This window comes from Theropithecus gelada, unplaced genomic scaffold (genome assembly GCF_003255815.1).
Source record: "Theropithecus gelada isolate Dixy unplaced genomic scaffold, Tgel_1.0 HiC_scaffold_15885, whole genome shotgun sequence".
Taxonomy (NCBI): Eukaryota; Metazoa; Chordata; class Mammalia; order Primates; family Cercopithecidae; genus Theropithecus; species Theropithecus gelada.
Window position 1 is genome coordinate 551,735 of NW_020257642.1, and position 288,358 is coordinate 840,092.

General features: G+C 36.5%; 1 pseudogene; it reads left to right on the forward strand.

The window, feature by feature from the left end:
• The first annotated feature begins 45,361 nt into the window (after positions 1–45,361).
• Positions 45,362–232,360, forward strand: LOC112617185 (annotated as a pseudogene).
• Positions 232,361–288,358: the final 55,998 nt, after the last annotated feature.

Consider the following 288,358-nt stretch of genomic DNA (forward strand, 5'->3'; position numbering starts at 1 on the left):
TCCCTTGTTATCTGTGGGAGATACATTCAAGACTCCCATTGGATGCCTGAATCCCCAGGTAGTACTAATCCCTATATATACTATGTTTTTCACTATACATACAAACCTATGATAAAGTTTAATTAATCTGACACATCATGTTGCTACCAATAATAATATATTTCTGTATATGTCTTCTACCCACAAATTTCATTCTTTTTCTGTCCTAACCAGGTATTTATCAAGTACTGTGGCTACACCTTTTGCAATTTGAGGTGCGGCAACAAAACTAGCACAAATTCCTTTTTCCTTTTCAAAATTTCACATATCAAAGATTTGTTCTTACTGTAAAATTTTAGCAAACTGTGAATTTTTTCTTTCCTTATTTAGAGAATTTTCACTTAAAGGAAGCACTTTACAGCTTCTCTTTGGCATATCCAAATTGCCAGCAGCTACTCTTGTGCTTTAGGACTATTATTAAATATAATAAGGGTTACTTGAACATAAACACTCCGCAGTTGATCTGATAACCAAGACAGCCAATAAAAGACTAACAGGTAAAGAGCTCCTACAGTGTGGATACCCTGTGCAAAAGGTGGGACAGATTTGGGAGGGAATTAGATTTCATCTCATTACTCAAAAGAGTGTGCAATTTAAAACTTATGAATTGTGTATTTCTGGATATTTCCATTTAACATTCTCAGATCACATTGACTGCAGGTAACTGAAACAGAGGGAGGTGAAACCACAGATAAGGGGGAACTACTGTAATTTACCACATAGGTTCACGACTTTAAAAACACATGAGAGTTGCAAAATGAGAATGCATGGACACAGGGAGGGGAACATCAAACACATGGGCTTGCCAGGGGGTTGAGGGCAAGGGGAGACAGAGCATTAGCACAAAAACCTAATGCATATGTGCCTTAAAACCTAGATGATGGGTTAATGGGTGCAGTAGACCACATGGTATGTGTATACCTATGTAACAACCCTGCATGCTCTGCACATGTATCCCAGAACATAAAGTAAATTTTTTTTTAAAAATTGTACCTTCAAGCTTAAATATCTTTCTATCCTGAAACTAGTTACCTCCAGCAACCAGATTACAGACTACCTCCTCTAGGACATATTATCTGAGAACCACACCAATTCTAATTCAATGTTGGTTTTCTGTGCATCACTACATTCTGTAAATAACTCAATTACAGCACAAATGACACATTTGTAAGGTTTATTATACCTAACCTGGATCCCCACTAGACAGCATAGTGCTTGAGGATAAAGATCCAAGAATTTGGCTACTCCTTAGCCTATAAAAGGTGCTCAAAAATTTTTAGTTGGCTGAAAAATCAATCAATCAATCAATAAAAATTGATTTGCTAGATGCTTTCAAATTTTTTTTTTTTTTAGTTTTATTTTTTAAAGGCAATATGTTGCACAGGCTGGTCTTGAACTCCTGACCTCAAGGAGTTCCACCTCAGCCTTCCAAAGTATTGGGATTACAGACAGAAGCCACCATCCACAGCGGTTTTTTTTTCTTTTTTTTTTTAAGGCTTTTCAACATTCCATTTTCCCTTCAATATACTCTTCTTTTTTGAAAAATAAAATAAAACTCCAGAAAATAGAGAAATTTCATATTTAGAACTGATTGTATGCATGTATTTGGTCAGCATCATATTACCATTCATTTAATTTTTTTACATAATTTATCATAATTTATCCATAAGTGGATAAAAATCATTTTTTGTATTTTACCTCTGGTATACGAACATACTATGTTTAATTTATGTATTTTTAAAATCAGACATTTAGGTGCATATAGTAAAGGTAATCTTTGTTCTGCAACAGTATTGTAAATATTGACGTACCATTTCTTAATATAACAGAGATTTATTCGGGGTCCACCTAAACTCTAGAACAAGGAGTGTTCCTCTGTCTTGTGGGTCCTCAGTCTGGAAGATATGTCTGCTGTACTGTCGTAGGACAAGAAAGGGATAGAGAACTCCCACTGGTTATTTTAATCACTTTTGCTCAGATTAGATGGTAAAAACTAATCACATCGACCGAACACAGGTGCACGGGTTTCTGGAAGATGCAGATGTGTATATGGAATATTTGGGCTCAGCTATAAAGCGTGTCTAGATTGTCATTTTATAGTGCCAGGAGCCTCTTCTTCTTCTATGTTTGGGCCTATATGTGAGAGTTTTCTGGGGTAGAAATAGGATTGCTGGTATGGTTTCCATATTTTCTATTTTGCTAGAGCTGACACATTGCTCTCCTATATAATCATGCTAAATTATTGTTTTTAATTAGCTCTGAAGCAGCTATACTGGCATTTTGAAGTATATCTCTCTAAGTTCCTTGTGGTACTTGTCAACTGTATTCAAATCAACAATGGGAGATGATTTTGGACTTTTTTTTGTCTTCAATGAGGTCCCTAAAACACCTGTAGGCCCACAGATTTTTTAATTTCTTTATGGAGAGCGATTTATTTTCTTGACCTATCCCTATGTCAATGATGTGTTTGTTTATTTATTTGTTTACAAAGAAAAGAGATTTCTTTGGCTCATGGCTCTGCAGGCTGCACAAAAAGCATGGCACAAGCATCTCCATCTGGTGAGGGCCTCACGCTGCTTCCACTTGTGGTGGAAGGGGAAGGGGAGCTGGCATGTGCAGACATCACAGGGTAAGAGAAAGAGCCAGAGAGAGAGGGAAGGTGCCATGACCAGCTCTCAAGAGAACTAACAGAGTTAGAACTCACTCATTTCCCACCCACCCCACCACAAAAACAGAGAGCATTAATCTGTTGATGAGGTATCTGCCCTTGTTGTGTTGATTTAAATTACTATGTCTTTATAACAAGTCTGGTTATTAGCAGGGTTGGTCTCTTCGCACTTTCTTACCATTCAGAATTCTTTTGCTATTCTTGAGTATTTTGTTGGAAGTTTTAATAAATGGCATTATATGGATTTTATAGATTTATTTGAAGATAATTCCCATCTGTCTAGTAATAAATATTGGTTATAGCAAAGATAGTGTATTTTCTTTAATTAACTGTTAAAATTGTCTCTCAGAGCTATTTTTTGGGATGATATTTTTAAGTCATTTAATTTCAGTCTTTCTTATTCTACCCTGTGTATATTTAAAGCTATAAATTTACTTCAAAAGGTAATTTATTTATGTGAGGCTGTCTTAATGCATAAATCTCACAGTTGGATAACTCTAAATCTGTTAATTTTTATTGTGAGTTCTTCAGTAATTCATAAAGTATTTAGGCTGGTATTATTTTTCATATATTATGGCAAATTTAGTTTCTCTTTTACTATTTATAATTTCATTGCATTGTATCCAACAAATTTCTCTCCTTGACTCATATTATTACTATCTGATTTTTCCATTTGTTGTTCATGTTTTGTGAAAGTAATTTGTCTTTATATTTAGAGACGTTCTATTTTCCACAAGTTTCCAGAGATATTTGATTGTGATGTTCATCTTGGTGTTGATTACATTGTTCTTTCCTGCTTGTGGTTTGTTGCATTTTCTCATATTTATGGTTCTATATTTATATCATATTTGGAAAAGTTGCATTCATTACCTTACATATGTATATGTAATCCCCTATATTGCCCCTCTTTCTGGGACTCCAATTATACATATGCTAGCTATGTTATGCCACCTATATATAATGTCCCACAGATCAATAATGCTGTGTTTTTGTTTTTATTCCCTTCAGTCTGTTTTTCTCGAGGCTTCATTTAGTTTGTCGAGTTGTATACTCATGGTTCATCATTCTTTCCCTCTGCCATGTTTAATATGCTATTAATCCCTTCCAGTGGTCTTTTTAAAAATTTCTGATATTGAGTTTTATTCTCTAGAAGTCTCGTACATTTCTTTTCATATCATTTGTTTTGTATTCACTTCATGTTCATATTTTGTACATGATTAAACAGATGGATCATTTTCACAATAGCTGTTTTACCATTCTTTTCTGCTAATTCTATCATCTTTGTCATTTCTGAGTCAGTTTCTTTCGACTGGTTTTTCTTCTAGGTATTAGTGATAATTTTAATTGTTCATTACTCTAGTACTTTTGAATTGGGTGTTGGACATTTGGAATTTTATCTTTTTGAATTCTGTATATTGATTTATTTATATTTTTCCCTACCTCTAAAGAGTGAAAGAATGGTGAATTTGTTTTCCAACAGTCAGCTAAGTACTTTTGAATTGCACTGATCCTTTTGAAGTTTGTTTTTGAGTTTGTTTTGAGTACAACTATAGTAGTCTTTATTATACAGCTAGTTTCATGGACTGAAAGCCTGTTGTATTCAGGGAAGTCTCTGTACTCACTGAAACTCAAACAATTCCTGGCTTTCTGTGACCTTTGAGGATTCTTCATATTATAGCTTTGTATAATGATTTTTTCCTTCATATAATTGATTTTTGTTTACTCTTAAGGGATTTCACACTATGCATATTGGCATTCAGAGAAAGACTCATGGGCCCTTACACAGATTTTCTGAGCTTTATAGTTTCGCAGATTTAGTTCTCTAGTTCTCTCTAATTCCCTGAGTAACAACTTCTAGCTTTCTCAGACTCTGAAAATTCCAAGCTCTGTTTTCTCAACTTACTGAGATTCCCCAGCATGGTTTGAATTCTCCTGACTGGGTTACAGCACAGAAATTACCTCTAGACAGACACACTAGGCAGTGGTTTAGTTCATCTATTTGTTTCCCTTTCTTGTGAATTACAGCTCTGTGCTGCCTGTAGTACAACATCTGAAAATAGTGATTTCCTCTATTCTCTTCAGTTGTCTAGTTTTTGGGGAAAGAGGATTATTTCAGAACATATTATTCCTCATGGCTAAAAAGCAGAAGTGATCCCAATTGTTTCTCTCTCCTTTTAAATTATGGTCATGCATTTTGTCAAGTATATTTAAAAATATTTTACCTTTTGTTCTATGTTTAGAGTTGGAGAACTACATGATGCTCACCCTCCCATTTTTGTCAGAATTCCTAGACTACTCTAACTTTTTTTCTCCAAGTGTTTTAAAATACATATTTGAGCCACACAATTGGAATTCATATGTTCTAATGAAATAGGACTTTCTTGCTATTAATTTAAAACTACAGAAACCTAATTCAACCCATATAAAGGGGAAAAGATAAAATTAATATGTTTATGTTAGTAGTTTGAATTTTTTGTTTTAAGCACTGCTGGGTGCAGGGATCCTAAAAGCATTTTTATCTCTGCCAGCTCCCCTGCCCCTACCCCCCTCATTTTTGTTACTACTTGACTGTGCAGTCCCTTTTTCCTCTGTTTTGCCTCATATTCTGCTCCTACAATTACCAATGGGAGTCTATTAATGACCAATAGAAGTCCTAGTGGATACAGCATCTCTCTTTTCCAAGGGGCAGTTTCAGGGAAGTCCTCTTATTGAACTTGCTTCCTTTCTGTAAGTGCCCCAGGAAGGGATATTATAATTAGCCTGTCCTGAGTCACATGACCATCATGTGTAATGGATTTGTAGGTAGTTACACAAAGGAACAAATGTTCCATCAGTCCTTGTGGTGCCAGGATTTGTGTGTTTGTGTAACCAGATACAAATCATCCACTGCTTTGTATTCATGACACATGTTTCAGTCATACTTGATTTCTGAAAAATGTATACACTCATTAAAGACTCAGATCATGTTTTACAAGTCAGTGAAAAATATCCCAAGAAGGTCTAAAATTAAAATAGAAACATTATGGTCACAGCTTTTGTTTCCAGGCTTATTTCTTACTAGGTCTCCAAGTGAAAGAGTTGTTACAATCAAATTGCTCTATTCACTGTCTACTGAAACATGTCCCATGCTTTCCTCAGCCTCATTTCTCAAACTGCTCTTTCTACCTAAAATGCTTCCAAATTCCCCACATTCTCGGCCAATGAAAAATTCTACACGGTCTTCAATACTCAATCTACAAAGCCTTACTGATTCACCTGGGCTTAAAATAATCTGTTTCTCTTCCTCTGAAATTTCTCAAGTGTCAAAGGCATTCCTTTGGCACTTAGTGATGCTAGTCACCCTTTTTCTAAATGTAGCTCATTACCTTACCTACTAGGTTATGAACTTTTTTAGGTTAGACATTTTTGCTTTATATCTAACATGTGGATAGTAAAACTAAGAGGACAAATTTCAGAGTCAGAAAACTGGGTTTGAGTTTAACCATAACCGCTCATTCTCTGTAAGATATTTTTGAGTGTGTTCCTTAATAGTTCATACAGAGTATCTATGTTTGTCATTGTATTAGTTTGTTTTCACACTGCTCAAAAGATATTACCTGAGATTGGGTAATTTATAACGGGGGTTTAATTAACTCACAGTTCTGTGTGGCTGGAGAGGCCTCAGGAAACTTACAATCATGGTGGAAGGTGAAATGGAAGCAAGGCACATCTGACATGGCAGCAGGAAGGAGAGAGTGAGAGAAGTGTCACACTTTAAAACCACCAGCTCTAGTGAGAACACACTCACTATCACAAGAACAGCATGGGGGAAACCTCCCCCATGATCCAGTCACCTCCCACCAGGATCCTCCCTCAACACTTGACACATGTGTATTACAAATCCAGACGAGATTTGGGTGGGAACACAGAGCCCAACCATATCATTCTGCCCCTGACCCCTCCCATATCTCATGTTCTTTTCACATTTCAAAACCAATCATGCCTTCCCAACAGTCCCACAGTGTCTTAACTCACTCCAGTATTGACTCAAAAGTCCAAGTCCAAAGTCTCATCTGAGACAAGGCAAGTCCCTTCTGCTTCCAAACCTGTAAAATAAAAAGCAGGTTAGTTACTTCCAAGATGCAATGGGGGTACAGGCATTGGATAAATGCACCTATTCCAAATGGGAGAAATTGGCCAAAGCTAAGGGGCCACAAGCCCTATGCAAATACAAAAACCTGGCCAGGCAGTTGTTAAATCTTAAAGCTCCCAAATCTCCTTTGACTCCATGTCTCATATCCAGGGCATGATGATGCAAGTGGTGGGATCTCATGGGCTTGGGCACCTCCACCTCTGTGGTAATGTTGGAACCGAACTCTCGATTCCCTCCTGGGCAGGGGTCGCCGCGAAGGATCACCGACACGAGGTTCACAGCAGAGAGTTATTTATTACTAGCGCGCTAGGGTCCCAAGCTCTAAGTTGGCCCTGGGACCCTGACTGCTTGTTACAGGCTGTTTATATAGGCAAACACAAGTTCAAACACAGCTTATGGCACGAAATTCAAACAAAGCTTAAGGCGTAAAATGATTGGGTCTAGCTATAGCCTGAGCAAGGGGTCTTGGTTTAATTGGTTAGAGCAGGACCTTATGAGGTTCTTTCCTGGAGTTGTTGATTCCGGGAACTTCGAGGCAGGGTGAGACCCCTGGAATTGGCAGGGTGGGACCTCATGAGGTTGTTTCCCGGAATTGGCAGGGTGGGACCCTATCAGGGTGGGACCCTATCGAGGCAGGGTGGGACCCTATCTAGGGCCACCTGGTGCTAACTTTTTAGGTTTTGTGAGGCCTAGTTTCAGTTCTGCAGGTTATGGCCCCTGCAGCTGCTTTCAGCTGCTTTTTTATTTCATTGAGTGCCTGCTGTTTTTCCAGGCACATGGTCCAAGTTGTTGGTGGATCTACCTTTCTGAAGTCTGGAGGATGGTGGCTCTCTTCTCACAGCTCGACTAGGCAGTGCCCTAGCAGGGACTCTGTGGGGGATCCAACCCCACATTTCCTAGTGCTCTAGCAAGGACTCTGTGGAGGATGCAACCCACATTTCCTTTCCATTCTGCCCTAGTAGAGGTTCTCCATGAGAGTTCTGTCCCTGAAGCAGACTCCAGGCTGGACATCCAGACATTTCCTCTGAAATCTAGGTGGAGATTTCCAAACCTCAACTCTTATCTTCTGCACATCCCAGGCCCAATACCACATGGAAGACACCACGTCTTGAGGCTTCCACCCTCTGAAGCAACAGCACTAGCTGTACCTTGGCCCCTTTTAGCCATAGCTGGAGCTATGGGATACAGAACACCAAGTCCTGATAATGCACAGAGCAGCAGAGCCCTGGGCCCAACCCAAAAAGACCATTTTTTTTCTCTCCTAGGCCTTCTAGCCTTTGATGGAAGGGGCTGTCCTGAAGATTTCTGAAATGCCCTGGAGACATTTTCTCCATTGTCTTGGATATTAACATTCAGCTCCTGGCTACTTATGCAAATTTCTGCAGCTGGCTTCAATTTCACCCCAGAAAATGGGGTTTTTTTTTCTAACACTTTGTCAGCCTGCAACTTTTCCAAATCTTTATGCTCTGCTTTCCTTTTAAACATAAGTTCCAATTTCAAACCATCTCTTTGTGAACACATATAACTAAAATGCTTTCAGAATCAGCCAGGTCACATCTTGAATGCTTTGCTAGTTAGAAATTTCTTCTGACAGATACCCTAAATCATCTCTCAAGCTCAAAGTTTTGCAGATCTCTAGGAAAGGAGCAAAATGCTGCCAGTCTCTTTGCTAAAGAATAGCAAGGGTGACCTTTGCTCCAGTTCCCAATAAGTTCCTCCTCTCCATCTGAGACCACCTTAGCCTGGACTTCATTGTCCAAATCACTATCAGCATTTTGGTCAAAACCATTCAGCAAGTCTCTGGGACGTTCTGGATTTTCCCACATCTTCCTGTTTTCTTCTGAGTCCTGCAAACTGTTCAGACCTCTGCCTGTTACCCAGTTCCAAAGTTGCTGCCACATTTTCAGGTTATCTTTATAGCAGTGCCCCACTACCTTGATACCAATTTTCTGTATTAGTCTGTTTTCACATTGCTATAAAGGTACTACCTGAGACTGGGTAATTTATAAAGGAAAGAGGTTTAATTGACTCACAGTTCCACATGGCTGGGAGGCATCAGGAAACTTACAGTTGTGGCAGAAGGCCAAAGAAAAGCCAGGCACATCTTACATGGCAGCAGGAGAGACAGAGCAAGAGAGTGAGGAAGTGCCACACTTTAATACCATCAGCTCTAGTGAGAATTCACTGCCACACTTTAATACCATCAGCTCTAGTGAGAATTCACTGACTATCATGAAAACAGCATGAGGTAAACTGCCCCCATGATCCAATCACCTCCCACCATGTCCCTCCCTCAACAGGTGAGGATTACAATGCAAGACAAGATTTGGGTGGGGACACAGAGCCAAACCATATCAGTCATATAGAGATGATGATATCTGTCTTCATTCTTTAAAACATCTTTGCTTATAATACAGGGTAATTTTCTTAAAATAAATTTTTTTTGGCCTTCTTGCAACTAGTACTAGGCCTCATACCCAGCCAGAGCTGAACAAATAGTTACTGATTGATTGCCCAGTATAAATTAAGCAAGACTCCTACTCGACACCTCCGAGATTTTTTACTTCAACATATTCACTTTAACACATTTAGATGGGAAATTAAAATGCAGGAAGAATCAGATTACATTTTGCTTGATTTTCACTATTCTCAGCTGATTTTTTCAATGGACTTAAAATCTGAGGTTATAACTTTTTAGCATGATTATAAGGATGATGCTTTATTTTTATTTTATCAAAGAACATATGACTATAATGGTTTTTATAATGCTTAGCAGTAAATAGTTGTTGGACCTGTCAACACAAACATTTTCTAAATAGCATAGTTTTAGGTCATGACTTTTGCTCATTTTTTCTTTACCCGAAACTAGGCTAAAGCTTGGGGGAAAAAAGAGGAAAATTTACAATTATATTTTACTCATATTATCATGGCAAAAGAGAATTATGTTAATACCCACCATTTGTTAAGATACTTTACTTATACAAATAATCTCAAAGACAGAAAGAAATTTCATAATTTCATTATTAAAGTGATGAATTTAAGGCTCATAGAATTTAGATAATTCAAGTAAAAATGCTTGCTGCTGGATCAGAACTCAAATGGTTTTTATTGTGATTTCAGTATTCACACTGCCACTCTACTACTATCTCATTACCCTCCATAAAAAGGCTTGACTAAAAGGTTCTATAAACAACCCTACTACAAAACGATTTTGAGGAGAGGATCTCTAAAATAGCCTCTTTTTAAATGGAGAAATTTTTATCCCAAGAGGATATTTGCTTATATCATCCATCCTGAAGATCTGCTGTTTTTTAACTAATCTGATGTTTCTACCTTGCATTTGCAACATCAAAATCCTTTCCTCAGTGTCTGTAGTGTTATCACAAATAGAAGATAACAACATGAGGACTGAATAAAGCAGGAGGAGGAAATAAACCCTAAAGAAATAAAGATCTCATTTTCATAGTAATTTTCCATGCCATGTGTAACAAAGCAATCGGAGGCAAAGCATATGATCCAGCCTTGTGATATAGCCCTTAGGAAATATCACTGTATAAATTAACTGTATGTGACGTCAGTCATTATTTTTAACATCAATTAGACTACCAGTCAAGCATCTTTCACTAAAAATCAAACCAAAAGCTCATATTAGTCTGAAGACTGGAACAAATAGTGAAAGAAAAAAATATTGTATTTTTAATTTATTTATGTGACCAAATTTGTGGTGAACTCTGATACTTATTTTTTAGTATTACTCTTAAGGTAATTCTTTAAAGTTCTACTTATTCTTTATAGAATCCATATTATATATGGTTTAACTGCTAACCTGTCCTTCTTTCCCATGTGTTTATAAACTTTTAATATAGAAATGTTCTTTTATGTAAACTGAAATTCCAATACCAAATATTGGCCTATAGTAGGTCACTCATTTTGACTGTTGAAATAAACATGATTTTATACATTTAGTCTTTTATTTATTCTTACTAAACACATCTCTATTTAATATTCCAAAATAATAATTGGTTTAAGGTTATTTTGCTAAGCGATAATTGTAAATAATTATCATTTCTTTTATAACAAACATTACTACATATCTACAAATACCACAAATGAAATATTTGTGCTATTTTACAATTTTTGTGGTAAAAATCTAGAACTAAGTTTTTTTCATGTTTTTACCAAGAAACATTATTATATTTCTTTTACAGTTATAGTTCATAAAAATGGATATTTCCTACTGAACTTCTGATGTATTAATCTCATAATCAGATTTTTGTGGAATGGGTATACATTTACATAATAGAATTTTCTTGTTGAATTTCTGCTTATAAACGTGCTAAAGTCCCATCAAATAAACATAAAGCAAAGTAAAACAACAATAACAACAAATGTTTAGATTTCTCTGGCACCATGGCAAATGGTAATTTGGACAAGTTAACCAAATCTAATTTAGTCAATTAAAGCAATGAAATCACTATTGATAGATTTTTTTTTTTAAAGGGAGACTCAAACAGAAGTCGACTAGTATGAAACTGAAGAGGCAGTTGGGAAAACATCATAGATCTAGCCTGCTTGTAACCCCTTAAGCTAATTTCTCTCAGCCTGAGACCTCATACATTCAGGTTGTAAGCAAACACAGACGTTAGAATCCATTAAGAAAACAGACTGGCCAGGCGCGGTGGCTCACGCCTGTAATCCCAGCACTTTGGGAGGCCGAGGCGGATGGATCACCTGAGGTCGGGAGTTCAAGACCTGCCTGACCAACATGGAGAAACCCCGTCTTTACTAAAAATACAAAAATTAGCCAGGCATGGTGGCACATGCCTGTAATCCCAGCTACTCAAGAGGCTGAGGCAGGAGAATCGCTTGAACTCGGGAGGCGGAGGTTGCGTTGAGCTGAGATCGCGCCATTGCACTCCAGCCTGGGCAAAAAGAGCGAAACTCTGTCTCAAAAAAAAAAAAAAAAAAGAAAGAAAGAAAGAAAAAGAAAAAAGAAAACAGACCTTCTCATTGCTCTTATTCCTCATCTTTCTAAATGATGTTTGCCCATTTCCTCTTCTTATTAGTCTTCTCAAAGTTGCTTATCACAGTGATTTAGGGTTTTCATAAGGATTTTATTTATTTCACATGTTTTCCTTCACTCCTTTTTGGAATGGAAACTTTACTATTCTTAGGGTGATCATACAACCCAGTTTGCTTGGGACAATCCTGTTTTTTACCTGTTGTCCTGTCTTACGATTATTAGCACTTTGTGTTCTCTTACACATCTCCCATTCTGTGGTTACAAACTATATGATTTCTCCATCCAAAGTCACTAACCTTAAGACCCTTGATTTTACCCTATCCTAATCTGGAGGTATTCATCCATTCTCACACTGTTTTAAGGACATACCCAAGACTGGGTAATTTATAAAGGAAAGAAGTTTAATTAATTCACAGTTCTGCAGGGCTGGGGAGGCCTCAAAAAACTTACAGTCATGGCAGAGGGGGAAGTGAACACATCCTTCTTCACAAGGGGGCAGGAGAGAGAAGATTGAGAGCTAAGCGAAGGGGGAAACCCCGTATAAAACCATCAGCTCTCCTGAGAACTGACTCACTAACATGAGAATAGTGTGGGGGAAACTACCCCCATGATTAAATTACCTCCCACCGGGTCCCTCCCAGGACACATGGGGATTATGGGAACTATAATTCAAGGTGAGCTTTGGGTTTGGACACAGTCAAACCATATCATTGACATACAAGACACATATACCTAAAAAGCACCTTTTGTCTGCCTCTCTCTCTGTCTCGATCTCTCTCTCTCTCTCTCTCTCTCTCACACACACACACACACACACACACACACACACGCACATACACAAGAATGCAAGCTGAGCAGAAAAGAATGATTAGAGAAGAAATATAGGTATCTGGAGAAGTTTAGGGTATAAGGTAGGCATTAATCTGAACATTGATAATTGAGAGAGATAAAACATTATTTCCAAAAGGGAAAAAAAGACTGTTTTGTTTTTAAAAAAATTCCCATGAGTTCTGTAACAAATGACCACAAAGTTTGTCTTAAAATAACAAAATACATTTTCTTACAGATCTGAATGTCACAAGTCCAAATTTAGTGTTGCAGGACTAAAATCAAGATGTCAGCAGGACTCATTCTTTCTGGATCCTCTAAAGTAAAATACATCTCTCACCTCTTTCAGCTTCTAGAGGATATCAGCACTCCTTGACCAATGACCTAATCACTATAACCTCTTCTCCACTGTTACACCATGTTCTTTTCTACTTTGACACTCTTACCTCCCTCTTATAAGAATGTCTGTGATTATATTGGGCCAATCCAGATAATCCAGGCTATTTCCTGCTTCTCAAAACTGTTAATCACATCTGCAGCCATCCTTTGCCATGTAAGGTAACACATTCACCAGTTACAGGGGTGTAAACATTTTCATGGGCAATTATTCAGTCTATCATAGAACACATTCTAGCCTTTAAAGATTTACATTTTTCACAGATGTGAAATATGCTTAGTAAAATTACTCTGTCTTTATTGACCTGTGGAAGTAGAAAACAAGTTATCTACTCCCAAAATACAATGGTAAAAGAGGCATAAGAGAACAGTCATAGAAATTCCCAGTCAAAAGCGGATAGATAAAACATGAAAGAAGTCACAGTGAGAAATGTTGAAATCTAACAGGGCAAAACTCCAATAGATTTCAAAGCCTGGGAATAATCTGCTGTAACTCATTTCTCTGCCCTCTGGGCTCATGGAGCTGGTCTTGGAGACATATTCCCTTTTATTGAAAGGTAGCAAATGTGTGCAGCTGAGTAGTTTTATCAGTCTATTTTCGGCCTATAGAACTGTGGGATTCCTATAGGCTTCTTTCATTATGTTTCTTCTCTTACTCTTTCAGTCTCAGATGGCAGTGTTTCTGCTGGTATACATTTCTCAAAAATATTATGGTTTTCTCATGCATTTCACAGAACCGTACTCCATTAGACAAGAAGATTCTCCACAGATCTTTCCTAAATTATTTTATCTCTAGTTTTTTACTTCTGCTTAATTGACTGAGGCATCCATGAATCATACACCTAATGTCTTCAAAGTGCCCTCTGTATGATAGAACACTCTTGACTTTTTTATATTTTCAAAGTAATAACCTAAAGTTTTCCAGCCATCCTTTTTACTTCCTCTTGTGATCATAATTTCCTATAAGTGAATCTCTTAATTTTAGCATTTTCTGCAATCTGGACAGGCTGAAAAATTCCTAAATCATTTAGTCCATATTCCTTTGTGTTTAATACTTTTTCCCTCAATTTTTCCCTTTGCTCTGTCACATTACTATAAAAAAATAAGAAATAACAAGGATGCTTCATCAACAATTTGCTTGGAATTCTTCTCAGCTAAATATCCAAGTGCCTCACTTACAAGTTCTGTTTTCTATGATTTCTATAAGGCAAAATGCAGCTAAGTAAGAAAACGTACTAGAGATTATGCCAATAGAGATAGGATAAATCAGAAAGGAAAGATGAAGAAAAGTTATACAGCTACAGCTTCATTTGTGTTTTCAAACATGCTCTAATTACCTAAGTGGAACTAAAATCTGTGCATACGAAGATAAATAATAATCCCTCTCTGCTTTCCTAGAGTTCTTGTCTTAGTGAAAAGAACAGATGAGCCCAAGTGACATGAAGTATGCGTTTATTCTTACACTTTAGGTAGAATATCTACTACCAGAGTAATTTAAGCACAATGCCCACATATTTATTATAGGTTATAATCCAGCTGTAGGAATAATGAAATGGAATCCACAGTACGTAACAGTCTTTCTAAAAATTCCTCTTTACACATCACTTCTTCACGAAGTACCCATGCTCATGGAAAATCACCATACGCTCACTTTTCCTCTTTTGCTCTTACTTCTATTCACCACTCTTTCCTGCAATAGTTTCTAATCTCCAGACTCACTCCATCCCTTTCTCATGCATTACTTTCACAGCAGGTTGGCATGCTATTGACTTCTGCTATTCTTCCTTTAATTTTAAAACCTAATAGATATGCCAGCAAAGAACAGAAATGATTAAAAATAAAAATAATGTACTTTGTCTCCCCATTACTCAATCAAAAAGGTTAATCAGGCTATAATATATAACATATGGGACACAGAAAGCATAGTAAATTTCAAGGAATATTTTGGGAGCATCCAGCCCAAGCGGAATGTTCCAGTAACTAAGTTTATATGGGAGAAGTGATGATAATTAAGATTTTGCAAAATTAAGATATTTTATCAAACAAATATTAAATTGGGAGGAAGGTTGAGGAGGTTTTGCATTGCAGGAATAGCGTGTCTAAATACTATGTCTTTGGTAAACATCATCTCTTTTATCACAATTACTTTTTTATTTATTTTTAAATTATTTTAGATTCAGGGGGTACATGTGTAGGTTTGCTACTCGGGTATATTGTGTGATGATGCCGAGGTTTCGACTTCTATTTGAACCTCTCACCCAAATAGTGAACGTAGTAGCTTATAGGCAGTTTTTCAACATTTGCCCCCTTCTTCTCTTCCACCTTCTGAAGTCCCCAATGTCTATGATTTCCATATTTATGTCCATGTAGACTCAATATCCATCTTTCCCTTATAAGAGTAAACGTGATATTTGATTTTCTGTTTCTACATTAACGCACCTAAAGATAATGGCCTCCAGCTACATCTACATTGCTGCAAAGAACATAATTTTATAGGGCTGCATAGTATTTCATAGTTTATATGTACCACATTTTCTTTATCCAATTCACCATTGATGAGCACCCAGGCTGATTTTGTCTCTTTTCTATTGTGAATAGTGCTGCAGTAAAGATATGAGTGCAGGTGTCCTTTGGGTAGAACATTTTTTGTGTGGGGCGGGGAGTGATACATACCCAGTAATGGAATTACAGGGTCAAACAGCTTTCCACAGGGGCTGAAATAATTTTCATTCTCACTAACAGTGTAAAAGCATTCTTTTTTCTTTGCAACCTCTCCAATATCTTTTTTTAAAACTTTTTAATACAGCTATTCTGATTAGTGTAAGATGGTATCTTATTGTGGTTTTGATGTGCACTTCTCTAATTACTAGTGATGTTGAGCAATTTTTAAAATACTTTTGTTAGCTGTTTGTACGCCTTCTTTTGAGAAGTATCTGTTCATATGTTTTGCTCAGTTTTTAAAATGAGGTTGCTTATTTTTTTCTTGTTGATTTATCCAAGTTCTTTATAGATTCTGATGGTTAGTCTTTTGTCAGATGCATAGTTTGCAAATATTTTCTCCCATTCTATAGGTTGTCTGTGTACTCTGCTAATAGTTTCTTTTGCTGTGCCCAAGCTCTTTAGTTTAATTAGCTCCTGCTTGACAATTTTTGTTTTTGTTTCATTTGCTTTTAAGGCCTTAGTCATAAATTATTTCCCTAGGCCAATGTCCAGAAAAATATTTAGCAAGTTTTCTTCTAGAATTTATATAGCATTAGGTCTTACATTTAAGTGTTTAATGCATCATGAGTTAAGTTTTGCATATGGTGAGAGGTATGGGTCTACTTTCACTCTTCTGCATACGATTAGCCAGTTTGTCCAGCACCATTTTTCGAATAGGCGTCTTTTCCTCATTGTTTTTTCAACTTTCTGAAAGATCTGTTAGTTATAGTGTCTAACTTTAATTCTGGCTCTCTATTTTGCCTTATTGGTTTATATCTATTTTTTGTGCCAGTACCGTGCTGTTTTAGTTACTGTAGCCTGGTATAACAGTATAGTTTGAAGTCAGAAAATGTGGTAACTCCAGATTTGTTATTGTTGCTTAGGATGCTTTGGCTCTCTGGGATCATTTTTGGCCCTCTATAAATTTTAGAATTTTTTTTTAGTTCTATGAAAAATGACATTGGTAATTTGAATTTTGCTGACTGTATAGATTGCTTTGTGTAACATTAAAAGATTAATTATACTGATTTTCCCAATTGATGAGCATAGAATTTTTTCCATTTGTTTGTGTCATCTGTGATTTCTTTCAGTAGTGTTTTGTAGTTCTCTTTGCAGAGATCTTTCACTTCCGTTGTTAGATGTATTGCTAGGTTTTTTATTGTGTGTGTGTGTGTGGCTATTTTAAATGGAATTTGTTCTTGATTTGGTGCTCAGCTTGAATGTTATCGATATACAGAAATGCAACTGATTTTTGTACATTGATTTTTGTATCCTGAAACTTTACTGAAGTGTTTTATCAGGTCTAGGAGTCTTTTGGAGAAATTTTTAGGGTTTTCTCATTATGGAATTATACCATCAGTGAACAGAGATACTTTGACTTTCTGTTTTCCAATATTATACTAAATGGGCCAAAGATGGAAGCATTCCATTTGAAAACTGGCACAAGATAAGGATGCCCTCTCTCACCACTTTTATTCAACCTACTATTGGAAGTTCTAGTCAGGGCAATCAGGCAACAGAAAGAAATAAAGGGTATTCAAACAGGAAGAGAGGAAGTCAAATTGTCTCTGTTCGCAGATGACATGATTGTATATTTAGAAAACCTCATCGTCTCAGCCCAAAAACTCCTTAAGCTGATGAGCAACTTCAGCAAAGTCTCAGGATACAAAATCAATACGCAAAATTACAAGTATTCCTAAACACCAATAACAGGCAAACAGAGAACCAAATCATGAGTGAACTCCCATTCACAACTGCTACAAAGAGAATAAAATACCTAGGAATCCAACTTACAAGGGATGTGAGATGTGAAGGACCTCTTCAAGGAAAACTACAAACCATTCTCAAGGAAATGAGAGGACACAAACAAATGGAAAAACATTCCATGCTAATGGATAGGAAGAATCAGTATCGTGAAATGGCCTTACTGCCCAAAGTAATTTATAGATTCAATGCTATTCCCATCAAGGTAACATTGAATTTCTTCACAGAATTTTACAAAAAGACTTTAAATTTCATGTGGAATCAAAAAAGAGCCCATATAGCCACGACAATCCTAAGCAAAAAGAACAAAGCTGCAGGCATCATGCTACTTGACTTCAAACTATACTACAAGGATACAGTAACCAAAACAGCAAGGAACTTCTACCAAAACAGAAATACATAGACCAATGGAACAGAACAGAAGCCTCAGAAGTAACACCACACATCTACAACTGCCTGATCTTCGATAAACCTGACAAAAACAATCAATTGGGAAAGGATTCCCTATTTAATAAATGGCATTGGGAAACCTGGCTAACCATATGCAAAAAAACCAAAACTGGACCCCTTCCTTACACTTTATACAAAAATTAAGTCAAGATGGATTAGAAACTTAAACATATGAACTAAAATCATAAAAACCCTAGAAGAAAACCTAGGCAATACCATTCAGGACCTAGGCATGGAAAAAGACTTCATGATTACACACCAAAAGCAATGGCAACAAAAGCCAAAATTGACAAATGCTATCTAATTAAACTAAAGAGCATCTGCACCGCAAAAGAAACTAGCGTCAGTGTGAACAGGCAACCTACAGAAGGGGAGAAAATTTTTGCACTCTATCCATCAGAAAAAGGTCTAATATCCAGAGTCTACAAGGAACTAAAACAAATTTACAAGAATAAAATGACCCCATCAAAAAGTGGGCAAAGGGTATGAACAGACACTTCTCAAAAGCAGATGTTTATGTGGCCAAAAACATATGAAAAAAAACTCATCACCACTGGTCATTAGAGAAATGAAAATCAAAACCACAATGAGATACCATCTTATGCTGGTTAGAATGGCGATCATTAAAAAGTCAGGAAACAGGCAGGGCACGGTGGCTCATGCCTGTAATCCCAGCACTTTGGGAGGCTGAGGCAAGTGGATCATGAGGTCAAGGAATCGAGACTATCCTGGCTAACACAGTGAAACCCCGTCTCTACTAAAAATACAAAAAATTAGCCAGGCCTGGTGGTAGGCACCTGTAGTCCCAACTACTTGGGAGACCGAGGCAGGAGAACAGCGTGAACCTGGGAGGCGGAGCTTGCAGTAAGCCAAGATCACACCACTGCACTCCAGCCTGTGCAACAGTGAGACTCTGTCTCAAAAAAAAAAAAAAAGTTGGGAAACAATAGATGCTGGAGAGGAGGTGGTGAAATCGGAAAGCTTTTTCACTGTTGTTAGGAGTGTAAATTAGTTCAACCATTGTGGAAGACAGTGTGGCGATTCCTCAAGGATCTAGAACCAGAAATACCATTTGACCCAGCAATCCCATTACTGGGTATATACCCAAAGGATTATAAATCATTCTATTCTAAAGACACATGTACACGTATGTTTATTGTAGTACTATTTACAATAGTGAAGACTTGGAACCAACCCAAATGCCCATTAATGATAGATTGGGTAAAGAAAATGTGGCATATATACACCATGGAATACTATGCAGCCATAAAAAGAATGAGTTCATGTCTTTTTCAGGGACATGTATGAAGCTGGAAATCATCATTCTTGGCAAACTAACACAGGAACAGAAAACCAAACAACGAATGTTCTCACTCATAAGTGGGAGTTGAACAATGAGAACGCATGGACACAGGGAGGGGAACATCACACAGTGGGGCCTGTCAGGGTGTGGGGGCCCAGGGGAGGGAGAGCATTAGGACAAATACCTAATGAATGCAGGGGTTAAGACCTAGGTGACAGTTTGATGGGTGCAGCAAACCACCATGGCACATGTATACCTATGTAACAAACCCGCATGTTCTGCACATGTATCCCAGAACTTAAAGTATAATAATAAATAAATAAATATAAATAAATAAATAAAATATGCATCCATAAAAGAAGAAGAGGATGAGTAGTTCAGTAAGATGGCAGCATGAGAAATGTTTCACTAATTGAGCTTGCTTTGGTGATGGAGAAAGAAGGCCATGATCAAGGCCCGTGGAGGCCTGTTAAGTGCTGAGAATGGCCTTCGGCTTACAGCCAATAATAAAATGGATCATTGGTTCTACAGTTAGAAGTAGCTGAATTATCCTAACCATACACATGAGCAGAGAACAGATTCTTTTTGTTGCCTCTGGAAAGAAATTCAACATATTGAAACCTGGATTTTAGTGCTGTGTGGTCCCATGGCAAGAGTTGTAAGATTACAAAGTTTTGTTGTTTTTAGCCACTGAATTTGTGGTAATTGTTATAGCTGTGATTTAAAAAAAAATTAAAAAACTAATAAAAAACTAATATGAACTTATTTTTTTTACACTTCTGAAAACCGTTTCACTTGTACATATAAGAAAATGAGTGCCCAAGCTAAGAATGTAATGGTTGAGATGATGGTCATAATTATTAAATGAGAGTTAATTGAGCCTACTGTTGAATGAATTGAGTACAAAAAATAAAATGTCGAGAATAGATTCCAGTTTCATTTTTCTTGTTTGCTGCTGAATAGAGTTAGGGAGCTTTCCATTGACCAAGACAAGGGAGATTAGCAGGCTTGGTGTAGGAGACCAAAAATTAAGTTTGGTTACCGTAAAATTAACATGTTTGTGTGACATGCAGTTAGGGAAATCCGACTAGATAGGTGTACAGGTCTGGCAATTATCAAAATTTATATTTTATGTATTTATATTTATATGTCTATATGCCATGTAGATATTAATATAAATACATAGATACAGAGCTATAGATATAGACATCTACATATAGAAATGCCGATATAGATATAGACATGTTGATATATAAAATCATTTATATAACTTTTATTTGAAGCTATGAAAGTGGATTGGAATCTAGGCAGGGAGAAGAGGCAATTTAAAGTTATGTCCAACAATAGCAGAGACGTTGATAGGGATGGTGGTCAAAAATAAATAGTTATCAGGCAGATTGTAGAGTATCCAGTTAGGAGGAAAATAAGATTTAAAAATTTGAACAAATTACAGTGTTGAGAGTTTCAAAAAGTGATTATTGGTCAAGAATATCATAAATAAATTGGTTCCAAGTTACATAAATGCTGAAATTCTTTGAACTAGACAAAAGTTAAAATATTTGTCACTAAGAAAACACAATTAGATGACAGAGGGAATAAAATTGACGTTGGAAGTTGGAGAATAAAATAATGATTAATTAATGTAAGACACATGTGTAGATAACGCTCTCAAGTGAGAAATTGAGCAGAGCAATAGGACTGTTACTAGTGTCCAGGAAGGAGTTTGCTTCTGCATTGTTTTGTGTAAATACCCACATGTTAATAAAGATGAAATTTTATTTCTTACTCACGTAACAATCCACCTTCAGTATTTATTTGCAGTGTCGTAATGTTTCAGGAATCCATTTTTCCTTCCATTTTGTGGCTCGTATGCCTTACGGTCTTAGACTCAGTTCTGCCTTCTGTATTAGAAATCACATTAATTTCTTAACTATTTCAGCTCTGATGTGGCCATGTGGCCTCCAGCATTTCCTCCACACTCGCATTGGATGGAATCCAGTTACATGTCACCACTAACTGTAAGGGAAGCCAAAAATATAGACTAATTTTTTGGTAAGAAACAAAAATTAATGGTTCAGGTAAAAATGTAGTCACTCTCTATCAAAACAAGTAATTGTATTTTTATTCTAGGAGATATTTATTTAAAAATTTAAAAAGAAAAGAAAGAAAAATTTAAAAAAAATTCTGAGAACAAAATCTAGCAAGAAAAAATAAATTAAATATAGGGGAAGGTGGGAGAGCTATATAATATGTTGTCACTTTCATTTTTTCAATTCCTCTTTTTTTTTTTTTTTTTTTTTTTTTTTTTTTTTTTTTTTTTNAATTTCTTCTTTACTCACTTTATTCAACATTTCTTCTTCTCTCAGCGATTTTTCTTCCTTATTATCCCCTTTATTTTCTCTTCTGATCCCTATGGTTTTTATTCTTTCTGTTTTTACTATCTTGTCCTCCTTTTCTTCTTACTACCATTTATTCTTCACAAAAATGACTTACTCATAATCTCCAAGGTCTTCCGAAAAAAAAAAAAAAGGAAGAAAACGAACTTACCTTTGTTATCTTATCCGTGGAAGCCACTGTTAGAGTTAGATTTCCAAGTCAGTGGAAGGACAGGCTGCCTTTGAGAACAGACCTACAGAAGGTACCCAGCATGCCTTGCTAGCCCTCTAGGCATGAGAGGCGGTGCCTAAAAAAAAAAAAAAAAACAACGTGAACATGAACTCTGAACCTTCCTGTCTATTCTTCTGTTTCAACAGGAAGACGCTACTTCTTTCCTAAAAATAATCCTGAAGTAGTTCTAAACTGAGACATGGAAGCTGAATAGTACCAGCTAAGGAATCCTTTAATTTTGTGTGTACATTTTCAAAAGACGAAAACATCACAAGTATAAGCACACTGTCATGCGTAAGAACAGTTAGCTAGCATAACCTATCTGTCCAGGAAGCAGCAGGGACTTGTTTGGAGTGAAATAATGCCTCTTTCCCTCCCTATAAATTGTACTGTATGCAAATACAATGAATAGAAAAGAAAAATTGCATTTGATTTTCCTGCTGTAGGTTGATGTATCACTTAGTAATTCATTTGTAGCTGTACCTCCTTTCTATTCTGAGTCATTGTATAGTCATCTTAAATCTGTAAACCTAAATAAATGTAGGTTAGTTTCCACAGAGGATGATGTGTACATGTGCATGTGTGTGTTTTCTTGACAGCTCTAAATTATTCTTTACACATTTTATTTACTGGGTTTCTAACATATGTCTGCACAACCAGGGAAAAATGTTAGTTGACCTTTGTTTGAGATTATACTTGATAAACTCTGTTATCACTTCTGTTAACCTAAACTGGTTAGATAATAAGAGAGATATTCCAGAACATTTATTTCATTTTATAGACGATAAAATGGAGACACAGAGAAGTTACTTGCTCAAGGCCACATATATGTGACAAAAAATTTTATGTATCTTAGTGCTTCTATCACACGTTCTACAATTTTCACTCAGTGTATCAAAGGTAAATGTACAGTCCACAATAAATTATTATGTGTTGTCTACGATAGGTTGGTACAAAAATCCATGCTCTGATTGCAGATGGTCATTATTTTTCTCAAATAGAGTTTCCTACACAGTACCTTAGAAAATAAAGTACAATAATAGCTCTTTTCATTTAACTAAAATGACATTTTAATTTAGTAAAGTAGAATACAGATACATATATTTTTTACTAACTTCGTCGTTCCATTCTATTATGTTGCAAGTTGCTTTTATTCTTACTTCAAAACTTTCTTTTCCATTGTTTTATTTCAAAATGTATTTATTTGTTCCTGAACATAAAATAAATGGGAGTTCACTATGGAAAGTTTAAAACTAGAGAAAGACAGCACAAAATATTCATAACTAATAGCTGATGTCTTTTGGTATGTCTTGCTTCTGTTAGTATATAATAGTTACATTTCAGACAACAAAATTATTAGTTTTCTTGTCTGAAATGTAACTATTATATACTAAAGATCCATAAGGATCAGAGTTCACAGACTAAGTCTGAAATGGCACATGGATACAAATTTATACTGGTGTTCAAAATATGTAATGAGGCACAGGATTTTTTTTTTCATCTCTGTAAATCTATTGAGTGACAATAAGAGCTGTAATATCTTCAATTAATCTCATATTTTAATAAAAATTTGCACCTGAAAGTTGGTGATATAGCAGTTATCAATCTATAAAATGCTATATAATATTTTAATTGCTTATCCCAAAATATCAATATAATTTTCTTTGACTTAGTATTTAAAATTCTAAAAGGAATACTTTATTGAAAGAAGTAGATTATCAGCCTTGTAAGAAAGAATTTCTGCATTATATTAGGAAATTTTTTTATGAAAATGTGTTTTTAGGAGACTTTCTAGATCTGTGTCACTTTGTGCTTATATATTTTTAATCACATCGCTACTATTGCAAGGCTCTTACGTGGGTATGGTGTTTCAACATTAATGACAGCAACACATACACACCTACCATTAGGTGCAAAGCACCACTTTCAGAACTCTACATTAATTTATGTAATCCTCACAACAGTTCGGAAACTGATGCACTGAGATATTAAATGAATTAACAACGGAAGACTTAAAACCTGGAAGTTCAGTTCCAGATCTCTGCTATAAATCTGGATACAATCTAAAAGTACAGCCTCTCGCATGCTAATGCAAAAAATAGCATATTTATCTCCTTATACGTGGCATATTATTACGTGTATGACATATATATGTGCACACATATACATGTGGATATATATACACATGCATATATATGTATATGTAGGTAGGTAGGTAGATAGACAGACAGAAATTTAATCCAAGTAAGTTTGACATGTATTCTCACCGCTTAAAGCTCAGAAGTCTTCCTAAAATAGGTGAGGTAAATGTGTGAGTTGCTTTTGTAACCTGCTTGTCCCATATGTGGTTTTTATTTTATTTTATTTTATTTTATTTTGCCGGATGCTTACTTCAACCTTCCAGTTTTCCAGGTCAAAAATGTTTGGACTTATCTTCAGCTTCTCTCTTCCTTTACCAATCCTTATTGAATTCTCCAGTAAATACTGCAGCTCCATTTCCTGTCCAAACAGTGGTGGCACTTTGTGAGCTCCCTTTATGGCCCATCATCTTTCTCCTGAATTATAACCTTACTGATCTCCCTGTGTCATATTTGCCCACCTTCACCTGTCCTCCACACAAGGTCCAGGGCAATACCATTCAGATGTAAGGATACAACAGTCTTGGTGTTTTCTTGCTCAAATTCATCTGATACCACTTGTAGTGAAATGGTATTCGTATGCGCTAAAAGTTCCTATGTATTATGGACTCCAGCTTCCTCCCCAACTTCAGGGCCTTCCGTTCTCAACTCTGCTCTCACTCTGTTGCAGGTGAACTTCTGTGCTCATTTCAGAAGATGTCAGTAAGGGGTTTGCCTTTGCCATTGCCATTCCTTAGGCCCGGGGTGTTCTTCCTAAGTTATCTATTTGATTCTTTCCCTCACCTCCTTCAGGTATTTATTTGAACATGTTATCTACTTAGTGAGAACTTCCCAGACCACTCTATTCAACAGTTTTACTATCTCCCCTTATATAAACTCTCAATATCACACTTATTAACAAATTTCTCAGCTTCAGGTTTTATCTTAGAACTCATGGCTACCTAGCATACTACAGATTTGATTTAGTCATATTGTTTATTATCTTTCTCCTTCTTTTGGAATGTGTTCTTCAGGAAATTAAGGGTCATTTCTGTTTCACTCACTTCTATATCCCTATCAACAAGAATAGAACTGGCACCTAGTAGGTACCCAATAAATGTCTATTGAGCGAATATAAATAGGACATCTAAAAGTCATGTGTCCTTAAATAGGGTGTACAATAAAGTGCAATTCACATTTACAAGTAAAGAAATTAAACTTGGCTGTAAATGTCAGCTCTTCTCTATTTCTGCCTTTATTAATAACAAGTATTTGGGCCTGGCGCGGTAGCTCACGCCTGTAATCCCAGCACTTTGGGAGGCCGAGGCGGGTGGATCACAAGGTCAGGAGATCGAGACCATCCTGGCGAACACGGTGAAATCCCTTTTCTACTAAAAATACAAAAAATTAGCCAGGCGTGGTGGCGAGCGCCTGTAGTCCCAGCTACTGGAGAGGCTGAGGCAGGAGAATGGCGTGAACCCGGGAGGCAGAGGTTACAGTGAGCCAAGATCGTGCCACTGCACTCCAGACTGAGCAACAGAGCCAGACTTTATCTCAAAAAAAAAAAAACAAAAAAACAAAAAAACAAGTATTTGAAACAAGTCCCGATTTTCATACATATTTTAATACCTTCAAATTTATAAATGTATTGTCATATGTCTAAATTATTATTTTTTTAAATTAAAATAATTATGGGGTGAAATTAACATGACATAAAATTATAAAAATTTTAAAGTGAACATTTTAGTGGCATTTATGATATTCATGTTGTACAACTACCAGCTCTATCTAGTTCCAAAGTATTTCCATCACCATGAATTCAAAGTAAAACTCCTAGCCTATTAAGCAACTTCTGCCCATTGCTCTTCTGCTCAGTCTCTGGCAATACCAACCTGCATTCTGTCTTTTCCTGATATTTTATAAATTATTTTATATATGTCTTTTCCTTATATTTTTTCCAAGTGGAATTCTGTGTGATTTTTTGCATCGGGTTCTTTTATATGATACAATGTTTTAGAGGTACGTTCACATTGTAGTACGTATCAGTCCTTAATTTTTATTGCTGAATAATATTCCATTTTATCTATATACATTAATTTATTTATCCATTCATCTGTTGATGGGACATTTGGACTTTTTTTACATCTTGGCTATTGTGAAAAGTGCTGCTCTGAGCAATCATGTACATGTACTTGTTTGAATGTCTGTTTTCGATTTGGGCAGGACTATAGGAATGCAATTGAGGCATTGTAGGATAATTTTGTGCTTAAGATTTGGGCAGGAGTATACTAGTAATGTAATTGGGGCATTGTAGGATAATTTTACGCTTAAGATTTTGAAGGATTGCCAAACTCTTTTCCACAGCAGGTGAACCATTTCACGTTTCCACCAGCAATATAGGTTGGTTCTAATGTAATAATTTAAACACATATTCTATAACACTGATTTTCTTTTTAAAAAAAATTAGCTATCCTACGAGTGTGATGTGTATCTAGTGATTTTGATTTGTATTTCCTAGTGACTATTGATTTTAAGAGATTTTTGCTTAAGCTCTTATATTTTAGTTGTTGACCCACTTGAGTTATTTTTTGTATATGGTATGAGGCCCAAATTTATTATTCTGCATGTCGGTATCCAGTTGTTCAAGCACCATTGTTCCTTTTGTTTGCTTTGTTTTTTGCTGATCAAATTATCTTGGTACCCTTGCTGAAAAGCAGATAGCCCGCATGTATGGGCTTATTTCTGGACTCTCAGATTTGTTTCATTAGTGTGTATATCTAGCCTAACATAACCTAATATGTCTAGCCTAGCATAGTGTGTATATTAATAGTAACACACTGTTTTGATTACTATAGCTTAGTATTAGGTTTTAAAAATGTAAAGTGTAAATCCTCTGATATCATTATTCCTTCACAAGATTGTTTTAGAAGTTTGGGGCTTCTTGAAATTTTATATAAATTTGCAGATGAGCCTTTTAATTTTTCCAAAGAGGTCCATTTAGATTTTGAGTGATTGCATTCAATGTCTACATTGCTTTGCATAATATTGACATCTTGAAAATATTAAGTCTTCCAATTCATGAAGAAATGATGAACTGCAATGAAAAATACAACTGATTTTTGCATGATGATTTTGTATCCTGCAAATGTGCAGACATTATTATTTGCATTAGTAGCAGGCTTTTGCAAAGGACTTTGGATTTTCTAGTTGTAGTATCATGCCATTTATTAGTAGAAATAGTTGTACATCTTCTTTTCCAATGTGAATGCCTTCAATTAATTCTTCATGCCCAATTTCTCTAGGCAGAAATTCCAGTACAGTGATAAATATTGGTTGTAAAAGCAAGCATCCTTGTTTTGATCCAATTCTCTGAGGGAAATATTTCAGTCTTTCACCAATGAGTACGATGTCAGCTGTGAGTTTTTCACAAACACACTTGATTATGTTGGTAATGTTTCTTTGTATCCTTAGTTTGTTTAGTAGGGTTTCATTAGGAAAGAGTGTTGGGTTTCATCAAAGGTTATTTCTGTATATATTGAGATCATCGTGTTTTATTTTTCCTTTGTTTAATCATGTAGCATATTGCATTAATTGATTTTCTTGTACTGGGTCACCTTTATATACCCTGTATATATTAATATTTCACTTGTTCTAAGTATACAATTATTTTAATATGTTATTGTATTCTATTTGCTACTATTGAGGATTTGTATCTGCATTATATTGTATGTTTGTATCTGCATTATATTTTCTTGTGATGTCTTTATGTGCCTTTTCTTTCAGGGTAATGCTAACTTGATAGAGTAAGTTAAAAAGTGTTTTCTATTCTACTTTTTGGAGAATTTTGATAAGGTTTTGTGTCAATTATTCGTTTAATATTTAATGGAATTCATCAGTGAAGATATTTGCCCTGGGCGTTTCTTTTCTGAGAGGAAATTTTGTAGTGCTATTATTATCTTATTTCATTTTTGATTCAATCTTTTTACTTTTTATAAGTATGTTTCATTTTATTTTGCTTTATTGCCTTTATCTTTTAAAAAATCCTATTTATTTACTTTTTAAATTTTACTTTAAGTTCTGGGATACATGTGCAGAATACGCAGGTTTGTTACATAGGCATACATGTGCCATGGTGGTTTGCTGCACCCATCGACCCGTCATCTAGGCTTTAAGCCCTGCATGCATTAGGTATTCGTCCTAATGCTATCCCTCCCCTTTCCCCTGATGCCCAACAGGCCCTGGTGTGTGATGTTCCCCTACCTGTGTCCATGTGTTCTCACGGTTCAACTCCCACTTATGAGTGAGAACACTCGTCGTTTGGTTTTCTGTTCCTGTGTTAGTTTGCTGAGAATGATAGCTTCCAGCGTCATCCATATCCCTGCAAAGGACATGAACTCATTTTTTTTATGGCTGCATAGTATTCCATGGTGTATATGTGCCACATTTTCTTTATCCAGTCTATCATTGATGGGCATTTGGGTTGGTTCCAAGTCTTTGCTATTGTAAAGAGTGCTGTGATAAACATATGTGTGCATGTGTCTTTAGAGTAGAATGATTTATAATCCCTTGGGTATATATCCAGTAATGAGATTGCTGGGTTAAACGGTATTTCTAGTTCTAGATCCTTAAGGAATCACCACGTTGTCTTCCACAATGGTTGAACTAATTTACACTCCCACCAACAGTGTAAAAGCAGTCCTGTTTTTCCACAGTCTCGCCAGCATCTGTTGTTTCCTGACTTTTTAATAATAGCCATTTTAACTCGTGTGAGATGGTATCTCATTGTAGTTTTGATTTGTATTTCTCTAATAACCAGTGATGATGAGCTTTTCTTCATATGTTGGTTGGCTCCATAAATGTGTTCTTTTCAGAATTGTCTGTTCATACCCTTTGCTCAATTTTTGATGGGGTTGCTTTTTAATTTTTTTTATTTATTTATTTTTTAGATAGATTCTGTCTCTGTTGCCCAGGCTGGAGTACAGTGGTGTAATCTCAGCTCACTGCAACCTGCACCTCCCAGGTTCAACCAATTCCCCAGCCTCAGCCTCGTGAGTAGCTGGGACTACAGGCACATGCCACCACACCCAGCTAGTTTTTGTATTTTTAGTAGAGACCAGGTTTCACCATGTTGGTCAGGCTCATCTTGAACTCTTGGCCTCATGATCCCCCTGCCTTGGCCACCCAAAATGCAGGGACTAAAGGCATGAGCCAACATGCTGGCTGGTTGTTTGTTTGTTTTCTCATAAATTTGTTTAAGTTTCTTGTAGATTCTGAATATTAGACCTTTGTCAGATGTGTAGATTGCAAAATTTTCTCCCATTCTTTAGGTTGCCTGTTCACTCTGATGCTAGTTTCTTTTGCTGTGCAGAAGTATCTTAGTTTAACAAATCAATGGCTTTTGGTGTTTTAGTCATAAATTATTTGCACATGCCTATGTCCAGAGTGGTATTGCCTAGGTGTTCTTCTAAGGTTTTTATGGTTTCGGGTTTTACATTTAAGTCTTTAATCCATCTTGAGTTGATTTTTGTATAAGGTGTAAGGAAAGGGTCCAGTTTTCTGCATATGACTAGCCAGTTTTCCCAGCACCATTTATTAAAGAGGGAATCCTTTCCCAATTGCTTGTTTTTGTCAGGTTTGTTGAAGATCAAATGGTTGTAGATATGTGGTGTTATTTCTGAGGCCTTTTTTCTGTTCCATTGGTCTATATATCTGTTTCGGTACCAGTACCAGTCTGTTTTGGTTACCATAGCCTTGTACTATAGTTTGATGTCAGGTAGTATGATGCCTCCAGCTTTGTTCTTTTTGCTTAGAATTGTCTTGGCTATATGGGTTCTTTTTTGGTTCCACATGAAATTTAAAGTAGTTTTTTCTAATTCTGCAAAGAAAGTCAATGGTAGCTTGATGGGAATAGCATTGAATCTATAAATGACTTTGTCAGTATGTTTCACTTTTCTATGACTTTAGTTTTTATAACTTTTGTGTTTCTGAAAATTGTTCTATTCCTGAAAGCTTATCTAATTTGTTGGCATTTAATTTTTCATAGCATTTTTTAATAATCTGTCTTTCTTTATGTAAAGTCAGTAGTAATGTCCCTACTTTTGTTTCTAATTTTAGTTATTGTTACCATTTCTAATTTTTTCTATGAGTTCTAACTAAAGATTTGTCAATTTTGTTGATCTTTTCCAAGAATCAACTTTTGATTTTATTAATTCATCTCTATTGATTTTCTAGTCTCTACTTCATTTATTTCCATTCTAATCCCCACTTTTCTCTTTCTTTTGCTAGCTTTGCAATTAATTTGCTTTTCTTTTTATACTTCCTTGAGGTTTAAAGTTGCATTATTGATTTGAAATCTTTACTTTAAAAAAATGTACATCGTTGCTGCTATAAATTTTCCTCTGAGCACTGCCTTCACTGCGTCTTTCCATTTTCATTTATCTCTAAGTATAATATTTTCTACATTATCTTTTGTTTTCTTCTTTGATCTCTTGGGTGATTGAAAATGTGTTGTTTAAATTCTATGTAATTGTTCATTTTCCAGTTTTTCTTTTGTCATTTACATTGAGGTTTATTTCACTGAAGTTGGAAAAGATGTTCTGTATGATTTTTAAAAATTTGTGAAACCTGGTTTGGGGCCTAATAACTGGTCCATCATGAGAATTTTCCTTGTTCACTTAATTATGATGTGGATTATTCTCTTATTAGATGAATTGCTTTGTTGAGGGTTCTAGTTTACAGTATTTTTGTAGGTTTATTGTTTTTATATAGTAGTATTTATAGTTTTATAGTATTACTTAAGTCCTATCTTAAAAAAATGATCCTCATTCAAGCTATACTACTCATTATAAAAAGCAGAGATAGACAAGGCAAGGGGAAATGTAAATGCCACAAAACTTTTCCAATGTTTTAAAACTGCCTTTTCTTGATTCAGTGTTTGGTTGCTGGGAAATTTTGCCCATTTTTCAGAGTTCTGAAAAAGTTGATTCTGTTCACTTTGTGTATTTTATTTATTTATTTATTGTTTTTCCCTTTTTCTGTGGAAGGATGGGCATTGGGAGCTGCCTTCAACATCTTTCTGCTGATGCTACTCTCTCTAAGCTATTTTTTAAGGCATGCTGGTTTTTTTTTAAATCATTTGGAGCAAGTGGCTTGATATGCTCATGAAGAGAGTAAAAATTTTCATTATCTCTGCCTTCATTGTTTTATGAATATGTTTATATAGGTGTGTGTATATATACATATATATACACATATATGATTTTTAAGATATTTTATGTCAAAAGCAGAAGCCACAAAATTTGAATCAATCAAATTCACCATGATGATTTTTAATGCTCACTGCATCTGTTTATTTTCATAGCAGAAGCAGTTTGCTTTATGTGAGAACAGATGTATCTGTGATTATTTGCACCACAATATCTAAACATTGGAGTAAAGCAGCAATTGACAATTGCTGCCTGAGACTTCTCTTAAGTACACAATTAGTGAACAATGAATAACTCATTACCTCTTATATCTTTAGAGTCAAGGAAACAACAATTAAAATTGGTGGTGTGAAAACACATACAAATAAAATCACATACACATAAACACACATCACACTATTTTTAATTTTCTGAAACTGAAAAACGTCTGCTCTGTTATTCGATACTCTCCTGTAGATGACAATTTTATCCAAAACATGTTTTTTTTTGGTATCTCAACTTTTTGATATTTGTTTTAATTCTTAATTTTAACGTTTTATATTAAAAGGGGAAGAAACAATAATGAAGGAACATAAGCCATAAGGAAAAAGATTAACTTCTTTCATGACTAGGTAAATCTTTGACAGATTAATCTCTGCTTTGTTATCACCTCTTTGGTGATAATAAGACAATTTTTATTAACATAACTCCTCCATACAGGGCATTGATTTTTCATTAGCTTTATCCATTTTTTTTCTTTTGCAAATGGAGGATACGCATGTTTACCATACCGTTCTCCAAATAATTTATTTTACTTTTTTGTTTTATTTTGTCTTTATTGAGGAACAGAATTTTGTTCTGTCACCCAGACTAGAGTGCAGTGGTGCAATCATAGCTCACTGTATCCTTGAACTCGTGTGCTCAAGGGTTCCTCCTGCCTCAGCCTCCCGAGTACGGAGGACTAAAGGTGCTAACCACCATGTTCAGGTAACTTCTAAAATGTTTTGTAAAGAATGGGTCTCACTGCATTCCGCAGGCTGGTCTCAAACTCCAGGCCTCAAGCAATCCTCTCACCCCAATCTTTCAAAGCACTGGGATTACACGCATAAGCCATCATGCCTGGCCTTATTTTACTTTCAGTATATGAACTAAAATAGGAAGCGAGTCTTTGGGTGCTCTGCAGAAATTCTACTACTCTCTCTCTATTCATCAATATCATATTCTTTTAGAAGAGTCTTTAGTACCTTCTCCTCCCTTGTCAAACCTTTATTTACTTCTGTTCATTTTTAGATGAAGATCTTCCTCTTCCACTAAGACACTATAAACCATCATAAAAGAATGTCTACCTTGCTCGCCCTTCACTTGCTAACCGATATTTATTCGATTTGTTCTTGTTTCTATATAGGAACCTTCCCTCAACCTAACCAAGGGTGGCCTCTTCATTTGTGCACTAGGTTCCTTTTCATAAGGTCTTCTAATATTATCCCTCTAGTGAATCTCCCCTATTTATTTTTTCTCTCTCCTTTTTTCATTCAAAAAACCACAAAACTTTCTACTTTGAGAAAGATTCAGAGAATGAAGGGAAATGTCTACAATACTTCTAAAACTCCGAAACTTTCATATGCTTGAGTTTTTACTGAAACCTGGTTAGATATGATTATAGTGAGTTCCTTTGTTTAAAATTATGTTTAACATACAAAAAGCTAATCATGTTTAATATCTAAATCTTGATGAGTTTGTATGTAAGTGTACACCCCTGAAACTATCATCACATTCTATGCCTTTTATAAACATATCCATCACCTCCAGAAGTTTCTTCACATCGGCTTTATTATTATGTCTACCTTCTTAGCAAAATTTTACTTATATAACACAGCATTTTTAACTGTGATCACTATGCTCTACTTCATTTTATTTAATATCATTAGTAATTTTTTTTTTTTTTTTTTGAGATGGAATCTCGCTCTGTCGCCCAGGCTGGAGTGCAATGGTGCGATCTCGGCTCACTGCAAACTCCGCCTCCTTGGTTCACGCCATTCTCCTGCCTCAGCCTCCTGAGTAGCTGGGACTATAGGTGCCTGCCACCACGCCCAGATCACTTTTTGTGTTTTTAGTAGAGACTGGGTTTCACTATCGTTAGTATATTTTTAAATTTTTATTTTGCAGAGGTGGGGTCTCACTACGCTGCCCAGGCTGGTCTCAAACTCCTGGTCTCAAGTGACCCTCCCATTTCAGCCTCCCAAAATACTGGGATTACAGGTGTGAGCAACCATACCCAGACTGTACTTTCTTTTAAATGAAAGTTATTTTTATTTTAACTTTCTCTACTAAGTCATATTGCTTCACGTATCTGCGTTATTTGACAAGCCAATTGCTTTTCTGTTTTTTAACCTTTATTTTAAGTTCAGGGGTACAAGTGCAGGTTTGTTATATAGGTAATCTTGTGTCATGGCAGTATGTTGTACAGATTATTTTATCACCCACGTATTAAGCCTAGTCTCCATTAGTTACTTTACCCAATCCTTCCCTTTCTCCCTCCCTCTAATAGGCCCAGTGTGTGTTGTTCCCCTTTACACGTTCATTTGTTCTCATCATTTAGCTCCCACTTACAAGTGAAAACATGTGGAATTTGGTTTTCTGCTCTTGCGTTAGTTTGCTAAGGATAATGTCCTTCAGCTCTATCCATGTCCCTGCAAAGGACATGATCTCATTTTTTATGGCTGCATAGTATTCCATGGTGAATATGTACTACATGGTGGATATGTACTACATTGTTTTTACCTAGTCTATTATTGATTTAGGTCAGTCAACTCCACATCGTGCTATTGTTAATTGTGCTGCAGTAAACATACACATGAATGTGTCTTTATAATAGAATGATCTATATTCCTTTGGGTATATACTCAGCCATGAGATTGCTGGGTTGAATGGGTGTGTCTTTTTTTTCTTTTTTTGAGACAAACCCTGTCACCCATCTTGGAGTGCAGTGGCATGATCTTCACTCTCTGTAACCTCTGCCTAGCAGGTTTAAGCAAATCTTAGGCCTCAGCCTACTGAGTAGCTAGAACTACAGGTTTCTGCCACCCTGCCTAACTAATTTTTGTATTTTTTGTAGCGACATGGTTTCACCATGTTCCGCAGTCTGGTCTCAAACTCCTGGTCTCAAGTGATCTGCTCACCTTAACCTCCTAAAGTGCTAGGATTACAGGCATGAGCCACCGTGCAAGTCTTCAAAGGGTATTTCTTTCTTTAGGTTTTTGGGGAAATGCCACACTATCTTCCACAATGTCTGAAGTAATTTACACTCCCACAAACAGTGTGTAAGCATTCCTTTCTCTCCACAACCTCACTAGCATCTGTTGTTTTTTGACTTTTTAATAATAGCCATTCTGTGAGAGATGGTATCTCATTGTGGTTATGATTGATGGTCGCATGTATGTCTTCTTTTGAAAAGTGTCTGTTCATGTCCTTTGCCCACTGTTTTATGGAGTTGTTTAGTTTTTTCCTATAAATAGATGCTGGACATTAGGCCTTTGTCAGATGCATAGTGTGCAAAAAATTATCTCCCATTCGGTAGGTTGTCTGTTACTCTGTTGATAGTTTCTTTTGCTGTGCAGAAGCTCTTTAGTTTAATTAGATTCCGTTTTTCAATTTTTGCTTTTGTTGCAATTGCTTTTGACATCTTTGTGCCTGTATCCTGAATGACATTGTCTAGGTTGTCTTCTAGAGTTTTTATAGCATTGGACTTTATATTTAAGTCTTTAATCCATCTTGAGTTAATTTTTTATATAGTGTAAGGAAAGGGTCCAGTTTTAGTGTTCTGCATATAGCTAGCCAGTTATCCCAGCACAAATTATTGAATAGGAAATCCTTTCCCATTTCTTGTTTTTGTCAGGTTTGTCGAAGAGCAGATAGTTTTAGGTGAGTACTCTTATTTCTGGGTTCTCTATTCTGTTTTATTGGTCTGTGTGTCTGTCTTTGTACCAATACCATGCTGTTTTGATTACTGTAGTCCTGTTGCATAGTTTGAAGTCAGGTAGAGTGATGCCTCCAATTTAAGCAATTTTTTAAAATTTAGGTAATTTAATCAGCTTTTATGGTTTGTTTTGTTTTCTGCTTAGGATTACCTTGGCTATTCAGGCTCTTTCTTTTGGATCTGTATGAATTTTAAAATAGTTTTCTCTAGTTCTATGAATAATCTCAAAGATAGTTCAATTGGAATTGCAGATTGCAAAACTTTTCTTCCACTCTATAGGTTGCCTGTTTGCTCTGATGATAGTTTCTTTTGGTATGAAGAAGCTCTTTAGTTTAATTAAATCCCATATGTCAATTTTTGCTTTTGATACAATTGCTTTTGGTGGTTTCATCATGAAGTCCTCTTTGCTCGTAACTATGATGTAAATGCTATTGCCTAAATTTTCTTCAAGGATTTTTATAGTTTTGGGTTTTACATTTAAATCTTTAATCCATGTTGAGTTAATTTTTGCATATGGTATGAGGAAGGGTTCCAGTTTCAACTTTCTGCATATGGATAGCTAGTTCTCCCAGCACCATTGATGAAATAGGGAATACTTTCCCAATTGCTTGTTTTTGTCAGGTTTGTCAGAAATCAGATGGTTGTCGATGTGCAGTCTTGTTTCTGAGTTCTCTATTCTCTTTCGTTGGTGTATATGTCTCTTTTTGCACCAGTACAATACTGTTTTGGTTTTTGTAGCCTTATAGCATAGCTTGAAGTCTGGTAGCATGATGCCTCCATCTTTATTCTTTTTGCTGAGGATTGTCTTGGCTATATGAGCTCTTTTTTGGTTACATATGAATTTTAAAATAGTTTTTTTTCTAACTTTGTGAAAAATCTCAGTGGTAGTTTAATGGGAATAATTTTTGCACAGTGACTTTGTATTTTGAGACTTTGCTGAAGTTTATGTCAACTTAAGAAGCTTTGGGGCTGAGACAATGGGGTTTTCTAGATATAGGATTACATCATCTTCAAACAGGGAGAGTTTGACTTCCTCTCTTCCTGTTTGGATGCCCTTTATTTCTTTCTCTTGCCTGATTGCCCTGACCAGGACTTCCAATACTATGTTGAATAGGAGTGGTGAGAGAGGGCATCCTTGTCTTGTGCCTGTTTTCAAGGGGAATGCCTCTGGCTTTCACCCACTCATTATGATGTTTAGCTTGGACTCCACCAACTCAGCCATCCTCTTATCACTCTGATGACATTTTCTCATACTAATTTATAAGCAATAACTGATATTCCTAAATTTTAACATTGTGGTGCACAAGATTCGTCTTTACACCCTACTTCTTAACTATCTATATAGCCTTTTGGGGATTTCATACAGTCTTCATATCTCACATACAGCTCATTGTTTTAAATCCATTGCAGATCTTCTAAAACTCTAGGACCATAGACACAACTGGCTATTTATCACCTCCACTTGAAAGTTTATTAGTTACCTCAAAAATAACATTAAATTTTTATTTGATTAAAAGGTAAATAGCTAAGTGTGCATGAAATATGATTGTATAATTCAAAAAATTTCTAAAAGCACAATTGTTTATTAGCATCACAGGGGCCCACCATTTGTTATTTGCTAATAAGTACCACCCCACAAGTTATCAATCCAGTAAACCTTATATAAATGAAATCATACAGTATGTATTTTTTTGTATCTGTTTTATCATAATATTATTTGTGCAGTGCATTCATAATGTTGTAAATGGACACATTGCTGTATAATATTTTATTGCACAAATATATTATAATTTATTACTGATTATTATATAGTCTGCTTCTAGGTTTTTGGTGTTATAAACAGTGCTGCTGTGAAATTTCTTGTACATGTGCTTTAGAGAAATTTATATACCCCATCTTTGGCGAAGATCTCAGAGTAGAATTCTTGGATATGTGTATATGTTATTTTATTATAGTAGATTCAGCTAGACAGTTTTTCAATGTGGTAACAATTTATACTCTCATCATAAATTTATGAGAGTAAATCTCAAATGTAATATATCCCTAACCACACTTCTTTTGTCTCCCACAAACTAGTTTCTTATTAAGTCATCTGCCATTTAAGTAAGTGGCAAATTATCTTCCTGTTTTGATCACACCTAAAAAGAATCTTAACAACACCTTTAACTCCTCATTTTCTTGGCTACTATATTTGCAATCCATGAGAAAGTTCTTAAGACTTCTTTTAAAAAATAATATGTATATATATAAATATTTACATGGTATATTACCATATTGATGTTTATATGAATATTTAAATATATATGTATAAATTATGTTTATATTATAAATAGAGTCTCTTTGTGTAGGCTGCCTTTATCTCTTGCTTGCATATTAATTGCCTCCATACTTCCATTCCATCCCTTACAGTTGATTCGCCACTGAGCAATCAATTATCTGGAACAGTGCCTGGTATAGAGCAGGTGCTGAGTATGTGGTATAATTGTTGAATAAATAAGTGGACTTGTCCTTTAATAAGTAATTTTCAAAGTATAGTGATAATCCAACATATATTTAAGAATTGAAAAGTATAGAAAACATCATTCGGTCCAGATTCTCCTGTTCAAACTGAAATTCACAAGGGAGTTATTTAAAGATGTTAAGCAGTATACGTATTCATCCATGTAGAATAACCAAAACATTTTATAGAGGCCTAAAACATATGTACTTCTAAAAGTTAATTATTTATATAAACCAACTAAAACGTAATAATATAAATTTTCTCATTAACTACATTAAATATGTTTAACATGATCCCGTATGTTCAAATATTCCTTAATTATCTAGGGTTGGCATTAGACATAAGAATGATTGCTCTAAACTATGATAATATGAATTCTAAAACATTTTACTTAGTCTGATTCAATGCCAGGTTATAGGTGACCAGAGATTTCTGAAATAATATGGATATAGCAATTCCATATTCTTTAAACATTCTTGAAGTGACACATTAGGATACATGAGTTTTTTAATATTCAGTTTAATTGTGGTATCAATTATCCAAATCTTTAGAGATTAAAATGTAATTTTTGTTGGGTTGTTGTTAAGAAATATCCATGCTAAGGATTCACTCAATACAAGTTAGAAATAAAGTTATTTAAAAGAAGCAAGAAAACTTTTCCCTTAAAATTCCTCCTTCACTGATTGTCTAATGCAGAAAAGTGCTTAATTAGCAATGAATTTCTTCACTTCTTCTCAAATACACATTAAAACATGATGACGTTAAATTATATTCTGGGCTCCAGTTTCAATCAGAGATATAGGACAGAATCCTGGCCTATGGTTGTAAGAAAAGAACATTGAGAGTAAATTTAGGATATCATCGAGACAAGAATATTTCGAAGAAGAAAGAAACAGATGGCTCAGAGGTCTAGCTTTTATACCTTCCCTGTAGGTAGTGTGATGCCATATAATTCAGAGTGCTCACTGGGTGTGTGGAAATAACTCATACTTAACCTTGCCTTCATCATCTCCTAACTTTCACTTTGAGCAAGTTACATCATCTCTGTAGACTCAAATTCTTTACCTGTAAACTAGGGATAATGATCATTATTTTTTGCTAGGATTAAATAGGTAATGTATTAAAGCTTTGGTTACGTTGGTTATGTTCAGTAGATGTTAGCTTTTCTGCCTTTCCCCTACAGTTGTTCTTGGAAACAGGTCCCTTGGCATGCTTCTGAGATTTTTTGTAGGTGGTGGTTGTTGTTCCAAACTCAGGATATTCCGTATCAAGTAACACAGCCTTACTATGCTATTTCTCCTCTCTTCTGACATTTCAGAAAAAGTACTGAAGGACATTGGAATGATGCTTAATGAATTTACACATGAAAGTTACTTTGGACTCTGAAGATGAAAGATCTGGTTGAGATTCCAGGTACAGCTCACCAGTTGGGTGCAAGTGGACAGATCTGAACGTATTAACCAACTGCTGCTGAATTTCAAAACATCTACAATCCATTGAACCTTCAAGCACCTTTGCAAACGTATTTTCACTTAACTTCTTAACATTATAGGTAATTTAAAGAAAAAAATTAGCTAAGTAGTTTGAGTTCATTTATATTATATTATCAGATGACATTTTTTCTAAGCACTTTAAGCCATTTTGAGTTCTTCTGATATGTTTGAAAGCTTTAAAGAAAAAAATGTATGTTTTATATTTACAGAAAAGGGGAGGACATATGTTAATAAAAGATAATTACCCTCAGACACTCAAGTCTTAAAATACATTTGCAATGGTTCCTTTTCATTGAATCAAATGTAAAATTCGACCCATTTTAAATGTATACTCATTTTTCCGGAATGCAAAACAGAAAATATTGTATTCTTTAAAAACATTTTATTATAAGCACAAAAAGAAAATTTGAACTAGGAAAGTGAGGAGATTCCTTCAGGTAAGAAGTTTGGAACAGAGCAAGATCTATATAAATTTGAAAACATTGAATGTAATGCTGGGAAGATGAACAATATTCACTGTCTACTGAGTGTTTCCATGAGCCAGTCACAAGTGTTGAAGGCCTGAGCCTTCAGACTCCAAAACTCCTCCGTGACTCAGATGCAAAAAAAAGTAGTCCTAGTCCTACCTTTTTCTTCTTTTTTCTTTCTTCCTTTATTACTTGCTTTTTACTTTGAGATTATTTTTTCCTCAGTTCCTAAATTGAAACAAATGCATTAAGGAAAGAAATCACAGCATTTTAGTATAAGATGCATTCATGTTTCATGGAACCTGTTACTCCGCTGGTGATTACGTCGGCTCCTCTTGAAACAGGGGCCCAGGAATGAGAGGGCCATAGTCCCCCATCATCCCTCACAGCCCCTTCCAAAGTCATTCTAATCCATACAGTCGAAATTCAAATAACATGCTTTTAATAAAACAAAGTTTCAAGACAAATCTTGTAGCGCTTCTGTCAACAAGACTGTTGCCCTTAAGTCATTCTAAACTGGAACCTATAGCACCAGCACTAGGGCCCCAGTGTGTCACATCACAGGCATCAGGTAAATTTTGACACGAGAAGTTAAATGGATGAGGTGAGTTTAACTGCAGCCGGTCACTGGCAGCTGAGCACATTCGAGAGAATCATGGCTGCCCAGAGGCTAGTCTTTCACTCAGCCACATCCTGGTCTTTATTTTTCCAAAGAGACATCGCTATAGAGATATATTACACATTACATATCTATAATTAGAGCTACATTACACATTATGTATTTTAGATATGTAATTCTAACAAGTCTAGCTGGGGGTGTCTGTGTACTTAATCTTAACTCCTGCTTAGAACTGGGAAACGTGATCCATTAGATGCAGGATGCTCTCATAAACACAGCATCTCAGGCAATGAAGCTCTTCTACGCTTCAGTGAAAATTTCAGCTTAGAGCTCTTAAACTGATGACTCTGAATCAATTTTCACTTAGGCAGAGGTTTCTTTATAGTGGCTGATTTTAAGTATACTCTGATGAAATTAACTGTTGAACACCTCTAAATACTTCTGTACTTAGGCAGAATATGTTCAGTTAGTTGTCTTTTTGCAAAGGGATATATTTCTGTATTTCTTTCTGCGTATGTGAATATACATATATATGAAAATATACACTATATATTGTATTTGTTTTTTGTTTGTTTGGCAGATTTTGGCGTATTAGAAATTTGAGGTTTGTTGTAGGAAGAATGATGTCACCTCAAAGATGCCTATATCCTTATCCCTGGAAATGGTGAATATATTATGTTATTTGGGGTTGGAGGGATGAAAGTTGCAGACAAAGTTATGATTGCTAATCTGCTGATCTCAAAATAAAGAGATTATCTAGGTGTGCCCAATGTAATGACAAAGGTATTTTAAAGGTATATAAACTGGTCTATTTTAAAGACACTTGCACACATATGTCCGCTGCAGTGCTATTCACAATAACAAAGACATGAACTCAATCTACATGCTTATCAGTGATAGACTGAATAAATAAAATGTGGCACATATACACCATGGAATACCACGCAGCCATAAAAAGAATGGGATCATATACCCTTTGCAGGGACATGGATAGAGCTAGAGGCCATTATCCTTAGCAAACTAACACAGGAGCAGACAACCAAATACTGTATATTTTGACTTGTAAGTGGGAGCTAAATGATGAGAATACAGGGACACATAGCTTGGAACAATACACCCTGGGGCCTATCAGAGGGTGGAGGGTGACAGGAGGGAGAGGATCAGGAAAATCAGCTAATGGGTACTATGTTTCATACATGAGTCATGAAATAATCAGCATAACAAAGCACCATGACACACATTTACCTATGTAACAAACCTGCATATGTACCCCTGAATGGAAAATAAAAGTTTTCTTTAAAAAAAGATGGAAAAAGGAGAAGGAACAATCTGTGTCCAAGCAATGCTGTGTGGGAGAAAAAAAAAAAAAAAACAAACCCTCTTCTACCCCTTGCTGGCCTTGAGATGGGAGGGGCACAGGCAAGGAATGTGGGCAACCTCCAGGAGCTAGAAGAAGCCAGTTTCGATTCTCTCCTAGAGATTCCAGCAAGAAATGACACCCTGCTGACAAAGTTGATTTCAGCCCAGTATGATCCATTTTAGACATTTGGTCTCCAGTACTGTAAGATAATATATCTGTGTTGCTTTAAGGCACTACATTTGTGGTAATTTGTTACAGCAGCACTAAAAACCAACAGAAGTTTCATTTAATTAAATATGTTCACATTCTGCTATGTATACCACTAAGTACAGTTGTAAAAAACTATGGGAAATAATTAGCAATATTTCAGGGAAGAAAGAAATCAGGCCAGGCACGGTGGCTCACACGTAATCCCAGCATTTTGGGAGACCAAGACGGGCAGGATCATTTGAGGTCAGGAGTTCGAGATCAGTCTTACCAACATGGTGAAACCCTGGCTCTACTAAAAATACAAAAAAGTTAGCAGGATGCGGTGGTGCGTACCTGTAGTCCCAGCTACTCGGGAAACTGAGGCAGGAGAATCGCTTGAGCCTGGGAGGCGGAGGTTGCAGTCAGCCAAGATCATGCCAGCCAGCCTGGGTGACAGAGCTAGACTGTCTCAAAAAAAAAAAACAAAACAAAACAAAAAAAACACAAGTCATTCTTATCAAGGGTTTGTTAAAGTCAGGAGGTTCACACTACCTAAGCCAAGCTGGGGTAGGGGCATTCCAGGAAGAGGAAACAGCATTTGCCAAATTCTGGAGACCACCGGTGAGCTCCCCACTCACCTTCAGTACAAATGACCGTGGGGTTTTAGGTTGTCTTGGTTTTGTTTTTTTGCTTGACTGTATTATGAAATGCTGTTTCTCTTCAATTTTATGAATATCATGGCCAAAATTTTGCCTCCGTTTCTGAAGTTTAGATAAGCCTCTCAGGGCCTGCTATATCTCAGAGACAGACTCTGAAAGTTCTCTGTCTTTCTTATTCTAACATGATTGCCTTTATATGGATGGACTTGGCATGAGCCACAGCACATGACAAGCTTAATATCAATTACCAAGAACCTGGATTACTAACCAGGAATATTTACTTTGTGCCTTACAGAACCTTCAATCTCCCTTGGTCCAAAGGTGACATCATTATCTGTCTCCAAATGCTGGTTTTCTTGACCTTTTGCTTTTCCTAGTTCTGCTGACCTTGCTCACTTCCTGCACACTCACTCTCACTTTGTACCCAGAGCCACACTTTGATCTCCTTCTCCATGTCCAGGCCTTTGTCTTCTTCCCTAGGATCCTGTCTCTGCATTCCCTGCTGCTTTCCTCTCACTGCCATCCTCATCCATGGTAGAACTTCACCGTCGGGTGATTTATTTGGCCACTTCAAGAATCAACATGTCATATTCATTCTTACTCTTCAGGGGCACATCCAAAGCCGGCAGATTCAGACAACTTTTTAACAGGATTGCCTTGATACCCTAAAAAGGCATTGGGCTGCAAATCACAAAAAAATTTCTGCGGAGAGTTCCTAAAATAAGTTTTATCAGATTTGCTCCCTTGATATGAAATCTTTTCTCTTGCAAATCTCTCATTAGAAGGTTAATATCCTACCAAGGTTGGGTAGCAAATCAGCCAAATTAATCTATATGATTATTATCATATACATGATATGCATTACACACACACAATACACCATATATACATAAACACACACACATGTATTTATGAGTTAGGGCTTGTAGTGAGTTTATTTTGATGAGAAGTGTGGACAGGGAAACCTGAAATACATGTTTCTTTCCAAAATGTGAAGCATCTCATGAGAGGATGGTGAAGGTAATTCATTCACTAATCGTTTAATGTTGGAAAATATATTAATCCGCGGGGGGAGAAATGCCAAATACTGAGATAGAAGGAGCTCAAACAAATTTGGATCTTCTTAAAACTTTGCCTCAAATAAACCCTGTGAAATATGTATCAATTACTAATTGAAGCCAGTAAGTATTAAAAGCATCTTAGTATTTTCTATACAAAGTAGCAAAACTTTGTTTCTTCTGTATCACTGTCTTAAACAATAATGTAAACCAATTGCACAAAAACAAATAACTATGCTTTGGATAGTTTAGATTACATTTTGATTCTGTCATCTTCAGCTTTGCCAGTGATTGCTTTCTTGAGTGTGACTTCAGCAAATCCGTCTTTTCAATATTTTATTTATTTCCATTTAAAGCATTGTAGCAAGTATTTTTGAGGCAGATCTTCCCTATGTAGTATCTCCACTCGGGTCATTGCGTTCTGTGTGGAAGAAATTTGAAAAGTTAAAAAAGAAAGAAAATTAGCACAAACCTGAAGAGTGGTAGTTAATGTGGGCCTTTGCAAATGTACTAGAAAAATTAAATATGTTGTCCTCAAATTAGCAATAATTTTCTTAATATTTTTACATTCAAAGAAGATTGAAATATCTCCCTACTTTATCACTAACATTCAACAAAAACGAAGATTAAACAATCCCTGTTATGCGAGGCAATTGTCTTGAATGCTTTCACTTTCATTTGTACATTTTCCCCTAATGTCCTATGTCCCATCTTCTTCTGAACTTTAGATGTGTTTTATTGTTGTTCTCCATACTGTAATCAATTATTGGAACTGACAATAGTTTGGTTTATCTGTCTTATATAGGTTTCTCCCTGAGGATGATGGACCTATAAATATTAATTAAAAACAGCCAAATTATAGTACAATTTATAGATTAAAAAAATCAGAAAGTGCCCCATTGTTTCTCCAGTTTTGGGATGATACTGGAAAACATATGGCTGAATATTTAATCTTCCTATAATAGATAACTTCCAAGTATAAATCATGATTCCCTCTTTGTTCCTATAGCCTTTCGGTCACTCCAAAATCCATTATAACCCTTCTACTGAAGGAAAAGAACAGACCAAAGAGAAGAGATGAGCTTGCCACTATCTTTTCAGTGCCTTTTGTTGTTAGTTGTTTGTTATTGTTTATGAAGAGGGTGTCACTGGAAGACTCATAGACATACTGGAATAAGTTTGCTCACAGCTTCAATGTTTACATCTCCATCCAAAAAGCCAAGTCCAAATTCTCTTAGTTTCAACTCCAAATTCTCGTATGAACTCATGAGCTCGTGAGTTCATAAACTCATATGAACTCTCAATGGTCCACTGCCCCTTGCCAGTCTAGGCAACTATGCCCAGAGAGTGGGGAAATCCAAACCACCAGCAAGGTTGATAAGTCTGCCTTTTGAGGTCTCTTGAATGAACTCACAAAATGTCCTCATGAAAGTTTGGTAGGTTGGTAGGTGCATTGAACGTTTTGCTGAAATGATTTTTTCCAGTCCAGGTTACGTTACTACATTGTAGCTCTGGAACCACAGAATCTTTTTTTTTTTTTTTTTTTTTTGGTTTTGTGTTTTTGACTAGCTGTTTCCGGGAATCCATCCTTAATGTGAAAGTTTCTTCCCTTTACTTGTAGACTCTCACATATGTTCATTCTCCTCTATGATTACCTTCAAAGTTTTTTTTTTTTTTTTTTTTTCCTGCCTATATCTAGCCCTGGAGCTAAAACTCCTGGCAAAACAAAGACACATTTTCCCATTCCTTGACAATTCCTTCTTTCACTCTTCCATGTAGCCTCTCATACCTCTGCCAGGGGCTGCTTCCCTGGAAGGTCAGCCAAAGCCATGAACATCCTAAAGCAGAGTATCAAGAAGTCACCTAAAGGCAATTCAGTCATTGCAAATGTGATTCCTCAGATGTGTCCAGATGTAACTCAAGTGCGCTAGAACCTATAACAGTCTATGCAAATGAAAATCATTAGATTTCAGTTAGTTCTCTCCAAATAGGGTAGTTCCCTCAAAACTGGGTATCAACATGTACAAAGCATCAGCAGTCAGATTGCTAAAAACATGCCACAGTACTTTTATACTACAGGATTTGCCCTAATATGCAAAGTTGCTGACTGGCTGGAATTTATTTTGAATTCCAATCTGACCAATGAACATATATATATACGGAAAATAATTTACTTCCTGGGATTAAAGTCCTTGGAGGGGTTTGGAACGGTCATTTTCCCCACTGGTTCTTGTGGTGTTTCACATGCAGTATATAGTAGGAGTTAGAGAATCTTCAGATAACAGGAAGACAAAATTATGAAAGATGCATCATGAAACAAATGCCGTTTTGCTTCTATCTGTTTTTAGATTGCCTTTGACAAATGTTCAGATTTAAATAAAAGTTCCAAGACTATTAGAAAGAATTATCATATATCCTTCACCCAAATTCCCCAAATGTTAAAGTTAATGTATTTCTATATTTGCTGTATCATGGTCCCCTCTTTCAGATAGTTAGATCGATATGTGAATATATAGGTAGCTATGTCTACATTAATCTATATAATCTATCTACTACCTTCTATCATCTATTTGTCTATCTATCCATCTATATATCTATCTAATCATCTATCTATCTCTCTTTTTTACTTATGAGACTAAGTTGCAAATATAATTCTATTTTACTCCTAAATACTTAGGAGTATATTTCCTAAAATTAGGGCATTCATCCTCTTACATAAAAATAGAACACTATTAAAATCCAGAAGTAAGCACTGGCAGAAGAGCATTATCTAACCTGCAGATTTTATTTGAAATTCATCAACTGTCCAAATATTGTGTGTTATAAGCCAAGGCAATCCCAATTACTGTGTTGCACTTAATTGTCATGTCTCTTCAGGATCTTTCAATCTGGAGAATTTCTCAGTCTGTTTTTGACTATTTTGACATTGACTTTTTAAATTTTATTTTATTTTATTTTAAGTTCTGGGATACTCGTGCAGGATGTGCAGGTTTGTTACACAGGTAAACGTGTGCCATGGTGGTTTGCTGCACCTATCAACCCATCACCTAGTTATTAAGCCCCACATGCATGAGCTATTTATCCTGATGTTCTCCCTTTCTCTGACCCCCCCAACAGGACCCAGTGTGTGTTGTTCTCCTCCCTGTGTCCATGTGTTCTCATAGTTCAGCTCCCACTTACAAGTGAGAAAATGCGGTGTTTGGTTTTCTGTTCCTATGTTAGTTTGCTGGGGATAATAGCGTCCAGCTCCATCCATGTCCTTGCAAAGGACATGATCTTGTTCCTTTTTATGGCTGCATAGTATTCCATGGTATATGTGTAACATATTTTATATATCCAGGATATTGACATTTTTGATAGATATAAGACACTTTTATTTTTTAAAAATTCCCACTTGGAGTTTTTCTGATATTTTCTTGACATTAGACTATGGGTATAAATTTTGGCAGGAATATCACAGACTTGCTGTTGGTTTTTCTCATTGCATTTCATGAGGAGGCACATTGCAATGCTGACTTAAAGAATATTGGTGATCTTAACTTTGATTACCTTGGTCAGATGGCTTCTGTCAGGTTTAACTTCTGTAAAGTTTCTCTTTCTCCCTTTGCAGTTAGTAAGTAATTTGTAAGATGACACTATCAGACTAGGCAAATATTCTTTTTAAATTTTTACCCCCTAGCTTTTTTTTAAAAAAAATATTCATCCAATTTATTTATTTGTTAAGTAGCTATTATGTACATCAGAAATTATAAACTTAGATAGCTAGACAGACAGAAGACAGTAGCTAGGTAGATAGATAACATAGATTAATCTAGACATATCTACCTATACCTTCATGTGTGTCAAGTGTAGGAAGCAGCTAACTAATGGAAGTCTTCGATTTTCCTTTCAAATATTCTTCACTTTTTAAAAAACAGTTACTGGCCAAACCAGATTCCCTTTGGAATACATCTGGCCCACAGCTGTCTACCAATGTATGCAAATATCCTTTTCGAGGTGGCAGATACAGTCTCTTTCTTTTGAATTCCAGTCTGACCAATGAACATATACATACAGAAAATAATTTACTCATTCAGTCACCCATTCATTCAATAACATTTGAAATGACAACTATATTTCCAAGCATTTGTATGAAGTAGAACACCAGGGCAGTAAGATTCAGAGGTTACCATCATATATGTTGCAATATGAACCCTTCTCTCATAACCAATCAGAATTAGTTTTCTCTTTATTAGAATTCCCACATAATTTTCTGTCTTGCATATATTTCTTTTTTATTAATTTTTAAAATTGTGGTAAGTTACAAATAAGGTAAGCTGTGTCATCTTGACCATTTTAAATGTGCAGTTCAGCAGTATTGAATAGATTCATGATGTTGTGAAATCATCATTGCCATGTATCTCCATAACCCTTTTCACCTTGTAAAACTGAAACTCTTTATCATTAAACAAGAGCTCCCCATTCCCTGACTCCTATCCCCTAGCAACTACCCTCTACTTCCTATGAATGTGATTACTCTAAGGATCCCTGTGTCCCAACAATTGTAGTAGGTACCAGGGATACAATAGTCAATACATAAAATATTTGACAGTTTTTTGAGAGCAGTTAAGCAATATTCACTATCATAAATAGGTATAAACTTCAACAACAATTTGAACAGAAGAATTTAACCAAAGCATCTCAAGTTAATCATAGAAAGTTGCCTGACACTGTAATTTTTTTTTTTTTTTTTTTTTTTTTTTTTTTGAGACGGAGTCTCGCTCTGTCGCCCAGGCTGGAGTGCAGTGGCCGGATCTCAGCTCACTGCAAGCTCCGCTTCCCGGGTTTACGCCATTCTCCTGCTTCAGCCTCCCGAGTAGCTGGGACTACAGGCGTCCGCCACCTCGCCCGGCTAGTGTTTTTTTTGTTTTTGTTTTTTTTGTATATTTTAGCAGAGATGGGGTTTCACCATGTTAGCCAGGATGGTCTCGATCTCCTGACCTCCTGATCCGCCCGTCTCGGCCTCCCAAAGTGCTGGGATTACAGGCTTGAGCCACCGCGCCCAGCCCACTAATATTTTTAATAGAAAAAATAAAATAAAATTAGCTTAATATTTACCCACAGTAGAGAATATTTAACTACCTTATGCTAAAACTACAATGACAGCATATTCTATAGACGGCAATAAGAATGAGGTGGATTTTATTGAAAAACCAAAAAATAGAAGTGTGCACTACTGTTATGTAACACAAATATGCTTGTGTGTATCTGCCACGTATTTATTACTTTTACCAAGAGTTTATAATATGAAACTATTAACTATAATTCAGGAAATTCAATGCATGAGTCTAAGTTGGCAATACGTCTTACTTACTATAACTTTTACTATATTTAAAGTTTTAAACATTTTGATGCATTTTTATTACTTAAAAGACTAAGAGATGAAAATATAAAGATTAATATTTTCCTTTTTCTTTTTTTTTTATTTTTGAGACGGAGTCTCGCTCTGTGGCCCAGGCTGGAGTGCAGTGGCCGGATCTCAGCTCACTGCAAGCTCCGCCTCCCGGGTTCACGCCATTCTCCTGCCTCAGCCTCCCGAGTAGCTGGGACTACAGGCGCCGCCACCACGCCCGGCTAGTTTTTTGTATTTTTAGTAGAGACGGGGTTTCACCGTGTTAGCCAGGATGGTCTCGATGATTAATATTTTCTAACTAAAACACTGTGTGCGATTTTACCTTATGCTCTCCTTAGGAGCTGTGTGATCAATTCCTTATAGAATTTGATATGAAATAAAATATGGGAAGAAATCTATGCAAACCTGTCTTCCTTTTTAAATCTCTTAAAAGTATCCAATCCATGTGAGAAAGAAACCATTCTACCGCTATTGGAAACAAAGAGGGACTTGATAAAGACATGTGTAGAGGCATGGGATGAGAGTAGAGAAAAGGGAATTAGAAGCTCACTTCCCTAACAACCACCATTCACGAAACTCAGGTGAGACTTCCCAGGGGTTTTTCTCAGCTCTGCCTCCATTCACACAGTCTCCTCACTTCCCTTTTCATTAACATTTTCCAAATGAGATTCGACTCTACAAAGAAAGATAAGCAAAATATGCCAGAAGGAAGAAATTCTAAAATTTAACTCCATGAAACTTTAAAAAAATTTTTTATCTTGATACAGAAATTTAAATTCAAATATATAATTAAACCATTAGCAGACTAAATCTAGGATTTATATCTTTCAGTTGAATAAGGAAGTGAGGGTAAGACATGATTGATAAAACTAGAAGTAAAGAAAAAAATGCAAGAAAAAAATAATCAACAGAGAATATAGAAAAAGACAAAAAAAACCTTTACATATGAGTTTTTCATAATACTATGAGGAAGCTAATGTGTGTTTGTGTGTGTGTGTGTGTGTGTGTATGAAAAGATCTCATAAAAATCTAGCTCAATCACTTTTATAAATATAGACGTAAAAACGTGAAATAAAATATTACCAAATTTAATCCAGCAAGTCATGATCAATTACAGTGTCATAAGGGAATGCAATTTCTTCTGAAAGCATGAAATTTGTTAATGTAGCTCATAATGTTAATGTATTATAGTAGAAAAAGAAACATAAACTGGATCAGTATTTCTCATCAGGGACACTGATTGCAGTTGAACATGATATTGCTATGCATGCGAAGAACCATTGGTATTTCTGCCACTTTCCAGTAAATTCCTGTCATAGTCACCAGTTACTGGAACAACCAAAAACACCGCTTCCCTCTTTCACACCACATTCAAATGCTTTCTATGGGAGACTAATACTACCTCTGGTTGAACGTTATAAGTCCAGCCAGATAGAAGCTGAAAAGCTTTTGTAAGATCTAATATCTATACCTTTTTTCAAGTATTGATAAACCAAGAACAGTTAAGTTTGTCCATAGGAGAACAATAGCAAGTATCCTTTTACAAGGTGAAATGGTGAAAATGTGCTGCACTGAAGACAGAAAGAAGAAAAAGAAGGCTGATTTGACAACTAATACTCAACATTGTTGGAAATTCATGTCTACGTGAGTATAAGTATTGGGAAAAAAGTAAAACAAGCATGAATGATAGTGGATGTGATTGTCTCCCTAGCACATCAAAGAGACATATATGAATGAAAAATAAATAATTATGTGTTTGTGTGCAAGTGTGTGTGTGGGATCTAAGCCATGAAGGAAGCAATAGAATATATAGATAAATCCATAAGGCTGTCTATACATCAGCAGTGAATAATTTAAAATGGAATAAAAAGGAAAGCTCGAAATGCAGTAGCAAGATATGAATACACTTAATATGGAAAAGCAAATAATAATTTGGAAGACCTGTATGAAGGAAATATTAAACTTTACTCATGGACATAAAGAAAATTGGATTAACTTGAGAAATATTCTGTGTTCTCGGATTCTCTCCCAAATTAATCAACAGTTTTAAGCAGAACTATCAGAGATAGGAACTTTGTGTGTGGTAAAACTGGCATTTCAATTCATTGGTGATAGGATACATAATTAAATGAAAAATTTTAAGTCAAATTCTTAGTGGATTTTTGCTATTTATTTACAGTTTGACAAAATAATTCTAAATTTTACCAGGAAGTACAATATCTGGAGAACAGATACTATTTTTAAAAGAAAACAAGTAATCAGTATTTACCTTAGAAAATGCTAAGTTATATTACAAAGGTACATTAATTATAGCAGTGTGGTATTAATATATAGGAAAGAACAGATTGTAAAATTCAGAAACATTAAACTAAAAAGAAGCACTTAGAATATGATAAATAGGGCCGGGCGTGGGGGCTCACGCCTGTAATCCCAGCAGTTTGGGAGGCGGAGGTGGGCAGATCACCTGAGGTCTGAGACATTGGAGACCAGCCTGCCCAGTACAGCGAAACCCCGTCTCTCCTAAACATACAAAAAATTAGCCGTGGTGGTGCGCGTCTGTAATCCCAGCTACTCGGGACGCTGAGGCAGGAGAATCGGTTGAACCTGAGAGGCAGATGTTGCAGTGAGCCAAAGTCATGCCACTGCACTCCAGCCTGGGAGACAAGAGCGAAACTCTGTCTCAAAAGAAAAAAAAAAAAATGATAAATATATCATTTCAAATTACTGGGGAAAGGATATGTTGTTTAAAAATAAGAAAGGAAATCAGTATATCAAAGAGATATCTGCACTCCCATTTTTAGTGAAGCATTATTTAGAATAGCCAAGATTTGGAAGCAACCTAAGTATCCTCCAGTAGACAAAGCGATGAAGAAAATGTGGTCCCTGTACACAATGGAGTACTATTTAGCCATACAAAATGAGATTCTGTGATTTGCAACAACATGGATGTAAATAGAGTTTATTATGTTGTAAAATAAGCCATAAACAGAAAGACAAACTTCCCATGTTCTCACTTATTTGTGGAAACTAAAAATTAAAACAATTGAACTCATGGAGATAGAGAGGAGAATGATGGTTACCAGAGACTGAGAAGGGGAAGACAGGAAAGAGAAAGAAATAGGAATGGTTAATGGGTACAAAAATATAATCAGATAGGATGAATATGATCTGGTATTTGATAGCACAACAGGGGCACTATGATCATGAATAGTTTACTGCACATTTTAAAATAGTTAGGAAAGCAAAATTGAAATGTAATAACACAAAGAAAGAATAAAATGCTTGAGTTGATGGATACCCCATTTACCATGATGTGATTATTAAGCATTGTATGGTTGTATCAAAATATCTGATGTATCTCATAAATATATATACCTATTATGTACCCACAGAAATTAAAAATAAAAAATTAAAGTAAAAATAGATTTAGGTCAATATTTTAAAATTAATTTCTTTTGTTTTCATCTATAGGTACTTTATAATTTTCACCAAAATAACTTGTGGGATGCTTATATTTGAAAGTATAAATAATGTTCTAAATCTACTGGAGTAAAATTTAGAAAGGAAATACACACAGACACGCATGCATGTGTGCACATATATGTTCATAATATTGCAGAAATTTTTAAGATTCATAGTAAAGTAAAATGTGCAAAGGGAAAGACTGCTAGACCTAGCTACTTAAAAATGTAATGTTTCTTAATGGTAAGTACAGACAACAAATTAAAGACCAAAAAGTGAACTAACAAAAGTAATGAATGATTCCGATATGACAGCAAAGGATTAATATTGCTAATATTTAGAACCTTTTAAAAGATCATTAAGGAAATAAAATGACATTAGTAGAAAAATGGGCTAAGCATATTAATGGACAAAAGTTTAATGTATAAAAAAGACACATGGAAAGACATTCATCCTCACCAGCAAAGAAATGCAAGTAAATGCCAAAATGCCATGCTCTGCCTATGAGAGTGGGAAATATAAATAAGTATATACAGGCATACACAAGTACATACTTGTACTAATTGGCATTGATGAAAGTAATAAAAACAAACTTTCATTCGCTCATTTTTTTTTTTTTTTTTGATTAATGAAGAGTTCTATTGTAAGCCTTTGTCCAGAAATGTGATCTCTGTTAGGGGATTCTAAGGAAACACTAAGAGAAATAGGATATAAACGAGGACGCTTATTGCAGCACTGTCTTAAAAAGAAAAAAAATATGGGGAACAAAATTCTGTCTCTCTGTCTCTGTCCATGAAAACACACATGCACATAGAATTGTGTAATCACTTAATAGTCATACAAAAATATTATACCATCATTAAAGTAACTGAATACGTTATTTCCTGACATTATGCAATCTCTTCATGACATATTGTTATAAGCAAAAGCTGTATTATGAATATAATTGCATCCAATTTTTATAAAAATGTATGCACAGAAACAATTTTGAAAGTACAGCACATGCTCACATTAACGTTTAGTATCTCTGGACTTTGAGATTATGAGTATTTTTATTTTCTTCTTAATAATATTCCATATTTTAACTCTTTGAAATGAAAACACATTACTTTTATAATTATTAAATAATAAATTATGGATAATTCTAATTGTTTTTCTAATGAGAAGAAACAATAAAGCTATTTCCCTAAGCTTCCACAAATATGTAATGTGCCTATTTTGAATATTTTTTCATATTTTTTTTACATTTATATAATGAGTTCTATTTTTCCGTTTTTGTTCAGGCTGGCTAGAAGCTCAGCAGCTATTGTCATTTTCTAGTAAAAGATTATCTTAGTCCTCATATTTTGATTTCTTCTCTTTTCTAATTTAATATCTTTTCACACTTTAAAATTTACAATTTTCATCATTATTCCAATTACTTTCTTTTTAATATTTTTATTACAAGTCAACTCAAATTCTACTTGAAAGGAGTCAGAATATCAGGACATAGATAAGCAATGTAATAAAAAATGATGTGCTATTTCATGTCTATTGTTTCATGATTGAGTTTCAACTTCTTTCTACCCCCTGCTACACCCCAAAAAAGGAAGTAGGGTTGTGTTAGCTGGGAAGCTAAGAGAGAAAGCTTTTTTGTCTGATGACAGACAAGTTTAAGTATTTACTAGCATTGCACTGGTGCTTCAGAGATTAAGCTCCCAAAAAGTGATCACATACAAAGAAATCAATAATAAAATATTCTGTGAGGGAAGGTAAATTCTTAAAATTTCAAAACAGTGATATTCTCTCTCCAAGTATTCCTCTTACCCCTTTTTGATAATGCCTATTTTCTTCAACCTAATCATCCTATACACTTTTTATTTAAAATGTTTTAACTTAGTTTTTTTTAACATATTAAACATTCCAGAAGGTAGGCATTATTATATCTATTTTTCATGCTAACAAAGACAGACTAAGGCAGGTCAAGTGACTTGCCCAAGATCAAATAGCTAGTAAAATAAGCAGAACTTGGTTCTGACCTCAGTTTTTTAAAAATTTTAACTATAGTTCTACTCGTCATCTATCAAGATGCATCACCTGCATTGTCAGTGAGAAAGATTTAAGAATTCTAAAGTTGCTCACACTGCATGGTTTCAGCTAAATTTCCAGTTCCTAACAGGATTACAATGTATGTAGCGTTAGTTCATCTTTGCAATCTAAGCTGACTTAAAATTTTAAATGACTTGATGTAGTGCTATACTCAAGAAAAGTGCTTCTTTTAGCCTGCCTTCTGATATTTATTCCTTCTGTTAGAAATTTATTTTATCTTTATTCATTGGAATTTGTTAAGATCAGTTAACAAGAAATGTATTGCTACTAAACTTCTGGGTGACATTTGCGATATGTTGAGTCATTTATGAGATCTACTTATTTTGAATATACTGATGAAGAGGTTCTCTCCAAAAATTTATTTAGGTGGAATACAGACTTTGAAGTCATGGATAACTGGGCTAATATTCTATTTCAAACAATTATTAGCTTTATTACTGTGGACAAATTCCATGTTCTTTTCAAACCTCAATTTCCTCATCTATGAAATGGGGCAATTCCCACTTCTCAAGGCTGTTGTATGGAACTAATGACAATGAAAAGGAAGCACTTAATCTAGTATTTGTCACACAGTGTGTACGAAACAAATATGAGTCTAAAAATTAAAGTAAACTGTATAAGCCTAATAGTAATATTTCTATCTGCATCAATTATATCTGCACTAATTATGTATCATAGACACTGTCTCTGCTATGGAATATGATGAGAAAGATGATGATTCTATAGGTTAGGGTCCCACCTGGAAACAAATGGTTCACTTAATATTGGCATTCAAAGAGAGTTTCAAAAAGGGACTATTTACAAAAGCATGCACAGCAGTAAGAAAAACCCATAATAGATGGTGAAGTATCTCTTGATTGCACACAGTCACTACTGTTCTAAGGTCTGGAGGGATAATAACTGCAGCTGGAAGAGACAGCTCTCCAACACAAGCTGTGGCCCTGGTGGATCATTGAAAAATTGGTCTAATACGGACGAAAGCAAGGATGATCACTTTCTGCATTTGTTCTGTGATCTGAATGAACCCAGTTGGATGTAACATGGCAAGACAGCCAAGTTCTATATGTCCATGGAAGACAACTTCTTGGACACTGAACAAGAGAAATGAGTCTTAGGAGTCAAGACTTAATAACACTTAAGCAAAAATAAGATACCATATATTAAAATTTGAAAGGAGAAAAAAAAGCTGCTCACGTGTCCTTCTCTGTGCAGTATTATCTATGGAAGCCCTTGAGTCAAACGAGCAAAAGATTATAAGTTAAACATTAAATCAAATGAAAATATATGTTATTTGAAAAATTAAAGATGGATAATAATAGTGATGAGAATAAAGAAAAAAAGAGGGTGGGGAGAATAGAGAGTTAGAAATGGTCAGTGAATGGGCAAAAGAAGAAAGAGAAAAAGAAAGATCATGGCCATGGTCTCTACAAGAACTAAAAAGAAATAGATTTGGGGTGAATGTTTTACTCGGAAAAAAAGTTGGGATTACTACCAACATAATTCTTGGTCTGCCTCTTTGAAGTGTATCTTTCACCCAACAACCCCATATCTAACTCCCCTCTTTCAATCTTTGAACAGTGGCTTAATAGTTTATATCCCAATGAGCCCTATGCTGATTTTTTTTTTTTTTTTTTGAAACAGAGTCTTACTCTGTCACCCAGGCTGGAGTGCAGTGATGCAGTCTCAGCTCACTGCAGCCTCCTTCTCCTGGGTTCAAGCGATTCTCATGCCTCAGTCTCCCGAGTAGGTGGGACTACAGGCACACACCACCACGCCCAGCTAATTTTTGTATTTTTGGTTGAGACGGGGTTTCACTATTTTGGCCAAGCTGGTCTTGAACTCCTGAGCTCAGGTGATCCACCTGCCTTGGCCTCCCAAAATGCTGGGAATACAGGGGTAAACCCCTGCACCCAGCCTGATCATTCTGTCTCACATTGCACTCCTGATCTCAATACCCTGTTCATTTTTTCCATCATCTGTTAACATACCATATAATTTGCTTCTTCATAATAGATATTATGAACAGCCTATCAACCCATGTAAAACTAAGCTCTAAAGGGTCAAAAATGTGTGCTTTATTCATCTATGTATCTTAAAAGTCTAATACAGTTCTGGGCATAGATTAGCTGCGGTGCTGTATAGCAGCACAACTTTGGCAAGTTCTCTTCAACATATCTAGCCCTTTTGCAAACTGATTAGTTTATTTTCCCTGCAATCAGAGTCTCCATAAGAAAGAACGATGCCCCTTCCTTGTACAGGCTTGGCTTATTGTGAACTATGTGACCAGATATAAAAGGATTCTTATGCTGCTTAGACATTTATGACTTAGGGTAAGACATGCAGCATCTTTAACCATTTGAAAAGTGTAAGTATTAATTCTTTATTTCTCAGCCTGAGAAAGCCACCAAGTACAATGTAGGTACCAAATAAGTCATTCCAATTATTTTTTAAATTGCCTTCTACTTACGTGTATGCTCTTGCTTCCAAATGGATCACGTATCCAAAGAACCATGAAATCTTTTGTGCCTTAATGAAGCAAACATCAGTACCATCCCTGGAGGCAACTTGTGACTGGGAAATTTTTCTCTCAGCTTTGCAACTCTGGTGCTTGAAAACCTTGGCAAAGGATCAGACATGCAGCCATGGGCTTAGATACTTATCCAAAATTACCTCCTGAACATTCTGAAATTTTCTAATTGCTAATTGCCAATCAAGGGCTGTTTTGTAAGGATTGATTCCTACCTTACTCCCTCTAATGTTAGCAGACTTTTAATTTAAACCCAGAAATGAAAACTAGTCTCAATTTTGATCTGAGATCAGACTTTAAAAGTTTCCACTTCATTACTTTAATGCGCACGCACACACAGACACACACACACACACACACACACACGTATGATAAACCAATTTGGGCAAGGGTCATAGCACCCATTTTATTAATATTAATTCCTTAGCAGATACCAATCTTTAAATTCATGTTGGTTTTATAATATTCTTTATGTAAAATAAACAAATAAAAAGAAGTAAAATTAACATTTTTTGAAGTTATAGGTCAGAAGAAATTGAAGTTTCTCATCCAAGTATAAAAAGGTTAACAACCACACTATAGACCACCCAATATAGAAAAACACAGCATTGACTTTAAATAAATCATCCAAGAGATGGTGAACTTCCTTAAATGGCAAGAAATACATAGTTTTTCTTTTCTATTCTAGACTCAGATCTTTAAATATTTTTAAAATAACTGCTGCCTGTGGGAAAAGAGCAGATAAACCAAGGTTTTAGAGTTCCTTCAACAATCATAAATATATTTAACTAAAAGACTTGTTGTTATTATATCAAATGTGTCTTGGAATGGGTAACACTTTCCTTTTCTATATCACTACCTCAATTATTTCTATCTCCAATCAATTACACAATGTATCTATGTTTGTTCTTTTGTGTGTGTGTGTGCACAGAAGCAGATTTGTGCAACATAATGTCTAATGTAACTACTTTTCTGAGTGTTTTTTGGTGCCACGCATCACACAGATCTTCCCACGCTCTGGGGGGTATGGAATGTTCCGTCCGGCCTTTACTACTTGGTTTCTCACCTGTGGTGGGACTAGAAAAAGACAAGCAACTCAGCCTATTCAGTTTGGATTGATTAATTTTATTTATGTAAATGAAAAGATGTGGCAGACAAACCAAGGACATTGCTAAAATGAGAAGGATGGGAATAACTAATAGCTGCCCACAGGGATGACTATTCCGGCTGCCTCAAAGATAGCATCCCTTATCACAGGCACTGAAAGTGAGGCTAGTCTTCAGTGCGCAAGTCTAGTACTGTACAAATAAGTAAGTTAAAGGGTTCGATTACTAACACAGACCCCACCTCCACCTGCTCCCTGGTCACCTCTCCTTCTGGTTATTTGCAGATAGAAAAATGTTAGATCCTGGGCCTGTCTGTCTAACCTTTTGGTTTGGAGGTCAGGAGATCAACAAAGACCAGAGAAGACAATGTCATTCAGGGCAGTTTTCATGTCTAGTTTTCTTTCCTGCTGAAGGACTTAGATAAGCTGGGGATTAAATATAACTCATGCCCTTTAGATGGTGGCACTTTCATCTACAAGAGCTTTCTAAAATTTAATGCTAACAAATGCTAAAAGCAGACATTTCCGTTCACAGCATGAAAGGAAGCATCATTACATTACAGTTTATTGGGGAAAGGGAACCTTTTGGTAGGTAAAAGAGAAGGGTTCTCCTAAACTCTTCCTACAATGTTGTTAGGTGTTATTTTAGTTTGTATATCGTAATAACAGCTATGGTCTGGTTAAAATTTCTGTTTTCAAGACATAAAATCAATGATATTTTACAAAAGTTTAATAGTGGCATTTACTAAAAGGATCATAGGTTATCTTATGGAACCTGAAGGTACAATATGATGCCAGGGTTGCTCCAGAATTCTTCACGCCTCTTTGTTTCTCGTGGTCCAGACACTGTACAATTTTCATCAGAGGATGTTCCCTGAAAACTGTAGTGGAATTAACACATAAAGAGGTCCTCAGCCAGGGGCTGTGGCTCACGCCTGTAATCCCAACACTTTGAGAGGCCGAGGCGGGCGGATCACCTGAGGTCGGAGTTCAAGACCAGCCTGACCAACATGGAGAAACCCTGCCTCTACTAAAAATACAAAATGTGCTGGGCGTGGCGGTGCATGCCTGTAATCCCAGCTACTCAGGAGGCTGAGGCAGGAGAATCGCTTGAACCTGGGGGGCCAAGATTGCAGTGAGCTGAGATTGCACCATTACACTCCAGCCTGGGTAGCAAGAGTGAAACTCCGTCTCAAAAAACAAACAAACAAAAAAAAGACGTCCTCCCCTGCACATATCCCTACCCAGTTGTCTATCACGCCATCTATGTTGTTTTTTTACATGGTGATTATTAATATCAGTGCATGTTTGCTTACCATCATCTGTCTCAGTGGCTCCTAAGATAACAAAAATCTTACAAGTAAAAGGGCTCTTCCTTGCTCAAAACTGTTTCTGTAGCAGCCAAAATGTGTCTTGGGCATAATGTATACTCAGTAAATATCTGTTGAGTTATTAACTTAATAACTGAAACCAAAATTGAAAAACAATTGAATGTTAGCAACTATCTCTTAGTTTACCTTCAAAGTCGTTCTTTCTTGTACTCTTTTATCTTCCTTACTCTCTTAATGTTTTCTCACTTTCACTTTGGCAGCTAATCTTTAGCCTTCTTCTTTTCCCCTTGACCTCATTCACATGATCTCTTGTCTGTTTTATTGTTATTATTATTATCATTTTAATATGTCAACAGTATTTATTGCTCTTTGCAAGTGAGTTTTCTCTACTTTCTCCATATAGTGGTAGAAAACAGCTTTCTCCATAGAATCCTCGTTGATAACTTCTCCAGAAAGAATGTAGACTAAATTGGGCTCCATAGGTCTCTATTACAAATTTCTGAAAGAGAAATTTTGATAGACCCAGCTTGATATTCCACATTTGATCAAATCCCATGTGTTCAGAAATGCTGTGTAAGATGCGACGGAAGCTGCTGAGCATTTCCAATGCTGAGAGGTGGAGAATCTTACAAAGAAGCTACTGTGAGTTTGAGAGAGAATTCAAAACAGTGCCTGGTACATGAATGGATTTCATCCTAATTTTGCAGAAGAAAAAAACTAAGACTTAAAAGCTAGATAAAGACTAAGCAAGTTGCAGAAATCATTAGTCATCAAGTGCCAGAGACAATTTCTAAAGTCAGGATGTTTGATTCAAGACATCTATACTTAATCATCTTGGTCTAATTATGCTGTAGAACTATCCAGAGGAAATTGAAAACCTTATGAATATGATAAGCTACCCTTCTCTTGGTTAGTTATGTTATGTGACAAAGGTGAAGGGATTTTACAAACGCAATTAAAATTCTTAATTATTTGACTTTGAAGTAATCAAAGAAAGCTATCCTGGGTAGACCTGACCTGGACCTAATCAGAGGAACACTGAAATAAGGTCCTAGAAGCCTGAGAAAATTTCCAGCTGTCTTGAAAGAAGCTAGTCCCTATGCTTTCTACAGTCATGAGGTTTCGAATCTGCCAAAAATGATGTGATCTTAGAAGTGGGCCCTGCACTTCAGATGAGACCACAGCCCAAGCTGATATCTTGATGTGAGACCTTGAGTAGAGGATTTGGATAGACTGTGTCCAGATTGCTGAGCCAGAGAAACTGTGAAATAATGAACATTCATAGTTTTAAACTACTAATCTGTGATAATTTGTTATGCAGCAATAAACAATGAATAAATATTAAGTAAAGATAATAATGCAATCATTGGGAAAATTATATGGACACGAAGTTCTTTTTTTTTCCTTCTCTTTCTTTCTTTCTCTCTTTCTTCCTTTCTTTTCTTTCTTTCTTTCTTCTTTCTTTCATTTTATTTTATTGTGGTAAGAACACCACATGAAATCTACCTTCTGATATATTTATTTTAACTATAGCATTTTGAACATGTCTTTTCTACCCCGTGAGCTTAATTTTTCTTACCTACAAAAATGAAAGACTTGGGCTTAATTTGTTTTTGTTTCTTTTTCCAGCTATCTGCTTGCAACATGATATATCTGATAAGAGAAGCTTCAGATATTGAATACTGGGGAAAGATGGAACTGTAAAAAGCATTTTCTTCCAATATCCTAAAACTCACAAGGATACACCTTTTCTCCTCCTCAGAGCTGCCCATTGATACCTTGCTTTGCTGCTTCTGTTTATATGCCCCACCTTAAAACAAATCTCCACAAATACATTAGAGTAAATGGTTAATACTAGGTTGGAAGGCCCCATCATGAGGCTTTACAACTAGGCCAGAGATGCAGTACTTCCCTTTGGGGAAGGTAACTCTTTCTATTAATAACTTAAAAGATCTCATTATGGAAGTCAAACTAGAATCAATTAAAATGAATAATATACTCAAAGCACCTGGGGAGAAGGACCCTAATTCCAAGAACAGTAAACTTGAGAATAAAATATCATGAGATCTCATTTTCAATTAAATTATCTTGAACGGGGTTCAAACTCAGAAAGTTTGTATAATTACTAACTAAATTACTATTATCTTAATGTTGAGATTAAATATTCTCCCCTCGTCTTTGATTTCCCTCTTTTCCTGGATTCTGGTGCATACTGAAGCACCAACTGCTAACAAGGGCATTTGGTAGTAAGACTTACATCAGAAAAAGAGGATATTACTCTCTCAACATGATTATGCCGTAAGGAGATAAATACTGACAGTGCAAAATCTCTGATTTACTACTGGAGACCACACCTACAGTAAAGCAACATATTCCTATTTAAATTTTAGAGATATTATTCTGATTGCAATGTAAAGATTAACAATGAGCAGTGGAAAAGCCTAAAGGGAGATCAGTTAAGAGAATTTTAAAAAGGCCTTAATGAAGATGATGGTGAAATAAACTGAATTAAAACAATAGCATTGGGGGTGGAGAAAAGCATATAAATCAAAAGCCACTAGAGAGCTAAAAATGACAGGATTTGTGATTGATTAGCAAACTGGGATAATAAAGAGAAAAACAAATCAAGGTGATACTTAGATTTCTGTCTTGAAAAAAGACAAAACACCTCAGGAAGGGAGGTGGTGAGATGATCTGTATTTCTTAATTTATTTTGGAATTTGATTGCTTGTGGAACTTCTCAAATTAAGCTACTAAAGAATTAAAGCCTGCATCTAAAACTCAGGAGGTAGATCTGAGTGGAAGGATATTTGAAAAGCATCAGCATTTCAAGATGAATTGAAATTAAGGAAGTTGATTCAGTTCCCCAGGGAGAATGGGTTATTAGAACAGTGCCTTTTCAAGAGAAGAGAGTGATTTAAGGAGAAAGAAAGTGTTGACAGATTCAAGTACCGCTGAGGGGTTTAGAAGAGTTAGAACGTTGTTGTACTTGGCATTAGGTTTATGTGCAGGTTTCACTGTTGTGTTGCTATAATAAATAAGCATTATTTTCCATCACTGCCTCTTAAATTTACATGGCAGAGCTGTCTACTTCTGATCAAATTTGTTGTCTCTTCTTTGTGGTTATAACCAGATGACATTCTCAGTCTCCCTTCCAGTTGGCTGAAGTTATGTGACTGAGTTCTGACAAAAATAATACAAAGTTTTAGTCAAAATTTGCAAAAAAAGACTGTTTGTTTATGACTTTGTGGTGTAAAGGAATCCCTCTGCCATCACATTCATTTCAACAGAGGTTCAAAGATGATTGAAAGGAAAGTAAGGTTGATAGAGTATTTTAGCTCAGGTTGCTATAGCAAACACCATATACTACATGACTTAAAGAAAAGTCATTTATTTCTCAAAGTCTGGAGACTGGGAAAACCAAGATCAAGGATGCAGAAGATCTGGTACCTGATGAGGGCTCTCTTCTGGATTCCCACACAGCCGTTGTTGCCTGGGTGCTCACATGGCCTTGCCCACGAGCAGGCACATGGACCGATAAAAGGCAGCAAGCTCTCAGGTGTTCCCATCATCAGCACTGTACCCTTATGACTTAATTACCTCCTAAAGACTCCAGCTCACCTAACACATCACAGTGGAGTTAGGGTTCTAACATATGAATTTTGGGAAGACTCAAATACTTCATAATGTAAAGTAAAAAGAATAAAACACTGAGGCAATTTCTGAATGGCAAGCATGCTATTCGTGTGGAATTTGGAAACCAACCAAGCTGTTACCTGTTCTCGGACTCCCAGCCTTCACAAAGTAAGAAATAAGTTTCTGTTATTATGAATCACTCAGTTTAGGGTACTTTGTTATAGAAGGAGAACAAGGTGGTAAGGTTGTATGGAGATTCTGATGTTACCTCAGGGTTTTCCATACCACCTTCTTCTATTTCAGTCTACACAACTTATTTTTGAGGAATTTCATTGACCTGTATACTATTCATTGCTATGTGTAAGTAGCCTCACCTTTTCCTTGAGGAATACATTCCAAGACCCCAGTAGATGCCTGAAACCACAAATAATATGAAACTTAATTGGCCTAAATTGGCAAATGTTTCTGTTTGTTTTTTCCACTCACAAATTTAGTGCCTTTTTTCATCTTAATTAAGCACTCATCACATAGTGAGGCTATAGGTTCTGCGGTTTGAAGGGAAATGGCAACACAAGCAAGAATTTCTTTTTCCTTTTTCACAACTTCACAGGTAGAAGATTTGTTCTTACCCTGGATCTTAACAACCTTGGTATGTGTTCTTTGTTCCTCACTAGGTGGAGAACTTTCACTTTTTCACTTACAGGAAGCACATTATGGCTTTTCTTTGGCATATCCGCATTGCCAGCACCACAACCATTGTGCTTTGTGGCCATTGTTAAGTAAAATAAGGGTGACTTGGCCACAAGGACTGAAATGCTACAACAGCGGATCTGATAACCAAGAGAGCTACTAAGTCACTAATGGGTAGATAGTGTCTATAGCATGGATACACTGGACAAAGGGACAATTTACATCTTGGGCACAAGATTTCATCACACTTCTCGAACTCATTATTTCTGGAATTTTCCATTTAATATTTTTGGACTGAGGTTGACTCTAGGTAACTGAAACCTTACAAAGTGAAACCTTGGATATGGTGGGACTACTGTACAATGAAAGAATCTAAATCTAAACTCACATTGTACTACTGAACTTCAGATAAGTGTATGGAAATGCTTACTGCACATCGCTTTTTAGAACTTCCTAAGATATATAAAAATATGCCAAAAAAACCTTATAACCCTTCACTACTATCATCAACACACACATGCAACCACACTACTATTCTTTCTACTGTGTATATTGAAGGCAAAAAAATTATAACTTGGGCATGACTTTTATTTAATCCCTTGAAATGGAACAGCTATTCCATTCCAAGTCATGCTAATATTATGATCTAAATATTTTTCACACACACGCCCGCTCTCTCCACCCCTGTTCCTACCTCAGACTTATTATTCTGTGGTCTATAGAGCTGTGACTCAGGGCTATCAGTAGATCTCATTTTTATTCAGACAGTGCTAAGTTCACCGTAGTCCTCTGGAAGTCTGTGGTGGTCTCTGACAGTATCTCAGAGTCTGGCCATACTACTCAAATTGCAATCAGATTTGATGAGGCTCTCATATAAGCAAAGTGGGCTGAAGGACAGAGGCCAATTGGAGCTGATAAATGCCCTTAGGAATCTGGTGCCGAGAGATTCTTAATGAAGTGTTTTGGGATGAGGAAATGTTCGATAACCATAACATCATAATTAATGATCTCAAAATGGAAGAAAACAATGAGTATAACAGTTCGCTGATGACAATAAATAAATGAAGAAGTGTTGGACATGCTATTATGAGTCTAATATTTATAAAAGATTTACATGATTAGGCAAAATTTTAGAAAGTGATTTAACTCTCCAATTTGCAATGGAATACATTTCTGAGAGGCAGGCTAGACAGTAACAGGATGTAATGCAAATCTCTGAGGCAAGACATTTAAAAGAATAAATGAATCATTTAATTTGCCTAATTTTTCCCACTAATTATCACACTATTTATGTGTTTATTTTTTCAGAATAATTGATGAAAATAATGGTGGCTCACAATGTTGAATTAAAGTCATATTTACTTTATGATAAAAATGGTACTATGTTTTGATAGCTTAATTAGTGCTCTAGTATTATCTCAAATAATAACTAATCTGGAGAAGCCAATGCAGAAAAACCAAAAGCACAATATTTATAATCATTTTCCTCATGTTTGTATTGCCTTTTATGTAGAGCACAGTACTTCATACTGTATGTTTTGTGTTTCAGACATAAAGTCCATTTTTCTGGACTTCTCAGGTAAAATGAATTTTCTGATTATCAGGAGAGAAATACAGGAATGTAACAGGCAGAAAAATGTTTTCCCCTCACCAAAGATGACCATGTCTTAATCCTCAGAACCTGTGAACATGTTAAGTCACATAGAAAAAGGGACATTGCAGATTTGAGTAAGGTTACAGACCTTGAAACAGTAAGATTATCCTGGATGCTCAAAGTGGGCCCATTAAAATCACATAGGCCCATGAAAGAAGACATAGTCATCAGGTTGCAGACGCAGCAGAAGGGGAGTGGGAGAAGGATTTAGCTTGCCATTCCTGGGGGCCACAAACCAAAAAAATGTGGGTGGCCTCCAGAAACAGTACAACCACCAGGTGACAGCCAGCTCTAAACGGAAGTTAATTTCTGCCAACAACCTGAAAAAACCTGAAAGCAGATTCTCCTCCAGTCTGCAGCAAGGAAGGCAGCTCTGTGTATGCCTTGATTTCAGCCTGGGGTGGAGGAAGCTGGGTTAAGCTGTTTGTGCACTGCCGATCCACAGAAATGTGAGATAACAAATAGGTGCTACATTTAATCACTGAGTTGTAGCAATTTGTTATAACAATGATAAGCAACTAATACATTGAACCCACTAAAGATGCCAATTACTGGAAATTTGTATTAGTCTGCTAATAAAGACATATCAGAGACTGGGTAATTTCTACAGGAAAAAGGCTTAATGGACTTACAGTTCCACATGGCTGAGGAGGCCTCACAATCATGGCAGAAGGCAAAGAAGAGCAAGTCTCATCTTATATGAATGGCAGCAGGAAAAAAAGAGCTTGTGCAGGGAAACTCCCCATTATCAAACCTTCAGATCTCGTGAGATTTATTCACTGTCATAGGAACAGGATGGAAAAGACCTTACCCTATGATTCAATTACCTCCCACTGTGTTCCTCCTACAACTGGTAGAAATTTAAAATAAGATTTGGGTGGGGACAGAGCCAAACCATATCATTCCACCCTGACCCCTCCCAAATCTCATGTCCCCAGATTTCAAAACCAATCACACCCTCCTGATAGTCCTACAAAGTCTTAACTCATTCCAGCAGTAATTCAGAAGTCCAACTCTATAGTCTCATCTGAGACAAGGCAAGTCACTTCTGCTTATGAGCCTGTAAAATCAAAAGCAAGTTAGTTACTTCCTAGATACAATAGAGGTAGAGACATTGGGTAAATACAGCCATTTCAAATTGGAGAGAAATTGGCCAAAACAAAGGGGCTACAGATCCCAGGCAAGTCCAAAATCTAACAGGGCAGTAAAATCTTAAAGCTCCAAAATGATCTCCTTTGACTCCACTTCTCACATCCAGGTCACACTGATGCAAGAGGTGGGTTCTTGGACAGCTCCACCCCTGTGGCTTTGCAGGGTACAGCCTCCCTCCTGGCTGCTTTCACAGGCTGATGGTGAGTGTCTGCAGCTTTTCCGGATGCACATTGCAAGCTGTCAGTGGATCTACCATTCTGGGGTCTGGAGGACAATGCCTCTCTTCTCACAGCTCCGCTAGGTGGTGCCCCAGTAGGGACTCTGTGTGGGAGCTCTGGCCCCACATTTCCCTTTCACATTGTCCTAGCAGAGGTTATCCAAGAGAGCCCCGCCCTTACAGCAAACTTCTGCCTGGACATCCAGGCATTTCCATACATCCTCTGAAATCTAGGCTGAGGTTCCCAAACTCCAGTTCTTGACTTCTGTGAACTAGCAGGCTCAACAACATGTGGAAGCTGCCAAGGTTTGAGGCTTGTATCCTCTGAAGCCATGACCCAGGTTCTACTTTGGCACCTTTCAGCCATGGCTGGAGCAGCTGGGACACAGGGCACTGAGTCCCTAGGCTGCACACAGCACAGGAACTCTGGACCTAGCCCACAAATCCACTTTTTCCTCATAGATATCTGGGCCTGTGATGGGAGGGGCTGCCAATGAAGACCTCTGACATGCCCTGGAGACATTTTCCCCATTGTCTTGGGAATTAAGATTTAGCTCCTTGTTACTTATGCAAATTGCTACAGCCAGCTTGAATTTCTCCCCAGAAAATGGGATTTTCTTTTCTATTGCTTTGTCAGGCTGTAAATTTTCCAAACTTTTATGCTCTGCTTCCCTTGTAAAACTGAATGCCTTTAACAGCACCCAAGTCACATCTTGAATGCTTTGCTGCTTCGAAATTTCTTCCAGCAGATACCCTAAATCACCTCTCTCAAGTTCAAATTTTGCATATCTCTAGGGAAGGAGCAAAATTCTGCCAGTCTCTTTGCTAAATCATAACTAGAGTCACCTTTGATCCAATTCCTGGCAAGTTTCTTATTTCCATCTGAGACCATCTCGGCCTGGACTTTATTATCCACATTGCTGTCAGCATTTTGGGCAAAGCCATTCAACAAGTCTCTATGGAGTTCCAAACTTGCCCACATTTTCCTGTCTTCTTCTGAGCCCTCCAAACTGTTCCAACTTCTGCCTGTTATCCAGTTCCAAAGTTGCTTCCACATTTTCGGATATATTTTCAGCAGCAGCCCTGGTACCAATTTACTGTATTAGTCTGTTTTCACAATGCTAATAAAGACATACCAGAGACTGGGTAATTTATACAGGAAAAAGGCTTAATGGACTTACAGTTCCACATGACTCAGGAGGTCTCACAATCATGGCGGAAGGCAAGAGGAGCAAGTCACATCTTACATGGATGGCAGCAAGCAAAAAAAAAAGAGCTTGTGCAGGAAAACTCCCCCTTATAAAACTGTCAGATCTCATAAGATGTATTCACTATCATGAGAACAGCACGTGAAAGACCTGCCCCCCATGATTCAATTACCTCCCACCAAGTTCTTCCTACAACAGATGGGAATTTAAGATGAGGTTTTGGTGGGGACACAGCCAAACCATATCAAAACTTGAATATACAAATGACACTTGTTCATTTAGTTATAGGCTAGAAGCCTATAGAGGCTAAAAAGAACGTAGAACCATTGGTTGTTTACCTTAAAATGAGGTATTGCTCAAAGTTGTTCCTCTGCAATTTTCTGTTCTATCATTTATAAATGTTGGTCAAATACTTTTTTAAAAAATACAGTTAATTGTAATAACAAAAGTATTATGTGCCTTGAAAAAGATTCAATACAGAAGTTTGCAAATGTAAAGTCACAGTTGTTTCATCATCTGTACTTCTAATACACAGAGTAAGTAGTGATAATTTTTCCCAGATATGCTTCTGTGTATTTATCTTCCTAGATTATTTTTATTTATTCATTTTTAGTAGATAACACATCATCATAGTTAAGTATTCAGATAAATATATGAGAAAATATTTTCCATGTCTGCCCTATGTAACCAGGTCTTCCCAACCCAAAATAGGCAATCACATTTTTGTATTTGTGTATTCATCTAAAGATTTTAATGTATCTGCAAATACTAATATATATTTATCTTTATAATTTTTACTTTTTTTTTTTTTTTTTTTTTTTGAGACTGAGTCTGGCTCTGTCGCCCAGGCTAGAGTGCGGTGGCCGGATCTCAGCTCACTGCAAGCTCCGCCTCCCGGAATTTTTACTTTTTTTTAACATGCTGTGCACCTCATTCTGTACTTTGCTTTTTTATAACTTAAAAACATATTTTGAAAAATTTTCATATTATTACATAAAGCTCCTAATTCAAGCAACATGATTGCGTAATGACTACATTAAGAACAAATTCTGGGCACAGGGCAAATTACAAATGTATATAAACATGGTCCCTTTCACCAATAACTATTTCACCTAGCAAATGGATAGCGTAAGTAGGAAAGAGCTATCATATAAAACAGTTCCAATAAAGCCCACAAGAGTAATGTAGGCACTAAACAGTATAGAAAATATTGGGAGGGGAAGGTCACTTTCAAATAGGAAGTTTTTATGTGTGTTCACAATTGAAAGAAGTAATTTATGGTGGCTAAGAAAACAGGAAAAAATATTCTAGGGAGATGGCAAGGGCAGGAACAACCTCATGGCAAGAAAGTGTAGCATTATGGGGAAAAAAGAAGCAAACATAAAAATGGCCACGTAAGGTAATAAAGATTGGCATGTGAAGGCGTTTGAAGGTATTGGCTCCTTCATGATTGCCCTGTGAAGGGAAATGAAGTGAAAAGAGACCCAGTGTCAAATTCTGACTCTCCCACCTGTAGCCTTATTAATGGGTAACCTAGAAGAGGAAGGAGTTTATGTTTGAAATAATGTTTGAAAGCCTTTCTGGAAAGATGCCTAAGTAATGAATTAAAGGGAGTGTGATGATGTAAGTTATGCCAAGTCTCATGTGCTATGGACTGAATGCTTGCATCCCCACAAAATTCATATGTTGAAACCCTAACTCCCAATGCGATGGTGTTTGGAGGTGGAGCCTTTGGGAGGTGATTACGTTTAGATGAAGTAATGAGGGGAGGACCATCATGATGGGATTAGCACCACTATAAGATGAGACAGGAAGACCAGAGCCTCATTCTGCCTGTACCATGGGAAAGCACAGTGAGAAGAGTACCATCTGCAAGTCAGACAGCGAGCCCTCACCAGGGATCAGATAAGCCAGCATCTTCCCACTGGATGCCCCAGCCTCCAGAACTGTAAGAAATAAATGTCTGTTATTTAAGCCACTCCATCTGTGGCATTTTGTTATAGCAGCCCGCACTGCAAATGTGATGACATGGAATAAAAAGGTAGGTATCACTGGAGCATAGGGAGCAGGAAGCAGAGTGAGATGAAGTGAGGCTAGGGAGGAGAAGAGACACAAGTCATGCAGATTGTGTCCACCAGGGTAAGGGGTGCATATTTAAGAATACAGGACATGCAGCCGGCGCGGTGGCTCACGCCTGTAATCCCAGCACTTTGGGAGCCTGCCTCTACTAAAGAAACAAAAAATTAGCCAGGCATGGTGGTGTGCATCTGTAATCCCAGCTACTTGGGAGGGTGAGGCAGGAGAATTGCTTGAACTCAGGAGGCGGAGGTTGCAGTGAGCAGAGATCACGCCATTGCACTCCAGCCTGGACAACAGGGCGAGACTCTATCTCAGAAAAAAAAGAATACAAGACATGGAAATCTATTAGAATGTCTTAGACTAAACATACTGTATATAAATAAATTAGTACTGTTTCTGCCTCATGGTTAGTGTCAAAATGATGACTATTATTCTTATTTATCTTAGATGGTAAAGTTGGCATAAGCATCTTTTTAATAAATTATTTCCACAGGATCTTGATAAGTTAGGATAGATTATAAGCTATGTCATGGTACATGGGACCAAAATTAATACTGCATTAATATACAACCCTACTAATAGAGAATCAGAAGTATCTTTATATACATAGAAAAGAAGAGGATGGGTTCTGAGTGTAAAATGTTAGGAGTTGCGGTCGGCAACAGGACAGGGGCTAAATCAGGCAGAGTCCTGTAGGCCATGGTAAAGGATATAAGGCTTTTACTTTGAATGACATGAAAATCCATTTGAGGCTTTGAGTAGCAGAGTGAAATCACCTGGCTTTAAAAGCTTACTCTGGCTTCTGTGTGGTTGGAGGAGAGAAAGAATGCAGATCAGTTAAGAAGCTGCTAAAATCACCAAGAACAAAGACAATAGTAACATGGACTAGGGTGCTAGTTATGAAGTGCTGTTAATTGATTAGATTTTGGATATATACCAGTGGAAAGCAAAATAAGTTTGCTACTGGATTGACTGTGCTCTGTGAGACAAAAAGAAGACACAAGAATATAATGCATTAAAATTGTACTTTACATCTGGGTCTGCCTCCCCAAAACCCATCACCCCAGTCTAATAAAGGGAAAATCAAATTCTAACAGAGGGACATCCTACAAAATTTCTGACCAGAACCCCTCAAAATTGGCAAGATCATCAAAAACAAGGCAAGTCTGAGAAACAGGCACAGTCAAGAACAGTCCAATCAGATATGATTGTTAAATTGCCTTCGTCGGTTCAAGATGCAGTAATAAAAATACAGTAGACTGGCTGGCTTAAACAAAAAGCATCTTTCCTCATGATTCTGGAGGCTAGTTAGTCCAAGATCAAGGCATCAGCAGATTTGGTGTCTGGTGAGGGCCCTCATCTTGGTTCATAGATAGTATCTTCTGATCTCTTAGATCAGAAGACATCTCTTGATCTCCTTATCAGGTCACCAATCCCATTGTGGGGCTCCCCTGTCATGACCTCATCCAAGTCCAATTACCTTCAAAAGATCCCACCTTCAAACCCCATCACAATGTGGCCTCAAAATTTTAATTTGAGGGAAACACAAACATTCAGTCCATAGCATAAATGTAATGTCATATCCTGGATGGGATACTATAATTTTTTTAAAAGTTCATTAGTAAATACTAAGGCAAATTGAATGAAGTGTGGACCTAATTAATTAAATGTGTCAAAATGTATTAATAGTCACAAATTTTCCATACTAGTGTAAAATGTTAATAATAGTGGAAACTGGCTAATAGCTAGATCTTCACTTTTTTGTAAATCTATAAAGGAAAGCCTATGTATAAGAAAAAACGTAGAGTCCAGAATGACTTAACTTTTATGTCCTGAGCAATAAGACAAGTGCAGTTGTCATTTAGTAAAATGGAAAGAGTTGGGGGAGGAGATCTGGTGTTCTGCAAAGTGATATGACTTGCTTCTGCCTTCCTCCCTGACATTCCTCCACTCCATCCTCAAGACACAGAGACAGAGGACTTACTGCCACGTGAGTACCCAAGGCTACAAAGGTCAGATTTAATAAAGTTTGGGTTTCTTGGGATGCCTTCTTGGAAGAAGTGGTGATTGCGGAATGCACTGAAGATGGGAAGTATTTGTAAACATAGAAAGGATAAAACACTTCATTGCAAGGAACTTCGTTCCTACCTTTGTAATCCCACACTTTTATTCTGCATATTTCCTTGCCTCTTTAGTTGATATGTCTTCCCATTTAGTAGAGTTTTGATTAACTTTTGCCCTTTATTCACGTTCATTTACTCTCTTTTTCTCAAAGCATGTTTATTATTAAGTAGTAGGTAGCCCTCTGGGGACACATTAATTTTTTTAGGAATCCTTTCCCATGCTACACTGGTGTCCTTTATCTTCTCGTTCCGTTTGGTTGCAGTCAGCACTTTTTCCTGTCTCATGAAATGTCTCTGATGAATTGCACCGCTCTCACTGCTATTACTACAAATAGGAGATGCAACTCCCCACCATCTGCAATAACGGTGCTTACAGAGACACATTAGCGGCATTTAAAATTATAACTCCTTCATAATATTCTAAATAATTCCTCTGAAGCATAGGAATAGAAATAAACTGTGAGGTCGCTGATTCCCAGCTATGCTTTCTTCAGGCAGCACTGAACTAAATCTACTACAAATATGGAGGCTTGCACATATGTAACAAATATTCTTGTCAACTCTTACCCATTTTTAGGGATTAGTCATAGTGTCTCTCATAGCATCCCTTTTGGAATAACTGGAAAATCTATTCTTTTATATTTCCATATTTTGCTACCCTATTACCAATGGGAATCAGAAATAAAACAATTCTCTTTGCCAATTTCATAGATCATTAACAAATTTCTCCTTTCTCTTTTTCCAATTTAAAACCCAGTAGGTAGAACTATTTAGCAAATAACAAAGTATAGTTTGCTAACGTAGGTGAACAAGTGTGAGGAAAAAATGATTCAGGGAGTAAAAACGATCATAGTAAAGTCTAGTTGCTGTTTATCCTTAACTAGATTTTGTCTTCATTTCTAAAAAGATTTGACTGCTCATCTAAATTTCAACTCAGGATTGTAAGGGCCAGAGGATGCACTCAAGTTTCAGAGCAGTTCAGGGTATTACATTTTGGTTATGCCTAAAAATCGAGAATTGGCAAAATTTAATAAGCACGGGCTTTTACAGCTGCCTCCCGACACATCCAGGCTCAAATAGAAAAAACATTGCTTCCAGCTGAAGGATTTTCCCACGGCCTCATCCAATCTGTTGTGGCTGACACCTGCTAACGGAGGCGAGGGGGAGCGTATAAAATGGACATGCTGCCACAGCCTATGGGTGTAAGGCACTGGCCATTCTTATCTGCTCAGTCAGAAGCTATATTTGTGTCTGTGGGTCATAAGTACTGCCGAAGTGGCAAGACTGCAGAGCTTGGCCCTACTGTACCATTGGCATAGAGGGGAACTGGAATAACATGTGCTTGTAGAGAGCTGAGCGGGTGTGTTTGTGATCTTTACCAGAAGAGCTCAGGTGGCTGCAGACGTTATTTCACCATCCACCTCAGTCAAGGTACTTAACTGCAATCTCAAAGCTGCATCATCCTAACATAATCATCCAACCCGTATAAAAGAAGCCACATTACACGATGAGTTTGTATACTTAAAGTGACCTATCATGGCTATAAGATTAGTGATAGCCACAAGGCTCACTTCTCACTCAAACTTCTCATGAGGCCTACACTGTGTGTCACTTAACAATGTGATGTAGTGTGGTCTGCGGAATTCCCACCCTTGCTGAGAGATTACCTGATCTTCATAATAATGAGACCAAAAACACTGGTTTCCCCAGGGACAAGGCCACTTTAGCAGAGACGCAAAATGAACCTTAAACAAAGCTCATCCTTACAAGAATTGCCTAAACTTCCTTCATGAAAGAAATATCTGGTAACTGACCTGAACTGTACACAGATAAAGAAAAGGGGTAAGAATCCCTTGAACTCTGAGAACAGTCTCTGGATGGAGAATCTTGAAAGCAGGGGAGTCATCTGACCCCTTTCTATATCTAGCCTATGCCACTAGCCATAGGCATAATGCATACGCTCCTGTTATCCATCTTGTAAGAACATTAGCCATAGGCATCTAGCATATGCTCCTGCTATCTATCTTGTAAGAACACTGCCAGAATAAACTGTACAAGCATGACATGGTGTCTAAGACTCATCATGGGTGGAACTGGAGGAAGGGGAAAAGGTGCCGCTAGGGAAGCTGGTTAACTAGGACCACTCTGGGGAAAGATAGGCTCCAGAGCATCTTCTGGTAGTTTTTCTCCCATTGTACTATCAACTGATCAACAGAAATGAATGAAACAATAAATAACTAAATGAGTATATCTTTTAGTTATACAGCTGGCTTGTTTGTAATACAAAGGATAATTGTTTGAGGGGATAGATAACTGAGTCTTCATGGCATACTATGCAGTGCATGCCTGTATCACAACATCTTATCTACCTCATAAATACATACACCTACTATGTACCCATAAAAGTTAAAAAATTAAAGTACGTATATTCTAAAAAGTAAATGCAATAGGTGATTCTAGGGACAGCACTGAAGTCTAGTATTAGCTCTTAAGTGAAACACATTTGAAGGACTCCCATGGTATGTTTTATAAAAAATGTGAAGAAAGAAATTCTAAGTAAAAGAGGTCGAGGAATGTGTATGTGATACCAATTCAAATGCTACCTATCTTAGAAAAGGAAGTTGTAGAGTAATTTTAACTAGAGCTTGCTGTAAGTCATTCAGCACATCTTTGGAATCGTTTTCTGTGACCAGTATCCAAGTACCTATAAGATAGGACTGCATAGTAAATAATACCACAGGCAGCTAACATGCCTGTGTGAAAAAGTGAGAGCCTTTGCTACTTCATAATCCAAAAGGGAGGGAGGAGATATTCCTCTCTCAAGAAAAGCAACAGAACTCATCTGAGTACAAAAAAGGAGCTAAGAAGAGATAAGAATCCGTGCAAGGAGCCAAAACAGCCACAGAAAGTTAGTGCTGAACAATATACATAAATACCCGTTGAAGCAAGGAACTTCAGGACAGAGACCCAAAGTTATTCCTGGAAATAGTGAGAAGAATATTTGTTGGTGCTCAGAAATGCTTGAGACGCGACTACGGCACTCACAGTACTGGAATATGAGGCTGGCTTTGCACTCTACCATTTCATAACTGAGAGCCAAACTGGAGCAATTGTAGTTGTTTTCTACCCTTTCAGTTTGATTTTACACTACTGGTTGATGTGAGTAGAAGAAGTGTGGTCTATCCAAATAATTGAGGAGTTACTAAGTGGTCATCCTTGGGCTCATGATTAATGAGGAATAAAAATGAAGCCCAAAGTTGTCACTTCATTATTTTTATGTTCTAATTTTTAGGTTGTTGAATCATGAAGTGTTTGTGGGTAACTGAACCTAGTTTTAAATTCTGCCTTACTCGCTTTTTAGCTCTCTGGCCTAGTCAAACCCACCAAACTTTGTAAATTTTACTTCTCTAATCTGTGAAGTGGGGATAACATTTTATGACATGTGTATTGATATGGACTGAGTTTGTCCCCTTAAAATTCATAGGTTGAAATCCTATGCTAGTGGGAAATGGCAGTAGGAGGTGGAGCCTTTGGGAGGAGATTAGGCAATGTGGGCAGGGCCCTCATGATTGGCATTAGTGCCCTTACAAAAGAGACCCCAAGAAGTTACCTTGCATCTTCCACTATGTAAGGTTACAGTAAAAAGATTTGTCTACATACCAGGAAAAGTGGCCTTCACAAGACACAGAATCTGCTGGTGCCTTGATCTTGGACTTCCCAGGCTCCTGATGATTCTGTTCTTTATAAGCTACCCAGGCTCAGATGTTTTGTTATGGCAGCTTGAATGGATTAATAACATTCAAACATGAAGGTCAGTGATTTATTTAGTCCTTTATAGAACCTGATGATCAAGATTAGTGCTTCCTTAGTGAGGAGGGTAAGTCAGCAGTGACCCCACAGGCACAATTTTAGACTGAGAGCCTCCTGTGTCTTCACAGCTCCCTGTGGTTGCTCCTATCACACTACACCTTTCAGTATAGCATCTGTCTTCATGGATGTCTCCCCACTAGACTGTGAACTCCTAGAAAAAATGAATGGTGTCCTAGTCACCTTTGTGTCTATTATCTGGAAAATATAAGGACTAGGAAAATACGACACAAATAATTAAGTAAATGAGGTCATATATTATAACACTTTCAGTTAGGAAGATGTTAAATAGTAGCATATAAAAATTAACATATTGTTTATATCCCAAATCTGAAATAACACAGATAGTCTCAAATAAAATTTCATCAAGAATAACATGCACTCAAGGTAAGATTTGAAAGTACATTTAGTATAGCCAGTTTAGCTGCTGTTTGAAAATATGCACCCTGTGGGACTCTCAACTGAAGCTTAAACTCTCAACTGAAGTTGTTCACAAAGGCCAGTCTCCCTTAGAAGAACTTGAATTACAATTTGCATCCTCTCCTGTCCCCTACCCCCAGGATCACCCAAATCTCTGACCAGCTTATCAGCCACCAGTTTCTGTCTGACTTTCAGCCACTATGCCAGTTACTACAAATGAGCTTGTTCTTAAAGAGATCTTTTGCCAAATTTTGAACTCACTTCTTTACACTTCCGTTCTCTCGGTATTCTGACCCTTTTGTGGCTTTCTCAATTGCTTTGAACTTTAATTCTTGTCCCCAAAGCACTGTAATTTCTACCAGCTTTGCTCAGCTTCTCAGTTTCTTCGAAGCTGCTTTCTTTCAGTTTTTCATCCTCTGGAACCCGCATAACTTATGCATCTGCAAATGCCCTGAGGGGGAAAAATAGTGGAGCAGATTGGAAAACATATTATTGGATTTTTTTTTTTTTTTTTTTGCGCCAGCATGTTTGTTTTGAAATCCCTGGTAACTTTGATAGCTTTTCAATACCTAAAATCAGAGATTTAAAAAAATATACACGTTCTTCATTTTTCTGATTGTCAAAGACTAAATCTAGGCTTATTTGTTAGCAATATATTTTCTGCTGTTATCTAATAAGCTTCTAATCTATGGGCTGAAGTCCCTGTTTGGGGCTAATAAGTCATCTGCAAATTTCAGTCCCACTTCTCACGTGGGCTTTATCCTTTGCTTCCTCCTCACCTGCTCACTCAGTTCTCAGTCTCTTGGCTAAATGATGCAAAGTGGAAGGTTGAATGGGAAAGGCACACCCTTGTTCTCCTCAGTTGTCCGGTTATTTAATCCAAATATTTAACACATTTTCAAGCCTCTAAGATCAGTTTTTCACAATTTATTCACCTGATCACAAAGCAAATGCAACATATCTCACGATTATTTTTTTCAATAACACTCTACTTCCATTGCCAATTTCTGTAGTATTCATGGAACGTTACAGAAGAAACTACAGCAGACAGATCCTGAATTTTCAGTGGATTAATATTATAAAGGCTAAATTCTTGCTCACATTACATTCACATGGGACTGGGAAGCTCCTCAGGGCTGCTCTCCATGCAGTGACGCAAAGATCAAGGCCACTTCCATCCTTTGTCACATCATCTGGAACCGAGAGTCTACCATATCCTGGCGGGAAAAGTGAAATCTTGAGGATCTTATGAGTTATTTAAAAAACTAGCCCTGAAAGTGACTTATGCTACTTCCCTCTATAAACTACTGGCCAGAATTAGTGACAGGAATTTAACTAGATGCACGAGGCCTGGGAAATAAGGACAAACATTCTCTACCACAGGTTGTGCACTAAAATAGTCGATGACCACCAAGCCCGAAAAGAACATTCACTTTGTATGGTGAAGTTCATTTAAACAAATATATGGCTTAAAAATATTTTCTAACTTTACAATTTTACCTTTTCACTCACCTTTCTATTCTAGTTATCATGCAATTTTACTGAAAGCCAGTAAAACAGTTGATAATTTTAGGAAGAATCTAAATTTACAGTTATTCATAGATTATTAAACTATTTTTATGTATCATGTATATTAATGTAAAACATTTAATTATATCTAATGCATTCCTTATAATTAAATACTTAATTTCTATTTTTTAATATTACAGCCCTAGTATGAATCATTGTCAGAAACTTAAAGCAGAAAACTCTTAAAAAGTCTATTTATTTGATGAATATGTTCACGGATTTATAAATGAGAATAGAATCATTTCATTCTATCACATGATTAGTAAGAGTTGAAAAAAATGGGCACGATTAACATACATTTTTGAGCAAATAGTTAATTATTTAAACCAAATTATCAGACACCAATTTGCTATCAATGCAACTGCAGAGACCAAATTGGTTTCAGAGCACAGAGCTTCCAGCCTCTAAATGGAGAGTGTGACTTTCACGCTTCCTGTGGTGCATCAACTCTGAAATACCAAAGCCCACTTTCCATGTGATTTTAATGTTATACCACCTTCATAATTATAGAGCATAATTGTGAGATTAACTTGATATTTTATCTGGTACGCATTCATTCTCTTTTCTTCCCCCTCATGTAGTGTTTGTTCTGCTTATTCAACCTGGGATTGTCAATTTAGTCCCTCACTGCTTTGTCTTTGGGGTGCGTCTGTGTTGTAATTTCCTATTAGTGAGTTTCTGTCTAGGTCTGTCAGTGGGAACATTCATGTTAAATCCTGTTCATAATTCTTTAGCTCAAGAGCACATCCATGTGACTTAATCCATGCATGGATTGTGTATGTATATACATATTTACATATGCATCCAGGGAAATGTATTCAAGAAATATGATGTAAATTGAAGATGAAGAGATTAATAAGTATTTTAATTCTTATGTGTTTTCACCTTTACATTTATTAGGGATGCTAATATTTTATGGCCACAGGTGATGGATAGTGGTAGGATTGTGAGAGGAGGCAAAAATAATTTGGACATAGAATGAGTGATGTATCATGTAAGTGGCAGAAACTGATATCTCTGGCTACCTTATTAAGATTAGACTGAGGGAAATGGCTGATAGGGATCAGAACTTAATTTAAATGCAGAAAAGCAAGAAGAAATTTACATAAAAGCTAAACCCTCCAACAGTGAATCTAAAAATGTATAAAACTTAAGAGACCCACGCTTCTCATTTGGGTACTCATTGCTTTCATATTTTGCAGAGAAAGGGGGAAGCAAAGAGTTGAGAAAGAAGCGTTTTATTTAGCTATTTTTTTCCACCTAATCATCTTCTGTTGTCAAGCTATATCTTAATTATTTGGTAGCCTGAACCATCTCTAATTTCTCCTCACTAAGGACTACAAGAATGAATTATGGTTTTGATGTAATTACAAAAGTGCATGCAGTTTTATCCTGTACCTTTATATGACCTGAATTACATAACGTCAAAAGGAATTTGATAAAAAGTTCACTTCATGGTAAGAGTACATTTACTATTATATCTATGTAATACATTTGAACAAATACATTAGAAAGGGACATTTGGCACAGGCTAAATTTCAGGAAGTCAGACTGAATGATGTTAAGAGAGAATATTAATCAGCTGGATATCACAGCACCTGAACACATGATCCTGTGTTTGAAAGGTAGCCTTTTTCTAAGGTCCCATTTTTATTGATCCTGATAGCTTTTGTGTCATATCCATTAATTCCATCAAATCAAAGAGGAAGATTAGGGTCATAAAAAAGGAAGCAGTACCCAGTCCATTTGTCTAGGTTGGCAGTAGCAGAGCCAAAAGGAGAAACAAGCTGGAGAAAAGTTGAATTGAGTCTAAGCTTTGTATGAGCAAACCCTTAACTGTTCTTTCTCTATACACAGAAGAGGCTACACCTGCTTCCTAAAACAACAAAAACAACAACAAATAATACCCATAAATAACACACAGTTCCTAGGATCGTTGTTTGGGTGTCAAAGAGTGATCCTCAAGTTTTATATGATACCCAAGTTAAATAAATTTTCCTTATCAGACTTAGCAAGATTGTAAACATCTTTAATCAAGTGACCTTTATTAGTTACGGTAAACGATCCACCATTAAAGAAGAAAAAAAAGAAACGAGACCCTAAAATAGAGCAATTTAAATAAGTTTATTCCTCTAACATGGCAGTCTAGTTCATTAAAGATGACTGTTCACTTTTTCTTCATAAAGTTTCCAGATTGTTGCTGCTGCAACAATCTCTAGATTGTTGTATTCCACAGTGTGGGAAAAATTGACTGATGGCTGCATCTGCATTTTAGATCATAGGAAGGGGCAAAAATGTCAAGGGCCAAGAAGAAAGGCCTTTCTTTAAGTTGGAAATGGCTGAAAGGAAGCTCATGTCCTGATGTATGCACCTTTATTTTTCCAAATCTAGTTGCATTGTCCTAAGTAGACGCAAGGTAAGCGGGAAAAGATAGTTACGTGTATTAGAAAACTGAGAACACAGTTTTTAAGGATACTAGCCTGCTGCCACAGAACTGCATCAGGACATGACTTCCCTAATCCAATCTCTTCCATCTTTCCTAAATGCCTATCCCTTTATGAGACACGCATTCAGTGCTAATGGCCTTGCTTTAATAGATTAACTCACAGCTAACTAGGGGTCAAATAGTTCCTAGCTGCCTATGTGTGTCCACTACCTGGAATCAGTAAGAGCTTTGATTTATCTTTTCTTATCAAATCCAATAAATCTACAAAATAACTGCATAAACTTGTAGCCACAAACTGACCACATTCCTCATAAAGTAAGAGTTTGCCTTGCTATCCAACAAGGGGCATGTCATAATATCAGGACCAAGGAGGATGTGGGTTTGAAAGTTGATTACAGATTTCCAGACTTTAGACACTGAGCTGTATTTCAAAATTCACAATGTAATTGACTTAAAATCAGAACTCTTGAGTAAAATAATAAACTAAGTGTTTAAAAAGATTAACGACAAATAAAAACTCTAAAACTACTCACGCAGCAAGTCGAATAGCTCAATCAGTGGGAAATTCTTGTCAGGCACTTTGATGTGATCATTTTTACCAAAAATATCTCCGTAAATTGCCATGTGATTAAACCAGAATCATTTATTTACAAATTCTAATTTGTAAGACATCAAGCATATGTTTTCCAGTCTATTTAATTTTCCTAAGTACTCTCTTGGACATTTTGGTATTAACAAGATCTTTCTTTCATTATATCTTATAGCCTTGAATAATTTGGCTATAGTAAAAATGATTAATGAGCCCAAAAGCAGATTGTGTGCATATGTCGTATATGAGTATTACCTATACAGTAACTGTTCTTTACCCAAGGTAAAGGTTTCCCCAAAGAACAGAGAGATTTTCTGCAGAGGTTACTTGAAAAGTCAAAGCAGTATTAGTGAGCCTCTATCAAATTCTGCACAAGGACATACAGTTGATTAAGTATTGTATGAAAAATACCTCCACCAGTCCCTCCATACTCACATATGTCTTCTCAGCTGTCAGAAAAGTCTCTTGATTGCTTGCCAGTCTTTTTCTTATAGTCCCGGGGTGACCACAACCAAAAAAAATGATAAAATACTTGTGTCAGATACCTAAGCCAGCTCTGTCTTGCAGCCTTGCATCCAAGTCAAGCCTATAAATCCTCTCTCCATAAACATCCCTAATTTGGCTTCTTCTTCCATGGGCCCACTCTCTCACCCAGCTGATGAGTTAGTCAGCAATGCCAGGGAAATGATAGCTTTGAAAAAGATAAGGAAGGGGAGCACTATCATTTATCCCCCATGGAGTCTCACCTGTCCAAGTGCTTTCTAGTTGCTGACTGATCCAGAGGAAACTCAAGGTAGAAGTAGGGAAATATCAGGTGGGAGGAAAGATATAGTCAGGGCAGAGAAACAGGCAGTTCACTATAGGCATCACACCATTGGTCCTTCTTTACTTGATTTGCTTGTGAAGGGTCCTTTAGGTTTAGAGTTGGGTTAATAACATAACTACAGAAATTTAGTTGGAATAAACAGTAGGCAACTTGACAGTGAAAAAGTTTCCATTAATAAGTCATATTGTTATTTATTTCGGCCAGTAATGTCTATCTATAAGATATGCACAGACAGACAAGATTATCTTTAATGCTGTCATGCCAAGTATTTCAATTATTTTCTCCTTTTAGCCACATGGTAGAATTGCACTCCTTTTGAAGTTAATGAGCCAAACTTGACTTGCTTTGAGTGATGAGACAGGAGAAGCCAAAGCATAGACTGTTCTGGTACCCACAGTTTAAGAGAACCACTGTCCATGCTCCCCAGAAGGCTTTATTCCTTCCCCATTCAGTTTCCATAAACAAAGGGGAAACTGAACCCTTTTCTCATAAATCCCTGGTAGAGGCCTGCGCCAGCCTGAATGATTTCCTTATTTATTCCCCATGCCAACCCCTGCTCCTCCCCTCATCTCTGGGGTATTACATAATCAGTGGCTCAAAGAACAATTCAGTTGGATTTAAAACAAGCTCTGTTGATAAAAGTGAAAGGTGTTCACCTAAGCCAAAGTTGTTTTCTGTTTGTTTGTTTTTGTTTTTGAGACAGAGTCTCTCTCTGTCACCCAGGCTGCAGTGCAGTGGTGCAATCTCAGCTCACTGCAACCTCCACCTCCCAGGTTCAAGCAATTCTCCTGCTTCAGCCTCCCAAGTAGCTGGGATTACAAACGCGCGCCATTATGCTCAGCTAATGTTTGCATTTTTAGTGGAGACGGGGTTTCACCATGTTGGCCAGACTGGTCTTGAACTCCTGACCTCCAGTGATCCACTTGCCTCGGCCTCCCAAAGTGCTGGGAGTACAAGTATGAGCCACTGCGCCTGGCCCAAGCCAAAGTTTCAAATGGTGCACATTCCCTAAAAATGGTGCCCTGTGAATTAGTGTGTGATTATATGCAAACAGATGATCATGAAATAATTATAGATAGTAGACCATAAATGGCACAAACAGACAATATTGTAAGAAATCAGGAAGTGAGGGGGATTTAAGTGCTCACCGAAATGGCATATGAACAAATAGTCTGTGAGTTGTTGAATGTGATTGTCATTGCAAAGAATTGCGAAGTGTCTTTTAGCATGCCTCTAACATGGTAACCATGTTTTATTTTATTTTATTTTATTTTATTTTATTTTATTTTATTTTATTTATATAAGGAAGAGCTGGCAGGGCATGGTGGATCACACCTGTAATCCCAGCTCTTTGGGAGGCTGAGACAGGTAGATTACCTGATGTCAGGAGTACGAGACCAGCCAGGCCAACATGGTGAAATCCTGTCTCTACTAAAAATGCCAAAATTAGCTGGGTATGGTGACGTGCCCCTGTAATCCCAGCTACTCGGAGGCTGAGATGGGAGGATTGTTTGAACCTGCAAGGCAGAGGCTGCAATGAGCCGAGATCACGCCACTGCAGTCCAGCCTGGACAACAGAGTGAGACCCTATCTCAAAAAAAAAGACAAAAAGAAAAAACAGCTGACAAGATATTTACTGGGTTTTCTAACTCTGAGATAAGCTATAGCTAATTAGGCTGGAGAGATCAAGAATGTCTTCAGAGATGAAGGACATCTACTTGCTCCTTGAAGGATAGAAAGGCTGATTCGGGCAATCATGTTGTAGAGTAAGTAAAACTGTAGAAGTTGGAAAGCACAAACAAAAGTAGCAATAAAATGATGATAGGTAGCATTGATTGAGTGCTTACTGCTTGTAAACAATAAAGTGACAGTTTTACATGGATAAAACCACTTAAGTTTCTCAACCTGGTGACGGAGGTTCTTTACCCTCATTTTATAGCTGTGAAAACTGAGACAAAATGAGATTAAGAAACTTGTCCAAAGTATTCCCACTTACCTACTTCGCTGTATTTCCTTTGACAAAGTGAACTGAATGGAAGGTCATTATAAGGGACACTGTAGAAGTAAGAATGGAAAGCTAGAGTGAGGCCAGCTGCTGGGGGAGCCACACATGCCAGACTAAGGAGTTTGGGCAAAATCGAAAGATATTAAATCTGCTTTCAGGATTCTTATATTTTTGTTGAGTGAGGTAAACATTAGCAAAGACTAAAATGACAGTGTGTAGCAAGAGATGTATTGCACACAAGCACAGGTAAACAACTAACACAGACAATACAAGTGCAGGTCATTTAACTTGTGCTTGAATTAAAAATAAAGGGATATCTTACCCAAGCCTTAGAAGATCTTAAATTTTGAAATTTTGAATACATTATTCTATACACTAAATTGATTACAAAGGTGTGGGGAAGGTTCTTTAAATTTCTCTTTAAAGAAGATATACAATCTTCACTGTAGCAGCATTTAGATATTATTATCTCACTATTCACTGATATCAGGCTGGTTTGGCTAGGATGTATTAAATTGGGGTTTCACCCCTACCTAACCAGATTATCCCATTTCTAATCTTAAATGTTTCAGTCTATTTATTGGAAGAACTGAGTTTTATATCTAGCTGAAGAAAAAGATAATTACACGCGATAGTAAATATGCAATCCTGTTTCCTGGTTGTTCAAAATTTCTGACCTTAACTACAAGTAAACTCTGTGGTTTACTGAACAGAATCTGATTCTCGGCATTAATAGCATTCCATACAGTCTACTAAAGATCACCTTTTATTGCATTTCTCATAAGGAGATCAGAGGGGATGGTGAACCATCTTCCTACAGCTTTTCTCTCTCTTCTAAAAGCGTACATTGCATCCCTGTGGAGATACAAGAAAGGAAGATTCTTCAACCTTTGTTCCCTTTTGGTCATTTTCTTTTAGGGCAACCTCCTCTCACATCTGCATGCACCTGATCATGCATGACTTATTCTTGCTGGAAGTTTGTGACTAGTTCTCACATTGAGCTGCAAACGGCTCCTCTGTGCAGGACTACTCACTGACAGCCCTCTCGTAATAGGGAATGTGATTGTTGTTCTTCCCCTCTGTGGGTTTTTGTTGTAGTTGTTATCGTTGGCTTCTTTTTCCCCCCAGTGGCATCTTGAAAAGAAAAAAACACACACACACACACACAACAACAACAACATTCAACCTCTAACTTATTGAATTTTGGAAACTCAAAATAGTATGGTGAGAAGATTTGTAATTATACCTATCTCTCAGGGCATAATGACTTAATTAATATACCCTTCACGAGATTTTGCTCTGTGGGAAGCACACAGCTGCACTGGCTGATGGAAATTAAGGTATCGTGAAGTGCAGAACTTGAGTGTTTTGATTGTGTGTGTGTTTTAAATGCTTAATAGAGATTTTTTCTTCCTTTTGGTTTAATTTGTGCACAGAAATCAGCTCCTCCCCTTCATCAGCCTGTAGATGATAAATGGTAAGGAGGACAAATGTATGGAAAGTTGAAGCTGCTCAAGTTGCTAATGACAAAATCAATCATAGCTGGATATCCATGGCTCAAGGCTATTTCGAAACATTTATGCTATTTGTTCTATTTTGCACAATTATTCAACCTAAGAGTATTCCCAAGATGGTTTGGAATTAGATTTTTATTTTCACTCTCACTGCCTGCCTGGATTTTTTAGAGATCTTATATTTCTCTATTTTTTTCAGTTTTTGAGAACTCATGTAAGTTCATGCCTTCTTCCTTTTAAAAAGTGACTTTGGCCAGAAGCGGTGGCTCATACCTGTAATCCCAGCACTTTGGTAGGCTGAGGAGGGCGGATTATGATGTCAAGAGATCAAGACCATCCTGTCCAACATGGTGAAACCCTGTCTCTACCAAAAGTGCAAAAAAAAAAAAATTATCTGGGTGTGGTCACACGCACCTGTAGTCCCAGCTACTTGGGAGGCTGAGGCAGGAGAATCGCTTGAACCTGGGAGGCGGAAGTTGCAGTGAGCCGAGATCATGCTACTGCATGTCGCCAGCCTGATGACAGAGTGAGACTCTGTCAAAATAAATAAATAAATAAATGTGACTTCATCGCATTATACTTGAAAGTTATTTTTGCTTATGAGAAGCAATAACTGCCCTCTTTGATCCATTTGCACTAACTCCCAGGAAAGCTCAAAAGTCAGGTATAATTTCAAGACCCTCGAGCACTTCCGACAGAGGGAAACGGTGCTGATGCAGTCCTGCCTCGGCTAGGGCAGCATGGGCGTGTTCCACATTCTAGAACTTTCTTTTTCTGTCTTTCTCATGCTTGTGCTCTCTTTCTCTCTCTTTTTCATACAAACTTTTAGAAAGAATAAATTGATATATGTATGAGTGATTTTGACTATCAGGTAAAATTTATGTGTTGTGAACCTGGGTAACAAGAAGCCAGGAAAAGCCCAATCTAGTAAAACAGAAAGAAGACTGGTGAAATCAAAGGCCGTTTAAACCAAAGGTCAAGTCAAGAGAAAAGTTAACAAACACAGTGAAGAGGAGGCTAGAAACAGAATTTTACTGGCTTCTTGATGGTTGTTGTCATGGTGGATTTTTATTCTGTTTTGTTTTTAAGCTAAAGAAGGTCAAAAAATTCTATTATTTCACTTTTATTATTTTTTCAACCAAGAGAATGACTGTGAACCTGTAGAACAAAATGGGCAAAAACAAAATCTAGCCAGCTTCATAAGGACCAGGAAGAGACACTTTCAGTGATTTAGATGTTAGGGTTCAGAAAACAATACCCCAAAACGAAGGCCTTAGAAGCAGCCTCAGAAACAAAAGTTTTTCCCTGACCTTCTCCTGTCCAGTCTCTCAGTCCCTTTCTCCCACTAGACTAGCCATAAAAATTAGAATCTTTCTTTCCCGAGACGAGTCATAGAAACCATAACCCCTTTCCCGAAAGCCAGCTATAAGACCTAGAAATATTCCTCTAATTTTCTCTCAACCTTTCTGGATAAAAACTCACTGAAAAGAAATTATTTGACATACCTTGTTTGACTGTAGATCATAAGATCCCTATTCCCCCTATTCCAGAGAGGGCCCTGACCCACACCAAAAGAAAGGAATGCATGCTCAGACAGGCTCAGAAGAATCTAGAAAGACGGGCCTTGCTGGGTTTCCCCACTCAGTCCACTAGCATTAAATCATACCCATTTTGTTGAATCATGTTTCTACATAGCTGTACATATTTTGTTGAACCTAAGCACAAAAAAGACAATTTCCTCTGTATCTTTGTGTTTTCATTCTAAAGGCCCCCATGTACACGCAGTAAATAAATTTTTATGCCTTGTTTCCAATTAATCTTCATTTTGCATGTTACTTTTTCAGCGAAGCTTCAGAGGAAAAAGAGGAACTCAGCCCTTGGTGCTACATAAACAATGAATGTCAAAAATCTATAGGAATCATATTCAAAAGTCTGAAACAAAATCTACAGATACACCTGAGATTTTTCTGAAACATCTTGGGCCACTAGAGAGGCTCCAAGCATCTGAATATGCATCCACTGAGTCATAAAGGTTACAAAAGAATAAGTGTAAAGTCTGAGAATTAGCAAGTAATAAGTTTGACATTGAGATGAGGTATACACTTAGGACCCAGAAGACTGGTGCTGGATTCCCAACTCTCCAACTCTTACCAGCTGTATGAATGGGGACAAAGTGAGTGAACTGTGAACTCTCTGGTGGCAAAAAGGTCTTGCCTAAACACTGTGCCAGGAGGACTGACCAAACTTTATCCTGGCATCCCCCTACAATATGTCATGCTCCTAAAGGTATCAACAGCCCCCAGACTGAACCTTTCTTCAATAAAACGCAATGCTGGCAACTGAAAAATATATTTTGTCCAACCCATTTGCCAAATGTCTTCCACTAGCTTTTGACTGATGCCCTCTGCTATAAGTTTCCATTTCCCTTAGTCTTCTTTTTGTTCTCTTTAGTTCTCCAACCCAAATTTGGTTGCTTTTTTTCACTCCCCCATAGCCTCTTTATGTTCCCTGCTTGTTATGTCTTTAAAAATTTAAATCATCTTTGTCTTAGTTGGAGTTAAGCTTAGTTTATACTGGAGTCTCTCTCCCTTACTGCAGTAGTCTGAATAAAATCTATCTTGTCACCTTTACCAAGTGTTCATTGCTTTTTTTCTTGGACAGTTTTCTTTTATGCCTCAGTTTTTTGTCTCTAAAACGGGGGTACTTACAATACTTTCCCTCAGGTTTGTCATGAAAATTAAATAGATAAATATTTGTAATGTGCCATATGTGTTTATTGAATAAATACAGCACATTTATTGAATAAACACATATGACACATTAATTTTAAAATTTAATTTAAAAATTAATTTTAAAAATTTTCAGCAAATTTACAGTAACCCTAACAATATAGACATTTAAACTTTACAATGACTTTTCTGTAAAGATTCCACATTGGTTTGTAGTGATCTTCTGGCTCCAGAATACTACCCCAATGTCACAATTCAAGGTCAAGTGTATTAACCATTCCTTTCAAATACCCACTCTGATTTCCACCTGTGGTGCTCATTTCTGCTCCTCTGTGACATGGCAGCATCACGTGCAGTTTCTGTAGTCTTACTTATGTATCTTTCTCTATAAAAATCTCGCATCCTTTTCTTTACAGTACCAAGCATTTTGATTATACCTCTGCCATAAAACTCAGTACAGTATCTATCTACCTTTCCTCTTTGATGTCCTTGTATTTCAAGGGCTTATAAATTTTTGCTGTCCAATTTATAAAGTGTGTTTATACTCATGATATTGTTCAATTCTTACAATTCCATGACATATTTTTATTTTCTTTCCAATTTAATATACACAGAAACAAAGTCGTGGATAGTAAATAACTGAACCAGTTCAATTTACTTGAAAATGGTGAGACCAACACTTGTTCACAGTTATTCTGTTCAATAGAAATCTAGCTTTACTACTTTTTAGATGAGCTCTTATGGGCCAACTAATGAATTGTTTGGAGCCTATGTAAAATGGGATTGGCCAGGCACAGTGGCTCACACCTGTAATCTCAGCACTTTGGGAGCCTGAGGCAGGCGGATCACCTGAATTCAGGAGTTTAAGACCAGCCTGGCCAACATGGTGAAACCCCATCTCTACTAAAAAAAAAAAAAAAAAAAAATTAGCTGGGCATAGTGGTGGGTGTCTGTAATCCCAGCTACTCATGAGGCTGAGGCAGGAGAATCGCTTGAACCTGGGAGACTGAGTTTACAGTGAGCCGAGACCATGCCATTGCACTCCACCCTGGGCAACAAGAGTGAAATTCTGCCTCAAAAAAAAAAAATGGGACTATGATATGCACTTCAGAAGGCTATTGTGACACCCCCAAACCATGGCATATATTACATATATTAAAGTGATTTTGCTTCAGAGAAGACTATTAAGTGCTTTCACCCTCCTTTTGGTCAGCAAAACAATGGTGTCTTAAAGTCTCTGCTAAAATAGCCTTTCAGAAGCAGCACAAAGTTCAAGTTAGATGAAACAAAAAGAGGTTGCTAATTTCAATTAGAAATTGCCAATGTAGACACTGTATAGCACATAGATTGGACACGCTTTCTTTAACCAAAGCATGGAGTTTTGTGATGCGCTGAGTCATACAATCATGAGATCCTTGAGTTTTCTCCTCTTCACTTTTTAAGAAAGAAAAAGTCTAGGTCTGAATGAGACTGACTAACTATTATACTAAATCATCAGAAAAGCTTGGAATTATTCAGAGGGTGGTGCAAGATGACAGATTAGAAGCCTACACTGTTCGTTCCCCCACTAGAACACCAAATTTTAACAACTATCTGCACACAGAAAAGCACCATCACAAAAAAGAAATCAGGTGAGTAATCAAAGTACCTGATTATTAACTTAATATTATGAAAAGAGGCATTGAGGACGGCAGGAAAAAGACAGTCTTGAACTACTGATGTCGCCCTTGCCCATTCCCCTGTAGCAGCCATGCAGCAGGAGAACCTGTGCACTTTGGGGAGGGAGAGCACAGCAGTTGGGAGACTTTATGTTGAACTCAGTGCTGCCTTGTCAGAGCAGAGAAAAAAAGCTGTGCTGGGATCAGTCAGAGACCTTGAACTTGGAGGAAGTATTTGGACCAGCCCTATAATGAGATGAATTGCACCTCCCAGAAGTCAGAGCTTGAATTTTTTGGTAAAACTTGCCATTGCAGGCCGAAGTGCTCTGGGGTCCTATTAGGTAAACTTGAAAGGCAGTCTAGGACACAAAGACTGGAATTCCTAGCCAACTCCTAGTGCTAGGCTAGGCTTAGAGCCAGTGAACTAGGGTGGCATATGATCTTAGGAGATTCTAGCTGGCATGGCAAAAAAGAAAGAGGGAAAAGTAAAGTGGACTTTGTTTTGTACTCTAGGTACCAGTTCGATCACGGAGCAACAAGTAGGCCCTTGAGGTCCCCAAGTACACACCTAGGTTCTTGGACAGCATTTCTGGACCTGCCCTTGGCCAGAGCAGAGCACATTGCCCTGAAGGGTGAGTCCCAGGCCTGGCAACGTTCACCACAAACTGACAGAAGAGCTTTTGGTCTTTAAATGAACAACAGCAGCTGCCTGGCAGAACCCTCTGTGGATTGGTGGTGATGGTGGCCACTAGCAGAGAGGCTCCTCTGCCTGTGCAAAGGGGAGGGAAAGTGGGAAGGATTTTGTATTCTGATTGGAGTGCCAGTTTAGTCACAGTAGAATAGAATACCAGGTATATTGCTAAGATTTTTGACTCCATTCCCTGCAACTCAAACAGTATCTCTGGATGTGCTTGGATCCTGGGGGAACTTGCTATCTTAAAGGAAAGGATATTGGGCAAGACCCAGTGTTGTGATGGTTTCAGGTCTCACACAGCACAGTCCCAGAAGTGATTGCCACAGTGGTGCTTATATCATCACATTTCCAGTGCCAGATGGCTCAGTAAAGAGAGAGCCTCCATATGATTAGGAGAAAGTGAGGGAAAAGAACAAAAATTTCCGCCTGGTAATACAGCGAAATCTTCCCGATCTTATCTAAGACCACCAAGCTGGCAAATCTATGAGTCTGCAGAAATTGCAGCATTATTGATATTGGGGTCCAAGTTCCCTCAAACACTTGGAAAGTCTTCCCAAGAAGGAAAGGCATAAACAAAGCAAAACTGTGACGTCTACAATAAATAACCAACTCTTCAATGAGCAGACTCTGAGGAACGTCTATTAGCATCAACATCATCCAGGGAAACATGGCCTTACCAAATAAACTAAATAAGGCACCAGAAACTAATCCTAGAGAAACAGAGATATATGGCTTTTCAGAGAGAGAATTCAAAACAGATATTTCAATGAAACGCAGAGAAATTGAAGATAACACAGAGAAGGAATTCAGAATTCTATTAGACAAAATTAACAAAAAGATTGAAATAATTAAAAAGAATCAAGCAGAAATTCTAAATCTTAAAAATGCAACTGACATGCTAAAGAATGCATCACAGTCTCTTGATAGCATAATTGATCACACAGAAGAAAATTAGTGACTGTGAAGTTAGGCTATTTAAAAAAACACAGTCGGAGAGATAAAAGAAAAAAAGAATAAAATAAAAATAATGTGAGAGGCCGAGGTGGATGGATCATGAAGTCAGGAGTTCAAGACCAGCCTGGCCAAAATCTTTACTAAAAATACAAATATTAGCTGGGCATGGTGGCTGGTGCCTGTAATCTCAGCTACTCGGGAGGCTGAGGAAGCGGAATTTGCTTCCACCTAGGAGGCGGAATTTGCAGTGAGCCAAGATGGCGCCATTGCACTCCAGGCTGGGAGACAGGGTAAGATTCCATCTCAAAACAAACAAACAAACAAAAGAAGCACTCCCTAGACGATCTAGAAAACAGCCTTAAAAGCACAAGTCTAAGAGTTATTGGTCTTAAAGACGAGGTAGGGAGATAGGAGTAGAAAATTTATTCAAAAGATAATATCAGAGAACTTCCTAAACCTAAAGAATGATATCAACATTCAAGTAAAAGGAGGTAGGACACCAAGATTTAATCCAAGGAAGACTACCTTAAGATATTTAATAATCAGAATCAAAAGATGAAGGATAAAGAAAGAATCCTAGAAGTAGAAAGAGAAAAGAAACAAACAACACACAATGGCACTCCAATATATCTGGCAAAAGACTTTTCAGTGGAAACTTTACAGGCAAGAAGCGAGTGGCATGACATATTTAAAGTCCTTAAATAAAAGATTTTAAAAACCTCTCAGCATAGTATATCTGGTGAAAATATCCTTCAAACATGTTGAAAAAATACTCTTTCAGACAAGGAAAAGATGAGGCATTTAATCAACACCAGAGCTGTCCTACCAGAAATGCTAAAGGGAATTATTCAGTCTGAAAGAAAAAGACATTAATGAGCAAGAAGAAATCAACTGGAGGTACAAAACTCATTGATAATAGTAAACACATTGAATAACACAGAATACTATAACACTGTGATTGTGGTGTGTAAGTGTCTCTTGACATAGGTAAAAAAGACTAAATAATAAACCAATAAAAATTAATAACCACAACAACTCTTCTAGACATAGGCAGTACAATGAAACATAAAGAGAAACAACAAAAAGTTAACAAATGGGAGGATTAAATGAATACATAGGGTTTTTATTTTTTTTTAATGTTTGTTATGCAATCAGTGTTAAGTTTTCATCAGTTTAAAGTAATGGGCTATAAGGTAGTGTTTGCCCACCTCATGGTAACCTCAAATAAAAAAACATTGAACAGATAAACAAAAAGTAAAACACAAGAAATTAAATCATACCACCAGAGAAAATCATCTTCACTAAACAGAAGTTAGAAAGGAAGGAAAGAAGGAAGAGAAAATCACAAGACAACAAGAAAGCAAATAACAAAAGGACAGGAGTCAGTCCTAATGATATTACTTATCAGTAATAACATTAAATGTAAATGGACTAAACTCTTCAATGAAAAGTCATAGAGTGGCTGAATGAATGAAAAAACAAGACCCAATGATTCATTGCCTGGAAGAAACATACTTCACCTATAAAGACACACATAAACTGAAAATGAAAAGATAGAAAAAGATATTTCATGCCAATAGAGACTTAAATAAAGCAATAGTAGCTATACTTATATCAGAGAAAATAGATTTCAACACAAAAACTATAAGAAGAGACAAAAAGTTTATTATATAATGATAAAAGGGTCATTTTAGCCAGATGATATAATAATTGTAAATATATATGCACCCAAACCTGGAGCACTCAGATATAGAGAGCAAATATTATTAGACTTAAAGAGATAGACCAAATGCAATAATAGTTAAAGACTATTTATTACATTCAGCATTGGCATATTTCCCAGACAGAAAATCAACAAAGAAACATCAAACTTAATCTACACTATAGAACAATTATTGGGGAAAACAGCCTCCAATATTTCAATGTATGTTCTTTCTGTTTTCCCTAAGTGTTGGCCTGTCTGAGAAATAGAAAGAGTACAAAGAGAGAAATTTTACAGCTGGGCCTCTGGGGGTGTCATCACATATTGGTAGGACCGTCATGATGACCCCAAGCCGCAAAATCAGCAACTTTTTATTAGGGATTTTAAAAGGGGAGGGGGTGTACAAATAGGGAGTAGATCACAAGAATCACATGCTTCAAAGGGCAATAAAGATCACAAGGCAAGGCAAAATTAGAATTACTGATGAGAGTCTATGTCCTGCTGTGCACGCATTGTCTTGGTAAACATCTTAACAGGAAACAGTGTTGGAGAGCAGACAGCCAATCTGACTAGAATTACCAGGCTGGAATCTCCCAATCATAGTAAGCCTGAGGGTACTGCAGGAGACCAGGGCATATTTCAGACCTTATATCAACTGCATAAGATAGTCACTGTCAGAGTGGCCATCTATAGACCTACCCCCAGGAATGCATTCCTCCCCAGGGTTACTCCTTGCTGGGGAAAGAATTCAGTGATATTTCTCCTACTCACACATCTGTTTATAGGCTTTGTGCAAGAAGAAAAATATGGCTTTATTCTGCCTGACCCCGCAGTCAGTCAGACCTTATGGTTATCTTCCCTGTTTCCCTGAAAAATCACTGTTATTCTGTTCTTTTTCAGGGTGCACTGATTTCATATTGTTCAAACACACATGTTTTACAATCCATTTGTATAATAGTGGTCTTGAGGTGATGTACATTTTCAGCTTACGAAGATAGCATGATTAAGGGATTAAAGACAGGCATAAGAAATCATAAGAGTATTTATTGGGGAACTGATAAATGCCCATGAAATCTTCACAATTTATGTTCAGAGATTGCAGTAAAGAGAGGTGTAAGAAATTATAAAACTATGAATTTTGGGAACTGATAATTGTCCATGAAATCTTCACAATTTATGTTCTTCTGTCTCAGCTCCAGCCAGTCCATCCGTTCGGGGTCCCTGACTTCCCACAACAAACAATTGACCCAATATATATTTACAGAACATTTCCTTGAAAAGCTGCAGAATACACATTTTTCTCCACAGCACATGGATCACTTTCAAGAAGAAGCCATTTATTAGGTCACAAAACAAGTCTTATAACATTTTGAAAAGTTGAAATATCAAGCATTTTCTCTGGCCTTATGGAATTAAACTAAAAATCAATGATGAGGAGTTTTGGAAAGGATATAAACATGTGGAAATTAAATAATATGCTCTTGAATGACCAGTGAGTCAATAAAAATATTAATAAGAAATTTAAAAATTTCCTGTAATAAATGAATAATAGAAACACAACATCCCAAAACCTATGAGATCCAGTGAATGAAGTACTAAATGAGAAAGTTATAGCTACAAGTGCCTATGTCATAAATGAAAAACTTCAAATAAACAATCTAATGACGCATCTTCAAAGACTAGAAAATAAAGAGTAAATTGAACTAAAACCTATTACTAACAAATTAAAGATTAGAGCAGAAATGAATAAATTTGAAAAGGAGAAAAAATACAAAAGATCAATGAAGGAAAAATTCAGTTTTTTAAAAACACAAACAAAATTGGCAAACCTTTATCCATTCTAAGAAAAAAAAGAATACCAAAACAAATAGAATCAAAGATTAAAAAATGAGACATTAAAACTGCAGAAATCATACTGCAGAAACTCAAAGGATAATTAGTGTATCGTATGAGCAACTATATTCCAATAAGTTGGAAAACTCTCAAAGAAATGGATAAATTCCCAGGTACATACAATCTACCAAGATTAAACCACGAAGAAATTCAAAACCTGAAGAGATGAATAAAAGGTAACAATATAGAAACCACAATAAAAAGTCTTCCAGTAGGAAAAAGGCTGGAATCTGATGACTTTACTGCTGAATTCTACCAAACGTTTAAAGAATAAATACGAATCTTACTCAAACTCTTCCCAAAAATAGAAGAGGGAATACTACCAAACCCATTCTATGAGGCCAGTATTATGCTGATACCAAAAACAGACAAGGAGATATCAACAAAAGAAAAATACAGGTCAATATCTCTGATGAATATTGATGCAAAAATTCTCATCAAAATATTAACAAACCAAATTCAATGAGAAAGAGATAATTCATCATGACCAAGTGGGATTTATTCCAGGCATGCAAAGATGGTTGAACATTACCAAATCAATCAATGTGATATATCATATCAACAAAATGGACTAAAACCATATGATAATTTCAATTAATGCTGAAAAAGCATTTGATAAAGCTCAACATCCCTTCATCATGAACCCCCTCAAAAAACTGGTTATACAAAAAGCATACCTCAACATAAAAAAGCCATATGTGACAAATCCACAGCGAGTATTTTACTGAATGGGGAAGAAAATGAAAGTTTTGCCTCTCAGATCTGAAACAGAATAAGGACGCTCACTTTCACAACTATTGTTATATTGTTATATTTCAACATAATACTGAAAATCTTAGCTAGAGCGATCGGACAAGAGAAAGAAATAAAAGACATCCAAATTGGAAATGAAGAAGTCAAATTATCCTTGTTTGAAAATGATATCCTGTATTTGTAAAAACCTAAAGAAACTATCAAAAAACTACTAGACTGATAAATTCAGTAAAATTGCAAGGTTCAAAATTAACATAGAAAAACATTCAAATTGGATTCAATGCATACTTCCCGGTTGTTGGGTGCACCAAAATCTCACAAATCACCGCCAAAGAACTTACCCATGTAACCAAATGCCACCTGTTCCTCAAAAATCTATGAAAATTTTTAAAAAATAAAAAAACATAAATCAGTAACATTTCTATATGCCAATAGAGAACAATCTGAAACAGAAATAAAGTAATCCCATTTACAACAGTCACAAATAAAATACCTAGGAATTAATCAAAGAAGTGAAAGATCTCCACAAAGAAAACTATAAAGCACTGATGAAAGAAATTGAAGAGGACATAGAAATGAAACAACAATCCTTGTTCACGGATTGAAAGAATCAGTATTATTATAATGTTTATACTATCCAAAGCAATCTACACATTCAGTGAAACTGCTATCAAAATACCAACGACATTTTTTTAAAAAAAAAATAGAAAAAAGCAATCCTGAAATATATATGGAATCACAGAAGACCAAGACTATTTAAGGATATTCTGAAAAAAAAAAAAAGAACAAAACTGTTGGATCCACATTACCTGACTTCAAATAATACTATACAGTTATAGTAACCAAAACATCATGGTACTGGCAGAAAAACAGACACACTGGGCCAATGAAATAGAACAGAAAACTCAGAAATAAATCCATACACCTAAGGTGAACTCGTTTTCAACAAAGTGCCAAGAATATGCACTGGGAAAAAACACAATCTCTTCAATAAATGGCCCTAGGAAAACTGGATATCCATGTGCAGAAGTATGAAACTTGATCCCTATCTTGCCTTATACAAAAATCAAATCAAAATACATTAAAGATTTAAATCTACGGCCTCAAACTATGAAACGACCACAAAAAAATAATTGGAGAAACTCTCCAGGACATTGGTCTGGATACAATTTATTGAGTAATGCCCTACAAGCACAGGCAACTAAAGCAAAAATGGACACATAGAATCCCATCAACTTTAAAGCTTCTGTACAGCAAAAGAAACAATTAACAAATTGAAGAGACAACCCATAGAATGAGAGAAATTATTTGCAAACTACCCATCTGATAAGGGGTAATTATCAGAATACATAAGGAGCTCAAACAACTGTGTGGGTAAAAACCTAGTAATCCTATTAAAAATGGTCAAGGGAGTTGAATAGACATTTCTCAAAAGACATACAAATGGAAAACAGGCATATGAAAAAGTACTCAGTATCGCAGATCACTAGAGAAATGCAAACCAAAACTGCAATGAGATGTCAAAATGGCTTGTATCTAAAAAGCATTGCAACAACAAATCCTGGTGTGGATGTGAAGAAAAGGGAACCCTTGTTCATTATCGGTAGGACTGTAAATTAGCACAGCCCCTACAGAGAACAGTTTGGAGGATCCTGAAAAAACTAAAGATAGAGCTACTGTATGATCTAGCAATCCCACTGCTGGTTATATATCCAAAAGAAAGGAAATTAATATATTGAAGAAGTATCTGCACTCCCATGTGTGTTGCATCACTGTTCACCTTAGCCAGGATTTGGAAGCAACTAAGTGTCCATCGGCAGATGAATGAATAGAGAAAATGTGGTACTTATACGCAATGGAATATTATTCAGTCACAAAAAAAGAATGAGATTCTGTCATTTGCCACAACATGGATAGAATCAGAGGACTTCATGTTAAGTGAAATGTGCCAGGTACAGAAAGACATACATTGTATGTCCTCACTTATTTGAGAGATATAAATGTGAAAACAATTGAACTCATTGACGTAGAGAATAGAAGGCTGGTTACCAGAGGCTGGAAAGGGTAGTGCGGGTTCAGAAGGGAGGTGGGAAAGATTAATGGCTACGAATAATAACAATAATAATCATAAATTTTAGAACTAATAAGAACTAGTACTTAATAGTACAACAGGAGGGCTACAGTCAATAGTAGCTTAATTGTATATTTAAAAATAACAAAAAGGATATAATTGAATTGCTTGTAATACAAATAATAAATGCTTCAGGGGAAGAATACCCAATTTTCCATGATGTGATTATTAAGCATTGCATGCCGGTATCAAAATATCTCACATACCTCACAAATACATACACCTACTTATTTACCTACAAGCCTTTTTAAAAACATTGGCAGTTAATTCAGCCATGAGAACAGATTTTTAGAAAATAAACTTAAGGAAAAAAGATTTTAATTTAGTCCAACATATGAGAATAATAATAATTCTATCAACATTTATTTTAATGTAAAATATATTAGAGTTTATGCTATGGTTTTTTATATTTGCAAATATATTTCATCATCGCAGTAATGTATATAGGTAGTTACTAACCGTTTTCCCTGCGATAAAGTTTGTGCAACTTCCCCAATGCCAGCCAGCCAATAAGTGGCAGAATTTGAACACAGACCTAAGACTGTGCATCCAAAGAGCTCACTGTCAATGCTCTGTATAGAGAAAGACATTTTAGTACTTATGTAGAAGTTCTGTAAGAGACACAAGATTAAACAATTAAAATAAAAAATCATCTAGGTATTAGAGAAGAGATACATGTAAAAATTTCTCATTTTAATCTAGGAATTGCCCATACATGTCAAAAAATAAATGTAAAAGTTAAAAAGTTTCAATTGATACTTCTGTAACCTCAGACACATCCAAGCCAGCCCCAGCCCACCTAGTGTACCAAGATACAAAACCACAACAAATAAGTTTCTGAAATTTTGGAATCTCAATGCTCACAGAAGAGAATATATTACTAGGCATCCTTTGATAATTCATGTATTTTGCAAAAAATCAGTTTTCTTCTTTTCAACTCCAATTTTCTGTATTTTGCAAACATCATACATTTCTCTGCAATTTATGTTCAAAACTATTTCAAATAATCTGGAAACATAAACAAAGAGAATTTTGCCCATTATAGTACAACTTTGATGGGTGGTCACATATAATGGAAAATAAGTTTTCTTAATATTGACCCTAGATACACTGATGAACTCAGTATTTTTGCAACCAATAAATACATATCAAATTAAAGTTAGAAAAAGTGTAGAGTGAACCACGTTTTTATTTGTTGGATCAAAGAGGCAGAAGAGTGCAGTAGTTTCAAGCACAGCCTTTACAGTTACACAGACCTTAATCAGAAGGCTCCTCCAAGAACTCCGAAAATGAACTTCAGCACTTCATTATGTCTTTGCTTCAGCGGCATCTTCATATCTGTATATTTAAGGTGCTGATGGACAGATTGCAGGACGTTTCTCAAGATTGAAACAGATAACATAGTTACTATTTTTGACATTTTACTACATTATAAATATTATATTATGACCTGAGCATAAAGTATAAAATACAAATATTCAAATTATAAACGCTAATTGATAAATGACAGCATCGCAGTTTATAGCACAAGCCACAGTCTTTCAAAAAGAAGTTCATATTTGAAATAAGGAGACATATAGTTCACCTCTTTCAGTTTTAAAATTTATATAAGCAATAAAGGTCAATTCATCACATGTACATAACAATTGCTCCTGTGGTACGGCACAGATATATTGAGGAAGAAATGTAATAAAATAGGTTTCCGAACTTTAGGAATAAAGGCGAAAACTTATTTGCTATTAAAATGACCTAGTGTGGAGTTCAAGAAACTCTAGAGAATTGAGCCAACTCTACAGATTAAATGACAAACCAGGAATCTGTTTCCCAACAGGGGATATGCCCTTGGTTTCAGTAGACTACGACTGAGTGTCCAAATGTCTGGGAGAGAGGGAATTTATAAATTGAAATAAGATCTCTTGGCACATGGCTTTGCAGATATGTATTGGCAAAAAAAAAGGATAAATGCTGGTTGGGTACCAAGACACCTTGTGAGATGGCAGTTCCCATGGTGATATCCACCATCTGCTGGACTGCAGACCTCCAGGCTCTGGAACTTAGATTTGTCAACACCCCTGATGATGAGATTTTTAGATGTCAGTTCATGCTAATGAATCCTGTGAGACCAATGTTGAAGACTAACCCGCCAACCAAACAATTCACAATAAACAGAAACAGAACTGTAAAACATGCTGGCATACTGCATAAAAGACACCAAAGCATTCGACCTCTAGTGGAAGATTACATTTCCAGGAAGATGAATGGTATTTGGTACTTCAATATCTGTTTACCCCATTTCTTTATATATTCAAAACCCTAAATTCCAGCTATACACATGACCATCCAGGTAACAACTTTTGTGTAGCTTGACCATATATTAAATAAACATATATTGTGCAGTTGGCCATATATTATAAATCTTACCAATATTTCTATGGAAGAACTTTATAAGTAACATCAGAGGAAAGAGTTATACAATGCAATATTAGGTGGGCTAAACCTGGAGTGATAGAAGGGAGAACATTCACATCCTTCTAAGGGATTTAAGTCACATACCGAGACTGTCAAAAAAAGTAATTTGAAGAATTCTGTAATCCTACCACAAGGAACTTCAGTATTAACCCTGTGCGGTTTTTGTCTGGGCTGATTTGATAAAGAGAGAAATAAGCTTCTCTCCTTTTAAGTTATTGATGTTTTGCCCTTTGCTACAAATAGCCAAATAAATTTCCTAACTAATAACCATACTGGCATAATTTCAAGTTCTTGAGGTGATGAACCTCTGTCCAATTCATGTAATATCTGGACCAGTTGTAAGTGCAATGTAATTAGAGAGTAGTTTGTAGTCAATGAGTTTTTGAGGAATTAGGGAAGTATATATAGAAAGGTTGGCAAAAGGGAGCCATGCTGAGCAAAAGACAAACAGGAAATGAGCTTAGTATATTGAGAGAATAGTGTGGAGCCTATTATGCCTGAAGCAATAAGGCTCAAATAGCAGACACTGTCATATAAATGAGACTGGAACATGCTAATTATTAGCTAGAACATTATATTAACTCAAGTATTTTGCCTTTTTTCATAATTCTGAAATACCTCCAGAAAGCATATGCAAAGAAGAAATTGATAAATCGATTAGAGGTACAATGAAGAAATTGAGAAATGGATTACTGATCCTTATGACCTGTTTCACTTATCTGTTTCCTTATTTATTTTGCCATACAGGCCTATAGGCCCACAGAGAAATCCAGTACTGTAAAGCAAGTAGAAGCTTGCATTCAGAAGGGTTCATCATTAACAGTTTCTTTTTTCAGTGAATGGAAGAGTTTAACATAAAAATAATTTTGTAAGCACACATTCAGAAGAAGTTACTTGAAGAAGCTTCTTTCTGCCATATGCACTTATACATCCAAAGAGATATCCAGTCCTGAATGGAATTTGTCTACAAAATAAATCCAGAGAGGGCATTTGGAAGCACAAAGGACAGTGACAGGAACATAGAATATAACTGCTCAGCTACTTTAAGCTCTTAAGAGGAAAACTGTTACATAAATCCCATCAAATAAAGCATGTATATGGGAGCTTCACACTAGAAGTTTGGAAATGATTCATAATTTCAGATAGCTTCATCCTGCCAATTGTCTGAAATAAAATTCTGTTTTCCCACTGATGATTAATCATATTCAAAAATAGGAGAGCTTAAAGCATTGGGTAAAAATAGGAAGAGAAAATGAAGAACACAAGGGTCATAGATAAAAATGTAATTTTTGTGGAAAGATTAGGTAACTTTCCCTCTTTTTTTTTTTAAGTTATTCTCTAAATCAAAGCCATCTGGATTAGAGGGACTTTATTTTTCTCTGTCTGTGCCTTTTTCAAGACAATAGCATGTGATGTAGTTAATATATGTCCACCTAAATCTCTACTTAATCTGCTTATACACGACAGAGAATAATAAACCCAGAAAGAATCAATTCCTGAGAATCACTTCTCTTTCTCTTTAATTCATTGATTCAGGTTAGCTTCAAGATGATCTCTCAATGAAAATACTGCATCTGTTTTATAAATGTAGAGTTTTCTGTATTTGATGACTATTCAAAAGTGCTTGATGAGGACTAAACATTTATTGAAGATTTAGATATTTAATCAGATGACATCGTCTTGTCTCCTTTAATCCTTGTGAGATATTATTGCCATATTAAATAATTTTCCAAAGATCTTGCAGCTGGAATGTGAGAGTGCTAGACTACATGCCCAGTTTTACTGATCTCAAAGCCCATGTTCCCCAACTCTGGTAAGTCCACAGTTTAGGGAACACATACTGCTACTTCTCCCCGCCTTGAAACAAAATCTGCAGTCATCTGTAGATTAGGGATATTTACATATGACTCCTCCCTCTCTCCCTACAAAAACATACATGTTTTCTCATCAGAGGTTACAAACTCACAGCAGTGAGAGACTGGCAGTCACTGAAGGGTTTTGAAGTTGAAAGATATTGTCTAACCTTTCACAGGACCTTTTTGGCTGCTGGCTTGAGAAGAGACTTGAGGGAGACAAGCACAGAAAGAGGAAGATGTATTAAGATTCAGTGTCTTACATAAAGCAATAGAAACAGTGAGAAGTAATAAGAATTGAGATATATTTTGAAAGTAAGTAGAATTTCCTAAATAATTGGACTTTTGGAATGAGAGAAAGAGAGTAGTAATAAAAAAGTTCAACATTCAGCCTGAGTAAGTGAAAGGTTGCTATGAACTGAGATGGGGAAAGCTCCAGAAGGAGCAAGTTGGTGGGTGCATGAGGGCCAGCGTGAATTAGGGATTAGGTTTTGAGAATGTTCAGTTTGAGATATGATTTGCACATGCAAATGGAAACATTGCATAAGAAGGTAGGTATACAGCCTGAAGCTCATGAAAGTGGTCTAAGGTGAATATATAAATTGGAAGTCCATATATACAATAGTATTTAAAGCCACAGGGCCAAATGAGATCATTTAAGGTGTGAGTGTAGTTAAAAATTAGAAGAGAATCAATGACAAAAATTTTAGGCACATCAATATTGGGGTATCGTGGGGGAAAGGGGGAAGCATCAAAGGAGACAGCTGTGGGATATACTGTACAGAAAACTAAATCCAATAAAGTTTCACTTAAGAGATTTTATATTGATTGGATCCACTTTTGACAAACATGCACTCTAAATAAACTTTATTTTGTCAGTGAGATAATACCTCTACACGCAACTACTCATTACTTCAGGCAACAATTATTAAACATCTCAATGCCAGGTGTCCTACGTACTGACAAAATCAAGGCCAATTTTAAAAATCCCTACCTTCAAATAATTCAGTCCAAAGAAGAAAAATTGCATAACATAAGAAAAATTGCAATTAAAGTTGTCAGAGTATTATAAGAGTGATATATACCAAGTGCTGTACTCCAGGACTTCCACCAAAAGTACTACTCCAACTTTTGCCGGTGGCAGGTGCAAGGAGGGAGGTTATGTTTGCAAATGGAAAAATGGGAGCTTAAAATCGCCCTTGGTGCTCTTTTTTTTCCTTAATTTAAAAGCCCTCTCTAAAGCTCTGATGGCCCAGTAACTCCCATATTTCATATGCAGGCATTTGACTTATAAGGAGCATCTAGTTAATATGGTAGAGTCTGGGAACACGTCTTAAGTTGTTTTTCTCCTGAAACCAAATGACCTTCAACCCCACTCAACCAACCCCTGCAGATGGACATGGAATAGTCTTAACTGACAGTGAAAATTTTCATAAGATGAAATATGAGGAATGCTTTTGCACTTCTGTACAATAATAGTGAAATGACAAACATATTATGAACAGCATCTTACTTTAAAAAATACTGTGCAGCCTGTTGGGAGTCTTGAACATGGGAAAGATTACTCTGAAAGGCCCCACAAAGTTCCTTACTTCAGATGCCTAAGTCTGGAGAGTGTGAGAGAGACAAAAATGCCTCTAACCACATCATATATCTCAGAGAGACACTGGACCAGTCTAAATGAGGCATCAAGTGGAAGGGTCCTGTGTCTGAGCTGCATAGATAATGAGCAAAACAGAGTTAAATGACTACAGATCTCACTGACATGAGGAAACATAAACAAAACACCAGCATACACAAACACATTGTGTCATACAGGCTTGCACAATTAGCCATTGAGACATATTATCTCACAGAGGTGATGAAAACTGGGCACATGGCCTCTACAATAGACTGCATATCAGATCCATGAGAAAGTGAAACAACATAGAACAGTTCAAGCTGCTTGCCTCCAGCTTATACCCCTAGTTCTTCCCTAAAATATTCTTCAGAAAATAGCTGTCCTAGAAAACACATGTGTCATTCAAAGATGACTAAGAATCATAGGAGAATCTTAATGAAGTCTATGGCTACAAATTGCAGAAAAAGAGAAAGAAATGAGTTAAAAATATAAAATGAATATAGAAAACAGAAAAATCACATCATAAAGTAGATGTCAAAGATATTTCTATATGATATCAAATACATTAAGGAAACTTTAACATTTAAAAATAAAGTTCAATAATGCAGCATGTAAAGGCAGATGTAAATAGCAGTTGATGCAATTCAGCAAATAATTAAATTTAAAAAAATCTTAGCACTGGTGTGAGTATCCACCATACAAACAAAAAGAGAAAGTCATTGCTGAAAACAGAATTGTAGACATTAAACAAAATTGATAACATCTAGAAAAATAAATTGAAAAAGGTAGCTTTCCAAATAATGAAAGAATGATAGAAATTTAAAAAGATTCTAATTCAACTTATTTTTTATCCCTGAACTAGAAGAATGCAACAGATAGAATATAGAACTATGAAAAACATAGCAGAACAAAACTTCTTGAAAAAAAGAATACCTGAATCTGTATATTGAAACCTGTACCATATCTAGGAAAATTTGAGCAGGTTAAGTTGAGTAGGTTAAGAGCAGTTAACCTACAACGTATCCATCTGAGGCTACAGAACTTTATTTAAAAAAATAAAAATAAAAACACTTTTTGTTAATCCAGGCAAAAAAATGTGTATGTCAAATAATGTAGAGGAAGAAACAATTCAGGTTAGTCATAGCCTGTCCAGCAATAACTAGCTGTAGAAAACAGAGGAAGAAACTCTATAAACAATTCATGGGAAAAAAAGTGTGAGAAAAAATTTGATAACTAGAACGTTGTTCAAATACAAAGACACAATGAGCATTGTCCACACGTGCAAGAATGATGCAAAAATAGAAGGGTCCAGGAAAGAAAGGACCCATTATTCTTTCCTAAAAATAGCTTTTTTGAAATCTAGAAAATTATGGAGAAGGGTTTTAAAATTAAATAGATTTAAATATATAATTGAAGCAAAATAAAAACTTGTGGTAACCAGAATTATAAAATATAATTTATATTTTAAAAGATAGACCTAATATAAATTTGCTTACCTATGCATTTTTATTCCACAGTTAATAATACTGCTTAAAAAAAACATCAAATTATGTTTAAAGGCAGGAACAGTAGCTCATGCTGTAATCTCAGTACTCTGTGAGGCCAAGGAGGGAGGATCACTAGCCTTGGCAATATAGTGAGATGCCCCAACTCTAGAGAAAATATAAAAATCAGCTGGTCATGACAGCACATGCCTGTAGTCTCAATTACTTGGGGGGCTGAGGTGGAAGGATCACTTGAGCCCAGGAGGTCAGGGATGTAGTGAGCATGTGATTGTGCCATTGCACTCCAACCTGGGCAACAGAGTGAGACTGTGTCTCAAAAAAAAAAAAATTACAAAAAAAAAATATGTGTGTGTGTGTGTGTGTGTTTAAGCACATTCTTAAAAGTTATACAATAATCAGCTAATAAAGAGGAAGATTATAAATCCTCCAAAATATCAAAAGATTACAAAATTTAAAAATTGAAAATAAGCCATAATATTTAAAAAAATTATTTGAATATAATAGAAACTAAGGCAAGATAATTATACAAAGAGAGTACAATTATACGATTATGCCTTTTGATACAAGGACAGAATCAGGCAGTTGATACAGATACCATATGGACCAAAGAGCCCAACATATTTACTATCTGACCCTCTAGAAAAAAAATTTTGTTGGCCACTGCTTTGTTATATAAAGACATCATGAATATTAAATATCTAAATGCTAGAAATCATTCCTCATATATTATTGCATTAAAATATATAAATACTCAATTTAAAGAAAATACAGTCAAAATACAACTCTATAATGATTAATAAGCTTAACTATCTCCTTGTTTGATGCATCAAATATAAAATGTAAGGAAGCATGAAGCAGATCTAAATAACTACGTAAATTTAGCAGTTCAGTCTATACCAGGGTGTGGATACAGGCACATTATATACTGTTAGTGTATATTAGATACAGATTCAAGGAAGGGCAGTCTAGCACTACTCATCAATAGCTACAATTCTATTTCTAAGAATTTGTCCTGAACGCATATTTTCGAGTGATGGAAAAATTTGTATATCAGGGTGCTTTTTTGAGCCATTGCCCATAATAGCAATTACAAACAAACAAAAATTCAAGAAATATCACAAATAAAATTGGAAATAACCTAAAAGTTTAATAAAGAAAAGAATAGTGAATTAATTTTAAGATAAGTATGATGAAGCTATTAAAAACAATAAGGAGAATTTATAAGTTTCCAAGAAATATTAAGTGAAAAGTAGAAGCAAACAGAAAAACAAAATGAAAAACCACTCAAATGTAAGTGTAGGCAAGGAAATTTTCTCATAGATTATATAAAAAATATTAGATGAGTTTATATTGTAGAGTTAAACACAGGAATTAGGGTTGGGAAGAGTTTTTTTTTTTTCATTTTAAAAATGATGTTAATTTTTTATAACAATTAATTTAGCTTAACTTTTTTTTTTTTTTTTTTTTTTTTTGAGACGGAGTCTTGCTCTGCCGCCCAGGCTGGAGTACAGTGGCCGGATCTCAGCTCACTGCAAGCTCCGCCTCCCGGGTTCACGCCATTCTCCTGCCTCAGCCTCCCGAGTAGCTGGGACTACAGGCGCCTGCCACCTCGCCCGGCTAGTTTTTTTTTTTGTATTTTTAGTAGAGACGGGGTTTCACCGTGTTAGCCAGGATGGTCTCGATCTCCTGACCTCGTGATCCGCCCATCTCGGCCTCCCAAAGTGCTGGGATTACAGGCTTGAGCCACCGCGCCCGGCCTAGCTTAACTTTTTAACAAAGTAGATATCTCACTTAAATGGCAGTGGTACTGGGCTAGATTTCTATGGGGAGATTAGTGTGGAATATATCAGAACCAAATGGCTGCCTATGCTTATTCATATGTTCGCCCACGGACACACTCACCCATGACAAGAGTGGCTGCCATCATGAACATTAGTATAAAGGAAATTAATCATCTACTTCCCTTGGAGACATTGTATGGACACAGCTGAAAGCTTCAATTTCCTACTTTGCTCCTGGGATCTCATGACCAAGAACCAGAACTACCTATTTGTATAATTTTGTAATATCTGAGAAATTCATGTCTGGCGACTGTGGGCTGCCGGCCTTCACTTTGCCTCGTTTTCCTTAATGAGATCTTCAACTTGAAGATCTCATTTCACACTTGTTTTCTCTCACTGCAGGTGATGTGGCACTCATCACATGCTGATATCGCTAAATGTAAACACATTGGCACCTACTGACTATTCTTACACAATATTTTCTGGGTACCAATTCAAATAAGCCTTTTTTTTTTTAATGTGTTATGAATTTTCTTTTTCTCCCAATTCTGTGATTCAGTTTTCTCTTTTTTTCTAATCTTAAGGGAACCTATAATAATTAGGAAAGCAAACCTGTACTTAAAAACTTGAAGAAAAAAAACTATTTTTGTAGTTCTCATTAAAAAACAAAATAGAGTTGTGTGCTATACCTCTTGACATTTATAAAAATTCAACATTTAGAAAGTATAATTGTGATAGGGTTCCTGTATCTCTGTACATTGGAATTTCGATAGTAAAAGACATATAAGTGGGCCAGGCAAGATGCCTCAGACCTGTAATCGCAGCACTTTGGGAGGCCAAGGCAGGTTGATCACTTGAGGTCAGGAGTTCAAGACCAGCCTGGCCAATATAGTGAAACCCCGTCTTTACTAAAAATATAAAAATTAGCCAGGCATGGTGGTGTGTGCTTGTAATCCCAGCTACTCAGGAGGCTGAGGCAGGAACCTGGGAGGCAAACATTGCAGTGAGCTGAGATCACAGCACTGCACTCTAGCCTGGGTGAGAGAGTAAGACTCCATCTAAAATAAATTAAAAAAAAAAAAAAAAGACAAATGATTTCAATCACCTATAAACAACTAGAGCAACATGCAAGGTTAGAGCTGAAGAGGAGTCCAATATAAATCCACTCTCAATTGATAGATGAGGAGCTGATAATCAACACAATTGCCTTTCACGTGCTTAGGGATTTTTTTCCCCACCTGTATTCAAGATGCTGTAGAAACTGTGCTTATCCTCCAGAGGGCGACCTCTTATAACATCATAGCTTCCAAGACCAGAGACTTTGAGTTAATGACGCCTACCAAGCTTTTATATCTAGAACACTTGGAATTAGGACTCTTAAGTTTTGGTCAGCTGGTTAAGGGTTTTGGAGCAGTGAGTTACTGTATCTCTGGAAATATGAAGTCCATTTGCGAACATGTGCATCAAAGAGACAATTAGCTGGTCTGTAAAGAGAGAATAATGAAGTAGTTGTGCCGAAAGCAAAGGAGTGATTGTGCATCCTAGGAGAAACAGAGACAATTCCTGTAACTCTCTACTCCAATGCTGGTTGTCTCTGAATTCTTTATTTATAAGTGACAGAAAATGTAACCCAGACTTCTGAAGGTCAAAATAGAAATTACATATTCGTGGAGTTAAAATCTTAGGATATGTTTCCCGTGCGATTCGCGCTAGAATCCAGACGCTTTTCCAACATCATTTTTTCTCTTTCTCCAGTCTTTGATTTCACTTCCCTAAAATCTACTTCACTGGGAGACAATCTCATCCCATGTGTGCCAAAATAGTTGCCAATACTTTTTTGATGCTAAATCCAGGTTAAAGTAAAGAAGTAAAGGGAGAAAATTTCTTTTCCAGAAGTCCATTGAAATTCTCATTGTATCTTACCAAATCAAATTGAGTCCTTGAACCCAAATTTTGCATTCAGGGTTGTTATGGACTGAATTGTGTCCCCGCAAAATTTGTATGTTGAAATTGCAACCCAAGAAATGACTGCATTTGGACCTTTAGGGAGGCAATAAATTTGGATCTTCTAAACAACTCTGATTACCTGTTCCAAAGAAATGACAAACAATGTATCTACAGCTGAAATCATCATTGCCCCAACAAACCTATTCTCATATATATCCCAATATGTTCTTGTTTTGGCCTCTCTCTCAAGCCTGGAATCTGGAAAACATTTTTGAGATCCCTTTGAGGGCACATGATTCTACCTCCCTAATATGATTTGATTATATTTGCATGTTTTTATCCTCTTTGACTGTGTATAAGGTGAGAGCCATCACCTATCTACCCTATAAGACTGTAAGACTGTGGTAGTTACTCTCAAAAATAGTCAGAATTAGGATGACAGAGACATGTGACCATGTCATTTCCTTGCTGAAAATTCTTGGATAATTTTATGTTGCTTACTGATTTCAAGCAAGTTCCTTTACAACAGAGTCACTAACAGCCTTTTATCTTCTGATCCTACTCACTTCACATCCTATGCTCTATAGAACTGGTTATGCCCTTCCGCATGATTTTTTCTGAAGTGACTTCAAGTGTGTCCTTCTGGATGTTTCTTTGGCTACTGTCTCCAGCAAGTCTGAATTAGGCCTCTGCTGTCTGCCAGACCCTGTAACATCACATTCCTCATTGCATCACGATTGTCTTTTGCTCTATTTGTTGCTCCCACTGATTGTGTGGAAACTGTGAATGGTTTGATTGTGGCTGGGATTATTCATATCTTAATTTTATTTTATTCCTCAGTACCCAGTACAGTAAATGGCACACAGTGGCAGCTTAGTAGGGAGAGCTTCTTCCTCCACCACATCCTCAGTCCATGACAGGGAAGTAGCAGCCGTCACTGGGAGAAGTTTTGCTATTTAATGACCTATGGGTCCTACTGAGGAGGATGCATATCCTAGTATGTATGTATGCATAGTCTATTGTTCAACCTTTCTACAGCCTCTCTTCACAGCACACCAGGTGAACTGTGGGTACTAAATGTCTTCGTAAAACTCAGACACCAATTTTTGAGGAGAAATCACATGCTTGCTCTTCTTAAGATCCAGTTATTGTAATGATATGGGAAGCTTTGTGACACATGCAAATTGATGACTTCCAAAGTATAAAAAAAGAAACCTGAATATGTGCATATTCAATTAGAACAGCTTATTCTTGAGGCTAGCTTAGGAGAAAAGATAATCATCTGTAGACAAATGTGGTTTTGCAGTGAATAAACCTCTTAAGATTAGAGAATTAAGACTGACATTAATTATATATGTCATTATTGTACTTAACTCCTTGGTTAGGAAGAAAAAGACATATATAATGATGGTGAAAATTACTAGTATTTGTTCACATTACAGTTAGAAATCTTCTCTGTTATATCCTTGAGGAACACCATCTGGCTTGAAATGTTGGAACTTGCTAAATGCTCTCTAATAACAAAAGTCAACTGAATTGATTTGAAGAAGGTTTTTGTTGTTGTTGCTGTTATTGTTTGTTTTCCTGAAAGCATGACTAGAATTTCTATGTTTTGTAAAGGGGCACTGTTTATTTTTTTCTACTCTGTCTCTGTAGATTCTTTGAAAATACACATTCCACACATCTGGGATTTAATTGCCTGAATCACCTTTTTGCCTGACAATTTTTGTTTAATGTTCCTGACAGCTTGACATATTTGACATTGACTCATTGATATACTGCAGTAATTCCCAAACATTCAAATAATTAGATGGGTAAAAGTTCAATGCCTCTTCCTTCAAAACTGGTCACGGTGATATGGCAAGGTAGAAGGGTACAGAATCAGAGAAGCCTCGGCTTCACCTGTGTGATACCATCAGCAATCTCCACATGGCTGAACTTTCTCCACAGCCACAAAGAAATTAAAATGTTTTCCATTGTTTCTCGTGGATAATTATAAACTTCAGGAAATATAATACATTTCATGAAATACCCTGTTTTCCCTTCTGAGAACTTGCAGTAGTCTCAAATTATCTTTATTCTGTATTTGTTTTATTTTACTTTATTATTTTGTGTTATTTATTTATTTATTTATTTATTTTTAGAGACATGGTCGCACTCTGTCACCCAGGCTGGAGTGCAATGGTATGATCATAGCTCGCTGCAGCCTGCACCTGGGCTTAAGCCGGCCCTTGCAACTCAGCATCCTGAGTAGCTGAAACCACATATGAGCCCCACCATGTCCAGCTTCTTCTCCTTTTTTTTTTTCCCTAGAGATGGAATTTTACTATTTCATCCAGGCTGGTATTTTGTGATTATTTTATAAAAGTTGCCCATGTTTTTGCTATGAGCTTCACAGCAGTAGACAAACATTTGTGTTGCTTGTGTTGCAGCCTCAGTACCTAGCTCAGTGCCTGGCACACATGATAGCTCAGTAAGTATTTGTTGAATATCTGAAGAACCATTAGAGTTTTCCTCAACAGCCATAGCTCAATACTTGGCTTCTTAAGTGAAGGGAGAAAGTACCTTAACATTTTCTGAGTACAAAAAATGGAAGGAAGCATGATTATGAATGTGTTCAACGGTTCTAGACAGTGAGTTACACAAAAAATGAATGAATGAAGGAAGGAAAGAAGAAATATAAAATAATCATTTCATACATTTCGTGCTCATTGCAGTAGTGTTTATTATGTTCTGGAAACTCCTTGAGCTGAAACCACCAAGAAATGTTGAAACCAGAACTTACTTACATTTAGATTTTCCTACACTAATGTCCTTGCCATATTGGAATATTAGACTTTTCTTAATAAACAGATCTTTAGAAGTTATGTAATTCAACTCTTTCTTTCAGAGACTGGATACCAGAAGTCTTACATATGCAAAGACTTGTCATCACAAAGAAGTGATTGAACTGGGCCATGGTGTCTTAGGAAGTTAACAATCTTAAAGGCAATTCTCTGAGAGTATTAGTCAATTCATTTTTTAAAGAGCTCCACTGAGGTATAATTGATAGGCAATAAAATGCATATGTTTAATGTATATATTTTGATAACTTTGGACATATGCATATACGTACAAAACCATTACCATAATCAAGATAATATGCATATCCATCACCTTCAAAGCTTCCTTATGTCCCTTTGGGTTTGGTTTATTTGTTTGTTTAATTTCGTTTAGTTTAGTTTAGTTTTGTAGTAAGAACACTTAATATGATATTGCCCTCTCAACAAATTTTAGTGCATAATACAGTATTTTTGACTACAGGAACTATGCTTTACAGCAAATCTCTAGAATGAAGTCATCTTGTGTAACTAATACTTTAAACCAGTCAAACAATAAGTTTCCATTTTGTTCTACTGTTGGTCCTTGGTAGTCACCATTCTATTATTTGCTTCTATGAGTTGATGACTTTAGGTATTTAAAATAATTATGTTTTAAGGCCGGGCGCGGTGGCTCAGGCCTGTAATCCCAGCACTTCGGGAGGCCGAGGCGGGCAGATCACGAGGTCAGAAGATTGAGACCATCCTGGCTAACACGGTGAAACCCCATCTCTACTAAAAATGCAAAAAATTAGCCGGGCGTGGCGGCGGGCACCTGTAGTCCCAGCTACTTGGGAGGCTGAGGCAGGAGAATAGCGTGAACTCGGGAGGTGAAGCTTGCAGTGAGCCGAGATCATGCCACTGCACTCCAGCCCAGGCGACTGAGCAAGACTCCGTCTCAAAAAATAATAATAATAATAATTATGTTTTAAAATAGAAGAAAAATGTTCGGCTAAAGTCTTACAGAAAGAAGCCAAACTACTACAATAAGTATTATAAATGACATTTCCAAGATGAATGAAAACATCTTAGCTTCTTGAATAATATGGACTTTAATATGACACCTTAATCTTAAATACCTGCCACTTGCCTCCCACCTTTCTTCAGAATAAAAATTAAGACATTCTACTTAGCCCCAAAGATCTTTATGCAAATCCCTGACCCCAGACTCTGCATACAGTTTTGAAAATTTTTATTTAGAACAGGGTAAAAAATGCTGAGATTTTTAAATTAAAAGAGAAAATGTAAAGTTGATCTCTTCTTGATGCACTGTTCTAGAAATTTTAATAAGTTCATGGAGCACAGCTATAATCAGGATACAGAGCAGTTCCATCACCATAAAACCTTGCATGTTATTCCTTTTTTCCATCACACCAACACTGGCAATACTGATATGCTCTCTTTCACTGCAACTTGACTTCTTGAGAATCATAAATGATATCATACAGTATATAAGCTTTGAGACAAGCTTCTTTCACTCAGTAGAATGCCATTGAAAATGTCTTTGAGATTCATCCAAGTTGTTCTGCATATCAAGAGTTTGTTCCTTTGTAACAGGGAGTAATATTCCATTCTACGGATGTACCTTGGTTTGTTTGTTCACTCATCTTTTGAAGGATAATGAGTTGTTTCCACTTCTGGTGATTATGAATAAAATTGCTGTATACTTCATCCACAGATACTTCTGTGAACATAAATGTTCCTTTCTTTGGTGCAGGAATAAGTAAACTAAGGCTTACAGACCAAACACACTCCACTGCTTGATTTGTAAATATACTTTACTGGAATGCAGCCATACTCATTTGTTTACATATTATCTATGGCTGTCTTCAAGCTACAGCTGAGCAGTTGCAATAAAGCCCAATGAGCCTCCAAACCTGAAGCTTACGTTATTTACTCGAGGCTATAAAGTTTTCTGACTTCTGCTGTTATATACATGCCCAGGAGTGGAATTACTAGATACTATCGTGAAGGGAGTGAACTGTAAGGTGGGCCTCAACAATCTCTGTCTTTTGGTGTTCACTACTTCGTAATCCCCTAGAGTGTGGGAAGGACCTCTGAGTTGCTTGTAACCAACAGAATATGACAAAGATGCTGTGTCATTCCTGTAGTCATAAGACTCTCCTTGATGACTTGACAATGTAGGGAGCCGTATCGTGAAAACCCACCTGGCAAGGAACTGGCCAGCAGGCTCCAGCAGCTGTGGGAAGACTCTACTGATGACAGGTAAGAAGCCAGACATCTCAGACCTAGAGTTATAAGGAAACCTGAGTAAGGTTGGGATGAATTTATCCCCATCAACCCACCAGGTAGGAATAAAGCCTGGGGGACACCTTGATTGTATCCTTGTGACCCTAAGCAAAAGCTACAACTAAACTATCCCTGTGCACTTGACCCATAGACACTATGAGATAATGTGTATTATTTCAAGCAAATGAATTTGTAGTGATTTGCTATGCATTAAGAGATAACTAACACATGTTCTATATTTAATACAGATATTACAAAAGCCAGTAAAACTATTTTCCAAGATGTATTTACCATTTTGTGTTCCCACTAGTAATCTACGAACTTTTCTAGTCATTAGTTGATGTTGTGTGTGTTTTAAGACACTAATAGGTAGATAGAGATATCTAATTTGAATTATATAATTTGAATTACCTTATGTCTAATGATGCTAAACATATTTTCATGTTCTTATTTGTTTATCCATAGACTCTCTTGGTGACATAGGTCAGCTCTGTGTCCCCACCCAAATCTCATCTGGCATTGTGATCTCCATGTGTCAATGGAGGGGCCTGGAGGGAGGTGATTGGATCATGGGGGTGGATTTCCCCCTTGCTGTCCTCATGACAGTGAGTGCGTTCTCATGAGTTCTGGTTGCTTGATAACTGTGTAGAGCTTTCCCGTTTTCTCTCTCTCTCTTATACCACCATGTAAGACATGCCTTGTTTCCCCTTCACCATTTGCCATGATTGTAAGTTTCCTGAGGCCTCCCCACCATGCAGAACTTTCAGTTAATTAAACATCCTTTTTTAATAAATTACCCACTCTCAGGTGGCATCTTTTATAGCAGTGTGAGAATGAACTAATATAGTTGGTAAAATTACTATTCAAATGTTTTGTTCATTTTTTTAAAGTTGTGTTTTGTTTTCTTAATTGAATTTTGAGAGTTCTTTATATATTATGAATACAAGCGCTTTATCAGGTGTGTGAATTGCAAGTATTTTTTTAGTTCATAGATTATTATTTCCTTTTCTGAAGAGTGTGTTTTATAGAGAAAACATGTTTATGTAATGAAGTACTAATTATATTTTGTATGTCTTGCTTTGGTGTTATGCCTCCTTACCTAAACCCATATCTCAAAAGATTTCTCCAGTTTTATTTTATGTTTTTTACTTTTTATATCAGTGGTAAATTTTGAGTTGGTACTTACATGAAGTTCAACAACTGCATCAGGTTGTTTGTTTTTTTTTTTAACATTTTTCCATGCGGATGTTTGATTATTGCAATCACTTTTGTTAAAAGATTTTGTAGGTCCCTTGACTTGTTTTTGCACCTCTGTCAAAGTCAGTTGGCCATATTTGCTCAGACTTTTTCTAAAGTTCTTTGTTCAGTTTCTCAATCTGTATGCCTATATTTTTGCAAATGCCATAATGTTTTGACTGTTGTACTTCTATAGTAAGTTTTAAAATTATGTATTATAATTGCTCCAACATTATACTTCTTTTTCAAAATTATCTTAGCTATTCTATTTGCTTTATCTTTCCATGTGAATTTTAGAAACAGTTTGTCTATATTTACAACAAATTCTTCAACAATTTTGAGTCTATCAACACATAAACATAGTATGTCCTCCAATTATTTAGGTCTTGTTTGAATTTTTTTGTGGCTTTTAGCATAAAGTATCTGAACTCTTTTCAGATCTGTAGCTAAGTATAAATTTCAGCTTAAGTTAGGAAAGTAGTATTTCTGCCGGGCACAGTGGTTCAAGCCTGTAATCCCAGCACTTTGGGAGGCCGAGGTGGCCGGATCATGAGGTCAGGCACTTGAGACCAGCCTGGCCAACATGGTGAAACCCAGTCTCTACTAAAAATACAAAATTTAACCAGGCGTGGCGGCACTCGCTTGTAATCCCAGTGACTCAGGAGGCTGAGACAGGACAATTGCTTGAACCCAGGAGGTGGAGGTTGCAGTAAGCTGAGATCATGCCCACTGCACTCCAGTCTGGGCAACTGAGTGAGACTCTGGCTCAAAAAAAAAAAAAAAGAAAAGAAAGAAAGAAAGTAGTATTTCTGAATCTATTAAAAGTAGCACTATTTGTTTTTAAATTTCTAATTGCTTATTGCAAGTATATGAAAAATATAATAGATTTCTTGTCTATTGACTTTGAATCCTGTGATATATTGCTAACCTCACATCTGAGTTCTAAGAATGTCTTTGTAAGATTTCATGGAATATCCTACATACCCAATCTTACTGTCTGCTAATAGTGGCAGTTTTGTGGTTGTACCAATATGTATGTCATTTATATCTTTTCCTTGCAATTTTGTACTAACAAGAACCTCTATTTAGTATAAAAATATTAAATAAGAGTGGTAAAGGGGACATCTTTTCATTGTTCTCTGTCACGATAAAGACAAAAGACGCTAGGCATCTGCACTGTCTTTATTAATGTGTGGGTGCCAGATGCAATATTTAAATGTTATTTTCTAGTGTGGCAAATTTCACTAAGCAGCTAGGAATCTTCAATAACTCCCTCTGCCCTCCCCACTTTCTTGGAGCCAGCTCATGCCCAGAAAACTCTGCTAATTCAGTATCTACTTTTGGAGTTGTTACAATGGCTTCTCTGAGCCCTTGTTGGTTGAGAGAGTTAAACACACTTGCTCTGTGTTAATGCAACAAGGAAAGGGGGAAAGACCTATTTTAAGAATCTGATTTTATCCTTTACTCCTATAGGAGCTCCTTCTCTGTGGTGATGATATGAGGCAGTGTAAATGGAGGAGGCAATAATCTAGAGTTATCTTGATTGAGATTAAGAAGACCAGGATGCTTGACAAGCAAATGCAGTCAACAACCAGCAGCCTTTGTTCGTATTCCAATTTTTTTCTAATTTGAATATTTTATTTATGCCAAGGTACTATGTTCGGTGCTTTAAAATACAGGTAATTTTATTTTTATCTTAGATCCATGAAGTTGCAGTCTTATTTTCATCCTACAAGAAAGAAAACTGGAACCCAGAAAAATACGGAATTTGTCCAATACTATAATGCAAATAATAAGCTATGTGAAGATTTAAACCCTGATGTAATTGATTCTAAAGTCAAAGGAAAGCCAAGAATTCCTTTTAAGTGAAGAACAACAACAAAATCACTTCTTTAACATGCAAATGAATTTTTGAGAGCATATGATCCTCTTAGCATTGGAAGAATATCGTGGATAAATTCAGCAAAATGCAATTATGTCAAAAGATAGAAATGTACATAAACATATAAATGGAGAGATGTGATGAACCATAAATCAGGGAAGGGGAATAAATAGATTTTGGTCTGATAACATTTCATTCCCTTTGCTGCCAACTCTTGCGGTTCAACTGACCAAAAGTCACTATGAAAAAAGGGAAATAAAAGCAAACTACCAAGAAACAGCAAGGGAAACAATAAAGCAAGATATGTGAGGCTTCATGTTTGTACATCTGAGGAAGTGGTTAATGATACACATTACAAAGGGAAGTGAGACAGAAGCATAAGCGGGCTGCCACACACGGTTAGCAAAGCAGAAGTACGTGAGGACAGTGCAGTAGATGCCCTTTAATACACATGCAAGAAAATGAGCACTGCACTTTTCTCTGTCTTTTTTTTTTCAGAATTTTGTTTTTCTGACACTCTGTGCCCTTATGCTGTCTGACATGGCCATGGACAAGTTTTGTCCCCCAGCTTTGGGACTCTGCCTTCCTGGGGATATAAACAACTAACTGTGGTTTGCCTGGCTTGGCCACATTTGAGCTTTATGTGAGGGGTTTGGCTCTTAGCCTCTATCTTTTCCCTCTCCTCAGCAAGGATGCTTCATTTCAAATCTGGCACCCAGGACTCAAGGTCCAAAAGAGATCCAGTTCACCTAAACTTTGCTGAGGAAAAGTTACTGTAATAGTAATTTTAAAACTCTTAGATTGTATTTCATTCTCAACTAATGCCTATAGGTAGGAAGAGCAAATGGATTAGCTCAATCTTTTGTATGAAAAAATTATGGTATAAAAAAGCACCAATGCTTACGGCTATCAAGTGGCTGAGACTGTATTCCAAATACCCAGATCACAACAATTTTCATGATTCAACTCTGCCAAATGAAATTAGAATTGCCACTGCTAACTCATCCTCTTGGTGGATTCTGGAACTTCTGTGGAATCAGGAATTTATTTATTAAAAATTCCAGGATTGGTGACATTGTTGGAGCATCAGAAAATGATCATTGTACATTCAGAGTGAGCTTTTTCCTCCCCTACACAACAAGTAATTCAATTATAATAACACTTTTAAAAATAATGCAGTGCTTTGGGGTGAAATTGCTTTGCCATCATTAATTAATGCATTCCCTCAAGGACATGCATCTTAATGTCTCACGTTTCTTTGGTCTACCTTTCTTTTGCAGCTCAGAGGAAACAACTCAGTAGAGCTGTTTTTCTTGGTACAAACAGCATGACTCAAAGCATGGGGTCAGGTTAACTCGTGTCTATTAGTATTTGCCACAAATGTCACAGACATTGTTGAATACATAATTTAGCTTGGCATTATTTCTAAATCTATTTTCAGCAGCTTAATTGGAGATTAAAAGTCAATAGGTAGATTAAGTTTAATTCTACTAAGATGTGAGCAGTTGCTTGCTTAATCACCTCCACCTGCAGAATTCCTGTGTCCCAGGCTAGGTACACATTAACAAAATCCACTTTATTTTTTCTTTCTGTCTGTATGTTCTAAGACATTGTAACACAGAGTCCTAGAAAAAAATTGACTAAAAATGTAAAATGTTTCATCATTGTCCAACAAAATGACTGAGAAGACAAATTTGGGGGGAGCTTTAAGTTTACACTGAGATGTACATACAGAGATGATGCAGTAATTTGAGGAAGTGATAGAGAAAATATGTAACATCTTTTAAAAATGTTAAGTTAAATAGATGAAAATAAAGGGTTCTTGAGAATAAAGTAACGAATTTAATCAAAATTTTATATAAAAACTGGAATGTTGGCACTGATTGATAATTTAGAATATTTATGAGAATGCACTTTGCTGGTGTCTAATATTCATCAATTATCTAGTCTGTCTAAGACTGTGCTACGGCCGGGCGCAGTGGCTCAAGCCTGTAATCCCAGCACTTTGGGAGGCCGAGACGGGCGGATCACGAGGTCAGGAGTTCGAGACCATCCTGGCTAACACGGTGAAACCCCGTCTCTACTAAAAAATACAAAAAACTAGCCGGGCGAGGTGGTGGGCGCCTGTAGTCCCAGCTACTCGGGAGGCTGAGGCAGGAGAATGGCGTAAAAACCCGGGAGGCGGAGCTTGCAATGAGCTGAGATCCGGCCACTGCACTCCAGCCTGGGCGACACAGCGAGACTCCGTCTCAAAAAAAAAAAAAAGACTGTGCTACAAGGCTAGTGACTCCCAAAATCCACTGACCATTATAATCATGCATGCTTTTAGGTTTTTGTTTGTTTATTTGTAAAACAGATGTTCCAACTCCTCCCAGGCCTAACAAGTCAGATGCGAGGTTGGGGCTGGTAGCAAAGAGAAAATTTATAAATATAGTAATCTTCTCAAGTGATTCTGAAGCCAATAGTTTGGTCCTTGGAAGTTTGTGCTGTATGGAAAAAAATCACCCTTCTTGGCTAACATTTGTTATGCTGGTAACACAAATGCATCTGCTTGATCATTTAATGCATTGCATATAAGAATCTGTCCCAGGGGTAAGCAAGGTAAGATTTGTGGGCCAAACCTGACCCTGTCCCCTTGTTTTTCTATGCCTTGAGAGTTGAGATTTTTACATACATATGTGTGTATTTACATGTTTGAACAAAATCAGAAGAATGACACTGTTCCATAACATGCAAGATTTATGTGAAATTCAAATGTCAGTATCTGTAAAAAAAGTGTTACTGGAATACAATTATACCCATTTGTTTATACACTATCAATGGCCATTTTCATGCTATGATAATTGAGTTAAATATTTGCTACAGAGATTGTATGTGAATTACAAAGCCTAAAACATTTAATATCCACCCATTTACAAGAGAGGTTTACTGACCTTTTATTCCCCAGTTTGAAAAGCGAGTTCAAAGCACATGGTTTGCCGAAGCAATTTAGTGAGACATAGGAAGTGAAAATGCATCCAAAATCCAGTCTGGAATGTATTATCTCTCAGTAAAGGAAATCCAGACTCATTGTCTTGTTTGCAGAAGTCCACAGTAAGAAAGACATCCTCCAGAATAGTGGTTTTCAATGTGTCACCATGAAACAACAGCATAAGCATGAATTGGGAAGTTACTCAAAATGAAAATTCTGGGCCCCCACCCTCGACCTATCAAATCGAACATTCCAGGATCCAGGTCCAGTAATCTCTATTTTAACAAGCCTTCTGGAGGATTCTCACACACATTTACAGTGCATGGAGACTACTTCTTCAGAATCACTGTGCTAAGGAACGTTTAGGACAAAGAGAAAAGTAGTCATAAACATGAATGTGGATAAAATCCATTTACAACCAAATAGTCAAGCCCACCGTTTTTGTCACTCCTTGATGTTGACAGAGTAAAGTAGTTTTCCCACAAACAGACACAAAAAAAATAAGAAAAATAAAAGGAAATCATATTCTGTTTGGTGGAACACAAACTTACAAAGTGCCTGTGCTCAGATTTTAGTGTAACCATGGCCTTGAATTTAACATTGACATGAGGTTCCTGATAGAGATCAAACACTGTGTGAAATTTAACATTTTTCTGACATTTGACATAAAAAGCCAATTTAAGGGAGGCGAACTATGCTTATTCCATGTGCAAAAGACAGGATATCATTAACCTAACAGCTCCTCTGCAACTATTCTCTTGTCTCACATTCTCAAGAAATCTTAATCATTCACTGTGAAGATTCTCACTTCTTTAAAGCACATTTCTAACACGTCATCCTACCTTCTTTTCAGAAATGTAATCCTGAAAATGGCTCACAAGAGAAAATCTTGGAAGATAAGACCATAACACTAAAGAGCCTCTCCAGATGCCTTAGGAACATCCCCAGCAGTGACAAATAAAGTCCCTCCTTAGGATTCTTGACTATGTTCAGTTTCTCATAAAAAAAATAAATAAATAAACAAATAACAAAACACAAATATGTTTTCTAGTTGCAACGACAACCCTAGTAGCAGTGATGGTGATGTACCTCTCATTTACTGAATATGCATTCTGTGCCATGCACTGTTTCAGAATTATCCCATAAAGTATCACAGTTCATCTTTACAGAAAGCTGGTGAGGTAGATATTAGCGTCTACCTCTTAAAGGTTTGTGCTTTTAAGCTGTAGATTGGTTTTGAGCTCCTTGGCGAAAGAGAGAATTTGAGACGATACTCAGAAGTGTAAAAGACTGGAAAAAATAAATTCTTCTGGGAACAAGAGAAAAAATTTGTGAAAACTGCCCAGTCGCACAACCCCCAACAGAGAACACAGTAGAACATTTTTCCTGACCTCCCTTCTCTACTTGCACCTCCCATCAAGGCCTGAAGCTTGAGAGGATCTAACAACATATCCTTCGTGCAGACTTGGTGGGCTTCCTCTCTCTATAGCAGTCTATGGGGACAAGCACGATCCAAGGCAGAACTGCAGACCTGGGCAGAGTCAACATGGTGAGGTGCAGCAGGTGGGAACAAACCAACTGTCACTCTGGTGCCTCCCTGAATTCCAGGGAAGGTGGGGGACAGAGATCATCCTCCTATTCAGTGGGGACCTCTATGTTAGTGGATATGAGGGGGCTGGTCTGTCTTGTATTGGTATTTAAATTATTAGTAGTCAAATCATTATTAATTCGAAATTTGAAGGTGATTCTGATATGCCTTTTTGTCCTAGAATGTAGTAGTTGAAAGTGTACCAGGATATAAATTCATTGTAGAATTTACTCTGCAGTCACAAGAACTGAAAGACTCACATGGGGTAGGAAGAAGATAAATAAGGTTTAGCAGGCTACGGAGTAGAATGGATATAGAAATAGTGCTTTTGTCACTGGTTTTCACCATGAACATCAGGAAGCTTGAACCTGACAGGAGCTAATGTGCTGGCTCAGGAAGTAAAGGCAGCTCATCCTTCTTTTCATCTTGACCATGGACAGCTCAACATTTTCTCTACCAAGAAGACTTTCATGTGCCTATACTCTGTTTCTCCCTTTCTCTTACTCTCTATTTTTTTTCACCTCTGTGACACACACACTCAGAGGTGAACACTTGCATGCACACTGACATTCAGATCTACAAAGAGAATGTACTCATTCCTGAAATCAATCCAAGTGTTTCACTGTTGTTGAACTGCTTTGAACTCTACATGTGTTATCAATGAAGACACTACTCGGTGCTTTGTATGTAAATAATCACACTTATTCTGCCTCCTGGCCCAGTAAATATTATAACCATTTTTTTTCAGATGAGGAAATTGAGTTCATAAATTGAAAACAACTTGCTCAAAGTCATCCCTAGAGTTGACTTCAAATCTTTTGAGAGCTTCTGTGTGTCATTCACTCATTATCATGATTAAAAGTCTCCTGACTCTAGATGGAACTTTGAAATTGCTATTGAGATAAATGTTGCTCTCATGTGCTATTTCCACTTCACTAAAAGCATTTAGATGGACTGCACTTTTCCAAGTGATTCTCAACCTGGTCCAGTTACTTGAAATTCTAAAATAAAATCTTCCTTTGAGCCACCACAGATTCGAATTCACCATGAAAAGTCAAACAATTTTGCTTTTAAGACAATTGTCATTGAGCTTTTCACTGTATTATTGAATCTGATATTTCAAAGAAAGACAGAAAACACTTTTTGGAATACACACCAGCATTTGAATTCAATGTCTAGAGATTTCCTCCTCTCCAGGTCCTTTTTAATTATGGAGAATGAGTTCTTTTTGTCTAGGATCTCATCATTTCTGCCCCAGAGTACTTTTTGGAAATAGCCATTTCATCAAATAAACAATTGACAGACTAATTATTTAAATAAATACAATAAAATTCTGTTGATGTATGACCCGAAGATGATAGAACAGCAGTCACCATAGACAGTTGACTCTTTCCCTTTAGTGGAAAATTGTGAATCTAGAACATGGCCTTCCCCATGATTTTAACTTCAAAGTGAAGCTACTTTTTTCTTATTGTGCATTAATCTCTTAAGTTAATTTTAATGTTCTCAAGATGTAAATCTTTTACAACTTGGAGATGAACCAATATAAAATATTCATTGGTTCTGAATAGAACTGGACGATTTCAGCTGTGTCCCACAAGCTTTTACAAATGGAAGATAATCTCCGTGAAGAATTTAGATGCCAGCCTGAGTTATGACTCTTGAAACAAAATGACCTCATGCATATTTAGATCCTGTATATTCATGGCTGTTTTTTTGTAGGAACATTTATTATTGGTTTCAGTAGTTTTCAGCCAACAAATCAGCCCTAAATTTTGACTTACTAGACTCTGTACTGTCAGTTTAAATGTTAATCTTGTTGAAGTCTTTTAGTTTGCAAGAGGTTTTAAATAGACAAGCCCTTTATCTGAATTGTATTATATACACCGACTCATTGCTGTTTTGGCCAAGAAATGTGTCAGAAATAACATTTTTTTTTCATTAAAACAAAAAGAAAGTATATATTCAGGATGTGGTTTAATTTCAAAACTTAGAGCCACAAACGTCTTCAGCAGTGAAAACTTCGAATCATCTTAAAGTTCTCCTTTTATTTAACCTTTCAGGTACTACCAGTCACCCAGAAATAGAGGCTCTATCTTCAAAACACCCTTAGAATCAGAATATTGTTTCCTCTGCCACTTTCTCAGTTAACACTGTCATCTTCTATCTGATGTTGAAGCTTTGCAGGTGGTTTAGTTGCCCTAATATGACTGCTTCGTCCCCAGCACTACAATATTTTCTTTCTCAGACATGTTTGAATTGCATCACCCTGCTACTAAAAAAAGTGCAATGACTGACCACTGCCTACAATAAAGTAATACTCCTGAGTATGTCATTTAAAACTGCTCAAAATTGGCCCCAAATTATTTTTCTGGCATCGTCTGTGCCACTTTTTCCAGCCCCACCCCCAGACACCCTATATTAGGCCACTCTGAATCACTTACTCTTCCCCAAATATACTATCCACACTGTTATCTCCTAGCTTTGGCTCATGTTGCTCCTTCTGTTCAAATTTCCTTTTCTCCCTTTTTTTCACAGTTGATATATTATGCTTGTTTCTAAACCTAGATCAAATATCAGCTCCTTTTTTAATCCGCACGGCTCCCACCCGCAGAGTCAGTTAATTCGCTCATTGTACTTTCATGATTCTGTCTAATTCCTAACCATGCACTTAGCGTGTAGCTTGTTGTATTTGTCTGTCTCCTGAAGAGGAGCAATCAAATTTTATTTACCTTTACAAGTGCAGCAGCTGGCTCAGTGCCCGGCATGAATAGGTGTTCTTGGATTGTTTATGAAAGCAGATCTGGACAAAGGTGGGGTAAATCTTTGTAACATTAGACAAAAGATCATGATCAAGAGTTGCAGTCATGTAGTCATGCTATATTTATGTTCTGGAATTCTATAAGCAACCTCTGGATGTGGAGTTGAGTTACTAATAAGGCTTATGTTGGCACACCCAAGGGGCTCTAGTAAATAGTACAGGTTTAGCAAATGGGGTTACAAATGCAGTTAGAGGCCACATTGAAGATCACATGCAAGGGGTCAGATTGACACCAAGAATATGCTAAAGGACAGTTGCTACTCTTGGAAACAAGAACAAGTATTTTACTTCAACACTCCAGATGTTCCAGGCACTTTATATATGCATCATTAGATCCATAGATGACAATGAGGATGAAAATAATAACAATATAATAATGGCAAATAATTAATTATCATTCACATTCTAGAAAAAGTTGCAAGGAACTTAAATATATTGTCATAATCATTCCCCCAAACACTTTAATGGATTAAATGTTTTCATGCCCATTTTACAAATGAGGCACGTAAGGCTCACAGACTTTACTGACTTAGTGTGAGATCACATAGCCACTTTTATTCTAAATATCTTTAAAACCTCCAAAGTTGAACAATTTATCTACATTTTATAAAAGGAAAACTCACAGGTCTGTATGTTCCAGTAACACAGTTCTCAAACAGGATTGCACGATCACAGCCATTTCTCCTTCCTATAATAAACCTATTCAGGTATTGGAGACTGCTCACTCTTAAGCAAACATCTCCCAAGAGACAGAGCAGGCCGGGCATGGTGGCTCACACCTGTAATCCCAGCACTGTGGGAGGTCAAGAGGGCAGACCATTTGAGGTCAGGAGTTGAGACCAGCCTGACCAACATGGTGAAACCCTGTCTCTACTAAAACTACAAAAAAAGTTAGCTGGATGTGCTCACTTGAACCCAGGAGGCAGAGGTTACAGTGAGCCAAGATCATGCCACTGCATTCCAGTCTGGCCAACAGAGTAAGACTCTGTCTCATAAAAAGAGACATAGAGCAAGTTGATTTTCACCGACACTCTTAGCCTGAAACTCCTTTTTCTAGCACAATTCCTATTAATTTATTTAGGTACAGTCTTGTTTCCTTTGGAGCTCTGAGAAATTACTAGTAATTTGTTAAAGAATGCCAAAAATTTGGGTTTATTTTAAAACTTTTAATTTTCCTAAAACAAAAAGTGTGCTCTTGAAATATGTCAAATGAGGACATTGCCTCAATATATAGCAAAGCAATAGTTGTCTAAATTGGTTTTAGGGTTCTACTATGATTACACAATCGCTATCAATATTTCCCAATTATCATGAGTAGATGTTGAAAAAAGATGGATCTAAATGTTTTAAAAAGTGAGCCAAACTTTATACTTTGTTTTTCTAACTAACATCAAATCATTTACTTAACTAGAGTTGATCATTTATAACTTGTTTCTCTCCTTTTGGTCATGATATAGAAATACCTCAATACACCTTAAACTGAGCCTGTGCTTTTTATAGGCCATCAAAATCCGTTTTGCTGGAAGTTACAAAATGTCAGCTATATTCTTGGGCAATACTCATGACTTGTTTCAATGGTCAGTCTGTTCAACAATAAAGAAAAAAAGTAGAAAAATGAGAAGATGGCAAAATAACGAGGGAAGGATAAACTTCACAAAACACAGAAATAGGACTTAACTATCTACTGAAACCAGTTTCCTCACCTTAGCAAGAACATTTGCTCCCTCACTTCCCCTGATAGTGCCCCTGCAAATCATTCTCTCTTCTTCTTGTTGACACACTTCAAATGCCATATGTTGCTCTCTTTATTGTGACTTGCCTGAGGCTGTTATGACAAGTATAAGATACATGCAGAAAATAAATGGAATAAGAATGCTTAAGGACAGTTCCCCCCAGCTATTGCTAGGTCATGGTAAGCACGTTAATTCTTCTAGTTTTACTTCATAAACTGGATCCTCCCAGCTTCGAGTCAATCATTTGTGTGTGTGTGCATGTGGGCAGGCGTGTGTGTGTGTGTGTGTGTGTGTGTGTGTGTGATCATCAAGGCCATTATCATCTAAAAGCCCTTACTGGCTATATGCATATGAATGCAATTTGTTATTCAAAGCAATATGTACAGCTGAGACCCATTTCCTTTGCATTCTAATGTTAGGGGGGAGGCTAAGGGCAGGACCCTGCATCTTCCAGCCACTATTACCTGTAAAAGAGAGAAAGATTTTGAGTCTGGTACATTTCAGATAGACATGGATCTCATTTTCTGGCCTTAAGATTCACCGATGAGGTGGTATGAAGTTGTACAAGGGAATGCTTGTAATTTTACGTAGAGGTTGGCATAGTTAAGTAAATTATGCAAATATTTATTGAGCATTCAATTCTAACTCAGAACTATAGTTACATTGTAAATGACTAAAAGGAACTTCTTTTCCTCAAAAATTACACATATGTAAAATGAAAAACCCGTGAAACCCATGAACACTGTTTCACTTCCTATGGATAATGTATATTTAATCTGTTGTTTTACTCCATTTGTGCTGCTGTAACAAAATACCAGAGCATGGTATTGTTACAGCAGCACAAATGGACAAAATTCATTTCCTTAGAGTTCTGGAGGCTGGGAAGTCCAACCGAAGTCACCAGCAGGTTTGGGGTCTGGTGAGCGCTGTTCCACATTTTTTTTTTTTTCTGAGACAGAGTCTTACTCTGTCACCCAGACTGGAGTGCAGTGGTACTATCTCAGCTCACTGCAACCTCTGCCTCCTGGATTCAAGTGATTCTTCTGCCTCAGCTTCCCGAGTAGCTGGGACTACAGGCGCCCACCACCATGCCTGGCTAATTTTTGTATTTTCAGTAGAGACGGGGGTTTCACAATATTGGCCAGGTTGGTCTTGAACTCCTGACCTTGTGATCTGCCCACCTCAGCCTCCAAAAGTACCAGGATTACAGGTGAGAGCCACTGTGACCAGCCAACTCTACTTCCTAATACTATCATTATAGCTATCACATTTCAACATGTAAATTTTGAGGGGCATTCAGACTGCAGTAAAAATCTTAAGCTCAAATAGCTAATGTGAGGTAGAATCATAATGTACCAAATATCTCCTGATTTTAAACTATATTCCCTCTTCATTATTTCTATGCAGTTGACAATTCAAAGTGGTTAATGAATAAGTTCATAAAGCAGTAGAATAGACTTCACATATAATGTTGAAGTCAAAAGAAGAAGAAATCACAGAAAGACAAGAAATAAAAGAGAAGAGGCAGCCTCAAGTAGTGATGATACAGGGCTTAGAAAGATAAATTTGGAAAGGAAAATACCAAAGGATTCCAGATTGAGGAATCAGCCCACACAAACACACGTATAGGAAGGAGCAGGCTTCTTATGAAAAAGGAGAAAAAAAGTGTGTGTATTTCTGATCTATTCTGTTTGAAGGAAAATGGTAATGACAAGAAAATATATATATATATTTTTTGCCAAGTCAGAATAAATCCTTGAACACTGCTCTTCTTTATAGCTTGAAACTGTGCATTCTTGGTGCCTGTAAAGATTACTGGGCAGAAAGAGGGTGTTGGAATTTCATACATCTTAAATCACTTTAGAATTGACATTAGTGTCTTTCATTCTGCTTTCAAGCATCTTTAAAATTAGAAAATTTAACTCACAGCAATTTTTTTTTCTCATCCACAGATGTAATCTCACATTTTATAGAATTTGAGTATCTGTCCAATTACCTAATATCCACATGACACAAATTCTGCACCTTGACTACCACAGTCTAAAATCTGACCTTCTTCCACCCATGAAAAGACTACCTGTTTTCTGTATTTTAGCATTATGCAGCTAAGTTGTCATCTGTCTTCTAAATGTTGCTATTAAAGAAAAATCCCAACTAAAATTTTATTAAACTTAACATTACTTTCGTGGAAATGTAAATATTGAGGTCCTCTTGAAATCAATGAATGGATCTTGACCTCCATTAGCCTAATAAATTCCCTTTAGGCTCAGGGACTTACTCTCATGGCCAGTGTAATGATTAAAGAGAAAGAGAGTCTCTCTACTGAAGTCAGCACTAACTGAAGTGCCACCTGCCACCTGGTGTTGCTCTTACAAATTCTGATCTAGTGGGCTTCATAGTTTCTCTTAATGAGTCCTTCTTACAATTCTGCTCCTACAATCTTGGCTCACCGCATATATGTTCAGATGACACAGCATAATTTAGGATCACTGAGCAGGGAGTAAGCAGTCTGCAGTTTGCCCCTGACTAGTTGTACATCTCTCCTGTTTCCATTACCTCACAAGTACTCGGTGGACCTTGGCTTTCTCCCTTCTAAAATTGTGCAAAATCCAGGCAGTTTTGAGATTCTATGAACTACACTTTATGTCCCAATCTACTGAATGAAAACTAAATGTCTGAAGATAACAAAACTGTCACGCACATCCACGTGAAGAGACCACCAAACACCTCTGTGTGAGCAATAAAGCTTTTTAATCACTTTTAAGCAATAAAGCTTTGTGTGCAGGTGGGCTGAGTCTGAAAAGAGAGCCAGTGAAGGGAGATAGGGGTGGGGCAGTTTTATAGGATTTGGGTAGGTAGTGGAAAATTACAGTCAAAGGGGTTGTTCTCTGGCGGGCGGGGGTGGGGGTCACAAGGTGATTGGTAAGGGAGTTTTTGAGACTGTTGTCCAGGAGAAGGAATTTCACAAGATAATGTCCTCAGTTAAGGCAGGAACTGGCCATTTTCACTTATTTTGTGATTCTTCAGTTGCTGCAGGCCATCTGGATGTATACCTACAGGCTTGGGCTCAGAGGCCTGACATTCCTGTCTTATTAGCATAAGCGTTGTCTTGAGTGATGGGGTCTGAGGCCCTTTGATGGCCTTTGCAGTGAATGACTCCAGCTTTGTTTGGAAGTAAAGCAGCCTTGAGAAGAGTTTTTATTAAAGAGGCATTAATGATGGGGGAACTTTTCATAGTGAGGAAACCTCTTTCAGCCCATATAACAGCACGGTGGTGCAGGATACGGAAGGCATATTTAAAATCAGTATAAATATTGACACGCAGTCCTTTTGCAGGAGTGAGGGCTCAAGTTAAGGCAATGAGTTCGTCTTGCTGAGAGGTAGTGGAGTGGGGCAGAGCAGTAGCTTTAATGATAGATATGGAAGATACAAAGGCATAGCCTGCCTTTGCTGGTGAGTGGTGATTAGGCCTGGTGGAACTGCCATCAATAAACCAAGCATGATCAGGGTGAGGAACAGGAAAGAAGGAAATATGGAGAAATGGAGTGAATGTCTGGTGGATCAGAGAGATACAGTCATGGGGGTCAGGTGTGGTATCAGGAATAATGGGGAGGCCAGGCTAAAACAGTAAGATCAAGTTATTTGGACAGAAAGACTACAGGGTGCGGTCCCAGCTCTTGTGTAAGAATTCCGACCGCAAAGCCCTGCACTTTGGCTGTGTGTAATGAAGAGGATTGGGATGAGTTAGGGAGAGGTAGTGTGGGAAGAGCTTCTAGGGCTGTTTTTAAGGAATGGAAAGAGGAATGGGGAAAGCATCTAGGATCTATAGGGTCAGCTAGGTTTCCTTTTGTGAGTTTATACAATGGTTTAGTCAAATTGGCAAAACCAGGTATCCAAAGGCAAAAGTACTTAACCATGCCTAGAAAGGAAAGGAGTTGTTGTTTTGTAGAAGGGGTTGGGATTTAGGAGATTAGGCAGACATGATCAGCAGGGAGAGCATGTTTGTATTTATGAAGAATTATATCGATATAGGTAATGGATGAGGAAGAAATTTGGGTTTTGGAGGGGGATGCGTGATGTCCTTTTGAGAATAGATGTTGGAGGAGCAGGAGGGTGTCTTGTTGAGAAGATTTGTAGGAGGGGCTACAAAGTAAAAGGTCATCAAAATATTTAATAAGGTGAGAAGCAGATGGACAGAAAGAAAGTAAATCATGAGAAAGGGCTTGACTGAAGGTAATGGGGGCTGTCCCTGAAGCCTTGCAGCAGTACAGCCCAGGAAAGTTGCAGAGGCTGATGGGTGTCAGGGTCAATCCAGGTAAAAGCAAAGAGAGACTGGGACAAGTGGTGCAGGGGAATAGTGAAAAAAGTGTCTTTAAGATCAAGAATGGAATAGTGAGTTGTGGAGGGAGGTATCGAGGACAAAAGAGTGTATGGGTTGGGTACCACAGGGTAGATAGGCAAAACAATTTGATAAGGTGCAGATCCTGAACCCACCTGTAAGACTTGTCCGGTTTTTGGACAGGTAAAATGGGGAAATTGTAAGGAGAGCCTATAGGCTTTAGAAGCCCATGCTGTAGTAGCAAGTGATAACAGGCTTTAGTCCGTTTGAAGCCTGTTATGGGTTGGGTTACTGGCGTTGAGCAGAGTAGGCATGATTAGGTTTTATTGGGATGATAAGGGATTCTTGATCGGTCACCAGGGAGAGAGTAGAGGTATCCCATACTTGTGGATTAAGGTAGGGAGTTACAAGGGGAGGATGCAAAGAAGGCTTTGAACTGGGGAAAGGGGCAGTAATGAGGTGTGACTGTAGCCCAGGAATAGTCAGGGAAGCAGATAATTTAGTTAAAACGTCTTGACCTAATAACGGAGCTGGGCTTTGATACCAAAGTATTATGTTAAACTCAGGTTCCACTTTCTCTTTAACCAATAAATCATTTTTTTCCCTAATTTTCTGCTAATTAGCAGAGACATTTGAGGGACAGGACTAGCTAGCTAGATTTCCTAGGACAACTAAGACTTCCTAAGCCTAACTGGGGAAGGTGACTGCACCTACCTTTAAACACAGGGCTTGTAACTCAGCTCACACCCGACTAATCAGGTAGTAAAGAGGGCTCACTAAAATACAAATTAGGCTAAAGCAGGAGGTAAAGAAATAGTCAAATCATCTATCGCCTGAGAGCACAGAGGGAGGGACAATCATCAGGATATAAACTCAGGCATTCAAGTAGGGAGCGGCAACCCCCTTTGGGTCCACTGCCATTGTATGGGAGCTCTGTTTTCACTCTATTAAATCTTGCAACTGCACACTCTTCTGGTCCATGTTTGTTACGGCTCCAGCAGAGCTTTCACTCGTGGTCCACCACAGCTGCTTGCTGCTGTCGCAGACCTGCCACTGACTTCCACCCTTCCAGATCTGGTAGGGTGTCCGCTATGCTCCTGATCCAGTGAGGTGCCCATTGCTGCTTCAGATTGGGCTAAAGGCTCGCCATTGTTCCTGCATGGCTATGTGCCCAGGTTCATCCTAATCAAGCTGAACACTAGTTGCTGGGTTCCATGGTTCTCTTCTGTGACCCACAGCTTCTAATAGAGCTATAACACTCACCACATGGCCCAAGGTTCTGTTCCTTGGAATCTGTTAGTCCAAGAACCCCAGGTCAGACAACAGAAGGCTTGCTGTCATCTTGGGAGTGGCCACCACATCTTGGGGACTCTAAGAACAAAGATAACTGCCCATAACACATTGACAGTATGAATGATTTTTTTTCTCTTTCCAGGCATGAAAGATATTGAAAAACTACTGGAGTAACAAATAGCCAAATTCTCCCCTCCAGAAAGGTGGACAGAGAGAGCACCAGGACAAATAGCTACCACTTGTGAGCACTTCCTATTGGCCAGACGTTTTACCATATTATCAATAAATTCTGCAAAGTAATAGGATTATCCCATTTGCTAATAAGCTATTAAAAAGCAGAAACCATGTTATTTGACTTTAGAATCCCAGTGCTCCAGTGCCAGTACATACTGAAGCTCAAAAATGTATTTTCAATAAAGGAAAGAAGCAAGGAAGTGAGGACTAAACTCTGATTTTTTTATATTGCCCAAATTCCTATCTAAGGGGTGTGGGGAGTCATGCCCTACAAACCATAAATTCTCATCAGATGGGTTTTATTTAACCCTATATATAGTGACTTGTTTTCCAATATGACTCTAGTATAACATGTATGTCATACATATATTCTTGGGTATGACAAAGAAGAAAGTAAAAGTATTTTACCCCCAAAGCATGTTTCTTTGCATATTTTGAAATGGTCCTGCAAAACTGTTCTTTATGGGGGGACATATGCATCTGTAAAGAATCTCTATTGACATAGCTAGATCTTTTTCTTCTAGGCCCTCCCAAGCCTGAAGAGATTTAAGTGAGAATCTAGCACCTTTTAAAGATTTGAATAGGAAACATTTGTCATCTACTGTCTCTAAGAGCAGCCAGTATGACTTTAAAAGAACCTCCTGGGTCTCTACGATCTTTTATCTTAACTTGAACATTTCCTTTCTATTGATCCCAGGTCTTTAGACAAAGTGAATCAATTGTCAATCAGAAAATGTTTATATTTACCTATAGTCTGGAAGCTCCCCAGCTTTGAGTCGTCCTGCCTTTCTGAACCAAACTAATGTATTTCTTAAGCGTATTTGATTGCTGTCTCAAGACTCCCTAAAATATATAAAACCAAGCTGCACTCTGACTACCTTGGACACATGTTCTCAGGACCTCTTGAGGGCTGTGTCGTGGGCCATGGTCTCTCATATTTGGCTCAGAATAAATCTCTTAAAATATTTTATAGAGTTTAGCTCTTTTTGTTGACAGAAGGTAGGAAAAAAAGAAGAAAGGAAGAGAGTAAGGGAGGAAGAGGAGTGAGTCATTAAATTACTGCCTCAAAGTCCTTAGGCTTGCAGTGAGGAGAGCAGCTGTCCATAATCTAAACACTCATCCTTTAACCTTCAATAGCCTTCTAACCATAGATACTGTCAAGCAATCTTAAGTCATAGCTGGTCAACTGGAGCTAAGCATCATCTTTAACCAAACCAAACAAAACGGAAGTGTTTTCAACTTCGAGTATACGCATAACCAGTCTATTCACTAGAAAGTAGCTCCCTTTGCTGAGAGTACGCCAAGTGAAAACACGGAATTATGAAGTGCTTGCAACCAATTCCTATTGCCTTGGCACTGTGTAATTATAATGATCTCTTTTTTTTTTTTTTTTTACTGAATTCTATGGAAATTAAAACTCAGTTATTTAAAATGCACTTCATTTAAACAATGACAGTCGTTCTGCAGGACTTGTGGGGAGACAAATAACCTCCTGGGTGGTATTGGTGGTTTCAAGTAGCAGATTCCCCTTAACATCAGCTGGCCATTTATCCTAAAGAAATATTTCCTGCAAGACAGCTATTGCTAGTATACGCTACTTAAAAGACATAAACACATGGATGATTCAAGGACTTGCTGGTATATGTATCGAATACTGACAGCAAGCAACATATTGATGAACCCATCATAAAATTTGGTAATTAATGTTGTTCAAATGACTCAAGAATTCTGGGAATGTGGCAACTTTTGCCAATAATAGCAAAGGTATTTATTCTCTCCCTGTTTCCCACAGCCACAGAGAGAATCACAGGATTTCTCATTAGAGTAAACCCATTCTATTATTCATTCCTTTCCTTGCTCATTTACTGATTTGTCTGTACTTTTTCATCCTAGTTGCTTGTTTTTGTTTTTGTTTTAGAGACAGGGTCTAACTCTGTTGTCCAGGCTGGAGTGCAGTGGTGTGATCATAGCTCATGGCAGCCTTGAACTTCTGGGCTTAAGTGATCCTCCCGCCTCAGCCTCCCAAGTAGCTGGGACTATAGGTCCACTGTACCTGCCACTTATTTATTCCACTTAAAATTAGGCCACTGTACCTCCCGAATTTTAAAATTTTTTTATAGGGATGAGATCTCATTACGTTGCCAAGGCTGGTCTTGAACTTCGGGCCTCAAGTGATCCTTCCAAAGCATGAGTTTACGGATGTCAATCACAGCACCCAGCCATATGTGTGTTTTTAGCCCTTAACAATAAATACCTTTTAAACAGCATGACCTATTTTTTTTTTTAATTTAAGGATTCAAAGATGAAAACAGTATAATCCCTTTCCTTAATTGACTCAATGTAAACAAAAAAGCAAAGACACAAACAAAAATATGTGATACAATGTGGTAAATGTACTGAAACAAATATAAATAGGGTAGGAGAGAGAGAACCACAGAATAGCGACAGAAACACTGAACACAGCTGACTCAGCTGGACTTCTATTGTGCGGAAGTGTGTAGCGTATATGTGCGTGAAGTGGAGTGAAGGAAGGGTAGTGGAGTGGATGGTTGAATGGCAAGACATTCTGGCAAGGCAGGCTTATTGGAGGTACGGATGTCTGCAAGAAACCTTAAAATATGTGATAGAGTTATGCAGACAAAAGAGAGATGAGAAATAGCATCAGCAGACCAGAGAAAGCAAATCAAAGGATGGGACAGGTGGTATTGTCCTTCCTTGGAAGCACTTCCTTCGAAGTACCTTATATTATAACGAGTTCTGTATTGCTAGAACAGAAACTTCAGCAGGAGAATGGGCCAAAGATAATTCTGGTTCAGTAAAACTGAATTCAATCACAGAAGATCTTTCCTACCATTTCTGGAGTTTCGAAATTTATCACAGTGTAACTGGGCAGCCACTGAATCACTAGAGGCAGGGGAGTTGGCATGGTCATACTAGATTTATAGAAAACAGCTCTACAATAACTTCTCTATGGGTATTAACACAATAAAAAATAAGTAATTTTTTAAAATCTGAAAAAGACATTTGCCACAAACTCAATTGATGATAACACCTTACCTGAAATAATGCAAGCTGTTTATAGTCCTTATGTATTTTGCTTAAAGTGCATGTTCCTTTATTTTTCTGGAGACATAGTAGCAAGTTTAATACAAGATACTGCTCCAGACCTCACAGGCCCAACAAGTACCATATAAAGGAAATATAACTGGACCATCCAAGAAGCTGTGTAGTTGTAGAAAGGCAAAATTATCAACACCAAATAATATGGGAAAGTTTTCTTTTTTTCTCTTTTTAAGACACAGAAAATTATGCATTTCTATAAAAAATTCAAAAATTTAGCTGGGCATGGTGGCATGTGCCTGTGGTTCCAGCTAAATTGGAGGCTGTAGTGGAAGGATTCCTTGAGCCCATGAAGTCAAGGCTGCAGTGAGCCGTGTTCCTGCCACTGCACTCCAGCCTGGGTAACTGAGACACTCTCTCTAAAAAAAAAAAAAGAAAAGAAAAGAAAAGAAAAAAAGAAAATTATAGAACAAACATTACGGGACATTAAATTACTCAAATCACAGAGGAGTTGGCCCTAAGAAAAGCACAGATTTTTGTTGTTGTTGAAAGGCATATAGGCTTAAATATATAAGCAGGACGTATGTATTTGTTCATTTTCATGCTACTGATAAAGATATACCTAAGACTGGGCGATTTACAAAAGAAAGATGTTTAATTGGAGTTAGTTCCATGTGACTGGGAAGGCGTTACAATCATGGTGGAAGGTGAAAGGCACATCTCACATGGAAGCAGACAACAGAAAAGTGTTTGTGCAGGGAAACGCCCCTTTTTTTAAAAGTCATCAGATCTTGTGAGACCCATTTATTATCATGAGAATAGCATGGGAAAGACCTGCCCCCATGATTCAGTCATCTCCCACAGGGTTCCTCCCATAACACATGGGAATTACTGGAGCTACAAGATGAGATTTGGGTGGGGACACAGAGTCAAACCATATCAGCATAGGGATAAACCATGGTTATCTTTTAATTCTTCCTGTCCTAAGTAAGACAATCATATAAAAGAATTGGACATATTTACAAAAATCCAACATTTCCTTGGTTTATACTTTAAAAATAAACAAACAAAAAAAAAACACAGTATCACTGTCACCCAGACTGGAGTGCAGTGGCACGATGTTGGCTCACTGCAACCTCTGCTTCCTGGGTTGGAGCAATTCTCCTGCCTCAGCCTCCCAAGTAGCTGGGATTACAGGTGTGTGCCACCACACCCAGGTAATTCTTGTATTTTTAGTAGAGATGGGGTTTTGCCATGTCGGCCAGGCTGGTCTGGAACTCCTGACCTCAGGTGATCCGCCCACCTCGGCCTCCCAAAGTGCCGGGATTACAGGCATGAGCTACCACGCCCAGCCTGGTTTATACTTTTAACTGCCTAGTAGTAATTACATTTTACTTTAGCCACCCAAATAAAGGACTAAGTTTCTTACCCTTAGTAAAGGACTAAGTTTCTGACTACCCTTCAGAAAACTGAGCCTTAGTGTATGGCAAATATGAGCCCAAGTCCTGTGCACACAAATACTTGAAAATCAAAGGCAGGCAACAGTGGCCTGTGCTGTATTATCCTTCTTTACTGCTGGCATCCTGATTGGTGATACATCGGGATTATTTACACTTTTCCCTAAGTGGGATTTTTGCCTCTTTTGAAACAATTCTTTTGCTTACAGTCAGATTTTGTAAAGCAATGTGGTACACATTGTGCTTTGACTTTATTATATAATGTTTTTCTGGTTCATTTCTGGTGGTCTATCTGCTCATCCACCTTCTTTGCACTATTGTTTCATGCTGATATATTTCTGTTTATTATGCATTTGGGAATGTCTTTTATGCCTCACTCATTTGATGACAGTGAAGAGGTGAGGTCAAGGGAATGAACTGAGTTCATAGACTATTAGACATTACCTTGTTTCTGAACCCTTGTGACCAAGAGTCAATTCTGTGAGCTTTGGTCTTCTGTGGGCCGACAGGAAATCACTTGAGTAGAAATGATGCCTTTTATGTCACAGATCCTTTGGAAGCCATTTGAGGTTTACTTCTTTTTAGCTAAAATAAGGAATTCAACTGAAGAAGTGATTACTATCCTTCATCCTAAAACTGTATTTTTGCAAATTTATAGTGTCGCTCTATTTCTTTAGTCAGCCAGTTCGTCCACGCTACTCTGCAGCCTCAATAGGAGTTCAGAATGTTTTGGAAATTTGTCCACTCACCTAGAACATGTTGATCTTAACAAAGACATTCTAGTAAGAACACTACCTTTTGGAAATCTTTGTGGTCAATCCCTCTTTAGCACAGGTTTGTTCTCAGTTTCCTTACTTAAACCTATATTCACTACAATTGGCAGAACTTCATAGATTAAGGTTTGCAGTTGGACAATTTTTCATGGTTTTTATAGATGACATTTACTGTTTCTCGTTCTTTCTGTTTTGATTTGGTTTCAGAGAGACAAGTCTTACTTAGTTCTTTTGACTGGAAGCACATTATTTAGTCCTTTTGACTGGAAGCACATAGTAAATTTTCTAAAACATAACCCTGACATCTTTGCCTAAAATCTTTGTGTCTCTACTCTCTTCAGTGTATATCTAAATTTCTTAAGTTGGTCTTTAACATCCTTCATGACTTAACCCCTGCCAACTTTCCTGTTTCATTGATCAAAACTCTCCTTTCATATTTTTGACTTCAGATAGTCTGAATCATAACCATTCACAATTCCCTGCACATATCCAAATCTTGTTCACTTCTAGGACTCTGCCATCCATCTGGAAATTTCTTTAAAGGGAGATAAGACAATTTTAAGTTGCTGGTGTGCAGGTGGGATAATTATTTTAAATTATAATTTCTATTTTTAATGGACTGAATGGTAAAATAACAGTTATATTTTTGTTGTCCAGGGAATTAGTTTTAAAAAACAGATTTATTACCATCTCAAAAAATTAATATTATAAAAACTAATCATGTCTACCTATCTGCTCATCCTTTAGTAATGTGTAAATAGTAGAATGAACAGTGATACTTAGAAATAACTGGTATGGAAATTATTCCATGTTTATTTGATTTTGTATTAATTAACGTACCAGCAGGTATCCAATAATTAAACTCCCAAATTTTAGAAGTTTATTTCTCCTTTATGCAACAGCTCATTGCAGGTGTTTCTGAGTGGGGTGGCTTACCTCCATATGGTGATTCAGGGACCCCAGTTACCTCTATTTTACAGCTCTGAAATATTTTCGTGTCTCAGAGATCTCCACATCCAGATGGAAGATTTAAAAAAGAGAGTGTAGAGAGAGCACCTACTCGTTTTTAAAACCCCAAGATCGTTACTGAAACACTGGAAGTTTGGTCTAGGTTCTGCTGCTTGTCGCACAGAAAGCCAATTACTGAGACAACGATTATTGCTAAGGAGGAAAACTATAATAGCATGCTGCAGCCAAGGAGATAGGAGATAAGTCTCAAATCCATCTCCCTGACCAACTAAAATTAAGGGTTTATATAGCAGGTAAGAAATGTAACAATGTGTAAGAAAACAGGAACTAGGAAGGGGTAAGGAAGCAATCATGATGAATGAAGAATCTGGCATGTGGTGATCTGGTCAGTTTCAGTTATTTATACTTTTTTACTTTTTTTTTTGAGAGGCCAGAAGGTCGTTTTCCTGAGGAAGAAACTAGGATAAAACAAATGTAAGTTTCAAGCTTTAAGACCAGAAGGGTCAATTTCTATGTTTAGCCAAAACAAAACAAAACAAAACAAAAAACTGTCTATGGTATCAAGGTTATACTGTATACATAACTTGAGTTATTTCTTTGGTGAGACCTAGTTACAGAGTGAAACCTGTATGCAAGGGGAGAGATGGAAAATTCATCTCGTGACTGAGAATCTTCTTCCCAGGGGGCAACTTCATGTCACAGAAGAGGAAGCATGAATGTTAACCATCTGTAGCATCATTGCATACTAGCTGGTATATTTTCTTTGAGTTCACTTTCAATATATTTTTTCTTTGAAAGTGCGTATCCCAAAATTAATACTTTATCTATCAATGTCAAAAAATTCATCAAAGAAAAGAAATAATTATATGATTATAAGGAGCATCTGTTACTTTTGTAACCTGGCAAAACAGGGTGACAACATTTTTTTCTCTTAAGCCCCGGTTAGAGTAGGCAGGTCGTCCTTCAATCTTCAGGGATAGGGCTTACTTGGCATAAACCAATCAATATATTCCATACTTTGGATAGTTGTAATTAGATCAAGAATGATCATATGCTCCATTTGGGGCCAATAAGAGTCAAGTTTGAAAGTTTTATTTGACTTCTGCAGATGATGGAAATTTTGGGGGTTTTTTGTTGTTGTTGATTTTGAAGCTGAGAAGACATATGGTATGGAACGACTGTCCATTTTCTTTGCCAGGAGATTTTATCTAAAATAAAAGGAGAGAAATTATCTAAAAGTAAAATCAACACAAATAAGATGGGACCGAGAGACAGAGAGAGAAATTTGACTCTGTTTACATATTTTAGGCATTTGAATCAACCAGTCCTGACGTCTACCATTCAGACATTTTTCAAAAAAAAAATAAAAAATCTTACATTTTGCTTGTGTATATTTTTGTTCATTTTTTCTATCAATTGAAATATAAAGAATTCTGAGTGATACACATGTCAAATCAGTATTGGAGAGTCTAGCAGGTAATGGCTCTTCTTCTTAAATCTGATTGAGGAAAACAAATAAGTGACCTATAAAAGCCAAAAGAAACAGCCAAAAAACTGAACATTCCAGATACGATTGCTAATGGACTTTCTTCATTATTGATAAATATGTTTCCATCTGAGTAAAGATATTAAGTTGCCCAACATCCAATAAGAACAGAAACGAAACAAAACACTAATTTTAAAAATGAATTATAAGCTATTTGAATTTGAAAAGAGTGAAGGGAGAGTTTCAATATTGTCTTCTGGTGGCAGAAAAAGAGAGCTAAATAATACCTAGAAATTTCTTAAGCTATCCAAGTTTAGCCTAGAAAAAAATTGCAGGTACACAATGTATTGGAACATGATTTTGCTGCCATTATGCAAGATATCAAGATATGAATATTGTGTATTTGTATATATGTCTATTTTTATTCAATTTTCCTATTAATTAAAAATTGTGTATGCATATATATGTGTATTTACTGTATATTCTTTTAAAATATATGTGTGTGTATATATATACACACACACATATATAAAGAGAGAGAGAGCCTTCTGTATTAGGAAACAATATAAATATCAACATGCCACAATCTTTCTTGACTCATATTTAGTATGGATTAAAGGACATAATAGACTATATGAAGACATTTTTATATACAGTTATGCATCACTTAACAACAGGAATGCATTACGAGAAGTATGTCATTAGATGATTTTATCATTGTGCAAACATAAATAGAGTGTACTTACACAAATCTAGGTGGTATAGCCTACTACACACCTAGGCTGTGTGGTATAACCTATTGCCCCTGGGCTACAAATCTGTAAAGCATATTACCATACTGAATAGGCAATTTTAACAAAATGTTTAAGTATTTGTGTATTTAAATATAACTAAGCATACGAAAGGGACAGGAAACATATGGTATTATAATTTTACAATACTACCATGATATATGTGGTTTCTCCTTGGCCAAAATGTCATTATGCAGCACATGACTATACCATAAAGTATTAAACATATGACAAGTGTTATTGGCATGGGTATAATTATGCAAGAAATTAAATGTCCACTACAATTCTAGTGGGAGTATAATAGTAAAATCTTAAGTAGACTGGAAAAAAAGTTTTTAAAATAACATTGAAAATAGACATCCAAATTCTTTAGAAATGAAAGTACATTCCATGCAAATTAAAAGCTTTTAAAATTTGCTTAAGCCTATAAAGGACCTTTACCAAAAAGTATTATTTTGAAAAATACAGAATTGCAAATGAGAATATAATTACATCATTAATATTATAATGTATTTATTTTTTCAAAAAGTCACCAAGCATTTATGCTAAACCCTCAAAATTACATGACATAAAATCATGCAGAAGGTATGGTGCTGCCTAATCACTGCAGGAATTGGAAAGCATTAAAAATGGAAAAAAGAACACTGATTAAGAGATGTATAAATATATTTAAACATACTGTAAAAGAGAACAGCAATAACAAATCTACTGCCTTTGTGTGATTCATATTACGTGCGAGACTATTCACTTATCTTTGTTTAGCAGAGGCTTCACAGTTTCTTTTATGTCAAACCTTTCTGTGTGAGTAAGGCAATTTGGCAAGCAATTTGAGAGGTGGTTGTAACATATCCTACTAAATTGTCTTGTTTTTCCCCACAAAACACTTAAATAGCACAAATACTTTGTCAGATCAATGGTAACACACTCTCTAAATGAAAGACTGAAGACCATTAATCAAATCTAAATCAAAGTGAATGGCTTAACTTTACTCCATTTGGAGATTAAATCTAAGCATTTAAATAGACACACCATAAAAGTACATGGTTTACAATATTTTCCATCCGTTCACCTTCTATGTGACAGTAATATTGCCAAATTTGACGTTTTATTTTGTTCAAGATCTGTCTTACAAATTATTTTACAAAGTATTTTATACACTTTAATCATAGAAAAACAAGGTTAAAAACAGTTCTATAAAAAGTAAGAATTGAAATGTTGAGGCCTGAGGGAAGTCAGTCACAAACAAATTGAAGAGTATGTTTGAGGCCTTAGGAAGTTCCCAGGGTTTGGGCCTTCCATCTTCTTGGGAACTGCATGGTTCTCCCTGTCTGCCCCTTGCTTATAAGACTCCCCTCACCTAGACGCATATTATGAAGGAAACTCTGGTTCAGAAATCTGCCATGACTTGAGCTCTGCATTTCTCTCTCTCCTGTCTAACTTGGCACCATTTACACATGTCCTTCCTCCCCTGTCCCATCTCATCAGTTTTTATGGACTTTCTGGTTTGCCATCCTTTTCTAGCTGTATTCTGTTGTTCAGCTGATGGAGAGATGACTGCCCCTCCATTCACTAGCTGTTCCCTCTACTGCTGACCTTCTTGGTCATAGTCTTCTTCATGTAAACTCATCAACCAGGGCTAGTTGTTTGCTTAATTTTCCAGAGCTTGTTATAGGATCCTTGGCCACACACTCCTTTTATTTAAAATCTATAACCTGGAAATAGTTTCTACAGTTAAACCTTCCCCCAAGAGCACACGGAAATCCTCACTTTCTACTAAGGATGAAAGGACACCTTCCATTTCTTACTTCATCAAATTAAAAGAAGGTGAAACTGCAAACAAACCTCTTATTTAAAAACAAAAATATAATTATAATATTTACCTTTATATTATGCAAGTACTTCTTATTTACCAAAAGTGTGTTACAAACTTTCTAAATAATGTAGCTAATTATTATTTAAAAAGTAATTGACCTGAAATTAACCCGTGAATTTAAATGTAAATACGCTCTGGTAGATTATGGTGAGTAAAAAGACAGTACCCAAGAGTTGTAAGTGGTTTCTATGTAGTAAGCAATATAAATTAAATCTAAACTTTGAGTAATTTTCCTTAATCTGAGATTGGGCCATGGTTGAAATAAATCTTTCAGTAACAGCAACAACAACAACAAAATATATCAAACAGGTACTTATCTCATTTTTCTTGGGAAAGACGCATGAAGTAACACTGGATGCATGCTGTGGAAGAGTCCAGATAGTTTCGATAGGAAGCGTGACTTTATAAATGTTTTAGCTATCACAGTTAAGTGTTATTCTACTTGCTTGAGATTTTCTTTTGTCTGGTAGGTATACATAGTGTGCACTGTGATCAACACATCATTGTAGGATCTTGAGATATTTTCGTGTTCTTGTTTGAGCAGTTACTCCTGGGAAATGAGAAGCTGAGATGAAAATGGCTGGAAAAGGCCATAAAAGACAAGTGAGGATTATGACAAGTAGCTTTAAAGAGTTTGCCAAAATTTAACTTGGATGGGAATGTTAATGTCCTACACACAATATTATTTATGGAAGTAATGATGTCAGACTATAATATTTTGATATCATTGTTATATTTAATCAGTGTGGGAAGACATGACTTGTTGATGAGGTTTTCCCTGGGGAAAGAAAAAAAATACTTCCAGCATAAATATACTGAAATGATGCTTAATTTTGGAAGTGAGGTGAGAAATGGGGAAGCCAGACTTAGATTAGATGGAGAAAAATCTTTTCTCTTAGAAATTTAAAGATAGTTGAATTCCTAGAGTATGGCTATTTTCAAAAGGCATTAACCACCCACAAAACGGGAATAACTCATCTAAAACAATTCCTGATGTTCTTTGCCCTTACAACTTACTTGGGATCAATGACAACTAATCCTTCCAACGGCTCAGTCCAATAGACTTGGAGCCATCCAGATTCCTTTCCTTTACTCACATTGTATATCCAGTCTTTAGGCTCTTGTTCTTCTATGGAGATACTAAATAAACAACTAGAAACTAACTAAAACAACTTTATTTGACTGAAAATTAGTCAAGTATCTACAGCATCCAACAGAACACCACTCAAAAAAAAAAAAAAGTCAGCTTAAAAATATATAAGAAACATCATCGTGATTTGGCTCACCCTTGTTTCCTCTCCTCCCTAGCACAATGTGTCACAGTTGTAGGGGACTAACAAGCTGGCCCTACTCCCCATCAGTGAACCACAGAAAGTCAAGCAGATCAAATTTGCAATTTCCACCTTGTGTAAAGGCTGACTAAGGCATTTGTTTCTGTGTCACCTATCACAGATCTCAAAAGGCTAAAAGCCAGGAGAAGCAATGGGTCCCGGTTGTGAAAACTGAAAATGGACTACAGACTTGCAGATGCTTGGAAACAAGATACTTCAGGCAGAGAAATATAATAGAATAGTAAGGCAGTAAGAAGGAGCAGGGGGCAGGGGTGAGACTATTAGGGAAGTTAAGATATTGAACTCCTATTCAATATCTTGAATTGACTGTTAAGGAAGTTAAGATATCGAAAAGCAACTGTGTACATGTGGGAATTGGAAAAAACAAAACACACAAGAAAACAAACAGACCAGAAAACAGACACACACACACACGTCCAGGAAAGACACATGGCCGGAAAAGTCAAGAAAAGAGCTTAAGACTCCATGCTGGTTGATTAGAAAATGTCTCGTCATGCAACAGCCGGTCTGCAAATAGGTAGAGAGGTAAACGTCTCTTCAAATGCCTAATACTATAGTTTGAATATTTGTCCCCTCCAAAACTCGTGTTAAAATTTAATTGCCAATAAAACAGCATTGAGATAGAGCCTTTAAGAGGCCACTGAGTCATGAGGGCTACTCCCTCATGGAGTATTCATTAAGGATTCAATGCCTTAATAAAGGGACCTTCAGGAATGGATTCTCCCTTTGCCCTTTTGCTTTCTGCATTGTGATGACACAGCAAGAAGGTCCTCATAAGTTGGCAGCACCTTGATATTAAACTTTCCAGCCTCCAGAACTGTAAGCCAAAAAAATTGTGTTAATTACAAATTAGTCTGTGGTATTACAAGAGTGCAAAATGGACTAAGACACCCAATTTAACAAAAAATTACAAGGCACACACAAAAATAGGAAAAACATGATCCACTTAAGTGAACAGATATATAAATACATCTTCAGAAAATGTGTCAAAGAAACACCGACTTTAGGCTTACCAGAAAAGACTTTAAAACAGCTGTCTTAAATATGTTCAAAAAGAAAAAGAAAAACAAATAACTAAAATAAATCAGGAAAAAATATATAGGAACAAAATGAGCATATCAACAATATAAATTATTTTTAAAGTACCAAGCAGAAATTCCTGAACTGAAAAATGTAATAACAGAATTGACATTTTTAACCACGTGGGTTCAACAGCAGATTTAAACCAGTAGATTAAATAATTAGGGAATTTAAAGACAGGTCATTTGAAATTATCAAGCCTGAGAAGTGAAAAGAAAAAGCAATAAAGAAAAATGTGCAGAAACTAAAAACTTACGGGATACCACCAAGAAGACCAATATACATTTTATGGAAATTCCAGAAGAAGAAGTGTAAGAGAAGGGGTGGAAAGCTTACTGAAAGTACTAATGGCCAAATACTTCCCAAATTTAGGGAAATAAATAAATATACAAATATAAGAAGCTCAAGTTCTAGGATAAAACCAAGGAGACACACTACAGACTCATTATAATCATAGTTGAAAGCAAAAGACAAAGAGAATCCTGAAAGAAGCGAAGAAGTAACTCTTCATGTACAAGGGACCCTCAATAAGATAATGAGCAGATTTCTCAACAGAAATGTTGCAGATCACAAGGCAAAGGGATAATATATTTAAACTGCTGAAAGAAAACAGGCAAACAAACAAAAATATTGTCAGCAGAGAATTTTATATTTAGCAAAAATGTCCTTCCAAATGAAGAGAAATTGACATTCTCAGATTTTTTTTTAAGCTGTTGATTACAAACAGTCCTATCCCACACCAGGAGGGAAATCTAATGTATAAACTATGGATTTTGGGTGATTTTGATATGCCAATATGGGTTAATCAGTTGCAACAAATGTACCACTCTGGCAAGAGATATTGATAATGAAGGAGGTGATACCTGTGTGTGACTAGGGATATATGAGAAATATTGTACCTTCCTCTTAATTTTCTTCTGAGCCTAAAATTTCTCTAAAAAATAAAATCTTTAAGAATTTTGAAAAAACAGAAAATGTTAATGAAGATGTATCAAAATGTAAACTTTTGTGTACTGCTGGTCAGAATGTAAAATGGGGCAGCTGCTGTAAAAACACTGTTGTGGTTCATCAAAAAGTTAAAAGTAAAATTACCACATGATCCAGCTTGTCACCTTCTGAGTATGTGTAAAAATAATTAAAAACAGCAACCCACTCGTGTGTCTGTATGACTGTTTCATAGAAGCATTACTAGTAATAGGTGAAAGTTGGAAGCAAACTAAGTGTCCATTGACAGATGAATGGATAAACAAAATGTAGTAAATACGTACAATGGAACATTATTCCACATTAAAAAGGAAGTACATTCTGGCACATGTTAAAACATGGATAAACGTTGAAGACATCATGATAATGAAATAAGGCAGTCATTAAAAGACATACACTGTATGATTCCACTTATATAAAGTAATTAATACTCCAGTCTGTAGAGACGAAAAATAGAATTGTGGCTGCCAAGCACAGGAGGAAGGGGATAAAGGTGAGTTATTGTTAACAAGTACAGTTTGACAAAATGAAAGCAAAGTGTTCTCACTAACTGTTCTGAAAATAGATGGTGATGATGTTTGCACAACATGAATATACTTCATGTTACTGAACTGTAGACTTAAAAATTTTTTAAAGGACCAATTTCATGCTATGTATATTTTAGCACAATTTAGAAGAAAAGACCAGGCAAGATCTTACCTCAAAATCTTTTTTTTTTTTTTTTTAATTTATTTATTATTATTATACTTTAAGTTGTAGGGTACATGTGCATAACGTGCAGGTTTGTTACATATGTATACTTGTGCCATGTTGGTCTGCTGCACCCATCAACTCGTCATTTACATCAGGTATAACTCCCAGTGCAATCCCTCCCCCCTCCCCATGATAGGCCCCAGTGTGTGATGTTCCCCTTCCTGAGTCCAAGTGATCTCATTGTTCAGTTCCCACCTATGAGTGAGAACATGCGGTGTTTGGTTTTCTGTTCTTGTGATAGTTTGCTAAGAATGATGGTTTCCAGCTGCATCCATGTCCCTACAAAGGACACAAACTCATCCTTTTTTATGGCTGCATAGTATTCCATGGTGTATATGTGCCACATTTTCTTAATCCAATCTGTCACTGATGGACATTTGGGTTGATTCCAAGTCTTTGCTATTGTGAATAGTGCTGCAATAAACATACGTGTGCATGTGTCTTTATAGCAGCATAATTTATAATCCTTTGGGTATATCCCCAGTAATGGGATGGCTGGGTCATATGGTACATCTAGTTCTAGATCCTTGAGGAATCGCCATACTGTTTTCCATAATGGTTGAACTAGTTTACAATCCCACCAACAGTGTAAAAGTGTTCCTATTTCTCCACATCCTCTCCAGCACCTGTTGTTTCCTGACTTTTTAATGATCGCCATTCTAACTGGTGTGAGATGGTATCTCATTGTGGTTTTGATTTGCATTTCTCTGATGGCCAGTGATGATGAGCATTTTTTCATGTGTCTGTTGGCTGTATGAATGTCTTCTTTTGAGAAATGTCTGTTCATATCCTTTGCCCACTTTTTGATGGGGTTGTTTGTTTTTTTCTTGTAAATTTGTTTGAGTTCTTTGTAGGTTCTGGATATTAGCCCTTTGTCAGATGAGTAGATTGCAAAAATTTTCTCCCATTCTGTAGGTTGCCTGTTCACTCTGATGGTAGTTTCTTTGGCTGTGCAGAAGCTCTTTAGTTTAATTAGATCCCATTTGTCAATTTTAGCTTTTGCTGCTGTTGTTTTTGGTGTTTTAGACATGAAGTCTTTGCCCATGCCTATGTCCTGAATGGTACTACCTAGGTTTTCCTCTAGGATTTTTATGGTATTAGGTCTAACATTTAAGTCTCTAATCCATCTTGAATTAATTTTCGTATAAGGAGTAAGGAAAGGATCCAGTTTCAGCTTTCTACTTATGGCTAGCCAATTTTCCCAGCACCATTTATTAAATAGGGAATCCTTTCCCCATTTCTTGTTTCTCTCAGGTTTGTCAAAGATCAGATGGCTGTAGATGTGTGGTATTATTTCTGAGGACTCTGTTCTGTTCCATTGGTCTATATCTCTGTTTTGGTACCAGTACCATGCTGTTTTGGTTACTGTAGCCTTGTAGTATAGTTTGAAGTCAGGTAGCGTGATGCCTCCAGCTTTGTTCTTTTGACTTAGGATTGTCTTGGAGATGCGGGCTCTTTTTTGGTTCCATATGAACTTTAAAGCAGTTTTTTCCAATTCTGTGAAGAAACTCATTGGTAGCTTGATGGGGATGGCATTGAATCTATAAATTACCTTGGGCAGTATGGCCATTTTCACGATATTGATTCTTCCTATCCATGAGCATGGTATGTTCTTCCATTTGTTTGTGTCCTCTTTTATTTCACTGAGCAGTGGTTTGTAGTTCTCCTTGAAGAGGTCCTTTACATCCCTTGTAAGTTGGATTCCTAGGTATTTTATTCTCTTTGAAGCAATTGTGAATGGAAGTTCATTCATGATTTGGCTCTGTGTTTGTCTGTTATTGGTGTATAAGAATGCTTGTGATTTTTGCACGTTAATTTTGTATCCTGAGACTTTGCTGAAGTTTCTTATCAGCTTAAGGAGATTTTGGGCTGAGACAATGGGGTTTTCTAAATATACAATCATGTCATCTGCAAACAGGGACAATTTGACTTCTTCTTTTCCTAACTGAATACCCCTGATTTCTTTCTCTTGCCTAATTGCCCTAGCCAGAACTTCCAACACTATGTTGAATAGGAGTGGTGAGAGAGGGCATCCCTGTCTTGTGCCAGTTTTCAAAGGGAATTTTTCCAGTTTTTGCCCATTCAGTATGATATTGGCTGTGGGTTTGTCATAAATAGCTCTTATTATTTTGAGGTACGTTCCATCAATACCGAATTTATTGAGCGTTTTTAGCATGAAGGGCTGTTGAATTTTGTCAAAAGCCTTTTCTGCATCTATTGAGATAATCATGTGGTTCTTGTCTTTGGTTCTGTTTATATGCTGGATTATGTTTATTGATTTGCGAATGTTGAACCAGCCTTGCATCCCAGGGATGAAGCCCACTTGATCATGGTGAATAAGCTTTTTGATGTGTTGTTGAATCCGGTTTGCCAGTATTTTATTGAGGATTTTTGCATCGATGTTCATCAGGGATATTGGTCTAAAATTCTCTTTTTTTGTTGTGTCTCTGCCAGGCTTTGGTATCAGGATGATGTTGGCCTCATAAAATGAGTTAGGGAGGATTCCCTCTTTTTCTATTGATTGGAATAGTTTCAGAAGGAATGGTACCAGCTCCTCCTTATACCTCTGGTAGAATTCAGCTGTGAATCCATCTGGTCCTGGACTTTTTTTGGTTGGTAGGCTATTAATTATTGCCTCAATTTCAGAGCCTACTATTGGTCTATTCAGGGATTCAACTTCTTCCTGGTTTAGTCTTGGAAGAGTGTAAGTGTCCAGAAAATTATCCATTTCTTCTAGGTTTTCCAGTTTATTTGCGTAGAGGTGTTTATAGTATTCTCTGATGGTAGTTTGTATTTCTGTGGGGTCGGTGGTGATATCCCCTTTTTCATTTTTAATTGCGTCGATTTGATTCTTCTCTCTTTTCTTCTTTATTAGTCTTGCTAGTGGTCTGTCAATTTTGTTGATCTTTTCAAAAAACCAACTCCTGGATTCATTGATTTTTTGGAGGGTTTTTTGTGTCTCTATCTCCTTCAGTTCTGCTCTGATCTTAGTTATTTCTTGCCTTCTGCTAGCTTTGGAATGTGTTTGCTCTTGCTTCTCTAGTTCTTTTAATTGCGATGTTAGAGTGTCAATTTTTGATCTTTCCTGCTTTCTCTTGTGGGCATTTAGTGCTATAAATTTCCCTCTACACACTGCTTTAAATGTGTCCCAGAGATTCTGGTATGTTGTATCTTTGTTCTCATTGGTTTCAAAGAACATCTTTATTTCTGCCTTCATTTCGTGATGTACCCAGTAGTCATTCAGGAGCAGGTTGTTCAGTTTCCATGTAGTGGAGCGGTTTTGATTGAGTTTCTTAGTCCTGAGTTCTAGTTTGATTGCACTGTGGTCTGAGAGACAGTTTGTTATAATTTCTGTTCTTGGACATTTGCTGAGGAGTGCTTTACTTCCAATTATATGGTCAATTTTGGAGTAAGTACGATGTGGTGCTGAGAAGAATGTATATTCTGTTGATTTGGGGTGGAGAGTTCTATAGATGTCTATTAGGTCTGCTTGCTGCAGAGATGAGTTCAATTCCTGGATATCCTTGTTAACTTTCTGTCTTGTTGATCTGTCTAATGTTGACAGTGGAGTGTTGAAGTCTCCCATTATTATTGTATGGGAGTCTAAGTCTCTTTGTAAGTCTCTAAGGACTTGCTTTATGAATCTGGGTGCTCCTGTATTGGGTGCATATATATTTAGGATAGTTAGCTCTTCCTGTTGAATGGATCCCTTTACCATTATGTAATGGCCTTCTTTGTCTCTTTTTATCTTTGATGGTTTAAAGTCTGTTTTATCAGAGACTAGGATTGCAACCCCTGCTTTTTTTTGTTCTCCATTTGCTTGGTAAATCTTCCTCCATCCCTTTATTTTGAGCCTATGTATGTCTCTGCGTGTGAGATGGGTCTCCTGAATACAGCAGACTGATGGGTCTTGACTCTTTATCCAGTTTGCCAGTCTGTGTCTTTTCATTGGAGCATTTAGTCCATTTACATTTAAGGTTAAGATTGTTATGTGTGAACTTGATCCTGCCATTATGATATTAACTGGTTATTTTGCTCGTTAGTTGATGCAGTTTCTTCCTAGCCTTGATGGTCTTTACATTTTGGCATGTTTTTGAGATGGCTGGTACCGGTTGTTCCTTTCCATGTTGAGTGCTTCCTTCAGGGTCTCTTGTAAGGCAGGCCTAGTGGTGACAAAATCTCTAAGCATTTGCTTATCTGTAAAGGATTTTATTTCTCCTTCACTGATGAAACTTAGTTTGGCTGGATATGAAATTCTGGGTTTAAAATTCTTTTCTTTCAGAATGTTGAATATTGGCCCCCACTCTCTTCTGGCTTGGAGAGTTTCTGCCGAGAGATCTGCTGTGAGTCTGATGGGCTTCCCTTTGTGGGTAACCCGACCTTTCTCTCTGGCTGCCCTTAAGATTTTTTCCTTCATTTCAACTTTGGTGAATCTGGCAATTATGTGTCTTGGAGTTGCTCTTCTCGAGGAGTATCTTTGTGGCGTTCTCTGTATTTCCTGGATTTGAATGTTGGCCTGCCCTACTAGGTTGGGGAAGTTCTCCTGGATGATATCCTGAAGAGTGTTTTCCAACTTGGTTCCATTTTCCCCCTCACTTTCAGGCACCCCAATCAGACGGAGATTTGGTCTTTTTACATAATCCCATACTTCTTGCAGGCTTTGTTCATTTCTTTTTCTTCTTTTTTCTTTTGGTTTCTCTTCTCGCTTCATTTCATTCATTTGATCCTCAATCGCTGATACTCTTTCTTCCAGTTGATCGAGTCGGTTACTGAAGCTTGTGCATTTGTCACGTATTTCTCGTGTCATGGTTTTCATCTCTTTCATTTCGTTTATGACCTTCTCTGCATTAATTACTCTAGCCGTCAATTCTTCCACTTTTTTTTCAAGATTTTTAGTTTCTTTGCGCTGGGTACGTAATTCCTCCTTTAGCTCTGAGAAATTTGATGGACTGAAGCCTTCTTCTCTCATCTCGTCAAAGTCATTCTCCGTCCAGCTTTGATCCGTTGCTGGCGATGAGCTGCGCTCCTTTGCCGGGGGAGATGAGCTCTTATTTTTTGAATTTCCAGCTTTTCTGCCCTGCTTTTTCCCCATCTTTGTGGTTTTATCTGCCTCTGGTCTTTGATGATGGTGATGTACTGATGGGGTTTTGGTGTAGGTGTCCTTCCTGTTTGATAGTTTTCCTTCTAACAGTCAGGACCCTCAGCTGTAGGTCTGTTGGAGATTGCTTGAGGTCCACTCCAGACCCTGTTTGCCTGGGTATCAGCAGCAGAGGCTGCAGAAGATAGAATATTTCTGAACAGCGAGTGTACCTGTCTGATTCTTGCTTTGGAAGCTTCCTCTCAGGGGTGTACTCCACCCTGTGAGGTGTGGGGTGTCAGACTGCCCCTAGTGGGGGATGTCTCCCAGTTAGGCTACTCAGGGGTCAGGGACCCACTTGAGCAGGCAGTCTGTCCCTTCTCAGATCTCAACCTCCCTGTTGGGAGATCCACTGCTCTCTTTAAAGCTGTCAGACAGAGTCGTTTGCGTCTGCAGAGGCTTCTGCTGCTTTTTTGTTGTTGTTGTTGTTGTTGTGTAGCTGTGCCCTGTCCCCAGAGGTGGAGTCTACAGAGACAGGCAGGTTTCCTTGAGCTGCTGTGAGCTCCACCCAGTTGGAGCTTCCCAGCAGCTTTGTTTACCTACTTAAGCCTCAGCAATGGCGGGCGCCCCTCCCCCAGTCTCGCTGCTGCCTTGCGGGTAGATCACAGACTGCTGTGCTAGCAATGAGGGAGGCTCCGTGGGCGTGGGACCCTCCCGGCCAGGTTTGGGATATGATCTCCTGGTGTGCCTGTTTGCTTAAAGCGCAATATTGGGGTGGGAGTTACCCGATTTTCCAGGTGTTGTGTGTCTCAGTTCCCCTGGCTAGGAAAAGGGATTCCCTTCCCCCTTGCGCTTCCCAGGTGAGGCGATGCCTCGCCCTGCTTCAGCTCTTGCTGGTCGGGCTGCAGCAGCTGACCAGCACCAATCCTCCCGCACTCCCCAGTGAGATGAACCCAGTACCTCAGTTGAAAATGCAGAAATCACCGGTCTTCTGTGTCGCTCACGCTGGGAGTTGGAGACTGGAGCTGTTCCTATTCGCACCTCAAAATCTTTACGTTGCCTGTTTCCTCTCTTCTTGTCCAAATTTATCTCCACAATGAATTCTCTCAATGCTTCCTGTCTTTACTCACATGTAATTTCTCATTGAGTCCAACACAGAGCATTTCATTTAAAATAATACCGTGCCTAAAACTCTAAAACAACCTGAACCCAGTAGAGTTTTGATAGTACTGATGATGTTCTACCTGACAATTTTAAAAAGTATATTAATCCTATTATATTTTTTCTATTTCCCCAGTAGAATGTAGGCTTTGTAAGACAATGGATTTTTATCTGTTTGCTTACTAATGTAATTCCAGCAACCATGACAATGCCTGGCTTACAGTAAGTTCTCCACAATCTTAATCTTGAAAGTTGAATGGAGGTTGCTATATAACTAACCACATATTTAATGTCATGCCTGGGCCTTTTGATCCTAAAGATGTCAAATCTAGTTCCACGTTATGTGTGGGTTTTACTTCCTTTCCATTCTCACTGAGTCTTTATCAAATGGTACAACTTGTTCTCAGCTGATATTGTGGTGAATTAGCCAAATATCTATCCAAGCTTGAAAATAATATATAAATTTTTTCAAGCTTGGGCAATTTAGGAATATCTAGAAGTGATCATACAAAGCAAGCTAAAGACTTCCAAAGACTCTCAAGAGAAAAAAAGATCAGTCTCCAGAACCAGATGGATGGTCAAGGTGTAAGCAGTACTTAGATTTCATTTATGGCCATCTTCAGCATGTACCCAGAAATACCTGGTGTTGTGGAAAACTGTATTTCCAGCAGTCAAGAAGAATGGGATCCTATAGACAGTGTTTTGTAATATTACCAGAAATCATACTCGAAAGCTGATGAAGGATAGAATTGTCCAAATAACCTCATAATGATGCAACTCTAAGATACATTAATACATTTTTTTTTTTTTTTGAGACAGAGTTTTACTCTTGTCACCTAGGCTGGAGTGCAATTGTGCCACCTCAGCTCACTGCAACCTCCACCTCTCAGGTTCAAGCAATTCTCCTGCCTCTGCCTCCCGAGTAGCTGGGATTACAAGTGCCTGCCACCATGCCAGGCTAATTTTTTTTGTATTTTTAGTAGAGACAGTGTTTCACCATGTTGGCCGGGCTGGTCTCAAACTCCCACCTCAGGTGATCCACCTGCCTCAGCCTCCCAAAGTGCTGGAATTACAGGCATGAGCCACCGTGCCTGGCTTTATAAATTTTAATATTATAAACAGGAAATTTTAAGCACAAAAAATGTCCCACCAGTTACTCAAATATGTCAGGCTCCCAGACATCTGATTTCAGCATAAAATTCTCCAATACATAAATAAATTGCCATCTTCTTTTAAAATTGTTAAAGTATAAAATTAATTATAAAGGTTAATTTTACTTTCTGGATAGCCAAGAATTAATGAGGAAACCTAGACAATTAAAACCTTCCTGGATGAATCAGATTATACCCTCTTCTGTGCTATAAATGGAAATGTTGTAAAAAAAATTTAAGAAAATAAAAATGTATATTAATAAATATGTAAAAGAAATTAAAAAGGGTACAGATGGGTTATATCTTTCAAAATGTATAATATTTTAATGAACATCTTTTGAATGTAGTCAAGTAATTTTTCTAAAGCATTTTTCTTAGAGATTGGAATAAAACTTTGGTGAAAATATCATCAAATATCTATTTGTGTTGTAGAACACAATACATCTGGGTATAACTTACTGGTTTACTTATTAAATTTCTCATCTAGTTCTGATGAGCAGAAAAGTGCTTTAATATGAATGCAGTTAAGTTTGTCATTTTATATCTACTCAACTCAGTTCCCCAAATTTATTATTGGTATCATCAAATTGCTCTTCGCAATCTCAAAGCATTTGAGGAAGAAAAACGTATTAAGTCGAAAAGGATGTAAAACTTTCCTCAACATAATTAATGTCCATTATTATTTCTATTGTCTGATCAATTATTTTAAAAGGTTACAAGATAATGCAATACAATTTTGATTGATACATGTGGCCAGTATCTCAGCACTTCAGGAGGTAAAACAAATTTCAATAAAAACAATTATAATAAATTTTACCAGACGAAAAAAAGAACTTAGTTCAACTGAGATTTCCCACTGGGCTTAAAAAGGTATGAAATTAAAGGCAAGGAAAAAAAGCATTACAAGCTATTTCTACAGGATGCACTAAAATGTGCTTAATTTACTTCATCTCTAGACGCATTTTCAAGCCAGTTGCTTCACCTTGTGCTACACGAAACAACTATTTAATGTAACATTTTCTGGTGATTATCTAAATGGTTGCACATAAATGTGCCTTTTCTGGTTAAAGACTCACCCTACACTCATGTATAAAAATAGTGGCCAAATATTAGCCTAATACTAATCCATGTGCTTGCTTACAGTTCTGCTCTTGTAAATAAGACTTTTCTGTCTTAATTAGAGACATGAGCCTTCCTAGATACAATCATTATAAAGAAACTATCTGAATTAGATTTTAAATACATTTTAAATATGTGAACTCTATGAATAATTGTATCTGATATATAAATAGTTTAAGTGAAATTCTCTTACAATCAACCAAAACCTGATTGAAGTAATAAAAGTTTTCCTGTTTTGATTGAAAATAAGAAAAAAAGGGGCGGGGAAAAGCTATGTACCATTAACTACAAAATGTAATAAATAAATAGTGGTTAAATCCTCACCCTGGTTCTGGCCCTTTGCTAGGCCCTAGAAGTACACATGCCATCTTTTGTGTCAAGTATCAGTAGCCAAAGTACCAGACAAAGTTTACTGCACAAGTGAGTCTTGCTTGTTCAAGATGTCTTAGGAGTTAATCAACAGAGGCAAAGGGCAGCGTTTAAGTGCAAGGGACACTATTCCCAGTAAAGCCATTCAAAAGAGAAATAGCACAGCATACCCAGGAAACTAACAAAGTGCTATCAAATTGCTGCCAGTGAAGTGAAAGGAGAAAGATAAAGCAGGAAAGGGAGAAAGAAACCAGAGAATTAGAAGTATACAAGGAGCTTGAAAATATATTCGGTGGGTAATGCAGAGCCATTGAAAATTTTTACCAAGAACTTATATTATCAGACATAAAGGATTATAATTGTTTATGAAGCAAAACAACAACCAATGACCAAAATTCCAAATAGCCATTAGGAAATATTAAGAACATGCTTTCTTCTGTAATTTTATTTATTAGTATTTTTTAATTTTTCACTTTTCATATGTCTGTTGCTCTAATTACATAAATGGAATTGATAGCTGTCCCTCAAAACATTGCATAGAAAAAACTCAACTGGACCTTAAAACCTGCATGGGAGAAACAGGCTCAAAGGCAGATTCGAATGCCATTTAACAGACTATATACGAATTCAACCACTTGTCTGTCCGACCTTATATAGATTCTTTCATCCACTCATGCATCATTTATTGATTGCTGAATTCACTTATAGTAACAAGCTCCTTCTTATCTCTAAGACCTGTATATGTTTTTCCTTTCCATAGTGCTTGATAGCATCCACATTTTCAGATGTAACAAGTCATTTCAAACTTACCTAGTGTATTTCTTATTCTAGACCAGAGATTGGCGATTGGCCATTTATTTTTTCAAGAAGCCTTTTGGTTCCTTTGGGTACAATATTATTTTATCTGTCTCAAAGGGCGCTTGTTGTTCCTGGCTTGGTCGTTATTTTCAGGCCTTGTCATTGAACAGAGCTAATATGTGTATTTCTTATTTTTTAAAGATAAAATGCAGCATAAATCTATAATGATATTTTCAAATATTACTATATCAATTAAAAATATAAATATACTCAGTATGATTCAATTTATATAACAATAAAGAACATGCAAAGCTAAATAGTTTTATTTGTGGATGATTCATAAGATGGTAAGCCTATCAAACAAAGCAGAAAAGTTTTGTCTACACCTGGCATAATTAGCTTATCTCCATGCATGAAGAGGGTTGCGACCCTGAAGTGGTGCACAGAGGCCACTGGGAGTTTGGGCAATGCTCTTTCCCTTTATGGAGGTAGTTATATAAAGTAGCTGTTACCTTTACAGCAATTTACTGAGTTATAGACATGTTCATAAAATTTTCCATGTGCCTTAGAGTTCTTGGGGTAAAGTCAATTTTAAAAAGTTGCTGTGTCCTGCTCTTCCTAACTTTTCTCAAGCATCATTAATTTTTTTTCCCAACATTTTCACCCAACCATTTCAGTGCTATTTTTGAATATTTCATGCTTTAAAAATTTCATGCACAGCATCTGGAGCTTGTTGGAGGAATGACACCAAAGATTCCTAATAAACAAATATGCTTTGGCTTGTTAGATTAACTTTACTAGAACTTTTTCTTTTCCTTCTCTCTGGCATGATTGGCCCACACATTAGAAATAAATAACTCCATTTGCTTTCAATAAATAAATTATCAAGATTTTACCATCCCTGTCTCTGTATCTTCAGTTCAATTTATTTTAGACTGAAAATATTTGCTGAGCCCTTCATTGGTGCTCTGAACTGTGCCACATACAGAGATGGCAGCATACGGCACCTGCCCTTGAGGGAGTTTTGGTTATGATGAAGAAATAGTTGGGAAGCTAAATTATTGGAAAGGCTTTTTCACTCAAAGTCTGCAGCCAGTTGAAAAGCAAATGTTATTTTTATTTATTTTCAGATCTGAAATTGTAAAAAAGTCTGGTTCCTGATATATGTCTTACTTATCATTGATTAAAGGCTGTGGGAAGTGAAGGTAAATATTATTGTTTAATTCACTTCAGTAGAGTCGAAGAGAATATCACTTTCATGATTTTTTTTTTTTTTTGGTCTGTTTGTTTTTGTTTTTGTTGTTGCTTAAAACTGGTAAATGGTGGTGCTGAGATTTGATTTCTGGATGTAATTCTCTTACTGTGCATACCATTTATTCCAAGATTTTACTCCAAATTTTTCTATTAGCTATACATGATGCACTAACCCTACTAATTATTACAAACATAATCCAATCCCATTTGTGAGCCAAGCCTTTGCCTGGATCTATTTGGTGTTACAGACCTTCTGAATGTGAACTTACCTGTGGGAAGACCAGGACACTGGAAAAGTTAGGCTCTCACATGTATAAATGCAACCCAGTATACTGACCATAGCTGAAAATATCATTTATACAAATGGGCAGCTCTTGCGGGCAATGCTGTTGCCATTAAAATGAGATAAAGCAAAATGCAACAATTTTTGAGCCAATACAGTATAGGTCAAAGAATCTTAGTTTGATCATTGGAAAATAAGGACTCTTATCCTGTTCTGGTACTTACATGGGGTGGTGAGTAAGCAGTGAAACCTTGACAGCTTCCCATTGCTTTGCTTACCCAACTCCCTCCACATTTTGGACCTAGTCTCACTTTCTAGAATTTTAATAAATTACTTCAGTGTTTCCTCCCTCCTTTCCATAACACCCATCCCTACTATCACCAAGCACACATATCCTAGTCTTTCTGGATTTTGTACTGAGCAAGCCATGCATCCTTCAGGCTCAGGGTTAACATGGGGTCAACTCTGAGGAACTGTTCTTTGATTTCTTCCCTAGTCATCTAAGCAGTGTTTTAGTGTCTTTGTCGAGGTAACACACAGACATGAGTGAGATAAACTGACCTAAACTCCCTAACACAAATATCTTGCATATTATGTGAGGACTCTCAGTGAAAGTAAACACAAATGGGAATTGTGAAGACATGGATCAAAGATGGTAGATAGTGAGGAAGTATCTGATTACTGAGGTAGTGCTGGAGTAGGAAAACTTAAACTGTAATTGACAAATTGCTGGAGGCCTGATGTGGACAAGACTGTGAGTTAATGACTCTGCAGATGGGAGTGTGAGAGGCCACATTTTACAATTTTTGCTTCCTGGAGTTCTGCTAGTTTGTCATAGTGAAATCAGAGAAAAATTCCCTTTTGCTTCCAGAAGGAATATGGAAAAAGTGTCCAGTTTGAAATACACCAGAGCAGTCTTTTCTTAATAAGGCTTTCCCTCAAGAGAAACTATTTTACTAATGTCTTCCCAACTGGGATGTTAAAAAAAAAAAAAAAAAAAAAAAGCCTAACCAGCCTGTGGGAAAGAACAATACCCAACTTCAGCTCCTCCAGCATCGTGTCCCACCAAAAACTTTGAACAACAAAATAAAAAGAAAGGCATTTGTAAAGTTAACAGCCGAGGGGGCATAGGCTCACTATATAACTAATATCTAATCACAGTGCCTCCCCACAAACCTCACCACTATATTACTAAAAGCATATTTGCCAGAGTTCTTTTGACCCAGTACATCATGTCCAGCTTTCAAAAAAAATTGCAAGGCATATTATAGGAAAATGGAAAACAGAAGCCAGTTTAAAGAGACAAAGCAAGCCTCAGGATGAAATTCAGCTATGGCAGACATGTTGGGATTATTAGACAATGCATTTAAAATAACTATGATTAATAAGCTAAGGGATCTAATGGAATAAGTAGACAGTATGCAAGAACAAATGAGTAATGTAAGCAGAGAGACGGAAATTCTAAGGAAAATCCCAGGAGTACTAGAGATCAAAAGCACTGTGACAGAAATGAAGAATGAATGTGCCTATTAGTAGATTAGTTAGATGCACTAACCCTGCTCATTATTATAAACATAATCCAATCCCATTTGTGAGCCAAGCCTTTGCCTGGATCTATTTGGTGTTCCAGAGCCTTCTGCATGTGAACTTACCTGTGGGACATGGCTAAAGAAATAATCTCTAAACTTTAAGATAGGCCTGTAAAAATTTTCAAAAATGAAAAGTAAAGAAGATATTTTGAAAAATAAACATGACAACAGACTATCCAAGAACTGTGGGACAGCTATAAAAGATGTAACACGCATGTACTATTAAAAAAAGAAAGAAAGAAAAAGAAAAACAGGAAAGAGATGAACTTAATAAATTTTTGAAGCAATAATGATGGAACATTTCTCTAAATCAATGTCAGACACCAATCCACACATTCAGGAAGCTCAGAGAACACCAAGCAGGATAAATGCAAAATACAAACAAACAAACAAAAGCCTACACCTGGTCATATTATATTCCAACAATAGAATATAAAAGATAAGAAAACAAATCTTGAAACAAGACACAGGCAAAAAACACCTACCTAAAGAAGAGTAAACTTTAGCATTATATTCATCTGTTTTTCAGAAACCATGCAAGCAAAAGAGAGGTAAGTGAAATATTTAAAGTGTGGAGACAGAAATCCCAACTACCTAGAATTCTGTATCTTGCAAAATTATCCATTAAAAGTGGACATTCTTAGACAAACAAACATTGAGGGAATTTGTTGACTGTAGACCTGCCTTGCATGAAGTGTTAAACAAAAAGTAGCCTCTCAGAAAAAAAAAACTAAATTGATGTAGATTAGAAACTCAGGGCCATATAAGGAAAAGAAGAGCACTAGAGAAGAAATAAGTGAAGGTAGATAAAATCTTTCACCTTTCTTTCACCACTTTTATAAAAACAAATATATGTATATTTGTTGTATGTATGTAAAACAGTGCAATGTGTGTCCAAAATGTGTGTATAATGTATATATAAAAGTGGAATAAATGACAACAGTGATACAAGTGACAGGAGAGGAAAATTGGACAGTTGCAGTAACTAGGAAGCAATATAGTGTTATTTGGAGAGGATGAATCAGCAAAGCACAGAGGACTTTTAGAGAATGAAATTATTCTGAATTGTACTATGATACAGATATATTTCATTATACACGTATTAAAATTCATAGAATGTACAATCTGCAAAGTGAACCCTAATGCAAACTCTGGTCTTTGGGTAATAACATGTTGATGTAGGTTCATCAACTGTCACAACTGTACCACTCTAGTGGGGGATGTTTATAGTGGGGCAGTATGTGCATGTGTGTGATAAAAGGACATAAGGAATATCCCAGTATCTTCCTCTCAAGTGTGTTATGAACCTAAAACTGCTGTATTAAAATATTCTATTTAAAAGAAAAATATCAAGGAAGATAAACCACTGGGCTTTCTGGCTTTGGACAAGAAGTTAGAATAGGTGTAGCACTAGTGCTGCAGATTTGTGTAAGATGTAATCTAGTCTTATCTAATCAAATGAGATGTAATCAATGCTGAAATTTAAAATTGAGAATATTTACTTTTTATCATTAGTAGTAATAGTAGTAGCCTAATTTAGCCCTTTTGGAAGAAAGTAAATGTCCTAAAAGATAGATAGTGTCTTAGATTGGTCTGACTCAAGCCCTACTGCTGATGGACGGGTCATCAGAGGAAATGACCATTCATTAATTCATTGAAGAATAATTTATTTGATGCCTATGTAGCAGACATTTCTTTGGCAGTAAACTAGACACATGAACTTTTACTGTCTGAGGCTAAGCTGTTTGACTTTAGACTAATTTTTTTCTCTCTCAGTTTCAATTTCTACACCTATTGGAGGCATGTGCTCACTTTGGATCTAAACTAGATTTAAATTTTATCTGTGGTTTTTCTATGTGACTACATGCAAGTTAATTTGAGCTTTCTAAACCTCAGTTTCCTTATCAGTATAATGGTTACAACATAACTTATTTCCTCAAATTGTGTTGCAGTTTAAATTAAGATAGTTGACCGTTGGTGTGTAGCACTCAAGCTAAAGTGGTTGCTACTGATTCATTCCTGCTGACTCTAGGAATCCTATGTGGACCACCAACAGGTGTTACTTAGGGTGTGGCTCTTCACCCCAGAGAAAGGTAGGAGCATGGGTGGTGGAGGTTAGGATTTATAAGGTCATTGTCAACATAGGACTTCACTCTGTCTTGGACTGCACACCAGAAAGGCCACTCATAGCATGCAAAGATGGAGAGCAGAGCTACTACCCAAGGATGAGACAGGCGCCCAATTCTCATGAGGCAGCCACACCAGTGCGGTGGTGGTGGTGGAGCTGGTGCTCCAAGTTGTGGAGAAGCTGTGCCATGGCCACAAACCTGAACCCTAAGAACCTATAGAAAAAAATGGAAAGAACACTCTACTTTGTCTATTATAGTAGACATCCTTGAGGAGACTGGATTTGAGATAATAGTGAATAGTTTCAAAAAAAAAAATCACAAGCATTTTAGGAGCTTTGCCAGAGATTCATCGTGACAGTGAAAGAAGTTCTTGTGCAATGAAACAGTGAACTTAATGAACTGGACTTGAAGAAGAGCAATTCCAGAAAGTGCCACAGGATTGCTCTTCAGAAGGAGGAGGAAATGAAAACTGAAAAGCCTCCAGTCATACAGCTGAGACCACAGACAGAGAAAACACAGAACACTCTCAGAAATTAAGAGATCTACAGAGCATCTCAAAGTCAGGAGAAAAGAAATGAAAGAATGTGGTGTCATCAAGCTTCATCAGCTTATCTTCAGACCAGGAATCTTCTGATTATGGCCATGTTCTGACCCCATCATCTATCAGTCCTCAACCGCTGTCTGTGGACCATTAGAGATTCCTGGAGGAGGACCCATTGTTCCACACCAACATTAATGCCCTTTAGGAAAGATCAAGGGTCAGTCAAAAGGGGCTGTGGGTCAAAGCAGGAAGCAAAATTTTTCCGTTAGAAAAAGTACTTCATGAGTGCAAGACTGATGAGAAGTCCTGCTTTGACCAGTGAGAAATCACATGGGCCCTCTCCAAAGATGAAAACCAAAGGCCACCCTCAGAAGGTGACACAAAATAGAAATGACCCTCTAGTGTCCCTTGTCTAGAAAGAGAAAGAAAGAGAGGACAGCAGCATCAAAACGGTTTTATCCTTCTTGGAGACTGCTTCAGAAAATCACCTTAAAAAGTCAAAGCCCATTAGTTTAATGAGATCCCATTTGTCAATTTTGGCTTTTGCTGCCGTTGCTTTTGGTGTTTTAGATAAAGACACATGCACACGTATGTTTATTGTGGCACTATTCACAATAGCAAAGACTTGGAATAAAACCAAATGTCCATCAGTGACAGACTGGATTAAGAAAATGTGGCACATATACACCATGGAATACTATGCAGCCATAAAAAAGGATGAGTTTGTGTCCTTTGTAGGGACATGGATGCAGCTGGAAACCATCATTCTTAGCAAACTATCACAAGAACAGAAAACCAAACACCGCATGTTCTCACTCATAGGTGGGAACTGAACAATGAGATCACTTGGACTCGGAAGGGGAACATCACACACCGGGGCCTATCATGGAGAGGGGGTAGAGGGGAGGGATTGCATTGGGAGTTATACCTGATGTAAATGACGAATTGATGGGTGCTGACAAGTTGATGGGTGCAGCACAGCAACATGGCACAAGTATACATATGTAACAAACCTGCACGTTATGCACATGTACCCTAGAACTTAAAGTATAATAATAAAAAAAAAAAAGTCAAAGCCCAAAGATTCAGAGAAAACTGAAGCAGACAAAAGCCAAGTCTAGACAGCATAGACATTGGAAAGGGGATAGGATGCCCATTTCCTAAGGTAAAAAAAAAAAAAAAAAAGATTTCTAATAACATAAAAACTCAATAAGGGAAACTAAGTACTTCTAACTTAGATAGATAGCCAGTGAGACTCTACGTGAATTTGAGGAAGCAGATATGGATGATGAATTTGAGCAGCCTACCATGTGTATCTCAGCCACGACTAGTCTTAGAAGAAAAGTAAAAAGACTGTGAAAAATTCAGACACTACACTTAGAAAAAAAAGATGAAAGAATGATTCTAAAACCACTAGTAAAATTTGGATCAGTTCAGAAATTACCTAAAGTAAACAAATATAAGACAGAGAAGCTGCAGCAGTTTGAAGCTCATCCAGCCAAGCTGAAAAGGGTCCACATACCAGTATTGTCAGACATTCCATTTCTGAGGACACAGGCTGATGCCATTCACCTCCATCCACCTCCTTGACTCATGTCCTCCTTCCAACCAAAGTGAAAAGCATTCTCTTCACCCTGGGAAAAAGAAGAAGCTGGATCTATTGTACACAGAATTAATTCTAACCTTCAGGCATGTTCCGGTTCTAAATGTCCCAGTCCTCCAGAATGATAACCATGCATCAGCCTTGCATCGCAATACTTAAAAGCATCAATTCAGTCACTGAAGTGGAATGAATCTCCTATTTTGTTCTAAAACTCATTTTGAAGAGATGTATGCCTATGAGTTATATCACCTACAGAAATACAATCATGTACCAGTTGAAGAAACAGATCAATTAATAAAAATTCACTGTCATCAAAACTTTAAACTTCCATGAAATGCTGGAAAAGCATGAGTTATCAGGAGATGCACTTGTGTTTCAGGATGCCTGAGAGCAGAAGCTGTGAATGCTGATATGAATAAATATTCATCTCCACATGCCAGTTAGCCCAAGGGCTGACAAGCAAAAATTGACTCTGTCAACTCTGTGGCCAAACCACCTTACCATGTTTGAAGGGGGCAAGAGAACTTTGGGACAGGAGGAGCCGCTGATCAGCAAAAGGAGATTTTTGTGATATATAATCAAGTATCAGGCTGGAAAAAGACAGTGTATGTTACCACTTGCAAGTGATAACCCACATCACACAGTAAGCAGTCACACTTCCTCCAACAGCGTCAGAAACAGCAGTAGCTTTATCCTCATGCCTCAGAGACTGGTCTGTGCCTTCCTGAGCATCAGCAGTACCCACTTAGTGAAGGCAATCAGCAGTATGTGAAAGAAAATCGCCCCGATGATGGCTAAGACAATTCATGATTTCAAGAACAGATTCTTCCATGACAAAATGGGGGCTTGCCTTGGAGATGGGATTTGCAAAGGAGAAATACAAGACAGTGGGGCCTGGGGAATGGAATTTCCAAAGGAGAGTAGAGTCTTTTGCTTTGTGGATTCTTTTGGGTTCTGAATCCTGCACCTGTGACCCTGTATTCCGTAACCAGTCTCCCTGCCTGGAGAAGGTATCAGAATTCTAAAGAGGGGAAGTCTCAGTCTCATTGAGGATTTTAAAGTCAATTATGTTTTAATTGTTAGCTGACCTATTTGCAAACAATAAGACATAATTTTAATTAATAAATATCTCCAGACTGTATTTATACTAAAAATATTAGACTGGGTACGGTTGTGCATGCCTGTAATCCCAGCTTCTTGGGAGGCTGAGGCAGGAGGATTGCTTGAGCCCAGGAGTTTGAGGCTGCAGTGATCCATGATCATGTCATTGCACTTCAGCCTGGGAAACAGAGTGAGATTCTGACTCAAAAAAATTATTGATATATAGATAGATAGATAGATAGATAGATAGATAGATAGATATAAAAATATCTATGTGTGTATTTGCATATATATATTAAATACATACATAAAATCTATCTATATATATTTAAATCACAAAGTGTCAATTGGAATGCAGGTCTATTTGACTAATAATGTTCTCTTAATCTCTAACTTGCCTGTGTGTCTTTTCAAACCAATCTCATTACATTCTTTGATAAACATATGTCTCACCCTCTCTGAGGACAAAGTCATGCATCATTCATCTTTGTAACCCTGATCTGGTTTCCAGTGAGTAATCAACAGATATCTGTTGAATGATAATGTGTGTGTAGGTATGTGTGTGTGTGTGTGTGTGTGTGTACAAATATATTTATAAAGAGAGTAATTTTCTTGTTTTGTTTTTTTTGCCTTTGTCATGTCACTTTATGTCCTTTTTGCCTTTTATCTATCAAAAACATAAAGCCAGCCAATTCATACATAGGACCCCTTCCAGTTCATCTTCTATGATTAGCTTATAATTTAGATGTTCTCTCATTAATTTACATGTTCTATTTTAAAAGATGATGAAACTAATAATATTGTACTTTTATTTTCTTTGTTGATTTTCTTCTCAGTTTTCTTTGCTATTTCTGTAATTCCTTCTTCAAAGATATGACTATGTAGAATCTGTCATGATTAGAGTAAGACCCCTGGACCGAAAGGGAATTGCAGAGGTGAAGTTCAGTAACTCAACAATAGCCTATGTAGAATAATAATGGAAGACAGGACGCAATTTTAAAAATATTCTCAGCTGATGTCAACACCAGACGTGCCCCGGTCACCACAGCTACTACCTTGGCACTACTTAATATCACCAGAATTCCAAAACATAAGAAATGAAATAAATGAGAAACGAGGGGTACACTAAGTTAATTATAACTGGATTTCTCCTACCCTGGTAGAATAAGAGCTGAATATAAAAATAAAGTTGTGTTATATAGATGAATAAAGAAAGAAAGCTATATTCCTTGTATATCTGAGTTAGCTGAATGAGATTTATACCAGTTATAAATAGCTGCTGGTGACTTTATTGTATCCTCCCTTGACAACCAGAAAATCAATATTTATGGAGTCCCTGTGTTTAATGAGCATAGTATTAGTATACTTTTCATAAATGCAAAATGAAAAGCCACACTTTCTTTAAACCTGGAAATCTATTCAGGAAGATAGTTTACATACTGAGGAACAAACTTAGAAGTGTGATTCTTCAGTCATAATTTTTCAGGGATATTTTGGAAAAGTGCTTCTTGGATCCAAATTTACTTTTAATTAAAAATTTTCTTTAGCATCATTGCTTTAAATGGCATTTCCCACATATCACTTGTAAGATCAGCAGCACACACAATAAGCAATTTGTATATATTCTTAAATACTTTAAGCTCATGTCCCTTGTGCTTTTCTGTTTAGAAAGCAACAGGTATAATTTAGCTTTTTTAGAGTTTTCTAATTTTCCAAAGTTTCAAACCATTTATGTTGACAAGAAGTTAAAGTACCTTGATCAAACCAGGCTGGAATAAAAATGTTGAGAATGTCCACATTTGGCCAGGCGCGGTGCCTCATGACTATAATCCCAGCACTTTGGGAGGCCAAGATGGGCAGATCACCTAAAGTCGGGAGTTCAAGACCAGCCTGACCAACATGGAGAAACTCCGTCTCTACTAAAAATACAAAATTATCTGGGGGTGGTGGCACATGCCTGTAATCTGAGCTACTCCAGAGGCTGAGACAGGAGAATTGCTTGGACCCGGAAGACTGAGGTTGCAGTGAGCCAAGATCGCCCCATTGCGCTCCAGCCTGGGCAAGAAGAGCGAAATTCCATCTAAAAAAAAAAAAGTCCACATTTGTAACTGGTAACCCACTTGTGTTTGGAAATAGTCAGAAAATAATGTATATCTTAATAAGCCTGAAAAATGGTTGGCATGAAAAATGGCTATTGAATAAATGAAATAATCGTATATTAATTAAAATGAGTTAATATTTAGGATGCGTATTTGAGAATTGAAGGATTGTGGAGGTTTAATAAATGGACTTTTTTTCAGAATAATTCTTAAGCAAAAATGCAAATATTCTTTCATTTGCAAGTGGTAACATACATTGTCTTCTTCCAGCCTGATACTTGATTATATATCACAATAATTACTGGAGAGATCATAGAATGGAAGAAAGTAGATGACAAAGTGATATATAAAGAGCGTTTTGAATAGTGTCTGAACATAGTATTATATGTTCTTACTATTGTTATTATCATTGCTGCTAATACTACTGACAATACTACATCCTCACATAAAGCAAAAATGTAAAACTATCAAGAATTTAAAATTTAAAAATTCAAAATCTACTTCGTCTTTATTTGAATATGACATGTTTATCTATGTAGCAAACCCCCCAAATCCACAGAATACTCCTAGAACTTGTAAGTATTATAGCAGTGTCATAGAATATAAGATCAATATATAAAAATTAATTGTTTTCCTATATACCAGGAATAAATTTTTGGAATTGGAATTTTTAGAAATACTATCTGCTATAGTACCAAAAATGAAAGTACTTGGAGATTAATCTATCTGTCTATCATCTGTCATCTATCTATCTCTCTCTCTATTTCTCTCTCTCTCTCTCTCTATCTCTATTTATCTATCTAATAAACTGAAAACAATAGAATGCTGATGGAAGATCAAAGATGATTTAAATAAATGAAAAAATGCTTTGTTCTCATAGATGGATGGGAAGACACAATATTGTTAAAATATTAATTCTTCTTAACTTGATCTATAGATTCAATGCAATCTCACTCATAATTGCAGCAAGCCTTTTTTTTTTTGGATATTGACAAACTGGATTTTATGAGTTATATGGAAATATAAAGCATCTACAATAGTCGACACAATACCAAAGGAGAACAACAGCACTGGAAGAACCACACCACCTTATTTCAAGACTTATTATAAAGCACAGTAATTCAGAAAATGTGGCATTAGTGAAATGTTAGACACATAGATTAATGGAACAGAATGAAGAGCCTAGAAATTAAACTCACACAAATGTAGTAAAATAGACCTTTACAAAGTCACAAGGAAACTGAACAGAAAAGGTTAGACTGTTTAAAAAATGGTTATGGAATAATTGGAAGCTCACATGCAAAAACAATGAACTCAGACCCAGAACTTACACCTGAATAAGAAATCAACTCAAAGATTGATCATGGACTTGTATGTAAAATTCAAAGCTGTAAAATTTCTAGAAAAAAAGAAAAAGAAAAGAAATCAAATGTGTCGTCGGGTTTGTTGATACATTTATAGATGCAAGACCAAAAGCACAAAATCCATAAAAGAAAGAGAGAGAAAAAAAGACGAGTTGAAATTTATTCAAATGACAAATTTCTGTTCTGTGAAAGACACTGTTAACAGAATTAAAACAAAGCACAGATCGGGAGAAAATATTTGCAAAGGACATATGTGATAAATAAAACTTGTATCTAAAACATAGAAATCTTGGGACTCCATAATAAATAGTTTAAAAAGTCACTTAAAATAGGCGAAATATGTGAACGAAAAGCTCACCAAGGAAGATATTTAGATTTCAACTAAGAATATGAAAATATGAACAGCATCATTTTTCGTTAGAAAATTCAAACTAAAACAACTAATAGATACCTCTAAAAACCTATGAGAATGGCTAAAGTAAAAAAAAAAAAAAAAAAAGCCCTGATACTTCAAATTGCTGGCAAAAATGAGAAGAGTAACTCTTACTCATTGATAGTGAGTTACTCTCCCTCATTGCCACTGAATGTGCAAACTAGTACAGTCCTTTCGAAGAAACATTTAGAGTTTCCCAGAAAGTTAAAGGTAATTTTACCTTAGAAACCAGCAATCATGTTCCTAGGAATGTACTCAAATGATTTGAAACATTTATTCACACAAAAATCTGCACACAAATGTTTTTAGCAGTATAATTTGTAATAGACAAAACCCGGAAACAATGAAGATGCCACTCAGTGGTTGAGTAGATAAACGGTGGTATACCTATACAATGGAATACAGTGAATACAGTGATGAAAACAAGAATGTGCCACTTAGTGATGCAAATACATGGATGAAATTTAAGTGCATATTGCTATGTGAAAAAATACAGTCTGTAAAGTCTATGTGATGTATAATTCCATTTACATGACATTCTATAAGTGCCAAAACTGTAGAGAAAGTAAACAGATCAGAATTACACATTTGGCAAGGAAGAAAGTTTAGCTAGGTGAAACACAGGGAATATTTTAGGATGGTAAAATTATTCCGTGTGACACTCAAATGATGTATACATGACACTAGGCATTTGTCAAAACTCACAGAACTTTACAGCAAAAAGATTGAAATCCAATGTACCCAGGTTAAAAACAACAATGTAGGAGTTTGAGAAATCCAAAGACAGAATAAAGACTGTGACAAATGTATGTGACTGTATTTTAAATGTATGAAGCAGTTTTACCATAGGGTGAGGGGAAAAGGTATTGATAAAAATGTCTTAGAAATGGAGTAAAATTTGTAATATTAAAAACAAAAGAACTGTACGTAAGTACTGCTGTAGTTATTAAAGGTGTTTTCTACGAAAGCATGTGTTAAAAATTATAAAACCAATATACGTATGTACAAGAAGTGAAAAATGTATAATGGATAGCAGATGGCAGGAGCCTGTATTCTTGCTGTCCGAGCAGATTACAGTAAGTAAGGGGAAAAGACTAGAATGATCTATATGGTAATTAATTAGGGTTGGTGACAATATAAACATATTCAATATAAACATATTCTATATTATAGAAACATGCTAATACACATAGAAATATATATTTAGAGATAATGTGCATAAACACCCATTATTACATGCTATACGTATTCTCATTCTATTAGCTAAGAGCCTAGAAGAAAAGACACCCCAGTAGCAATACGCATAGCTAGTGTCCGGATCTTGGTTCCTAACATCATTCTGCAATAAAACAAGATCCAGAATACTTTGGAGAAACAGATGATTCTAGGGCTGAGGCCAGGAATAAACAAGATTAGTTTGGAGCATCTTGCAATACCAGAAAGTAAGAAAGTGTTCAAAGAAACCGTGATTATGGAACTTTGTCAAAGGGATACAGAAGCCAATTAAAAGAGTTTCCAATGACCAAAGCTATATAAATTCAAGCAATGAATAATACAGATCACTATCAGTTTATCACACAGTATAAAATAAATATTTATGAGTCCCTATTGATATAAATAAATGATCGAGTAAATAAATGAGGGAAAACAGACAAATCTTCCATATAGTGCTCCATATAATTTATGTAGATAATCTGTTCTTCAAAAGATGAAGCCTAACTTCCAACCCCAAAAGTGTAGGTTGCACATAGTGACTTCCTTCCTTTTTTAATTTTTTTTTGAGACAGAGTCTCGCTCTGTCGCCCAGGCTGGAGTGCAGTGGTGTGATCTCAGCTCACTGCAAGCTCCCCCTCCCGGGTTCACGCCATTCTCCTACCTCAGCCTCCCGAGTAGCTGGGACTACAGGCACCCGCCACCACGCCTGGTTAATTTTTTGTATTTTTAGTAGAGATGGGATTTCACTCTGTTAGCCAGGACAGTCTCGATCTCCTGACCTCGTGATCCGCCTGCCTCGGCCTCCCAAAGCACTGGGATTACAGGTGTGAGCCACCACTCCCGGGCTATAGTGACTTCCTTCTAAAGGCTATGGAAATGAGGAGAAAGAGTAACTTTATAATGAATAAATCTGACAAACACTACCTCAACCAGATGATCAAGTTTAATATTAATCATAATGTTACATCAATAATATGAGCCTTTACTAGGATGTGATGAAAATGGCACTCTGGTCTTCCTTTCCAAAACCCCAAATCCTATTTTATTCGTTTTTTTTTTTAAAAAAACAGACAAGTTCCATGAGAGGCACATCCTGCAAAATACCTGACCATTACTCTTCAAAACTGTTAATGTCATCAAAACTGAGAGACCTCTGAGAAACTTTTACAGCCAAAGACAACCTAAGGAGTCATGATAACTAAATGTAATGTAGTATCCTCAATACAATCCTGCAACAGATCAAGGATATTAACTAAAAACTAAATAAACGTAAATGAAGATTTACTAATAGATCAATATTTGTTTATTAATTGTGGCCAATGTGCTATGTTAACCTAAAATGTTAATAATTGAAAAAACTGGTTGCGAGTTACATGACAACTCCCTTCACAACTTTCATAAAAATATAAAACTATTCTTTGAAAAGTTTATGAAAAAGTTACTGGAAGTTTGAGTCATTTCATAAAAACAAGTTAACCAATTAATGCAAACAAGATAAAAGTGACAATGTAAGGAAAGAAAAGGATATGAATGGATATATGTGGAGCGTATAGTATGCCCAAGGTGCTTTGCTAAGCATCTTGCACGTATTATGGTATTTGCCGATTTTGTATCTTATAACGTTGTAAAAAGAACATTGTTATTTCCAAATTTTAAATTAATAAATTCAGTAAGAGGGGTTGCATGACCCAATATAAAAATTGCAACAAATAATATTAAAAGTTTAAGCCCAGACTTGTCTTAGTTTTTTCATTATGTGTGTATGTGTGTGTATATATATATACACACACATGAAATTTGCTGTTTCAACCCGTTTTTAGAGAATAATGTAGATACATTAACTCCATTCTCAATGCTGTGTATCCATCATCCACTATTTCCAAAGCATTTTTATTACTCCAAACGCAGACTCTACATTCATTCTCCTATCCCTCCAGCCCTTGGTAATTTCTAATCTTTTTGTCTCTGTCAGTTTGCCTATTCTAGATATTTATTACGTAAATGAAATCATACTATGTAAATTCTTTTGTTTGTGGCTTATCTTGCTTAGCATAATGTTTTTAAGGTTTACCTATGTTTTAGCATGTATACAAATTTCATTTCTTATTATGGCTAAATAGTATTTTATTGAATATATATTTCATTTTTTAAATTTTTTACCCAAAATGTAAACTTGGTTTGCAATTTTATGTAAATTTAAAGATCAGCTTTTGGATTTCTGCAAAAAAAAGATTTTTGGGATTTAGAAATTTAGGGATTATGTTAAAAATACATATATACAGATGGATACTTTAGGTAGTTTTGACATCTTAATACCTTTTTTTTTTTTTTGAGATGGAGTATTTTTTTTTGAGATGGAGTCTCGCTCTGTCGCCCAGACTGGAGTGCAGTGGCGCAATCTCCGCTCACTGCAAGCTCTGCCTCCCGGGTTCGTGCCATTCTCCTGCCTCAGCCTCCCGAGTAGCTGGGACTACAGGTGCCCATCACCAGGCCCAGCTAATTTTTTGTATTTTTAGTAGAGACAAGGTTTCACCGTGTATGCCAATCTCCTGACCTTGTGATCCACCCGCCTGGGCCTCCCAAAGTGCTGGGATTACAGGTATGAGCCACCATGCCTGGTCGACATCTTAATACTATTAAGCTTCCTTCAATTAATATTAAGATATCCTTCCATTAATATTAGGTCTTCTAAAATTTCTTTTAGCAATGTTTTATAGTTTTTGCTGTACAAGTATTTAACCTTGTGATTAAATGTATTCCTAGATATTTTACTCTGTTATATGCTATTGTAAATGGAATTGCTTTTTAAATTTGTTTTTCAGATTGTTCATTACGGGAGTATGGAAATGCAACTTATTTGTATATGTTGGTTTTGTAATATTCAACTTTGCTAAATTCATTCAATCACTCTAGTGACTTCTTTTGTGGATTTCAGGATTTTCTATAAATAGGATTTGCCACTTATGAATAGAGATAGTTTTACTTCTTTTCAATTTGGATTTTTGTATTTTATTCTCTTCTTGTAACTGCTCTTGCTAGAACATCCAATATAATGTTTAATAGCCATGACAGAAGCAGGTATTCTTGCTTTGTTTCTGATTTAGGGGTAGAAATTGCAGTCTTTGACCGATAAATATGATATTAATAGCTTTTTAAAAAGTACATTAGTGTATTTTATCATATTTTGAAAGTTCCAATATATTGCTATATTCTGAGTGTTATCATAAGAGAGTATTTTTTTGTCAAATAGCTTTACTTTATCAATTGAGATGTCAATGTTTTTTTTTCATTATTTCCATTAATGTTGCATCACACCGATTGACATTCTGTGTTAAACCATCTTTGTTTTCTGGGATTATAAATTCCACCTGATCATGATGAATAATTCTGTTAAGATATTGTTGGATTCAGTTTGATATTATTTTGAGGAGGGGCATTTGTACTTTTATATTTATAAGGAATATTGCTCTGTAATATTCTTTCTTGTGATATCTTTGGTTTCTGAATGATATTGGACTCATCAAAGGATTAAGGAACTGTGGCCTACTCTGCTGTTGTTTGGAAAAGTTTGAGAAGTATTGCCATTTATTCTACTTTAAATGTGTTTTAAAATATAGTGCAGTAATCAAAAAATTGAGGTATAGTAAGTCAACAGATAAGAAGATATTTTCCATGGAAAAAATAATATGTTACAAGTCTGAAGAGGGATGCACAGAGAGAGACCAAGGGTCTATCAGGAGGCAGAGCAAGGTCAGGAGCCATGGACAAAAGACTTTATTGTGTTTTATATGAGAATGAACGGATAAAGCAAAGTAAGCAGGTTTAGGACTTGCTAATTTGAATAATTTCAGTGGGATCTTTAGGGACTGTCCCTAGTTGTCTGATACCCGGCCCTGGGGTAATTAGGGCTGGTGGATAGTGGTCTGACATGTTTGGGCCTGAAAAATGAAGTGGTAGGTGTGGATTCTGGATTGGTTGGTAGGTATTTGAAAAGCATGCTTGCAGGTGAGTTACTTACTATCTCAAGGAACCAGCTAACGCTGGGAAGGGCAATTTCTCCAGAATCAAAAAGGCCCCAGATGTTAAAGCATAACATTACAGAAAACAAAATGTTTGGTAGAATTCACCCATGAAGCCATCTGGTCCTGGACTTTTCTTTTTTGGGAGGATTTTTGGGAGACTTTTGATTACTGATTCAATCTCTTCATTGAGATTTTCTTTTTCTTGAGTCCTTTTAGGTAATTGTGTGTGTCTAGAAATTTATCCATTTTATTTGTTTTAACAAGTTTGTTGGTGTACAGTTGTCCTTAAGTATTCTTGTGTAATTCTTTTTATATCTGTAAAGTCAGTACTAATTGTTACTACTTTCATTTCTGATTAAATTATTTGTGCCTTTGCTCTCTCTCTCTCTTTTTTTTTCTTTTTTTTTTTTTTTTGTCAGTATAGCTAAAGGTTTATCAATGTCATTGATCTTTCTCAAATAACCAACTTTGGCTTTTATTGATTCTCTCTCTTATTTTTCTATCATCTATTTTATTTCTTCTCTAATCTTTATCATTTCTGCCTTTATGCTAGGTTTCATTTTAGCATGCTCTTCTTTTTCTAGTTTTTTAAAAGGTAAATGATTTAAATGATTTTAAATCATTATTTTTTCAATGTAGATGTTTGCTGCTGTAAATTTCCTTGAGTACTACCTTCTTCATATCCCATATATTTTGATGTGTTGTGTTTTTATTTTCAATTATGCCTAAGTATTTTCTAAATTTCCCTCTGATTTCTCCCTTCTTGCATTTGTTCCTTAAGGCTATGCTAAAAGAACAAATAAATGGGCTACTATATTTATTTTACACATAGTTGTGAATTATTTTCTTATTTTACTGATTTCTATCTTAACTTCATTCTAGTCATAAAATATATCTTGGATGATTTTAATATTTTTAAATTGATTGAGACCTGTTTTGGACCTTCATATATGGTTTATTTAGGAGAATAATCAATGTGGACTTATGAAAGATACGTTGTCTGTTGTTATGTGAAGTGCTCTTCTTATGTCTGCTAGGTCTACTTTGTTTTTATTATTTTTAAGTTCTCTTTTTTTAAAATGTATATTGTGTCTAGATGTCTAAATATTTAAGGTAGTGTAGTAAAATCTCCAGTTATTACTGCATCACTGTCTATTAATAACCTCAATTCTGTCAGTTTACTTCTCAGATTATGCATTGTTATTTGATGTAAATATGTTTGTAATTTTATATCATCTTGAACTGAACCTTATATCAATATATAAGGCCTTTTTTTGTCTCCTGCAACAGTTTTGACTTAAAGTCCAGTTTGTTATTAGTTTAGCCACCTTAACTTTCTTTTGGTTGATATTTGCATAGCATATCATTCTTCATCTTTTGTTTTGTATCTAAATGTGTCTTTGGATCTAAACTGAGCCTTCTGTAGACAACACCCATATAGTTGGGCATCTATTACTCTCTGTCCCCTCTAGAAATCGGGGTCTTCTACTTAACAGGTATGGAGAAACAACAGTGTGCTGTTTGTTGTTCGTTTTTGTTTGTTTGTTTTTTTAATGTTGAATCATATAGTAGCCCGTTTATCTAGTGACTTTCCTAAAATATTTGTGCAGAAAGCATATGCCTTTTCATGTGTGGTAACCGAAGTCTGTCCCTTAGCTTGTGTTCAGCTTCGACAGAAATTTCCTTGAACATCAGAAAGAAAAAACAAACACAAAACCTTTCCCAGTTTTTGAACATTGACTCTGTGTTGGATCACCTAACACTACTCAGCTTGTATTGAGTCTAGCTATCACTCTAAGGGGAAAGTTTATCATCTTCTCACATTTTTCTGAGGATGTATCATTCTTTGGCTATGAATGTGGTTTTCTAAATTCCCAAATACAGGGGTATTTTTGAATGTCTTAAATCTCCAATGAATCTCTCTCAAATTTTATTCAGCGGTCTTAAGTAGTTTGCTGAATGTATTCACAATATATTTTGCACTGAGCATCTGTGGGTAATTCTTTTACTTTGCAGCACTTTTTAGGTTCATTATAACTCACTTTACTTCATTGTAACTTATTAGCTATTTTATTTCTCTTTCTTTCTTTTTTCTTTTCTTCTTTTTGTCTCTCCTCTCCCTTCCCTCCCCTCCCCTCCCCTCCCCTCCCCTTCCCTTTCCTTCCCTTCCCTTTTCAACAGTCTCACTCTTTCACTCAGTATGGAGGGCAGTGGCGTGATCGTAGCTCTGTGCAGTCTCAGCCTCCTTGGGCTCAAAAGATCCTCCTATCTAAGCCTCTTGTGTAGCTGAGACAACAGACATGTGCCACAATGCCCATATAACTTTTTTTTTTTTCGTGAAGACAGGGTCTCACGTTGTCATCCAGGCTAGCCTCAAACTCCTACCCTCAAGCTATTCTCCTGCCTCAGCCTCCCAAAATGCTGGGATTACAGGTGTGAGCCACTGCACCTAGTCTTATTGGCTATTTGTTTATATAGCCTCATCTTTCCAATATTATTTCTTTGTATTCTTCAGATCTCGTTGAACTGTGCTATACAAACAAAATTTAATTTCGTTCCAATAACTCACCATACATAAAACCTCTGGCCGTAGTACATCTGTTTCTTCTGTAAAGAAATGACTTACTCTCATGCCAAGTATGTCCTACTGACCTGCGTCTCCCAGCATGGACCTCTCTAATGCTCAGCTGCAGAACTCTAAGTCCCCACATGCATCTGCAACTTGTTTACTAGCTCCACCTTTCTTTTACTGCTATTGCATATCCATGTTCATTGTTCCTGCATACTCACACTTTTGAGACTGCTGCTATGGGAATCTGGCTCCTCCCACTACTTCTGGATTCCGAGAAAGTGTCGCAGCCCAGGGTACTGGCTTTAATTTTCTAGCACTTTCTAAAGGGTCCAGGTGATACAACCTAGAAGTTCAAGCTGTTAAATTCCTCACGACGGTAAAACCTGGCCATCGGAGATAAGACATACAATGGATCTGGCAGATAAATTTATTCTCTGACTCCCTCAAACAAATTGTTACACATATGCTGAGGTGCAGTGCAGTATCTCTATGAAAGAGTCATAGACAGATGAAAAAAGGGGGCTTTCCTGAGAAGTGTGGCTACCCCAGTACCACATCATCTTGTATTCATTTCCCTCCTTCCCTACCTCATTCACTTTCCATATATATGTATATGTGTATATTAAATATATATATATAATATATATTAATCTGGGATTATCTCTTTTCCATTTAATTCCTAGAATATACATTTTGGCTCAAGCTCTATTTTCATGGAAACTGAGGCACAGAAATTTTAAGTAATTGGCCATGCTATAATTTAGACCTAAGCGCTATGGTTCTACCATATGTATGCTTAACCTTTGGGATAGGATGCTTCAGAGTTCCTTTAATAAGTTCCACGTCACCTTGCATATCTTGTCATGTCCCTATATGTAACCTATACGGTAGTTACTGAATATTTTCCAGGAGCTCCACGAAAGCAGACCACAAGTATGCCTTGTTAAGTCTTGCATTACAAGGCCTAGCACAATATCTGCCATATATAAGTACTAAGCAAATATTAAGATAATTCATTAAATAGTATGGTAATTCCAGAAATGTTATCATATTGTTTTGCTGTCAGGCCCATATGCTATGTCTGTACCAGAGTGAATGATAATGAACCACCTGCTCAGGTCTAACTTCATGCCTTTTAGAATATGTAATAGTTTTTATTTAAAGGACTTGTTTACAGGGATATTATTCTTGTAAGTGAAAAATGTATAAGGAGAATTATGGACAGAAGAACATCTATCACTCAAGGTTAGATGCTAAAGAAAATGGTGGCTGCATATATTTAATTACCATTTGGAAAAATCAAAGAACTTTATCTGAATGAACTTCATAATGTATACCATGGCATCCTTTCTGTACTTTGTGCTTATTTCATTTGTGACTGAAATGTCTGTGCCTCCTCTCTCTGCCTACTAAATGCCCGATCGTTCTTCAAAGCACTGATTAAAAGATACTTTTTCCAGAAGGCTTTATATGTCCATATGCCCCAGAAGAATCCATTACTTCCACTTCCTTTCTTCCAGGACATTTTGTTCATTTTTCTAGTTTATCAATTACAAAATATTTATAATTATATTTGTTGAGGTCTAATATTATTAGTCTCCTAGAGGCTGATGTTATTGTAGAAGTAACAATGAATGTTAAAAAAGAATAGCATTCACAATGCTTAATTCTTCTTTTACTTGAGCTAGTGTATTTTTAAATCACAATCTGTGAGTAGTCATACACGTGTCCAATCACTTTTATTTCTCACTTCCTCAATTAACTCAGGTAGCTTGGCTCATATACAGACCCTAAATGTCAGATTATAGTATAAGAAGTTTGAAAAATGTAGGTTTAGAATTTTTGCATACTAAAGGATTAGGTAAACACTTTAACAAATTAGAGTTTAAAAAACTGAAGAAAAATGACAAAGTTGGCTACCTGATAAAACCTACTTGTGTGGGTTGCATCTGAAAAAAAAAGTCTCTCTTCCTTTGCTTCAATATATATTTACTAACCTTGGGTCAAGTGGTTAAGATTCCATCTAGTACTATGGCATAGGGAGGTGGGAACCCAGGAAGAACCAGGTAGTCTACCTGGGTTAGGGAAAGGTAACTGAAAATCTGGGAAAACTGAGGCAGCTAACATTTGCAAGATAGATGACCAGAAGAGAAGAAGTTGCACAGAGTCCTAAAAATCTGCAGAGGGTCCTCCTCAGGTGTTTGGCACTGTCCTGATAAGAGCACTTATGTAAAGAAACTACCCATGTTTGAGAAAAGAAGTACCCACAAGTGTTAGAGTAAACAGTACTTGGTCCTCATACAAGGCTGAGAATTGTGCCTGTTCCAACAGAATAAAATGGAAAGCCTCATACATGATGGGGAATGGGGCAAAGTGTTCAGTGTCAGTCAGATAATCTCTAATTAACACATTCTAAAATCAAAATCTGGAAAGATCAAACCATTTCCTCATAACTGAACTGCACCCTAGAGCAAAGCTCTAGAAAATTATCGGGAAACTAATATTCAACTATCTAAAATTTATGGTATCTGGTATACGTGCAAAATTATCAGGCATTGAAGAAGCCAGAAAATATGACCTCTGCTAAAGTGGGAAAAAAACAAAACCAGCAACAATCAATCAAAACTTGGAGTGACTGATGTTAGAATTAGCATAAAAACACAAAAGTAGTTACTGCATTAGTTCTGCATTTTGTGTATTCAAAACATTAAGATATGAAAAATATTAAAAAGACCAAAGCACACTTACAGAAATAAAAACTTTAATGTCCAGGTTGAAAAATACACTGTATAAAGAATAAATAAAGATTAAAAATTGTAGAACGAAAGATTAATGAGTTTGAAAACATGATAATAGAAACTAAACAAAATGAAACACAGCAGGAGAAAAAGAATTTTTAAAAATAATTAAAGCTTCCTAACTATAGGATAACTTTAAGCAGCTTATTATACATGAATGGAACAGCCAAAGGGGTTGAAAGAAAAAAAAATGGTTTGAACATATAATGAGTACATTTTCTTTCTAAAGTTAATCAAAACTATTAACCTACATAACCAAAAATCTCAATGGACCTCAAGCATATAACACATGAAGGAAACTACACCAAAGTACACTGCAAGCATATTGCTCAAAACTAACATAAAAGAGAAAATGTTAAAAATAACAAAAGAAAAAAGACACATTATAATCATAGGAAAAAGTACAAATTTCTCCTCACAATGAAAGTGAGACAACAATGAATGAAGATTTTTAAAGTACTGAAAGAAATGTAAACTGTCTGCCTAGAATTTTATATGTAGTCAAACCATCAGCAGTGACACAGAATACATAAGAAATATTATCAAATGACTTGACCTAACCTAATTTTGTAGAACACTCTATCCAAGAATAGCAAAATACACATTCATCTCAAGTGCACAGAAAACATTTATTAATTTTAACAGGATATTTTAGAACAAAAACCCAACTATCAATAATTTTATAAAAATTTACGTCATACAAAGTATGTTCTGTAACCACAATGAAATTAAATTAAAAATACATAAAAATGATTTCTGAAAAATCCTCAAGTATAGGAAACTAAATAACAGATTGTAAAATATTTATAAGGCAAAAAATTCTAAAGGAAAATTAAAATGTATTTTGAATTGATTAATAATGAATACACAAAATATCAAAAATTGCTGGTCACTACTGAAGCAATTCATAGGTGAATTATATATCACTAAATGTTTATATTAGGAATAAAAAACTGTCTTGAGTCATTGTCCTCAGCTTCTACCTTGAAAACTAGCATAAGAAGCCTAATTAATCCAAAGGAAAACAGATGAAAATAAACAATAAAGATTACAGTGGAAATTATTGAAACAAAATGTCAAAAACATGTAGAGAAAATAAATTTAAAAAAGCTAGGCCTTTGAGAAGATTAATGAAAAAACATGTAGAGAAAATAAATGAAACAAAAAGCTAGGCCTTTGAGAAGATTAATGAAATTGACGAGCCTTGAAGCCAGCTAATCACAAAATAGGGAGATGACACAAATGATCAATAACAGGAATGTAAAGGTGGCATTGCTACAGATTCTAAAGAAAGGACATTAAAGGGATTATAAAGCAGTTTATTAACAAGTCTATGCAAACAAATATAAAGAATAAAATAGATTCCTTTAAAGACAAAACTACCAAACTCACTCAAGAAGAAATAGATAAACTGAGTAGTCCTGTATTTGTTAAAGACACAAAATATATATTTAAAATTTTTTTCCACAAAGTAAACTAATGAAGTGTGCCAACAATTAAGAAAGAAATAATATAGATTATATAAAAATTGTCAAAAAATTTAAAGAGGAGTGAATGTTTCCGGTTTCATTCTTTGAGAATAGAATCACCCTGTTGTCAAAACCAGATAAAGAAAAATGGAGGCTAATATTCCTCCTGAGCATAGATGCAAAAATTACAGAAAAAAAAGAAACAATAACATAGAATTAGCAAATCTAATCCAACCATATTATCAGGGATAAGATATACTGACCATGTGTGACTTATTTCAAGAATGTAAGATTTGTTTAAAATTTCAAAATCAATTTATCGCAATATTAACACAAAAAAGATAAACAATATGATTACCCCAATAGATGCAGAAATAACATTTGACAAAACCCAACTTACTGTCCTGATAAAGACATTCAGCAAATAGGAATAGGAGGAAACTTTGTCAGAAATTCATCATCTGAACACCCATGTGAGAAATTCTTTAAACATTTGGGAGGAATAAAATATGCAAGGAAATTTCAGTGGCAAAACATAATTTCATATTACAACAAACTATTTATCTATTTCTTACATATGAAGCTGGGTATGCTAAATCAATCTCTCCCCCTCAACCCACACTTTTGTCTCTCCTCTATTCTCCCTCTCTCTTTTCATTTACCCACCAACTCCTGCCCACCTCCCTGTCCTTCTCTTGTCCATTTCCCACATATATTTCAGCTTCTCTAGTGCCTCATTTTGTTTTGTTTTATTTTATTTTGTTTTATTTTATTTTGAGATGGAGTTTTGCTCTTGTTGCCCAGACCGGAGTGCAATGGCATGACCTAGGCTCACTGCAGCCTCCACCTCCTGGGTTCAAGTGATTCTCCTGCCTTAGCTTCCCAAGTAGCTGGGATTACAGGCGTGTGCCACCAAGCCTGGCTAATTTTTGTAATTTTAGTAGAGATAGGGTTCGGTCATTTTGGCCAGGCTGGTCTCGGACACGGGGCCTCAGGTGATCCGCCTGCCTTGGCCTCCCAAAGTGCTGGGATTACAGGACTGTTCATCTCATTATTAAATGTCCCAAATCTTCACCTTACTCCCAAGCCTTACCTCTTTCTCTCTTGGGGGAAAGTGGAATTTCAATTCCGTATCTGGCCACCTCGTGCTTTTGGGTTGATGGAGACCTGGTGGCTCTACTTTTTACTCATCCACTATGCCATATGCAGATTTCCTCTAGAGAATGTACAAATACAAATCTTGTTGCTGTACTTGAGATGATCAAGCTTCTCTGTTTCTGCCTGTGCCACCTCGTCCCTCTTCTCCCCAGCTCTGTAGGGGTGGGAGTCAGTGAGTGGAGTGTGCACAGTTAATGTGTGTGTTTGTCCGTTTGTGTACTCAAACAGGAGTCGGCAGCAACCAATCAGATTAGATGGGCTAGAATGAATGAATGACTAATCAGGACAGCTGTTACTCTTATCCCAGAACATACCAGCTTAAGTATTGGCTCTATAAATATCACTTATATACATGTACATTCATTATCTAACTATATGTTCATTCATAATTCCATAATTTGTCGTGTTTATATGAACTTAATTACATACACAGGCCTTAATAACTTTTGTTGAAATAAAAAGTGCATGAAACCAAATTTACCATCTTAATAATGTATGCACGTATAGTTTAATAGCGTTAGGTACATCCACATTATTGTTTAACGAATCTCCGGAACTTTTCATCCTGTAAAACTGGAACCTTATACATTTAAATAGCGCTCTGTCCCCCAGGCTGGAGTGCAGGGGCGCGATCTCCGCTCACTGCAAGCTCCGCCTCCCGGGTTCAAGCCATTCTCCTGCCTCAGCCTCCCGAGTAGCTGGGACTACAGGTGCTGCCACCACGCCCGGCTCTTTTTTTTGTATTTTTAGTAGAGACAATGTTTCACCGTGTTAGCCAGGATGGTCTCGATCTCCTGACCTCGTGATCCGCCTGCCTCAGCCTGCTAAAGTGCTGAGATTACAGGCGTGAGCCACCGCGCCCGGCCCAGACTTTTGTTTCTATGAGTTTAACTACTATAGATAAATCATATAAATGAAATCAGATAATATTTGTCTTTTTGTGTTTGACTTACTTCATTTAATGTAAGGTCCTCAAGGTTCATCCAGGTTGTAGCATGTGTCAGAATTTCCCTTCTTTGTAAGGTTGAATAATATCCCATTGTATATATGTAACATATTTTGTTCATCTATGTAGCTGTAGATGGATATGCAGATTATTTCCACATTTTGGCTATTATGAATAGTGCTTCAATGAATATGGATGTGCAAATTGCTCTTCCATATTCTTCTTCAATGCTTTTGGATATATATCCAGAAGTAGAATTTCTAGATAATATGATAATTCTCTTTTTAATGTTTTGAGGCACTGCTAGCTATATTGTTTTCCATAACAGCTATGCCATTTTGCCTTCTTACCAAAAGTACACAAGCATTCCAATTTCTCCACATTCTAATAAACATTTGTTATTTTCTGGGTTTTTTGTTTTTGCTTTTTAAATTTGAAAGTAGCCCGCCTAGCCCTTTAGTAACATGTAGTCTTTTGGCTTCATATTCTTAGCACGGTCTTGAACTCATAGTAAACTCTTAATTAAATCAACAACAACAAAAATCACTATTAGCAAATTACACTGGTGACGTAAATATTCCTTTGCTGATAACTAATTTGGTCAAAAAAATTGAGATATCTAATAAACTTTCATGAACACATTGGAAGTTCCATGCAGGACCACTAGTTCACATTATTTACACATGACCAAGAACTACACAGCAACTTCCTGATGCATTATTAATTCCTTGTGGATGCCTTCCTGCTTTTCTATGCTTATCCATAAATGTATGAGTGCTTAATTTAATCTGATGTCACTCCCCAAAGCTGGTGCAGAGCTGTATCATTCCTGCTGTCACGGTTAAGAAGGTCAAGTGGCATCGACAAAGGAGGCCTGAACATGAGGACAGACTTCTGGTTCAGACATAATTATAATGTATAGTCAAATTAATATTAAGTTTATGAAAGCTGTATTTTACAAATAATCTATTTATTATTTAAAGGCATCCCTGGGTTCTCTCAAGCCAGGACTGTTGCTCTGACAGAGCGGAGGCATGCCAGGAACAGAGAGCAGACAAATTGTTCAGCGTGGTTTAATTTTTTATGCATGTTTTATACATAAGTAAATTGGAACATGGAGATTAGATCACACTCCAGCTGTTTCTTTTTAAACTGTCTTGTCCCTTCTAAGCTACTCCAAGACAATAATCAGTGCTTTCTTCTCTTGGGGTTAAATATGAACACAGTGCCAAAGGGATACTAAGCTGAGGCAAGTGGATGCATGTTTCCTCTTCAGGCAGTGGTCACCATGCATGCCTCCTTTGGCTGCTGCCATCAAATTGCTTTTCAGCTTTTTCTTGTTTTTTTTTTTTTTTTTTTGGACGGAGTCTCGCTCTGTTGCCCAGGTTGGAGTGCAGCGGCATGATCTCGGCTCACTGCAAGCTCCACCTCCCGGGTTCAAGCAATTCTCTGCTTCAGCCTCCCGAGTGGTTGGTATTACAGGCTCCTGCCACCATGCCCAGCTAATTTTTGTATTTTTAATAGAGACAGGATTTCACCATCTTGGCCAGGGTGGTCTTGAACTTCTGACCTCGTGGTCCACCAGCCTCTAACCCCAGCAGGGTTCTTTATAAAAGTGAGAACCAGTGAGGTTAAACCAATTGCTAAAGGTGATCTAGCCAGTTGCTGTGTGAGGTGCTATTAAACAAAGCAGTTTATTATCCTCTGCTCTTAATTAGGTCATACTAAATGTAATCAGAAATTATTTTCTCCAAGATAAACTTTTATTTCAATTCACTAGCACAGAGCTTTTATCTTCCACGCACTTTCTCTGGATGAAATAAATGCTGAAAGAGATGAACATAGAAACAGATCTATCTCACTACAATAGCTGTTTAAAGTTGTCTATGGAGAATAATGTCTATAGGCAAACAAAATAAGTCACCTAACAGGTATTCATTGATTGTTTTTTATATATAACGTGCTGTTTAGGCAATCTCAAAGATTAAAAGATATCATGCAAATGCACGATCAGTATGCTGAAGGAGCATATTCACTGGCTATAGAAAGAAGATGTAAAACAATCCTAACTCCCTCACAAGACTCAAATATCTTGTGTGACAAGTGCATCCCCAAAGGTACTGTCAATTTAAGGACCACCCTAAACAGTGCCTTGCTTTATCTAGCACCTGAGAGCCTCCCCTTCCTGAATGCAACCTCTGAACATGCTTCCTTCTCAAGTATCCCTTTCTTGTAAGGGACACTAACCCAGGGAAGATATGTGCATGACTCACGGTGGAGGGGCTTAAATGTGATGCAAACATTTGGACATTGTCACGTTTGTGAAGTCAACCAGTGATGCATAAACTGAAAAAGAAGAGTGAATTGAATTCCTTGGATAGATGAGGTTCCAGATGTTTTGACACGTTATCAAAGTCCAGTAAAGTGACTATGTTATATCAATAATGCAGAACATTGGGTAATTTACAAGTACTCATTAGGAGGCTGATGATCACATTCCCTAAGAAGTTGAGGCAGCTGCTCAAATACGTTTCTTCAATTTCTTTGCCAGCTATAATGGGAAGCTGGCATCTATGACTTTTTTTCTTATTGAAATCTTAATAGACTTCTGTGTCTCTTACTTACGACTTACAAGGCACTTGGAGCACCCTCAATAAAAATACTCTATAAATACAAAGGCCATATTTTTCTTTAGTTTTAAATGTTGTATTTCCCTCTATAATTGTAAGTGGTGTTTTTACTCTAATCTTCATAATTTATTAAGTGATTTCCTCTTTTAATATCAGTTAATATTTCAAACATCTTTCCACAAATAATTGGACCATTATGTTACTGGATATGCAATGGTTCACTAAATTGTAGCTATTTCTCAAATACCGTGGCTCAATAGGATGAGGAATCCTCTAAAAAACACCAATTATTGTATACCTTTAAATTGGATTTGATAAGGAGGAAACTACCTTTGAATTGTGTTCACTTGGATTTAGAAGTCTTCAAACAAATGTATTTATTCATCTATGAACATTTAAGTGGAATGATTTAAGAGACGTAAAGTGCTCCATTATCTTCAGGATGTTTATTTCTTCATCTGGAGAATCAAATATTTGAGCCAATTAGAACATAAACAGCTACACATGATATCAGTACTAAACAAAACAAACAATAACTGCTATTGAAAGTTTAAAGAGAGATTTGTATGGACAAGAATAAAAAATTATAAATTATTAGATAATATACATAGATTATATCATATACAACCTCCAAATTTTGTCAGTCTTAAATAATGAGATAGTTAATTTCACCAAAGTTAATTACTAGGAAATGTTCTTCCGGTTTTTATTTTTATTTATTTTTTTTGAGACAGTCTTGTTCTGTTGCCCAGGCTGGAGTGCAGTGGCATGATCTTGGCTTGCTGCACCCTCTGCATCCTGGGTTCAAGTGATTCTCCTGCCTCAGCCTCCTGAGTAGCTGGGACTACAGGCGTGCACCACCACACCTGGCCAACTTTTGTATTTTTAGTAGAGGTGGGGTTTCACCATTTTGGCCAGGATGGTCTCGATCTCCCGACCTCGTGACCCACCTGCCTCAGCTTCCCAAAGTGCTGGGATTACAGGAATAAGCCACCGCACCCCGCCATTACTGGGAAACTTTCTATGTGCTAGGAACTATGCTATATGGTAAGAAAAAAAATTAGGGATGACAGTTTGCTCTGGCAGACATGAGTTCAACTGAGGTAACTGCCATACAAACAAATATTGCTAAACTTAGAACAAAGTTAAAATAACAAAGCCATGACTCAAACATGAGCTGTTGAAAAGGAGGGATTAATTGAGATTTGTTTGAGGTGATTAGGGGACAGGAATGTATGCTAATGGATGCATTTGCTAGGATTATATTGTGTAAGGGACAGGGTATAACAGGATTTATTTCACCTTTGAAAGGCAGAATTACATTTGTTTCCTGTTGTCATTATAACAAATTACCACACATGTAGTGGCTTAAGGCAATACACATCGATTGTCTCACCATCAAGGAGAACAAAGGTCTGTCAGCAAACGTCCATTTTGTTCTGAGGGCCCTGGAGGACAATCCATTTGTTTCCTTGCTTTTTCCACCTGGATTCTTTGACTCACGATTCCCTTCCTCCATCTGCAAAGCCACCAAATGCTTGATTTTTTTCCTCCCCTCTCAGTTTTCTCTTATCACAGCTAGAAAAGTTTCTTTATTTTTAGGGATTGAAGAGATTAAATTGACCCCTCCTGGATAATTCATGATAATCTCTTCATGTCAAGGTCTTAACTTTAATCACATATGACAAATCCCTTTTGCCAGGTAGGGTAACATATTCACAGGTTTCTGGGGTTAGGATGTGGACATCTTTGGGAGAACATTATTCTGCTTACCGGAGATAATTTAATGTGTGTAAAATTTGTGGGTTTTTTTCTTTTTTTAATTAGTCAATTTTTTCCTGTTGAGCAAGTAGGAAAAGCTTTTTGTTAGATAATAATAAATCTCTACTTTAAAGGAACATAGGGAGAGAGGAAGAGAGAGAAATAAATACATATGCAGATATCCCTATGTGTACAAAGGTGGCATGTGTGTAATTCATATATATATAATCTTTATGTTGTCTTTTGTCTCAAACATTTTCTTTTTTTCTTTTCTTTTTTTTTTTTTTTTGAGACTTAATTTCACTCTTGTTGCCCAGGCTGGAGTGCAAATGGCACAATCTTGGCTCATTGCAACCTCCCCATCCCAGGTTCAAGCAATTGTCCTGACTCAGCCTCCCTAGTAGCTGGGATTACAGGTGCCCGCCACCATACCTGGCTAATTTTTTGTACTTTTAGTAGAGAAGGGGTTTCACCATGTTGGCCAGGCTGGTCTCCACCTCTTGACTTCAGGTGATCCACCTGTCTTGGCTGCCCAAAGTGCTGGGATTACAGGTGTGAGCCACCACACCCAGCCCAACATTTTCTAAATTGTCTAATATTGGGTTGTCTGCAGAAGAGATATTTGGTAAATGCCTACTGATGAATCAAGTTCCATCTGTTTTTGCTATATATATATTTTTAAATTTTTGAAGCTTTAGAAAGTGACCACCATGGGTGCTCAAACTGTAATGAATATGTTGAGATGGTCCTATTTTATCAAAAAAATCATAGACAAAGCATAAAACAATTTCTTACACTATATTCATCACTCTCTCTAATCTTGAGCACCGATGAAAAATACAGGTACTAGTCTCCTGAGCCTAATTCCTCATATAGTTTAACCCAAATAAGGAAATTCTTCCCATTGTGCCCTGTCCTGCGGTGCCGACAACTGTGTACTGATGGTGTTGCCTTATATCTCAACTCGTTTCTGCACATATGGGTAATTCATATGAGTCGTGTTTGTAACGACATTGACAACTAGACAGGTTTCGCATTATAGCCTCATAAGCAAGAGAAAGGGAGGTAGCTCTGCTTGAGTTCTGGTGTTGTGCCAGGAAACAAAAACCAGCAGACCCTGAGGCTATAGTCATCAGCTCAAATAAATACTTACTGAATAGGGGTATAGTAGGCAGTAGTACTTGTTGACTAATATCTAAGGAACACACACAGACACAGACATACACTGCATGGACTCCGGATCTGTATCATATGCAATGGTTGTCACTAGCCATATATGATCATTTGAACCTAAATTAAAATTAGTAAAATTAAATAAAAGTAATTCAGTTTCTTAGTCACTGCAGCCACATTTTAGTGCTCATGAATCGTGTGTGGCCAGTACCTATTGTATTGGAAAGTTCAGATACAAAATATTTCCATCATGGTGGAAGTTTTTTGTATAGAAGCGGTCTATATAAAAACATATACATGGTCAGGCACAGTGACTCACACCTGTCTGTAATCCCAGAACTTTGGGAAGCTGAGGTAGGCAGATCACCTGAGGTCAGGACTTTGAGACCAGCCTGGCCAACATGGTGAACCCCATCTCTACAAAAATACAAAAATTAGCTGAGCATGATGGCAGGTGCCTGTAATCCTAGCTACTCAGGAGGCTGAGGCAGGAGAATCCCTTGAACCTGGCAGGTGGAGGTTTCAGTGAGCCGAGATTGTACCACTACACTTCAGCCTGGGCAACAGAGCGAGACTCCATCTCAAAAAACAAAACACAACACCACCACCAACAGAACATAGACATAATATAGTCTAAATTTGAATTTTGCTTTATAATATGGCATACTGTCAATGCAGTTCTAGTCAAGCATACTTCTCAGATGCAGGAAGAGACCATGATAATTTATCATTTTTAGATTTCAGAGAGTTGATGATACAGATTCCAGTCCATGTTTGAAGGTCTGAGAACCCTTCAGAAACATTGAGGGCAAAAGATTGATGCCCTAGTTCAAGCAGTTAGGCAGAGAACAAATTCATTCTTCCATCACCTTTTGGTTCTATTCAGGCCCTCAAGGAATTGAATTACGCTGAGTTACATGGGGTCAGCAATCTGCTTTACTGAATCCACCAGTTCACATGCTAATCTATCTTAATCTATCTTAGAAACCCTCAGAGACACACCCAGAAATAATGTTTTACCAAATACCTGGGCATCCTGTGATTCAGTCAAGTGGACACATACAATTAACTATCACATTTCCTATCTGAATGCAAGGTTAAAGCCACATATAGCTTCCCAATTCTTTCTTTGCTAGTATGAACCGCATTAGCCCACTGGTTAATAAATCTATAACTATGCAAACATATTATTTACTCAATCAAAGTCATAGTTTTCAATAACTTTGCATTTTTAAAAATTATTACTGTCAGGCCTCTGAGCCCAAGCCAAGCCATCGCATCCCCTGTGACTTGCACGTGTACGCCCAGATGGCCTGAAGTAACTGCAGAATCACAAAAGTGCAAATGCCTCACCTTAACCAATGACATTCCACCACAAAAGAAGTGAAAATGGCTAGTCCTTGCCTTAAGCAATGATATTATCTTGTGAAATTCCTTTTCCTGCCTCATCCTGGCTCAAAAAGTCCCCCACTGAGCATCTTGTAACCCCCACTCCTGCCCGCCAGAGAACAACCCCCCTTTGACTGTAGTTTTCCTTTACCTACCCAAATCCTATAAAATGGCCCCACCCTTATCTCCCTTCCCTGACTCTGTTTTCAGACTCAGCCCACCTGCACCCAGGTGAAATAAACAGTCATGTTGCTCACACGAAGCTTGTTTGGTGGTCTCTTCACACGGATGCGCATGACATTTTGGTGCCGTGACTGGGATCAGGGAACCTCCCTTGGGAGATCAATCCCCTGTCCTCCTGCTCTTTGTTCCGTGAGAAAGATCCACCTATGACCTCTGGTCCTCAGACCGACCAGCCCAAGGAACATCTCATCAATTTTAAATCAGGTAAGCGGCCTCTTTTTTACTCTCTTTTCCAACCTCTCTCTCTATCCCTCAACTTCTTTCTCCTTTCAATCTTGGCGCCACCCTTCAATCTCTCCCTTCTCTTAATTTCAATTCCTTTCATTTTCTGGTAGAGACAAAGGAGACACGTTTTATCCCTGGAACCCAAAACGCCGGCGACGGTCACGGACTGGGGAAGGCAGCCTTCCCTTGGTGTTTAATCATTGCAGGGACGCCTCTCTTGATTACTCACCCAGTTTCAGGGGTGTGACCATGCTGCCGGGACGCCTGCCTTGGTCCTTCACCCTAAACGGCAAGTCCCACTTTTCTGGGGGAGGGGCAAGCACCCCAACCCCTACCCTCCCTGTCTCTACCCCTTCTCTGCTTTTCTGGGGGCAGGGGCAAGCACCCCGACCCCTTCTCTCCCTGTCTCTACCCCTTCTCTGCTTTCTGGGGGAGGGGTAAGCACTCTGACCCCTTCTCTCCATTTCTACCCCTTCTCTGCTTTCTGGGGGAGGGGCAAGAACCCCGACCTCTTATTTTTGCATCCCCTCTTATTTTTGTGCCCCGATCTCTTATTTTTGCACCCCAATACCTTATTTTTCCCCAACCCCTTTCCTGCTTTTCTGGAGGGCAAGAACCCCCGAACTCCGTCTCTCCATATCTCTACTCTCTCTTTTCTCTGGGCTTGCCTCCTTCATTATGGGCAACCTTCCACCCTCCATTCCTCCTTCTTCTCCCTTAGCCTGTGTTCTCAAGAACTTAAAACCTCTTCAGCTCACACCTGACCTAAAACCTAAACGCCTTATCTTCTTTGCAACACCGCTTGGCCCCAATACAAACTTGACAATGGCTCTAAATAGCCAGAAAACGGCACTTTAGATTTTTCCATCCTACAAGATCTAAATAATTGTCGTAAAATGGGCAGTCTGAGATGCCTGACGTCCAGGCATTCTTTTACACATCGGTCCCTCTCTAGTCTCTGTTCCCAAAGCAACTCCTCCCAAATCTTCCTTCTTTCCCTCCCGCCTGTCCCCTCAGTCCCAACCCCAAGCGTCGCTGAGTCTTTCTAATCTTTCTTTCTACAGACGCATCTGACCTCTCCCCTCCTCGCCAGGCCAAGCTAGGTCCCAATTTTTCCTCAGCCTCTGCTCCCCTACCCTATAATCCTTTTATCACCTCCCCTCCTCACACCTGATCTGGCTTACAGTTTGGTTCCGTGACTAGCCCTCCCCCACCTGCCCAGAAATTTCCTCTTAAAAAAGTGGATAGAGCTGGCCAGCTGCGGTGGATCAAGCCTATAATCCCAGCACTTTGGGAGGCCAAGGCGGGCGGATCACGAGGTCAGGAGATCGAGACTATCCTGGCTAACACGGTGAAACCCCGTCTCTACTAAAAACACAAGAAAAATTAGCCGGGCGTGGTGGCAGGCGCCTGTAGTCCCAGCTACTCGGGAGGCTGAGGCAGGAGAATGGCGTGAACCCGGGGGGGCGGAGCTTGCAGTGAGCCGAGATCGCGCCACTGCACTCCAGCCTGGGGCACAGAGCAAGACTCCGTCTCAAAAAAAAAAAAAAAAAAAAAAGTGGATGGAGCTAAAGGCATAGTCAAGGTTAATGTTCCTTTTTCTTTATTCTACCTCTCCCAAATCAGTTAGCATTTGGGCTCTTTTTTATCAAATATAAAAACTTAGCCCAGTTCATGGCCTGTTTAGCAGCAATCCTGAGACGCTTTTCAGCCCTAGACCCTGAAAGGTCAGAAGGCCGTCTTATTCTTAATATGCATTTTATTTTATTACCCAATCTGCTCCCGACATTAAATAAACCCCCAAAATTAAATTCCGGCCCTCAAACCCCAAAACAGGACTTAATGAACCTCGCCTTCAAGGTGTGCAATAATAGAGTAGAGGCAGCCAAGTAGCAACTCATTTCTGAGTTGCAATTCCTTGCCTCCACTGTGAGACAAACCCCAGCCACATCTCCAGCACACAACTCCAAATGCCTGAACCGCAGCTGCCAGGGGTTCCTCCAGAACCTCCTCCCCCAGGAGCTTGCTACAAGTGCCGGAAATCTGGCCACTGGGCCAAGGAATGCCCGCAGCCCGGGATTCCTCCAAAGCCGTGTCCCACCTGTGCGAGACCCTACTGGAAATCCGACTGTCCCACTCGCCGAGTAGCCACTCCCAGAGCCCCTGGAGCTCTGGCCCAGGGCTCTCTGACTGACTCCTTCTCGGCTTAGCGGCTGAATGGTTTTAATCGCCCATTGGCACCAAAGAAAGAAACACCAGCCTTTTCATCAGCTTGCCCATTGTGGGGCACAAGGGGAAGAGGAGAGGGTGAGACTTTAAAGTTGCCAGCAATTAGATATCAAAAAGTGGGGTCACATTCCTCCTTACAGTATATCTCTGTGTTTTAACCATCCTTGACTACTGTCTTATATATGTGTGTAATTCTGTTCTGTGTATCTAAAAGTAACTCAATTTTATGGAATTGCTTTGTTTGCTTTCAGCCTTTGTTTTCTATAGCTTCAGCAAGAAGTCCTTGATTTGCTGTCTTCTTTCCTTTGTTCACAACCATCTCTGTTGCCCTTGAGAACTAATTTCATTTTTATCTTTGCATAATCTGGGAATCTATAAAATGTTGTTCTGCGTAAAGTTTTTCTAAATCCCATTTCCCATAAAACCTAATGAATAAAGGAAGTGCTTTGCCTTCAAAAAATAAATGGCTTTTGTGTAACTTGTGTTAAGACAGTTCTCAAATTCAGTTTCTAACTCCTGTTCCTTTAAATAGCAACCTTGTGAAGATGAGGATGACAGTGTCTACTACAGGTAATCTCAGGTGTCCCATCTGTGGGAGTCAGCATTGTAAGATAATTTTCAAGATTCCCACTCCATAAAATACATGCCCTGCATTATTCCTGGGTTCATGAATATAATTAGAGAGTCATGTCCATGAACTCTAATTGATGAAGTTATGTTATACCACGTAGTTGATGTCAAAAAAAGGGAGAATTTAGATTGACGTGACCTAACCAGATGAGCCCTTAGACAGCACTGAGGTCTTCCTAAAGGAGATGCTCCATTGCTGGCTTTGAAGATGGAAAGACTACCTTCACTGAGCCTACAAGTGTCTAAGGAAGTTATGGACAGCTCACTGGATCCTCATTAGTTCCTTCCTGAGGCTCAATCTCCTTTGCCCTTTGACTCCAGTGACTAAGAATAGTGTTTATTGAGTACCCTACTTTGTGCTATGCACTGTTCTTCAAACAGTCACAGTAGGAGACTGAACTGAGCTGTTGGCATAAGATTTCTGTCATGGTCAAAAATGTTCTCAAACGTCTCTGATGCCAGTCAAACAAAACCCATGAGCACAGCATCCTCTTTATTTTAGGTAAAACCTCATCAGTCACCCTAAATGGTATGACTCAGCTGGTGATGTACAATATCTCTCAAGCGTACCCCCTGAGACAGGGTTGGGATGGAGAAATTTGCCAGCGGAAGAGATCTGTCTGAACCTATGAAAGCTAAGATATCCAGAATAGCTTCAAGCATCTGGATAGTTTAAAAGCTGGCCACACTCCTTCATTCAGTGGTTTTCAAATATGTGCTTCCTTGGATTAGTGAAAAATATTGATTTCATGTTTCAAGATGGGTTAAAAAGGTATGTGGTTTTATTAGCAAAGCTCTCTGAAAGTGCTGAAAAAGCAAGAGACCCAACTACCAAAAAACATAAACTGGAATGATAGCTAAAATTTTATTGTTTTAACCCATTTAACATATCTCTGATTATCTAAAGAATGTATGTACAACTGTACTCCTTCGTTATTTTATGATTGTCCTGGATGTTCTCTGTCTAGGCTAACTTGATATCTGTGCCATCCTCCCCAGTCCAAACTGTCCTCTTGCCATGAAGTTCAGTATTTCTTAGGCCATCACAGAAAAATAATTAAACCAACATATACTAAGCATCTACTGACTATCAAGTACTGTGCCTTTGTGCCTTTTGCATAGAAGGCCACATGTCGGTTCTAGTTAGGATTTTTTGAGGTATGCATGAATTTTACCATTTTGGAGGGGAACAAACTGAGGATAAAAGAGGTAAATCACTTGCTGTAAAGTCGCTATTCACTACAATTATCCATGTTTCTTCATTACAAAATGTTAATTGTAAGAAGCTATGATAAGTTAACTGATGTTGTTCTGATTTCAATACGTTTAAATAGAGGAAAAAATTACCTGGATGGCCGAGTTTGGTGGCTCACGCCTGTCATCCCAGCACTTTAGGAGGCCGAGGTGGGCAGATCATGATGTCAGGAGATCCAGACCATCCTGGCTAACACAGTGAAACCCCATCTCTACTAAAAAATACAAAAATTTAGCCAGGCGTGTTGGCACGCGCCTCTAGTCCCAGCTACTCAGGAGGCTGAAGCAGGAGAATCACTTGAACCTGGGAGGTGGAGATTGCAGTGAGCCCAGATAGCATCACTGCATTTCAGCCTGGGTGACAGAGTGAGACTCCATCTCAAAAATAAATAAATAATTAATTAATTAAATAAAAAATTACCTGGACAATCCTAAGTGTCTCTTCATAACAATTGTGCCTCTGAATTGGGGTTGCCACACAAAAGCCCACAAAAATGAAAACACCTTTATGATCATTCCAAACCATTCTCCTCTTAAATGAATTAAAATCTAAGAAGCACTGAAAGAGCATAGGAAGCCAATCTTGAGTTTATGTCCAGCACCTTTAAGAATAGAAAGAAGAGGAAGAAAATGAGATTGGTACCATTGATCTCTCCAATTCAGGCAACATGGCTGAGGCACATAGAATTACTGACAAGACGCAATCCGAGACTCAAATCTCAGTCAAGCTGTTCATGGAGGCAAGGTGAAGCCAGAGTCTTTCTTGAATGTGGTAGAAATAGAGCCAGACTTAAGCAATATCTACCTTAGTTAAGCATTGTTGATTTGTTAAATATGACTAAATGATCCCATGTAACAGCTTAAAACAACACAGAGAAATACAAACCTTTTTTTTTCTTTCCTAAACTATTTTTGGAAGTCACCAGGCCTCTTTTAAGAATACATTAAGCCAATGTTGTATTAATTACTAATTCTTTTAAAAATTGCAATTATTAGAAAAATGGAATTTTGCATTTTTCAAAGGCGTCTTCTGATCTTTAGAAACTTTTGTTCTTTAGTTCACTAATTGTATGCAAATGAAAAATCAGTAAGCATATTTAAATGTAAATTTCACATCACTTTTCCCCTCACTATTAAAGTAGTTCTAGTTCTTTCATTGGTTTTGCACCATGATATCAAAAATGTGATTTATTTATGTTTTCATTTCTTCAGTATACCTAAGATGTGAAAACAATTTGTGCCATCAGTAGAACGTCATTTTAACCAATGACCCTAGAAAGCCTCACTACTTCCAACCACCTTCCCCTCCCTCTCCAGAGGAACCACAGCACTGAGGTTCACACTCTGAAGAAGCTGGGGCACTTTGTGTCCTAACTAGAGTTGCTGTGAGCCCAATTCTTATCACGCTGTCACCACTTCACCACCAAACCAGAGGCTTCCACCCAGGACTCCCCTGAGCTTATCCAGTTTCTATGTCAGTTAAGCAGTTATAATTAAAGTCAGCTATTTAATACCAATGTGGTGGACACAAAGGAACATGAGGACAAAAGGGGATGAGGGCAAATCCCTGCTGAACATGTGATCTGTGTCCCATACTGCACAAGGCATTTTGCATATTTCATGTCATTAAATACTCATAACCCTGAAAACTGGCTATCACTGTAGTCATTTCCAAGTGACATATATTAGTATCACATTTGAAAAAAAAAAGTTAAAAATCAAACAAGTAAAAAGATTTAGGTCTAGATGGTTTTTCTGAGTCCAAATCCCTTGAGGTGATGTGATTTACTTTGCTATGTTTATTTGGTTTATTTGTTTGTTTCATCTTCCTCCCACTGCTTTGCTTTCCCCCAAACATACACATATAAAGAAAACCAGAAGGTTTTCTTGGCCTTTCCTTATATATAAATTCAACAAATAGTATTCATGGGGTGTGATGGAAGCCTTTGCCAAGGGCTCCTACAAAACAATACTTCCCCATAGTGTTTGTCAGCTTTTGACATTTTCATCATTTGAATTCTTAGAGTATTACGGGTTTCACCTGTCTCACTACCCACATGTTAATTTAATCCTTGTAAACATTTGTCTTGCTTCAACTATGCCTATGCCTGGTTCTAATGATAAACCTGCATTAGATAAATAAAAGTTATTACATGCGAACCACCTGAACCAAATACATAATTTTTATTCTGATACCAAGCCCATGCTGGTAAGTTGGAGCACATGACATAGAACATCCAGGAACCTGTCTCACCTGTGATCTCCACAGGTGCTGTAAGCCAACTGTGAGCAGCTCAGAGTCCTTCACCCATGCATTCCTTCTTGTTCTTGCCTAACCCTGCAAGACTTCAGCTTCCTCTTTGCAATCACTCACCTGGCTCAGGCCTGATCATTCTGATGGGAGAACAGAGGTATGAAATCATGGGAGAAGAGCTGACGTTTATCCCTCTTCAATCCATGATTCTATCCATCTGTAAAAGATGGTAAGTAATAACTGCTTTACAATGCTGTGAAAATTACATAGAAAACACCTCTCTCAGTGCTCTATATGCATTCTTTGAGTTTAGTCATTGCATCATTTTTAGACCGCAAATTTCATTTCATCTTAAAAATTGGCTGCCATTATCTCATAGGGTGAATTGGTTAATTTCTGTCTAACCCTTCAGACAATGAAAGACCATTAAATAACAGACACAGTATACAAATTTAAGTGCGTTAACAGTGTCTTGCACATAGCCAACATTACCCATACATATAATAAACTACTTAAGTATGTACCTATAATCTATCCATTACCCTATTTTCTATGTATTTATGTATCCACTTATCTGTGAAGAGGGACAAAAAAGTAAATCCATTTTATGTAAGTTGGTGTAAGTGATCTTTCAAGGACAGGATACAGAGAGATATATAAAAACAAATAATATAGTCCTTCACGGATTTATATGTAAGAAAAGGCTTAGAAATACTCAGAAAAATATGAAGTGCAGGCCAAATCTGAGATGCAGTTGGAACACATTCTGTGTGCTCAGAAGAGGGAGAATTGCAGGCTAAGGAAATCAGGGAAGTCTTTGGAATATGGAACTTAAAAGATGAATAAGGGAGATTACTACTGTTTGCCAGGCACTAAGGATGGATATAGATATTTTGTATGACTTATCTCACCAATTTTCACAGCATCACAAGGTGGATCATTGTAGCAATGAAAAAACTAAGACCAGGCTCACATAGCTGCTGTGAAGCAGAGCAGGCACCCTGGACTCACAGTCCTTTATTCTTCACAAGATGCTGCCTCTTCAAGGAAGAACAGAGACCTGGTTGGGGAAACGGCAAACTCAAAGATGTGTCTGGGAAAGGGGGAGGAAAAGACATTTTATTGAAGTCAAAGGCAGGTATGGTATAGTTTTGGCTTTTATATTTATTTTAAATTAAAGGGAAAATAGAAAACGTAATCACTATAGACTATAGCACAATTCAGCATTTTTGAAGTGTTTTGTACATAAACCAATATCTAAAATAGAAGTCTGAAATGTTCTCGCCACAAGGAAATAATAAATAATTAAGATAATGGATATACTGATTATCTGATTTGATCATTTCGCAATGTATACATGTATCAAAATATCAACTTGTACCTCACAAATATATGCAATTTTTGTCAATTAAAAATAAAATGTTCAAAATGAAGAAAAAAGAATAAGACAAAAGTGATGAAATGTCGCTTTTGAGATTGTTTTATAAAAGACTGATTTCTGTCTGGAACACTTTCTCTGGTCATCTAACTTGACAGCTCTAATGATGCTAACTGCTATACAGAGAGGCCCACTGGCAAGGATCTGAAGCCAGCCTTTAGTTAGCAGTGAAAGAAATCAGGTTCGCAGCCCAATGGCTCACAAGAAATATCATCAGGCCACATGAGTAAGCCTGAATAAAGTCCTTCCCAAAACAAGCCTTGAGATGAAACTGCAGCCCCTGCTGACACCTTGCTCACAGTTTGTTGGACCCCGAAGCAGAGGCTGACAGCTGAGCTACATCCAGATTCTAGGCATACAGAAAATGTGAGATAATGAATGCTGTTTCAAACCCCTACATTTTAGCAATCATAGCAATAGAACCCTAGCACATCGTGCTATGGGAGTTTAAACATTATTGTCTTTTTTTGTGGGTACACATACACACACACACACACACAGATATACATACACCTTCGTAATCTCACTACTTTTTTATGATTTGGACAGTCCAATGTACTGTTCAATCTAGGTACATATTTCCAAAATAAGACACGTTCTCAGGTGCTAAAACGAGTTGAATACCCTTAGAAATTAAAATGGACCCTGGATACAAAATAACTCTCAAATCTCAAAAGCATTAGGCATAAGAGAAGTTTATCAAGCTGTAGTTCTACTAGAAAACAAAATCCTGAAAATCAGGAGGATAACACTTTTATACAATACAGAAAACAATTTTCTACAACATGTGATGCATACTCATAACATATTTTCCTTATTTTTTATTTTATTTTTTTGAGATAGGATCTTACTCTCTTCTCTAGGCTGGAGTGCTGTGTTGCAGTCATGGCTCACTGCAGCTTCAACTACCTGGACTAAAGAGATCCTTCTGCCTTAACCCCTGAGTAGCTGAAACCACAGCTGCTACTATGCCCAGCTTTTTTCTTTTTTTAATTTGTAGAGGTGAGGTCTTACTATGTTGCCAAGGCTGGTCATGAACCCCTGAGGTCAAGCGATCCTCCCACCTCAGCCTCCCAAAGTCCTGGACTTATAGGCACAAGTCACTGCATCCAGCCATATCTTTTAATGACAACATCGCAGTGCGAATTCAATTTTTCCTGGAATTATTTAATGACATTTATTGTTATTGTCCTCACCTACAGGCAATGGGAGTATCTAGTTTTCCCTCTCAAAATGTTCAGGGGATAATATTCAGGATCTTTAATTAATGAGATTCAAGGGCCATCAACTCGGCATCTCTGAAAAGACATAAAAATAACAAGAGAAACAAGAGAAAATAGTCAGGCAACACAAAGGAAAGCTGAAGGTGTCAGTGAAACTTCTCTAACACAATATACTTTAAAGAAATATGTACTTTAACAATCCCATCTGATTTTTTATTGTTAACTGAACATTCTAAGTTGAAGTAGAGCTGAGAAATGGAACTTTAACCCAAATAAAGCATGGCTATCTAGCCGGTTGATTCAAAGGGCCCAATCTACTGATTTCTTCTCAGAACATGAGGCAGAGACCATGCAGTGTTTGAGGTCAGAAGTTTCCAACTGTGCAGTAATTGCTAGTAGCAGCACAATAAACAAATATTCTTACCAAAAGGCAGATACACTGAAATTGCTAGAGCCAGGACAGTAAATGCATAGAGAAGTGAGTTAAAGAAATTCATTCTAATTGAATGCATTGTACAACTTATTACCACAGACCAAAGTTAATACTTAATATAATTCTCAGAAAGCAGGAGAACATGCAACAATCTGACATGTGCAACTGCATAAACAGTGTAAAATTCAATGCAGTGGAACTATAAAGTAATGAGACTGTTGAGGTGTACATGTGTGTATCTTCAACTGTATGTTTGTATGAAAATGGAGCAGGAATTAGAAATTTAAATGAGTGTTGTTTCTTTTCCTTTAGAAAAAAAAAATATATAATGCAGTGATATCATACATGTCTTAGTTTAGTCATTATGAGAATTTTTACTTAAAGACTCCCTCAGAGGCAGTTGCTGAGGCATGCCCTAAAATAAAATGTCCACGGGGTCAGGGGTGGGGGCAGGTAACCTAACTAATCTTAGCAGATTGTCTAAAATAAGGAAAACATGCTGGGGTCAGATAATCTGGAAAGTGAGTACTCCACATATAGAAGACACCTCCACTCTCCACTCAGCCCAGGCTAATTGATGCCATGAGGGTCCTCTATTACCAGACTCTCATTTTTCAAGGGAAGTTAGAAATATTTATTTAATGTAAATATTCCTGATTTTTAGGTTAGCGATTAATCCAAGTATAAAATTATTTTGCAGACTAAAATGCTTAAGGAAAACAAAACACATCTATGGTTTAGATTCAGCCCAAGATGACTGCTGTATGATCAGTCTATGAATTCCAGTGACAGCTCAACACTCAACTCAATACAACTCAACACTGCTTGATTGACAGCAGTGGCTGGTTGACAAGACAGGAGAAAGAGGTAGTGTTTGTAGTGCTACAGAGAATAGCACATGGAAAATAAATGCAGTGGCAGGGAAGAAGGAAATAAGACTGAGGCACATTTTCAAGGCCAGTAATCTAAATCTAAGATTAGAGTAATAGCAAAAATTTTGTTGTTGTTGTTGTTGTTGTTTTGCAGAGGAAGATATACACAATGGAAAATAAATCAAGGATAAGACTAAAGTAATAGAATTAGGTGTAACTATTGTTATTCCTTAGAGTCTTCCAGAGAAAGAGAACCAATAGTATGTAAGAAATGAGAGAGATTTACTTTAGGGAATTGGTTCATGCAATTATGAGCCTTCAAATTCTGCAGGATAGGGAAGCAGGCTGCAAACCCCGGGAAGAATCAATGTTGCAGTTCAGGTCCAAAGGTCTTCTTTTGGCAGAATGTCTTCTTCCCCTGATGAGATCTGTCTTCATTCTGTTAAGGCCTTCTACTGATGGGATGAGGCCCACCCACATCATAGAGGGTGATCTGCTTTACTCAGTCTATCAAATTAAATGTTAATCTCATCCAAAACATGTTTACAGAAACATTCAGAATAATGTTCTGGCCATTGTGGTCCAGCTGATTTGACACATAAAACCAACCATCACAACCCCAAATACAACAAGATCACTGTGTCAAGCTTCCCAAGAGACTACTGGAATAAATAACCTATTCTTCATTCTGTTGTTTGGATAGAAATCTCTAGTGAAATTAAAGTTTGCTTGTTTGCAAGCGACTGCTCCCAAAAGAGGATAAATACTTCTGTGAAATCAAAAGCAAATTATGATTCTATTGTTTTTGTTTTAGAGAATCTTCAAAATATATAAAGATCTTCAAAATGATCCTATTGTTTCTGTTCTAGAGAAATATTGCTTATTTGCAGAATAGTTAATCAAGTAGACAAGAGAGGAAAATTTTAATACCACTCAAAGCATCATAGAATTAAATCATTAAGTAATTTTGTATTGGGGATTTTAGAATTATGTATGGCTATTCATCTTTTTATTTATCTTTTATACAAGATTCGAGCCTGATATTTAAAAGACACAATCAATAAAATATATAAATACTAAACATATATTCTAGAACAGTTACATACATTTTAAACACCAATTTGAACAGAACATGATGAAAGTAAAATGTTGGCGTGCAAGTCATGAAGAATCACAGAGCTTTTAAGATATTTTGTTCTAAACTTCCTGGAAGCCAGTGCTAGAAAGGTAATGTGAAAAAGGTATTTAGTTTCATTGTGGCTAAGGAGGCAGATTGCGTGACTCACTAGCTAAACAATTTGTTTGTTTCTAGATAAGAACATGGGTACATAACACATAAACTCCAGGATAATGATAGGTACTAATGCAGGACCTACGCATTCCTGACTTCCATTTAGTAACTATTTAAGGATCACCATGAACGTTTACTTATTTGAAATATTACTCCATTTCTTTGAACATAGAATTTCTTTGTCCCCAGGATATGAATCAAGCCAGCATACAATACCTGATGTTCATGCCTCATAGAAATTCAGACAAATAAGTCTACGAATAAACCTATCCAAGTTTATCCATGTTGTAGCATGTACTAGAATTTCATTCCTTTTTAAGGCTAAATATTCTTCTACTGTGTCTAAGATACCACTTTGCTTGTCAAATATTTAACAGCTGATAGATATTTAGGTTGTTTCTACCTGTGGGCTATTGTGAATAATGATGATGTGAACATTGGTGTACAAGTATCTGTTTGAGTCTTTGTTTTCAATTTTTGGATATACACTGAGACATGAAATTGCTGGATCATATGATAATCTTCTGTTAAAATCTTTGAGGAATCACCAAGCTATTTTTCATAGCAGTTGCACCAGTTTAAATTCCCATGAAAAAGAAAACAAGAGGGTCAATTTTTCCAAAATTTTCACTTTCTTTCTTTCTTTTTCTTTTTTTAATAGTAGCTATCCTAATGTTTTCTAAATGATACCTCAGTTTGGTTTTAATTTGCATTTTTTAATGATTCAAGTTATTGAACATCTTTTCATGTGCTTATTAGCCCTATATGTTTTACTTGGAGAAATATCTATTCAAACCCATTGCTCATTTTTGAGTTGCTTGTTCTGTTTTTTCTTGTTGTTGCGTTGTAGAGACCCTGTATATATTTTGTATATTATCCCTTATTAAATCTATAATGTGAAAATATTTTCTCATTTTATGGATTTTTTAAAACTCTTCTGATAGTTTCTTTTGGCAACAAAAAAATGATAATTTTAATGAAGTCCACTTTATCTATTTTTCTTTTTGTTGCCTGTGTGTTTGGTATTTATCCAATAAATCATCAGTTATTCCAATGACATGAAGCTTTTACCACGTTTTCTTCTAAGAGTTTTGTCGTCTTAGTTGTTACTTTTATGTCTTTGATTTTTTTGTGTCGATTTTTTATATGGTATACAATGAGTTAACCTTCATTCTCTTGTACATGGATATCTAGTTTTACTAGCTCTATCTGTTAGAATGACTACCCTTTCTTCATTCAATGGTCTTGGAACCATGGTTCAAAATCATTTGACCATTTACACAAACGTTTATTTCGTGGCTCTCTTTTCTATTTAATTGGCCAAAATGTCTATTTTTATGACAGTACCACATTGTTTTGATTACTACAGCTTTTAAATAGGTTGTGAAGTTGAGAAGCATGAGTCTTCCATCTTGATCCTTCCTTTTCAAAATTGTTTTTGCTATAAGGGTTTGCTTGAGATTCCAAATACATTTTAGAATTCTTTTTCTGTTTCTGCTAAAGCACCGTTGTGGTTTTGATAGAGATTGCATTGAACTGTAGAAAGCTTTGGATGGTATTGTTATGTTATCAATATAAAGTCTTCCAATCCATAAACACGAAATTTGTCTCCATTTATTTATGTCTTCTGAAAATTATTTCAGCAAAGTTTTGTAGTTTTCAGTGTGCAATTCTTTTGCCATTTTTGTTATGCTTATCATTCTCTTTGATTTTATTGTAAGTACATTTTTTTCTTTATTTTCTTTTTGTTAGCTTATTGTTAGTATATGGAAACACAACTGATTTTTATGTATTGATTCTGTCTCTCATAAGGTTGGGGAATTTATTTATTAATTCTAATAAATGTGTGTATACATAATTTTTAGAGTTTTTTACATATAAGATTATGTCATCTGTGAACAGGAACATTTTGACATCTTCTTTTCCAATATGGATATGTTTTATCTCTTTTTCTTGCCTCACTGCTATTTCTAAGACCTTTCAGTGTTATGCTGAGTAGACGTGGGAAATGTGAGCACCCTTGTCTTGTTCCTGATCATAATGGGGGAGATCTTTCATCTCTCAGCAGTTACTATGATGTTAGTTGTGGGTTTTTCATGTACCGACTTTATTGTATTGAGTAGTTTACTTGCTTTTAGCGTATTTAGTATTTTTATCATGAAAGGGTGTTAAATTTTTCAGAATACTTTTTTGCCTCTGGAGACGTAATCATTTTCCCTTTGTTCTAATAATGTGGTTTATTATATCAATTAATTTTCATATCTTAAAACTTTCTTACAATCCAAGAATAAATTCCACTTGCTCATGGTATACAATCCTTTCAGTATGTTGTCAAATTTGCTAGTATTTTGTTGAAGATTTTTGTATCAGTACTCATAAAGGATAGTGATCTATGTTTTTTTCTACTTGTAGAAATTCTTTCTGATTTGGTATAGGGGTAATGTTGGTCTCAGCAAATAAGTTAGGAAGAATTTCCTCTTCTTCAATTTTTTGAGTGCTTAAGAAGCATTGTTGTTTGTTCTTTTATGTGTTTGGTAACATTTACCATTGAAGCATCTGGTGGAAGGCTTTCTTTTTTGGGAGATTTTCAATGACTGTTTCAATCTACTTACTAATTAAAGGTCTGTTCAGGTTTTCTACTAACCATAATTCAGTCTTGGGAGAGAGTGTGTTTCTAGAAAACTGTTCGTTTCATCTAGGTTATCCAAACTGTTGGCATACAGTTGTTCATAGTATTAATTTATTTATGTAAAGTCTGAAGTAATATCCCAAATTTTATGTTTGATTTATTAATTTGAATCTCCCTCTTATATTCTAAACAATCTAATGATTTGTTAATTTTGTTTGTATTTTCAAAAAAAAAAATTTTGGCTTTATCAGATTGAATCCATTGTCTTTCTAGTCTATTTATCTCTGTACGAATCTTTATTACTTCCTTTGCTAGTTTAGTTTTAATTGATTCTTCACCTAGTTGTCTAAGTTGCAGTTAGATTCTTGATTTGACATTTTTTCTAAATGTACAGTTTTACAGCTATATCTTTCCCTCTTAGCACTGCTTTCACTGCATTCCTTAAGTTTTGGCATGTCGTGTTTTTATTTTCATTTTCCTAGCAGTACTTCCCAATTGTACTTGTGATTTCTTTTTTGACTCATTGGTTGTTTGTGTTGTTTAGTTTCCATTTATTTGTGTATTTTTCAGTTTTCTTTCCGTTATTTATTTTTAGTTTCATCCTATTGTGATTGAAAAAAATACTTTACATGTTTTTAATATTCATAAATTTATTAAGACTGGTCCTGTGGCTTAAAACCTAGTCTATTCTGAGGAATGTTTTATATTCACTTGAGAAAAATATGTATTCTGCTGGTACTGGGTCAAGTTTTCTATATATCTGTGTTAGGCCCAATTACTTTAAAGTGTTGTCTAAGTCTTCTACTATAAATCTTCTTTCTAGATGTTCTATTCAATATTGAAATTGAAGACTTGAAGGTTCCAGCTATTATTATGTCTATTTCTCCTTTCAATTATAGTCTCATTTGTTTCATATATTTTGGAACTCTTATATGTGGTAAATATATGTTTATAATTGTTGTATCTTCTTGGTTAATTGACTCTCCTATTAATATATAATGTGCTTTTTTTTTTTTTTTTTTTTTTTTTTGAGACAGAGTCTCGCTCTGTCGCCCAGGCTGGAGTGCAGTGGCCGGATCTCAGCTCACTGCAAGCTCCGCCTCCTGGGTTTACGCCATTCTCCTGCCTCAGCCTCCCGAGTAGCTGGGACTACAGGCGCCCACCACCTCACCCGGCTAGTTTTTTGTATTTTTTAGTAGAGACGGGGTTTCACCGTGTTAGCCAGGATGGTCTCGACCTCCTGACCTCGTGATCCGCCCGTCTCGGCCTCCCAAAGTGCTGGGATTACAGTAATGTGCTTTTTAAAACTGTCTGGTAACAGTTTTTAGTTAAAGTCCATTTTGTCTGCAATTATTATAGTATAGCCATCCTGCTTTGCATGAAATATGTTTTGATTACTATTTGCATGAAATGTTTTCTCATATTTTCACTTTCAATCTATTTGTCTACTTAACACCAAAGTGTGATACTCATAGAAGGTAGTATACAGCTGGATTCTGTGTTTTTATTAAGATTGCACACTTCTGTCTTATAACTGAAGAGCTTAATCCATTTCCATTTAATGTAATTACCAAGAAAGAAGAATTTAGTTCTGCCATTTGTTATTTGTTTTCTGTATGTTCTTTAGTTTTTTTTTGCTCCTCATTTCCTTCATTATATCTGCTTTTGTATTTAGTTGAGATTTTAGAGTGACACATTTTGTTTACCTTTTTTTGTTTTGTATATGCTATAGATTTTTTCTGATTAACATAGAGATTAAATCAAATAAGAATTTAAAATAATGTATTTTTAATCAATCACCACTTAACTCCAATTATATACAAAAATTCTATTCCTATATATTTATATTCCTTTTTATATCATTTATGTCAAAAATTGTATCTTTATACATTAATGCCCAATAGCATAGATTTATAATTGTTTTTATATGTTTATAGGTTAAATAACATAGAAAGTTTTAAGTTGAATTAAAAAGAAAAATTATAATGGTATTTGGTTTAATATTTGCCATGTATTTACATTTACCAAAGAACTTTGTGAATTCGAATTACTGTCTGGCATTCCCTCATTTCAACTTAGAGGAATTCCTTTAGTCTTTCCTGTAGGTTACATCTAGTGGTGGCAAACTCTCTCAGCTTTTGTTTTCTAGAGATGTCTTAATGTTTCCCCATTTTTGAAGGACATCTTTGCCGGATACAAATTTTTTATTTTCTCTAGCACTTTAAATATATAATTGCACTACCTTCTGGTTGTGGTTCTAAGGTTGTAGAGAAATTTGCTGGTAATCTAATGATTTCTCTTGCGAGTGAGTTGCTCCTCTCTTGTTACTTTCAGGATTCTCTTTGCCTTTGGCTTTTTGTAATGGGTTGATTAAATGCATCCCAGTGTTGATTCTCTCTTTATCCTCCTTGAAGTTTGATGAGCTTCTTAGATTTGCAGATTCATGTCTTTCTTCAAATTTCAGAAGTTTTAGCTATTATTTCCTTAAATAGTCTTTTGACACCTCCTTCTCTTTTCAAGATTTCTTAAGTGTGTAGCTAGTCCGCTTAATGGCATCTCACAAGTCTTGTAGGCTCTGTTCGTGTTTCTTCAGTCATTTCTCTTTTTTTAAACTTATACTCATTATTTAATTTTTTCTTTCTCCAGGTTCTCTGTTTTTCTTTTTGTCTGTTTAAATTTTTCATTAAACCCTCTAGTGAATATTTCACTTCAATTGTTTTATTTTTCTGCTCCAGATTTTCCTTATGATGTCTTTTCCTAATTTCTACCTCTGTTGTATTCTTATTTTGTTCATTTATTATTTTTCTGATTTTCTTAGTTCTTTGCACATATTTTTCCCATAACTCTTTTAGAATATTTGAGACAAACAATTTCAAATATTTATCTACTCACTTTAATATCTGGGCATTGGTAAGATTGGTTTGTATTTACTTATTTTGTTCTATTGTATTACCTGTGTTTTTCTTTGTATGACTTACAAACTCTGTTGAAACTTGAGCATTTAACTATTACAGTGTAGTAATTCTGGAAATAAGATTCTCCTCTTTTGTAAAGTTTTATGTATGTATGTATGCATGCATGCATGTCTATATGTCTATATATATATTTTATAAAAACTGTAGTATTCCTTTTGTTTTAAGACTTTTCCAAACTTCCTTTTGCAAAGACTGTGACTTGTTGAATATGATATCTGAAACCTCTCTTCTTGTGGCTCATGTTCAGCTAGTGTTCAGACAGAGATTTTCAGGAATGCTAGGAGTTAAAACAAAACAAAACAAAAAATAAACCTAGAAAAATAAAGAACAGCAACCATTCCCATTCTGTGCTGGGGCACTCCAACAACACTTAGATAGATAGGTTTTATCCGGGCCTAGGATTCAACTAAAGTTTAAGTTCTCAGCACTTTGTGTGGCTGCTTTTTAATGTCTAAATTTCCAAAAGAGTTTTATTCTAGTTTCTCCTCTAGGTCTAAGATGTCCTATTGCATACATCTCCACCTGGAATCATTTGTCCCCGGCATCTGTATCACCTTGTAGCTTTGGTGACATGCCTGCTGTTTTTCCTGGTTGAGTTAGGCAGAGATCATCATTTTGCTTCAACACTTTAGAGATCCTCCAGTCTGATTAGAACACAATTACACAGTAATTTGCAAATAAGACCTGTTCTGTTTCCTCTGATTCAAGGGGGAAACAGTAGCCAGCTGCTACTGCTCAAGACTACAATTGCTGCCACACGGAGCAGGATGCAGAGCAGGGGTGAGTAAAAATACCACAACACTTTATGACTGTTTTGTAAACAGCTTTGTCTTGATTGAAAATTTACCTGGATGCTATAAACCTTTGGCTATTTTCCAGACCTCTTACAAAGTTTGTTCAGTTAGTTTCTGGTAGTTTATTCAGGGGAGGAAGGACCGCTTAGTGCTCCAAGTCTTAGGGAGCTTCGTGCTCCTAGTCTGCCATTTTGCTGATATCACTTCCCTTATATCTATTTTTTCTTTTTTCTTTTTTTTTTTTTTTTTTGAGACGGAGTCTGGCTCTGTGGCCCAGGCTGGAGTGCAGTGGCCGGATCTCAGCTCACTGCAAGCTCCGCCTCCCGGGTTCACGCCATTCTCCTGCCTCAGCCTCCCGAGTAGCTGGGACTACAGGCGCCGCCACCTCGCCCGGCTAGTTTTTTGTATTTTTTAGTAGAGACGGGGTTTCACCGTGTTAGCCAGGATGGTCTCGATCTCCTGACTTCATGATCCGCCCGTCTCCGCCTCCCAAAGTGCTGGGATTACAGGCTTGAGCCACCGCTCCCGGCCCTTATATCTATTTTTAAAACGTTTTTCTAAAAGGCTTGTTTGGATTAGTGGATGATAGCATGTCAAAATTATTATTTTTTGATTACCAGTAACACTCCACATGTTCCATAACTTTACCAAGGAGATACATTTTTTATTTTGTAAATATTTTGTTTCTTGAACATGCCACTTTATATATTGAAGGTTTTGAATTTCGGTAAGTTTTATAGGGTAAATATATTAGTCGTTGTTATTATGTTTTCTTAGATACTTAGAAAACATTTACAAGTGAGGGAACTCATATTGTCTGAAATTTATAATATAAAAAAATAAAAAATAATCAATAGCTGATTACAATGTAGGATATATTTGTTATCCTGAGATTCTAATAATTTCAGGAAATACTTCCAGACTACCTTATATAAATTTTCAAGTTTTCTTTTTTCCATCCTAAAGAATGTTACACTTTGGTTTTGTCTCTGTGTTCTAATTTCCCCCATTCTTTTACTGAAAAATGTAAAATGTATTTCTACATTTTTATTTCTAAAAAGTGTATTTCTAAAAAGTGTTAGTGCATTTGCATGTTTATTGTTTTCTCCTCTCCATTCATTACAAACGCATGGATTATTTTTAGGCAAGCAGCATTGGCTATTGCCGAGGTTGATAAATCATATTGCTCAGTAGCACTGGGCAAGATTTGCTGCCTAGCTTACTGACCTCCCAGTTGAATCACTTTTTCTGATATCCTGAGTTAGGAGATTTTAAATCTTGCCATTTCAACCTTTTCATTCATTAAGACACTGCTCATTCAATTTTATATTAACTTTCCATAGTGTTTATATTCCCTGCCAGTTGTATAAACAAAGAGGATGTTTTGGAGACCCTGAGAAATTTGGAATTATTAACAATTTGAAAAATTTCCTGATCAGACAAATTTGGAAAAAAGGAAGAACAAAGAAATGAATGCTTTTAACATGTTAGCAGTAGTCAGACCCATAGCCCATACACACCAAGGGTTTCAGGGATGGGAACATAGAGATATGTCTGATCAGAAATAAATGTCCTCACGGTATGATTCTTATAATTATCTTAATAACATAAGTGCTTGATGATGTATTCTTATTTGTTTCATGTGTTTCTTACTGAATTTCCCTCTCCTTCGGCAGCTTGTCTTTTTCTACCACCACCATCAAGTCATAAAAACCTAGACTTTGAACAAATCCAACAAGAGTCTCCTATCACTTACTGAAGACATGACAAAATACTAGATTCCCAATATGTGTTTCACAAATATTAATTTTGAATTTAAGTAAAGATAGGTAGGAATTAATGGGAAACTGAAAATTATAATAGACTTTTCTTCGATAATGTTATATTAATACCTAACATCCACATTTTCAAAAAAATGTGTATTTCATAACAGATTTTGATATGCATTACATAATTTTCATCCCCATAATAGCTCTGTGTAGTAGATGCTACTAATGTTTTTAATTATAATTATTATGCATGGTTAAGGTTAGTGAATTCCTGTGTTGGACCAATGTTTAGCAGGTCATAAATTTCAGAGCCAGTCCTCAAACCGTATCTCCTAAGTTCATACCTTTAAAGAAAAAAGCGGCATAGGAACCTGATAGATGATATTGGACAGGCAATCTGAGATGGAAATCTTGCTCACAGAATACTGGCAGTAGCTGTATCTGTAATAATTAATAATTTCTATAAGAAATGCCATTCTATGCCCCTGTTATCATTTAATGGGTTTTGAGTATAAAATATTTTGACTATAAGAAAATCATAAATACATAAATATTAAAGGACAGTGGGATGAATAAGATAAAGAAATAAACTTTAATATTTTAATCAAAATTTAGAAATTTTATAATTAAGGTGGCCATCATTTCTGACAGAATGTGAAAATGAGCTTTTTACTGAGATAAATGGCAAGATAGATAACACTGTGGTATCCAATTTGAAGTGGCAGTAGATTTTGTAAGCTACTTGGGACTTATTGTGACAACTTTTTTTTTTTCCTGTAAATGACAAAGCTACAGAAACATAAAAGAAAGGCAATATCTAAGTAAAACAAAGTAAAATATTTAGTAGACACAGTCCATTGCCCTCCATGAAATATTTATATGCAGAACAAGTTTCCCTAGTTGACTCTTAAAGACTTATTTGTAGAGTATACTATTTTTAATGCTGTTATTTCATCTATTACAACTTGGAACTTGCTACACAGGTCAAAACGGCAACATTGTGTGCTTCAGTTTTTCTCTTTATTACCACCTCAGAAGATAATAAACTATGGAGTTTATGATTATCATATCTATCAGCCCTTTCCTTAAAAATTTTCCTTGTGGAAAGAAAAAGAATAATCACAGTTATATTTTTACAAAAATGTGTACATATTTATCTTAAAGCTTATGAAACAATACTGGCAATATGCATACATGAGACAGCTCTGATCTCTTAAAATGCAATTCTTCCTTGTCTGTTTACTGTTTAAATAGATTTGCTAGTTTCATTTGCAATTTCTAAAACTTGCAGACCCCTCACAGTTATATCTGACACTTCCACATTTAGAGTCTGTAACATGTTAAGAATATTTATTCATTCTGGATTAAATAAAAACGTGGTAAAATATGATAAGTCTTGTTAAAACTTTCTCTCTCCATCCCCACAAGGGCACATAACCTCATTTGATGCACTTAATGGTTTATCATTAATATTCTACCTACCTTGAAATAACAATTAGCAGTTATCAAAAAAGATTATTATAAGTTAACACATATTTTATATGTATATTTTATCCTTTTCCACAAAGTTTGTAACAAATTCGTCTCCACAAAACAACTCTACAAGAAATAGAAAAAGTATCTCAATTTCCATTTGATACATACAGAAACTGAGGCTATGAAAAGGAGCCAGGCTTGTGGTAAATCTAATAACAGACATCCTGATATATAGTTCGATGTATGACAATTAGCTTATATATAATCTATTGGAATGGTGAAGGAGGGTCAGACACTGTGGCTCACACCTGTAATCCCAGCATTTTGGGAGGCCAAGGTGGGCGGATCAACTGAGGTCAGGAGTTCAAGACCAGCCTGGCCAACATGGTGAAACTCTGTCTCTACTAAAAATACAAAAGTTAGCTGAGCGTGCTGTCAGGCACCTGTAATCCCAGCTACTCGGGAGGCTGAGCCAGGAGAATCAGTTGAACCCAGGAGGTGGAGGTTGCAGTGAGCTGAGATCGCACTACTGCATTCCAGCCTGGGTGACAGAGTAAGACTCCATTTCAAATAATAATAATAATAATAAATAATAATAATAATGGTGTAGAAGGTGGAAAAGAGTGAGGAAGAGACAAAGAAAAGTACTGATAGTACAAATACTGGAAAGGATGAAGAGATGATGAGAATTAATTGGAACCGTCATTTCCTGGTGAGAATGCAAAATGTTACAGCCAATCTAGAAACAGCTGAAATTTTTTATAATGTTCGACATACATTTACCATATAACTAAACAAACCCACTCTTGGGTATTTACCCAAGAGAAATGGCAGCTTACATTCATACAAAAACCTGTATGGAATGCTTACAGTAACTCTATTCATACTCATACCAAACTACAAATAACCCACATGGCTTTCAATGGTAAACTGGATTGCATTTATACAATGGAATACTAAGGAACAGAATAAGAATAAGAATGAACTAGAGTATTGAGATATGCGACAACTTAGGGATATTATGATGAATGAGAGTCAGTTTCAAAAGTTACATGCTGTATCCTTTCCATTATATGATTTTCTCAAAAAGACAATACTAGAGTGATGGAAAAAAGATCAGTAGGTTTTGAAAGTTATGAGTGGAAGACATAATACAACTAGTAAGGGATTATAAGGAGTTTTTTAAACTGATGGTACTGTTTTGGTTTCTGATTGTCATGGGGCTACATGAATCTATGAGTGTGTTGAAATTCATCAAAGTCTTACTTTTTGATTTACAAAAAAAGTTTTACTGGAAGGCAATTTAAAACTAAAGTTTAAAAATAAATATTTTTTAAAAAGCTACATATAGAAGGTATAGGTCAAAGTAAATTTAAGTGATCTTCCAGTATTCTTTGACAGAGCAAATAGCATCTAGAAGACAAAGAAAAACTTGAAGATTTGAGATTTAAAAAATGGTAAATGAAGATAATGCAATGAAATACAATGAAACGTTCAGAGTATTGTTTTTAAGCACAGCCATTTTCCCTACCTTATGTGACCCCAAATGTATGTTTTCTCTTTAGATGGCTGTCAAAATAGGTGTTATATCCTCAAAATAGGCTACATTTAAAGGGACTATCTCTTTACTTTTTGATCAGAATTGATCAGTTTTTAGAGAATTTTATATTGTCATTAATCATTAGGGGAAAAGCTAAAACTAATTTTTTTTCAAAGATGGTTCAAAATAAGACTATGGACTGATTAAAGAGGAATTAAGTTCTGCTCTTATTTCTAGGATTCTGAAATTCACAGCAGTTGCCCATAAATATCGAAGGCAGATTCTTGAATTCCTCAGGGGTTTCAATTCACAGTTTTATATTATTTCTGATTAACATGCTAATGAAGAGTGAAGTAATTCAATAGTAATATGTTAACATTCAGAAAGCAAGCTGATAATATTCTGTAGATAAATTCAGATTTCATTTAAGCTATTTCTTTTCTATCAGATTATTTTGGGTCATCAAATTCAGATAGAAGTTGTTTTATTTATGGCTTTCAAATTATAGTTTTTAAACAGAAATAATTAGAGTAAAGAAGATCTGCATAATAGTATTGGGGACTCAATAACATAGATATTGAATGAATAGTTTTTCTAATAAATGATAGAAAAAAAGACTTGTGGTTGGGTGTGGTGGCTCACGCCTGGGTGGGCAGATTGCTTGAGCCTGGGAGTTCAAGACTGGCCTGGGCAACATAGTGAGGCCCCATTTCTACAAAATATATATAAGATCAGCTGGATGTGGTGGTGCTCACCTGTAGTACCAGTTACAGCTACTCAGGAGGGTGAGGTGAGAGGATCACTTGAGCCCAGGAGGCGGAGGTTGCAGTGAGCCATGATTGTGCCACTGCACTGTAGCCTGGGTGACAGAGTGAGACCCTGTCTCAACAACAACAACAACAAATGAAGAAAAAATCTCCCTCAACACCGCCTCTCAAATTTCTTTGGATTTAACAGCTTTATTGAGATATTATATATGTGTGTGTGTGTGTATATATATATATATACAAAATTTTTCTATTAAAATGTTAAGTATAAAATTCAATAGATTATAGCATATTTATAGATTTATGCCACCATCAGTATAATCTAATTTTAGAATATTTTCATCACTACAAAAGTAGTATCACACCCATTTGCAGTTACTCTCCATTGCCCGCTCTGAACCCCACCTTTAGGCAATCATTAAATAGCTTTCCATCTCTATAGATTGGTTTATTGCAGACATTTCATAAAGATTGAATCACACCATATATGACCTATTGTGACTTGTTATTTAACTTATTGTTATGTTTTTGAAGTGTATACATGTTATAAAATGTATCAGTTCTTGTTTATGGCTGAACAATATTCTAGATCTGAAAGTATGACATTTTGTTTATACATTTATTGGTTAATAGACATTTGGGCTGTCTTCACAGTTTGTCTATTAAAAAATTTTTTTTTATTTATATTTTTTGAGACAGAGTCTCACTCTGTCGCCCAGGTTGGATTGCAGTGGCACGATCTCAGCCCACTGCAACCTCCGCCCCCCTGGTTTAAGTGATTCCCCTGCCTCAGCCTCCCAAGTAGCTGGGATTACAGGTGCCTGCCACCATGCCTGGCTAATTTTTGTATTTTTAGTAGAGATGGAGTTTCATGATGTTGGCCAGGCTGGTCTCAAACTCCTGACCTTGTGATCCACTCGCCTCGGCGTCCCAAAGTGCTGGGATCACATGCGTGAGCCACCACACCCAGCCACATTTTGTCTATTTTTAATAATGCTATAAAATTCACTTACACACTTTGTGTGAACCTATGTTTTCACTCTCTTGGGTAGATACCTAGGATTGAAATTTTCGAGTCTTATTGCAGCTCTGTTGAACAGTTTAGAAAAATGTCCAACTATTTCCCAATGTGGATCTATCATTCTACATATCCACCAGAAAATTATAAGACTTAAAATTTTTCCATATCTTGCCAACACATTATTTTCTATTTATTATTGTAGCCATTTACTGGGTCTAAAGTGGTATCTCATTGTGGTTTTGATTTGCACTTTCTTGGTGACTGATCCTGTTGAAAATCATTTCATGTGCTTATTGGTTATTTATGTATGGCAATCCTATGCCCATTTTAAAATTAGGTGATACATTTTTATATTTTTGGGGGTGTAAGTGTTCTTTATATATTCCAGATTTAAATTGCTTATCACATAAATGAGTTTTATATATTTTCTCTCAGTCTGTGAATTGAGTGTTGACTTCCTCAATGCTGTGCACCAAAGAACACAAAGGTTTTCAATTTTGATAATCAAGAAACAACTTCAGATGCATGCAGAACATGTACACTACTAGGGGCATGTAAATAATAGCATTTATTGCTAGTTTGTATTATGTTGAATCACAAAAACAAATGTCTCTTCTTTAACATAAGTTATGCACTTACTTAAAGTAGTGCACCCTCCCACAATGTTGGATTGCTGCTGATAAGGAAACGGTAGTGATAACATTTTGGTCTTACTTTCTGGCAGTTGTAGTTTGTGCTTATAAGGCTCTGAGTTTATCTTACTGTGATTCCTGAAATCAGGAGATGGCCAGGGAACATATAAAAATATTGACAACTCTTTAAGGAACTCCAGTTCTGTCTTTCTGAGGTGCATGATAAGATTACACTTCCACATTCTTTCCAAACTTTGTCCATGTAACGTCAGTAGAAGGGCAACAGTATTTCAACAGTAGTTGTTGACAAGGATCACCACTTCTCTTTTTTTCCATGGAGACAGGCAATGTTCCAGAGAGGGACTGCTCCAGCATCCTAGCTTGTAGAAAAAAGACAGCATAGAACAGAGAACCCTGGTTATTTTCAGAGGATGTGGTACATAAATATGAAATAACCCTTTGTTGTGTCAAAAAACTAAAATGCCATGGCTGGCTGTTTCTGCAGCATAACCTAGCTTCCTCAACATGGCAATCGCAAAATTTACTAAGTATATGTGTCCTATGGTCATAGATCATCTATTTCTTAAAATTACATAGATATTTTATCTATATTTTGGATGTAGTGTGGCCAGAATTGGTGGGTTCTTGGTCTCAGACCATCACGGTGAGTGTTACAGCTCTTAAAGATGGTGTGTCTGGAGTTTGTTCCTTCAGATGTTCAGACGTGTTCACAGTTTCTTCCTTCTGGTGGGTTTGTGGTCTCATTGGCTTCAGGAGTGAAACTGCAGACTTTCACAGTGAATGTTATAGCTCATAAAGGCAGTGTAGACCCAAACAGGGAGCAGCAGGAAGATTTAGTGTAAAGAGGGAAAGGAAAAAGTTTCCACAGTGTACAAGGGGACTACAGCCAGTTCCCACTGGCTAGCCCAGGCAGCTTGCTTTTATTCCCTTATTTGGCCCCACCCACATCCTGCTGATTGGTCCATTTTACAGTGAGCTGATTGGTCCTTTTTACTGAGAGCTGACTGGTCCGTTTTGACAGGGTGCTAATTGATGCGTTTACAATCCCTGAGCTAGACGCAGAGTGCTGATTGTTGCATTTACAGTCCTCTAACTAGACATAAAAGTTTTTCAAGTCCCCACTAGATTAGCTAGACACAGCTAGACAGAAAAGTTCTCCAAGTTGCCACTAGGTTAGCTAGATACAGAGTACTGATTGGTGTGTTTACAAACCTTGAGCTAGACACAGAGTACTAATTGGTATATTTACAAACCCTGAGCTAGACACAGAGTGCTGATTAGTGCATTTACAATCCCTGAGCTAGATACAGAGTGCAGATTGGTGCATTTACAATGCTTTAGCTAGACACAGAGTGCTAGACAGAAAAGTTCTCCAAGTCCTCACTAGGTTAGCTAGATACAGAGTACTGATTGGTGTGTTTACAAACCTTGAACTAGACACAGTGCTAGACAAGTTCTCCAACTCCCCGCTAGGTTGGCTAGATACAGAGTCCTAACTGGTGTATTTACAAACCTTGAGCTAGACACAGGGTGCTGATTGGTGTAGTTACAGTCCCTTAGAGAGACATAAAAAGGTTCTCCAAGTCCCCACTAGACTCAGGAGCTCAGCTGGCTTCACCCACTGGATCCCGCATTGGGGCTGCAGGAAGAGCTGCCAGCGGGTCCGAGGCCCTGCGCCCGCACTCCTCAGCCCTTGGGCAGTCCATGGGACCCGGCGCCCCGGCACAGGGGGCGGAGCTCGTCTGGGAGGGGCCGCTCAGGAGCCCACGGCGGGGGACGGGGGAGGGGGAAGGGGGAGACTCCAGCAAGGCGGGCTGCAGATCCTGAGGCACGCTCTGCCAGGAAGCAGCTGAGGCCCGGCCCCGCTGAGGCCGGGGCGAGAATTCCAGCGCAGAGCCTGCGGGCCAGCACTGCTGGGGGACCCTGCACACCCTCCGCAGCTGCTGGCTCGGGTGCTAAGCACTTCACTGCCCGGGGCCGTGGCGCCAGCCGGCCGCTCCCAGCGCTGGGCCTCGCGGAGACCACGCCTATCCGGAAGTCGCGCAGGCGCGCGAGGGCCTGGCGCAGCCCGTGTTTCCCGCCCCAGCGTCTCCCGCCACACCTGCCTGCAAGCAGAGGGAGCTGGCTCTGGCCTCGGCCGGTCGAGAGACGGGCTTCCACAGTGCAGCGGCGGGCTGAAGGGCTCCTCAGGCGCCGCCAGAGTGGGCGCCGAGGACGAGGAGGCGCCGAGAACCAGCGAAGACTGGGAGGGCTGCCAGCACGCTGTCACCTCTCAGTAACATAGTGTATTATTATAGATATAGTAGTTTGGCAGTTACTAAAATTCATAATCCTTAGTTGGAATCTACAGCCATTTCTGTCTGAATTCAAAGCTTCTACTCATCCCCCAAAATCCTGCTTTCTGGACCTGTAAGTACTTGTGAAAAATATTGGTGACGTTTAGAATTGGAATTGGAAATTTAAATAGTACTAAGTTTATTTTATCTTCCATTGCCTCCTCAAATAATACTTCTGTACAAAATATATAATTAATTTGAATCCACAGATTTACAAAATTGAATTTTACAATCAATATGGTACAGTCATGACCCTCTATCCAGAAAACATAACGAAGAAAATGAAATAAAAATTTTTTCTTGCCTCTTTCTTGGAGAGAAAAATATTTTTACATTTATTAGAAAAGTCTTATTTGAGTTGTCCTTTATAAAAAATATAGATTTATTTTTAAAATCTATATACATTGAATAAGAGGTATAATAATCATAACTGACTATAACCTACCATTTCGGGGACTTGACATTATACAAGTTTGTGCAGCTCTGGCTCCTTGCATCAAAGGATATATATTTGAAAACAATTTCTACACAGCAATTATTTGACAGGATTTATCAAAGTAAATTTTACAAAAACAAAAACCAATCAAAAACCACATAAAGATCTTTCTTAAATGTGAATTTCATATTGGACTTCTGAATGTAGGCTTCTTTTTTTTTTTTTTTTGGCATTTCACCCTTTGTATTTGTAAAGCTGTCCTGTAGCTCCCTTATTTCCTGTTTATTTGGTTACATCTTACTTCCCTAACTAGTGAGCGGACAAGCAACGTCACTGACACAGTCATCAGTGTATCCTCCAAAGAACGTAGATCAGTAACTGGCATTGCATTCATGATAAAGATAAGCTTTGGTATAATGCATTTTCATTTTTGAATGGGAACTGATATATTGTGGAGAGAATATGGACTTAGTAATCAGGAGGAACTGGGTTTGAAAACTGGACCTGCCATGTATTAGGTGTGTCACTGTAGGAAGAGTTGTGTAAGCCCTTTTCTTGATCTGTAAAATGGGGATACTAGCATTTGGCATGATAGGCTGTTTTGAGGATTAAAACAAATAATGTTTTAAAGTAGCCCATTCAGTAATTGAGATTTTACATTTTACAAATGAAAGAACAAAGCTCAGAGAAGCTAAGGTCATGCAACTTGTTGTTGCAAAGTCAGGAGACTTAATTTCTAATCTTCTTTATAAGATTATGTCTTGCTGTTCAATTCATATAACCCTGCAGCCTTTCCTCAAGGGAAAGTCAATCTCTTTTGCCCTGAAAATTCAAGTTTATGCATACTCTGACCTACAGAACCCTTCTTTTAAGATGTCAGTTAGATAACACATTCTGTTACATGATTTAATTAATATCTGAGGTCCAAGAATTTGTAGTTTGAATTATGCTTCATTGTCATAAGGTGATCATATGATCCAAATATGGCCTATCTGGTTTAAGACATGGAGCTTTCAAGAGTGAAAGATGATGAAACAAATACTAAACCAGTTAAAATACCTGGACAAGAGCAAAACCGAACTGTCCCAAGGAAGCTGGGACATAATTATCCTATTTACAGGATAATTATAATAAAATTGAAGTGGCAGCCTTAGAAATAGGTTAATTACCTCAACTTTAAGTCAGCCTAATAGTATCTAATTTGAGTGGAAAATGAGAAAAAGAGACATTAATGAGTTATTAACTAGTAGTTAAGATCATTATTATGGTACTTGTGAAACTTCCCAGCTAAAATATCTGAAAATATGGCCAACTATTGCAATACAAGAGCAATGTTTGTGTCAACTGCTCAGAAACAAATGGGCAAGCTGTTTTCTCACATTGTACAAATGAAGCCTGCAACGTATTTTAAACATACGGAGGTATATTTTCTGACATCAGCATCTGAGAAGAGTGCATGTGTGAGTTGGGGAGACCCCCTTGTTTTGAACAGATTAGCAAAAAATTCATCTTAGTTCCCTTCAAGTTTCCAAAGCTTGCAATGGGTTTCTAAAATGACTGCCTTGCTCATTACTTCTCTATAGTTAAAAGCACATCTATGCTTGTTAATGTTTGGTTTTTACAGGACATATGTGCTCATGTGCTCAATAGCATGCCCAGATTTGCGTTGAGGATGAGTTTTCTGGGCCTCTTCTAGTAACATATGTAGTTATTATTGACTTTTTGATGGCCAAAAAACAAAACCAAAAATATTTTAGAAGTCAAATAGCTCAGATATAAATCTTTGAGATTAAAAAATCTCAAAACTTCTATATAAGAAGATTCAGGATTAATAATCTAAAATAATTATCATCTCAAAATTACATTACCAAGTTTAATTAATGAACAGAGGCATATCCACCATTGGGCATTATATATAATTTTATGGATAATAAATGGATAGAGTATTTCTCCATGTCACCTCCATGATGGGGACTGTCTGAATTCTGCCTTATTCACTGTTGCCAAGACCTGAATCTTAAGAAACAGTCATACATTTGTTCAATGTGTAAACAATGAATAAATGAAAGTTTGGATTGGTTTTAGTGGCACATTCTTTCCCTTCCTTGCATATAGAACTTGGACAGGCAGCTGCTTAACAGTCAGGTGTTACATGTGGTTCATGTTTCTGACAATCTAGTAAACAAGTTTTTATTCTCTTCGTATCAATGCATCCTGTGCCAGTGCAAACCTATTTCCTGGGTCCTTGGGCATAATGTACTACAGTTGACACTCATCAGTTAAGCAAAAATACTGATACTATATATTGGGTAGAATGCTCAAATATTAGTATTATACGTATGTTTAATATTATAAACTCAGTATTATAATCTCCATTTCACACATGATCATATTGCGACTCAGAAATATTCAGTGACTTGCTAAGGTCATATGTAAAGTTATAATATGCAGAAATTGTATTTATCTCATTCAAAGTTTATGCTATTTTCACAAGGTCACTTTGTTTTTTCTAGGAGAAAACAAGTCTTCGATTGCGGTGCTGGAAGCTTTGAAAAGGTAATGTTAACCTGAAGTAACTAAAACATCTAGAGATTGATGGATCTTCCCACCTGATCCTCACTTTGTTAATGAAAGCACAGAATTTGGAAGGTCTAGACAAGATTATTGGAAAAATACAATACGCACGTATCTAATTTTGGAAAGTAAACTTTATAGCTCTTTCATAGTCAGGGATTGGCAATGTGTTTATAGCCTCAACAGCTACAATAATTTTAAGAATTATCAAGTTTTACCCTGCAGAAAAGTCAATTCATTTTCAACAATGTTTCAGTGAAATTAAGTGGCAGATTATTTTTTAAATTAATCAGAATTTTTTGTTAAATGTTTCTGTTTTATAACGTTGAATGCATTTCTAAGGGAGCCACTATGTCTGTCACACACACACACACAGAGAATAAGAAAAATAGAATGGTTCCACTTTGATATTCTTGGGCTCTAGTTCCTTGCTGAGCTTGGAAGTATTAACTTTTCAACATCTTAATGTTCTTACGGTTTCTGCAAAGATCTATATTCTTTATTTGTTAAGTGCCTAAGAACATTTGTTTATATAAAGGGAGTCTTAAAGGATTAGATGTGAAACGTTTGCCTGGCTTAGAGAAACATGGATCTTTTCACGTAAGTAGATATGCCACCAGCAAAAAACGTACTGAAAAATAAAATGTTCACTGTGTCCAGTATTTTTTTTAGTAACTCTAAATTTATTTATAGAATTTGACTTTCTAATCATTGTCAGTGTACCTGTTTTATGGCAAGCAAGGGCACCCAGAGGGAGAATTCATTTTAATCAAATTTAACATTTCAGGAATAACCATATAAACAAAACAGCCAGCCCATTACATTGGTAGACATTGGGTAGACAGATGATTACACTGCTAAGCTGTTTTACCTTGAAACTAACTCTCAGTGGTTGAAATGTTGATTTATTTCCTAGAAACTGCAATTTTTTCACTGTAGAATAATTCTCAAGAATCTAGAAACTTTGGAATAAAATCTGAATACTTTAAAAAATTATTTTTACGTTATCGATTGACCTATACCATTTGTCCAACAATGGACTTCACAATAAAATTTCAAGTAAGACCTAAACATATCAATGCAAATGAAAATAAAATGGTAATAAAATAAAGAGGGTAAAGACAATAAATACACATATTCACATACATACACGTGGGTTTTTGAGATCAAAAAAGAAACCCAGTGTGTCATACTGTAAAGTATAGATTGATTTGATCAGGAACCTGAAAATGAAATCCCCCACATTCTTTTCTTCTTCAACCTCATTTTGACATAATTGGCACCAGACACCCATGTCATGGATATACTTACAATTCCTTAATTTAATTTTTTTTGCCTCTTTGTACATACACGTCCTGCTTCTGTATCTTTCAGTTTGTCCTGAAACTTCACATCACCTATTTATAAATAACCAAAATTCCTCTATGATTTTCTGTTTCATGTAGGGTAATAAATATAGGCATGTGTGAACAAGGTATGAGACATATGAAATTAAGAGCAGAAAAAAAAGGACAATCTTTTCACTAAATGGTGTTGGAACCATTAGTTATAATATAAAACAAATAAAAATTGATTCCTACCTCATATCATTCCCCAAATCAATTTTAGGTAGAAAAAGCAAAACAATAAAATTCTTTTAAACAAGAACACAAAAAGCATGAATCATAAGGAAAAAGCAGACAGCCTTCAATGAATGAATGGAGGAAGATAGTCAATTTTGAATGGATTGACTATCCTGAAGGGCAAAATATGATTACACTTAAATGTTAATTAATTTAGTTATGTGTTTCTAGTACCAAATATAAAGCTGAGGCTGTGACTTTTGTGTTATATGTTGTTGCTGTGGTTACATCTCCAATAAGCTTTCCTGAAAGGGCAAAGGGAAGAAACTTACTGAATGCCTGAGAGGGCAATTATATAAGACAGTTGTCTGTTGGAAGTGAGGCCATAAGCAGGGTGCGGCAGCCAAATCACTAAATATGGGAAAAAAGGACCCAAATCTCACTTACTACCTATGTTCTGCTCTGATACATTCTACTCTGCTTTCCCTCCAAGTGGTTAAACCCAACCAGAAGTTAAACAGCACAGGAGTTTTTGTATTCCATAGAAATCAGTTTCTCAAGACAAACAGCAGCATGATCAAAGGTAGAGAGTGGATCTAGAACAATACGGGAGTGTAAAGTTCTGAGAATAGCCAAGACATTCATGAAGAAGATTGAGTAGGAAGAATTTGTTCTATCGAATATAAAGATTTCTCATAAGGCTACCCTAATTAAGACAAAATGGCATTGGCACAAGTTAGACAACTAGGCCAATGAAACAGAATAAAGAGACTAGAAACAGACCTATGCCTAAGTAGGCACATAACGATGTAGATGCCTTTGCAGAACGGTAAAAATAGCAATCAAAGGAGAGAGAGAGAGAAAAGAAAGGAAAAGTAAAAAGATACTGAGGCAACCAGGTATTGTATGGGGGAAATATAAGACTTAGACTGACCTCACACATTCCCCAAATTTAATTTGAGGTGGATTGTAGAACTACCTATAAAAGGCAAAACAATAACAGTTTCTAAAATAGGATACTAAAAGTATGGATCATAACTTATGAGAATCTAGATATTACTTTTACATAAAATTTAAGAAATCCTGTCTATTCAAAAAGACCGTGAAGTTCAATGCATACGTCAGAAAGACTAAAAAGACAAATTTTATATACAAAAGGTATAAAATATCTCTATACATCAAGAAAAAAATGTAATGAAATATGGTCAATATACTTAAAAAGATACTTTACAAAAGTGGATATTGAAGTTTTCAAGTAATATATGAAAAAAAGTACTTAATTGGGAGCAAGGACAATTCATCCATAGGAACAGAAGGGAATATAGATTTTATAGATCCAGGTTCATATTAGTGGCTATATGTATGGAAGAGGTATCATGGTTACCTTCTTATTGCTGTTATTTTCTCACTGAAATAAGGAATAAGGTCAATGACTGATAGTGAAGATACTGAGAGGAAGTTCTGGGGGACTGAAAATAAAGCAAAAATTAATAATCATCTGAAAGGGTGGAAACTATAGTAGATCAGGACAATGGAGTCAGAATGAAGAGATGACTTGATGGTAGTTAGCATGAGCTTAAGATGAAATCATTTAGAATCACTGTGAGTTTTTCTTCAGATCCGTTCACATGATCACGTGGAACACTAAGATTTGAGATATTTAACCAGAATTGAAATTCTGTGAATGGATGAAGACTAGACAGGAGCTAATGTTATAGGAAATAGACTGTAATAGCTGACCATAAGATTTAAACTATTAAGAAGAGAAGTGGGGGAAATGAGCTGGGGCGGGGGTATGAAGAACAGTGAAACCACCAAGAATCTGCACAGTATTAGTTGGAGAAAGTCCCAGCCACCCAGGAGTTAGAATCTTAATGAACCTCGATATTTAAATAAATGTGGATTACTTGCTGGCAGAGTCTCCTGTCAATTCAAAACCGAGTGTTTTTTTGTTTTGTTTCTGTTTTTTGTTTGTTTGTTTGTTTTTAGAAGGAGCTAGAGTGATTTAGATTCAGTGTAAATATTAAGAAGGGTACCTGGTTTTTCACTAGTCCAGCGGTAGAAGAAGTAAGAGAGAGAGAACAGTGAAGTTTTGCACGGGCTAAAGGAGATGTGGTGTCTTCAAGAGAAGGAGATATGAAGGAGATCAAGAATGTTAAGGAATATTTAAAGAAGTGAATGAAGAAATATAAACGCAGATTCCACTGTCTGGAAAGAATGCTATCACAAAAGGCTAAGTGAGAGTGACTTGGGGAAGTTAACAGTGAGATGACAGATGGTGGTCAGATTCAGAATAGATTTTTAAGGCAAAGCCAAAAGGATTTTCTTGCACATTGAAAGTGGCCTGTGAATAAAAGAGAATAATCACAGATGATTCTGTATACTTGAGCCAGAGATCTGAATTATTACTGTCTTTGACTGAGATAGGGCAGGCTAGGGGAAGGACAGCATATAAAGAGAAATAGAATTTGAAATTTGAGTATATGAATTTTTATGTTCCTATTAAACAAAGAGCTGGTGAGATGAAAAATAGATGGACAAGGTCAGGAAAGCAGTTGATAGGATCAGCATATACCTAGAGTGTATTTTTACCTTTTAATGTGAAAGATACTTACCGAAAAGTACATAAAATATATATGTAAATTTAAATAGATATCCATAAAGCAAACACCAATTTACATCTAGATAAAGAAATAGAACACTGCCAGAACCCTAGAATCTCCTCACCCAATATGCCTTTATCTAATCATAAACCCCTCCCTCAAATCCAACCGAGGAAATTACAATCCTGAAATAAAATGTGGTACTAAATTTTTTATTTGCTTCATGTTTATATCTGTAAATGCATTCCTAACCAATACAGTTAGTTTTGCTTGCTTTTCAAAGGTGCATAAATGGAATCACTATGTATACGCAATTTCAACTTGCTCCTTTTGCTCAACATTAGTTTGTGGGCCTTATCCATGCTGTCGTATATAGCTTTAGTTCATTATTTTCCTCTATGTACTCTTTCACAATTTACTTATTCAGTGTGGATAGACATCTGGCAGATGATATATATGACTTTTTGTGTTGATTTTACAAGCAGTGTTTCCAAAAACATTATCGTATGAGTATTTTGGTGGCCATATATTTCGTTATCTTGAGGCTTAAAAGTTGCAATTGCTGAGTCACAACATTGCAGGACTTTTCCTTAGTTCAGCTAAAGACAGGGTCCTTGTCACAGGGGCACCAAAAAGTAAGCTAGCAGACGATTTGAAGGGTGATGTAGGGCAGGGTTTTATTGGGTGAAAAAGAAGAAAAGGGGAAACAGAGACTCTTAGCGAAGCAAGAGAGTATGCTTCCTGCCCGTGGGCTTCCGGCCTCAGATTGAATTTCAGGTTCCACCCAGGAAGAGAAGGGGTCAGGTTCCTCCTGGCTGAGAACAGAGTGAACTTCTGTGACCCACCCCAGTGTGCACTCTTCTCAATGCACAGGTCATTTGAAGGCTCTGCCAGGGAGCCCTTCCCACTTGGCTGTCTCAATAAGTCAAGAGATTATCTTCAAGATCACTAAGCAATCAAATTTCATTCTCTACTTTTTTTTTTTTTTAGTAGCTTGCATTCCCGATAGTGTATGAGAATTTCCTTTGCTACGAAAATTTAATTATTGCAAATTTGGTGTATTTTATTGTGGTTTTATTTTACTTCCTTTGGGGCAGATATTCTTTTAAGCTAATGAAGTTTGAGTTTCCATGCTCAATGGAAATGCTTCATGGTGATGACCATCACTGTTATGTATGGATTAGGTGATTGCTAGCAGTCTATGTGTAAGGAATGACTTCCAGGAATATTTTGTACTGATTTACCCCATACCACATCATGTAGATGCTGAGTTATCAGGAGGACACTGAGTCAAAGGTTTTACCATGTGCATGTACTAAACAGCTGACACTTTAAAACATGTGTTTTAAAGTGTATAAAGAATACTTTCAGAAAAATAAGTTAACTGAAGATTAAAAACAGAAATAATCGAATGTTGAATATTAACAAAACAATAAAATAATGAATATGGGTGTTTAAATCAATATGTATATATTTTTCTGGTATCAAAAGCACATTGTAACACCAATTTTTGTTCAGATTATACGAAAAGTGATGATTCATTAAACGATAGCTTTGAGACCGCCTTTAACAAGTACATTCAAGTAAATAAAAGAGTTGAATTCTCAGTAGAAGTAGTAAATAAGTCTTTTGGTTACTTGATTAAATAATTAAAAATATTGAATCATATAAACATTGAGAAAAAATATCTTGCTAATATGACTTGGAATATTGACATTAGAAAATATTTTATAGTATTCTACTCTGAGGGCATCAATGAGCAACTGGTAGAAGAAAATGTTCCTCAGCAAGCACATTTAAGTTGTCCTTAAGTCTTACAGCTGATATATCAAACAAACTTAATAGAGATCTCTCAATTAGGACATAATATTATCAATTACAATTATGAAACTGAAAGAAACAATTTCAAACTATCAACTAAAATGATTATCAATAATGCCACAGAAAACATAGATCATCTTTATAACCTACAGAAAAATATTTCAAAATCCATGTCATATGAGGAGTCTATCAAAAGCAGGTAGTCAAAACATGTACAAAAAATAGTATACAATTTGTGTGTCAGGCAGTTAGTTCATACAGACACACACGCACACACACACATTGTATTGGTACAAGACTGGATAATTTATAAAGGAAAGAGGTTTAATTGACTCATAGTTCCACATGGGTGGGTAGGCCTCAGGAAACTGACAAGCATGGCAGAAGGAAAAGGTACTTCTTACATGGCAGCAGGTGAGAGAGTGAGCAAGAGCAGGGAAAACTGCCTTATAAAACCCTCAGATCTCGAGAACTCACTCACTGTCATGAGAATAGCATGGGGGAAACCGCTCCCATGATCCAGTCACCCCAGACCAGGTCCCTCCTTCAACAAATTCAAAATGAGATTTGAGTGGGGACAAAAATCCTAAACATATCATACATGTTTTTTTTTTTTTTCTGGATTTGAATATAATTTATGACATTTATCATCTTTTTGAAATTGTGCCTAATTTCTTATGCAGAAGTTTATTTTCTACAGATTCTCTAAAATAAAATTCAGTCTCCTAGAATTCTAACCATGTTCCTTTCTACATAATTCCTCATTTACTATGTTTGGCCTCCTTTTGATACAGCCTTTGGCCATTTTTACCTCTTGCTTTTGAAATGCTGTACGTGTCCCTTCCCCACTTTCTCCATTAAAATATCTGGCTTATTCTTACTGATTTCTTTGTATTCTTTATATAATGAATTCTAGTCTGTCATTATATCAATATATACCCATACATATATATTTATATACTTATGTAGAATATTGTGAATTGACTACTTTTTACTCTGTTTAGGATGTTCTTTGATTAATAGAACTTTTTAGTTTTGATGTGGCTGAATTTATTATAACTTGTGATAACTTACTGCTTTCATTTTTCTTTAAAGAAGTTATTCCCTGTGTAATAGTGATGAAGATATTCTCCTATATTCTCTTTTTATTTTATAGCTTTTCTTTCACCTTACCTGTACAGTCTACCTGGACTTGAGTTTTGTATATTGGTATGAACTTCAGATCCTATTTAACAGACAAATAAGCATAGACAAATACCTCATCAATATTAATAGAAAAGCTTCTCTGTCCTTTTCTTAATAACTGCCAGTGCCATATATCTCATTGGCAAAGTTCTCATTAAGTATATGGTTCCATGTAAGCTCCTTTCTTGCGCCATTGTTATTTTTTTAAATATCTGAACCAATGGCAAATCATCTCAAATACTATAGTTTTAACATAATTCTTGTAATCTAGGATAGCACATAGCCTGTTTACATCTTCAGATGTATCTGGATTGTGTCCCTTTGCACTTTGACATAAACCTAACTTGGCAAGTTATTGTAATTACACTGAATCTATAAATAAATTTTAGGAGAGTTAACAATCACCATATTGAGTCCTGTAATCTATGAATTCGTAAATCTTTTTTTGTTTTTGTTTGTTTGTTTGTTTTTTGGAGATGGAGTCTCACTCTGTAGCCCAGGCTGGAGTGCAGTGGCACAATCTCAGCTCACTGCAAGCTCTACCTCCTGGGTTCAAGTGATTCTCCTGCCTCAGCCTCCTGAGTAGCTGCAATCACAGGTGCCCACCACCACGCCCAGCTAATTTTTTTGTACTTTTAGTAGAGACAGCGTTTCACCGTGTTAGCTAGGATGGTCTCAATCTCCTGACCTTGTGATCCACCTGCCTCGGCCTCCCAAAGTGCTGGGATTACAGGTGTGAGCCACCGCACCCGGCCAGGAAATGGACAAATTTCATACAACCCTCCTTGCTTGAATCAGGAAGAAACAAAAATCCTAAACACACCATAACAAGCAAGAAGATTGAATCAGTAATTTTTTAAAAAAATACTGCCAACACAAAAAGCCCAGGGCCAGGTGGATTTACTACCAAATTCTACCAGAAATTGAAAGAATAATTGGTATCAACCCTACTGAAACTATTCTAAAGGATTGAGAAGGAGAGAATTCTCCCTAACTCATTCTATGGAGTCAGTATCATCCTGATACCAAAACCAAGAAAGGGTGTAACAAAAAAGAAAACTTTGGGCAATACCCCTGATGAATGTTAAGTTTTAATCATAGATTTAGCCTTTTCTTGAATCATTCTTTCTGTATGTTTAGTATATCTTCTATTTGGGATTGCATTCCTTCTTCTGAAAGTGCTTTCTTGAAATTTTCTTTTAATAAAGTTATTCTGTTATCAAATTCTTCAGTTTTGTTGGCTAGAAATTGTCTTTAACTTGTTTCTCAAAAGACTCTTTTCCCTGGGTATAAAATTCCACACTGGAAGTACTCGTAAGATAATAAAAATATTTTTCTATTATTTTCCAGCTTCTATTAATATTGCTATTCTATCATTACATGAAAGTGAATGTGTCTTTTTGTCTCCGGCTCCTATTAAGATTTTCTTTGTCATTATTGTTCTGCTGTCTCCCCTGTTAGATGCACCTCATTTTCATCATGTATTTTCAGTATTGCTTCCGACCCAGTCTCTGTCTCCTCCAATCATTTAATCACTTTCTCCACATTTTTTCTCCCATCTTTCTATTGTCTTTTCTGAATTCTTGGAGATTGTTTTGATTTATCGTCACAGATTCTTTCTTAAGTGTTCTTTATCTACGAGTAAACCCATACATTATGTTTTTAATATTGGCTATTGCATTTTTTAGAGCACATATTTGATTCTTTTTTTCAAATCTATTTGGTAACATAGTTTCCTGGTCCTTGGAGAAATATTCAAGCTAATTTCTTAAACTAAATTTATATCCTGTGGATTTTTTTGTAATTTTTGTTGTTGCTTATTTGTTTTATGTCCTTTAGTTTTAGACATATGATCAGGTTTTAGCTATAGCACCTCAGGACGGCTGTGCAATTCTGAGCCACAGTATTTATTCTTCCTGTTTGTTGTGATGTGGTGGATGGAACTTTTAGGTCTGGTTTATCTTTACCCCATACATTACAGTTCCTTTGTGCCTTCAGCCAAATGTGAGAAGGATGTTCTACTGACTAAAAGTGTTTGACTTGTGATTCCTGCTAGCTTTGTGGCCATCAAAACCAAAATTTCCATATGTTCAGGGAAATTATTTTGAGTATGTAAAAAGGATATTTAACGATTATAGAAAAGTTCTCTCTAAAGAAATTGTAAAATGTTGTTTGAAATTTCTGACTACGTAATGAAAATACTTACTGGTTATATAAAAGTTCCCCTTTAAACATTTCTGTTAAATTTAAAATTACCTGTGATTTTTTTTTATGGGGAGCTGACTGTTGTGGTACACCTTTATCATAATGCTAATATGTAATTTTCTAATTAAGGTTCTATATATTCTACAAGTTTGTTTTTTTATTTTCTGTTTACTTAAATTACTTGGATTGCTAAAGCTTTCCAAATAGTTTGGAGTTTACCCATTAGTACTGCACCGATTAAATATACACTAATAATCCAAATAATATATTATTATGCCCATATAAGAAAGAATAAGTAAGATCTGAAAGTTTCAATTTGAAATTACCTTTTGATATTAAGATGCAAATATAATAAATTCTGTCATAGTATTACTTTTAAAGCAATTTCTAGTTTTAAGTCATGTCAGGTTATTTGTACAAAACCTTTTAGTGAAAAACAATAAAAATTCTGAATAAAAATAGAGTTTAAAATATTTTACTTAAAATATTAAACCATTAAAGATAATCTAAATAATCTGCCCAGAGTCCAGTGAAAAGCTAGAATGTAGACAGAGAGTATTCTGAGTAGACACGATGACTTGCTTATATGATATTTATTGATATGATATATAAGAAATTAAGGACACCCAGGCAACTCTTTTGAATGGAATTGGGCTGATTCATCTCTGGTTTGTGGAGTAAGAGCCAGGTTAAGTCTGAGCCACTGCAGCTGCTGCCTCTGTCTTTGCTTTACCGCAGCGGCAAGACAAAGGTCTGCACTGTGGCCTTGCGCCCCTGTTGGCCTTCCAGAGAGCCACATCACACGGGAAAATTACACCTGCCAGAAATAGCAAGAACTTTCGGTAAGAAGAAATTTGTCAAACAAGAAATTGAAGCTGAATGCCTTAAGAATTGTAGTTACTGACCAGAAATATAGACAGACTTCTTAGACTTGGAGAAGATATGCCTGGACTGGGTCATGGCCACCTACAGATGCTCCTGTAGTGGAAACAGCAGAACAAGTCTGTATTTCTTCCCTGGCACTGTTAAAAATGTTAAAGCAGAGTGATGCTGGTGTTCCAATGGAAGTTGTGGGTCTGAAGCTTGGAAAATTTGTTGATTATTATACCATCAGAGTGATTGACATGTTTGCTATGCCACAGATGTCAGTGTGGAGGCATTTGATCTAATGTTCCAAGCTAAAATGGTGCATGTATTGAATCAGACAGGAGAGCTTGAGATGGTTACTGGTTGGCATTACAGTCACCTGGCTTGATTGCTGGGGTTTCTGGGGTGGATATCAGTACTCAGCAGAGTTTTGAAGCCTTATCAGGGGGATCTTTAACAGGTGATTGTGGATTCCATTCAGAGTGTAAAAGGGAAGGTTGTTAGTGATGCCTTCAGGTTGATCAATGCTAATATGATGGTACATGAACCAAGACTAACAACTTCAAATATGAGTCACTTAAGCCATTTATTCAGGCATTAATTAATGGATGAAACAGACATTATTACTCTATTACTATTAACTATCTGAAAAATAAACTGGAATAGAAGATGTTGCTAAATATGCATAAGGAGTTGAATGGAAGATTTGACACTTCAGGATTACATGAACATTGTAAATACGATGATTTAGTATTAAAATAGATGCTAGAATTAGCCAAGAATTACAAAAAGGCTGTAGATGAAGAAGATGAGATGACATCTAAACAGCTGGCAATAAAGAGTGTTGGCTAGCAGAACGCTAATGTCATTTGGAGGAACAAGTGGATTTAGGCATGACTTCAAATATTGTTTAGCAGCTATGTTGAATACTGTTGTGTTTAAGTGAAACAACAAAAAATTTATTAGTGATGCTTTCAGTATACATTTCTGTTCCTAATGCTCAAAATTAAGGGACCTCTAAAGACGTATTTGGTTAAATGTAAGACATTTGGCATCATTTGTAGCACCGTAATCTTCAGTCTCAGCTATGCAATTATTTTTGTTTCTTTAGTCAGGGTCTTTGCAGATTCTAAAGTTATATAATAATTCATAAAAGTGGACGTATTTTGTTAATATCCCATTTAATATTTGCAAAAAGCAGTACTACAAGTCTATTTTGATTGTTGCTTACTAAATAAAATATATTTACAATTTGAAAAATAAAAGTCAGTTGGTAGTAGATGTGTGGATATATTTCTGGGCTCTCTGTTTTGTTCTGTTGATCTGTGAGTCTGTTTCTCTGTCGATACCATGATGCTTGGTTACCATAGCTTTGTAGTATATTTAGAAATCAGGTAGTGCAATGCTCCTAGCTTTGTTTTTGTATGTTTGTCTTTCAAAAAAGAAACACAAGATTATTTTGATTATTCAGGGTCTTTTTTAGTTCCATATGCATTTTAAGATTTTAAAAATATATTTCCGTGAGGAATGTCATTAGTAGTTGATAGACATTGTATTGAACATATGAATCACTTTGGCTGGTATGGACATTTTAATAATATTAATACTTCTAATTTATAAACAAGGAATTTTTTACTATGTGTTTCCTCTTCAGTTTCTTTCATCAATGTTCTATAGTTTTCATGTAGAGGTCTTTCACTTCTTTCAATAAATTAATTTCTAGGTGTCTTTTTTCTTTTTTAACTATTGGATTTTTTTTTCATTTTTTTATAGATTTATCACTGTTAGTTTATAAAAATTCTACTGATTTTGCATATTGATTTGTGTCCTGCAGTTTTACTGAATAAGTTTATTAGCTAAGAAATTTTTGTAGTCTTTAGGTGTTTCTAAATACAAGGTTATATCACATGAAAAAAAAAAAAAAAAAACAGAATAATTTGACTTTCTCCTTTCCAGTTTGAATGCCCTTTATTTCTTCCTCTGGCCTAATTTTTCTGTCTATGACTTCTGGTATTGTGTTGAATAGAGCTGATGAAAGTGGGTATCCTTGTCTTGTTTCAGACCTTAGAGGAAAGGTTTACAACTTTTTACCATTTCATATAACGTTACTTGAGGGTTTCTCATATATGATCTTTATTGTGTTGAGGTACATAGCTTCTATGCCTGATTTGTTGAGAGTTTTTTTTATGAAGGAATGTTGAACTTTGAAAGGTGCTTTCTCTGCTTCTATTGACATGACGATAAGTTTTTATCCTTCATTCTGTTAATGTGATATATCACATTGATTAATTTGCATATGTTAAGCCGACCTTACATTTCTGGAATAAATCTCACTTGATAATAAGTGAATTATCTTTTTAATGTGTTGTTGAATTCATTTTACTCATATTTATTTTGAGAATTTTTGCATTTATGTTTTCTTCTTGTATCCTTGTCTAATTTTGATAGCAGGGTAATGTACTTGGTGGTTTCTTCAGATTTGCATTTTCTATTTTTTCATAAGTCCATCATACTAGGTTGTATGTGTCCAGAAATTTATCCATTTCTTCTAGGTTTTCTAATTTTTCAGACAGTAATTGTTCTTAATATTCTATTATGATTTTTTTGTATTTCTGTGATAAGAGTTTTAATATCGCCTTTTTCTTCCTTGATTTAATTTGAGTTATTGCTCTTTTTTTCACAATCTAAGTAAAGGTTTTTCTATTTTGCTTATTTTTTAAACTAACTCTTGTTAATATTTTGTACTGCTTTTTAGTCTCTATTTCATTTATTTGTTCTCTGATCTTTACAATTTCTTTTCTTTTATTAATTTTGTATTTAATCTGCTTTTATTTTTGTACGTCCTTGAGTAATGATGCTAATTTTTTTATTTGCAATCTTTCTACTTTTTTGATATAGGTGTTTATTGCTATACCTTTCCTCTTACAACTTTTCTTCTGTACTCTGTAGGTTTGGTTGGTATATTGTATTTTCATCTGTGTTTGTCTCAGGAAACTTTTGAATTTCTCTTTTAATTTCTTTATTGAACCATGGGTTTTCAGCAGAATGTTGTTTCATTTCTATGTATTGTAAAACTTATGAAGTTTCTTCTGTTATTGATTTCTAATTTTATACCATTGAGGTCAGAAAATACTTGATGTAATCTCTATTTCTTTGACTCTGTAAGACTTTTTTTTTGCTTAGTATATAATCTATCCTGGACAATATACTGTGTTAGTTGAGAAGAATGTGTATTCTACAGCCGTTGGATAGAGTATTCTGTAAATGTCAATTAGGCCCATTTGGTGTAGAGGGCAGTTTAAGTTTGATGTTTCTTTGTTGATTTCCTGTCTAGGTGATCTGTCCATTGTTGAAAATGGGGTGTTGAAGTCCCCTATTATCATTATATTGAGGTTTATCACTCCCTTTAAATCTAGTAACATTTGCTTCATGTATTTGGCTGTTCTGGTGTTGTATGGATATCTATTTACAAATGTTATATTATCTTGCTGAATAAATTCACTTATCTTTATGCAGTGAGTTTCTTTGTCTCTTTTTACAGTTTTTGACCCAAAGTCTATTTTATTTCGTATAAATCTAGCTACTGCTGCTCACTTTTGGTCTTTGTTTGCATGGAATGCCTTTTCCATCTCTTCACTTTCAGTCTGTGCAGTGCTTACCAGTGAAGTGATTCTCTTGTACAAAGAATGTACTACATGTACTTCTTGTATATGTAGGCAGCATATAATCGGGTTTCATTTTTTTCAGGGGGCGCTTGTTTTTTTTTACCCATCCAGCCACTTTACATCTTTTGACTGGATAATTTAATCCACTTACATTTAAGGTTATTGTTGCTAGGTAAGGACTTACTTCTGCCATTTTGCTAATTGTTTTCTGGGATTTTAAAAAATAGATCTTTTGGTCTTTTCTTCCTCTCTAATTGTTTATCATTGTTTAGCTTTGTGGTCTGGTATTTTTTTGTGTTGCTAAACTTTTATTCCTTTCTCTTTCTCATCGTATATGCTGCAATTTCTTTCTTTGTAGTTATTTACAAGCTGACATAAAGAGACTTGTAGTTATAATAGACTTATGTAATCTAATAATAACTTAATTTTGGTTAAATGAAAATATTTTAGATTTTTATCCTGCCCTCATAATTTATATTTGCTATTCTAAATTTGCATCTTTATATATAGTGTGTTCCTTAGCAATTGATTGTAGCTCTAATTATTTTTGACCATTCTGACTCGTAACCTCTATGGTAGAGGTTTGAAAAATTTACACAGCATGATTATGGTACTGAAGTATCCTGTTTGATTATAAGTTTAGCTCTACTAGTGGGTTTTTTACTTTCACATGTTTTCATTACAGGTATTATCATCCTGAGAATTAGCTGCTGATAAGTATTCTTATAACCTAAAAATATTCTGATAGTCTAATATTCTTATGGTCTTTTCTTATATGTGACTTGACACTTTTGCTGCTTTAAGAATTCTCTCCTTGTCTTTGACTTTGGACTGTTTGATTATAATGTGCCTACATCAGGACCTTTGTGAGTTGTGTGTATTCATGGATCTTTGAGCATCCTTGATCTGGAGCTAGTATCTCACCCAACAATTATCTCTTCAGCAAGACCTTTATCAAATATATGATTAACAAATATTTTCTCCCATTTTTTAGATTTTGTTACAAAAAAATCCTGCAGACCAAACAGACCTTCAGTCCACTTTGGGTAGCTGCCTGAAGCAGATTTTGTGTACGCAAAGAGGTTTTTGTTTGTTTGTTTGTTTGTTTTTTCTGTAGATAAATCCTAGGGTGTCTGTTGGGTATGGCACATTGACTTTGGCTTTGGTGAATGTAGCAGTGTAGTCTCCATGCAGTTTCTTCACCTGTAATACACAACAGCAATGTCTGTGATTGCCTCATTGGCCTAGAATACAGGAGTTACTTTTGTCAGCGGCATAGTCTTACTGGGTGTAAGGTGCCAGTTTGGTTCTCAAGCTGGAGGTATACATGCAGAGCAGTTCAGGTGTCTCTAGAGTGGGCTTGGTGCAGACCACTGGGCTAGTTCTCCAGCTGGGGATGCACATGCATGGCAGTTCATCTGGCTGAGGGGCAGGCTTGCCAGAGATAGAGTTACTGGGCTGATTTTCAGGAAGGGGATGCTTGCTCATGGTGGTTCAGTCAGCCCAGGGTTGGCCTCCACACTGTGAAGAACCACTTGTTCCTGTGGGCATAGAATTGTCCGGGTTCAGGCACCAGTCACAGACATTTATCTGAGCTTCTGCTCCAAGAAGTCAGTGTCATGGCCCTGCAGCCACTTGTGTGAGCATGATGAAATAATGGTGAGCACTCAGGGATGAAGAGACACAATGGCAACTGGCCCCCAGAGCAGGGAGCAATCTCGCAGTGACTCTGGTTTCAAGATGATACCATGATGTAGCTGCTTTGTTCCACAAAGGGTAGTGGGGTGCATAATGTGGGCTTTACTCTGGAGCAGTGCATCCGTGTCAACTTCAGGCAGCTCCCCAAAGTGGACTGAGGGCCTGTGAGTTCTGCAAGACTTTTTTGTAACAAAATCTAAAAATGAGAGAAAATATCTGTTAATCATATGTTTAATAAAGGTCTTGCTGCATGTTTTTGTCCCCTCAGATTCCATATGTTAAAATCCGAATCTCCGATCCCAATACTATTTGGAAGTAGGACCTTTGGGAGGTAATTAGGTTTAGATGAAGTCAGGAGGGTGAAACTCTGTGGGTGGAATCAGCACCTTTATAAGAAAAGAAATAAATCAGAGCCCTCTCTCTCTTTATCATGTAAGGATAGAGCAAGAAAGTGACTGTCTGTAATCAAAGGGGACCCTCACCGGATACCAAATATGCCAACACTTTGATCTTGGACCTTCCAATCCTGGAAGTGAGAAAAATATTTCTTGTTTAAGCTGACCAGTGATTGGTATTTTGTTATAGCAGCCCAACTGGCTAAGGTAGTTCTAGTATCCAGAATACATAACGAACTCTTACAACCCAACATAAAAAGGACAAATAATAATTGACAAGGACTTGAATATACATGTTTCCAAATGCAAATAGCCCAAATGTACATAAAAAGATGACAAATATCATTAGTGTATTTTCCTTCCTTCCTTCTTTTTCTCTTGTCTTCATTCCTCCCTGCCTTCTTTCCTTCCATTTATCTTTTTTTCTTTCTTCCCTCCCTTTCTTCTTTCTTTCCTGTCTTTCTTCCCTCCTTTCTTCCTTCTCTTCTTTCCTTTCTTCTCCTCTTTTCTTTTTTTTTTTCTTCTTTCCTTCCTTCCTTCCTTCCTCCCTCCCTCCGTCCCTCCCTCCCTCCCTCCCTTTTCTTTTTTTCCTTCCTTCTTTCCTTTCTTCCTTCCTTTTCCTTTTTTCCTTCCTTCTTTCCTTCCTTCCTGCCTTCTCTCCACCTCTTTCCTTCTTTCTTTCTTTAATACTTTCTTTGTTTTTGGTGGGAATTGAGTTTTTTTTTTTTTTTCTTTTTAGAAAAACTGCTCTTTCATAAGTCAGGCCTTATGAAAGTGTAATCTCCAGGACTAAAAAATCACAAGAATTTAAATTCATGAAGCAAAATCTAGGGATTACCAGGAAAGAAAGTAGAACTGCAACTGGGATGCACGTAGAGAAAGATGAGGGTGAATCATTGATCAAAGTCAGCAAATAAAACTGAAAGTTTAAAGCATAGTCACTTTCTGAGACTTTAATGAAATGACAAGGATGTAATGCTTGAGTTCGTTGAATTGAATTAAAAATCCAATAGTCAAGTTTTATAATGTAGGCAAATCATGCATATAATGTTTCTATATTTGTTTAACATCTCCCCAGTATCTGTGACATGAGATCAGACTTCTGTGAGCCAGGTGCAAAAACTGGTAAAAGTCTTACAATTCACTAAACATGGAAAAGAACCATTAAAAAAGTGTAATTACCTTACATTGTCAACAATATTATCTTTACTTATACATCATTGTTCAAGAAGAGGGAAAGAGGACTAAGGGAGTTCCATGAGCAGCTGCGAAAAGGAAGCAATTTAGTCATAATGCACTTTGTTGTTATTGACTGACGTCATCCAAAAGAAATAAATAAACCAAAACTATAATTTTTGAAATTACATTTATCCAAACTGATTCTTAAAGAAAAATAATTCAGTATTTCTCCAAAGTATGTCAACTATGTTACCAACTTGTTCATTTTTGTTTCAAAACTAAATTAGATAAGCTTTGTAATAAAAAGGTTTTGGTTTGTTTTGAAACGGAGTTTTGTTCTGTCACCCAGGCTAGAGTGCAGTGATGCAATCTTGGCTCCTGCAACCTCCGCCTCCCGATTCAAGCAATTTTCCTGCCTCAGCCTCCCGAGTAGCTGGTTTACAGGCTCCCGCCACCACGTCCAGCTAATTTTTGTATTTTTAGTAGAGATGGGGTTTCATCATGTTGTCCAGGCTGGTCTCGAACTCCTGACCTCAGGTGATCTGCCTACCTTGGCCTCCCAAAGTGCTCGGATTACAGGCGTGAGCCACCACGCCTGACCTTAATGAAAAGCTTTAAATTTATGTTTCTGCATTTATCAGTTTCATAAATGGAATGGCAGTTGTTGACTACCCTTCATAAAAGATGAGGAAATTAGCACATTTACAATTCTTCCCACTTGTTCTACCCCCACACCTCCTGGTTTTATGGGCGTCACATGAGATTTTTTTGCCCAAAGCATTAATTGTTAAACTATTTTTATGTCATATGACTATTATTTTAAGAACTGTAACATTTACACTGTGTATTATATGACAGTTGTATAAACTTGATTTCATTTTTAAATGAAAAAATGTTGTCTGTAAATTCTTTCATATGCAAATTCCTAAGTTTTCTTTGAACAGAATTTATTTTTTAATCACAGCTTGAAGTGCATATTTGTTAGTTTAGTTTTGTTTTCTTCATGACAAGTCAGTTTTAATAAAGGAATTAGTTTTTTTTTCATAGCTGAGGTGTCTTTGCCTTGAATTCACATGTCCACAACAGCTTACCTATATATTGATATCTAAATTCAACACAGATTTCTTTTCAAAGTCAAAAACTATATTCTAGCTCATTCTGGAATATGAATATGATGTTGTTGAGTAGAAGTCTGAGAGTATCCTAACTGTTTTTACTTTAATATTTTGGTTGATTATTACATGTTTGTAGGATTTTTTTTTAACTGTGCTTACAATTAAATATTCAACAACATAGCCCCATGCCTGTTGCCTCCATCTATCTTGGGGACATACTAGAGTATGTTTGTCTACAAATCCCTTTAGCCTAGAAACTTGTTTCTCTAATTTCATTTTATAAAATTACCCTTTTTGTAATTATGTTCTCTATTTGAGAAGCTCCAAATTTATAAATTGTTTGTCTTCCTTGGAACACTTCACTGCTTTCAATGCCATATACTTTTTTTAGTCTACATTTTTAAATTTTATCTATTGATTCATTGCATTAATATTTTAATTATTTTTCTTTAGAGAGTAAAATAGTTTATGCTTAAAATTATGTTATTTTCTAGAGCTGATTTTTTTTCTAATTATATTTGTCTCTAAAAATTCACTTAATATTTTTTTCCTTTTCTTTTTAAAAAGCATTTTCACAGGTCCTGTGGTTTATTGGTTTACATTATTTGTTTATCTTTGAGTAGAAACATTTCTATTCAAGTCTCCTTTTTTTTTCTCTGAAAAGATTCTTCTTGGTTCTTTTGTTTACCATTGCATCGTGTCAATAATTCCTTTGGAAACACGACTGTAGTACAAGGCCATGCATTTCTGAATTATATATGGCAATGCTGTCAGGTACAACAAATAAAGCCCAACATTTCAACAGATCAACACAAAAGAAGTTTGTTTCCTGCTAACATAACAATCCAGTGTGGGCATTCTTGGTCTGAGGTCATTAAGGGACCTAGACCCCTTCCATCTTGTAGCCATCCTGTTCCTGAAGGCTGTATAGTTTATTCATGCAGTATGCAGAGGAATAAAAAGAGGAAGTAGAGATTCAGCTGCTGCCAAAAATGCCCTGTCCTAGAGTGACACTCATTAAATTCCTTAACACTTTATTGACAAAATTCGTCCCACAATGACACCTAGAAATGAGGGTGGGGTGGGGGAGCTGGTAAGTGTGATGTCTGCCTGGGCAATTTCTTTATATGCATTTCTCTACGTAATAGGAGGGAGAGAGAGCACATGTTGATGGACAGCTACCATTTTGTCATATTCTGTCCATCTGACAGAATTATCAGTGAAGATCCTTCTCACATATAATACCTATTTAATCCTCTCTAAGGAAGACAACTAAAAACCCCATCTAGTCACAACATCCAGCTCAGGATATAGGCTATCTGGGTGATGTGCAGTCTCCCACTTTAGTTCTGGGTGTGGTTGTTTGTGGTCTTGACAAGTCACTCCCCCACCATACTGGTAGAAAGAAAACAAAGTAAGTGCAATGAAAGCTCCCATTCAGAAAAGGGAAGCATAGGAAACATAAGCATCAAGTATCCAGCATAACACCTGCTGGACAGGTGACATGAAGAGCCTTTGTCCTGGCTATGCTGAGCAATGGGGGATCCTTGTTTAGATGCTGGCTCTGCCTCCTGGGAACAACTGTCTTGTTCAGGGTCCTCCATATGGCCTCTGCCCTGCCTTCATGGATATGTTGCCTTGTTTCTCCCACAGCCATCTCTGTGGTGGCCCCTAGGAAATATGCATTTATTGGACAATGTAGTGCCGCCTCCTTATGCCAACTAGTAAGAAATTGTTTCTCAGTTGACTCCTGCCCTTCTATTTCCTGTCTGTGATACTGACTCTGGAACTACAGAAACCAAATTTCTGTTTTGCCAACTGAGCCCTTATTATTCCCTGCCAATAGTGACACTAAAGATAAGTTGTTAGGAAAAAGGAGAGAGGAGAGACTTCCTCTTTTCTGTCTGCATGCCACACTAATGATTCTTCACCACAGCTACAGTAGGTCCTTCCTATATGACGCTGAATCTAGCTTGGGCTTTGTCTAATCCTTGCAGAGTTAGCTGAGTTTCACATCCCTCAGAGGCACAAACACCAGCCGAGTAGCTCCTCAGGGTCACAGGTCTGAGTTTTATTGCTCAATAAATCCCGTTCACAAAACTCCTGAGATTTAAAACATTCAAACTCCTTCCTTTGTTTCTCTGTCTCTAGTGATAGTAGCTGCTCCCTGAAGTGACTATCTCTGAGATATCTTGGTCCTAATCTCTTTTAAATCCTTTAAGTTAGCCAGTTAACAACTTTATACTTGATTAGTCATTGTTTACATTTTCTCTACTAAAATAAATCCTGTGATTTTCATTTCTTGCCTGGGCCCTACCTAATATAGACAATTCGTGCCAGAAGAGGTCGTAGGAAAAACAACCTGTACAATAGAGTTTGGAAATATAGATTGGGTTCCATTCCTGTATTTGCACACAACGTTGACTTTAATAAACGGTTATGGGATTCTGCTAATCCATGGAATATCACAGCACTGTGATTAACCAAACTTTCATCTGTGGTTGAATGCAATGAAGTCTCACTAGAGAAGGTCACTTGGGGTAATCAAGAGGCTGCTACTGTTGACTCACGGCAGTTGTGATGAACGTAACCCTGGTGTGGGGTCAGTTCTCACAATTACCCTGGAGCATCTTCAGAAAGGAAATAACAAGCTCAGGTCACTAACCTGCTGGCTCAAGTCACAGAGAACCAGAGTTCTTTTAAGAAAACCCTACACATGACCTTATTTCTTGCGGCCACAGACATAATTTTGCTGAAAATCAAAACCAAAATTGAATTGTGTGGGTGATAGAATCATGATGTATCCTGAATTCACAACCTCACCAACATTTCATGTAGAAGTTAGAGCATTCCTAAAACTTGGAATAGGATCATCTGGTTGGATTCACGTGAAGCAAAGGATCCTGGAATCCTAAGTCATTCAGTTTTCCTTGCGTATAGAAAGAGCATTCCCCTTTCAAGCTTGAGAAAACTAACCCTCCAGTTCTTGACCATCCTGTAGAAAATTTATATAGGCCAGTTCCTTTATATACAGGTACCAGTTTTCTCCAAGATACCACCCTAACAAGGCTTTATTGCCACTGGACCAACAACAAGGGTCAGATGTAAGCATATTGCAGGGGTCAAGTACAAACTTTGATCTAGTAGGAGGCAATGTATACACCTAAAGTGTTGCAAGCCATTATTAATGTAAATGAGAATAAACCCAAGGAATATGTATGCAATGCATGCAAAGGGTGTTAGACAGAGGAAGCAGACCTCAACAGGTTATGGCCAGTTGATAGTATAATAATACCGGCAGCTAGTAATTATGTCTATTTTATTGACGTGAATGCACTTACTAAGGACTCTGGAAATGGCCCAAACATTTTAGTTGGTTAGTTGACTGAAACTTGTACTTAAAAATGACTGATAGTTAATGCAGTTACATTGTCAGAACTTCCTTTGCAAAACATACAAAGAGAAAACAAACAGCTGTTGGAGACAGAAACCTTGAAAGATATTGATCACATGCATCCTCTACTTCATTCCCCAAGACAGTCCAGAGACCACTCCATTCACTAAGGCATTGAAAAATCCTTTAGTGAAGGGACCATCAATGTGCTTGGAAAGCTCTGTAGTGTTGTTTTGTCTTGGCCAGGGTTTACTATGTCAAAGGGCAATAGTAAACTTACCAATTTCTGTGGGAATGACAAGATGTCAGAGTAGCAGGCCCCAAATGACAGTGTTTAGCTGTTAAAGACATGGCCAATGCATTTATGTTAATGGTTAGTAAAGATTAAGTAGTTGTCAGAATGTTTTGAAAAGCAGGGTGACTGGCAGTAGCTGCTTTTATGACAGCAATCCTAGGAATTAGATAGATGAGTATTTCCTGATATAACAGGAGAATTCCAGTCTGGTGCCCAGAAATGTGGATTGAGGCACACAACAGGGAGTCATACATTCTCACCCTATTTTCGAACCTATGACACTTTGCAGATCAGAGCCTCTTGATTATAGAGAGGCCAGTTCCCTTCTCTTTTTATCTGTGTCATTGTAAATCATCCTCCAATCCTTTGTCTAAGGAGCCTGTGGCCAATTACTTGAGTGACCATACCTAAGGAAAAAGAACTATGTAGATCTTCTGGAGATTGCTGGATAATGATTCTATGTCACTACTCCCTGGGTACTGGAACCTGGCTATTATGATCCACAAATTACAATAGAGCTTATGATAGAACTTTAACCCAGGTTAAATAGAGCAAGTGTAGTAGGTCTGCAGATTCCTTCTGTGGTTCTTTCCGCAGTTTCTGAATGCATACCTAGAGTACTCATTCTTAAAGAAGGAACAGGCATAATGCCCACATTAAATCACAGGATTTTTACACTGGGAACATGTTCTCAGGAGCAATGTAGGCGTTTGATCTAGTTGCAACCAATCTATTCAAAGTCTGAGGAACCAAACTGAAAATTACGACTTAGACCTAAACGAAGGTCTTAACCTATTTTTTTTTTCTCCTCTACCTCATAGGCCTTAACTAATAGATCACATAGGTTATGTAAAAGAAATAGGCCATAATGAGAAGGCAATACTCTTAATCTGACTTGCTGTTTAAGTTATAGCAGGCAAATATTGTATTAAATATTTTACCCTTTTATTAAAACAGGCTTCCAAATTTATCATCTGTGATACTTTTCTCCTTGCTGGAGGAGAGGGTATGAGGAGCAATAATTTTGACTGGGGCATGGACGCCTACTACCCGGGTATCCTGACTATTCTTTCAATGACTGAGTCAAGAGCTGGTAAAAGTGTGGTATCCAAAAGATGGAGAGTGCTGTGGCCTACAGAAACCTAGAACTGGGGGCTCTTCAATGGAGAAAGTACACCCTATAGCAGCCGAGTTTGTGAGTTACTCTAGAGCAATGAAGTGAAAGCCCTTCTCTCCTTCAGTGTTTCTCGCGTACTTTCTACTCAGAGGATTGACATTGCACCACTGGTAGGAAAACTATTTTTAGGACCTAGCTTTATCGTGACCAAAAAAGCCAAAAAGAGTGAATTCATAGTGGAGAGACAATGAATTGATAACTGGCATAGCTGGTAGTAAGGCATCACTTCTGTTCATACAACACAGGCCAAAAAACTAGTCACATGGCAACATTTAGACAGGAAGGGACCAGGAAAAGACAGTTCCTGGGTGGGCAGCCATTTCTCAGTAAATGCTGTGCGTGAAATCCAAAGTTGGGATTTTGATGGCAGCAACCACCTCTACAATTCACGCTGTCCATATACTCATCAGTTTTTGTGGGAGTTCAGAAGAATCTGAAATTTAGAAATCTTTATCTACATTCTTTTTTTTTAATTATTTTTTATTTTACTTTAAGTTCTGGAATACATGTGCAGAATGTGCGGGTTTGTTACATAGGTATACATGTGCCATGGTGGTTTGCTGCATCCATCAACCCGTCATCTAGGTTTTAAGCCCCACATGTATTAGGTATTTATCCTAATGCCCTCTATCCCCTTGCTCCCCACCCCTCGGCAGGCGTCTATGTTGTTCCCCTCCCTGTGTCCATGTGTTCTCATTGTTCAGCTCCCGCTTTTGAGTGAGAATATATGGTGTTTGACTTTCTGTTCTTGTGTTAGTTTACTGAGAATGATGGCTTCCAGCTTCATCCATGTACCTGCAAAAGACATAATCTCATTCTTTTTTATGGCTGCATATTATTCCATGGTGTATATGTGTCACATTTTCTTTATCCAGTCTATTATTGATGGGCACTTGGGTTGATTCTGACTCTTTGCTATTATAAATAGTGCTGCAATAAACATATGTGTGCATGTGTCTATATAGTAAAATGATTTATAATCCTTTGGGTATATACCCAGTAATGAAATTTCTGGGTCAAATGGTATTTCTGCTTCTAGATCCTTGAGGAATCACCACACTGTTTTCCACCATGGTTGAACTAGTATTTGTTAAATTAACTGTGGGTCAGCTTTGCAAATATAATGAGTATCCAAAACCCGCTGTTATTGATTTCCTATTTTTGTCTGGCACAGTCACATTAATGAGAAGTTGAGTCAGGGAAAAATAAGATAATCCCTGGCTTTTCTGTTTTGAGGATAGCATATGCTGTCTGCATGTAGTCAACTTTGCTTCTCTTACATTAAGATTGTAAAAATAGTACCCACTAAATTATTTTCTGGCTCTGTAAGTGCTCCCCATTGACAATAGATTTCCGTTATACATTATCCCTACTCCAGCTCTTGTACTTCCAAATGTGGGATATTAGTTATTTTTCTGAAATCCCTGTTTTTCTTCTTGTGTAATATGCTGCTTCTTAAGAGAGGAATTGTTTCCCTGATCAAATTTTCGGTTCTATTTATTCCTTATGTTTAATCACTTATTCAGATTCTTAGGCGTGTATTGTTTTTAAATTAAGTTTTATCATTGCCACAAGTTACTTGGTTTCTTTTTTTCTTTTTTCTTTTTTTTTTTAATTATTATACTTTAAGTTCTAGGGTACATGTGCATAATGTGCAGGTTTGAACTTACTTTCAATTAAATTAATTCAATAAAAATTATTATGGAAGATACAGGTATTAATTGTTAAATTTGTATAAAGAAGAAAAGTAATACTCAATGATCTCATAGTTCAGGAGTATCTACCATTAATGTTGATAAGCATGTCTTTATAGTTCTTTTTCCTGTTTAAATTTAACCAGTTTTAATTTATACTAAAAATTAAATATATTCATTTAAAATGGCGGTGAACACAGTTTGCAATAGTTCCATAGCATTTACTAGTGTCAGTAAAACGTGTTTGAAGTAGCTACTCTGCTACTTTTGGGATTTGTGTTGGATCTGATTTTTTCCCTATTGTGTCTAATATTGTGACAGACATGTCTACAAGCAAAGCAGAAAACAATGTTCTCCCCAAATTTAAATTATCTAAAAATAAATTTATAAAAGTCAAAAATCAAAATTTTAAATTATGAAATGTTAGGCCTTGTTATATATTTAAAATTGTTTTCTAAAATAGTGTTTCATCTTAGCGATAATTAGATGGATATGTTTTTAAATAAACTGGCACCAGCACAAAATCATACTTTTAATGTCCACCAGCTTGAAATGATGTTGTCAATTGTTTTATATCTTTGTGTCTACTATTATTCAAAACCACTTATTTTGGAACTTTTCATCATGTGACATTGCAGTGGTCTATCTCTGAAAGTCTCCATCTGCTCCATGAATATAGAAATAACCTCCTATCTGTTCTCCGTATTCTAGCTGCTATTTTCATTTTCTCCCTGAGAAGTAACCAGGAAGATTAAGCTAATACTTCTGACCTTAAGTGTTGCTTGTTGTGTTTCCTCAAATATAAGCAATTTTTTTGACATTTGAGATATTTATAACACCAACACTTTTTACATAAAATTTGATATAAAATTTTTAAAAATTAGCTGAGTCTTGAAAAACCGCAGGATGTGCAGTAATGATTAAATTTGAGTTAAATTTAATCTTAAATTTATTAAATGTTGAGTATCTATTTGCCAAACATTTGGCAGAAATTATCACATTTAAGTTTTAAAAGAATTTTGAAATAGTATCAGGGTAGAGCATATGCTGCTTTGATTGAGATACCCAAATGTAATGGCCCCAGTAGAGCATAGCAGTGATCAACCTTATTTCACTACCTCCACAATTGGCTCACATTTCTTTCATTTTCTCACCAGCATCAACTCTTGCAATTCTGTGACTTTTAGCCAGGAAAAGATACTACTTTTTTCACATAGTATTCTCTACTGCATAATACCCTCCCTACAAAAAGCAAGAACAAATGTCTTATAGCTCTGTCAGTTTTTTGTTGGTTTATCTTGGTCTTAGTCATGCAGCTTCTGAAATGATGACCTCACTCACATATCCAAAAGTCGTTGTTGGCTAGTTGCTGATGAACCTTAGTTTGTCCTCTATGCGGCCATTCATAATTCATTACGTTAGACATGAACATAGTAGGACAGCATTCCAAGACATTAAGGACAGAATATGCAAAGCCACTCAAAGTCTAGTCTCAGAACTTCCACAATATCACTTTTGTTAAATAGTGTTGGTCAAAAGAAGTCACAAAGCCAGCCCACATCTAAGGAGTAGGAAACAGATTCCACCTTTGGATTGGAGGAGTAATGAAGTCAGAATCCAAAGGTTGTGCATAGGAAATTGGGAAGAATTTATGACCAAATATTGAAATCTACTTTGAACCCTCTCTCAGTAGAATTCTTCACATATCTTCATCCTTAAAAATGTACTCATTCTGGCCCAGCACAGTCACTCATGACTGTAATCTCAGCACTTTGAGAGGCCAAGGGAGGAGGATTGCTTGAGCCCAGGAGTTTGAGACCAGCCTGGGCATCATAGGAATACCTCATCTCTACAATAAGAATAACTGGATGTGGCCGTGCGCACCTGTAGTCCCAGCTACTTAGGAGGCTGAGGTGGGATAATTTCTTGAGCCCGGGAGCTTCAGGCTACAGTGAGCCATGAGCCATGATCATACCACTGCACTTCAGCCTGGGTGACAAAGCGAGATCCTGTTTCAAAAAAATAAAATAAAATACTCATTCACTCTTAGGACCACAAAAGTTTTATCTAATTATGGCATCATGCTCAAAATTAGGATGCCATGATCTGATTCTGACCTACATGTAGGTAGACTTCTTGAGTACAACTCCTCTTAATCCAGAGATCTACAAATTAGAAAAACAAGTTATCTATATTATCCCTTCACCCAATACGCAATGATGGGACAAGGACAGCATAATCATCAGACACATTAAAAAACAGGAAGAATGGGATCACATAGCAATCACTGATTTGTAGCAATTTTGTAATTCAGCCAGGCATACATCGCCAGTTTCCCCAACTTTGACAGCAGAGTGTGGTCCTTGATAAACATCTATTTTTTTCCTTGTGAGTCCTTTTTTAGTACTTGTAAATGGCTCTGGCTCTGATTTCTTGAAGCTTGGCTCTAGGAATATGATTGAGATTTTCTTCATTCCTTGATAGACATAGCTATAATTGTTTTGGAAACCGTATCTCTACTTTGTTCATGTGTGGTGTTGCTGTCGCATGACATTCTATTATTATAAAACCCTCATTTATTTATTTTTTCTTTTTTGAAGCTGTGATGTTCTAATGGACATTCTTTACACATTCAGAATCTTAAAAAAATGTTTTCTGCTACTTTTAATTTATTTTTTGTCTCAGGGCCGTTTCTCACTTTGGGAATATTTTCTAGATGAGTGGAGATGAGAAATAGCTATATTTCCAACTTGGTACATTCTAGAACTTCATGTTTTTTTTTTAACATATCAAAAATATATTAGATTTAGAACATTAAAGTTTTTAATAAGTTTATTTATGTTTTATGCATCATTTATGCAGCCAAAAAAACCAAACAAACAAAAAAAGAAAACAACTTGCCACTTTCAGTAGGTCATCTGGAAACCTCATTAGCTAGTTTTACACATCAATTAAATTTATATTCTAGCTTCCAAGCTACCACAAAAAACTATTTGCCAATTGTTCTGCCACTATTTTTCACTGGTTGCCCTTTTCCAATTCTCTAATAACAGTTTTATTATCATTCTTTCAACATTTACCCACCTCCTGGTCCCAAAGCCAGTGCCACATTTTAGACTTTTGTTAGGTCAACACTTCATTTACTGACACCAATTACTGTAACAGCACATAAAAACCACCTCGAAACTCTGCAGCTTACCACAACTACCAATTGCATCTTCACAATTTTGCATTCAGTCTTAACTGCGTATTTTACCTCTACACTATTTGGCTCACTCATGCATTTCTAGTGATTGTCTGGAACATGCAAGATGGCCTCATTCACAAATTTACTGTCTCAGCTGGTATGATTGGCATGGCTGGGATCTGACTGGACCTTTCTCTATTTTTTAATTCTTTTATTTTCCAGGGCTTGTCTCTTCATGTGGCCTCTCATCCTTCAGGGGGATAGCCTGAACCTTTTAAAATGAAATCTCAGGGCAGCCACAGAACCAAAGCATAAAGTACAATGCCTCTTAAGACCAAACATTACAACTTTCACAATGAAGCACTTAGATTCTACTTATCTAAGAAAGTTTTTACATCAGCCAAGGTTCAACGTGGAAGGGAACACAGAGGAGATGAATTTAGCAAGGTGTGATTTACTGATGTCAGTTTTGTAACAACCCATTGCATCACCATAAAACATGGAATATTTAAAAGATTTTTAGGAGGCTGCGCTTGTAATCCCAGCTACTCAGGAGGCTGAGACAGGAGAATCGCTTGAACCTGGGACGTGGAGGTTGCGGTGAGCCAAGATCGCACCACCGCACTCCAGCCTGGGCAACAAGAGCGAAACTCTGTCTCAGTAATAATAATAATAAATTAAAAAATAAAAATAAAAAGATTTTTAGGAGGCATATACAGTTTTAAATATCCTTCCAGGGATTATATAAATATAGTGCTATTTCCATTATAGCCAATTTCCGCATCCTCTGGTTGAGAATACTAATCAAGCAATCACTTATAGAGTATTTGTGGAGAAAAATAATACAGTAATTAAGGTCACAGGCTTTAGAGAGAGAAGACCTGGATTCAAATTTGGGGTTGGCTATTTCTTTGCTGTATGATTTGGGATATTACTCTTTGAGTTTCAAATTCTTGTTTGTACAATAGCATGAGAAAGCTAATGATAGAAACCAACCTCATAGATTAAATGAAAACTACAGAATAGTTTCTGGTATATAATAACCTTCATTAGCTGTACATATATAATACTATACAAAAAACCAAAGGTAGATAAGAAAGAGCCAAAACATAGGCAGTTGAATGTTTAAGTATTTTGAAAAATGCATTTTGAAGATTCTACGGACGCTCAGAAATGGGATGTGCAAACATGATTGACAGGATGACTCTCAATGAGTAGGAACAGATGAAAAGAGAAGCAGGACTGTGGATTGTAGGAAGAAAACCAAACCCGTGGATAGGAACCGCAGTGGAAACTGAGGTGAGAAGTTCATGGTCCAGCAGCAGCAGAGAATAAGTGATGAAGGCAAGGGAACAAAGTCTATTGTGTTCTAGGGAAGTTCTGGACCTCCCAACTGGAATTTGTGAGAAGTTAGAGACATATTTTATGTAGAGAAATTCTGTGCGTAGATTTGTGTTTGAGAGAAACACTCTGTCAGCAAAGTTACAGGAGTTTAAGCACCTTCAGAGAGAGAGCCTCTACATCCTGTTAACTGGTTGGATAGTTCTGGTTGCAAGTGAGAGGAAAGAGTTGACGTTTTAATGTATAAGAAAAGGTTTTTATATAGATACTATTCCTTAGTAACATAGCTGCTGCATAAAATAAGGTATATGTGTACGCTCATGAATATGAAAGAGTTGTCCAAAATGTATTACAGGCCCACAACGATTTATACAAAATTCTGAAATCCATAAAGCTCAGAAAACCAAAAGTTTTTCTTTCTGTTTTTATTTTTATTTTTATTGGCAATAGAAGTAGCTCACCCTACCTGAAGTCATTTATGCTGAAAATTGACTGCAAATGATGTGAAGCATTTATCATCTTAAGTTTTTCATTTATATTTTTTGTGTTTTATTTTTTGTATAGGAACATATACTATAATATATATTATGTATACACTGCATTAGCACTCTTAATTCAAATATATATATGAAATATTTCAGGTCCCAAGACTTTTGTATAAAAAAAATTGCATCTCTGTGTTATTTAATTATATAATTTAAAAACATTATAATCCAAGTCAGAGCAAGGAATGTAGTCAAAATATCTAATTAAATTCATTTCAAGCAGAGAAAAAGTATTGTTTATTATTATTATTTATATACACCTTACATCTAGCAACAGATCATTGTTAACTTTCAATTAGGTTGACAACATCAAATTCTGCCTCACCTTGTTATAATCAATTATGACTCTGATAAAGCCATTTGAATAAACAAGTCTGTTATGACTGTCATATCTTGCTAAAGGAAGTTAAAAACAGAGAGCTGGGGTAGACCACTGCATATGGTCAGGAGATTGTAAAACCAAGTGCTAACTGGAAACGAGACCAGCCTACGAGGCTGTGCTTGAGCCATCTGCTTTCAATCTGGTGCTCCAGAGCTAGAAAGGTTGTTAATCTATTAATTTAAAAGATGCCTATGTATTTTTATATCAATTTAAATAGTTAAAAATGGCATTAATATAGGAAAGAACCTGGAATGATTGTTTGCAGACTCTGACTCCTCTCAAGTACTCAGGGGAATGTACTTAAATTGCCTTTGATCTATTTTATATTTTGCATAGCGCCTAGTACAGTGTTATTTGCTTAGACAGTTGGCATCAGCAAACCCTTATTGGATGTATTACAGCTCAGAGGCCCTCTTCTATACTTCCTGGGGTCTTTAAAGTTGTACATAGACTATTAATAATATATAATGTTCCCCCTATTAATCTCTTAGCCATGACCACGTTAGCAAACCGCTATCTCATTTTTCTAAGGTCGCTTGAAAGAGAAGGTGTATACGGCTCCCTTTCTGGCTGATATATTATGACTTCTGCAATTTCCCTACCACCATACTATATATATGTGATTTTATCCAATTACAAAATGAATAAAATGAATGAGTTTTATATATCTAGAATGAGTTGTATATATCTTTCACAGACAGGCAAAAATATGAGACAGTAGTTGGATGTTATATTTTCAGATACTGCTCAAATCTGAGAATGTCCTCTGTAACTTTCTCAGATGAATGACAACTTGGCCAGGTAAAATATTTTTGAAACATATTATTTTCCTCTTAAAATTCACAATTGACTTAATTGCTTTCCTGACAGTGATGGTATAGAAAAGTCTCATGTCACTGTTATTATTTATTTATTTATTTTTCTGTAAGGTGCTGTCTTTTTCTATGTCTGGTGCTACAAGAAATAATTACTTAACTTTGAAGGTCATGGTTTTCACAAGAATATGTGTGTTTTAGCATTTGCTGATTTGTTAGGTAAAACAATATACTCAAGTGATCTATTTTTCTCAAAAGTCTTTGTGGTCGAATAATTTGTTAAGTGGAATATACTGTTATCATCCTTGAAGAGCCACCAGGCACACTAGCATTTCGAGGCTGAGAAGCCCTGTACTTGAGAAATCTGGTAAACTGTTCTTCATCCAAAGCTTTCCAGACTCATTTGAATATTCGAACACTTGTTTCCTGTCACTGCTAGCACACCTGTTGGCTAGACACTCCCGAATTTAAATGCACACATACAAATGTCCACTATATCACTGATTTACTTTTTAAATTATTCTTTTTTTGATGTTTAATGTGTATTGTTTATAATTATGTTGATGCATTTTGGTTTTATAGCATTCTTTCTTTATATTATCTAGCTTCTTTGTTGTAAATTTCCACTTACCTCTCAATTAACTTTTTACCTCACACTGTTATCCTCACACTGTTATCCTATCTTATTTCAGTTTGTAGAATCTATGCTCCATAAATTTGACTGAGATAATAGCAGATGCTGTTTAAAGTTTACTTCTCTTCCCTACAGTGATTCTGTTAAAAAATATGTACTTCTGCCTTTATTATGTTTTGTTTCTATAACATAATAGAAGCTTTCCTTTGGAATAGTAGTGTTATTTTTCCTTCCTGTCCTTATCTTTTTAAAAGGAGACAACTGTAAGATTTAGTGTTTATTCTCAAACGAAGTCAAAATAATTGTCCTTGACCCTTGACATTTAGGTTTAGATTTTTCTCTTGAATATTGGCTGGAGGGTTGATTCACTCTAGACATATGCAATGGACCAGGGACATGGGGAATTCAAAAGGGGAAATTACATGATCTCTGCTAGGCACCAAATCTCATGAGGCTTACCTGCTTTCTTGCTGTTGTCACCTTCAAGGTCAGGGAATGATATTCACTTTTTTAAATTAAATTTTTCATTTTTATGGATTTACAGGTATAAGTGTAGTTGTGTTTCATGTGTATATGGCACAGTGGTAAGATCTGAGCTTTTAGTGTACCCATCATTCAAATAATGTACATCATTCCTAATAGTTGGTATGTAATCCTTCGCCTTCTTACTACCCTCCCACCATTGGGAGTCTGCAGTGTCTATTCCACTCTGTATGTCTGTGTGTACCATTGTTTAGCTCCCACTTTTAAGAGAGAACATGTGGTCTTTGATTTTCAGTTTCTGAGTCATTTTACTGAAGATAATGGCCTTCAGTTCCACTCATATTGCTGCAAAAACATTATTCCATTCATTTTTATGACTGAGTAGTAATCCATGGTGTGTGTGTGTGTGTGTGTGTGTGTGTGTGTGTATCCCCACACAATATATGTGCATGTGTGTATATATATACATAAATATGTGTAGACACACGCACACATTTTAAATCAATCATCCATTGATACACGTAGGTTGATTTCATGATTTTTGTTGCTGTGAATACTGTTGCAATAAACATATGAGTACAGGTGGTATTTTTTGATATTTATTTTCTTTTGAGTAGATACCCAGTAATGAAATTGCTGGATCAAAAGGTAGTTTTTTTTTTTTTTAGTTCTTTGAGACTTTTCCATACTGTTTTCTATAGAAGTTGCACTAATTAACATTCCCATCAGTGAATAAGCATTTCCTTTTTCCACATCCTCACCGAGATCTGATGGTTTTTGACTTTTTAATGATAGCCATTCTAATCTGTATAAGATGGTATCTCATTATAGTTTTAATTTGCATTTCCGTGATGATTACTCATGTTTAGGATTTTTTCATATTTTTGTTGTCTTCTTGTATGTCTTCTTTTGAAAAATGTTTCTATATTCTTTGCCCACTTTTCAATAGAGTTATTTGCTTTTCTTCTTGTTGAATTAAGTTCCTTTAGATTCTGAATCTAACCTTTCTTAGATGAATTGTTTTCACAAATTTTCTCCCATTCTGTTGGTTGTCTGTTTAGTCTGCTCATTATTCCCTTTGCAGTTCAGGCATCTATTAGTTTCCTTAAGTCTCATTTGCCTATTTCTTTTTTATTTATTTATTTTTATTTTTTAACTCTGTTCATTATTTCCTTTGCAGTTCAGGCATCCATTAGTTTTCTTAAGTCCCATTTGCCTATTTTTTTTTTTTTTTTTTACATTTCCTTTTGAAGACTTAGTCATAAATTATTTGCCTAGACCAATGTCCAGTAGAATTTTCCTAGGATTTCCTCTAGGATTTTTATAGACCTATAGATGACCTTGACTTAATTTATCTTAATTTTTATATATGGTGAGATATAGGGGTCCATTTGCATTCTTTTGCATATGGCTCTCCAATTATCCCAGCATCATTCATTCAATAGGGTGTTTTTTTCCCAGTGTATATTTTTGTTGCCTTTGTCAAAGATCAGTTGGTTGTAGGTATGTGACATTACTTCTGGGTTCTTTATTCTGTTTCATTGATCTGTGTGTCTATTTTTATACCAGTATCATGCTATTTTGGGTACTGTTGGCTTGTAATCTATTCTGAACTCAGGTAATGTGATGCCTCTAGCTTTGTTCTTTTGCTTAGTCTCACTTTGGCCTATTTGGGCTCTTTTTTTTGTTTTATGAATTTTAGAATTGTTTTTTCTACTTCTATGAAGAATGATATTTGTAGTTTGAAAGGAATTGCAACGAATCTGCAGATTGCTTGGGCAGTACGGTCATTTCAACAACATTAATTCCTCCAATCTGTGATCATAGGATGCCGTTCCATTGGTTTGTGTCTTCTTCAATTTTTTCAACAGTGTTTTGTAATTTTCCTTGCAGAGATCTTTCATCTCCTTGGTTAAAATTATTCTTAGGGTTTTCTTTTGTAGTTACTGTAAATGAGATTGTCTTCTTTATTTCTTTTTTGGCTAGTTTGTTTTTGGTATGTAGAAATGCTACAGATTTTTGTATGATAATTTTGTATCCTAAAACTTTACTTAATTTATCAGTTCTAAGAGTTTTCTGGTGGAGTCTTTTTGTTTTGCTAGATGTAAATCATATTGTCTGCAAAAAGGGACAATTCGACTCTCTCTTTTACAATTTATATGCATTTTATTTATTTTCTTGCTTGATTGCTCTGGTTAGGACTTCCGGTACTGCGTTGAATAGGAGTAGAAGTGGGCATCCTTGTCTTGCTCTAGTTTTTGCAGGAAAGACTTTCAACCTTTTCTCATTAAGTATGATGTTAACTGTGGGATTTGTCATTTATAGCCTTTGTTATTTCAAGGTATGGTCCTTCTACACCTAGCTTGTTGATAGTTTTTATTATGCGGGGATGTTGAATTTTGTCAAATGCTTTTTCTGAATCTATTGAAATGATCATATGGTTTTTGGCCTTTATTCTATTGTTGTGATTCCTAGCATTTGTGAATTTATGTGTGTTAAACTGTCCTCGCACCTTTGAAATAAATCTCACTTAATTATGGTGTATTATCTTTTTGATGTGATCTTGGATTTTGTTTGCTAGTATTTTGTTGAAGGCTTTTGCATCTATATTCATCAGGGATACTAGCCTGTAGTTTTCTTTTGTTGTTGTGTCCTTGTCTGGTTGTGATATCAGGGTAATGCTAACCTTGTAGAATGAGTTTGAAGAAGTTTCTCCACTTCAATTTTTTAAATATAGTTTGAGGAGGATTAGTATTTCTTTATAGACTTGGTAGAATTCAGTAGTGAATCCATTCAGTTCTGGGTTTTCTTTGTCATGAGTTTTTTTTTTTTTTAATTACTGATTAAATGTCACTACTCATTATTAGTCTGTTCAGGTTTTCTAATTCTTCTTGATTCAATCTTGATAGGTTGTATATTTCCAGGAACTTACCCATTTCCTCTAGGTATTCCAGTTTGTTAGTGTATAGTTGTTCATAATAGTCTCTGATGATCATTTCTATTTCTGTGGTATTATTTGAAATCTTTTATCATTTCTATTTTATTTAGATCTTCTCACCTTTTCTTGATTAGTCTAGTTAATGATTTATCAAATTTGCTTATCTTTTCATAGAACAAACTTCATTTTGTTTATTCTTTTTTTTTTAGTCTCTGTTTCGTTTAGTTCTGCTCTGATCTTTATTATTTGTTTTCTTCTGCTAATTTTGGCTTTGGTTTGTTTTTGATTTTCTAGTTCCTTGAAATGTATAATTGGATTGTTTATTTGAAATATTTCTTTTTTAATGTTGGTGTACATTGCTATCAACGTCCCTCTGAGCACTGATTTTGTGGGACAGCACATTTCCACTGGGAACATTCTTTTAGTTCCATACTCACCACTCACATTCCTCTGTCGACTGGATCCAAGTGGCACTTTCTCCAGATAACTCAGCCTCCTCTCTCCATTTCAAACTTCATAGGACTCATGGAATTCAAGATTTTGTTACTTCCTGAAAGACCACGCTGTCTCTTCAGAAGTAAAGTATCAGTCTTGTCTTTCCTCAAAGGTAGGAACATCTCACTATCACTTTTCCCTCCTTTCCAATAGTGAACAAGAATTTTTATGTTCACATTGTGTTTGTCGTTGCTGCAGAGGTGGAATGAAGGGGCATCATATACTTCTATTCAAGCTTTCCTCAAGTCTGAATCTGTATCCGCTTTTCAGCATTCTCACTGAATCTCATACTATTTCCCTACTCGAGCTTATAAATATATAACATGTATTTACATAGTATATGTATATACAATATATAAATTTGTATTTGTTTGCATTTAGTCTATTTTTTATACCAAGGCAGAAAATTACTTTCCTACTAATGTGCTTCAGTGTAATTCAATGGGTTGGTTTATATCCACTCTTACAGCTCATTGTGATGTTTGTCTCCTCTATTTTTGTTATTCTGGTAATTTTTTTAACAATCTGTCATATGGTTTGAATCTGTGTCCCCACCAAATCTCATGTCAAATTCTAATCCCCAGCGTTGGGTGTGGTGCCTGGTGGAAGGTGATTGGATCATGGGGGCAGAGTTTTCACGAATAGTTTAGTGCCATTCCCTTTTGGTACTCTGTAGTGAGTGAGCTCTCATGAGATCTGGTTGTTTAAAAGTGTGTGGCACCTCCCCCTCTCTCTGTTGGTGTTCCTGTTATGTGAGAAGCCTGCTCCCGCTTTGCCTTCCACCATGAGTAAAAGCTCCCAGAGGCCTCCTCAGAAGCAAATGCTGCTATGCCTTCTGTACAGCCTGCAGAACCTTGAGCCAATTACATACCCTTTCTTTATAAATTACCTTTCTTTGTAAATATCCTTTCTTCATAAATCTCATGTATTTCTTTATAGCAGTGAGAGAACAGACAAACACAGTCTATATCCCTTCATATCCATGGAAGGAATAAGTATTTGAGTGAGAAAGACAAAGTCAGACCATGTCACAAAGAGCCCTTCTGCCTTACATTATATTTCCATGTATCAATATCATCACCTTTTTTTCTTTTTATTTATTGAGCAATTTGTGAAGTGGTAAGTTTTGGTTCTCAACAGCTTCGGTTAGAGTAAAATAAAATGTTCTAAAAATCTCCACACTGTAAATTAAATGATCTCATCGTAAAGGAAAATTTTATGACTTTCCTTAGTGAGTGTAACTTTCTCTTAATAGTGTGAACTAAATCTAGGATCAATAAGTTGTTCTAGAATCTATTGTTTCTAAATTATGTTTTCTCCACGTGCTGCTCTACATCTCACTTTTACCCTGCTTTCTTAAAAGATCATGCCAACAATGTATTAATTGCCTTGTGATGTAAACTTATTTAAAGTAACTTGGGACAAAATAACCTTTTTCTTATATTAAAACTGTTGTGATGATGTGTCTAAATTATATAAATGCTAAAGGTTGGTTACTTTTTGATTACAGAAAATCTTCCCTGAGCAAAAATTATTTTACCTTGAAATAAACACATTTTTTTTTCCTAATAGAGCATAATAATGATAATAGAAAAGCAAATTTAATATTTGTTTTTGTTGAAAAACGGACTGAATTTTAATGATTCAATAAGTTGGCCTAATCATTCTTAATATAACTGTACAATGAAAGATCAGTTCAGAATCTTCTGACATTTTACAAAATGCACCAGATGTTCTTAGTCTAATAACCGCTTGTGCCCGAGAATCAACGTTATTGTTTCTACTGTGGCAGAAAGCTGCTTCCAAGAATAGATGCATCCAGAGGAAATATCTTTAAAATATACTTTTAATTTTAGGTCATATTGAGAAGGAGGTAAAGAAATATAATGACTGAGGAAAGCAGTTTTAAGAATAATTTTATTTTTAGAACTTTAAATAAAAACATGGTTATTCTTTACTTTTGTGACTGATTATTATTATTGATCTTAAGTTGGCCAGGCAAGTTAATAAGAGGTTATTATAAACCTCAAGGAAGTTTTCCTAGACTCTGTTGAGTGTGCTGTTTGGCAAATTGTTTTTCATTGTATTTCAGTACAGGAGAGACTGGAGCACCACAGGAAAGAGGCAGAGCCATGAGCAGCCAGCAGACAGGCTGCCCAGCACTAGACAACTTTGGTTCAATTTAAAGGTGGCTCCTGCTTGTACTGCTTTGTACATTGTGCCCAAACTAAGATTGGAGTGTCCTAAAGTACACAAAAAGGGTGAAGCCTATCCCACCTTCTGATGTAAAATTAAAAATTGTAACATGTTTGGGAAACTATATGTGCTCTCCTACATTACCAAGTCCTTTCAGAGACAGGATAGATGAGAACATATATTTGTCTCCTTAAAAGCTAAAGAGATTTAGGGTACACATAAGAACTTAAGGATCTAGATAAAACATTTACAATATAAAATGTTGGAAACAGTTATTAAATATAGAAAAATTAACAAGAACATTGCTGAAACATTGATGATTGACAAATCAAGGTTGAAAATGTCTTTGGGGTCAACCGTAGTGATTCAATTGGACATAGTACTGGAGGTATAACTATGTGAAAAGATGTGAAGGGGTAGAAAATTAGGAAGTGTGGGAGTAAACTTCTAATACAGAGACGAAGAAGGTGTGGAGAAAGACATAAGTAGCAAGGAAATCATTCCGAAGGAGAGAAGAGATCCCATCCTCAGTATTTTCACTTGTTCCAACAGTTAAGAGTTTGCAGCTAACCCATCCCCAGAAAGGGGTAGTTTACTAATACGGTACTTTTCCATATATAAAAACATATATTTATATATATAAATATATATGAATTCAACAAACATTTTATATATAAAATATTTTAAAATATATACTATATATTCAACAAGTAAATTTTTAATCTCATGACTATTTGTGATATTATTAGCAATAGTACAAAAGTATGAATAAACTAAATGTCCAGGAATAAAAATACATTACAACATATGCAATCAGTAAACTATTAGGCTAGTGACATAAGTGATGTTTACATATGATAATGAACAGAATTATGGCATGTAATTTAGAAGGTCACAATATTGAAGGTTGTGTTTAGACATCAAACCAGTATGTTTTTTGTTTGAGGGTATGTATCCAATTATTCTAACAAATTTACTTAATAAAATATGTAATTGTAATGGATCAACATAGCAAATGTAATATGGGTTTCATTGAAGTATCCTAGTTAAACTAACTCTAGGAGTTGGTCCAAATATCCTTCCAAATCTCAGAGTTTTAATATAATAGAACGTTGTTGCAATTTTAGACTCTTAAGGCTACTTTCAGCAGTAAATACTATCATTTATGGTAGTGACAGTAAGCAAGACCATCATGTATTCAGAGCCTAACATATCATAAGTGTTATATATATTCCATTTCCAATCTCATGAAGTCATGTTGATATACATTATTATATTTTCTTTACAATTGTGGAAACTAAGAGTTGGAAAACTTAAATAATCACCCAAGATCACACTGCAAATAAATAGTAAAGCCTGGATTCTAGTCTGTATCTGTGTAATGTCAAGTTCGATCCCCTATCCCTCTGGAATCATTGCTTTAGTTTCAGTTTTCATTCATTCATGCAGAAACCAATGTCTTCATGTTGAGGAAACTCTAGGTGACATTACCCAAGGCTTTATTCATGATGCTTTTCACAAAGAAGGCAATCTGTTTTTCCTTGGGCCAGTGTTGGAAATTGTTTTCATACCACTTTAACTTCCTACCATAGGGAGGCCTCCATCTGATTAGCTGTCACCATCCCTTGATTTACAATAGCCATTAGTTGGGGCTAGTCACCTCTACAGGAACTGACTTCCAATAAAGTGATTTGTCCATGGTTGAGTGTAATTATAGTCCAGTTGGTTCAGGAAGGGAGTGTCCAACTGCTCGGACATTTGTTTTATTATCAGCCTTGATTTGAGTTTTAATTAAATAATAATTTATTCAGTATCTCCTTCAAAGAAGCCTGCTGTGATTAATACTTACACATCACTTCAAGTGTCTGTACATACTGTGGAAACTCAATAAATAATGCTGAGTAACTTCATGCCTGACAAAAAGAGAAATATTGTTGAGGCAGATGAGTTGGAAACAAAGCCAGTGGCGCAATAGGTAAAATTGAGTCAGTTGATCTTTCATTGGTTAATATGGTGACATAGCCAGGCATCAGATAAGAGGCATCAGTTCAAAGTCATGTAATATTGAAAAGAGCTGCATAAATTCAACTGCTGTGCCCACTGGCTCATTTCACTTGTCATTATAAAGATCAGCTGTGGCATTTTTGCATTATGCTGCTATTTGACATAGCAGGCCTCCCTGGGGGGAAGTTGCATGGTAACCCTAAGTTTAAGCCCCATCAGTCATTGCAAGATAGCACCACTCCTAGACATGCAGCTCTGTGCAGGAAATGGCAGGTGCATGCTGTTATCATTAATAACACCAGGCTGTTTATTTCTAGGGAAAGGAGATAAGATGCATCTACAGAAGAGGGAGTTCACTGGCTCTGCACACACCGTCTGCATTCTACAGATAAGAATATTAAGTACCCAATTGTAAATAAAATATAAGTAAAACAAATGAGGTAGTTAGAACACATACACACTATCCATACAAAGGCACAAAGTATTGCCATTATAATTAAGAAGTCTAAATAGCTATAAATACTTTAGAAGGAACTTATTACATCAGTGGGTCAAATAGATAAAGAGCCTGTGATCTGTCACTAGAATTATTCTTAATTACATATAAAACAAATAAAATGGATCAGTACACAAGGCCATCTCTTAGTATTACCTCTGGTTCCTTTGCTTCTGAGGGATGAAGCTTTCCCATTCTATTCCAGAGTTTTCCCTTATATTCTTTCTTAGCCAAAGACAACTATGATTCCTTTTCTCATAAACACACATGTCATCTGCTTTTCTTTTAAGTCAATTATCGGCGTTATATAGTCACAGCGTTTCATTAGCTTCTGGGCAATGAGGCTAGAGATGAAGAACAACATTAAAGTCCTTTCTTACATGAGGCTAGAGATTCTTGAAAAGTCAGGGAATCCCAAGCCTTATCCTTGTCTGTTTCTGTGCCTTTTCTTGTAATAATGGCCTGCCATGCTGTATTCAGAACCTCTCCAATTTTTGAGTCCTACCTCTAAGCCTCTGACTGGTGATTGAGTTCTGGTTACCTGCAGTGAGAATTGACTGGCTCCTCACCCTGACAGTCTTCGTGGGCTTCTGTGTCTAACTTGCATAGACAGTAATGTTTTCATGTTCCAGTAGCAGACAGAGCATCCTTAGGACTTAACACCTTACATGCTACAGAAAGCTTACCTGTCCCAGATACTGTTATCAATTGCCACTGCTTCCCAATAATATGTTCTGCCTTCTGTATGTTATTTTCTTTCAGAAAATAAGTAAGGCCTCTGCCCACCTGGATAACATTTATAAGCCTTTAAAAAATTTATCTGTCATTGCAATGTTGTGGAGATCACTGTGAACTACAGAGAAGCTAACCAGGACATATGATATGACTATGTCCTGCTCTTTTTCTACCATGTACTCAAACTTTGACTAAGATGAGTGTTTGTAGTCTATAAACATCAGTAGATAATATTTTACAAGCAAATGGAATTCTCTAAAAGTTTGTCTTTACCATTCTTCTCCCTTTTGTTTTTAGTAAAAGATAACTCCATTGCATCACTTCTTCAAGCCAAAAACCCAGTATTATTTTTGAGTCCTTCCCTTCTCTCTGACTAACATCAAAACCATCAGCAAATCCTGTCAGCTTTACCCTCAAAATGTGTCCTCCATCTGCCAACCCTTCACTATCTTCTCTGCTGCCATCCCAGTCCAACCCTCCCCCCCCATTACTTTGTGGGACTGTTGGCAGGAAAACACATCTCTGTTTCTAACCTGGCCATCCTATAGTTCTATTCCCATCATATTATCTCACACTATGCTTTTAAAACATAAATCAGGTTATAGCAATTTATTTGCTCAAAACTATTTTCAAACGTTGATCTTCTTTAAAGACACTATGATGTTCTCAAAGATTAATATATCTGGCCCCTGCCTGCCTTTCTGACATCACTCATGGGGACCTCATCTCTCCTTGTCATCCTTCTCAGTCTGGCTTCCCATGCCAGGTACCCTCCCACCTCAGGGCTTTTACATATTTTGTCCTCTCTGCCTGGAAACTCTCCACAGGGGGTATGTTCTTGAATCGCTTTTTTAAAAATAATTTTGTTTATTGTGATAAAATATACAGAATGTAAATGTTGGCATTCTAACCATCTAGAACTGTACAGTTGAGTGGCAATAAACACATTCATGATGTCATGCAACTGTCATCATTTACCTGTTTTCAAAACTTCTTCATCATTTCAAGCAGAGAGTTTGTGCAAATTAAACAGATATTTCCCTCTTCTCCTCAGGGTCACATAATATCTACTATTTTTTGTCTCTATGACTTTACCTCTTCTAGATATGTACTTCATATAAATGGAGTCATACAATATTGGACATTTTATGCCTGGCTTATTTCACTTAGCAAATGTTTGCAAGGTTGATCCATATTATTGCATGTATCAAAATTTCATTTTAAGGCTAAATAATATTCCACTGTATGAATATACCACATTTAATTCATCCATTTATCTGTTGATGGACATCTGACTGTTTCCAACTTTTGACTATTGTGAATATTGTTGCTATGAACATGGGTGTTCATATTCTTTGCTTTCAACTCCTTTGGGTATATATGTAGAAGTGGAATTGCTAAATTATGTGGCCATTCTAAATTTAACTTATTGATAAACAACTAAATTGTTTTTCTCAACAACTTTACCAGAATTCTAATTTTTCCAAGTCCTCACTAACACTTGTTATTTTCCATTGTGTTCGTAATAGCCGTGTTAATGAGTATGATATAGTCTCACATTATGGTCTTTATTTGCATTTCCCTAATGACCAGTGATGTTGACCTCTCCTAATGTGCTTGTTGGTCATTTGTATATCTTCTGTATGAACATATTAGAACACTTGTCAATTTTTAATTTTGGTTGTTTGCTATTTTGTTGTTGATTTGTAGGAGTTTTAATATAGTCTGGATCAAGCTTGTCCAACTCATGGCCTGCAGGCCACATGTGGCCCAGGATGGCTTTGAATGTGGCCCAACACAAATACCTGAACTTTCTTAAAACATTGTGAGATTTATGCATAGGCCTTTTTAGTTTTTGTTTGTTATTTAGGTCACTGGCTATCACTAGAGTTAGTGTCTTTTATGTGCAGCCCAAGACAATTCTTCCAGTGTGGCCCAGGGAAGCCAAAAGATTAAACACTTATGGTGTAAATAATAATTCTTATTATATACATAATTTGAAATATTTTCTCCAATTTCACGGATTGTTTTCCCCCTCATTTTGATCGTGTTCTTTGACATACGAAAGTTCTAATTTTGGTAAAGTCCAGTTTACATATTTTTACATTAATTGTCTGTGCTTTTGATGTCACATCCAGGAAATTTTTGCCAGGTCCAAGGTCCAATGTCATGAACATTTTTCCTTTTGTTTTTTCCTAAGAATGTTATATTTTCAGTTTTTACTTTTAGTCTTTGATTTCCTATTATGTTTTGTATATGCCTTTGGGTAAGGATCAAAATTTCTTTTACATAAAGATATATAATTTTGTTTCATTTTGTTTTTAACATCATTTGTTGAAAAGACTGTCATTTCTGCCTTGAATGGTCTTCTCACCCTTGTCAAAAATTATTTGACCATATATGTGAGGGTTTATTTCTGGGCTATTTTATTCTATAGATATTTACGACTTTTCTTGTCCTAGTATTACACTGCATTGACTACTCTTGCCTTGTAATAAGTTTTGACGCTTGCAAGTATGATTTATTTTAATTTGTTATCTTTTTTTTTTCCAGATTGGTTTAGCTACTTTGGGTTCTTTGAGATTTTGTGTGAATTTTACAATGTTTTTATATTTTTCTACACAAAATGCTTTTGGAACTTTGATAAGGATTACGTTGAATCTGTAGATTATTAGGGCTAATAATTTTATGATAACAGTTTTAAGTCATCCAATCTAAATACAAAATATCTTTCCATTTACTTATATCTTCTTTAATTTCTTTCAGATATTGTAGTTTTCTGTGTACAAGTCTTTCACATTGTTCGTTAAACATATTCCTTAGTATTTTATTCTTTTTCATGGTATTGTAAATGGAATTAATATCTTCATTTTCTTTTCAGATTGTTTCTTGGTAGTGTTTAGTTTAGAAAGATAACTGATTTTTGTGTTTACAAATTACACCCTGAAATTTTGCTGAACCTTTTTATTAGCTCTAAAATTTTATTTACTTTTTAGTTATGTGTGTGTATACTTTTATAAAATCTTTAGTGTTTTGTACATATGAGAGCAGGCTATCTGTGAACAGAGATAATTATATTTCCTTATTTCTAATTCAAATGCTATTTTTTCTTCTTCTCCTTTCTTTCCTTCTGTAATTCTTTTTCTTCCCCCTAATGGCCAAAGCTAGAAGTTCTAACACTGTGTTGAAAAGAAATGTGAAAGTGGGCATATTTGTCTTGTTATTGAACCTGAGGAAAAGTTTCACTCTTCATTATGCATGATGTTAGCTGTCAGTTTTTTATGTGTAGTTTTTATTATGTTACGTATTTCCTTATAATTTTACATTGTAGGGTGATTTTTTTTTTGTTGTTATTATCATGAGTGTTGAATTTTGTTAAGAATTTTTTCTTCATGAATTGAGAATGCCATGCAGGATTTTTTCCCCTTCATTTCATTAATGTGGCATATTACCTAACTTAGTTTTCATTTATCAAATTATCCTTGTGTTAAAGAAACAAATCCCACTTGACCAAGGTTCATAATTTAAAAAATACAAATGAATTTGGTTTATTAATATTTTGTTGAGAATTTTGCATCAGTATTCAATAAATAATATCCTTCTGTAGTTTTCTTGTAATGATGTCTTTGTCTGTTTTTGATACCAAGGTATTTTTGGCTTCGTGGAATTAGTTATAAAGTGTTCCATCCCATTGAATTTTTTGGAAGAGTTTGACAAAGATTTACACTAATTCATTAAATGTTTTGTAGAATTCACGAGTAAAGCTATTTGGTCCAAAGGTTTCCTTTATTGTTTTTTTTTTTAATTTCAATTCAAATGTCTTAGTAATTATAGGTCTATTTAGATTTTCTACTTCATGATTTGATTTGGTAGACTATGTTTTGCTAGGAATTTGTCTATTTCATTTAGTTTCTCCAAAGTAAAATATACTGTAAGTGTATAATCTTAAAATACTTCTTATTTCTGTAAGGTCAGAAATAATATATTTACTATTATGTCTGATTTTAGAATTTGAATCTTTTTTCCTTTTTTTCGTAGTCAATTTAGCTGAAGGTTTCTCCATATTGTTGATTTTTTCAGAGAACCAAATTTTGATTTTGTTAAATTTTTCTATTGTTTTTATAATGTCTATTTCACTTATCTTTGGTCTGTTCTTCATTATGCTCTTTCTTCTGCTAGCTTTACATTTAGTTTGCTTTCTTTTTTTTGCTTGTATATATTTCAGAATGTCATAATTTCACCCTTAGTTTTGAAGAACCATTTTGTTAGATATAGAATTCTAAGTAACAATTTTATTTTTATTTCAATTATTTAAATATATCATCTCACTTTCTTCTTGCCTCCAAGGTTTCTGATAAGAAATTGGCTGATAATGTTACTGATAATTCTCTTTGACTTTGGCATTCAGCAGTTTGATTATAATGTATTTTCATGTATCTTTGCGTTTATTATACTTGGAGTTTGTTGAGATTTTTGTGTTTGTAGATTCATATCCTTCACAACATTTGGAAATATTTTAGTCATTATTACTTCAAATATATTTCTGTCCCGTTATCTTTCACTTTTCCTTCTAATATTCTCACAGCGCATATATTGGTCTGCTGTGTGGAAACCCAAGTCCCTTAGGCTCTCTTCATTTTTCTTCATATCTTTTTTTCTGTTTATCAAACTTTGTAATTTCAATTGTCCTATATTCATATCTGCTTGCTTAAATCTGTTGAACTCCTCTTATGTATTTTATATTATAGTTATTGTACTTTCAAGCTTCAGAATTTCTTTTTGGCTTTTTAAAAATAATTTTATAATCTATTTATTGATATTCTCATTTTGCTTCTCTTCTTTTAGTATCACTTTGTTGCCCAGTCTGGAGCCTTTAGCTGTTAAAGCATCTTTAATGCAGTTGTTTAAGAGTTTTTATGTAGTGAGTTCATTATTTCAGGTTCCTTGGGTACGTTTTCTATGGAATGTTTTTCTCTCAGAATAGGCTAAAATTTCTTCTTTCCTTGAATATGTTGTAATTTTGTTGTTATTGTTGAAAACTGAACATTTGGATCTTACAATGTGGAGACACTGGAGATGATATTCTCCCTGTTCCCAGGGTTTGCTGTAGTTTGCTGTTTTTTTCTAATTGCTTTAGAATCTCTGTGGCAGTATCAGCCTGAGATGAAAGGTTAAAATCTTCCCAGGTTCTTTCTTAAGGGTGTGTGTTTTCCTCAGTGCACACTATGGTTTTCTAAAACATCTGCATACACTGGACTTTTAAAAAACATAGGGTCTGAAACAGATGTGACCTCTTGAAAAAATCAGGAAGCCATTGTGGGTTGATATAATGACAACTTCTGCATTTTTACAACAATGATCAGAAACAAAAATCTCCAATCAGAACCTAGAACTATGATATTTGTATGATAAAGTTCTTTTTGTCCATTCTGGTTCAAGCAAACCACACCAGAAATGTGGCTGCTATCTCCACAGCTGCCTGCCACTGGGCTATAGGGTGATGGATGGGTGGCTACTACCATACTGGAAGCCAAGATTGACCAATATAAAACATAATTTCTAATCCAAGCTATTCTTTTGGAAACTGCAAGCATTCAAATAGGCTCTATAGGTCCAAAACTGTTATAATACTTGAGACAGTGTCTTCCAGTCTGAATCATTTATTTATTTATATTTTACATTCTGTGGGGGAATGGCAACTTGGAGATTCCTAGTGTTCCATTTTTTTCTGCTCACTTTTCAATTTGTTCAGATATGTGATCAATTGTCATCATATTAGAGAGATATTGCCTAAACATTATTTATAAAATGGTAACACAAACTCTCCCTGGGCACACATGCTTTTACACAGCTTTATTTTTCTTTCTCAATCTAGCCCTTTGTTGTATATTTATCTGTTTACATATTTATTGTTGCAACTTATTATTATTATTATTATTATACTTTAAGTTCAAGGGTACATGTGCACAACATGCACATTTGTTACATATGTATGCATGTGCCACGTTGGTGTGTGGCACCCATTAACTCCTCATTTACGTTAGGTATTTATCCTAATACTATCCCTCCCCCAGGTCCCCACCCCTGACAGGCCCTGGTGTGTGATGTTCGCCGCCCTGTGTCCAGGTGTTCTCATTGTTCAGTTCCCACCTATTAGTGAGAATATGTGGTGTTTGGTTTTCTGTCCTTGTGATAGTTTGCTCAGAATGATGGTTTCCAGCTTCATCCATGTCCCTGCAGAGGACATGAACTCATCCTTTTTTATGGCTGCATAGTATTCCATGGTGTATATGTGCCACATTTTCTTAATCCAGTCTATCACTGATGGACATTTGGGTTGGTTCCAAGTCTTTGCTATTGTGAATAGTGCCACATAAAACATACATGTGCATGTGTCTTTATAGTAGCATGATTTATAATCCTTTGGGTATATACCCGGTAATGGGATTGCTGGGTCAAATAGTATTTCTAGGTCTAGATCCTTGAGGAATCACCACACTGTCTTCCACAATGGTTGAACTAGTTTACATTGCCACCAACAGTGTAAAAGTGTTCCTATTTCTCCACATCCTCTCCAGCACCTGTTGTTTCCTGACTTTTTAATGATAGCCATTCTAACTGGTGTGAGATGGTATCTCATTGTGATTTTGATTTGCATTTCTCTGATGGCCCGTGATGATGAGCATTTTTCATGTGTCTGTTGGCTGCATAAACGTCTTCTTTTGAGAAGTGTCTGTTCATATCCTTCACCCACTTGTTGATGGGGTTGTTTTTGTCTTGTGAATTTGTTTGAGTTTTTTGTAGATTCTGGATATTAGCCCTTTGTTAGATGAGTAGATTGCAAAAATTTTCTCCCATTATGTAGGTTGCCTGTTCACTCTGATGGCAGTTTCTTTTGCTCTGCAGAAGCTCTTTAGTTTAATTAGATCCCATTTGTCAATTTTGGCTTTTGTTGCCATTGCTTTTGGTGTTTTAGACATGAAGTCCTAGCACATGCCTATGTCCTGAATGGTATTGCCTAGGTTTTCTTCTAGGGTTTTTATGGTTTTAGGTCTAACATTTAAGTCTTTAATCCATCTTGAATTAACTTTTGTATAAGGTGTAAGTAAGGGATCAAAATCAATGTGCAAAAATCACAAGCATTCTTATACACCAGTAACACACAAGCAGAGAGCCAAATCATGAGTGAACTCTCATTCACAATTGCTTCAAAGAGAATAGAATAGCTAGGAATCCAACTTACAAGGAATGTGAAGGACCTCTTCAAGGAGAACTACAAACCACTGCTCAACGAAATAAAAGAGGACACAAACAAATGGAAGAACATTCCAAAGTCATGGATAAGAAGAATCAATATTGTGAAAATGGCCATACTGCCCAAGGTAATTTATAGATTCAGTGCCATCCCCATCAAGCTACCAATGAGTTTCTTCACTGAATTGGAAAAAACCACTTTAAAGTTCATATGGAACCAAAAAAGAACCTGCATTGCCAAGTCAATCGTAAGACAAAAGAACAAAGCTAGTGGCATCATGCTACCTGACTTCAAACTATACTACAAGGCTACAGTAACCAAAACAGCATGGAACTGGTACCAAAACAGCATGGTACTGGTATCAAAACAGAGATATAGACCAATGGAACAGAACAGAGCCCTCAGAAATAATACCACACATCTACAACTATCTGATCTTTGACAAGCCTGACAAAAACAAGAAATGGGAAAATACCACACATCTACAGCTGTCTGATCTTTGACAAACCTGATAAAAATAAGAAATGGGGAAAGGATTCCCTATGTAACAAATGGTGCTGGGAAAACTGGCTAGCCATATGTAGAAAGTTGAAATAACATGGTATCTCATTGTGGTTTTGATTTGCATTTCTCTGTTAACCAGTGATGATGAACAATTTTTCATGTGTCTGTTGGCTGCATAAATGTCTTCTTTTGAGAAGTGTCTGTTCACATCCTTCACCCACTTGTTGATGGGGTTGTTTGATTTTTTTGTTGTAAATTTGTTTAAGTTCTTTGTAGATTCTGGATATTAGCCCTTTGTCAGATGGGTAGATTGCAGAAATTTTCTCCTATTCTGTAGGTTGCCTGTTCACTCTGATGGCAGTTTCTTTTGCTGTGCAGAAGCTCTTTAGTTTAATTAGATCCCGTTTGTCAATTTTGGCTTTTGTTGCCATTGCTTTTGGTGTTTTAGATATGAAGTCGTTGCCCATGTCTATGTCATGAATGGTATTGCCTAGGTTTTCTTCTAGGGTTTTTATGGTTTTAGGTCTAACATTTAAGTCTTTAATCCATCTTGAATTAATTTTTGTATAAGGGAACCAGTTTCAGCTTTCTACATATGGCTAGCCAGTTTTCCCAGCACCATTTATTAAATTGGGAATCCTCTCCCCATTTCTTGTTTTTCTCAGGTCTGTCAAAGATCAGATGGTTGTAGATGTGTGGTGTTATTTCTGAGGCCTCTGCTCTGTTCCATTGGTCTATATCTCTGTTTTGATACCAGTACCATGTTGTTTTGGTTACTGTAGCCTTGTAGTATAGTTTGAAGTCAGGTAGCATGATGCCTCCAGCTTTGTTCTTTTGTCTTAGGATTGTCTTGGCAATGTGGGCTCCTTTTTGGTTCCATATGAACTTTAAAGTAGTTGTTTTCCAATTCTGTGAAAAAAGTCATTGGTAGCTTGATGGGGATGCCATTGAATCTGTAAATTACCTTGGGCAGTATGGCCATTTGGTGATATTGATTCTTGCTATCTATAAGCATGGAATGTTCTTCCATTTGTTTGTGTCCTCTTTTATTTCATTGAGCAGTGGTTTGTAGTTCTTGAAGAGGTCCTTTACTTCCCCTGTAAGTTGGATTCCTAGATATTTTATTCTCTTTGTAGCAATTGTGAATGGGAGTTCACTCACGATTTGGCTGTCTGTCTGTTACTGGTGTATAAGAATGCTTGTGATTTTTGCACATTGATTTTGTATCCTGAGACTTTGCTGAAGTTACTTATCAGCTTAAGGAGATTTTGGACTGAGACAATAGAGTTTTCTAAATATACAATCATGTCATCTGCCAACAGGGACAGTTGGACTTCTTCTTTTCCTAATTGAATCCCCTTTATTTCTTTCTCTTGCCTGATTGCCCTGGCCAGAACTTCTAACACTATGTTGAATAGGAGTGATGAGAGAGGGCATCCCTGTCTTGTACCAGTTTTCAAAGGGAATGCTTCCAGTTTTTGCCCATTCAGTATGATATTGACTGTGGGTTTATCATTAATAGTTCTCATTGTTTTGAGATACATTCCATTAGTACCTAGTTTATTAAGAGTTTTGAGGATGAAGGGCTGTTGAATTTTGTCTAAGGCCTTTTCCGCATCTATTGAGATAATCATGTGGTTTTTGTATTTGGTTCTGTTTATGTGATGGTTTATGTTTATTGATTTGCATATGTTGAACCAGCCTTGCATCCCAGGGATGAAGCCAACTTGATCTTGCTGGATAAACTTTTTGATGTGCTGCTAGATTCGGTTTGCCAATATTTTATGGAGGAATTTCACATCGATGTTCATCAGGGATATTGGTCTAAAATTCTCTTTTTTTGTTGTGTTTCTGCCAAGCTTTGGTATCAGGATGATGCTGGCCTCATAAAATGAGTTAGGGAGGATTCCCTCTTTTTCTATTCATTGGAATAGTTTCAGAAGGAATGGTGCCAGCTCCTCTTTGTACCTCTAGTAGAATTTGGCTGTGAATCCGTCTGGTCCTGCACTTTTTTTGGTTGGTAGGCTATTAATTATTGCCTCAGTTTCAGAGCCTGTTATTGATCTATTCAGGGAATCAATGTCTTCCTGGTTTAGTCTTGGGGGAGTGCATGTGTCCAGGAATTTACCCATTTCTTCTGGATTTTCTAATTTATTTGCTTAGAGGTGTTTGTAGTATTATCTGATGATAGTTTGTATTTCTGTGGGATCTCTGGTGATATCCCCTTTATCATTTTTTATTGTGTCTATTTGATTCTTCTCTCTTTTCTTCTTTATTAGTCTTGCTAGCAGACTACCTATTTTGTTGATCTTTTCAAAAAACCAGCTCCTAGATTCATTGATTTTTTGTAGAGTTTTTGGTCTCTATCTCCTTCAGTTCTGCTCTGATCTTAGTTATTTCTTACCTTCTGGTAGCTTTTGAATTTGTTTGCTGTTGCTTCTCTAGTTCTTTTAATTGTGATGTTAGGGTGTCAATTTTAGATCTTTCCTGCTGTCTCTTGTGGTCATTTAGTGCTATAAATTTCCCTCTACACGCTGCTTTAAATGTGTCCCAAACATTCTGGTACGTTGTGTCTTTGTTCTCATTGGTTTCAAAGAACATCTTTATTTCTGCCTTCATTTCATTATTTACCTAGTACTTATTCAGGAGCAGGTTGTTCAGTTTTTATGTAGTTGTGCAGTTTTGAGTGAGTGTCTTAATCCTGAGTTCTAATTTGTTCGCACTGTGGTCTAGGAGACAGTTTGTTGTGATTTCTGTTTTTTTATATTTGCTGAGGAGTGCTTTACTTCCAACTGTGTGGTCAATTTTTGAATAAGTGCAATGTGGTGCTGAGAAGAATGTGTATTTGGTTGATTTGAGGTGGAGAGTTCTGTAGATGTCTATTAGGTCCGCTTGTTGCAGAGCTGAGTTCAAGTCCTCAATATCCTTGTTAACCTTCTGTCTTGTTGATCTGTCTAATATTGACTGTGGGGTGTTAAAGTCTCCCATTATTATTGTGTGGGAGTCTAAATCTCTTTGTGGGTTTCTAAGGACTTGCTTCATGAATCTGGGTGCTCCTGTATTGGGTGCATATATATTCAGGATAGTCAGCTCTTCTTGTTGAATTGATCCCTTTACCATTATGTAATGGCCTTCTTTGTCTCTTTTGATCTTTGTTGATTTAAAGTCTGTTTTATCAGAGACTAGGATTGCAACCCCTGCTTTTTTTTTTTTTTTTTTTTTTGCTATTTGCTTGGTAGATCTTCCCCCATCCCTTTATTTTGAGCCTATGTGCTCTGCACAAGAGATGGGTGTCCTGAATACAGCAGACTGATGGGTCTTGACTCTTTATCCAGTTTGCCAGTCTGTGTCTTTTAATTGAATCATGTAGCCCATTTTTTTTTTTTTTTTTTTTTTTGAGACGGAGTCTTGCTCAGTCGCCCAGGCTGGAGTGCAGTGGCTGCATCTCAGCTCACTGCAAGCTCTGCCTCCCGGGTTCACGCCATTCTCCTGCCTCAGCCTCCCAAGTAGCTGGGACTACAGGCGCGGGCCACTACGCCCGGCTAATTTTTCTGTATTTTTAGTAGAGACGGGGTTTCACTGTGTTAGCCAGGATGGTCTCGATCTCCTGACCTCGTGATCCGCCTGTCTCGGCCTCCCAAAGTGCTGGGATTACAGGTGTGAGCCACCGCGCCCGGCCGCCCATTTTCATTTAAGGTTAATGTTGTTATGTGTGAATTTGATCCTGTCATTATGATGTTAGCTAGTTATTTTGCCCATCAGTTGATGTGGTTTCTTCCTAGCATTGATGATCTTTACAATTTGGCATGTTTTTGCAGCTGGTACCAGTTGTTCCTTTCCATGTTCAGTGCTTCCTTCAGGAGCTCTTGCAAGGCATGCCTGGTGGTGACAAAATCTCTCAGCAATTGCTTGTCTGTAAAGGATTTTATTTCTTTTTCACTTATGAAGCTTAGTTTTGCTGGATATGAAATTCTGGGTTTAAAATTCTTTTCTTTAAGAATGTTGAATATTGGCCCCCACTCTCTTCTGGCTTGTAGAGTTTCTGCCGAGAGATCTGCTGTTAGTCTGATGGGCTTCTCTTTGTGGGTAACCCGACCTTTCTCTCTGGCTGCCCTTAACAATTTTTCCTTCATTTCAACTTTGGTGAACCTGACAATTATGTGTCTTGGGGTTGCTCTTCTCAAGGAATATGTTCGTGGTGTTCTCTGTATTTCCTGAATTTGAATGTTGGCCTGCCTTGCTAGGTTGGGGAAGTTCTCCTGGATAATATCCTGCAGAGTGTTTTCCAGCTTGTTTCCATTCTCTCCATCACTTTCAGGTACACCAATCAGATACAGATTTGGTCTTTTCACATAGTCCCATATTTCTTGTAGACTTTGTTCGTTTCTTTTTACTCTTTTTTCTCTAAACTTCTCTTCTTGCTTCATTTCATTCATTTGGACTTCAATCACTGACACCCTTTTTTCCACTTGATCAAATTGGCTACTGAAGCTTGTGCATGTGTCACATAGTTCTCGTGCCATGGTTTTCAGCTCCATCAGGTCATTTAAGGTCTGCTCTACACTGTTTAGTCTAGTTAGCCATTTGTCTAATCTTTTTTCAAGGTTTTTAGCTTCCTTGCCAGGGGTTCAAACATCCTCCTCTAGCTCAGAGAAGTTTGTTATTACTGACCTTCTGAAGCCTACTTCTGTCAACTCGTCAAAGTCATTCTTCATCCAGCTTTGTACCATCGCTGGCGAGGAGCTGCACTCCTTTGGAGGAGAAGAGGTGCTCTGGTTTTTAGAATTTTCAGCTTTTCTGCTCTGGATTCTCCCCATTTTTGTGGTTTCATCTACCTTTGGTCTTTGATGATGGTGACTTACAGATGGGGTTTTGGTGTGGATGTCCTTTTTGTTGATATTGATGCTATTCCCTTCTGCTTGTTAGTTTTCCTTTTAACAGTCAGGTCCCTCATCTGCAGGTCTGTTGGAGTTTGTTGGAGGTTCACTCCAGATCCTGTTTACCTGGATATCACCAGTGGAGACTGCATAACAGCAAATACTGCAGAACCGCAAATATTGCTGCCTGATTCTTCCTCTGGAAGCTTCATCTCAGAGGGGCGCCTGGCTGTATGAGGTGTCAGTTGGTCCCTACTGGGAAGTTTCTCCCAGTTAGGCTGCTCGGGGGTCAGGGACCCACTTGAGGAGACAGTCTGTGTGTTCTCAGAGGTCAAACACTATGCCGGGAGAACCACTGCTCTCTTCAGAAGTGTCAGATAGGGACTTTTAAGTCAGCAGAAGTTTCTGCTGCCTTTTGTTCAGCTATGTCCTGCCCCCAAAGGTGGAGTCTACAGAGGTAGGCAGGCCTCATTGAGTTGTGGTGGGCTCCACCCAGTTCAAGCTTCCCGGCCACTTTGTTTACCTACTCAAGCCTCAGCAATGGTGAACACCCCTCCCCTAGCCCGGCTGCCTCCTCGCAGTTCGATCTTGGACTGCTGTGCTAGCAGTAAGTAAGGCTCCTTGGGCATGGGACCCACCGAGCCAGGTGCAGGATGTAATCTCCTGGTGTGCTGTTTGCTAAGACCGTTGGAAAAACACGGTATTAAGGCAGGAGTGTCCTGATTTTCCCGGTAGAGTCTGTCACGGCTTCCCTTGGCTGGGAAAGGGAAATCCCAAAACCCTTTGTGCTTCCCAGGTTAGGTGATGTCCCACCCTGCTTCAGCTCACCCTCCCTGGGCTGTACCCACTGTCCAACCAGTCCCAATAGATGAACCAGGTACCTCAGTGGAAATGCAGAAATCACCCATCTTCTGTGTTGATCATGCTGGGAGCTGCAGACTGGAGCTCTTCCTATTTGACCATCTTGGAACACAACCTGCAAGTTTTTCTAAAATGACAGTTTCATATACCCTGTTTTATCCGATCTTTTTTTAACACCACATATTAAAGCACCAGAAGGGTATTTGACTCACCCCAGGTGCTCAGGAAAGATTTGCTGTATGAAGGTCACTGTTCTCATGGGACATATGCCCTTGCTTTTTTGAACTACATATGTTCAGGTAAATAAGTTGTTTTTCCTTTTATTTCTCCATTCAGCAGATACTATTTTCACTCATTGTGTTTCAGCTTTTTTACTTGTGTAATGATAGGTAAGTTTAATTTGAGAAAATAGAAGGCAGAGTTTAAGCTGTATTTTAAAATGTAACATTGTAGAAATTATCACTGCTTGTTCATCAGTGAGGAAAGCTGATATTTAAACCTCATTTGACTTAATGAAGCTTATCATCCTAAATTCACAATAAATGCATACTAAGCCAGAAGACCCCACAAAATAATAAGGAAGAATCTGTTGATTCACATAGATGTTCAGTATTATTTGGTAATGCTAACCAATGTAATTAGAGAAGAAAGGAAATGAGGTCTAAATGTTAATAAGAGATAGTTATCATTATTAATTGCTGTTGTTATAATTGTCATCTATAATATCTAAGACAGTAAACTATAAGCCATTAGAACTAATGAGTATTTAATAAATTACTGGGATATAAAACAAATTAAAATCCAATGTTCTCTTACTGAAATAACCAATTAGAATTTCTAACTTCAAAAAGACCTAATTTGTAGTAAATTTAAAATTATTAGTGTTAACGAATGTTGCAAATTGCCTAAGAATAAATTAAAAAGAAAGTTTGAGGAACTACTAAACACTAAAAATAGAACTCAGTAAGTGGGAAAATGATCTTTCTACATGAGAAGACTAAATATTAAAATATTAAGAATTCCAAAATAAATTTATGCAATTCACATCAAAATCTTTGTAGTAGTCACTTATGAAATTTGTGTGATTATCTATGTAAGAATATTGAAGTTTTCTTAAGGAAAGAATACTAAAGACAATGGCTGTACAAAATATTAAATCATAATATAAAGCTACATTAATTACAATTGTGGGATATTGTTTAAAAATTGACAGTTATATGAATGCAACAAACCAGAGAGTAGAAAATACGTAAATTTGGTTACATAATAATGGTGGCATTTGTGTTTATTGGCAAATAAATGGAATTTTCAGTATGTATATTTGGAATATTTAGCTAACTAATCAGAAAAAAATTAAATCCCTACTTTACACCATATTCCAAAAAAATGGCAGATGGGTTAAAAATCTAATGTTAGAATTATAAATCATAAAAAATTTTGTATATTGCATTGTGTTTTAGATCAAGTAAGACCTTAGTCAGAAATACAAAAATTCAAAAGCCATAAAGAAAATATTAGGATTTTTGACTATGTGAAAAACTAAAAGACCTCAACCATAAAACACACCATAAATAAAATGAAAAGGTAAGGGGAATGGCCAAGGTGGCCAACTAGAAGCAGATAGTATGTGTGGCTGTCATGGAGAGGAATGGAAATGGTGAGTAAATACAGCACCTTCAGCTGAAGCATCCAGGTACTCGCATTGGGACTAATCAAGGAAACAACTCAACCCATGCAGAACAAAGAAAAGCAAGGCAGGATGACAGCCCACCGGGAGCAACGTGGAGCCAAGGAAACGTTCTCCACCCAGGAAGGTGGTGAGTGAATGTGTGACCCCAGGAACCCATGCTTCTCTCATGGATCTTCGCAGCTCTTGGGTCTGGACATCCCCTTGTGAACCCACTCCACCAGGGTCATCAGTCTGACACACAGAGCTATGTGGAGTCTTGGCAGAGCATCTGCTTAGGCATGCACAGAGACATGGGAGCCCTAGATACTTTCTGGGCTTCCTGACAAAAGTAGCTGCAACTCCAGCAAAGCAGGAGTTTAGACCCCTGTACATACCCCAGTGAAAGAAGCTGAATCCAGGGAGCCAAGCAGTGATGGTCTGCAGGCCCCACTTCCACAGTGTTTCACAGGATAAGACCCACAGGTTCAGAATTTTAGCCAGCTTGCATCTCTCTGGGATGGAGTACCCAGGAGACAAGCAAAGTGATGGGGCAGCAAGCCAGCTGATGTGGATGGAGCCCAGAGAGGTTGGTGAGGGAATGTCCGTGACGGAATGTGTCCAGGAACAACCATTCCTCTAGACTCCACTTGCTTTCATAAGAGACTTTAGCCCTAGGGGAACTGTTGGATCTTATCTCAGCAGGGTTGTCTTGCATACCAGTTAGGGCTGATTCAACCTGAGAACTCTTTGGTCTGCTGGCCTCTCCTGGGGCCCCAACCTGGCCTACGTGGCAGTCCTGTGTGTCCTGAGGGCCCACACCATAGCTTTTGCACCACAGATTCAGCGAGGTGGCCCCTACAGCTGTGCACAAGTCCACAGGTTCCCTCCCCATAGTGAAGCCTCCTCCAAGCTCATGGAAACTCCCCACGTCACTTTACTGTCATGTGTCTCCATGGAAAATTTTGCTTTACTTACCCTGACAGCATATGCTAGTGCGGCCAGGCCCCTGCCACTTCGACCAACTGCTATAGATGGAGCCTTGGTGGTCAATAAGCCAGTAGGTCCCCCCGACCCCCACTGCCAGCACCCAATCCTTGTGGTAATGCCTTCGAGAGAACAGAGGATCCACCCACACCCTAAGTTATCTTTCCTGATTGCAGGGCACAGAGAAGGCACACAGATATATGCTGGCTAGCACCCTGCCCCAAACGAACACCATCTCCAGCCCAGCAGCACACATAGTCTCCAGCAGGGGCTCCCCGCTCTTCTTCCAGCTTCCTTGTCTCCACCACAGTGGTGAACTTCCACAGAGAGTCAGGCACCCCGGCAACTGCTAGCACCCTGCTGCTACTGCTGCACCTGGATCCCCCCAGTACAGTAGACTCCGAACCTCAAGGAGCCGGAGAATAAAATGGGGGTTGGATACAAGTTCCCCAAAATTAGAGCACACAGTTTAGGAGTTGGGAGCTGACCACTGGCCCCCTAAAATATTCCAGAAATGAAGCCAGTTGGCTGAATTGATCTTATACCACAATTAAACCCTTAAGGTCATTACATAGAAAAAAACCAAGAAACAAACAAACAAAATTCCCAAAGGTCAGAAACCTCAAAGATTGAAGGTAGATAAGCACACAAATATGGGAAAGAATCATCAGAAGAATACTGACAACTCAAAAAGCCAGAGTGCCTTCTTTCCTCCAAATGACCACATCACCTCTGCAGTGAGGGTTTGAGACTGGGTTGAGGCTGAGATGGCTGAAATCACAGGAGTAGAATTTAGAATATAGACAGGAACAAAATTCACTGAGCTACAGAAGTACAGTGTAACCCAATGCAAGGAAGCCAAAAATCAAGATAAAACATTGCAGGAGCCGAAAGACAAAATAACCCGTGTAGAGAAAGAAAGTAACCAACCTGATAGCGCTGAAAAACATACTATGAGAATTTCATAATGCAATCACAGGTACTAATAGGAGACTAGACCAAGTGACGAAAAGATTCTCAGAGATTGAAGACTTCCTTTCTGAAATAAGACAGGCAGACAAGAACAGAGAAAAAATAATAAAAAGGAAGAAACTAAACCTCCAACAAATATGGGATTATGTAAAGAGACCAAATCTTCAACTGATTGATGTGCCTGAAACAGATGGAGAGAATGGAACCAACTTGGAAAACACATTTTAGGATATTATCCAGGGCACTTCCCCAACCTAGCTATAGAGACCAACATTCAAATTGAGGAAATGTAAAAAACTCCAGTAATATACTCCATAAGGAGATCATCTCCAAGACACATGATCATCAGATTCTCGAAGGTGAAAATGAAAGAAAACATGTTAAAGGCAGCTAGAGAGAAATGTTAGATGACCTATGACCTACATAAGGAAGCCTATAAGACTAATAGTGGACCTCTCAGCTGAAACCCTTCAAGCTAGGATAGATTGGGGTCAATATTCTACATTCTTAAGGAAAAGAAATTACATTCCAATATTTCATATTCAGCCAAACTAAACTTAATAAGTGAAGGAGAAATAAGATTCTTTTTAGACAAGCAAATGCGGAGGGAATTTGTTACCACCAGACCTGCCTTACAAGAGCTTCCTTACAAGGAAGCACTAACTATGGAAAGGAAAACTTGTTACTAACCACTACAAAAACACACTTAAGTATACAAACTGGGGATACTATAAAGTAACCACATAAACAAGTCTACAAAATAACCAGCTAGCATATGATGACAGGATCTAATTTACACATGACAATATTAACCTTAAATGTAAATAGGCTAAATCCTCCAATTAAAAGACAGAGAATGGCAAGCTGGATAAAGAGCAAAGAACCATCAGTATGCTATCTTCAACACACCCATTCACATGCAAAGACATACATAAGCTCAAGATAAAAAATGGAGGACCATTTACCAAGCAAATAAAAAACAGACAAAAGTGGCGGTTGCAAACCTAGTTTCTAACAAAACAGACTTTAAACCAACAAAGATCAAAAAAGATAAAGAAGGGCATTACATAATAGTGAAGGGTTTAATTCGACAAGAAGAGCTAACTATCCAAAATATATATGCACCCAATGCAGGAGCACCCAGATTCATAAAGCAAGTTCTTAGAGACCTTCAAACAGACTTAGACATCCACAGAATAATAGTGGGAGACTTTACACCCCACTGTCAATATTAGAAAGATTATGGAGACAGAAAATAACAGAGATATGCTGAACTAAGCTCTGGATCAACTTGACCTTGTAGATATCTATAGAACTTGCCACTCCAAAACAACAAAATATACATTCTTCTCTTTGCCACATGGCACTTACTCTAAAATTGATCTCATAATCAGAAGTAAAACACTCCTCAGCAAATACGAAACAACTGAAATCAAAACAAAGTCTTTCAGACCACAGCACAGTCAAATTAGAACTTAAGGTTAAGAAATTTACTTAAAACCGCACAAATAAATGGAAATTGAACAACCTGCTCCTGAATGACTCGTAGGTAAATAATGAAATTAAGGCAGAAATCAAGAAGTTATTTGAAAATAATGAAAACAAAGATACAACATACCAGAATCTCTGGGACACAGCAAAGGTGTGTTAAGAGGAAAATTTATATCACTACATGCCCATATCAGAAAGTTAGAAAGATCTCAAGCTAACAACCTAATCACAACTAAAGGAACTAGAGAACCAAGAGCAAAGAAGCCAAAAAGATAGTGGAAGACAAGAAATAACCAAGATCAGAGCAGAACTGAAGAAGACGGAGACACAAAAATCCCTTCAAAAAATTAACAAATGCAGGTGCTTTTTTGAAAAATATATTAATAAAATAGATAGGCTGCTAACTACACTAACAAAGAAGAAAAAGAGAAGAATCAAGTAAACACAATCAGAAATGATAAGGGGGATACCACCACTGACCCCACCGAAATACAAACAACCATCAGAGAATACTATAAACACCTCTAAGCACATAAACTAAAAAATATAGACGAGATGGATAAATTCCTGGAAGCATACATCCTCCCAAGACTGAAACAGGAAGAAATTGAATCCCTAAATAGACCAATGATGAGTTCTGAATAGGGGGCAGTATAAAATAGCCTACCAACCAAAAAAAGCCCAGGACCAGGTGGATTCACAGCTGAAGTTCACCAGAGGTAAAAAGAAGAGCTGGTAACATTTCTTCTGAAACTATTCCAAACAATTGAAATGTAGGGAATCCTCCCTAACTCATTCTATGAGGTCAGCATCGTCCTGATACCAAAACCTGGCAGAAATACAACAACAACAAAAAACGTGGGGCTAATATCCTTGAAGAATGTTGATGCAAAAATTCTCAATAAAATACTGGCAAACCAAATCCAGCAGCACATCAAAAAGTTTATTCACCATAATTAAGGCAGCTTCATCCCCAGGTTGCAAGGTTGGTTCAACATATACAAATCAATAAATGTGATTCATCATATATATGGAACTAAAGACAAAAATCATGACTATCTCAATAGATGCAGAAAAGGCCTTTGCTAAAATTCAGCATTTCTTAATGTGAAAAATTCTCAATACACCAGGTATCGAGAGAACATACCTCAAAATAATAAAAGCCACATATGACAAACCCACCAATATCATGCTGAAGGGAAACAGCTGGAACCATTTCCCTTAAAAACAGGTACAAGACAAGGATGCCCTCTCTCACCACTCCTATTCAACATAGTAATGGAAGTTCCAGCTAGGGCAATGAGGCAAGAGAAGGAAATAAAGTGTATTCTAATAGGAAGAGAGAAAGTCAAACTATCTGTACTTGCGGATCATGTGGTTCTATATCTGGAAAACCCCATCATCTCAGCCCAAAAACTTATTAAGCTGATAAACAACTTCAGCAAAGTCTCCTGATACAAGATTAATGTGTAAAAAATTACTAGCATTCCAGAACACCAGCAACCATCAGGCCAAGAGCCACACTATGAATGAACTCCCATTCACAATTGCCACAAAAGTAATAAAATACCTAGAAATAGAGCTAAGTAGGGAGGTGCAGGATTTCTACAAGGAGTAATACAAACCACTACTCAAAGAAATCAGAGATGACAGAAACAAATGCATAAACATTCCATGCTTATTTCATGCTCATGGATTTCATGATCATTGGAAAAATCAATATTGTTCAAATGGGCATATTGCCCAAGGCAATTTACAGATTCAATGCTATTCCTATTAAACTACCATTGAGATTCATTTTAAAATCTATATGGATCCAAAAAAGAGCCCAGATAGCAAAGGCAATCCTAAGGAGAAAGAACAAGGCTAGAGGTATCATGATATCCAACTTCAAACTATACTAAAAGTCTACAGTTACCAAAACAGCATGGTACTGTTACAGAATCAGACACATAGACCAATGGAACAGAATAGCCCAGAAATAAGACGGCACATCTACAATGATCTGATCTTCAACAAATCTCACAAAAACAAGCAATCAGGAAAGGATTTTCTATTCAATAAATGGTGCTAGGATAACTGGATAGCCATGTGCAGAAGATTAAAACTGGATCCCTTCCTTACATCATATATAAAAATTAACTCAAGATGGATAAAAGACTTAAATGTAAACCCAGTGCTATAAAAACTCTGGATGATAACCTAGGCAATACCATTCAGGACATAGGCATGGGCAAAGATTTCATGACAAAGATACGAAAAGCAATTAAAACAAAAGCAAAAATTGACAAATGGGTTCTAATTAAACCAAAGAGCTTCTGCACAGCAAAAGAAGCTATCAACAAGAATAAACAAACAACCTACAGACTGGGAGAAAGTTTTTGCAAACTATGCATCTGACAAAGGTCTGATATTCAGCATCTATAGAGAACTTAAACAAATTTACAAGAATAAAACAAACAACCTTATTACAAAGTGGGCAAAGGACACGAACAAACACTTTCCAAAAGAAGACATACATGCGGCCAACAATCACTAATTATTAGAGAAGTGAAAAAAGGCTCAACATCACTAATTATTAGAGAAATGCAAATAAACCACAATAAGATACCATCTCACAACAGTCAGAATTACTATTATCAAAAAGTCACAAAATAAAAGATGCTATTGAGGTTCTGTAAAAAAGAAATGCTTATACCATTGGTGGGAGTGTAAATTAGCTCAATCTTTGTGGAATACAATGCGACAGTTCTTCAAAGACCTAAAAACAGAAATACCATTTGACCCAGTAATCCCATGTCTGAGTATATACCCAAAGGAATATAAATCATTCTATCATAAAGACACATGCACACATATGTTCATTACAACTCTGTTCACAGTAGCAAAGACATGAAAGCAACCTACATGTCCATCAGTGATGGACTGGAAAAAGATAATGTGGTACGTGTACACCATGAAATACTGTGCATTCATAAAAATGAGATCATGTGCTTTGCAGGAACATGGAGAGAGCTGGAGCTGGAGGCTATTCTCAACAAAGTAACACAGGAACAGAAAACCAAATAGTGCATGTTCTCACTTATAAGTGGGAGTTAAATGATGCGAACACATGAACACATAGAGGAGAATCACACACACTGTGGCCTATTGGAGAGGGGAGAGTGAGAGAAGGGAGAGGAGCAGGAAAAATGTCTATTGGTACTAGGTTCAATAGTTGAACCTATTGAACGGATGATGAAATAATCTGTACAACAAGCCCCATGACACAAGTTTACCTATATAATAAACCTGTACATGTACATGTACCCCTGAACTCAAAATAAAGTTACAAAAAAGACAAGCCACATATTGAAAAAAATATACTTTGTACTTATACAGTTAACAGATAATTGATATCTAAGATTTATAGAGAAGTTATGTAAATAATAAAAAAAACAAGTCACCCAAAAGCTAAATGGACAAAAGCTAAAGGCTAATAATTTATACAATAAAACATATACATGAATTTTAAATATGTAACAAGATGCCTGAGTTTATTAGCAATTAAAGACAAGTAAATTAAAATAATGAAGACTATCCAGACTGGCAAAATTTCTCAAAGTTTAATAATTTGAAGTTTCCATGAGAGTGGGGAGATAGAGTGCTTGATTTTATAAATTATAGGTACAGAGGTGAGATTACTTCAGCCACTTTGGATTTTCAATATAAATAAGATTTGACTCAGAAATTCTATTTTTCAGAGTTCATTCTGAAAATACATATGCAAATGAACATGAATATATGTGAACAATACAGCACTATTTGTAACAGTGAAATTGAAAATAATCTAAGGGAGAGTAAACTGAGCATACCGAAGTAAATTACAGTGCAGCTATTGTTAGGATTAATACGGGATCATTAAAAAGAATATGTTAAATCTGCGTGTACTGACACAGAAAGTTAGGCAAGCTTCATGCTACAGAAAAACGTCAGTGGCAGTGCAATACAAATACTAAGACTCCATATGTGCCTAGAACAAAAAAGTTTATTAAGATAAAGTACTAATTAGTGGCAATTACCACTAAAATTAGTGTTTGAGGTGGGGGAATGGACATGAGAAAATGGAAAAGAGAAGGAAGGAAGGAAGACTATTGCTTTTCCACTACATAATCCTATATCGTTTGGAACTATTACTGTGTGTATTAATTCTGTGATTAAAATTTTTAAAAGTTCAATAATTATAAATCAATAATACATAATGATAAGTATGGACTAATACTGGGAAAGTACATAGAAGATCTTAAACTAGCAGATAATAATTTTCCACAGAAGTTTATTCATTTAAAGCTAAAGAACAGAGGGGTGATGTTCTCTGGAAGACCTAGGCTCTGCAGTCTTTAAGTCACTGCTCGTTCTTGTGGTTATTAATTACTCATAGATGAGATTCCATAGGTTTTCCATGCCTGGGCCCTGGTATTTTATCAGAAATGTATGCATGAAAATTCAGAATGTGGCCAGGCGTGGTGGCTCACGCCTGTAATCCGAGCACTTTGGGAGGCTGAGGCAGGCAGATCACGAGGTCAGGAGTTCGAGACCATCCTGGCTAATACAGTGAAACCCCATATTGACTAAACATATAAAAATTAGCCGGGAGTGGTGGCATCCACCTGTAGTTCCAGCCACTTGGGTACTAATCTCACCTCTAAGGCAGAAGAAGAATCGCTTGAACCAGGCAGGTGGAGGTTGAAGTGAGCCAAGATCTTGCCACTGTACTCCAGCCTAGGCGACAGAGCGAGACTCGGTCTCAAAAAAAAAAAAAAAAAAGAAAAGAAAAGAAAATTCACTATGTGTGTGTGACTGAGGGTGTTGCTTATTTATCACTTATTATTTTAAGGCATTGATTAGCGAGAACGTTGAAGTATTACCTCTTTGACCTGTGTCCCTCAACCTTACTGTTGCTTGAGGCCTAGTGATATTTATTTGCAACATAAATTGCAGGTATTGAAAAACAAAAAAACTGATTTCTCCCCTAGATATAGAACAATTGCAAAAAAATAGCTTTTGATCATTTTGGGGAAAACTGAAATCTTTATGTCTCCATTAAATGTATATGTATTCTTTTTCTCTAAGGCTTTTTACTCTGTGCTTGTAAGACTGACTACCAACATCTCTCCTAGGTGTATTTATTGAATTTAGGAGTTTCATTTTGTTGCCAAAAATGTTGTAATTGTGAAGAATGGTAAGAAATAATAAAATATAGATAGAATCAGCTTTATCCTGACATCCCTGGATATGTCTTCCACCAGCCTTAAATTTGGATCCTGGTTCCATTGTAGTCTTCTCCATGTTGCAGGCACTAGGAAATGAGGATCTTACTAGCCAAGAAAACTACTACCGAAATCATCAGGCAGGTATGTGGCAGGTGGCCATCCAGGAGTTCAAACTCAATAAATTTAAAACTCCATGAAATAGGGAGCAGGCAGCTTCAGAACACTATTGTTTTTGATAGCATCTGCTCATTTTCCAGTCACCAAAGAAAGGTCTACAACTCTTGCGATATCTCAGAATACAAGATTTTTTTCACTTACTTGAAATGAATCTATTTTAGAAGTGCTGTTTGTGTCATAAATTCAGTTTCTAACCAAAACCACTTTTGTGTGGCTGAAAAGGAGTAGGTTACAGTAACATCTTTTATAGCTAAATATTTCTTAAAGTCCTATCATATCAAATGCATATTGTATCATGGAAGGTTAATAATTAATCTTGCATATTTTAGACTTGCAAACCCTAACAAACATCAGAGGCTGTGTGGCTTGCCTGGAACCACAGCAAATTGGCTGAATAACCAGGACTAAGATACAGAATGTTCTGTTTCACAGTTCAGGGCTTTGGAACCACACTGATTTATCATAATGACACCTCAAGACCAGAAACCATTGGCAAACAGGAAAAAAGAAGGATTTATACAAAACAGAGCAATTAACTAAGGGGAAAAGAGAGAAGGAGAAATGGGGCATAAAGATAAAAAAGGAAAATGAGAGAGAAAACTAAGTAAGATTAGAGGAAAAAATAAAACTAAAATTAAATCTATTATTAAGTGGTTTTATCTCAGTGGACAGAATATAAGCACCCGAGCTCTGTTATTTTCATCCATAATTCACTCCAGAAAACTGTATTGAGGACCCCAGTAAGAAGAAAGACTTCAATAATTTTTCATATCAACGTCAGTAAGCATTTCCAAGTAATTCAGCTTAATGTTATAATATGAAAAAGCAAAAAGGAAAAAAAAAGAAGAGGAGGAAGGGAAGAAAGATCTCTGTTTCTTATTGCTCTTATTTGTCATTTGTTCATATAATATTTAATTAAATTATGTAAAGCACAATAATTCTAGAAACAAGTACATTTGGTGAGAATAGAATTTTGTAGCTGTATTAGGCAGGAATTTACTAGCAGGGAGTATTCAGAATGCCATTAGCATCAGTCGGCGAGGTTTATGGAGTGTAGATTAATTCAGTGCATTATTAAGTGGAAGTCAGTTCAGAGAGCTTCTACTGTAAATGACCAATAACAATAGCTTGCCCTTTTAGCACCAGCTTTCTGAAATTGTTCTGGAAATGAACTCAGTTGGTAGGCATTTCCTAAGCAATTTAAAAGAATAGAGTTAGAAGCCTGAAATATATGCTGACTCTGAATAAACTCTCTCTAAAACCAGAAAGGAGATTTTTTCCTGTAGATAAGATTCTTCAGTGAGGGATATCCCATCTTCTATAAACCAGGCAAAGTAATTCAGGAGCACCACCAGCACACAACTAGGATTGTAGAATCTAGCCATGACATTCTTTCATACGATATCTGTTTCATACGACACAAGATATGTTGTCTGAAACAATTCTTTTGAATAACTGGGTGTGCTTGGCAACAGAAAACATAAATTTTATAGAAATTCACTGAAAGTTTCAGAATAAATCAGGTATAAGAATATTTTTTAAGAATCTGATGACTTTAGCCAAATATGTATATATTTCTGTACACTCATGTATGTGTGCATGTGCATGCATGCACGCACATGTGTGGATCTACTTTTTATTAACTGGCACTGTTTAACAATATAAAGAAGCTAATCAATGTTGATGAAAAAACAAACTCAGTAAAAAATATTTAAAGAGATTTATTATCAGCCAATATGAGTAATCATGGCCTGCAGTACAGTCTCAAGAGGTCCTGAGAAAGTGTGCCCAAGTTGGTTGGGTCACAGTTTGGTTTTATACATTTTAGGGAGACAGGAGTTACCGGCAAAGACATACATCAATACATGTAAGATATACATTGGTTGGGCCCCCAAAGGCAGGACATTTCAAAGAAAGGGAGGGGGAGACTCTTATAAGTCATGCCTGGGTTCAAAGATTTTCTGGCTGGCAATTGTTTGAAAAAGTTCAGCTTTCTCTAAAGACTTGAACTAAAGTTTTGAGTTAAGGTAAGGGGGAAC